This window comes from Patagioenas fasciata, chromosome 13 (genome assembly GCF_037038585.1).
Source record: "Patagioenas fasciata isolate bPatFas1 chromosome 13, bPatFas1.hap1, whole genome shotgun sequence".
In the NCBI taxonomy this organism is placed as follows: domain Eukaryota; kingdom Metazoa; phylum Chordata; class Aves; order Columbiformes; family Columbidae; genus Patagioenas; species Patagioenas fasciata.
The window spans coordinates 12,893,208-13,145,613 of NC_092532.1; the positions used below are offsets into that span (position 1 = coordinate 12,893,208).

The 252,406-nt window shown below is 42.2% G+C and overlaps 3 protein-coding genes across 7 annotated transcripts; 1 reads left to right on the forward strand and 2 right to left on the reverse strand.

Annotated features, from left to right (window-relative positions):
- The first annotated feature begins 272 nt into the window (after positions 1-272).
- Positions 273-3,888, forward strand: SDR42E1 (short chain dehydrogenase/reductase family 42E, member 1). Of its 3 annotated transcripts, none has more exons than XM_065848613.2 (3): positions 273-449; positions 865-966; positions 2,269-3,888. In XM_065848613.2, the coding sequence occupies exons 2-3, from the start codon at positions 899-901 to the stop codon at positions 3,374-3,376; spliced, it is 1,176 nt and encodes a 391-aa protein (XP_065704685.1). In that variant the 5' UTR covers positions 273-449; positions 865-898; the 3' UTR covers positions 3,377-3,888. The 3 variants fall into 3 exon arrangements, with proteins under 3 accessions (XP_065704685.1, XP_065704684.1, XP_071670280.1); XM_065848612.2 differs by lacking the exon at positions 273-449 and adding an exon at positions 456-619; XM_071814179.1 differs by lacking the exon at positions 273-449 and having other exon boundaries at positions 879-966; positions 2,274-3,888.
- Positions 3,889-5,090: 1,202 nt separating this feature from the next.
- Positions 5,091-69,853, reverse strand: PLCG2 (phospholipase C gamma 2). Of its 2 annotated transcripts, XM_071814178.1 has the most exons (34): positions 69,726-69,853; positions 68,833-69,390; positions 64,388-64,627; positions 50,860-51,000; positions 48,154-48,247; positions 46,623-46,670; positions 43,336-43,420; positions 42,501-42,584; positions 41,100-41,143; positions 40,140-40,212; positions 39,001-39,102; positions 38,709-38,827; positions 37,280-37,365; positions 36,192-36,312; positions 34,913-35,081; positions 32,998-33,102; positions 32,694-32,783; positions 31,634-31,812; positions 30,695-30,895; positions 29,231-29,350; positions 27,704-27,884; positions 26,315-26,383; positions 25,088-25,197; positions 24,138-24,234; positions 23,273-23,339; positions 22,886-23,043; positions 20,170-20,272; positions 19,028-19,237; positions 18,289-18,434; positions 17,163-17,277; positions 15,785-15,952; positions 15,076-15,164; positions 11,436-11,620; positions 5,091-10,672 (listed from the first exon to the last, which is right to left on the reverse strand). In XM_071814178.1, exons 3-34 carry the CDS (start codon positions 64,581-64,583, stop codon positions 10,630-10,632), a joined length of 3,798 nt encoding a protein of 1,265 aa, XP_071670279.1. In that variant the 5' UTR covers positions 64,584-64,627; positions 68,833-69,390; positions 69,726-69,853; the 3' UTR covers positions 5,091-10,629. The 2 variants fall into 2 exon arrangements, with proteins under 2 accessions (XP_071670279.1, XP_065704328.1); XM_065848256.2 differs by lacking the exon at positions 68,833-69,390.
- Positions 69,854-100,725: 30,872 nt separating this feature from the next.
- Positions 100,726-232,173, reverse strand: CMIP (c-Maf inducing protein). Of its 2 annotated transcripts, none has more exons than XM_065848373.2 (21): positions 231,217-232,173; positions 162,749-162,874; positions 153,177-153,227; positions 135,578-135,739; positions 134,371-134,412; positions 132,022-132,084; positions 130,489-130,569; positions 127,179-127,282; positions 126,497-126,601; positions 125,253-125,606; positions 116,892-116,957; positions 115,641-115,667; positions 115,120-115,168; positions 113,617-113,742; positions 110,997-111,113; positions 109,864-110,004; positions 108,873-108,920; positions 107,965-108,111; positions 106,373-106,478; positions 105,185-105,255; positions 100,726-102,692 (listed from the first exon to the last, which is right to left on the reverse strand). In XM_065848373.2, exons 1-21 carry the CDS (start codon positions 231,511-231,513, stop codon positions 102,639-102,641), a joined length of 2,337 nt encoding a protein of 778 aa, XP_065704445.1. In that variant the 5' UTR covers positions 231,514-232,173; the 3' UTR covers positions 100,726-102,638. The 2 variants fall into 2 exon arrangements, with proteins under 2 accessions (XP_065704445.1, XP_065704446.1); XM_065848374.2 differs by having other exon boundaries at positions 113,635-113,742; positions 231,217-232,172.
- Between the last annotated feature and the right edge of the window lie 20,233 nt (positions 232,174-252,406).

Sequence of the window (252,406 nt, forward strand, 5' to 3'; positions counted from 1 at the left end):
ATAGGACAAGAGGAAATGGCCCCAAATTGTGTCAGGGGAGGTTTAGATTGGGTATTAGGAAAAATTTATTCACAGAAAGGTTGTCAGGCATTGGAACAGGCTGCCCAGGGCAGTGGTGGACTCACCACCCCTGGAGGGGCTTAAAGGGCGTTTAGACGAGGTTCTTAGGGACGTGATTTAGTGCTAGAGTTGGGTTATGGTTGGACTTGATGATTCAGAGGGTCTCTGCCAACTAAAATGATTCTATGATTCTAAGGGAAAGGGAAAAGGAGCACCGTCCAGACACCCAGACTGACACAACGTGGCGAGCTGACGCTCACCGGGACAAAACTCAACACGTACCGACCGCCTTCCCGCCCACATGACCCCGCCGCCATCTTGCCGCCCGCCCCCGCGAAACTCCGTTTCCCGGGGAGCCCCGCGGCCGGCACAGCGGCGCTCCGGAGCAGGTAGGGCCGGGCCCCGTTCCCGGCGCGGGGGCTCCTCAGCGCGGCCCTGCGCTCCCCGCGGGTCCCTCCTGAGGGGCCGGGCCGCGCTGAGGGGGCCCGATCCCGCCGGGCTGTCCCGCCCGCAGTCGCTGTACACGGAACAACCGCAGCACAAGGCCCGGGGAGGGAAGGTGACTTTCCTAAATTCTCATAACGACACACACAGATCTGCCTTTTTTTTTTTTCCTTTTTCATAACAAAACTGTAAGCTCTCCTTTGAGGAATACCAGGGCAGGAGGTGGTTCAGCTTTGCCCAGCAGATGGTGAAATGAAGGGCTTCAATTAAAACATGAAATAGATATGTGAATAACTGAACGTGTAGCAATGTTAAAACACAGATTGGTTGTAATGTGCATTTTTACAATGTGTTTTATAGGACAATTTCCTTCAATAGTGCCAAAGGAAAGAGGATGAACCGAGAAAACGCTGCCAAGGAAAGAGTCCTCATCACCGGAGGAGGCGGCTATTTTGGCTTCCGGTTAGTGCATTAAATAGTTATCACGTACAAGAATAAATGTAATGGATTGTTGCTGGTGAGGCAACAAAATCAGTCTGGAAAAGGGAAAACCGAGCCTGAGGTGCCTGATGCGGTTCCCGCCCGTCTCTGAGCCATCTTGTGTCGCAGTTTTAAACAAACATGTTATTCTGTTTGCCACTGTTTCAAGCAAACACACTGTTGTGTTTCCAAATGTCAACATCAGCTGACTTGCAGGCATTTACCTGTCTGGTCACTTTCGTAATGGGGATTTAGTGCAAGTCCACACTTGTACGCAGATCTGTCTATTGACAGGAGGCCACAGCCTGCACATAATTACACACAGACTTGGCCATATAGATACTCCAGCTGCTCTCAAGAACATATTTATTTTTATGGATATTGATGTTTTAGGGTTAGAGTTGTTAATAAGGTACCTATTACAGTGAAATCCTTTTCCCGTAACTGTATACAGCTCTGCAGGCTAAACCATGTAAAGAGAAAAACCCTATTTTGAGCCCTGGACTATCTTTTAGAGAAGCTTCAGAGTGAGAGAGATTACAGTCTTGACCCAAAAGTAAATTTCAAGCAGGGACAAAAAAAATCTCAGAACATACCTATCTGAATTCTGCTTGGGTTTTTTTTTTCCATTGTCTCCCCCTTTTGGCATTATAGAAATACAACAGTTGAAGGAAAGGGGGAGCAATATCAGATTTGTATGTTGTATTAATACCTGTATTTATACCTTTGACTTGGAATAAAATGTAGACGTGTGGCTAAGTGTTCATACCAGCTTAGAAGCATCTTGTTCATTCCTCTTCTCCATAAATTTCAAGCACAGCAGTGAAGACCAGGCTGTTGTCCTGACAGAGCTGGGATGGCACAAAAGCAGTAAGATAAAACCAATAAGATTGATTTATTATTTTTCTAAAAATATTTGGCTACAGGTTTACAGGTGAAAGGTTTTCTATTGCTGATCTATAGGGGACAGAAGCAGATAAAATGCTGCTGAAAGCACTTCAGTTATTTTTGTTCTGATTTTTCCTTTATCACAGTTCTACCTCCCTACTCCCCCCCTTTTTTTTTTCCAAAGTATTGATGAAGCCTGAGAAATTAGCTCAGTATCTAAAGTATCACAGTTGAATCTTCTCCATAGTAGATGAGTAAATATTTTAAAAACTCCCATCAGAGAAAAAAAAATAAAGTCAGTATTAAATAGTTAATAGTTTTCTCTTAGCTCCAGGTGAAGTGTTTCATGCATTGTTGTGCTATGTCTACTAACATATGGTTTCTATCATGTTTCAGTTTAGGTTGTGCCCTATACCAAAAGGGAGTTGATGTGATTCTCTTTGATGTCGTGAAGCCACGTCAAGCCGTGCCAGAGGGAATAAAGTTCATGCAAGGGGATGTCTGTTGCCTGTCTGAAGTGGAAGGAGCTCTCAGAGATGTAATCTGCGTATTCCATATCGCTTCCTATGGAATGTCTGGCAGGGAGCAGCTGAACCGAAAACTCATCGAAGATGTTAATGTGAAAGGAACGGAAAATGTCATCCAAGCCTGCAAGAGCACAGGAGTGTCGGGTCTGGTTTATACAAGTACATATAACGTGATATTTGGAGGCCAGATTATAGAAAATGGGGACGAATCTCTGCCTTACCTACCTCTTCACCTTCACCCAGATCACTACTCCCGGACCAAATCTTTAGCTGAAATGAAGGTGCTGGAGGCAAATGGTGCTGAGCTTGGAAATGGGAAAGGGGTGTTAAGGACTTGTGCTCTCCGGCCAGCAGGTATCTATGGGCCTGGGGAACAAAGGCATCTTCCAAGAATAGTGAGTTACATTGAAAGGGGACTGTTTAAATTTGTATACGGAGATCCTCTTAGTTTAGTAGAATTTGTACATGTAGACAATCTAGTTCAGGCTCATATCCTTGCCTCTGAGGCCCTCAAAGCCAACAAAAAGCACATAGCTGCGGGCCAAGCCTATTTTATTTCAGATGGCAGGCCTGTAAATAACTTTGAATTTTTCCGACCGTTAGTAGAAGGTTTGGGTTACAAGTTCCCAACCTGTCGTCTCCCTCTCTCCCTTGTCTATTTTTTTGCATTCCTTACTGAAGTAGTTCATTTTCTTGTAGGTCACATTTATAATTTTCAGCCTCTCCTCACTCGCACAGAGGTTTACAAAACTGGCGTCACGCATTATTTTAGCATGGAGAAGGCCAGAAAAGAGCTGGGGTATGAGCCTCAGCAGTACAGCCTGAATGAAGTGGTTGAGTGGTTTAGATCTCAGGGATGTGGACCAAAGCCGAGAAAATACACGGTTGTGCATCTTGTTAGGGATGGAGGATTGCTCCTGCTGCTGATTGCTGTGATGGTCTCGTGGTTTCCATCTGCAGTTACATTTTCAGCCTGAAAGATGAAATGCTGAGTATGGAGGAGAGAATTTACTTATGTTCTCTCAGTACTCTGTCTTGAGGTAACTAAAAAAAAAAATTAAGAAAAACAAGAAAATACACATTTGTGTAATTCGGGTAAATAACAGTTTTATCCCCGAAGAACAAAACTGCTGAGTAAAAAGGTGACATTTTTATATGTAGTTCTTCTTCAAAGTAAATTTGATCAGATCATGAACAAGATGAAGCTCAGTGTTACTGCAAACAGCATTTTATTCATAGGTGCAACACCACACTACAGTGAATGGAACAAATATCTTTAGACTGACCCTTCTTTCCCCTGATGGGATTATACTCTCAATCCCTGCCCTTTATTCCTAAAGAGCTTGTGCTACATGATCCAGAGGAGAATAAACTTATTCTTTGATCACATTCCAAAACCAAATTCTGCTTTGCAGCTTGGATGTATATATGACTAACCAAGATTAACTGATAAACTGCTAGACAATAAATAAATTCCTTTTTTAATGAATACATTCTGGTATGCTTTTCTGAGTTAACTCTGATATCTAATGGCATTTCTGGAAAACGCACAATGGTTAATCTAAGTTACAGCAAAGTGCTTGAAGCAGCACAGATTTGTAGATTTTCCTAACAGTAAAATATGCCTGTTTAAAATGAATGAGCCAGCTAAAGTGCATTCATAAATAAGACCTATGATTTTTCCCAGCATTATTGAATGGTTAAACAAATAATCCATCAAGGACATTTGGTAAGTGATTACATTCATGTTCCACTGTTTATAAAATGTTTTTAGCCTTTAATAATATTTCTGTAACCTGACACCATTTGAATAGAACTTTACCTTTGTAGTAGGATGATAAACACTTGATCCACTTGTGGAGTTTTAAGAATAGAAAATAAGACCTTGTTAAGTACAGGTCACTACTGTTGTCTCCAGCATCTCCCCCATCTCTGTCAGTTTAATATAGGAAGAGATACTGAGAAAATTCACATAAAAATGTTAAATCACAAAGTTCTTTCCCTCAACCCATCAGCATTAGTTTCAGTACTTTCTGATAAAAGGGCACTCCTAGAAGTCCAAGGTTTTCTTTAAACTTTACTCTTTCCATTTTAATAGCTGAAACTACACTGATCTTAATTTTGTGTAAGTTCCAGTTACTTCAGTTCTGTTACATCCTACTGGGGTTCAAACGGGGAAGTGAAGAGGAAGAAAGCGGCAGTAGTTGCACTGCATTGCTGGAGGATTCTCAGAAAACAAAACTGCCTACATAGAGGAACCAAGCTCAAAGTCCACTGCCACCCATGTTTAGACAGTGGAGATTTTTGTAGTTAATGCTGACTGAAGACAACATTATTTTTTGAATGTTGAGTTATTTTCCTGTGAAGTTCCACCTTTAAAAAAAACCCAACTTGCTATTGATGTTTTGTTTTGCTTGAAATCTGAATTTTCTCCTCTGTCATTACCCTACCAGTCTGTACACCATGAAAGAAACTACATTTAACACTTAGCTTGAGGAACAGCTCAAGAGAACACAACTTCTTTTTTTGCACCCTGCCCTATAATAGGAATAAAATCAAGGGGGCCTGGGGCAGCGGTGTTTGTGTAGCAGCAGCGCTGCACTCCTTCATAAAGTGCTTACGTGCCTCCAACAGAGCGCTGATGGCACAAAGGCCACGTTCCAGAACTCATCAATATACATCACCATAGTCTGCAGAAAGAATAAACTTTTTAATAAAACAGAAGAAAGACAGACATGACCTCATGAAAGTGCCAGACTGCTGTTCTGTTTCCAACAGGCCCTGTTTTTCAAGTGAAAACTACTTGGTTATTTTCCCCTTTGGGTTCTCTGGTTTTGACATGATGTTATCAAAAACAGCTTAAGAACTTTTAATGCCAGCAGAAGCAACAGACAAAACCAAAACATACAAGAGATTGCACAAACCCATTGCACAGAACCACAACATTGGTATTTTATGCTAAGTCTTGTAAAAAAGTTTTAATTTCAGATATGGCACATAATTCCTGTGCTCCAGAGGAATTTCTTTGGCTATTTGTGATATTTTTATTAGCAAAACTCAGCTACTGCCGTCATCATTATCTCAATGGTGGGGCTGGTGGAAAAAATCTCTGAAAGTGTCCTAAACTGGTGAAGCCTAAACCCATGTTGTTAAGACTGGCTGAGGTTAAAGCCCTGCATAGGTTTTTAGGTACAACAAAAAAAGAAGATCCTGAGAAGACAAAAAGCCCGTGAATACCAAAACTTCTGCAGAAGCTGAGCTCAACACATGAACCTTTTCATTTGCCTGGAGTCAAGGACAGAACTTTTGGCTGATAACAGAACAGGAGGCATTATTTTGTCTTGAGAGCTCCTGACTCCTGCTTGAGCACAGGCTCCTAAATCAGGTACTTGTGAGGAGAACCAGGCAGCGGTTTGGCACCGGCCGCCCCGACCACATCAACAGCCCATCGGTGAATTCATTAATTCCCCGTCATTCAGCTCCATCTGGGAAAAAAAGCCAAGTCTTGGCTGCAGAAGAGGTGAAGGAGACTTTTTCCAAAACGAAAACAGGGAATCTGTGGCTTAAGGAGATACATTAAAATTGTTTGAAAATCACCTATGTATAAAGCCAGTCACAGCCGCTCCATTTTAACTGTTTTACAGTGAGAATTCTCTCCTTCCTGCTTCTCATTTTCATACTCTTGCAAGAGCAGCTGAGTAAATTAAGGTAATTAATTGAAGTGTTGTGTCTGTTTCCAAATTTTAATCTATCACCTGTTTTCCTGAAAGTGAATTACCAGAAAGGCATCTAAAAACTGAAAAAGCAGAACTGATATAGCACAGCTTCAATTTTTCCTAGTCCTCAAAATTATTTGACAATTGATAGGTGCCTCACTATAAAGAATGACACTGATGTTTTAAATAGCTACTTGAAGAATCGTTGGTCAGCTGCTTCACCTCGCCTACATAGTATGTCAAGGTAAAAATCTGCCACATATACACAAACAACTTATATTTAAATATAAATTAGAAATATATTTGTTTCAGAAGATTAAATCACCCAGAAAATAGACCAGATTTTTATAGTCCCTTCTCCTAAGAGACTCAATCACAACTTTCCTTCATTTCTATTTATTACAAATTTCCACATAGTTTCAACAAAATAGTGATGTATTCAATGATTTATGATGTGTTCTTCGTGGAAAAGCATCTTGAACACTGATAATTTACACAGATTGTAAAAGATCTGGGAATGAAATTGCAATTTGGTAGTGCACAAGTGTTAAGTGAGTTACTCCTGTGTTATTCTGGTCAAGCTCATGATTAAATTCTTTTAAAACTAATAGCTGTGCATGTTTATAAATACTGTTATGGATCAGAAGATAAATTTGGCTCCAAACTGATTCTGCAGGTTAATTTGCATTACATTTATCTCCTATTTCTAATGATATAAACTGAATTTCAGTCTGGAACAAAGTCAACTAGTTGTACTGCACTTGGCAACGCTGACACTTGACTAGTGCAGAATTCAACAACTGGACTTCAGCTTCCACACTGCATTCTGGTTTTTACAACTGGTCTGGAGAATTCAAAGATAATCTCTGGTGCACAGGCAATGCCATCTCACCATCTAGAAGTTCAGTTTGAGAGCTGCAAAACTAAAAAAATGCTTGCAACAGAGAAACTTACAGATGCATTAGGGTGGAAAAAAGTGAGAACACAGGCAACAAAACACCTGAATTAAGCAATTTTTTTTTACTTCAGAACTCGTGCATACCAATATTCACAAATTAAAAGGTGATAAAGACCATTTGGCTCATGTAATGACCTGGAGGAGCAAGGATGCTCGTATCGAGTCCTGCTCTACATGTCATTTTTATCAAAAGACTGGGAAAAAGTTTGTTCCCAAGACTCCCAACAATGAAAAAGATGACAATATGACGGCAGCATCGTTCACCCAGCAGCACTTCTGCCCATGCAACCTTACAGGCAGAGTGTGCTGACAGAATTTTACAGTGAACGTCACGATTACTGTGCTTCCAGACTACTACAAACCCATCTTTGCCTTCTTCGGGCTTCACTGTTTGAGTTGATCCGAATGTGATGTTCACTAGGGCTGAAGCTTATATCTGCCTGTCACTGAAAAAGGTCAGTTAGGGTTTGCCAGTTAAACATGATCTTTGACTTTTTCCTTCTGCCCTGCTTGTCTGCAGCCAGATGAACTGCAGCAATAACCATGTCTATGGAAATGATCAATAAGTCAGTTCATCTTAAAAAAACAGAGATGCCCTTCCTCCAGCCCCCCACAAAACACACCATCACACACCAGCAGACCATTTTTCTATAAGAACTCACTCATACTACCGCAAATGACCGGCAAAATTCTTGGAATTCCATAAGCATTGCTAAAACGAAGCATCTGGCATCATTCACACCACTGTTGAGATATCTAAAATTATTTATTAAAAATAAGTTATTTTGAGAATTTAAAACAGTTTCTATAAGAATATAACAATTTAACAGATATTGTTGACTTCAAAAAATTTATAAATGTTTTTCCTCCTATATTATACAATTAGCACACACATTCAAACCTACTTTCATATTAAAACATTTGCAACTGTGAAAAAGTTGCTACAGGGTGTGCCCTGGCAAAGAACTGAGAAGTGGTATTTTGGAGTTAGAAGACAGAATGCAAAGAACAGGAGAAGAATTAATATGTGGCCTTGCACATCACTTGCAAATCAACAAAACAGCCAATGCAGTATTTTCCTTCTGAATACAGTGTAACATTATATTCTGGGGAGAAAAGGTCTTACTGTAAAATGAGTTTTATAAATACTGAGGAGTGCCTCTTGCAACTTTTGATACCACATATGTGTGGGAAATATGCACGGGACTTTTCAAAGGACTAAAAAATGTGCTAATTCTTAAATATCTGCAGAGCAGCAGCACAAGGAACTCCTGTGTTCATCATGCAATGGCTGTTCTGTGTCGGGAATATAGATACCAACTAAAGAAGCCAGGAAAAACTGACAGTTCGGTTATGTCTGCTCTGGAACTGAGCTTAAAAAAAACAAAACAAAAACCAATCCACCATAGCAACAGCCTCGAGCTCTAGGGTTTGGTCTCCTGAGGCCACAGCATCTTCTAGATTCCTATTTTTTGTGATTAATCCAAACCAAGCTGGTAGTCAGCTGCCTAGAAATCTGTCCCACCTGTAGCAACAACCTCAGAACCTTCCAGACGAGGCTTTGGGCCACCTTGTCTGTTCAACACTGACACCACAGTGTTCTCACAACGTCAGATGGAAATCATGGAGGTTGCTGAATGAAATACACAGCACAGGGACAGATCATACAACAAACTAACGACATCCTGGAACATGCTACAAAATGCATGCACGTCAAAGGTCCCCCCCTTGAGGAACAGCAACTGGATCATCCAGTTACACATGGATACTGCAGATAAGCCCAGCTTTATACAGCAGTCTAGGTTATAGCTCCACCTCCCAAATCCACGGTTGATGTGATTTTTCTTTGTTGGAGGGTAGTTTGTACCCATCTAATCCTTGAACACAACTGGCTAGTGAAAAGATTTCAGCCAGGAGGAAGAAAAGCAGAAAATTGCCTTTAACTTTGTTCTCTTTTTCAGTTGAGTGATTAGTAATTAATTTCTTTATAATAAAAAATTTACAGAAGCCACCCCATCTTGGGACACACTATTATAGCACTTTCATCTTTGAGACAAGAGTGTCTTTATGGAATAACTAAAGCCTCGAGGGGGTTCCTCAAACCATCATCTGTGAACGCACAATGGCATCAATTAAGTGCCTCTTGAAACAACAAAAGTCATCGCGTGGGGAGCAAGAGAAACTGAAAACTGCTGAGGCAGCTTCATCGGGCCATGAATCCCAAATCCATGCACGTTTTCCGTGATCAGAAACACAACACTATGTAGGCAGCATCTTATGCCTCAGGCAGTCACTTAGACAGAAAAACTGCACGCATTTGGAGGTTAGAGTCAAGTACACAGACAGCAAAGCTCCACCTGTGTAGAGATAAAGGAATGTGATAGTAACAACGGTGGTAGCACTAAGAACCAACACATGCACCAATTATGACAACTGGTGTTAAATGTGCCATGGAAGGACTTTGGTTCTGCTCTGGCAGGAGAACACACTTGCTAATCTCAACCATGTTCATTTGATTAAAGCCATAAGAAAGATGTACCTCTATGTTTGTGCATACTATCATTCTTGCATTAGATACATTTTGGGAAAACAGTCTATATTTACAAAGCAGTATCATTTGACGCTATCGTCTAAGTAGGATTGCAAGATTTAAAATGGATGGTTCATTTAAAAACTCACTTCTAAGAAAGCAGCTGAAAGGATTTGCAAAATGACACCACACCAAAGTAAATGTTTTTCAGAATTTCAAATACCTTTCCTTTCCACAAACAAACAGATATTTCCTACTGTGTATCTTAAAACTCTTCCTTGTGGTGCCTTGAGGCTGTGAACATAGGTTCACAAGGGCAATGAATACAGATTCATATATCGTTCTTTTCTTGAACCTCCACAGAGAGTTCAACAGGAAAAACACAACTACAGTTGCAGAAGATATTTGGTTTCAACAAAATTAACATGTTATCTGGTTCTCAAACACGTAACAGAAAAGGAGACAATACAGTATGAGCTATCAGCTGCCCAAAATATATTATACAGTATCAAAAGTACAATCTGCTGCCTTGGGCACTGTAACGTATATGACATGACAATGTTGGTGTAAAAGTGCTTTTACAGCATTTAATAAATTAAAAACTCACTACCAGTTAATCTTAAGGAGCCAGGTTGTTAAAGTGGTGTGATTCCATGCATGCAAATTGTTGTGAATGTCTTATCTATAGCCTGCGTACATAAATACAGTAGATGACTTACACCTGTAGTTCAGGTATTGATAACAAGAAGCGAGGTCTATCCAACAACATGCCCTCAAATTTAAAAAATCTTGAATACGTAGAAGGTCTGGCCTGCACAGACGGTATGCTTTGTACAGAATATAAATTATTAGGAATTAAAACAGTTTTTCTTATAACAAGAAATTATAAAAGAAACCCATCTTTCCTCCTCCTCCTCTTCTTCCAGTCATTCAGTCTGATGAGACCGTCATTGAGTAGGATGACCAGGATAAATTAGTATCTCTTCCTGAATTGCACGATAAAGCACGCATCAAAGAATGGTTTCTTTAAGAGTAGAATTTGCTGTTACTGACTTTCTTCTCCTTTAATCTTAAGGGAAAAGAAAAGGAAAATGTCAAGTCTAGTGGGAATTTCTCAGAGGAAAACAGTCTACCAAGTTCAAATTACCCAGATACAAATGGCAAGTAATGCATCAGTAACAAGCATTGCATTTTTTTTTTCCTCAATAAATGGGAGTAAACCAGTGATTCATGCAGCTGTTCAGCACACATAGAAAAGTCTTCCCCCCATCCCATCTTGAGATCCCCTCAAGAATTCCTCCCGGTACACGAAGCCTGTGTCTCCCTCACACCGAGCCCAGCGGTGGTGGCAAAGGAGAAGGATCCTTCCCCTCAGCTTTGGATAATGTACTGACACTTATCAGACAATTCTAGGCTGTTACTGGTTTTATCTTTTGCGGTGTGTGTATCTGGAAGCGTCTTCTATTCTCCCATATCTAATACACTAACGATACTTCCAGGGACATAACTTCACTAGTGTAGAAGGAGTGAGGCGGTTTATTTATTTGTCTGTATATACCCCCCAGGCTTTCCTCCTGGAAAGTGGGAGAAGAGAGGAATGTAAACTCACAGAATTACCTGTTTCACTGTGATCACTGAAACTGAGATGGCACTGAGCAGAGATTTCACAGCATCTGCTGGCCTCTAGTGGCTCGCAGCCCTTCCTTGCTTCAGACATGCCCGTTCTACCCTCGCCACTCTGCAGATGCTTGTTTTGATAAAGCTGAGGTTTCCTCACCAGAAATCATGTCTAAATAGAGCTACCTGGGAAAGGAGAATGATTATCAACCCACCTGCGGTTGCATGTCTCTTGATATATCTGTAGTTTGCGTTCATTCCCATTGAATTCTTTTAATATAGCATCTCTGTTAGGATTTCTTAAATTCGCATGGGTGTCATAAAGGAACAGCTGGTTATTAAGCTCCTCTTGGCGCTTCCGAAGTTGCCGACATGAAGAATAAAGCTCTTCTTCACTTTCCTTCAAAAGAAAATTGGAAATCAATGTTACTTGTAAGACAAGAAGCAAAAATGACATCGAATCAACATAGGGAGACTATTTTGTTTTCCTAAATACATTCCATTGGCTTTATATAGAACGTTTTACAAAATTAGTTTTACAAGATGTTTTTTGAATGTTTACGAAGACAAACTAACTAATAAAGCACTAAAAAAACCCCTCAGCCCCACAGTACAAACAGCCATACCCTCTAACAGGGGCACCATGGACATTCCAGTGCAAGTAATGAAATGTGTATATCTAAAAACTTTTATTGGAATATTTTTCTGTAATAAAGCATGACAGTCTGTTGAGGAAAGGACAGCAAATAGTGTATTATAGTGGGATATCAGACTGTAACAGTTTAAAAAATACTTTTTAAAAAGTTTTATTTTTGACTGTTCCATCATATTTGTGTATTATGCTACATCCTACCGGTCCTGGTGCTTCCCTATTGAAATGGAGACTAACAATGGAAATATTGACTAGTAAATAGGACCCCCTAATAGAGCAAGTACTCAGATGGCCAAGAAAGGACAGATCCCGTGTTTCTGTGGAGCTATGGAAATTCAATTCTTGCAGCAGGACTAAGTATTTGAAAAATAATTTGCAGCAGTCTAAGTTTCTGTTGTTGCATGTGGCCCACAGTGGAAAGTCTCTAAAAAACTCCACAAGCATGAAATAATCATACTGATTCCCTTTATGACTTCAAATTATTTTAATACTTCAAAACTTTGGATGCAAAACCTGCCTCCTTTATTGAGTTACTAGTGGGGAATAGTACCGGCAGGACTGAAGTCTTAATTTTCACATCAGCAGCAAACCAAGATACTCATCCTCCATGAAATGACATGCAATCAATAAATGTAATAAATCTAAACATTTTCAGAGGCAGCATACTAATAAGAATGCCTCTTTTTGCGCTCAGTCCAGATCAAGGAAAATTGACAGGTTAGCAACATACCCAAGGACCTTCAGTTAGAGCAACAAGATCCTTTCCTAAACCTTCTTTTTCCTCCTGAAACACATTCCTGCAGCTCCCAGGTATGGGCTGAAGCAACTCAAACAACCTCAGTGCTATGCTACTGATTAAGATTTTAAAAGTTTTTTTTTATTTTATTTATGTTTTTTTTAAAGTGAAGGAAACTTTGCATGCCAAAATCACAAAGGGAAAAAAGCTGATTGACAATTACCAATTTGCAGATGTAATCATTGAGATGCATATGTACTAATATTTGTTCTTGTAAATAAATATATCCACAAAGCCAGACTTTAAAGCCTCATTTAAGAATGTCCATTTCAATCTTTATGTTAAAAACATGTATACTGTTGAGGCTGACTGTAATCAGAAAATGCTGAAGAGATATACACACTTTCTGCAGCAGGTAAGTCAATTTTCAAGCAAATCAGACATGCTCCTAAATGTAACAACAACCTCAGTATAGTATGATTTCCACAATATCAAGAAAACTGGTTAACTTCCACAGAAAATGCATAAGGCCCTCCATAATAATTCACAAATGTGCATGCTTATGTGTACAATATTCTTGCATCTCTATTCCTGAGAAAATCCACAGCCATCTGTAATTCCCCTTTATAATTTTGTATTTCATTTCCAGGAGTATGCAGATGGGCTCTGTACATAAACAGGCCTGTTATTAAATTACATCATTTTATGGAGGGTCATCATTTAAAAAAGAGGAGCAGAAGAACAGATGGAGACAGCCTTGATCTTTTCTGATGCTTCTTGAATGATCTGGCAAAAGCTCTAGAAGTTGATTAACTACGGCAAGTCTCAGTGTGTTGCAGACTGCCAAACAAAAGGGGAGGTTTTTGAAAGTTCTCCTGCCACTGCGTTACCACCCGGAGACATCAAACGTAAAAACACAGAGCCGTGCTGCATCTTCATTTGGCTTAACAAGCAGAAGGGGCCTGAAGAGTGTGAAATGTGCTGCTGCCAAAGGACTCGGCGCTGACAGATTGGGAGACATCCTGCTGCTATGAACAACACGTTAAGAGCTACTCCTGCCCCAGGCAAATAATGATCTGAATTTCTGAAGAGAAACCACGGCAGGAGGAATTCGCAACGCATCTACAAGTGATGTCCACGCTCAACCTATTAGGCAACGGTGAGTCACTCCCAGTTTTCTCAAAGGCAGCAATCCAAAAAATAGCAGTTTATCAGGCCTACTCTATCAGACTCGTGTCCATGAAATAAGAACATTTTAAACGTTGTCTTCAAAGGATGTAGGTCTCTCTTGTTTACACACAGAGACACAGACTTTTGGTTTCAACTTCCGGCCCTCTCCTGCTCTCATGACTCTTTGCGACCCACCGGAAAGACCCTACCACAGCTACCAAACACTGTCACTGCACACGGTCATTTTACATTGCGTGTTATGCGGTGGCCTTGTAAAAATACTGACAAAGGATGTCTGAAAAAGGCTGCCGCCTCTTTGGGAGGAAGAATGTGACTGAATTCAGTAATTTTCATTTCAGTGTACGCCACTGCGGGCACAAAACCCTCCAGAGACATAATGATTACAGTTAGCAGAAGTTCATGTTTTAATCTGGAAAAATAATGCACACTGGTGTGAACTGCAGCAGAAGCCTGAATGGTCGTAAAAGACTACAAATAAGAAGTTGGGCTTTTTTTTTTCTCCTCTGAATCTGAAAGATACTGGAAAGCACCCTGAAATATTCACTTCCCAGAAGCATCTTTAAACTTTCATCACATGGCCTCTGCAGCAGTGTGGTTAAATAACATTAAATATTATTGAGATAGAGCCTGTGAATAATCCTGCTTCAAGTCAACATCTATACAGCAACGCCTTTGGAACACCAACAAATGCTGTTCACAGATCAGCCGCTTCAATGCCTGGCTTCATGAGCAAGGATGCATCATTATTTTTTACCTCGTATGTTTAAAAATACTACTACTTCAATTAGGTGGTTTTGAGAGGCTTAAAAGATGCAGATTAGCACTTCTGTAGGAATATGTCTTCCACCTGATGGGTTGCTTATTTTAATGAAATACTGGGAAAAATTACTATCATCTCCTCTTCCTAAAGTGATTTCTTTTTATGTAGGACCTTTAAAAAAAGACTGTTCTACAAAGTCAAAGCCGGATTAACTTTGCATGGCATCAGTCAGCTAAGAAGGGATGATGACGACCATGCCGTTATAGCAAAAACTAGTGGAGGTAATGAGACTTTGTTAGTGCTTTATTTCTTTTAACATCTGCGTAAGCTGTCCACCCAGAGGGATAGTAACTGTTTGCTTTCTTGGTCTTCCCCAGCACCTACAGAAGATGTGCCTGACAACAGGCACATGAGCCACAGAACAGAAAACTAAATCCTCATTTGCGTTTTTACCACAAAGAACTGATAACACACACACACACACACTAAGTGCACAAAAACCTCAGTGGTTCTCACCAACACTTGTTGCATTTCACAGTGAATCAGAAGAGAGGCCAGCTCTATATCTTCACTGTAGCCGTTCTTGAGAGGAACTGATCTAAAGCCTGGAGCGAGGGACACATACAAAGGACAGTTAGAGTCAAGGCAAAGGGTTATCGGCAGTCACAAAAATGGTGCTTACAGTCCTGAGGACTAACGGATCCTTCATTGCTCAACTGCTCCGCTGCGCAGAGCTGGCTTTGCTGTGACAAATACAGGGAAGCGAAAGGCATGGCAAAACTGAGAAATACACCATTTCACGTGCTCTTGGAAACTACAGCCAGAAGCAGAGAAAAGCAGAAAACCTACTTTACATCCACAGCTAAGGTAATTAACAAAACAAATGCACTGACACCAAAAGAGAAAAAGAATCTTCTCAGATTTTACTCAGAGCACATAACTCTGTTGCTGAAATGGAGTATGTGGTAAAGACAGTGCAAATTATTCTACATAACGCTTTCCTATCTCAATTTTAAAAACAGAATTTCAAGAGGGTGGCAGGATTATATTAAATACTTAAAAATTACACACCCAGTACCATAATGAACAACGGATTAAAGGAACTCAGATCAAAAGAGCACTTCTCCTTTGGCACCTTGTAACTTCGACTGAGAGCAAGTCACAACACAGCAATGCTGAACAGCATCTTTCTGATTTAGCCCCTTATTATATGCACTGATCTTACCTGATTTGATTCCTTTGATGGGAAAAGTGGCGTGTGCTAAGAAATTGGGATCACTGAACATATCCTCCTCATAAACAACAAAGCGCAGAAACGCTAGATTTGGATCATAAATTTCAAATTTCACTTGTTCTGGACAGGGTGCCCAAACTGGATTAAGGCCATTGTCATCTGTAACCAAAAGGAAACGTTTGCATGATGAAGCAATAATTTCACTTCACTCACATATGGGTATGTATCCCAGGATATTTTCTGGATATACAAAGGCCCAAAAATCCTATTTACCATCTGCCTCCTGTTGTAACCTTGCTTCAGAAGGTTTGTATATGTTTATTTGTGGGGGGAGATAGGAAGAAACTTGGCAGGGATGAAAATCCACGACGAAAAGCTATTGTTTGAATTTAAACGTATAAAATGTCCTTGGACATATACTTGTAAAGAATCTAATTCATTGTTCATATTCATGAGCCTTATACTCCATATCAGAGTAGAAGTGTGAAAAGCACTGGGAAGACTAATGTGCAATGGCCCATTTCTTACAGTAATTTATGGAACACCAAATAATTAGGTATGTGTGACAGAGTCAGGAAGTTGGCTGTCTGGAGTCTTGGTCACTTCCCACAAAAAGTTAAAATCATAATCCTCTTCTCTGAAGTACTGAAGAGCTACAAAGCATGTTCTGCTCCTGATTCTGTGTTAATTTTCCACTGGCTTGGATAATTAGCAGCAAACCCCCTTGTCTACCAAAGGAGCACTGCTGCATCCAGAAATATTAGATGGTGAAACACTAAGGGCTGAGATATTGTCCCATTTCAGTGCACTTAAAGGAAGGTCATGTACACACAAACACACCCACACAAACACATGCTTCTTATCCAAAACTTTGATCAACCTTCTATTGCATTGCAAGTTATATTTCTTTACAGCCTTATATTCCCAAGCTGCCTCTGAGGGGATGCCAGTCTTAGAACCCAAGTTTAAATCAACACAGTCTGGATCTCACAGTAGCAACTTCCCACTTGGGTGCTGACTGGCACACGCTTCCAAGACAGCAATTTTTTAAAATATGCAAATACACAAACTTATGCTTAGGCAAATACATAACAGAATTGTGATTTTTTTTTTCTACAAAACGTAAGAGTATTTTTTTTTCTAAATTTGATATACAATGTAGTCTCTCAAATTAACTGGCCCTGAGGCAAGCAAAAGAATTACACTGTATGACTCATTAGTCCAGAGCAACAGTTAATTGACTCCTCCCTCTATAGGTTTCTGGCCAATTACAGACAACATATATTCATGGTCATCCTCTACACATTTTATTTAAGTGCACTGGAAGTATTACCATATCCCCACAACACAGAAGACTGCAGATACTCACTCACAACTGTTGTCTTGAATTTGTTGTTATCATATTCAGCCCCACAAATTTCTACCTCTACAAAGGGACAAGCGATGCTTCTACCAAGTTTAGGGAGATGACGAGCACCTAAAACCTGCAAAAGCAACTGTTAATTATAACCACCCCCAAGGGAAATTTGGCACTATTTTTTCTGTATAGAAGGTAGCCTACAGACCTGGAGGGGGAAAAAATTCCAGAGAACATGTAAAAACGTATTCTCTCTCTTTAATGTGTTTGCATGTATTTAGCACACTATCTATGCCACCAATAATAAAATATTTTATTGTTTGGGTAACCCAATAATTTTTATTGTAAGATACTGTTGCTGACATTGATTACACACAGTATGCAGTTCCAGACCAGGCCTGTCACATAAATTTTGTTATCTTTCCTCAGCCTTTATTATGTATCTATTTTAACACATTCCTGCTTTACATTCACAGCCCCTGTTTACCTCTTTTCTAAACTGTAGTGAAGAGCAGGGAACATGTTTCTTCTTTCTCAGAAAACATGTTTTTAAAGGACATATCTTATTGCACAGCAACTAAGAACAGAAACAAGTTCAATTCCTGTTTGGCACCAGAAGACAACATGGTATAATCTTCAAAAGATACACCTATCTTTTGATGAAAAACGAGAATGACATACTGATTAAGTCACAGTGTACTAAATATGGTGAAGGGGGGGAGAATCAGCTTATTATTTTTTCTGCTGAGTTTCTATATTTCATTATAAATATGTTTCTTCCACACTGGAAGTCTCTGAACTAGTTAGTCTGCTGCTAACCAATGTCCAATAGGACCCTTCTATCGAGAAGTCATGAAATTGGAAATGCAAGTTACTTCACTTGAAATTTTCATTAGCAATTATATAAAATTATCCCAGGACTGTGTTTTCAGTCCTATAGCATGTGCTTCATTAGCATGATAAAGATGTATATTTCTTTTCAGGAACCAGTGGAACTGGTTTTATTCTCAAACACACTGACGTTTAAAAACATTATTTTGACAATCTGTCAGATCTTGCCATGAAACATAATAGCTTTATTTTTAGTTTTATAGATATTTATGACTTGTAAAAAACATAATTTACAAAAGACATTTACCCTCACTGTCATAATCATCTGCAGTTTCCTCTTCGAGTCATTTGGCATTGGGTCATAGTCTTCATTTCGCATGCTTTCTGGCTGCAGAACGTAGCCAGTGCGCCCATTCAGTGAAAACAAGGCATGATTCAATTGCATGTATTTATCTAGGGAGAGAGTTAAACAGTCAAACCAGAAGATCTCTATTTGAATACAGCTAAGGAAGCACTAAACTGATGGCTCCTTTCTGCAATTCTTTCTGGTTGCCACTTGATCCGAAAGAACTGGAAAGGTGAGTTGGAAGACTCAGTTCCTTTCAGTAACTGAACCTGACAGGCTATTTCTCACTAATTTTAATCCCAATAAACCCATCCATTCACAATTAGTTCCCAGCTAGCTGGCCCTTACCAGAAAGTTGAGTGCAGCCTTCCCTGTGGCTGAACAACTGTTCATCCACCTGAAACTTGCTGTAAATACCTCTGCTTGCTTATCACAAAGAGATCAAAGTGAAATAAATGTTTCAGACTTTGGGGCTACTTAGGCTTAAAGACCAGGCTTTTGCAGACCGACTTTTGGGGACCAGATCTACAAGGTGATCCACACATTCAAAACCAAACTTTAGCTCTCACATGTCCCCTCTTGCTGGGAAGTACAAATAAACAGGACAGCAACAGTAACTAGAATGGCAGAGGGGCCAGAAAGAGGCTCATTTATGGTAAAACGGCAGGTGGATTAGATCCTTTTTAAAATATAATATTACCTGGTGTTTGGAAGTTAAGAGCAACCATCTGGGAGCCACAAAGCCAGAGGCGAAATGGGTCATAGTTGGATGAGTCGACCCTCTGTCCTTTAGGATAGACGCGTGTCAGTCCCTTCAGGTTGTATTTCAACAACTCAACTGGCTTTTGCTTCACAATGCTTTCTGCCTTGGTTTCCACAAAAGAACGGATTTCTTTGAAATCAGGATTTTCTACACAGGGTAGGGAGGAAAAGGAGCGGTTACTAAAAGAAGAAAGAAGTTGACATTTACACTGCATTTCTACCAACACTTAGTTTTACTTTGTCCTTTAATGCAATAATTGGCACCATTTTCATACACATGTGGCAAATTGGTTGAGGACAAGTCTGAAAGTTAAAATTGCCTGCCTGCCACATGCTTTGCAGCAGGGCAGATAAGAGTCTATAGTCATGTTCTCATCTCATCATTGCTAATAATGCACTTCTGACTACTGTAACATATTTAAATGAGACATCTTTTCCTGGGTTTAAATGGGGAGAAGAAAGGGTGAGCCAGGGTTAGCCAATGCCTCAAACAATGACTATAATTATTATGTCTTAACTACGGTGACAGCTTATTAGAAACATTTGCAAAGAAACTTAAGGAAGAAGGGCACATTTGCGGGCTTCTCCAGCAGCAATAACAAAAAACTGAAATAAGAAGTACATGTTCTAGTGTCAGATTCCACATCTGCACTTACACAGACCCCAGTTCTCATACTATGAAACCATATACCATTCCAGTAGCTTACTTAAATAGCAAACAGGTTCCTTCAGTAAAATTACATAATGCACAACAAATCCATCTTGAAGGTTTTCACAAACAAATCACAATTGTTCAGCCAGAGTTTTTCATCTCAAAAAAGTCAATTGACATGTCACTAGCAAGCCTCCCCATGAAAGACACCTACAGGACGGTGTCTCTAGTTAACTAGAGAAATTTAGACATTTGTGACAAATTTTTTGTACTCCAGTGCACAATTTCAAAGTGTCACTGAAAACCATATGGGTGAGTAAGAACTTTGGTTCCAGTAGAGAAAGGATATCTTCAGTTCTAAAATGTCAACTAACATCTGTAAAGATAAAAGAAGGGGTAAAATTCAGATGTAATAGTAAAGGAAATACCTAAATTGTCCTTGGTTTTGCTTGTTGGCTTGCAATAGATTACCAGGTCGGATAATTCAATAGCAATTAATTGATTCTTTTCCCAGTATTTCCTCCTGTTCTCCTGAAAAATGTATCAAAGTTTTACATTACAGAAACTCCAAGTATTATGGTAGAGGAACTCCAGGGTATAATCTAATGAAATGATGAAGTTGAACATTCTTTGTTGCCCAGATTCTTATCTGAAACCTTAGACACTGGCACAGATGTAACATACTTCAAGACCCAATTCAGAGGACAGGCTAACCAAGTGGGTTTAGGTGTTAGTTGGGGTTGCAGGTTTTTGAGATGTTCATTGTGTTGTTTTGGGCTTTTTCAAGCAAGTATTTCAGCGTTTCCCTGATCAGTCCTACTCAGAATCCTGGCAACTTTTTTTTTTTTCCTTTTAATGTGGGTCTACTTGATTTTAGTTACATTCTCAACGCTATACCTCATATAAATGCACAGGTATGAAGAAAAAATGCAAAGGGTAATGAATTGTTTCTCTGTTTATTTACAATTCCAAGCAGGACTTAAGTCTTGTTAGTAACTCCCAAGAGTTGAATTCAAGTCCTATGAGCATCATTCCTGTAGTCTTCTATTTGCACACCAAACCAATAACGTGATTTATGGAAAATCACGTGCAATCTTCTTGTCATTATCAGTAATAAACTGCACAAGCACATGCTCTGTGGAAGCTGAGCAACGCTTTCTGCAACCAGAGGCTGGGAACGACTGAAATCAGAAAGACTTGTCCTGAGTGGAGATATTCAGGCTGGAGGATTTTCAGACATAGAAGTAATTAAGGGATAAAAAGTGTTAGAAGAGGCCCACATTAAACAGCGATTAGTTTTGGTACAAGAGGTTATGAAGCAGCAGCTATTAGGAAGTTTTCCAAAAGAATTTCCTCAACAACACAAACTAAAGAGGAATGAAAATCAGAGGTAGGGAACCATGGGTTTCCAGAATGTTTCACTGAACTAGAGATTATATATTGAAATCTAAGAGAAGTGAAGAAGAATATGGCTTTTAGACTTGGAAATAACCTTGGGAAAAAGCTGTACAAACCTCATTGTACTTAGTGAGTGATCCACCACAATTTCACAGACATTGCTCAACAGTAACTAGAGTTCCAAATAGCAAAGGACCACTTGCAGGTGCCATGAGCTCATCTTTAGACATAACTCTCTAGTGGTAACCAGGTAGGAGAGCTAGTAATGAACAGCCACTCCTAGGAGCATGCCAGGTGCCAGTATTAAACAGAGATGACATGACACATGAAGCTTAGTTTTACTTTTTGTGTATAATGGACACAGCCCCAAAACAAACTCATAAAACACCTATATAATTTTGTAGCATAGTGATGACTCACTACGCTTTTTCCTTCCCCAAAATTCAGCCTGTTAACTGTACTGGCAAAAAAGGCCTTTCCTCATCTTTTTTCCTCTCCCCATGCAGCAGTCTATCATGTGAACTTTCCAGAGGCCACTCGGTGAGAAAAGCCTCCTGACTGCCAGAAATGAGTTTTCAAACACCTTTGAACACAGACTGTTTAATACTTCTCTGAGTGCACAGAGGGAGAAAAAGCTGCCAAGCTCCTGAAGAGCCATTCATGTACCATAAAAAACATTCAATTTAGAGACACTTCTTCTAGGCCATGTTTCTCTTTTTCTCATTCTTATTTCCAAATGAAAGCCTGGCATAAGTACTGTATCTCTCCTCCCCCAATAATAGGTGAACAGCTCCTGTCACTTCTTCCCTTGCTGAATTTGCAGTCCCCTGCTTGAGACACCAACTTGCCTGCTATAAATAGGATTATGATGACCCTCAGAGCATTATCACTCCAGATGACAGATAAACAGCATGAGCCAACATGATACTGAAACACATTTTTCCATCACTCATATCACTCATTTAATAAAAAGTGAATAAAAGCAACAAAGGAAAGAGTATACTTGAGCATAGTCATTGCAAGGGCTTTTTGGTCACGTCAAAGACTTCTTAAATACTAGAAAAGATGACAGGGAGGCAAATGAATACAGCAGAACAGGAAAAGCAAGTCTTTAAGCAGCAGTAATCGTAGAGGAACATAAAACCTAAACTTAGGCAGAATCCTTTAATCTTTAGGCAGGGATTTGGAAATACTACTAAATCCAATGTGCCTATTAGTTACAAATAAATAAAGTATTAGCCAAACAATTCCCTATCAGTGCCACTGCATTCACTGGAAGCAGAGTTAGCAAACAGGATTTAGAAGAGTTTAGGCAAAGGCAGCTCAGATTTCACATATACTCGCTAGTGGATTCACAACTCTGAACAGAACAGTCTGGTATTTGACTTTCTTCTGCTTAACACTAGGAGTGAAACAGCGCAACCAGATGTAAAATTGTAATGGTATCCACTTCGTATTACTAAGCACACTTCTTCACTGAGGTACAGGGTACAAAACAGACAGTACTCTGCTGAAAACTCCTGTTAACATGAATTTACATAAAACGCTAATTTACAGAGGATTCCCAAAAGAGTTTTGGGAACAAGATTCACAGCATCAGTAAAATGAACAGAAAAACAGCCATATGAAAAGAGTGGAGGATCAGGTGTCAGCAAGGTTTATCAGTGTATGGCAGCTAAAGACAAATGCTATTGTAAATTTATAGCAGTACATTATAAAAAACAATGGACAGATATTTATCAATACCTCTTCTGTAGTTTTCCAAGTGATTTCACGGATACTTTGGTACCATTCAAAGAGTTCTTCTACTTTATCCGTTGCAAACTCAACAGATGGATCTTCTGGATTCTTAGGTTCCAGAATGAAGACAAAAGGCTTGTTGTGTTTCCCTTGTGGCATTTTCACTATTAGGCAACACAGCAGCAAGAAATTGATATTAAAATACAACGGTTGTTCTTCAAAGCTGTCATAGTTGATTTATTGCAATAGATAGTATCATACATTTTCATCATATTAATTGTATTAGCTGTATTAATACAAGTTGATTTTTTTTCCAATTTTCCTGCTAAACGTAAGAGTTTACTCAACACAGAAAGCTCAGGAGTCCACGTGTAAGCACCAGAAAATACATACCAACATTGTACGTATTGAGTACCAGTATGCCGCGACAGAGAGAGCCTAACGGATTGTCTTCGATAATCTGAAAGACATGAGTTAAATCCAACCTCAAGCTTTCTCTCGAGTGAATATGCACAGGACATTAACGAATAATAAACATGTACCATTAAATCTAACCTGTTTCACTGAAAGCATGCCCACTATAATGTTTAAATGCCTGTTTCCTTATCAAGAATTTTTCATTTTGAGAAACACATGAGAATCTCCATAGTAAGAGTATATAAAAACGGGGAGTGGAGGTTCTGTCCTGACAACTGCACATTTTTCCACTCTGCTAAAGCTGTAATGATTGCGGGGGTTAAGGAGTGGAACCTAATACATGTGTTTTCCTCCGAAGACTCCTGGTAAATAATTGGAAGTGCTTGAGGACAACAAAAGAATTCAAGATTTTAGTTGTTTTAAAACTCAAAAATGTCAAAACTGCTTACTATGGAGCTTTGTTTTCTTCTGTTGAAGATATCTTTGTCCAAGATGCTACCCTAGATTTTTAGATGCTTTTGGCAAACACTATAGGGTTAGTTAGGCATCAGAACTTCATAATGGAGTATGAAATGGCTAGTAAGATGTGTTTGGACACACAGTTTTCTTATTTGCAAATATTAAGGCAGTTATTATACAGGCAACCTAGTTAAAAGTTTAAGGCACATTACTGTTTAACCAAACTATCTGAAAAATCTAAACTGGTATAATTTTCATTAGCAGGAAATCACCATAAACCTTGTTCTCTCAAACACATTATGCAGAGTAGTAATTGTATAAACCAGACTTCCAGTAGGCAGTTTCTTCTAGGGAAACGTGTTGGATAAACCTTAACCCTCACCTGGCTCTCAAGCTCAGCAGAGTTATCAGATGACAGTTCTTCAACATAATTAGATGGAAAATAGTGTTGGACTTTTTCTCCGTAATCCCCCTTCCACCTGAATTTAAGAAGAAATATATATAGAGAGAAAAAAATAGTTAAAGAGCTTCAATAGGACATAAACGAGGCACTAATCCTCAAGAAATTGGTCATTAATATCCCACACTAGCTTGTCTAGCTGGCTATCACCAAAATGTAAGTGATGAAGTAGCTAAAAGCTCTAACAAAGTGATCATTAACTGTAGAACAGATGATTTCAGAGGGATTACAGTCCCTGTAAACTGCAATTAATGACTTAAGAGGCTTTTTCCCCCTCCAGTACTAAAGATACTATTATATGGTTGATTACCCTGCAGAAACTACAGGGAAACATTAGATTCCCAAGCTTTCCAAGCAATTTACAAGCCAGCTAAGAAAGAAAACCTCTTATGAAAGAAGACTGTACAGATAAAAGGTGGGATTGATGCCTGAGTACTTAGCAGAGCAAGGAAAGAAACAGAGCAACGATGACAACAGAGCAACGCGTGACTTCCCAGAATACCTAAGTGTTCAGGAAGAATAAATGCAGTAAAGGAAAAATACTGGATACACTGGGCTATAGAGGTTCCACAGGATGAGGTTATTGCTGTAGGATAGAGGAAATGGAAAAGACATGAAAGGAGACTTGAGGATGAGGGGGAATTCTGTTTGGTTTGTTGCTTGTTTTGGTTTGGGGTTTTGTGGGGTTTTTCGGTTTTGTTTTTTTGTGGGTTTTTTTCTTAATGTACTGCCAGAAAGATTTATAAAGCAACGGTTAATAACCAGTAATCAGACAATAAGCAAAGATTTTAAAAACAACTACCCAAAGCTCAATTTCTTCCTCCATCTAGTAAGTCACCAGAAGTTCTCCTATGAGAAATCTTTGTCCTTACCAGCCTCCAGTTTCCTTTGTGACATTATGAATTAAAGCTCCTCGAGAGAAGCTCAATTCATCACTTCTTTTGGCTCTGTAGTCATACAGGGCTTTCACTGTTCTCTGAGGCTTTAAGAGAAACAGAGCAAAGGGGTCATGTAGGGGTATGGGTCACAAAATGATCAATAATGCAATCTTAAAAAATAATAATAAAAAAAAAAAGTGAGTGGATTGGATCATTTTTTGTTATGAAGCTTAGAAAACATAATACTGAAGTTCCAGAGTGACATCTATTGGTGGAAGTAAGTGATGCTACTTAACTGCTATGCTTCAAGTATCAGCTGAAAGAAAAAAAAAACAAACTACACATCGAAATATCAGTCTTCTGTCTTCATTACATGTATTCATATGCAGTTGGAGCTTGTAGGCTTAGATGCCCACAAAGCCTCTACTTTCAAAACCATATCAGTTAACCTGCTGGTTTTATTTCCTTTAGGAAGACATCCAGTTTTAGCAGGACAAGCAATTCCTTATCTGGAATTTACTACTACCCAAATAGCAGCTATGCAAATTCACTGGTCAAAAAGACTAAAAATAATTAACAGCCACAAAATTTACAAGCAGGTGAAATTTTCTGAGAATTTACAAGTAGGTAGGCCCTAACAAGAATTAGACATAAGTAGATGTTTGCTGTGCCACTTGATTTTAAACCACTAAATGCATCTTAAAAGAAGACAAACTTTAATAACTCACTAATAAACCAAAGACACCATTTCTATACAGAGAGCCCATAAATGAACTCTACACCTATTTGTGCATGCAGGCCATGTTTGCTATAATGGAACTGCGATCATTTTGTGTACAGACAAAAAACTGTGCTCATAAACACACACACTTGGGGTTTACATGTTGTATTTTCTTTCCGCAGAGATCTGGGCTCCTCCAATTAAATCTTCTCGTAGGTTATTTAATTCGGGGGCACACTTGCATAAGCAAGCAGGCCAAATCGAATCATCTCCACAGACCTAACAGCAAAAAGTGCCCAAATTCCCAGTAAGGATGAATCAATACAGGATTTGCACACTCAAAAAAGTTTGGGTACAAATTTGAAAGAGATGCTAGAAAAAAATGACAGACTTCAAATCAAATACACTAATGCTTTCAATTATCCTTTTCATTACTGCTAATAGGAAATAAAAAAGCCAAGTCTCATAATTTTCAGTGGTCTATTTCTCTTTAAGCTTACCACTGTAGGGGTGATTTCACTGGGTTCCACATACATCTTGACCTCATAGAGGGAGTTTATATCTTTTTCCTAAAAGCAGGAAGAAGAAAAAAAAATGAAGTTACAGGAATAAAAAATTATTAAAGTACTTAATGTTAACAGAACATTCATTGCTGAAATCACCTTTCTGGCAATACACAGGCAAAGAGAAGAGGAGGGAAGCCAGACATCTATGCTATGCTCATTTCTATATTTGAACATATCTGAACATGAGTCTGTTATTTAACCTGTCTATGCCTCAGTTTAATGAAGAGTAAAACACAATGAAACAGCAATACCTCACAAATGTATCTCTTATTCAGTTGAGTAGCTCTGAGATTTTGAGTAACCTCCTGTGTGTAATCAGGGAAGGTAACATCTACGCTTATGATTTCTGTGTTACCGTACTTTAGTACCAGTATTCATTTCACTATTAAGTAAAAATTCTAAAAATATATACACACTTGTATTTTTCATTTTATTCTCTCCTTGTGTTCCTATCTGGACCCAGTTCTAGGATACAGAACTTTAGCTATAGGCAATATTATCAAAAATCCTGAGGTTTAAAATCCCTTCAGTCCCTTTTAGTCTCCCCAAAACAAATAAAACCCCCAGACTTCAAGCATGTCAGATGTGTTTTTCCTGCAGCTTCTAACAGACATATATTTGAAAAGAGAAGACAGCATCTCAGGCTTTTCAAAAGCCAGTTACATCAGCTCTTTCATCATGAAACATCCATCCAGAAAGTCAGGCTCTATGCTAAGCTGCTTATTCAGGCTCCTAGTTTAGTCAATGGACAGAGACAAGTATCTCCGGGGGAGATTCCTCCATGCTTATCTCAAAGAGTGAGCCTTCAGAGGTACTCCTCTCTTTTTAACAGAGAAGGCAGTTGGACACCATCCCTGAGATGGCTCCGGTGCGGTGAAGCGAATTGCACTGTCTGTCCAGAGCGAGGCACAGCAGAATACTTCATTTTTTAATGAAATGCTTAGCAATTGGCATCTGCAGGATCACTTTAAGATCTCTGCCCACTCCAGCAACAGAAGAGAGGGCCAACTGCAGGTGAGGCTTTTATCAAAAACTCTTTGCAGAGCAATGATCCCCCACTTCACAGAGCAGCTTTTCTAATCAAACCCCGAGGAAGGCAGGAGTTGACCTGCAATCGAAGATGAAGCTCTTTCCTTTACACATCTCAAAACCTTTGTAAGAGTAGTCAGTACAACCATCTCAGTTTCACAGACAAAAAAACTACCTGCTTAACCTCCCCAAAGATCATGTACCATGGCCAGAACCAAACCCAGAACCTCCAGGTCTAGATCGGGGACTCCATCCACTACAGCGACTGGCACTGGGACACAGACTATCACTCACCGTGCTGTAGCGCTCCAGCAGCTCCTCAGTCACCGGGTAACGCAACTTCATTTTCCTGTACAGTGGATGCTTCTCGTAGTACGTTACCAGCTCCACTAAACTCTCAAAGTAGGCCGAGGTTCCGAGAACAAAATGACGGCCTTCTTGCTGAATTCGGAAGTGCTTCACCTTCCCCTCCGCTCTGTGAAACAAATGCAAGTGCTGTAAATGGTTTTGGTACTTGCAGTGAGAGCATCAGGGTTGTAAACTGGACCAAAACTGCTTTGTGCATCTTCACCACATGAAATAATTTCTCCCTCTTCCAAAGCCTCTTTTATTCACATTGAATTCCAATTGATCGATTCAATTCGCAAAAAGACAGTCTCACTTTTCTACCATGTACAGAGCCTTGGAACAAATCCACGGTTTTGCTTAAATTTCCCTATTTTTTTCCTCTACAGACAGGTATTCTGTCATCTTTATACTAACACGTATGTCTCTGATCAGACTGACACACCCTCTGGCATCCACTGTAGCCAATCTGCCACTGTCCCTAAGCAACGGACACATTCCCCTCAGAACGAGTAGCTGTCTCTTCCCTATACTCATTTTGATAACGACAGAAATCCATTTTGAAAGAAACACAAACAAACAAACAAACTCTTGTGCTTGAACACAAGGTTTGTGCTTGCACTGCTAACAGTAAAAACACCCACTGACAGCCATCCCACCCACAGAAGACCCCTGCACCCTTTTCAAACTGCTGAGGTTGTGGTACTTCTTGTTTTCCCCACTGTGAAATTGTTTTATCGAGATGCTGCAGCTCAAGCTACTTCAATAACTTAACATAACACTTGGTAATAACACTTCGTAACAGCAGAAAGCTTAAAACCAAAGTACACAGGCGACTGGGGAATTCTAGACACCTTCAATACACAGTAAGGGTTGTAAATAAGAGGAAAAAACAAGTATTTGTTTTTCCAAAGCAATTTTATATGTTGCAGAAATATGCCTTTTCAGAGAAGTGCAATTTTATTTGAAGGCATGATGGAAAACATCCCAATTCTATACATTTTATTAATACTGCTGCAAGAACTACAATTTCAAAAATATTTTCCCTGGTTAAAAAAAAAAAAACAAAAAGTTTCATTTTGACATTTCATTTTGATCAGTTATATGACAGGGCGAGATTTCCAAGGGCATAAGGACCCAGAACCATTGCTGAACCAGCACCAAAGAAAACTTCAAAACAACACCCTGTAGTGAGGAGTGCCAAGGAAGTGAAGAAGGACTGTGCACAGTTCTGTATGGGAAAAAAGGGACAGTCAGTGTGCAAATACTCTTTATAAAAGCATCAAGGATTTTTCCAGTCACAAATTAACTGTTGTACACATTGTCATACATGGACCTGCTGCACAAATTACCATGCTAATTACTCAAAGTTTGAAAGCAATAATTCTATGAGTCTTAAAAAGACCACTTTATTTTTAAATAAAACAGAACATTGTTGGGCTACTAGGGAATGTCGTCATATCTGTCTATTCCTACCTGAAAGTCATGGCAAACGAATCAGGCTCATCTCTCTTCCTAATCAGAAATGCTCCGTCTCGAGGAATTCGCATCAGCATGTCTTCTGCCTCTCCCCGACTCAAGTTACTATAGTACCAACTACAACAGTTAAAAATCAAAATGGACAAAGGGTTACAAAGCTTGTCAAGTGTCATTCAGTAAGAATAACATGCAATGTTATTAACAACACTTCCAAACATTACAAGAAAAATTCTGCATTGGATTTTCCCCATCTTGCCACCTATGACAGCACTTTATTACAAAACACTGTAACACAGCAGCTTATTTTGGATGAAAGCATCAAGAATAGATCAGAACATCTTGCCTATCTGAAATGATAGAACATAAATCTGCATTTCTTCCTGAAACAAAGGTGCTGGATCCTGCTTTTAGTATACCATTCAGTTTTCAGTAGTTCATTCGAGTTTTCACATAGTAGATTTAAGGAAAAGCCCAAAAAGACGAAAGAAAAACACCAGGTATTTGAATTATTTTATTCAGAGCTTCATTTTGTCTTTCATTGTAGGGATACACCCATCTTGGATGTAATGTGCCTTCAGTGAAGCTGTGGCCACTTACTCTGGCAATACATCTCCACCTTATACAGAAAGGCAGGAAAGTCTAACCCTTAAACTCTACCCTTCCTTCTCACTGGCTTCCAAAGTGATCTGTGGGTGGTCAGTGACTCCCAGAGCACAGGGCAGGGGGTGAAAAATAAGTTTAATGTCACAGATCAGTATTTCACATACAAAGGAGATTTACTTTTTCTCACTGAAAAGAAAACTGAATGAAGGGCAGTGATGACAGTGTTCTGCTAGCAAACTAAAGCAAGCTCTGCCTGGGATCTACATCAGGCAAATCACAGCTGGAAATAACCACCCAGCTACACTGTTCCTGGCAGCATGGGGCAAAGTCGGCCTCATCATCTCTGACAGGGGTGAGGGGAGAGCAGGATTAGGAAACTGGAACTATTTGGGCTCAGTGCCCTAGTAACAGCATTTCCAGATGGCACAGACCAGGACCACTTAGTTGCCAGACCACAGCCAACTACTAAATACCTAATCCAACCCACTGGGTGTTTTAAAAACACTGAGCCGAGAAAGAAGGAATTGGCGCTTTTCCACAGCATTACAGTTCTCACTGATTTTCCCAGTTGCTGCTGCTAAATTGCTTTCCCAGTGACTGTCCTCTATTGTACCAGATTCTCACAAAGTCAGTGATCTTACTCAGCATAGAATCACAGAATCATTTCAGCTGGAAGTAGACCCTCAGGACCATTGACTCCAACCACAACCTAAACTAACTCTAGCACTCTTTCAAGGAAGCCTATCCCTACGACACCCGTGGACCAGGGAATTTTCTCTGCAAAAATCCAGGACGATCTAAATCAATGCCAAGGACACTGACAGAACAACCCTGCTGCTTGCCTTCTGCTGTACGTACTCTTTAGTCTCATGAGGGCTGGGATTAGGCACAGCATCAGTCAGACGCAGCTCAAACTCAGCACATCGCAAGTGGGCCTCCTTGTAGTGTTGAACGAGATCATAGATGCTGTCGAAGGTGAGGTTGTCTGTCAGGTAGTATTTCACAGCGTCCCCATCACTTGATGAACGGATACGGCAGTGCTGGACTCTGCCTGACCTCCTGAAGAAGTGAAGAGGGGCATAAGGAAAAGGAAGGTTTTACAACAGGTTTTCTTCTTTTGAAGCATTTCCTCACCGTTCCTGGTTAACTAGCTGCTGAGCTTCCCAAGAGGCAAGAAATCTGTATCATCTCTTAAAACCAGCAAAGTAAGAGGGGCAACAAAAATCCTGACAAGTAAGATTACAGGACCAAAACCAATAATTGTGAACTCACAGTGGTTTAAAATCTGGTATACACTCACTCCCTGCAAAATTTGCTCTGACAGCTAACCACACACCACACCCTGAAAATTCTTTATTATTTTCCCTCTAGAGGAGCCTTTCATTGAAAAGATCAATCTCTGCTACTACAGGTTAACTCATGAGACTACATTTTCAGTGTAGAAATCAGTAATTTATCCCAAAATTAAAAGATCAAACTTCAGCCCACTTACTGAGGAAATAACCAATCCTACATCCTGCCAGAGCACTAGAAAAGTTGGGGGAGAGGGGCAGGGAATCAAACCAGTCAGTCCTCTCTTGACAGCTGTAACCTACTGTGCCAAAATCGGCTACACCACAGTGAAGTTTAATTCAGAAAGCAGTCTTTCACAACCTCATCAATAACATCCTAGGAATTATAGCAACTCCTTATTCATATTTTCTCTCCGCTATAAATGCATACTTGAAAAATACAGACATTTTTGTGCGCCATAAACCAAACAAAACCCACATAAAGTTTTTATGACAATCGCCATACCAGAATGACAAGGTGCAATCATCAGGGAAAGCCTCACTTTCCCTAACTAGGAATGTCCCATCCTTGCCACCCATTTCAGCACAATATTCCTGGAGCAGTTTCTCAGCTGTTGTTCTCCCCTCCTTCATTTTCCCATGGAACCATTTCTCTTTCAAGTGCAGTTCAGTACGTTTCACCTCCTAGACCAGAAAATAAGAATTTTTATAGTGTGTTTCTAATTTTTCAAGCCGTTCCTCTGGAGCAGTGATCAACTTCAGCCTTATTTTAGTATCTAATCAAAAGTGAAAGAATGCAGCAATGCAAACACATTTATATTTTCAAGGCAAAACACCCTCCTGCTAATTCACAAGGTTTCTCATCAGCTTTTTCCAGGATTCATCAGTGTTCTTTCATACACATTAGTTATTTTACTGACATCAACATCTAGGTGAATGGGTAAGTTGTTCTGCATATGCAGAGAGATCTCTCAATCTTGCACATACATGTTATCCATGAACGGGAGTGCATGGAAACTCGGAAGATCAATCTAGAAACCATGCTGAACGTCACTGCTATTGCAGCCATTACTGAGCCTCACGTTTCTTGCTTTACCAGGCACAACCACCAGGTAAAACACACTCACCTGTGACAAACACTTTGCAAATACGAAGTGAACAACATGCCCTCTTAGTGTGCTGTATTACTACCATAACAAATCTTGGTTCATCATACTGTCTTGTTTGAGAAGAGCAATACTACTTAGCCAAAGGCAAATAAAGACTTTGATTGCCAGTGCATGCAGCAGCATTAGCATTTAAGTACCAAAATTATATTTCATTGTCTTTGTACTCTTCTGCACAAGTCCTCAATTAGCCAAGGGAAAAAGTTATTTTATTAAAAATAGGGCTAACTGGAGTACCTTGGCAAAGACCCTTAAAATTTTTTATCTCCAGATACACTTGTTATCTGACACCGATCCTCTACAATTTGAGCATCAGCATAGAAAATATGCATCTGTAGACACGGAAACAATCTGTGAGAATAAAAATGACATGCTTAAACAATAAAACATAGGCATTACCTTTGGTGAATCTTCATCAGCATTCTGTTCTATGTCATCACTGAATGAAAGCTTCTCATCAGCAATAGCACAGTAGTGCCGAGTCCATTTCTGAAATTTGAGAGATATTAAAACCATTAACAAGACAGAGGGAAACTCACAACAATTTCCAAACAAGGTGTAACAATAAACAAAATACCTTCTTCCCCTCAGTCACAGCTGTTCAACTGACACTATTACCTCACAAATATTGAGACAATCAATGTAAATTTCCAATATTACACAAGCTAGCAACAGACTATAGCAAGTGTCATGTAAATGATACCTGTTCTATCGTGTCCCACATGTAAAGTTCTCCTTGTTGCTTCTTTTCTTCTTTCTTGTCTTCCAAGTTCACATCAACGTCTCCCTTTGGCCCCAGCTTTTTGTGCTTAAAAACAAAACAAAAAAACTCACCGCATACATACACTCATGTAGAATAATCTACAAAATTAGTCATAATATTTCACCACACTCAGTATTACTGGAAGTATTTCCCTCCATTGCTCAGTCACCTTCTATCATTACAATAACAACGGCTGCTCCACAAGGCTTTATGTAACAGGGCTGGATTTTTTTTCGTTAAAATGTAACTATCATAATAAAGGTTATAAATTTAGCAGAGGTATCACTCAAGCAATGAAGAAACAACTAGTCTGATAAGAGCTTGCCATTCTTTAGAGGACAGAAAACATGAAGTGACACATATCAAGAAATAAGGATAAAACAAGAATCCCTCTGCAGAGAGCAGGACATAAGGAATTAAAATGAAAGGGTTCACTCTTTGACAAGAAAAATGAGCAGAAGCAAAATCTTTTATGAAAAGAGGGGCTAAGTTCTACTTTCTTCAGAGTGATCATGAAAAACTGTGGCTCAAGGGGCTAAGAGCAACATCAAATATTGAGCTGCAGCTAATGATAGGATTAATCATCTCATATTTAGTAGTTCTTAACTACATTCAGTTCTGCATAGCTTACTCTAGGTAGATTTCAATTTGACAGGTTTATCTGAAAAATCCCACAGGCCCCTAAGTAGGAGTTGCCTCTGTTTACTGAGAACATTTTCCAAACAAAACCCAGATAACACAACCAGCTCACTGGCAGGTGCTGATCTATTTAAAGACTCTTTAATGCTCTTTTAGACAGGACAGAGTGATACAGATATTCTCTCATGCAGACTCACAGTAGTCTGTAATTCTCTTTGAATCAGATCTGTCACGTTATTATTCATATGCCTATGCAACTCCCATCTATGCTCTGCAAGGTAACGACAGTTTGGAGGAAAAAAACACCCAGAAACCTAAACAGAGAACTTTTGGGGTGCTATTATTTCCAGTCTTACATTCAAGAGCTGTATGCTTACAACTATTAGTATCTACTCTTATTTCTACTGTTCAAAAGTTTAATAGGATGCAGTGCTGTCACAAGAGCTGGAAACCTGAAGCATGGACAAAAGTTACTTTACTAAAGACATAATGGGAGCCTCCAGATTCTTCACCTAATTTTGCCTTTTGAAAGGTTTTACTGCAGTTTCAATTTAAGAAGTCATCTTTTCAGTTACCTGCCTCATGTTGTTGTACAACAGTAGCAAGTAAAGCATCCATATTGCCCGGAAGGAAAGACACCCTAACATCGTCTTCTAACAGTGTCACAAGTGGCTCACTAAATTACATATGTAAATCACACTGAGTTCACAAATGCCCACAATTTTTTTGCAGTTTGCAAACAATCCTGACAACCTAAGTGTGCAGCCTGCAAGTAATTTGGGTTTCACTCAAATAAGAGGTACTCTTTGAAAAAAAAAAGTTAATTACACTAATCAAACTTCCTGTTCAAGAACATACTTTTATCATTTTTAAGCAGGCCACATTGAGTAAGAAGTCTATGATGAACATCTGTGGCAGTGAACTACTGAAATTTAGCAGTGACATTTCAGGAGCTGGAAGACCTTTAGAAAAGAGCTGACATTCAATCTGGCACTTGAACTCACAACAATTATTGCAAAGGAAACCAACAGCAAGCACTCTAATGTGTTGTGTTACAGAACTCCATGCAGTATTGCAAAATGTTACCAGCACATACTTCAAGCATGGGGTCTATTTTCTCTCAACAGGAACTAACAGCGCAGCTGTGAGGCCAGTAGTGTTGCTGGCTCCTGTTCTTGTTTCCTGTTTTATCTATCACCACACAAAGCAAACCTACCTTGATGATGATTTTTTCTTTCAGCTGGGTTGGTGACGGTAGCTGATCTGCACTGGCTTCAACGGGTTTCATTAAAAGCTGGTCCCCAAACACCTCCTTGAACACTTTGGCCATGTGCCGCTGCTGCTCCACACTACAGTGCTCTTCAATTGACAGAATAACTGGGTATCTTTGACGGAGCAAAGAAAGGTGAATGAAGATAATTTCTTTTTGCTACAACTTGGTAGGCAATGAAAACAGTACCTGCCCTCACCCCTCAGATCAAATAAAATGTTTAAAGCATACAAGAAGACAAAAGGGATAGAGGTAGACACACAACAGATAACAGATGTGCAATCGCAGAATCGTTAAGGTCAGAAGGGACCTCTGGAGGCCACCTAGTCCAAACCCCTCCTCTGGGAAGGCCCAGTTCCCAGGTTAGATCAGGTTGCTCAGAGCTTTGTCCAGCCGAGATTTGAGTATCTGCAAGAACAAAGATGCTTTCCAAGCTCTTCAGGCACAGTTTCAGTGCTAAAGCATTGTGTCTGTTTTCCTTCACGTGCACTCCAAGAAGAGTCTGGCTCCACCTTCTTTGTATTAATCCACTAGGTAGCAGAAGACACCAACCAGACTCCCTCATTAACCTCTTCTCAAAGCTAAACAAGCTTAGTTCTGTGAGCTTCCCCTTGGATATCATGTGCTCCAGCTCCAATATTGAAAACTGAGGCAGAGAAAGCAGAGTACTTCAGTCTCCTCCACTCACTAAGTCTGCTGTCCAAATCAGCAGCACATTTTTCTTCATCTTCATTTTGTTGGAATTCTACCTGTAGAAGTCTGCCTTGCTGTCCTTCACATCCCTCAGCAATTTCATCTCTGAATGAGCTTTGGTTCTTCTAATTTTGTTCCTGCATATCCAGGAAATATTTCTTCTGGGTAGGCTGTTCCTTAATGTAAGTAGGGAAAGCATCACACGGCATTCATGGTACTAATGGTCTGAAGCCATAAATTTAAGACATAGTATTCAGCATTTGAAGTTTCACACTTCAATTTAATAGAAGAAGACCCAAGCAATGAGACGGGAGCCACTTTAGGGTACTCGCTATCTTCCTTAGCAGCAAATTGTAATGTAACAGGACTTTCCTCAAAATTGAATCTATTAAAGACCCACGTTTACCAATAATGAAGACTAATGGAATGTCATTATTCTCCTATTACTTTTTGCACTAGATTATAGAGAAAATAAGTTCAGGAAGGTCTAACCATACAAAAACAGGCTCAAGGAAAGCAAATCAAAACTTACTCAGATGTAACAAAAGCATGATCTTTGATTGCCTGAACTACGTCATCAAATTTGATCTTCGTTGTTCGTGTCCATCCATGGTAAATGATGGGTTTCCCATCAGGACCATCCCAGCAATCCACTAGGAAAAACAAGCAGTGGAAAAACAAAAAGACTGAGCAATTACTTAAATAATTCTAACAGAAAGAATACACCCAAATTTTCAGCATTTCACATATTGAGTCATAGACCTTAATGCTCTAATAAAATATTCTATTAGACGACTTTACATCTCTCATAGAGGAAATTAATTTCACTTAAGTAAGAGTAATACAAGTAAAATACAATGGAAAATTTTCCCAAAGCATTATCATGTGAGAAACTGGAAGTAAGGAATTCAGGCAGCTGTATTGTCAGTCTACTAGTTTACAATCATTTTCCAGAGATAAATACACTCCAACAGGTGGCAAGTCAACAGCTTATCCATTTTGATGATTTTAACCTTGAAACTGATTTGAGATACATTTTGCCTTAGCCAAATTGAACAGGCAGTAGCAAAAAGTTTTACAAAGTAAGTGGTGAAATAATATGAAATTGAAGTCAAATTTTTCAACAAAGTACACAAGCACAGGGATTAAGACACATACATGGTTAGCGGAAAACAAATACACAAAGACATCAATTGATTTACAACCAAGTTAAACAGGATGAAGAATGGAACCAAATTACAAAAATCTCTGTGCCTTAGGCTTGTCTGGATTACAATGAAGGCAAATAAACTATCTATCTACACTAAATAAGTAATTCTGGTTTAAATCCTATTCTTTCATATAGTAGATCCGACATTGAATTTTTGGTGTACAGTGAGATGAGATTTAGAAGGTCCTCCTTAAAATTCCAAGGGAACAAGAATCTGAGTAAGTGAACCAAGGCAATACTGAGGCATAAGAAAAACAATTTAGGGAATTGGTGTTTTTTATATGACTAACTTCAACTCCAGAAAACAAACTAGTTCTTGATTTCAGTTCTTTTTTCTTTCTTGGTAAACAAGGGAAACTCCACTTATACGGAGAGCACATTATAAACCACTCTACAAACTCTTTACTTACACTCAATACATCGACATCCCATTCTAAGGCACCTGATGTAAGCCTCTGTGGAGGATTCACTTCGAAGCTGGTCTCCTGTCAGGTATCTAAGGAATAAAAGGAAATTGTAAAAGACAGGCAGTCAATTTCAACCATTTCCCACTCACTTTTTCTCCTGTCATGAAGACTGTATCTTGATTTTTTGATTGGTTGGGTTTTGTTTTGTATTTCTTGCAATGGAAGAACTGAACTCTGCTGAACCTGATGCAATCAGATTTTTGAATGGACCAAGTTATAGGAGGTTAAAGCCTCAATCTAAACATCAATCAACTCAAACTGACACACTTCTAGAGAGCAAATCATGAGCTTTGAAACACACCTAAACCTCATTGTGCTGAGGTATAATCATTTTGGTATTGAGAGTGATACCACAGCCTAAAACTTAAAAATATTCCTATAAGCTATATCCATATCCATTTTATTTCATTCCCTGCAATATTTTATTTGTTCACCTCTCCTCCCTCTTTTTACACCTTCTTGTTTTTCATTACAATGCTAGATGAGCAAATGCCTTCCATTTGAAGACAGTTCTAACTCTTCATCACATAGGCTCGTACTTGACCAAAAGAGCTTGAATTCCACAGATTGTCAAGGGAAAGGGCTGGATACCTTACACACAAACTATAGAAATCAGCAGCTCAGTTGCTAGTCACAAATTCTAAAACCAGTAGCAACAAAAATACAGTCCTCAGGCCTCCAAGCTTCTGGCTGTAGAATAAACTCAAAGTAACAAAGAAGAGTGTGAATAGCAAACAGCACTCTTCCTCTGCCTCAGGGACCTCTGTCTGCTCCGATCCTTGTTACCAGGCAAAGACCATGAACAGCCAAGTCCTCATCAGCAGATGTGCTAATTTAAGGTCTCCATACTTCTGTCTTGCTCAGGACTAAATCTTAGTCCACTTTGTGACACTGTCAACTGTCAGAGTATCTATCTAAAAGTACACATCACTGCCTCCTTTCCCCAGGAAACAAATCCACACAAACGGTGTGGGATTTTCCCACAAGACAAGTGGGGTCCTTCTGGCATTTCTATGTTCAGGTACAATTAGTGCTGACATTAGCTCAGTGAGGCTGTTGGTGCTTGGAAAAAAAAATGAAGCTCCCTGAATAGCTTTAATTTCTGAAAGCAGAAAGGCTGGAACAGTTTCAACTCAAGATTTCTTTTTATTTTTTGTAACAGGATTCGGGCTTTTCCTCTTCTCTTAGTGTGTCTAAGATCTTAAGAGAAAGGGAAAAAGGAATCCCACAAACTGTATTTGCCACATTTACATCATGCTTTAGGAAGGTTTCACAAATCTGCACAGTTTATTTCTGGCATAGGCAGAAAAACAGACCTAACGTGCTAGGTCTGTTTGAACAGGGATAGACAACGGAAGTTTTGATCACTTACGTGTTATGAGAGGAAGAAATCCAGTAGTGAGACAAAGGATTATTCATGTCCTGTGCATCTATTGAATCATATTTCTCATCCCAAATACTGTTTTCTTTTGCAAAAAGGTAAGTAAGGAACTACAATACAAAGAGAGAGACTGAATTTAAATGCTTTTACCACATAAGACTAAAAGAAACCCAGCAATGTAGCAAGAGAAGCCTAGAGGATCTGCCACCCAATTAAGAAGCTAGGAACTAGCAGTGAGAGACAGAAGTCCACGCCGAGTTATTAGAAAGTATCATTATTTTACCTCATCAACAAAGAGGAAGGGTTCAGCAGTTTCTCTCATAGTGTCATCAATAAACTTCGTCATTCGTTCTCTGACTTTACTGAGATCTTGTGCCCAAGATTCCTGCAGATTATAATAACAGAGTAGAAAAAAATCTTGAGAAGTGGCACTATGCTACACGAAATCAAATAAGGAACAGAGACCTACAGATGTCATTTACTTCTCTCTTATCTGGCAGGTTTATTGCCAATATATTTTATTGTACACACGTATCTTAAGAGTCTCCTCTGTGATGTCTAAAGGCAAAAAAGAAGATCTCTGTCTAAGTACCTTTATATAGATTGGAGGCTCATAAGATACATACTACATATGTGCACAAATGCATGCAGACACAGAGAAAAAAGCTGGCTGCCTTGAAGGATCTGCTTTACCTATAATCTCATTTCTAAGTGCAGTCTGAACATCCTCTTAACACAGTGCAACAGGGAGAAAAAGAAAGTAGCAAGCTTATACAGGAAGTGTAGGTCTCACTTTTCAATCATATTTGCAAACCTGAAGCTTAGCAGCATTAGCAAACATCACACAATTTTTCTCATGGTGCCTATACTAAATAACACACTAGATGACCACAAAGACAAGGTTCCAATCCCTGGTTCCATCCTTACCTGCCTGTTTGTATGGGACACCGAACCGGCTCTGTTCAACAGAAAATTAACTTTGACTTGAATCCAGGCAGTCAGTTCAGCTTTTTATGTAAAAATGGGTTACTGCTGCTAAAATAGCGCCATGGTCAAGGCATTACCCCAGATGTAGCTATGATGACAGCTGTATCTAGGCCAGGCTGTCATCTTTGACACACATCCAGTGTTTATTTGTAACATTGTCTGTTTATCTACATGACCAAACGGAGACCTGTTAAAACCTTATTGACTTTGTTCACTCTCTCATCCTCTGGTGCACCTTCAGAGTCTTTGTATAGATGAAAAATAATAGTTCTTGTGAATTTCAACAGCAACAAATAAGGAGAAATCTTTCCAAGGTCTAGTATCACAGCTGACATCAATCATATTCTATGACACATCACATTTATTTTTAATGAGCGTAGAATTCTGTGAGACAATCTCAAGAAAAAGAACTCAAAATTTCTGCAACCTTCCCACCTGCTGCTCATGTAGCAGGAATCTCTGAAAGTCATGGAGATGAACGGCTGAAGCATCTGGACGGTCAGTATTTCTTAAAAAAAAAAAAAAGGAAAGTGAAGCCAAAGAATTAACAGAGGAAGTGTCAGCAGATGTTAGAGCAGAAAATGAAAATGACATGGATTTGTATCTTGAATTACAGTATAAATGTGCTGCCACCACCAAGAATTATTACTTCGATAGAATTTTGATTAGGCTTGTAATAGTGTCTTATCTAATTGCTGTATTTTGAGTCTTTAAATAAAGCCTCCTGCATTTCTGATGTATTTTTCATAGTGATTCACTGGCAAAAGCATCAAATCTCTGCACAATGCTTTGTAGAAAATGAGCAGTATTCACTTGACAGGGGTGTTGTTAAGCTTAGTTGAGGCATATGGAGACACCGCCCTTACGAATCACCACAGAGCCACACTTCCACAAATAACTCCTCCCACGTATTATTCAGACGATCTATTGTGATAAACCAAAACCTCCTAAAAAAGGATGTGAGATGCAGCTGCACCAAGAAAAAGTAGCACAACTTCTTTCTCTTTTGTAGGACAAAAATGCTGCATCATCTGGTACCAACAGGGTATTTATAACCTACCCATCCTTGCTAAATCTGTGCTTTTAAGCAGTCCCACAAAGTTTAATTCATATTGTGCTTCAATAGTTCTGCTCAGTTCTTACTAAATCAGAGGGTGGGCAAATTTGCTTGTTCAAGTCCACACCATTTTTGTAGTCAGAAGGTTAAAAACATTTATTTTATCCAGCATTTTTTTCCATTATAAGTTCACCTTTCTGAATGCAGAAAGATGTATCATTTCTTTTCACTTACTAAAGCATCAGATCAAAAAAACAGTGAAGCAAGTAAAAAAATAATCCTGCATCACTACAACCATATGGAAATGTGGAAAAAATAATACAAATGAAGAATCTCACCCAAGAATGAACACAGAGGAATCCTTTTTGAATTCATCAAGAATCTTAAAACAAACAAAACACAGGAAAGAGAGACAGGATAAATAACAAAAGAATACGCAATTTTCTATCTAATGCCATCTAATAATGTCCATTGGCCTGGGAAGGCGAAATACATGTATTTCTGCTCTAGAGAAGCTGCATGCAAGTTGGCAAGACACACTTTGAATTAAATACATAAGAAAAAACATGCTGCCAAGGCTGGGACATGCACTTCAGGCCTTTCATCATGAACGCATGCAATTTTCAAGCAAAACACTTGCTGTTGATGAGGCACCTTATACACATAGTCAAGTTTCTAGGGCACTTCTATTGTTTGACATCTCAGAAAAATTGCAATTACGTATCATCCATCACATTTATTCATGTGAATATAAAACCCAAATTGCTTCCAGCTTGGAGCAACATAGTTACAGATCGCAGGAAACTGACCCAAAGCAGTTGTTGAGCAAACTGAGGAGTTTCTCTGAAATAATCTGGAGGGGCAACAGCAAGTTTAAGGAAATCAGAAAGGCTCTGTATCCTGTTTTACTCTTCAGCTTTCTGCTCAAGCTAATTAACTAGACTTTCATGGCCAAAATTAAAACCCTTTCAGTAAACGGAGATTCTTTATTACTTCACAGTAATCTCAGTATCACTTTTAAACAGCACAATAAAGCTCTACTGCCAAAAGAAACAGCAGTGACTTTCACTATTGAAGCTTCTATTTTAGCAAATGCAAGTTGAATCAACTATAAGTACATGTCGTTATGCAAGTAATTTCAAATTATGTGTTTCCACAAAGTTTTAAAGGTTCCTGACTTTCAGAGTCCCTAAATGTATGCAGTTTCCACCAACTTCACGGATCTCTGCAATGAATACATGGAAACAGTAGTCGGGCAGTTTCCCATCTTGTAATGGACTCACCACCATTAATCTCTAACCATGAACGATGAGAACAATAGCTGTTATATGATGCCCAGGATACAACATCCTCATGATTTACAGAATGTTCTTAGCGATAAATATTAATGCAAGTATGGAAAACCTTGCTCTTATCAGTAAACAGATCAGCCAAGCATAATGAAAAGACACGCTACATCCTGAACAAACTCAGAAGAAAAATTCTTCCTCGAAACCCCATTGCATCTGTGCATATCTCTGTTGCCACAGAAGCAGCAATATCAATGTCTTGATCATCTTCTTAAGCCAATTGCTGATGGTGACTGTCACTGTAAAGTACAGTACTATACGCTTTTGCTGTCACAAGAATGGGGGAATAAGAAAAATTAGTAATAATGAGAAATAAAAAACAATCCGCATTCATCCTTTATTCTGATCAAGCAACTAAACAGTATGAAGACTACTTATGAAAAAGCTTACCGATTTCTGCTGTTCAAACATGATTTTCTTGTAGAACAAATGAAATTGTTCAAAACTAAGATCTTCCTTGTGAGCGCCTATTTCCTACAATTGAAAGTAGCACAGAGTGAATTTAGAATTCCCTGAACTGCATTTGCACAGCAAACAAGTTGCTCTTACTACTCCAGCTGCCACCTTCTGACACATTCTGTTCTACTCCAACTTCACTTGTTTTAACCACTTGGGATTTTTAACTTTTTAAATTATTTGTAATGCAAACAAGTAAGCAGATTGTTGGTTACTTAGTGCTTCTAACCCACATCTTTGGCCTGGCTTTTTGTATCTTGACTTCATTTCCACTATGTTACTGAAAGTACCTCATCTAGTCATTGTTAGCTGGAGCAACAGAAGCAAGAATGTAGGCTTTAGGGGTGGAGAGCTGGAAAGCAGGAAGAGGTGGGGATATTTAAAATTCCCGTAGGAATCAAAACAACCTCCAAAAGTTATTAACACAAGTTGGAGTGAAGAGGTTATTACTTGATCATACTACAAAAAAAAAAATTCTCATATATTATTTTTATCTTAAACATAAAACAGTTTCCCATCCTCTTGCACAGTACCAGCACTGGAGCTCAAAATGCAGTGCTGGCTTTGGTCAACCATCCAATGAAAAGATGGAACATTTATATCTATATTTTCTTATAGCCTTAGATATAGGCAAAGCCAAGCTGAGAAATTAACCAATGTAATTTATTTAACTCTACATGGCAAGAAGCAAAAATACAGGCAGTGTCCTGAAAAAAATAACAACACATATCAAATAATACCAAACAGATATAATTTATCAGGTAATTACCGCAAATTTATCTTTCAAGAACTTCATGCTGCTCACTTTGAAGTTTACTTGGGGAAGGACAGTTTTCAGCTCTCTAAGACTGATACTGTAGGGAAAAAAAAAAAAAAAAGAAGAAGAAAAAGAAAGATTGCAAAAATCCCACAGTTCTGCTGTATCTAGTCAGCTATTAATGTATTTTCTATCAACACAAACACATGACTATTGAAACATTTTGGGTAGGGCTCATCTCACAAACCTGTAGGCTTCTATAAACATAACATCCACATGTGAGCAAACTAGACAAGTTGAAAACAAGAAGGTGCAGTTTTCATTACCGTTATAACCTTCTTCTCCAGCTGTTATTCACTTTGATGGTAAAACTGATTTGCAGCAGCAAGACTCTCCCCCTCTCCAACACCTGAACACGACCTCATCCTACTCTCACAACCAAGTCTCCCCGGAGAGGAATTACCTTCCAGGTCATTTGCACAGACCTGCTGACCCTTTCTACAGAGTTTCAGAATGTCCAGTGCTACACTAGCAACATTTAAAAACCAAAGTTCTCTAAATAGTAGCCAGATCTTTCAAATGAGACACATTTATTTCAGATTTTAACCAACGTAGTGCTTACACACACCAAGTATTTAAGCAATATTTACAAAGCTAAATTCATTATTATTATGAACAGAGAGAACGTTCTTTGGATAGCAAAGAATGGAAATCAGGTTGCATGTTCTAAGACAGAGTCTGAAACTCTGGGTAGGCACCCACGTGAGGTCTCAATGAGAAAGACACAGCGTTGCAGTGGGACATGTGAAGGGCACAGGGAAAAGTTGCAAAGTGGAAGATGAAGGGAATTCAGAGCAGCAAAAGGAAGCGGGGAAGAGTCAAGAGAACACAGGCACAGCATCCATGGGTCCTACAGGCAATGCCCACAAAACATTAATGCAATACCACCGGTACCCAAGAAAACAAGGCTATGGTACCTACAGTGCAATTCATAAGCCATTAACTCTCTGCAAACACAGGATCAGAACAGAGTCACTTCAAAGCAACAAAAACAACCACCACATAGACGAAAGCAACACTTCTGTCCTACAGTGTCCATACAAGTAGCTACCCTGCGAGATATTCTCATCTCCATTGTGTAGAGAGGGAAGGAGGCAAAGTGAGAAGGAACTTAGCCAAAATCCATGCCCAAGCCAGATTAGAACTCAGGAAATTCCTGGCTTTCCGCCTTGTCGCCAGACCTCTGGAAAAAAACTACTTCTTTTAAGAGCAAGAACGAGCACTCCGTTTGTACTCTAAAGACCAAGCACAAGCAATTTCCTCTGGCCAGACAAGTACAAGCCAAAACAAAGAGCGGGGACTTCATTACCACTGGAAAAAACTCAACCTGTGAAACCTGGAAGCCTAACCTTTACAATTAACCTCCCAAGAAACTGCAACACTAAACACAATGAAGCTCAGTCTAAACTGCTTTCCTGACTTTTTCTAAAAGCATGAATCATCTATCAAGAGAACGAAAAACTGCCATCTCCGCACTGCAAGTCCCCTTGATCCTAATCAGACTGTGACGAAACAACCCTAAACCAACACATGAAACCTCTTCAGCAGACACACACTGTCAGCCACAGCTTCTCCATCCTAACATTTGCTTGTGTTTCACGACCCTTGCCAACATACCCCCATCGCAGGGCAAGTTCTTCAAAATATATCAGCAGGTGTAAGCCAACATCCAGTAAAAATGGTTACTTTCCCCTTCACCGCTCTGGCCAGCTTAGGAAAGGCTGGTTTGCAATGGTGTCTCAGCTCATGCTGAGGGCAGCTGCACAATGGCACAGGCTGGCTGCACAACAGTGTTGTTTCCTGCAAGAAGGCAGTCTCATTCACACAATGAAACACCACACTTTATTTTGCTTTTAGGAAAAGGCCTAAATGGGAGGAAACGCATGTACTTTTCTACACTGAATTACACCTTAGAATGAAATGCATGTTCCAGACAAAGGGTAAAATGATGGTAAAGTAACAGACATTGGGAAGGAGGGGTTAACATTCTTCTCATGATCACATGATTTCTGGCAGCTCTAAGGAGAGGTATGCAACTGAATTAATCTTCAAAAAACCTCTCCTTTGTTGTGCAAAAGCTATAAACCCACAATACGCATGGACCCCAAATGACCTACTGAAACTCAAACACACGAAGCTACACAGCACACTGGGAGGGACAAGCCATGGGACATCTTTCACATTACAAGCACCATGTCAGAGGTAACTCTATGGCTTGGGTGTATTTGAACATGTGGCAAGAGACAAGCCTGTGTAGCCAGGCCAATTGCTAAAAATTGCCTTATTCCACACCACTAACTTGCCTTCCTTCTGTATCTATTCTCCAGAATATCTTCTGTTTCCCACTGTTAAAGTAACTCTTTCCCATGGTACTACCCTGTCATATCAGTACTCTTCCTCTTTCTCTCCCCTAATATCCTCAGGTATCTCTGCTGTCTCCTCTTAATACTCTGTTCTCCTCACAGCTCTGATCCGGGCAGGCAAGAATTCATGTTATTGCTGGGACAAGCCCATCTCTGTATATATTTGACACTGCTGCCACGATTAGTTTCAAACTACATACCACACGTATTATAATACTACTACTAGTAATAATAATAATAATTACAATACTAATAATACCACACATTCTAGAATACTAATACTAGCTATGTGTAAGCCCCATTGGGACTGAAACAAGGGAAGGCTAGTCACTCTGCCCTGGATCTTTAGCAGCCCTCGTTGAGCTCTGCTATGCAGCTTCCTTGTTGCTACTGTCGAAACAAGCTTATTAAAGCTGGTTCTGGTCTGTCTAGTTTATGTGTAATCATTTCAACGCAAACATGCTTCAGCAATGAAGGAAGAATTGGTGGCATAACTGCACAGGAAAGCCCACAGCTGGTTATACAGTCCAAGCTGCTGGGCTACAATTTGGTTATGAAAGGGACATCTATAACGTCTCTTGCCTTTATAAGGCAAGCAACCTACCATACCTGCACAGCTGAGATGAATCTCTGCAGTAAGACTGGGAGAAGACAACTCCCTGTCCCCATTCCAGCAGAGTAATCCTAAGCTAAAAGCAAAACTATTTATTTTTCATCATCTGAGTGAGTGCTATGACCACATTGTGTTGAGCAAAAGGCAGAGCTCAAGTTCTTAAAGTAAGAGTAAATGCCAGTTTCAGTGACCTCTTTGTTTTCATTCCATGTTAGAATCTGCAACAAAAGTTCGCTAAAACGGAACTGAACAGAGCTTCTTACCTATTTCTTCTAGTTTGATCAACAGAATAGATCTGCTTTCTCAGCCAGCTTGTGGGAAAAAAAAGGAGGAAAAAAAAAAAGGTTTAATCTAAGAATTCTAAAGAAAACATAACCAATGAAATATCAAAATCCACAGATTAATTTCAATAGAAATATTTAAGTCATAAGATAGATGTCTTTTAATAAAGTGAAAGCATTTCCAGTGCAGCCAGTTTTATAACCATACATACTTTTCTGCTGCTTAATATTGCATTTTAAAGCCACATAAACAACACAGGAAGGGGAAGGGTGGGCAGGACAGAAAAGAATAAGCAACCAGAAGTTGTGAAAATATAAGTGGATAAAATGAGCCAAAACTTCAGCTAATCTAAACTGGAGTAAATGTTTTATGCCAGATGACGCTGCTGGCTCAAAGATCTGTTAGATGCACAAAAATTAAAAATTAGGGGGAAGTCAGAATAGTTCGGGTTGGAAGGGACCTTCAAAGGTCATGTTTAGAGGGTTTTAAAGAAAAGCCTCAATACATTGCACATCAGTTATAGGTACACAGCAAAATACTGTTAGCAGCATTAATAGTAAATACACACACAAAGTGTTGATCTAAAGGATGAACACAGCATGTCATTATTAAGCTTATCCTCAGGCTCTACGGGAATCACTCTGCTGTGTAAACATAGCCTGGAACCCAGCAGCACTTTGAATAGCAGCTCACTGCAATACCATACAAGAGATAAGAATAGATAAGAACCCTTTCTGCCCAACTGGAACAGCAAGTAAGTAAAGACAACATCAATGTCAAAGCCACAGTTTGCTCAGGAAGCAAGCAAGGACAAGGTATATCCTCACAACAGGTTACAGCAGTGGACAACAAACAAAACTGCCAGCAGTGATGAAAAGCAATCAGGTACAGGGACAGTGTAAAAACCGTGTCAACAAAACTGGCATTCTGAGCATGAGTAGCTTCATGTGGAGAAAACAGAAGCATTAAGGGCACAGTTTCAACACCATATGGCTGGCTGTGAAAAAGTAACCCTTCAAAATGTTCATTTTCAGCCTGGCTCTCGGAGTCAGCTGAGCACACCGCCATACAATGCAATGGCTCCAATAAAAAGGAGAAACTGCAAAAGTGCATGTCGAATTATTGGGACACAGGACACCTGGACATCTGGGAGAGCAAGCCTACTGTGACTACATAAAACATCTGAATTTTCCAAGAATCAGTGCACTCCTACATCAGATGTACTTGCGATCTCTTTAAGAGATTTTTGTTTTCTTTTGGAATTCAGAACAAGGTAAACTGCAAGTGCACATTAGTGGCTGCAGCAGAGTGTGATTCCAGAGTGTGTGTATAGCAAAGCAGACATGGAGAATTTCCATACGAGCTTTCTATATCACATACTAACTGGACAGTAGTTGTTCTTAAGGTAACTGGCTGGCACCACTTGTTGCACCTTAAAAACTTCTTTCAGATTTTCCACTTCCCATTCCAAAGAAAAGCCAAATTTTGTGAAGTGAAATTATGTCCGCATACCTCTCTGTGATCGCTGGTGTTGGAGCACTCATGACCTCTTGATACAAGATATTCAAGCCACACAACCATTTATCAGCATCATCTTTAGAGTCAGCTGAAAAAATAATATGGTATGAGAAACTTCAAAAGAAAATCAACACAAAACCAAGACATAACTTACGATGTTTAGATAAACCCTAGTATACAAAGCTGCTGATTGATCTCTCTGATAAATCTCAACGCATAACTTCATGTTGGTAATAATAAAACTAATAAAAAACAGTATAAATTTGGAGGTGGGAGAGCTAATTCTGGAAGCTGTCAGCAAATACCTCCACTTTGAAGTCTGCTTATCAGGGTAGACAAGTTTCAGTATCTCAGCAGAAAGACTATGAAACTACTGCTGAGCTCTTGTAGTAACACAATCAAAATTAGTTTTCTTATTTTCTATCTCCAAAACGGCAAAAGCCCAGGGACCTACATCTAGAGCAACTTGAGGTGTGCAGACAAAAGAACTCAGTGCGTTATAGCATAAAACTAGTTCATTATATTCCAAGCAACCTACAAGAAAACTGAAAAGTACTGGCTTTTGATGGACATAACCACCTCCTGCCTGTCCTAACCATACTTCTGAACACGGATTGTTCCAGAACAGACTGAGGCAAGAAGAACAGGAACAGGGCAATGCACAAAACTGGTGTAGCTCACGTAGAACACATTTTAATACAAGCTAAAAAAGGTCTAGAATCCCTTAAGTGGCTTAATACTAGAAGCCAGGTATATCTTCCTCTCAACCTTATAAATTTTTTTATCACTGTCTTGTTTTGTTTTAAATGTAAGTTGCCCTTCTATTTCCCAAACCAGAAGAGTCCTCCACATCATTTAACATGATTGCATTTGGTAATGCTTTGACCCAACAGAAGCAACATGATGAACTGCGTGCTGGGTATAGCCTCCCCTCGGGAATGCCAGTGAAGCTGAAATCCATTTTTGGGTCCTTGGATGAGATGCTATCATCACACCCTTCAGCGTGGCAAAGTCCATCTGCTTTAGCGTGCTAGTTCTGAAATTTCATAAAGGCATTCTTCAATTAAACCAGTTCTGAAAAACTATCTTCACACACTAGCTGAAATTGTGTTTCTCACAAGATGAAGATTACATTTTATTTAAACATACTGCCAAACAATGCTTTTTTCCCCAAGGATGAAGCTAGAGCCCAGCCTCAGCTCCCCATGGAAATGTTTTTCAGTTGGTTACAATTTCGGAAAGAACATCCACTACCACTGCCAAACCAATTCTTCTCCCAAGACAATTCTGCCCTTTATGACACCTACCATTCCCACTAAGTAACAACTATTTTATATTGTTTTAAGAAACCACAACAAAGCACTTCAACAAGGAAAAGGATTTCCCCCTTAACTGAAAGTTATATCATGTTGTTCTGCAGTTCAACATTATGGCAACATATCTCACGATACCAAGTGTTTTCAAAGTATTGGCAGAAGGCTGGTTTTGAGAACTGCCATGGAGGAGGGACGGGGGGGTTGTCAGAGGAAATCAATCAGAAGTACCTGGCATGGGGGCACGTCAGCACAGCCGCTTGCTCAAAATTTTCACAGACTTCAGTAAACAATGGTAAAACTTATTTAAAGTTAAAAGCCTATAACAATGGAGTAGTCACAAGCAATCTTTAATTTCCAGTGCATCAGACTGCAAAAAAATCTGTCTTCTAGTACTGCAATCTATTAGCAATTAATTCCATTTTTTAAAAAGCCACTGTTGGCATTAAAATGCTTACAAAGCACTCCTATTTTCTCCTATTAGATTTTGCAATTAATTTAATTATTTAAATGGACAAGCGCACTCCTGTATACAACACAGAGAACTACCACTCCAAATAAATCATCTGTATGATTCTAAAGGATCCATCACAAACTTTTTAGAAGAAAAATCTCTTTGTAAACTCCACTAGTTAGAAACTGTATTCAGCCTGCACTGTAAGAATTTATATCCCTTTTCATTTCAAAAATTTTGGGTTTGTGACCCTGGATAATCTCACCTGAAATAAGAAGTGTCCCATCCCTCTCCACAGATACAGGATACAACTTCCCTCCATTTCACATAGATCACTTCAACATCAATTTATCACCTTCCGATTTTATTTATGGTCCCCTGGTACTTCTTCACAAGTTTGGTATTATCAGGGGGCATGCACACAAATAACCCAAAGTAGAAGTTCATTTTTCCAAATTAGTCTGCAATTGCCCATAGGTGATATGAAGTCTGTGTGATGCAGCTGTAGTCTAACTCTTCTTGGCTATGGTTTCCTGAATCATTTTGTCCAGACTGGAAATGCCAGGGCAATATTCTAAGCACAGTGAAGACAACAGCAAATCCTTTGCTGACTTTAAAGAGGACAACGCCACCTCTGCTCTTCAGTGTTGAAAACCTTCCTATAGGTATTTAACCAGCAGAAGTCTACCTTGCTAGAAATGACTGAGCAAAGCAGAAACTACACTCACACGATACACTATTTGGAAGCAAAACATTACAAACACAGCAGACATGAAGGGCCGAGTAAAAGGTCTGTCTCCAGATTTTAAACAACTGGTGCACTCCTGAACTGCAGAAGTCAAAACCACAGTAGCCTTTGCATTACTGTTCCATCAACCTATTTGATGTGTTGAATTGGGAGGTTTAAAGAAGAAACAAATAAGAAAAAAGTACCTGCTAAGCTTAAGGTGTTGAGGACAAACTGGGTACCATAAAAAATAGTAAAGCAGTGTTCTTCTCTTTGCTTTGCTTTGCAACGCTCAAAGTCCTTTGAATTCTTTCCTGGGCGAATTTCTTTTATTTCCATCAGATCCACTGAAATGAAACAGCATTCAGTCAGTACAACTGCACTTAAGTTCCAGTAGAGTCTGAAAAAATAAATGATCAAGTTGAAGCATGTATACATATATAAAATATCTATATATAGATTTTTTTATGGGCAAGGAATGTAAATTGCAACAGCTTGCCATCCACGAATCCCCAACTAAATATATTACTGACTAACAGACAACAGTAGAGAAGGACCAAAAGAAGAAGAAAAATAACTTGTCATATTTTTATCATTTCACTATCACTGATTATCCATGGACAAAGTGTATACACGTAGCCCCTTTGGGTTACAGAAGACATGATTTCACAAATGGCAAGAATTTTCCAATTGCCATGACAACTGTTCAGAGACGAAGAAGAAAAGATACAACTTCTAACTTAACCACCTAAAAATTATACATTAGATCTTAGTCAGCTAACCTTGTCAGCTAGTATAGCCACTGGCACTTGTAAGAAAAATACTTAAAAGTAGGAGTATAGAGAGAAAAATCCAGCCTAATAATTAAAACGTTTGCGAGGTTTTTTTCTGGTCAACTCCAAAGAGATGTCTGGTTTTTGAGATTATTTATTTTTTCAGTTTCAACTTGCTGCTCTCTACAGAACACAGGTACTTTTACGAGTAGAGCAGAACGGGAATGCTGAACGAGCACACATTTTCTCAAGTCAGCTCTCTTTTTATCAAACTCTTGCTACATGGCCTGCACAACAGCAGTGGGACAGAACTGAAATAGAAATACGTGCACTCTCAAGATAAGATACTTATTAGAAAACTGAGGAAGTGGTTTTGTTCTGCCCGTGGACCAGACAAATAAACAGCTCTTCCCACTTCTGGACAGTCTTGACTTGCAAGCTACAAGATGAAGAGTGAAGAAAAACATTTCATGGTTGCTCTCGAAATGTGTTTATCAGACCTAGAAAGATGTAGGGAAAATAGCTGAGGGTTTCTGTGCACGCATTTAAGAACGCTGCAGTGTAAAACCCTGTTTTAAATGAGCATCTCATCAGTAACAGAAGACAGTTAATAACACAATAAAAAAGCAACTCTGCTGCCAATGGAGAGGGAGCTGAACACCAGTTAAAGCTTCGGCCTGTGTAACGCTGGGGTTCTATGATGCCAACATGGAAAGCACGGAGAGACAAGCAAGGAAGTTCATCAATAAAAGCCTGCTAATAAAACATTAATTCATCTTGGAATTTCTTTTTCTCTGCAAAGTATCCCAGGCCAAACTTTGCACCAGATGCTCCTTTCTACCAGTCATTGAACAACTTACCTTGGGAAAATGGGACCTCAAAGGTTAACCTGAACTAATCACAGGACACAAGTATCTTAAACTAATTTGTCCAAGTGTAATTATCTTAAAGATAGAGCTTTTAATGTGTCAACATCTGTGTCTCAGCCACTCTCTCAAAGCATGAAAACACCTCCTAAGATCCGCATATCTGATCGGCCAAAGCCCCTAAATTTAGATGTAAACTCTAAAATAAATTCATGACATGACCATAAATGTCCAGCAACCAAAAGCTCCTACTGATGGCTCTGACCCCCTGAACATCCACAGTCTCACATAGATCCCTAGTGGCGTATCCAAATATCCATCCCCAAATGCCACCATCTGAAAAAGATGATCTAAGCCCATGAGTTCATGTTAATATCACCAGAGAAGAATCAGGATGCAGAGACAGAAAGTACCCAAATGGAGAGGGAAGGAGGTTGCGTGGGACTGCGCACCACGTTGGCTCATTCTTATCATGAGCAAGAGCAACGCCAGTTATCTCTTCTATTTTCCCTTCACCCAACAAATCCCTGCTGAAAACCAGAGTTTTAACTCCAAAGCAAAGCACACCTTTCATTTCAGACTCCTACAAATCCACACATGAGCACCACACCACAAAGACCCCCTCAAAGTACAAACTATAAGCAGCAATAAAACAGGTTTCACAACCTGCATTGCTGTTGTCATTTCAAGTGGCTCTTACCTCATACTGAACTCTGAAACAAACACACAAACTTACTCAATGTCTCCCCTCGGTTACAATTACTTACTACAGTTCTTTTCCTTTCATTACAGCAGCCTTTCAACCCTACCATCCCATTCTCCTGCATGAATGTATGTGTATATACATCCAGACACGAGGATTTTTGTATGCGCAGGTTTCACACTGGTAACCATATTACTGTTTCTCCAATTGCTCTTTGAAAGAGGTTTCTGTATCCTAATTGCTAAAATTCAGTAAACAGGGGAATGGTTCAGCCAGAGAACAAAATCTGGGGAGAAAGGGAGGAAGAGAGAGAAAATGGTTATATAAAACTCCCTCAAATTCAGAATTTCACATTCCTTTACTTTTCAGGCAACATATAGGTCCTAGAAAATTCCGGCAAGATATCATTATGTTTACTTAAATAGTATACGAAACAGGTGTACAAAACAAAAGAAAGACATAATACATGTTATAGTTTCAGAAAATGAAGAGAAACTACCTGCATATATTTTAATGATATTTTATAGTGTCATTTAGGATGCATTATTCTATATTATTGAAAGAAAAGACAAGGCAGAAAATCAGAGGGAGAAACAAGAGACATGCACAGTGAGCATAAGCTTGGGTCTGGTATTCTGGAGCCACTGGCACCCTCCAAACGGTGATCACTAAGCCCAGAATGGCTGATCCCAACTAAACCGAGAAAGGAACAGGCCAGGAAAAGCTGCAGCATGTTTCAGACTCAGATTAGTAAATGAGCTGTACCAACTTAGCTGTTACGCAGTCACTGTGGACTTTTTATAGCACAATCTGTCACTGAACAATCAAAACATAACTTTGTGCCAGGGTTCGAACTACAAGCACAGCACCTCGGATACTCTACTGCCTTGAAGTACTGGAGCCTTCCTCCTTCTCAGCCCCATGTGCAAATTGCAGAGCTGTATCTTGACCCGTTTTTACACTTATTCCTTGGGTATGATACACCTGAAAAAAGCACCGATCTGGACATAATTCAGATTGCAGTGTCAGATCAAATCCAACATGTTTGCAGGTGTGATTTCAATAAAATAGTGCAAGAAGACTAATGCATTTCCCAAGGAAATATAAATCAAAGTATGCCCTGTAGTTAACTCACACCCAGCAAGATGAGGAGGACACTCCCAATGCAATTGGTCCCCAGCCAAACAGTTTAGAAGTCTAGTGCCACTCCAAACACCCTACAATAGCAGTTTACATTTCATCCATTCTTTAATTTGGTTATTTCCATGGGTTAAAAGGATGTCCTTGGCAGCCTCATCAGTCACATATTGATTCTGACAACTCCCTCAAGCGGCTCTTTAACCAGGCTGGACTCCAAGGCACCTTCAATTACCATCCTGTTCCAGGCTCTGAGCTGGATGTGCAGTATTCGTGGCAGTTCAGAGCCTGAAACTGCTCAACTTCAGCTCCTCATGGTTTGTGTTATTCGCAAATCAGTTAATTCAATGGATCATTACACTACTACATAGCTACTTTCCAAAGACTGCACAGATTAATTGCTTGGTGCCTTCCAGAGTGCTTGCTAGAGCTCTTTAGTGCCATAAACCTAACAAGAAACTTTTGATCCTCGACATCTCCACTGATTTCCATTCAAATAACCTGGCAGTAGTGATCCCATTTAGTCACGCACTTATATGTATGAAATGCTGCTACATTTCCTTCAGTTACACTTAGAGACAGATGGTAAAACAGAACTTGGATTCTACTAGAGAAGGTGCTGTGCAAGCTGAGCAGAAGACAAGACATAAGGTAAGCACAGGTAGGGAATGGTGTGAACAGAACTGCAAAAAACCTTACATTGTTGTACACAACACCACTCTCCTCATTCCGGAAGAGAACCAGCACTGCTATTCAAAGGGAGAAGATCTGCCTCAGAGATCAGAGTTATTATATACTTAAGGGAGGAGAAGAAAAAGCCTACAGATTGATTCAAAGGATGCTGACAGAGTTGGAAATCAGGCCATGAGCATTAGTTACTTCAGCAGGTATTTTCAATAAGTCTCAAGAAGACTAAAAGGAAACTGCTGGCAGTGTTTCAGAGAGGAAAATAAGGCTCTTTGATCATATAAGTGCTGTGGGCTGAGAAACAGGGTGGGCATTCTCTATATGAATATTTTTGCTTTTTCGTGTGTGTAGATATATATATATCAACATTCTGCACTTAAGAACCAGTTTTCAGAATACACTTTCTTTTTATTTTTCCCAATAATTTGCATCACAAAATATTCCAAATAAGGTTTCGTTTCAGAAAGGTAGAAACTGTCCCCTGCAACAGAGGTTATGTGCAAATGAGCACCCAGTGACTGCAGAAAGCCGTCAGTATCCTTTTGCAAATGTACTTCACAGTGGTTAGCGAGGGCAATGGCTTTGTCCTCACTTCTGCAGAACTAAAAATTAACAAGGCATGTGTTAATAGCCTGTTTTATTCAGAGCAGGAATGAAACATGGATCTTGTGCAACTCTAAAGGGAACAAGGTGAGGTTTCTCTCAGCAAAGGACACAGTCACGCGAAAGCAGAAATCTGCAGCGTCACAGTACAGATGTGGCACTGCAAGTAATTCAGCTCATACAAACGGTGAAATTTAGCAAGACATTCAAGTGGCCCAAGGAAGATGTTACAGGTAAGCCACAAAAATATCTGAAAACACAGTTACAAGGATGGAACATGAGAAACAGTCTGGTGCATCTTGAGAAATCACACATGACTGCCTTTCCAAGGGCTCCTCTGGGGATTTAGTGGTGTGACTGACACAAGCTTTAGACAAGTCCACCTTTCAAACCCACAGGTTTTTAAGTAATCAGGTCACACAGAGCTGTTCTGTACAGTAACAACAAATTACCATTAAATTAATAACTTCTCAACCGGACTGCTCAGCAGAGCAACAATATATTACAGCCCTTACCAGTTTGAGCTCTGAATTCAAGGGGTCATGTATCTCAAATGGCTATTGGTTTCATATTAAAATTAAAAGGCACCTTCACAAAATGAGATAGGAATAGGGTTAAATTTACGTATATGCCCTTAAAAGTTTACATTGTACTCCATGCAACGAAACAAAACAAAAATGCTGTCATGTAAAACTTGGACACTGGGAAAAGTGTACCGGAAAACCTGTATTTCGCACTCACTTTGATCAATCTCATTAGGGGTGCTCAGGTACATGAAGTTCACCCCATCCCCGTTTCACTGGTTGGCCATGACAGGAAGTCTGGTCGTTGTAAGTTAGCACTAAACATTGCAGAACTGAGCTGCTAAAGGGAAGAAATTATTTTAAAACAGCTAAAGGCTACACGCGTTCATTTTTTCATTTGACCACAGAAACCAAGCTCTAAATACTCAGCTGAAGACTTACACAAAGATCCCCCGGGTAATAACTGAAACACAGCAATTTCAAAACAGAAAAAAAGGTGAATTTTAATGTTGCTTTGAAAAGATACTCCACAAAGAGCAAGAAGTGGATTCACTTTTGCAATGACATACTGGTTTTTAACAGCACTCAGAATATGAAATGAAAGAAAATGACAGAATATGGAGTTGAGCTTTTCAAGGTGAGTTATTTATTATTTTATGTCTGAAACAGTAAGGAAATTCAGACAGAAAGAAATTCTGATAGCAGAAACTAGCAAGGTCAAGTTCAACACTCCAACCAAAAGAAATATTCATTTCACACTCCGCAGAGTATGTAGATGCTCATCACTCCTCCCAGAAAGGCACGGATGCTGTAAAAGTTTACACCGACTTCCCCATGGGAAAGAAATGTTTTCCACCATAGGGGACGTTCACATTGGCATTAACAACTATACTGATTAAATAACCTAGTTGTTTTACCGATGGGGATGGGGGGGAAAGAACCATCATATACGTTTAAAGAATGTAAATCACTTGCATAAATAGTCTCTTGGGTGTTTGGGTTTTAAGTTTCCAAAAGCACCTGACGGCCAAATGGATGTGCGGAACCAAAATTAACTCTCTTTGTCAGGTCATTTTAGCAAAGATTTTAAAAGCAAAATAAGCAAAATTTAATCTCAGGGAAAACATGCTGCAAGATAAAAGTCACAAAATACAACAATAAAGATTAAAAAAGCCCACCACATTTTAGCTAGAACAGCACCATCTGTGCCAACATATGCAAGATTGCCATTGCATTAAATTACGCATCCCCGCATTTCACCTCACACTGTAAATTTTATGTGGCCTGATGTGGTTCTGTTACCCACGTGACTATATTGTAGATACGCTGCTTCTCCAATGAGCTTTGATCGTCAAATATCCAGGTGCGACATTTTGCAGTAACTAGTGATTTCTGCTTGGCAACATAACACAATCTGAAATCACAAACAGTGCAACCTTGCAGACCAAGAAAAAACAGAGCAGCTCCCACAGGTTCTAATTCTATGTAAAACATGAATTTACTAAGTTAGTTCTTTGTTTCCATTCACTCCCTTTCTTAATATACCTGTGAAACATGAAAATTCAACTTTTTATGTTTTTTTAAAAAATCGTATTCTAGAGGAAAAATTGTGTAAAATCTCCTCTTTTGAGCAGGAAGAAAATCTCAAGTGATCTCAATCTTCAATAATGTTTTACATAGGTTAGAAGAAAGATCAACAACACTAAATGAATATGAGATAGCAAACGTATCTAAAAAACCATGGTCATTTTATTCTACAAACTCTGGAAAAATATTACAGAAAAAAACAAGAGAAGAGAGACAATGTGAAATCATAAGTCCATGTTAACCCTAAAATAAAATAGTATGCATTGGCAGTCATACCTTTCTATTAAAAATGAAAATAGGTGTAAGACAGTCCTACTGCATTAATAAAGGTCTGGATTGAATCAAAAAGAAATGGTTACTATGTGTTACACTGCAGCACATCATTAGCATCAAAAGCCTCAAATAAAGTAGCCTTTATTCCTCTGCTTCGTAATTTTGCAATTACATTGACAAGAGGTCTGCATCTCTGCCATTCCCAAACACAGCTATTTCATCCTCTGAGAAACATAAAGTTTTCAGAATAAATTAATACTAATACATCTTTTCTCTTTCAACCTTACCTATGCCCTAACCTCTTGGGCTACATAAAGATGGCCCTCCAATACTTTAAACCTGCTTCTTGTTGTGTGCTTCCACAACTAAATGGCTACCTGAATTTTTTTTTTTAGTATTTTGCAATAAATCAGGAACATTAAAAAAAAAAAAGGTGACCTTTCTTTTTCAAAAATTAAGAGATTTAAAAATGGTTCAGATCATTTTATAAAAAAAGATCACCTCTTTACATGGAAAAAAAAAAAAGATCCTGGGTAATCAAAAAAAGAGAAATCATCTTATCTCCTCAAGAGAATCTTCCTTGAAATGTGAAAAGTATTACACACACTTGCACATTCTAGGAAGTCACCACAGATTTCTCGGAGCATAAATTCTCCTGGCTGTGAATCATCACTGAACGCAAGGATTCATGGAAGAGTAGGCAGAAACTCACATATTTTCCAGTGACTAAACTCTAGTCACCACAAACTTTCCCTTAACAACTGTCCTTAAATGACTTTGCATTTGATAAAGAGTGAAATATCCATTATGGATCAGCCTCCTGGAGATTTACACCTTGCCACCTACTTGCTCTACAAGCTTAAATACCATAACCTCTTTGAGCCCTAATTTATTCACATAAATATAAATGTGTGTACCACAACATGAAGAAATTTGAGAGGCCTTATTTGGTCGTATTGAAATGTCCCCAGTCAGCAAAGCCCCAGTCGCACAGACACGTCTCTTAGCAGGGTCCGGATGGGCATTTCTCACTCTGTCCGCCCCTTCCTTCCCCTCCGCCTTCCACCGCTGTCTCGGTACAGTTGTCTGTGGGCCATTTGGTATCTCAGCAAAGAAACACAGCAGCCCAGTGGCTGATGTGGAGGCAGAAATGACCCCCAGATACCACAGGGATGTACAACACGCATCCATTGTGTGACCCGCTTGGGACAGCTAAAGTGGGGAGAAACAACACAGGGTGTATGGGACCCGGGGGCCACCACACAGACCCACGCACGGTTGGAAAGGGTAAACTTATTATACAATAAAAACACACAACAGAACCCTAAGGAAGTGACAGGCTGAGCAACACACTGCAGTAAATCATGCTGGTAAGTCACAGCTTCACAGTCATGTACCAAGTATGCATAAATTAGTTTCTGCAAGAAAAAGGCCCGTTACAAATTAAACAAGGAAATCAACTCCCTTCGTACAAGGAAACTGAAGCTTCCCTCTCTCATGTGTTAGTAAAGCAAAAGCTAAGTTTAGCTCTACTATAGTTACCAAGATCTGCAGTTCTTAAATTGCAAACCCATGAACGTACATTGGTTAATAAAATCTATGAGTAAAACAATGCATAGCCAAGTCATACTGGGTCCCACTTGCCCTAGGGTATCACTCAATGAAAAACATATTTCTCCCACCACACACTTTCCCCTGCTACGTAATCAAAATTGCCAAATGCCATCCTTAGCACCAGGCTGTGCTACCGTAAGGAAAAGTGGGGGGGGAAGACTGCGGTCCACCCTAGACTTCTATGAGATTTGCTTATTTTTCCTGGCAATGGTATCTGCTATCAGCTGCAGAACCAGTGCCATGGGATTTAGATCCATGGCCCTACAAAAAGTGTCTCTTTATTTCTGTGTTGTCTTTTACACTCAAAATTGCTCTCGGTGTTCAAATTATATTTTACATTTGCAATGCCTTGCAACAGAACTCCCACACTTAAACCAACTGCATAGATGAAAGAAACAAGCTCAAAACCCCCATACTGCCTCAGAGTTCGGAGGTTGGTGTTATTACGCTTTTTATACATTCAATGGCCAGAGAAAGAGACTCCAGCAGACAATAATTCAGAGCAGGAATGAAACTTCACTCTGGAGGAGCCTTTCATTCTCCCAACTGACTATCTGAGCAGTCAGGTGAGTCCAGCCTTGTAAGTCATCCACTTAGTATTAGGTTGTGAAAATACCACCTCAAAGTTATTTCACGCAGACAGAAATGCCCTTCCTGTTTATAACCCCAAGACCCTGTGCATTCTGCATCAGGGTCACTAACCTTTCGCTGGGTCAGCACTTCTGCAACACTCACCAAAACTTACTTCTCATCGAAAAAATGAAGCAAATTTCTCCTACTAAAACCAATGACTGGGACTCCAACGAAACCAGAGTTACTGTGGATACCAAGAAATATAAATGGGAAGGAAAAACAAAATAACGGATTTAAAGCATGGATGATCTGATGAAGTATTAATACCATACTGCAACATACAAAGCACAACAGGGGAATACAAACACACAGATCCTCACAGGAAAAATATTTGTCTTCAGAAGTTAAACCAATCTTTTGGCACTGATGACCTGGGCAACTTAGGAATAACAGTACTGAGATTCTGAGCCTCACGAGCAGTCCCATAGCCCACCCAGCAAACTTTAGGTTATCTCTAAGAGCTTAAAATGAGGACAATGCAGAATACAAAGAAATGCCATTAATAAGTAAGAGACAAAAGTAAAAGCTCCGACATTTTGTGGTCAGTGTCTACAACTATTTCCCTCAGACGATCTTAGAGCTCTAAGTGCATCTGAAGTGTCTCTACGTATCAAACAATAGCCAGGTGACTAAAGGAAGCCCAAGCATGGGTGAGCACAGTCACATCTAGCTCAGACCCACTTCCTTCAGCCATCTGCAGAGCTCTCTGCAGGCCTACAGAAGGAAGCACATGTTGCTGGCGTTCATTTTAATACACGAATGAAACCCTGCGAGCCAAACATCAGTGAGAAAAACATTTCTCAAAGGTGTATTGCTCCCTTCTGTCCAGTTCGGTTTTGACACTGGCTTGTGTTGGACCCAGCTGATGTAGGAAAGGTACATGTGACACTCTGCAGGCTGAGCAGGTGACCAAAAGAGCAGTAGCACTAAAAGCCTTCCTGGCCTCCATTAAACCTAAAAAACACTTCAGGATAGGCAGTCCCTCTCTTCCATTGCTCATCTTTCCCCTTTTGCCTAGAAGGAAACTTGAAGCTCACACGAAATGGAAAACATGGACAAATTTTTAACTTTTCTTGAAAGGTACTCATTTACCAGTCTCTCCTAACTCTACGGTCTAAAAAGGAAAGACCCCTCGCAGTCACTTAACAAACTTTGCTTGGGTCTACAAAGCATTAAATTTTACAACAGCAGAATCCCAGTAAACCCAGGAAACACAGACTGCACAAGAAGATCAGAGTTTCCTCACAAACAGCAAAATCCACTGTCTTTATCAAATCCGATTATCTTGGACAAGCTAACTTGACCTCATGAAAATCACAATACCATCCAAGAGCTCACTTGACTTGCACAACTCTTGGCTGCACAGCTCTACAGGAAAACAGACTGTTCATGCACAGGTTGCTGACACCATTCACACATTTACAGTTCACCAGCAAGAAAGTCAGCACTATGACATTGAAAATTCTCAATGTTATACAGTGAGATAGAGAAGAAAAATAAAAACAAACCACCCCCACACAATACTTTTTTTTCTTAATTTCCAAAGGAAGAGTATCAATATAAAGTATAAAAGTCGGTCTCCATCCTCTCTATATATTAGCAGCCTGGTTTCATGTCCCAAAGCTTAAGAACTCTCCTTGGTAACGGATCTAAAAACACAAACCCCATAGTAGACGCAAATATTCAGTTTTCAGGTTCTGTAAAGAGTGGCAGCCAAACTTCAGTGAAAAGGCACACACACAACAGGAAGCCACCTTGCCCTTCCCACCCACATTCAGTATTAATTCTTACTGGACTGTAGCACATGCAAATAACAACCATTAAGATCACATAATGAGTACTATTTCTTGTACAGCACAAGAATATTAAACAATACCATACTCAAAAATATATTTCTATGCCCTCAGCCAATCAAAACAAAAAAAAGTTGTTTTTATTTTTCACAAAGTCAACACAATCTGTCAGTGAATACTTAGGGTCGTTCATATGTACAAACCAAAAAACTTTTCTCCTATCATGAAGTTGGTATCATTTCCTCAGTATAGCTCCAGAAAAAGAAAAAATTTAATTGTCCTCTCATTGGTATTCAAGAAGCCTATCCATTTAATTACTAAATACAAAAGCTTCAAATCCATACTTTGTCCACTTTTCAAGCAAAAAAGAAGCCTGAGTCTCAATCAAAAGAAGCAATAGCAAAATTTAACTAAATCAATAAATGAAATATTTCCTTCTTCTGCAGCAAAAACACTGTCAGCGAGTTAAAACTTCAGTGATTTTCATTTCAAGTAGATCAGATACAGTTCATGGTAAATTTTGAAACCTGTTCATATCATATTCTGAAACAATGCCTGAAAAATATATCTTGGTTTGGGGCAGATTCATTGCTTTTTAAGATGACAAAAGGATATTTTGCATACTTGTGCTTTAGAGTATGACACATCGTTATAAAGGTCACTTAAAAGTTGCGCAATTTAAAAAACTGCTGAGGCACTACAGTTTTCAGGGAAAAGAGGAAAATGGCCTTTGGGTAAACCACAGGTCTATAGCTATATTCCCTGTTCTAGTAATGACTGCCTGTGGAATGGGAAGTAAATCATTATCCTGCTGGATTATCCAGAAGTAAGAGTCAAATCACAATATCCACCTTCTTTTACAAGTGTTAAAATCTACACACACAGCAAACTGCTTAATTATCAGGATGTATCAGCACAAATACACTCTACCCCAGGAAGCTTCGATAAAAGAAGATTACAAGTCAAACACTAAAAAAGTTGACCCCAAAATCTGGAATACCCAGTCTGCACAGCTTTATATTTGGCCCCTCTGTGCAAATGGCTATGATAATTCTTTAACTGCATGATCACAAATTGTTTTTGTCAGAGGATTCTAATGCCTCATCTACCCACTAAGTGGTCATTTTCTATTTTGTTTTAATCTTATTGCTCTGTGTGTAACCCCAGGCTTTATTTGTGAAGCATGCTCAAGCCATGCTCTCATAACTGAATTACTCATCTCCTCACAGGACTTTTTTTTTTTTTCTGGCACACCTCACTTTGGGATGTGAGCATATCCGAACAAGTAATGCATTTACCTTCACACGTGTCATTTTAGCAAGGGATAACTACCCTCATTTTCCACATGAGAAACTGGGGCACTGCAAGATTATAATCCAGAATATCTGTTAAGCGGGGTGTCCAGACCTGTTTGCTTTTCCACAGAAGACTCTATATGATCACATTCTCATCATCAACAACAAAAACATGCTCCAAATAATCAGTCTTTCATTTCCTTACATTATATTTCCAGTTGCAGGTCGGGTCAGCACAAGGAATGTGACAGCAACCAATGGAAAGAGTAGCAAACAGAGATTTAATATTTCTAAGTAAGAAGCATGAAGGGAAGCTGCACAGACAATCGGAAAACCTGACAACTTGTCAGTGCCTGTCTTTGCAACCTTAGATCAATGCATTTTTAACTTACTGTGTATTTACCAAAAAAACCCTTCTAAAAATCCACAGCTCAACAGACAAACTCCATTCTCCTCCTTCCTGGTTTCTCTCACATGAGTGTGTACTCACACCCAGGAGAACGAGCTGTACAAATCCCTAAAAGCGCAACCTGAGCTTGGTTGACATCAGCTGTGTTCAGTAAGAACTGAAGAATATTCTCACTTCATTCTTCTACCATAGCTTTTACAGTCCTATGTAGCTTTACCCCTTCTACTCCCTAACCTTGTTACAAATAGTGGGTTTACTCAGTTCAAATACCAACTAAAGAGACAGTATCAACTCAGGACCTCGAAATCACCTCTTACATGTCACAGCTTCCTTGTCCTAAGTCATTGGTACTTTTCCAATAATGTTCCTAAATAATGATTTCTGTCCTGAAACAGCAAATTCCCTAATAAAATGGAAACTTGAATTCAGTTTCCTTGTAGCTGGCGTTTTTCTTCTTTTTGGAGAGAGAAGTGGTAAAGAAGTACTAATCACTTGAATCTACAAGCCATCTTGATGCTTAATGATGGAAAACAGTTGTCACTCAGTAACTAAATTCATAGAGAACACAAGCTCCATCATATTCAAAGATAAAAACTTTCAGAACAGGGCTAAGGGTAAAAACACATTAATCATATTTAAGTAATGTAAGATATCTAAATAACAAGCTGCAGAAGATTCTTCACCCACGCTCCAACAATTCAGAATATTCTCAGCAAATTATCAAATTATTTTCAGCCAAAACCTTCATTATATTAAAAAGGCTCATTAAATCAATATTTGTCAATTACATCAATATATTAGCAACTCCAAGTTCAGGTACACTTTGCAAATACTCACAGAAACCTTCAATCTTGTCAGCTGTCTTGCTCCACGCTACCTGCCTGGTTTCCATTATGACTTGAATAGTCCTCCTTTCTGGACTGCTCTTCTTAAGACTGAAAACTGTCATAACAGTTCCCAACTCCAAGGTCCTTTTGATATGGCTTTTCTCATACTCCGGCAGCACTCCATAGTCTATGCTTTTTCTGGGCATTTTTAAATTATTTTTTTAATCAAAGTTTTATGGTTTTCAGTGTCCTGGGGGAAAAAAAAAAAAAATCACTATTTAAAACAGCATTTTTATTTCTTAAAGAAAAATTGTGTAAGTTAAAGTTACCTAATAGAAACTCCTGCCGATTCAAATCCAATGAATTGTGATCTAAATTTATCAGTAAGACCAATACTTCTCTTCTAGCTGCACCACACCACTGTACCACTAACTGCTTCCTCAGTCTTCTAATACAGAAGTACACAGTGTTCCAGACAAAAATAAAGTAAGCCAAGGTCTGTTTAGCCCAAATACATAAAAATCACGTTAAGGTGCATAACTCCCTGTATGTTTTTATGCATGTGCATTTTCAGCTGTATGTACACTCCCAAATACAGATTTACACCTCTAATGTTGCAGCGTTATGACAGAAAAAAAAAGACATGGAAAAAATAGCAAATGTCAGTATACCTGAGTACTAAGGACAAAAGAGTAAAAACTACAAAGGCGGCAAAGCATTGAAATGGCAGAGAAAATAATGAGTCTGTAACAAAGAAAGCATTTAAGTTTAAATAATACTAAAGAACATATAGGAAACATTAAAAAAAAAAATGTGTTCAGACAAAAGCAGAACTACGTTAAAAAGCTCTTCTAAAGGAGCACTATTTGATATTTCTGTAGCATTTTCTGCCACATTTTCTATAGTCTTTATTTTATACAGAGTGAGATACCTTTGCTCATGGAGCTCTTCTTTAACATAGAGACAGAAACAGCTGCTATCAGAAACCACCATTCCCATAGGAGTTTCGCTATTGTCTTAGGGTATTTGTAGAATTATGCTCCATAAAAACTTCATGAGTTCTATGTGGGCTGGAAGTTAAACCTTTCACTCTCGAAACTGACAATAATTTCATGTCCACTACTGTCAGAATTATCTGAAAGTCCATTTTGTCATAAGTATTGATAATCTAGATACCAACACAAGAAAAGAGCTATGTGCAACAGACTTAAATCCCACTCAAAATCTTTTTGTTCTCCCAGGATTTTTTTTTTAAATATTCACAATACTATCTTCCAATAAATAAAATGCTGTCCCCATTGTGAACTGCAACAGGTTTGTTCTTCTCGCCCTATATTATTAAAGAAGCAACAATTTGCTGACAGAAGAAAACTCTTGAAATCTGAGCAGCCTCAAAGGCTCTGCAGCCAGTGATGCTGTCTTCTTCATATTACATCAGGAGGAGCGAAGAAGTGCTGATGATTGAAGCCTAGCAATGCAAAGACAAAACACAAGAAATAATGACATCAGCTTGTGTAAACTCTGATGTTCTGACCTATATGAGAATTTAAGCCACCTGTCTTTCTGAGAACTGTAAAGAAAATGAAGGGAAAATATGAGTAAAATACAAATACTGAAACAAATGCTGGCTATTTCTAAAAAAATCTCAGTTTATGCACTTCTAAAACTTCGTGGCTGTGTTTCTCCTACACAGTCCACTTTTTCTGACACACATGTCAGGTGGTAGATTTTTGTGTGCACACACTCGGGACGCATCTTGGCAGAAAGCAGCCAAATGGGAGATGCATACATAGCAGCTCTCGAATATTAGCAAGTTTCTGTGTTCTGGTCTCCCACACACCATTGCATGAAACAGGTAATTAGAAGCCTGATTACTCCTCAGCGAGATGATCTACAAACTGGATGCCCTGGAAACTCCTCCATGCACAAACAAAAAGTACCATTTTCACACAAACAGCAGGAGCCGCTGCCACACGGTTCCCAACCATCCTCCTGACCCACATCCCTGAGCAGGACAGGTTTAAATAATCTCCGGGCACATGCAGCCACCAGCCTTAGCATCTCCTCCGGTTCTCTGCCTCTCTCCTCAGCCCACCACTCTCCATCACAAGCAGTTTCAGTTTCCATCTTGATAGCTAATTCGACCATGCCACTTCTCGCTTCCCCTTCGTAACTTCTTCCAGCCTTCCTCCCCCTCGCCCCATGTCACCATCTCCTGACCTGCACTGCGCTCAAGAATGTTTTCTCCTCTCTCATTAACACCACAAAACTGCCTTACAACGTCATGTCATTAACTGCTTTTAGTGCAATTTGTCTGAATTTGAAGCTGTCCTGTGCAATCTTTCCAATCCCTTTCTAAATTCTACCACTTTAACAAGCACTTTTTTTTGTAAGCTACCAGAGAAGCAAACAACAGTCCCTTCTTACCTGCAGAGTGGCCTCTTCTGCATTGCCCACAGTGAACCTGAAGTGCTCTAAAGCAGGAACCATGTCTCACTCCATGTTTTGCAAAGCATTATACAGGTTATTCAAAGTTTAATATCTATAAGCTTGTTCTTGTAATAATAGAGTACCCTTTCCTTATAATACCGAAAAAACATATCCCAATCCTACAACTGAGAGGGAGCGGACAACGTTTAAGGGTAGTAAGCAAAGGTAGATTTTTGCCAGAATGTAAATGATCCTTTCTGGCTCTGTGGAACTAATCAGACAATGATTTAAATTATAATAGGCTTGCATCGAACAAGGTAGTCATAGTCATCTTCCCCTGCCACAATGACATGTAATAACAGAAATGAAAGGAGAGGAAAATAAAAAAGTTGAATTAAAATCTTTGCACAGTGTCTGGTTTTCTAACAAAAAGAAAGAAATTCTGTCATCTCACTTTGCTCTTTTCATTAAGAATTGTAATAAGACTAATATGCTGTGATTTGGAGCAAGGTTTAACCATTTTAGTAACACTTCACTGTAATAATAAAAACTCAACTTTTAACTTAGTATAGTTCTTCAGGAGACTGTAACAAAGCACACATCTGCTCTGCCTTTTACAGAACAAGATGTAGCTATAATATGAAACACAACTGAGAACAACATGAAAAGGAGTTTCTAAATATAGCCGTTTAAAAAAAGGCAAAGCAACAGGTTTTTTGAGAAATTAGTCCCTTAGTACAAAGGAACTGCCTCTCAGAGGTAGCTTCTTAAACAGTTTCCGCTGAATATAATATACTGGACTTCCCCTTTTAAACTAGCTCTTTCTTCCAAAAACAGGGTGAATGGTGTTTCCAGTCTAACTTGAATTCTAAGGCATAAACCAAGGTTTTAACTTACTGTGAAACAATACTGTAGCTGAGGATACCTATTTCATCAGAAAAAGAATAAAGAATGTCATATTTGATCAGTTTATCTGACCACTTCTGTACTGTTTTGGCTACCTGTTTGTGTTTAAGAATAACTTCACAGAGAGCTTTGTAACAGTAAAACACATTAGACCTCTCAAAGAACTAATGGAAGCCCTTTATATTAGACCTAACCTTTGAAATATTAAGAGCGTTCTTACATTCACCCACAGGTGCCTGTCAGTCTTCTTACACCCATCACTGCACAACTATTTGAATGAACAACATTTCTATCCATTCATGCAGCAAAACTCTACAACCCTCACCACTCCATTATCTGGATCCCTCTAAACCAGCAGGGTATGAGCTATGAGACACTCTTATCTGCAATAGAAGAATTACTGCTCTTCTACTAAAGAGTTATTGAAGCCTAAAGTAGAAAGGTCCAGTGTAACTGACGTGATTCGATAAGTGAGTTAATAATCACAGAAGCACATAGTAAGTTCTAGTTCAGACACAGACATCAATACATAAATCTTTCCCTCTGATTGTAGGCACTACAGAAGCAAAACTTTTATGATGTCCTGTACCAGATAGGGACCATTTGCTACTGTTTGTGTAAAAGATGCTTTCATACTGTTTTTTTATTGGAAGGCCTGACTGATTTGGACTAAAAAGTCAGAAAGACTCAACGCAAGTAACCAAGTGAACACAGACACGGAAAAAAGCCCTACTCAGTCAACCCAAAAACCTTTATACTTAGTTTTACTTCAATACAGTACTTCAGAGTTTCAGAAACAACCCCTTCTTATCTGAAGATCAGTCTACAACTCAGCTTTCTTTGTGATAAAACAAAGAAAGAGAGGAAACTGTTATACGAGCAAATTATAAACATACAGGCTAGCAAAAAACACCTCAGATAAGCACTGATGAACCTGTAACCTGTTACTTCACCCATATGACACAGCCGGTGCTTTCCAGGCACACAAGGTCAACCAAGAAGTGCAATTTAAAGTTTGGCTCTATTCAGTCTCTAACTCTTCCTGTGAGCCCTGTGAAAGGGTTGTTGCACCTTCTGCTCCAAACTCTCCCTTTGGTGGCACTTCAGGTGTCACCTCACCTGAGCAGGCGCTGCCTCAGCACAGAACCACCAGTACGTTACAGTTGGACTCGATTATGAGGGTGAGTATCACGAGGATGAAGTCAGGCTCTTCTCGGTGACAACCAAGGACAAGGGGCAATGGGTACAAACTGGAACACAGGAGGTTCCACTTAAATATGAGAAAAAACTTCTTCTCAGTGAGGGTGACAGAACCTGGACCAGGCTGCCCAGGGGCGTTGTGGAGTCTCCTTCTCTGCAGACATTCAAACCCGCCTGGACGCCTTCCTGTGGAACCTCAGCTGGGTGTTCCTGCTCCGGCAGGACGGATTGCACTGGATGAGCTTTTCAGGTCCCTTCCAATCCCTGACATTCTATGATTCTATGATCTGACGGGTCTCTTCCAACCAGAATGATTCGATGATACGGATATCTGCCAGCAACACCAGTTCAGTACCATAGCGCTAATAATTAATTACAATCTTCGCACAGAGTTTTGCGACACAGCTGCTGCCCTGGGGCAGCTGTCAGCACACACGGAGACTGGAGGTTTCCTTCCTTCTTCTTCGGCGGCCTGGCCTGTGGGCGAGAGCGGCCAAGCCTCGAGATGTGGGGTGACCGGGTCTCCTCGGGCAGCCCCCAGGTTCTCCGTGCCCCTCAAGGGCAGGTGCCCCCCAACGTCCCGCACAGCCTGCAGCTGCTGCCCAGCCCTCTCACGCCGACAGCCCTCGCCTCCGCTCACACGACCCTCCCTCACACCCACCGTCCCCGCCGGGACGCGGCCGCCCCGCCCCAGCTCTGCGGCACCTGCTGCCGCCGCGGCCCGAGCGGAGCCGGCAGGCCGGGACCGCCCCTCGCCGCCGCGGGAAGCGTGCGGCCGCCGCGCCAACCCGCGCCCCCAGGGCCGTCCTCACCTGCGCAGCGGCGGGGAGCTGCCTCCCGCGGCCTCGCCGTGCCGGCGGCTGCTGGTACCGGTGCCCGGGCTCCGGCGTCCCGCCGCGCCCCGCCGTGGCTCCCACTTCTGCTTCAGCCGTAACCGGGAAGGGGCGGCGCCACGTGACCCCCCACGGCCACCTACTGGTGCGCGGGCCGGACGGGCCGGGTTCGCGGTTGGCGGTGCGATCGCTCCTCAGCCCGCGGCCGCTCAGCCGTGTGTCGCCTCCCTGAGCGGGGAAGCCGGGTCGGGACTCTTCGAGACTTCGGCCCTGTCCCTCCACCTTCCCCGGCGGTGCTTCGAGGCGAGCTCCCTGCTGTCGCTGAGCCCTCGGGGCCCCTGGAACGGCCGCTTTCCCCCGTCCCCCTCAGCCGTGTCCTGAGGCGGGAAGGGGAGACGCGCTGTCCCACTTCTTGCCAGGGCGGGGGGTTCGGCTGCTGTCACAGAATCACAGAATGTCAGGGATTGGAAGGGACTTCGAAAGCTCATCCAGTGCAATCCCCCCATGGAGCAGGAACACCCAGCTGAGGTTCCACAGGAAGGTGTCCAGGCGGGTTTGAATGTCTGCAGAGAAGACTCCACAACCTCCCGGGGCAGCCTGGGCCAGGCTCTGTCACCCTCACTGAGAAGAAGCTTCTTCTCATATTTAAGTGGAACCTCCTGTGTTCCAGTTTGTACCCATTATCCCTTGTCCTATCATTGGTTGTCACCGAGAAGAGCCTGGCTCCATCCTCATGACACTCACCCTTTACATGCATGAGGTCACCCCTCAGTCTCCTCCAAGCTACAGAGCCCAGCTCCCTCAGACTTTGCTCACACGGGAGATGCTCCACTCCCTTGATCATCTTCGTTGCTCTGCGCTGCACTCTCTCCAGCATTTCCCTGTCCTTCTAGAACTGAGGGGCCAGAACTGGACACAATATTCCAGATGGGGCCTCACCAGGGTAGAGTAGAGGGGTAGGAGAACCCCCCTCAGCCCTTTGAGGTTGACGGGTTCTCCTGCCCATCCAAAGAAGAAATTTCACTAGTTTGGTTGAGAAATGCTAAATGATTGAATGGGACCTTGACAAAAGGAGTTTAGAAAAAGGTTTTAAAACTGTACTGTCACGGGAGTTATGTTGTCAAGTTAAACTTGACTTGCTTTATGGAATCCACTACAAAGTGTGTTGTATCACAATCACCTTGAATGGCAATACTAAAAGTATTTCCTAGTTTGGGATTCAGAAGAGTAGTGATAGGACGCAACATGCTGTTCTCAGGACAAGCCCAGATACTGCCACAAAATTTGATGTATCAATCTTGTTCCAGACCGATTTGATAAAACTAGGGAAAATTCCTACATTCATAGGCAAAATACAAAGTCATCACAGGGAACAAGTCATACCAGTTCAGAAGACCACAGACCAAATGCCCGGAAGCCAAAGCAAGGGATGGTGCGGTGTCTGCATGGAGCAGGTTTCCCCATACAGAGGTAGCTCTTGGCTGTATCTGCAAGGATTGCTCCACGTTACAACAGTAGAACCCATGTTCTGAATGCTGGTTCCCAAACAATGAGGCGAACTCCATCAGACATACCTCACAATCTCCCCACCTTTCAACATCAGTAGCTGGCACAAAGGAGTGAAAAGGACATGTCTTTTAACAGAGTATAATCTAATCTATTGGCAGGAAGAAAAGTTTTCCACAATTTCAGTAAGCTTTATAAATGGTAGTCGAAAGTTATTTTTATCAGTATTTTCACCCTAAACATGCAGAAACTACTGAAACAAAATTATGTCTGGAATGGGCTAGTGACGACAAGTTTTGCAACAAACACCAACACCACTTGGTTACTTAGAAGAAAATGTCCATTGTATCCACGCAGAAGCTGTGGCAGCAATTTTGGAAACTCCTCCCAAAAGCAAATTAACAAGACTTTATCATAGTTAAAAGTACCGAAGGGTTTCAAATGAGTGTGACTTACCAGGAAGAGAACTGAATACACCACCACAAAATGAAAAAAACCCAAACCCCAGTACCTGTGAAAGATGTGAATCATTTAAAATTCAAAATAAAATGACCGTTACAATCTTGTCGTTGTTCACTATTTCATGAACCATCTTCCTAAAGACTCTTCACATTTTTCCAGATGCCAAACCTGGGAAAAGTTTCCCTCTTTATATGTGACACAGTTACGAATTCACAAAACAACATCTTAACAGGAGATGTGATAGTAAAAGAAGGAGGACAGCAGAACATGTATCAATCACACCAAAGTGTCTCTCCCATACTTCTAGCTCTTCATCATTAAAACCTTCAATGTTTCCTGTTGAGGCAGCCTTTGAAATCACATGGACAGGATGCCAGCACCAAGCGGCCAACAACCCCAGCTGCAAAAGCCAAACACCAAAACATCCGTATGGTCAAACCCACAAGGCACTCAACCTGCACAGAGAGCTGAGGGGTGCAGGTGATCCCAGGCATTTTGCAAGCAGAAGACAACAGTATTCTCTGAATCCCAGCTGTCAGGTCCAGGATTCACCTGGCTATGTTGACAGTGAATCTAAGTCCCAGCAAATATCAGCCTCAGCAGCCCCTCCTAGTTCTGCTTCACTAGGCTGGGTACCAACAGGCCGTTCACCAGTCGTACGGCACAACTTCAGCACAGGAACCACCCTTCAACAACCCACCAGCCGCACAGAGTTGACCATCTTATGGTACTCAGAGACTTTGCTGCAGAAGTTAAGCACAGCTGCAAAGCATAGCAGGCTTTGGTTTAGACATACTTCAGTGTGGTTGTGCCTCAGTGGTGCCCTTCAAGGAAGACTAAAATTTACCATCTCCTGACATTTCTTGCACAACCTTAGCTTCCCTGATAAAACTTTATCTCTTAAAGGTGAAGAGTCATTATATAGTCAAATAAAATATGTACATGGAAGAAAATTGTAGCTGCAGTGGGGTTGATGACATTGAATTCCATACATTTCTGCATGTAACAAAACCCCAGACATATAGATGGAGTAAGCAATCCTTAAAAACAAAACTATAGAATTATAACTTTAAGAAACACCAGCACACACACTACACCACAAGTAAGAGTACTCAGACACTCTGGGAAGCACACTAACAGATTCAAAGTTAGAATCAGAATCAGCAGCTCCTGCCATCCAGCTTTCAAACCTTGAAAGCAGAACCCTCCAGGCACACAACAGAATTTCCTGTAAAGAGTATAGACCTCAGAGGCACAGATAATTATCAAGTGACATGTTCAGTCCTTCTTTCTTGTAGCAAAAAAAAAAAAGCTGTACATGTGTGCTGAGGAGAGATGTGGGCAAAATAGTTCTCTGAGTTGAAGAATCTGGCCCCTGCGTGTTTAAAGAGGAGAAGGTAAACCACTAGAATAAAATCTTCCTTCCTTTTTTCTTTTTCCTTTTTTTTCCCCAGCTTAACTTTCTTCTTATAATTTTAAAAGGCTCCCTGAATTATTAAAAAAACATAATCACAATTCATACTATAAGATCTGAAAAGGGAGTTTTTCAGCTGGGAGTACATTTTTACGTTTCAGTCATAAATCCTTCGAAAAGGGAATTTATAGTGTTGACACTGACACTTTCTTAATTACAGCATTGAAAATTTCAGCCCTTGTCTTATTGTTGTACTTGGTAATGAAGTGTTGATTACTTCCCTTGAAGAATAAAGCAAAGCATGAAAGAGAATCACAGGACCACCCCGCAGCCTCATGGATGTAATAAATAATGGTCACAAAACTGGTGCCACTTCCTCACAGGAGCTACAAAGAAAATACAGCTTTTGTGCAGAAGAGAAGTTTAATAGCTTTATCTCATCAATTGTATGAAACGTTAAAGATTCATTATGCAGGAGGAACAAATATTTTAGAGACTGGCACTGACAGATTATCTAACCTAACTATTTATTAATGCACCATCACCATATTTATGCTCCTTAGCAGAATGTACATTAGCTCAGCTTGATTTTCTGGTTACAGCTGCAAAACCTACAAGCAGAGATTTCATAGAGAAAACTTCATTTTCAAGCTTTTATTTTATGAACTTTTCATCTGCAGGACTCTGAAGCAGATTTTACATTGGTCGTCAAGAGAACTCGCTTACCACCATCTCAATATTTGCAGGGGACCCACTCTCAAACACGATCATACCATGTGACAGGTCCAGCTCCCTCAGCAGAACGGAGTTCAGGCTCCTCACAAAGTGCATTTCTTGTAAAAAGCATTCTAGTGTATACTTGGCTCTATTCTTATCAGAGTTTCATTTTAATCTTGGTAAATTATTGTCACTTAATCATAATATTTAAAGTAAATATTGATTTAAAGTAAACTACTTAAGTCGCTAGCAGAAAAGCTGACATGAAGGAAGGGAGGTTGTACTTCTAAGTGGCTGGCCTGTTGCCTGCTGCAGTATTTTTCTGAGTCCTAAAATGTTTGGCCGCTCCTCAGTTCAATCACCCCGTCCCTTGTCATTTGCAAGGCCCGTGTATAAAAAAACTTCTGAGGAGTTCCTTCCTTCCGTCCTCATACACAAAATATAGTACTATTGCTTACAATTTCTGTAATTTTTGTAGATGTAAAAACAATTAAAAAAATATATATAAGCATGGAAATCTTTATTTCACATTTTCAAAGACATCAGGCCCAGAGAGTGAGGTTTGCCAGAGATCTCACAGCAGTTCTGCCTTGGGCAGAATGTGGCTTCCAGGTTTTATACTAATGTCCTGACTTAGGAATGCCGTTTCCTCAGAGCAAAGCTAGCTGTGCCAGAAGATAACTTTGCATTTGTCAGAATTATTTTTTTGAAGTTTCAGCTGAGCAGAATCTCTGCTGTGTGATTTGGGATGATCAATAATAACCTCAAAATACACATGAGAACATTTGAACTAAGTGTCAAAGTGTGGGGCTTTTTATACGCATACTAACCAGCTATTTACTCAGTGTCTTGAGCCCGTTTCACTGGCTGCACAAAACACCAGCATATTTAAAGGGCCTGCAATCACACCTTCAGATGAAATGTAAAATACTACAGCCACTGCATCCACAGTATCCACCAGTACTGTCAACAATGAGAAATTCAACATTACCGAGGTGTCATCAGAACAGGAAAACTGCAGAAGGCTCTGCATGGAACCAGGAAAACTATTCTCCTGTGCTTTTTAAGCCAATAAAATTAAAATCTTTCATAAAAACAGTATGATTGCGAGTGGGAAGCACTGAAAAAAAACCCAGCATTTGACAATAGTTTTGAGTTAAGTGAGTTGCAACTCAGCAAGAAGAAGTCCAGCTCTTCCCCCTAGTTACCTTCTAGATTTCATTTTTCCCACCACAGGTGAATTTAGGAGAGAAAAGTGCTGTTACCCTCTGCTTTAGCCTCTCAGTCCCACTCATTGTCCCTGTGAGCTCTGAGAGAAATAAGGGGTAAGTTGAGTCAGGCTGGGCACAGGGATCAGCAAGGCAGGACTGGAGCATTGAGCCGCTGCTCTGAGCTCATAATGGGGAGCTCTGCTGGGATCTGACACCGCACTGAACGCACACCCAGCGCTGCTGCAAAGTGCTCTCTCACTGGGCATTTCCCATTTTCCTCCCGTTCTGCTGAAGTTTCCTTAACATTGACTTTGCTACTGCTTGTGGAAGATCTTCTGGGACCATTAAACTGACACAGGCCAGGTCTTTCTTTATTTTATACATGGCTGGTTGCAGGGATTTGTTCTTGTCTAAGGCCTTCCCTCAGGGTGCACAGGAAGGGAGGAGAAGTTCATTGCTTCTGTGCTCAGTCATGCAAGGATCAGTTCTAATCCATCACATGCTACATCAGAGAAGTTTAGAAAAGCCCTCTGGCTAATCAAAGCACTACAATTAGCTGAGAATGGAGAGAGCACACTGGTCCTAATACAGATAAGCATGTAATCATGCAAAAACACATGTCAAAATCTCACTAACATAAAAATATGATTGAAAAATTGATGATGTACTTGAGTGATAATTTCTTGATAGGGATATAATGAGAGATACTCTTCTGGGCTATGCGTTGCAGACGCCTGTGCCATGGAACAGCGTCCATCTGGTGTATCTCTAGGATCAGCATATTTGTACAGAATGCAAATCATTACTGCAACTGCTGTTATCTTTATGCACTGTAGTCATAACTGAATGAGTCACATTAAAGGGTCAAAACCTTCTGTTCTACTTTTTATGATAAGCATCTTTTTAATATACAGTGTTGGAGACCCTGTGCGTCAACAGATCGAGGTGGGAGTTGGTATTGGGTGAGGTATGACAGACCCTGGCATAGGGACCCTATCTTATTAACGTTTTTTGTTAACGGCTTAAAAGAGGAAATAAAGGAAGGCAGGGAGGGGATTTAGATAATATATCTACTAATGACTGAAGTCCTGAATAAATTAGATATTCAGGATGGGCTGCTTGAGTTTTCTAGTCTTTCAAACTGCCATCCAGCTTGCAGAACTGATCAGAGGAGATGTGGTAGAGCCTGGGTACTCTGCTCCAGGCTGGTGGGTGGAGAAGACGCGATACTGCGACCTCCACCAACTCCCCGAGGCCCGTGGTCTGTAATAACGCTCTTCTGAGCACCTCACGGAGCAAATTCAGCTTTGCAGCTTCAGAAAAACCTCTGTTGGCAAAGGACCATTTTTTAGAATTTCAAGGAGATACCGAACGCCACGTGGCATGCTCTGTTTCTCAAATATGTGTTATCATATGCATACAGAGTCATATTATTTCACGTATCGTATTAAAAATAAGCTTTTTGCAGCTCCCAAGAGATTTTATTTGTGCCAAAAAAATCAGAAATTTTGCAATATGTTTGTAGGTATCAGCTATCAACTCATTCAGTAATATCTGACTGAAAATCTGAACTTATGCCCTCTGAGCTGTTTTAAAAACAAACATTAAACCTGAACTTTTCCAACAGAGAGAAAAACACAGAAAAAAAAATCAAAACAAACAACCTTCTTTCAAAGGAAAATTTCTAACACTTCTCTCATTTAACAGGACACAATGTCTAGAATGAAGAAAGAACTAGCAATGTGAATTTGCAAATGCTTGTTTAGCCTGATGTCCAAATTGGAAGGAATTTAAAATAGCTTAGTTATCTTCAGCTGAGCATCCAGGCCTTATTTATGTCTGTTCCTAATGACATTAAAAATTTCACATACACACAAAAAATTGTTTCCTCCATGTTTTTTGGTTTTTTAGACTTGACTAGTATTTTGAAGACACCATTACCTCTTTCAAAGAAAATTATTTTTACATTTGCTTTATGATTAAGAAGTCCTTTTGTTCTGGAGGCAAGAAGACAAAAGCTAGAACACAGAAGGCTCTGCTAGGTTATTTAAATCCAACCGTCTTCTCTCCAGAACCTTTCTGCCACACATCAGGAATTATTTAACCCCCTTTCTGCAAAGTGTAGCTGCCCTGCTGAGTCTCAAAGGCAGCAACGCAGTCCTTACCTTTAATCCTGTGCAGAATAATGAATGCTATACTGCTGAGATTAGCGAGGCAGCGTCAAACGGGGGGTTTCTTCCTCTTTGTACTCTGATTCCACCTGGGTAAGAGCACACAGTTGAGACCCCTCAGGCATACAAAAGCTCTAATCAAGTTTTCAGCAGCCTGGGCCTTTTAGTTAATTTAAAAAAAAAAAAAAAAAAAGCCATCACCTTTGATGACACTTTCTTCTCCTTCACAAGGACAGATTTTGTTATGGCTGTTGCTTACAAGGGGAAAAAAAAAAAAGTTAAAAAAAAGGAAGTCTTAAGAAAGAAAGTGGAACGCTAATTCTGAAATATGTCATTTCCAGCCAGCAATACTCTCTCCTCTTCTACCGTCTTCATGGGCTCAACTCTTTTCATGCCGTGTCACTTGCATCATGCAATAATAATGCAGCAATGCATTAATAACGTTCCCACCTGAGATCAACACAACAATTGTTAGTTTCTGGGTTTGAATTCTTTGCTTTCTGGTTTCTAAACCTTTGGGATGCCCTCTCTCCCTGTTTTTAAGTTTTCTCCGTAACCAAGAGAGTTTATAATTTACTTTTTAACAAACACCAAGAGTCTCATGGATTCTGCTGATTCCAGCAGCTGGGATTTAAGCGAAATGTCTAATATCTTTAATCCTTATTAAAAAAAAAAAAAAGGGAGAACTGAAAGCACTCATTTCTGATTTGAGATATGCATTTATAATATATATATGTGGCCTGTGTTTGGCCATGTGCTCTGGACACAAATGGCTTCCACGTGGAACCTAGGATTTAAAAGTTCGACCAGAACTCAACTCCTGGTTTATTACGCCAAAGGGAAATATATTAAAAGAAGGTCCCCTTTGTCGACAGCTGTTAATTTGCACCAATTTTTTTTCTTCGAAAAACAATGAAAATGTTGAAGCTGAATAATACCAGTTTTCTATTGATTTATACTCAAATAATAATCGTAATTTATAAATACTTTGATAAATCTGTTCATAAATAAATATAATTTTTTAGATAGCAAAAGAAAAATCCCAATATTTATACCAAAACACTGTTCAAATGTGGCAAAACAGAGTTCATTTTTCAAAGGATTTTATGAAAACAAAAGATGGCACCATTTGACCAAAAAGAACACATATGAAACAACAACAACAAAAAATAAGGCAGAAATATAATTGGAGACATGGTTTCTTACAGGATCTCTAAAGAAAAGTAAGAACCTGCCCCCTGCACGTGACAGGCACCAGCTTCCCCTGGTCTGGCAGCGCAGACGGAGGTGACACCGCTGGCTTGGGGACTCAAGTCTACAACAGCACAAGGAGACCCTACCTGCTCCTGTGGAAGGAAAAACACAGTTAAACAGCAAAGCTGAGAGCTGAAGATCCTTTTGTGATGGTTTCACCATTCTAACAACAGGCAGACTTTAGCACTTGGCATTGCAATAGCAGCACTCTTGCAGAAAGGATATGTTTTGCTAAGAAAATAGCTAAACTTAAAAAAGCAATAAAAGAAAATCCTTACTAATACAAAAAAAGAAAAACAGAAGGTTTTCCTCCTCCTCCAGTGTACATCAGCAAAGTGCTTCAATGTCCAGGAGAGGACCAGTCAACAGAATCAAAAAAGGCCAGACTGGAGAAGTGGATGTCTCCAGCCCTTATCATATATCATGCATATGCTCTGTCTTTAGCTTACCTACCTGTGAGGAGCAGCTGCCCCCACAGGATGAGAGATAAGGTCAATGGCAAGGCAAAGTATTGCCAGACTCTGGCTAGTTTTTTTTAATATTTTTTTTTTTCAGAGAGAGGAAATAATGTGTGCAGAGCAGCAGTGGTTCATACTGGGTCAGTCAGGAAGTGTGGGGCCAGGTATTTAAAAGGCAGATATTTTTGTTTCATGTTCTCTCAGAAGGAAAGCATACGAAAAAACTCTTCTTTTAGCTGAAAAAAAACAAAGTTTGAGACCACCTATAGTTAGCTAAGTTATTGATGAACTTTGTGTTTCACACTGAAGAACGCCACCCTAAGCGAAATGCTTTTGCATCCACAGTTGCAATATTAAGAGAAATGCCATTATTGTAGCTAAAGCCATCGATCCTTTGGATCGTAGCACAGATATTAGCAGAAGACAGGACAAGAAAACGAGAGATTATTAACTCCATTCTCACAGGCGAAAATCTGAGGCTTAACTGGTTTAAACATGAAGTTTAATGTGCGTCTTCGTCCAGCATTTATAATGAAAAAATCAGTCACTCCTCCTGCTGCCCTTGTCGTCTTCTTGTCATCTCTGCCCCGACTGGTCCCTGGCAGCTGCCCCATGTGCTCCATCAGAAAATGAACCCATATTGATCTGCCAGAATAAAAGCAAGACACAAAACAGGAAACAATTCAGGGTTGGCCCATGTAGATAAGAAGGCAGCAAAGGCATCTGAAAACATGAATTTAAAACATTGTGAATATAGCAAGTAAGGGAAAAGAGCGAATCAGCTGGAGGTGGGTCTCTGTATTACAGAACAGCTTTTAATTTGGCCTTCCATGATCATTACCTATTAAAAATAAACTACCTGATAATCTTTACTGCTGTAAATGTTCATGAAAAATTAACACAACAAAATTCCTCAGAAGCTCACAACAATAGTCCTTGATCAGCATAGCTGGCTGAAATACCTGGATGTTACACGGTTATATCTGCCTTCTGATGAGGAAGCTGGAAAAAAAAGCGACTCTGTAATTAAGCAAGACTCTGTGTGTTTTGAAATTTGTTAATGAAAAATCCACCCAGCCAGCAAACAACTAATTCTTGTGAAGAAAAAGAGAAATGGAAAAATCTATTGTGCCAAGACATCTATGAATACCTTAAAATGCATTAAGACATATCGCAGGTGATTTGAGGAAAAAAAAAATAGAATAAGAAAATTGTCTGTGATACACTAAAAAGAAAGAGTATTTTGCAAACAGAAAAAGAATGACCAAGTTCCATGAAAAACTTTATGATGATTTAAAAAAAAAAAAAAAATCAACACTATTAGTTTCTGTTGATATATTCAAGCAGAAAACCTGAGAGTAGAGCTGCCTTGGAAATGCTATTTCTTGCTGACATACCTTTTACAAAATTTTTAGACCTTGAAACATCGTGGCTTTATTTATGTGTGTGCTGAGAACAAATTTGCTGCCTTCCCAGGCCTGTTCAAAAATGGTGTTTAATCATTCTATCAAAAATCAGGCTCTGCAGAAAAATTTGCATCAGCTGAAGATGAAACAAGCTGCAGTTGCACCTCAGTGTGTGTGGAGCTCACGCGTCACGCTGGTTTAACCCTGCCTTCTTTTCATTTTTACTGTTCAAAGGGAAGATTAAAGACTTGGGGATAGGCTGGTTCTACCAGCATAATGAAGGTCTTTTCTAATTAGTCTTTCCTGAAGGTGGAGAAGACCAGCAGTCTTTTTGGACGTGTTTTAGTTGAGAAGAGACAAGGAAAAGTGACCATATGCCTTGTACAGAAGTACTGGGTTACTGAAGAAGGAGAAGAAAGCCCAGGCAGAGTGACAATCCTCATTGATTATACAGGAAATGTATTTCTTTAAGAACTTACAGACACATTTTTAGCAGCTAATTTGCAACAACTCATTCAAAAAAAAACCCCAAAAAACTAAAATCCCAAACACAGGCACTCTTTATTTCTGTATGGTTTGCTACAGGCCCTTGAGAACAAAGAGCATCATAATCAAACCAAAGACATAACTGGGGCTGTGCTGTGGTTTTGTAGCATCAGTTCACATTCAAATGCCACTGTCCGATGCGCTGCCATTGTGTGACCTCTGCCGGGACATTTATGTTCACACGAGAACGGGGGCGGCTCATTTGCCTGTTCACACTGCTACGGGCAGAAGCCACTCGGGCCAAACACACCTCTTGCAAAGCATCCAGGAGGAAACAGTGAACTCTGCATCTGTTCATTTTCTTTCCTAATTTGTCTGTTTGGACAGCAAATATGATAGAGGTTGATGCAGCAAAGAGAAAAAACAGAGCTTTTTGCAGAATTATCATGACAATTAACATTGCTATCATTTTACTACTGGAATTGAGTCTCTGCTAACAAAAATTATGTTGCTCTATTTAGAAACTAAGTCTGTGTGAGCATAGCACTGAAAAAACAGCTTGTAATTTTGAGGCCAATAAGCCAACTAAACTTACCTACATTTCTGTTTTCTCAGCCACCATATGATCAAATCATGTTGGGAAGAAAATAGATGTATGTTTAAAAATATCAGTTGTTTATGGCGACTTTAACATCTTCTTTACTGTTTTCCTGAAGGCACAGGATTATGCAATAAAAAGAAAGTCAATATTGCAGCACTGAGGTTTGAAATTAGCGTGATAAATTGAATTTCAAAACAGTACTGGGCCTATCGTACTTACAGATAACAAAACATAATAGAGCAAAGGATTTATAGGTGCTGCCACTGAGAATACAACACAGAAGGAGACTACCAAAGTAATATTTCTATTCATATATGTCACATTACATTTATATGTCCTTTCTGTAACTGGAAGGCTGTGGGGTGAGGACTGCAAGCCGCCCGTGAGCTCCTGGCTGCCGTGGTTTCAAACCAGTGACCCAGAAACACCAGGGAGCGTCTCCCAGAAGTTACAATATCATCTGTGCTGTTTGTGAGCACTCTGACACTGGTTTAGTTACACACACCAGGATTTACGCACTTTCTTCTCATACCATCAATGCCGTCTTCCCTTTAAATGATAAGCTAGTAATGGTCCAATAAGTCCAAACATACCAGGTGTGTCCATCATCAAGATGTATTATTTATGCTGTGCATTTTTACGAGCCACAGGGCAGAGGAGACACAACTGCTTTTCTTATCACTGACGACTGCAGGGCGGAGAGGAAGGAGCAGCACAAGCTCCACTGGCAAATGACTTTATTTCCATAAGCTGCGATGTTTACAGCTTATCATGAGCAGGACACTGAAATACAGGTAGGATCCCCATCCTGAGAATAACGCCTTTCAGCCTCTCATCGGTGTCTCTGCTGTGTCTAATCATCTCAGGTTTTTTGCTCTGCTGCTGCTTCTGTGATACCACGATGCCACTCACTGCCTACACTCAGCATTAGCAGACTTTCTGCTCAGGATTCGTTTCGTAGAGATGTTGCTACCTCAGCAGAAGTGTACAAATTTCTGGCTTGACTCCCAAGCGCCTTTCTTCATGGTGTGCACTCACTGGATGTTTTTGATGGGTCTCTCTCAAAGAAGAATAAAACTGAGCAGGTGAATCTAACTGCACCAGAAAAGTCACCTCCAGACAGCCCAACACAGCACAAGGGCTACTCCAGCCCTTTGACAGCTATGAAACCTTACAACAACCAGAAAAGACACTTTCTGTCTGTGCCACAGCCCTTCAGCCATCCACAGAAACGAAAGAGCACAAGACAACCAAGCGCTTTTATCCCACCTTCACCAGTTACACCTGCTCTTCCCAAGGGTGCTGCTTTTGCATGGACACATGGTAAAGCAGATCAAGGAACTAATCCAGAGTAACACCAGCTGTGTTTTGTTAGCCTGGCACCAGGAAAAGAGAGCTGCCTTTCTTCTGCCTTGCTCTTAATACAATTATGCCATTACAGTAGTTTTTAGGCTTCAAAATCTTGACTTTCTCAGCTTCTCAGTGATTTTTCTCAGGTTTTATCATTTAACTCATATATGGAGGCTACTTAGTGCCTAGTGATCTCTTTCTAGATAGTTTACAAAAAAGATGGATTAAAGATCAACTTAGCTATTAGCTCAGCTGTTTCAGTCTGCCAGCTTGACTTTCTCCCAGAGATAGGCCAGTTTAGCAGCTTATCTTCTCAAATCTGCTCTTGCACATGTGACCTATATTTGAATATGGCACATAGCCCATGATACAGTGGTTTTAGTCCTTTGTATGCTATACATTACCAGCCATTGTATGACGAGGTTTCTTTGGTTTTAGTAATTGCTACAAGAGCACACACAGTGGTGCATCCTGTTGCAAATATTATCTTGGGATTTAACAACAAGGAGATGAACAGTAACAACAACTTTGTACTAAAGTTAAGCTTAAATAAAATGAAAGCAAAGGTCTACTAAGCTATAACTAAAAATGAATGCGGGATACTGTACTGACCACATTCAGAGTACCAGAGTTTCTCAGAGCTGAGAAGCAGACTGAATTCAGGCTTTCTTGATAGGTAGATCTGTAATTTGATATTTTTATAAAACATAATGTTTACCACTAACAGCAGGAAGAAGACCCAAATGTGAGCAAAATTTTTAATATTGCCATCAGGTTGGAACATCCTGCTTTTACAGCTATTCAAACCAGAGCTTGAGGTTGTGTTCAGACTTCTGGATGAGTAATGTTTCCCTGGGTAATTATTTGCTCTTGGGAGGTCTAGCTGATTAGCTTCCTGATAACCTTGGATGGAGAAACATTAGTAAAGAACAAAATGACATTATAAAGAAAAAAAAAAACTTACCAAAGAGCAGATGAGGGCTCCCTGTCTGGACAAACGCAGATTGGTAGGTTGGTTTGTTAAGTATATCTTTCAAGGCCTTTCTTACAGATTTATTGTGGAATAGGACTTTGAATGTACCAAAGTCCGCCGACAATCAATTTTCAATATTATTATTGCAGAAGGGGTTACATCAGCACTTGCAAAACTGCCTGCAAGCCCGTATTAGCATTCACAAATGAAAGATGCCACATTCAAACCATGTATTTGAATTTAACCAAAACAGGCTCATTTTTTCCTCCTAGACACACCAAGAGAGGGCAGCAGAGCTTGTGAAATGGGGAGCTGGTGTTGGGGACGCGCTGCAGGGACCCTGCAATCCCTGTGAGACATCTCATGGGATGCAGCAGTCGTGAGGAACCGGAGGCAGCATCTGGAGAACGAGACAATAAATAAATCTATGGAGGCCACAACATCTTAAACTTTTAATATTTTTCATTTGATTCTTATGGGAATGGCAAGAAGCGTGCACAAAGCACAGCTCTGCCTCAAATGTCATGTTCTGAGCTGAAACACAACAGCAGTTGAAAAGGAAAATAATAAAATTTGAAAGCCTTTTATAGAACAGATGCACATTCACATCCCTCTTGCCCTGTGCTCGCAAACAACTGCTTTGCTTCAGCAACAAGTTTCTCCAAAGCAGATGCTGGGCCTGCAAATTTTTTGCCTCCCAAATATTCATAAACAAATATTTATAAATACATGAAAAGACAGTAAGATAATTGGAAGTACTGGGCAGCCTTTACAGCAGGCAGCACTGTCCACCCCACCTGTAACGCAGAGCAGGGAATTGATACAGAGCAGCCAAAGCCTGGGTGTGACTTTCGTGCCTTGAATAGAAAAAGCTCAACACCAAGATTTCAGCAACACCTGACCGTGATTTCCAGGTTAAGTCTGACTTGATGACACTTGGCAATTATTTTACAAAGAAAGAGCCGGTGTCGCTCATCACCCCGAGAGGCCAAAACGCAGCTCTCATTCTTTCCTTGCATATTTGTGCAGTTGCCATGAGGTGGAGCCGTGCACCGAATCCCAACAGCCAGTGAGCGGCTACCAAGAGCTTTTAGCTCTTGGTTTTTTTTTTCCACTTGAGCCAGGTTGAGCCTAAACCTCCATCCAAGGTCAGCTGATTGCTGACGAGCACCGATAAATCAAGCAGAAAAAGCTGATGATAATCCTGCTCGTTATCGATCAGGTGCTGCAGGTGATATTCGGGGGGGTAACTGTTCCCACCAGTCACCGGGTACCAGGGCTGCCTTGGGATGCAGTTGGCCACAGAGAACGGAGCTGATGAGATAACGCTTTGGTTTTCTGTTTCAGTGGCCATGTTGTGCCATCCTGATCACTCATGGAGAGGCTTAGAGAGGGATGTACAAGTTCGAGTGGATAAAACCCTACATGGAGAGGCAGCTACAGGTCTTTTTCTCTAAGCTGCCTCTTGACCCTGTATAATCTGCTTTTCCCCAGTGAACTGAAATCTTCAGCTTTTCCTACAAGGCTCCAGTGTGCTTCCTTTCACCTCTGTGCCCAAGGGACACTGTGTTTTCTGGCTGCCAGGGTGGATGGCATCGCTCCACCCAGGAGATAACTGCGGGTGCCCTGGGAAGCCAAGCCCGTTCACAGAAACTGGTGGGACAAGCCACATGAACATAAACCCGTACATGTGATGGCAGCAGGGACAAGGATGGGTGGATGTTTGAAACTGCTCCAAGCCAAGCACCGCAATTTGGTTTCATTTGGATCACAGCACCACTATGAAGTAGCTCTTCTATTCCTGATATAATGTTCATGAAGGAAAATTGAAAACCTGCAAGATTTTAATTTTGTAGAAAAATATTTTCCACTTAAAACCAAATGTATTGGAAAAATTCCCAAGAAGGTCTGAATAATTAGGCTGTAATACTGACAGGCATAAACCCTGTGAGTGTGTGTCTTACAATGCCTGGGGTCTATTTAAGCTACAAATCCCATCTGTTATGCACAAGGGTGGCTACTGAACACCCTGATAAGAAATGTGCAATTTGGATGGAAATACATCATACAATAATGTTTTCTAATATTTAGTGTAATAAAGGAAATATTGTCGTCAGTTACCTCACTGATATGTAACTTTCTGTTGGCATATCTTTCACAGTAAGGTTATAATAACATCACTCTTTGGCATCTCTGCCAGATACTCAACTCTTTATTTTCTGTTCTGTCATATAAGCTGAGTAATTTATATGCCTGTTCAATACAAAAGGTGGTTATTATATGTTTGAAGAAAGAGATTTGACAATACCTGCCTTGTAAGAAATACCAGCTGAGTCGTAGAGAGGAAAGGCAAGGGAAAATGCTGTAAATCAAAAGGTGACAAGGCAGTTTTCAGATGGAAGATTAGAACATTGTTCAGGGTTCCACAAACAAATACGTTGAATTATAGACAAAAAGACACTTTCCAGCATTTGTCCCCTGTTGCTGCAGTCCTTTTAGGGTCATAAATCCCACTGAAATCAAATCATGTCTATAAAATAAATTCCAAAATTAATCCATAAGTAGAGACTGTCATGGAAATGCTTATTATTAGTTTGATTTGTACAAGATGTATAGATATGATTTCAAATACAAGCAACATTATGGAAAAAATTACGTCAACTGCAGTTTTGTCTGAATAAGGACTGCACAGTACGAATGCTCTCCCAAAATAACACATCTGCAGTGATCTAAGTGAAGCTGAGCTAACGCTCCCTGCACTGTATTTTTACACAGGTAATTTTGTGTGACTGCTTCACCGCAGCTCTAGAATGACATCGACCCCCAAGCTCTGACAAATGCACAGCAGGACACCCCCTTGCTCTGCCTACTGAGAAGGAGCCACGATGGACGCTGGCCCGATGCCAGCGCTGCTCTTCTGTCCATATAAAGATGCAAGTACATCTATTTTAGCTGAGGGAATAAAACCACTTTGCCGTTTGCAATTGCAACGGAACATGCCCTCACAGCTCTGCCTCCTGCCATCTGGGCCCGCAGCCTGACATGCAGGTTGGGGAGCTTCAATACGGCCAGAGCAGGAGGTGACAGAAAGGCCCTGGATGTGGGACTGGGTGGCACCGCAGCCACGAGGGAGCTGTGGAAATCCCCTGCCCGGGTCTGCTTTCCTGCAAATGACCGGGCTAGTTAAGCCCAGCCCAGCAGGCAGGATTCAGAGCACAAAATATTAGGTATTTGGGTGCCAAGAACTGATCCTGCAAACTGCCTTAATCCACCTGAGCAAGGCAAAGGAGAATGCCTGAGCACCATGGGAAAGAGCAGCTTGTCCTGGACGAACATCCAGCATCATCTTTCTAACGCTGAGCTCCTCTGAAGAGCCCCATAGGACAAGCCCACTCTGCATGTCTTGTTCTGTTCTGTCCTGCTCTACCAGCAGCTCCTGGGCCATCTCCCTGGGGACTATCCTGTCGTCCCTGGGCCCTGGACAGCACCGTGCACCCCGGTGCTCATCCCGCTCCTGGGCAGCACCTGGCTTTCATGACATCGCAGAGGAACAGCAGACCAAGGCATGGGAAGAGAAATTAATCCCCTGTTGAGCTTCCCCTTGCAACAGAGACATCATTTCCCATGCTGAGACTAAAAGTCCGGACCCCAACTCAGAGAGCGAGTCAAGCTTGTAATTAGCTCTCAATTAAAACAGGAAGATTGCCACTGGAGTTGGAAGGGGACACGACTGGAGAAGACTAAGAGGAGACCTCATTGCAGTCTACAGCTTCCTCAGAAGAGGAGGAGGAAGGATAGGAAATAACAGGAAGATGTGCCGGGGAGGTTTAGGTTGGATATTAGGAAAAGGTTCTTCACCCAGAGGGTGCTGGAGCACTGGAACAGGCTCCCCAGGGAGGTGTCACAGCCCCAGGCCTGACAGTGTTCAAGAAGAGACTGGACAACACCCTCAGACACATGGTGTGAACTGTGGGGTTGTCCTGTGCAGGGACAGGAGTTGGACTCGATGATCGTTGTGAGTCCCTTCCAATTTAGAACATTCTATGATTCCCTGTCTCGGAGCAGTCCACTTGGAAAAGGCAAAGCACCCTCACATTGCACTAGGGAGAAGAATTTGGGCACTGCTCTTTTGGAGAGAGGGCTGGGGCAGGAGCCTGGTGGCCTTGGCTGTGGTCCTTCCTCCAAAGGAGCTGCTGTGAACCTGCAGAAGTGGATTTCCAAACCAAGCAACACCTGCTGTTTCCAGTGACCTACTTATCTGCATGCTATGTGAATAGGGTTAGGCAATAGTTAATTTGGTGCTGAAAGCTGTTGGGCAGCAACAACCATCACATGTCTGGTGAACCCCATGGAAAACCTTACTCACAATACCCCAATTCAGAGCTATGGGTACATATCTAGCAGGACAACAGCCATTTTCTAAATTGAGTGTAATCATTCAAATTCATTTATCAGATCCCAAAGGAGTTTTTCTTATTACTATGCACAGTAATTTACCAAATGTAGAGTTTTTAATGTAATCTTATAAATCACAAAAAAAATGAAAGGCATTTTCATGCTGAGCATCCAAGCAGCCCTGTGCCTCTGGATGAGCCAGGCTGTGCGAGCGAGGCTGTCAGCAGGACGAGCACACCAGCAAATCCAGCTTTTCCAACAGCCTTGCCACATATCACAAATCATGCCAGCTATAAAATCCCATCCTGCGTCACATACCATGCTCTGCCTGTGCTAGCAGGTCTCTCACAGCTCTTCCCTGCCATTATTTCATCTCATCTGGGGAAGGGAATGCTCAGCTAAAACTATATTGAACCATCATTACTATACCGAACCGTTCTGTGATTGCTAGTTGAGTTTTCACTGGGATTTTAAATAATTGTCACCCATACAGGCAGCAGAAATAAATTAACAAGTTAATCACTCTTTTGGACTTGCCTGTGCTAAATGACAAACAATCGTTTTGAAAGTTGGGATTTAGTATTATATGTGCTGATATTTTGACTCTATACTTTGAATCTATACTAGATTTTTATTTTCATTTTTAAACAAAATCTGGTTTCTTGATACCCTGGCCAATTAAATTAAGCAGCTGTCCTCAAAAAAAAAAAAAAAACCAACCAAACAGACCCAGTTACCAACAAGAAACTTAACCCTGATGCTTGCAGTTCAAAAGCCTAGAATGTTTTAGCTCCCTTTTTTTCCCAAAATGAGATCCTGGCACCCTAATTCACAGGCACTGGAGCTGATCTCCACAGAGAGTCGCAATCAAGTCAACTCTTTCTTTGCAGCACAAAGGAAATCACATTTCTTTGAAATGCCGAGGAAATCTGAATGTGTGTTCCTGTTTAGCATGATTAAGGTGTCACATAGCACTCCCACACACCCCGACACAGAGAACTTCTTGCCGGCTGCTGATGTCAAAGCAAATCAGCTGAAAACACAGAGGGGTTCTGAGAAACACAACTAGAACGCACCAGGCAGGCTGCCAACGAGCCACCCAGTGCCCTACGGACCGGGCAACCTCAAGGGCCACCTCCACACAGGGGATGGGGACAACACGGTCATGTCCCCTGCCCCCTGCCAGCGGTTTTTAATACAGGCGTGGGGTACACGTCTTTCACTGTTTCTGCATGTGGCCTGCTTATGGCTGGTTATAAAACCCTGATAGGTACAGCGCATGCACCCATGGCATTTGGGAACGTCTTCAAGGGGTGTACTGCTTTGCTTTTGGATTTGCCCAAAACCTTCTTTGCTTGTGCTCTATCTCGATCCCAGTCACCTGAGACATCTCTATACCAGCCTGATGGTTCCGGCTGCCATTCTTTTGCTTTTCTTCAGCTCTTTCTTCTGGATATTTTTGTTTGTGTCCTGTGGTTTGTCTGCTATTAACATCAATAATTTAGGGAATTGTCTGCTTCTGCTGAAATCAATTCCTATGCTACTGCTGCTAAGTGCTGGGCCTGGGCCCAAGAATCACTGTGATGGGGCCCAAACAAAGCAAGCGAAATGGAATGAAAGCAGAGGTGACCAGGCGCTTTGTCCTTCACCACCCCATGAAGTTAGATGGGGATGCCTAAAGCCTGAGAAACCCAAGCACCAAATTCCAGTTGAAATCCCTTATTTTTCAACTCTCTCCTACATGTGTTATGGTCCTGGTCAGGCTCAATGCAGGAGCCCCACAAGGTCCATGTTACCCTCAAAGCAAAGCTGCTTAGATACAGGCAAATGCAACCGACTCAGTGGGAAATATAATACATCACTCTGTGCCTCTGCGGGTATTCACCTCACGAAAATTGTAAAGAGCCAAAGTGCTTGTGCAAAGTTATAGATCCTTCTAAGCCCCCTGTCACAGCTCCATCCCACTGCTAGGGACCATTTCCAAGACCAGCCTCAGGCAGAAGACCTTACTTGCAGGCTGTTTGCTGTCTTGATGGCAACCCTTTTCCTTGCAAGTAGGCTTAAGCCAGTGCGGATCAAGTTCTCCTTCTTATTTCCTTCTCTGGCATTTATCTGCTGAGGGCCACACGTGGGGAAGCTGTCAACAGCAGAGGGCACGAACTCTGTCTTGGAAAGACACTTTATGTTCTTAAGCCCAGGGCTTTAATAGCTCTGTGAGGGAGACAGAATAAATAAGAACATAGACAATGATTTAGGGACCAGGTATGCAGACAGTTTGACTAAGGTCGAGAGGATAAATAAATCTGATGTAACATCACTGAAGCTCAGTTCTCATGCATGTCATTGAGCCATGCAGCTGGGATTCTCTGTCCTTCCTTGAACAGCATTTTGGCAGAAGGACTTTTAATTAATTTATTTTTTTGAATGGCCAGATTAAGAGGTGACCCTAAAGCACACGCAGGCTGCAGCTCTTCCCTGACAGCAGCGGAGGTTGGCTGGCCAGGGGAGGACTTGTGCAAGGTCTGGAGCCCAGCTGCCACCAGGAGCTGCCAGCACCCCACAAAGGGACCCAGCCCCAGCATAGCCCGGCTCTTCCCACACCCCGGGGCCGGGAGGGTAATCGGAAGCACAACGAGATGCCAGGATGCAAATCCCAGCTTGAGCACCCAGGGAACGGGCATGCCAAGGAGGGTGTGGACACCCCATACCTCCACCTCAAGGACTTGGCTGAAGTTCCCCCTGGGCCACAGGCCTGGATGCTGGGGACCCAGCACTTTACTCACTGAGACGTCATCTGCTGGGCTTCAAGTCATTTATTTACTCCAGCGTTTGCTAATCACTTGCATCACCTGATAGGCAGAGATGCAAGGACACACTTCCCTTATCCACCGGTGTTTGAAGTACTCGGAGGCTGGGCAGGAACGCGCTGCCAGTTGTGATGGCTTATGGACAGAAGCCAGAGCAGCGTACCATAGTCACGTAATTAAATAACAAGAACAGATTAGGCAATCTCTGTGCTTCACGTTGACAAGCCTGAAGGAAAAGAAGATGTAACCAAATGAGGGGGGTTTCTTTCTTTATTTTGAAAGAAGGACAACATTACAGGAATATAAGAGGTGGCACAGCATGCACTTATTATGCTGCCATGGCTATTTCTCTCTTGCAGATTTGAGGACAAGACTGAGATTTTTATTGAAGCCCAAGGGAGCAAAGAACCAAGGAACTGGCATTCATTGAGAAATAAGCACCCAGTTCATTTAATGCTTATTCAATAGCCTTTGCCCCTCTTTGGCTAACCTGTGTAAGAACACATTCAGCTCCCACATCAGCAACCCGCAATCAGAGAAATCCCCTGCCACGCCAGCTTCCTCCAGGAAGAGACCGATACCTACGTGGTCTTCATAATGGCAGATCAGGCTAAATAAAAAGCACAAATTCACAGTCTGCTATCAGGAAGCATGTAAGGCTCCCTTCTTTTGATGGTTTCTGCAAAGGTACTCCTGCTGAGTCACTGGGTTTGCAGTGTCATGTGCCTGTGGGAGCTGGGAGAGACAATCCAGGACAGGGGCAGCTGGTGCCGGGGATCACCGGCTGTGGGAGCTCTTTGGGACATGCGAGGAGCACCCTGTGCTTCCCTTGAGCTTTCTTGGCCAAAGCCACAAACCAGGATCAGAGTGAAATTGTACTGAAGAAATCATCTGAACTGTACACGAGGCTTTTTAGCTGAATTGCTTCACTGGCTGAACAGGCAACTAGACATCTAGTTATCCAGCTAGCCATTTCCCCGACCCAAGGATGTAATTTGGTGACTCACCAGCATTCAGGTACCAGTAACGACAGCTGGAGTTTTTTTCCAAACAACTGATTTCAGACATGCAATTTGTTTAGATCCCATTAAAAATCTGCTCCTGATTTTTGTCTCTATGGTGCTAAACACATCAATATCAAGTAACAGCTCCTGCAGCAGTGACCTGGCTTACCCTGCTTTTGGGAATCATCCAGACAAATGAGGCTTTTTGCTTTTTTCAGTCACCCTTCTGAAGTGATCTGCAGAGATAGCCTGAAAAGTGACAAAGCCAGATTGCTAATAAATGTTCCCAGGCTTTAACAAACCTGCTACAGATCTCACTGAAATTAGCCCAGCATCTTTTGCTTAGTTAGGACCTCCTGCAATGTGCAAGACTGAAGGTATCCCGGGCTGCAACGAGACTAATGGCATACGCGCAAAGAGACATTTTGCCCTATTTAGGAGACTACTAGTTAAGCTATAGGTGACACTATTCACTGGCAGTGTCATTTGCCCCGACATGGTTTCAGTGGGAAGGCAACTTGTCACAGCCACACCGTGTGTGGAGTTGCCTTATTTACTCTCCTGGGGTGGCATGAATCAGAGTTGAAAAGTGCAGTATGTTGAAGCCAGCCCCAATTCCCATGATGTGCGAGCGTGAGTCACTGCGCTGGGAGATCCTGCCAGGGTCCCTCCTGGGCGACCCAGCTCTACTGAACGCGCCGGAAAATCCACGGATAAAAACAGCCCCAGTGACGCACGGGAGCTGAGCAGGCTCCGTGCATTTTGGGGAAAGCTTCTGAAATGCTGGCGTTTCCTCTTGATCGATAATCTGGCTGGCAGGGCAAGGCTTAGAAGCATTCCAGCGAACACGGCTTTCTTCTTGCACAGTCACTGCTGCTCCTCTCCGGGAAGGTGACCGTTTGGGTAACTCCAGGCACAGAAAGGGAAAGGATTTCTCCCCCCTATGTATTTAAAGCTGGCGTCTCCTGTAAGAGCTGTTGCTTAGGGAAAAGATAATGCAGGCTGTGAAAGAGCTTTCTGTGGCAGATGCAAAAAAAAATACTTAAAAAGTCCTACTCAAAGGTCCAACAGGTGATTTCTTCATCCCTTGTCATCTCCTTTCTCCCTTCTCTCCCTAGTAAATACCACTTGTAGGGATATTGCAGGAAACAGGGAGCAAAATGGGGCTGCATTCTGCAGCAAGGCCACCTGAACATTCAGAATGGGGTTTTTTTGGCCTTAAAACCCATCACTCAGGTGATCCTAAGCTTACCAGAGCTGCTCCTCCCATCCCTGCACTGCTGTCCTCAGCGAGGATTTCCATGCTATTCTCTTGACTCGGACTACAAAGAAAATCCACTGACGGGAATATTTCCAGATAAATATCTCATTAATTTCAATCACAGGCAGCTGTGAGTCACTTCCCCTTGATTACACTTCTCTCTTGTGACCAGAAATTGGGTAGTAGAGATCTGGTACTGTGTAAAATTATAATTATTTTGAAAGAATATCAATAATTCTATAATTAGTCTCAAAAATTCAGGCCTAAAAATAATTCCTCCATTTTCTCAAGAGATTTGCTGTTAGTTAATCACCTTTGCTCCTACCACAGCTGTATAATAAAACTGAATAATTTTACTGCAGAACTGTTGGATTTTTTTAAAGCATCTTTGAGAATTCAAGCAGCAGGTCAGGCTTTCCTTGAACCCTAGTTTTGCCTTCGAGTAAATGATGTCTTTTCCCCCTCAACATGAAAGCGGCGTGAGGTGATGCCCACCCTCGGGCACCCCCTTGGTGGGGTTCCCCCCTGTGCCGTGCGGGATTTGGCAGCTCTGCCGCTGCTGAGTTTTGCTTTTCCTTTCCAGTAACATGACTCGGAGCCTGATTAATCGCAGATCCCGAAGCCTAAAAGTCAGCAGAGTTTCACATGCCAGCAGGCTTTTCTCTTTTAGATCGGTTCTATTTATTTTCTTTTCTCATGTTTTATTTTTCTGAAATAACAGCTTGGTCAAACCCCCAACTTCTAAACTAAAAGCTAGAGCAGTATCTCAGTGTGGTAAAAATCACTGGAACTTTTAAGCCTGTATTCAATATCCACTTAAAAAACAAAAACAATACCCAGACTTCTCAATAACCGCTCAGGTCTGCTCTAAAATATGCTGAAAACAAACCTCTCTGATCAACTTTAGTGGGATTTGCATTACACTTTTTCATTGGAGGCAAATTCATGGCAGGACAGACACCCCCCAAGATGAATTTCTGTGATACTGGAGGGGCCTTTGGGATCCGTTTGGGCTGGCCAAGCTGCTGGGGAGCACTGGTTGGGATGCTTACGCTTGGCCAGGGTATAGCACAGCTTCAGCTGAGCATCGCACAGAAATCAGGGATTTATTCAGACCCAAACCTCTCACTGAGTATTTTGATTCATTTCAATCACTGCTCATTAGCACATGAGGTCATGCCGATGACTGCTCTTGCCTGAAATAAGTGGATTATGAGGGAATAACCAAACTTCAGGGGGATTTTCTCATTTGTACTGGTGAATAGTGGTGGGAAAAGTGGAGTCAGGGAGGATAAAAACAGTTGCTTCATTTCATGAATTCCCCTAATTCTCCTTTGGGGAGTGGTCCCTGAGGCTGAGGGCACTCACAGGCTTCTAACTGGAACCACAGGAAAAAGATTTCCACAGAACCAGCCCGTGCTGTGCTGGCACGGCCTCTAAGCAAAGAAACAGCTGCAGGTACTGTATCTGGAGCCACGGGGGAATGCAAAATGTTCCACCCACCGGCTCCTCCACGGGTCACCCCTCCAGACACTTGCTGCCCCTGGGCTGTGCCACACGGAGCCTCATGGTTGGTGCTCACCTGGGAAAGGAAGGGTCCCCATGCCAGCCCGGGCTCCCCATGGCTCCTGAGCCCAGCCTTGGACCAAACTGAGCCCCTAAAACCAAAGTAACTTCACTCATGAGCGGGTGGAGGCCAATAGCTTGCTTTGGGCATCCTGGAAGATGTTGGAGACTGTGGACGGGAGGTGGTTTGTGGTGCCAGCGATGTCCCCGTGTCTCTGCTGGCAGCAGTTATCCCTCATCATCCTCGGGATGCGTCAGAGCTGCAGGGACAGTGACAGTGACGAAAAGTGGAGGATTTCACCAAGTAATTTGGATGAGGGACAGGGAGGAAGGTGCAGCCCAGAGCCCCTCCAGTGGCAGAGCAGGGTGAGGAGGAGGAGGGGGCAGAGGAAGGCCCCAGGGCCGATGCAATGGCTGTGCTGGAGCTTGGGGTTTCCTTGGCAGCGCTCACCATACCTAAGTGAAGATTTTGTCGCCATGGCAACATTGATGTCATCGGCTCTGCGGCAGAGAGCGGTGTTAACCTCAAGTACAACTTCTTTTTTCTCCTCCTCTCTCCTCTCTGGTTTGGGGTTTTTGTGTATATATTTGTTCATTTCTGTCAGGAGGTGACCCCGCCACCAGGGCCTGCAGCAGCACCCATGGGTGTCCCCCAGCCCCTACTCACATCATTTGGAGGTGGCGGGAGCCCCATCACTGGTAGCAGTGGGACAGGGCTGTATGTCAGAAATGGAGATGTCAGGGCCGTGCTCTGCCCCACGCACACTGACCCATTTCCCCTGTCCTTGTAAACTGATGGTATTTCCAAGGAAGGTGGTTTGGAAGCTCCTGAAGCGTGAAGAAGGTAACCAGGGGGAGGCTGGCAGACCTGGTCTGGATGGCGCTTGTGCCTCTCACCACGCAGGAACACGACAGTGTCACTGTCACAACATGTTAGAGCGGAGTCGCCACCACTTGCATTCCCATCAGGGGAGTCAGAGGGAACCCACCGAGGCAGAAAGCCCGCATCTCCTTGGGGGATATAACACCTGACCTGAGCCTCCAACAGCCACGTGTGGCTCTGGCTGTGTGATGGAGGCCAAGCGCCCTGCACACACCAGTGTTAAACAAATATCCCTCTTCAAATGACACCTGTCGCATTTTTTGAATAAAAGATTCATGAGAGAGTGGAATGTGGCCTCTTCACCAGGCTCAAGCGAAGAGACTCAGACCTCTGCCAGCCCCAGCTCCAGGGATGGATACAACCCTGTTTGACAAATCCTTGATTCCCCTGGGCCTCCTTTAAGTTCCATGCATCAGGGCTACTGCCATTCATAGCAGACCATCGCAAAAGTCTGGGTCAGGCTGTTCCAGCCAAAAATATTTTACATGTTACCCAGTTCACGGCAATGTTAAAACAAGCATTTCACCTAATTGACAGGACAGGAATAACATTAGAGCTGAGCTTGGCTTTCCTGGCCACCCCTTTCAAACACAGCCCTTCTCCCTCAGCCATGGGGAATTTTAGTTTTAGCTGTGGCTGAGATTCTTATGAAGGTTGGATTTTTTTGTGTGTGTTATACTGGACAACTCCTGCTTCTACACAAGCTCACTGTGCAGACCAAGCGGGATCTGCTCTTTTCCTTACCGGGAAGACGTTGATGATTCCCATCCAGCCCTGGGCACACAGGCATGGGATGCTCACCCGGACCCTTCACAGTTCTTTCTGTCCATCAGTGCTGAAGAAAACACCACATGGAAGGAAGATGGCTGGTAAAACAGGATCGGAGAACAAGATAAAATCCCAGTCAAGAGGCTAGTTTAACATTTTTCTCACTTTCATAAATAAGCAACAACGAAGTGAAACTAGCATCTTTCTAACACGATGATGCTTAGACTGAAATTCAAAGCATTCCTGACAGATGTGTTTCTGCAACCTTCAAGGTTCACAACCTTGCCCCTTAGTGCGGCAGTAAATAACAAAACCCAGCTCTAAGATCTCGAAGCACCTGCCAAATGAGTCAGTAACATTAGTTATCCTTAATGTCATCATAACTGGTAAAATATGAAAAGTATCCCTAAGCCAAGGTTTCAGTATTTTGAATATAATGAGATACGCTGCATACCGAAGACACTAGCAGCACTTTTAATCAAGTAAAACAGTCAGTAGGTCTCTGACTCCATATTCAAACCAAACTTTTATTTAAAAACAAAACAAAACAAAACTTCATGTGATTTAAGGCACTGATTTTATAGTAAAAGCGGATTGAAGAATGGGAGATTCTGTGTGGGAGAGATTCTGCTAAGATTTAAGAGCATCTCAGCTGCTGTGAACAATTCAATTTCAAATATACGCAGATTAAAATTAAAGGATTATATTTTGATATTATATCCTATCTGGAACAAAAATGAAGGAGAAGCTGGTTACTGTATCAACTGGCAGATCTGCAAAGCAAACTGGTTGATTCAGGTGTTGAGACCAATTCAGTGCTGCATAACAAACTGAACATGAGCTGTGAGCTCTATCCTGATGTACAGACCTTTGTTTTGATCTTTGCAGAGAGTGACAGGAAAAGGACACGTATTTACATTGGCAGCACTATATTGACAAGGTTCTTGCATGACCATTGGGGTCACTGTGAGATTTTCGTATGTATATATTTAAAATCTGGTAGGGCCTATTTTAAAAATACAAATAAATTACAGTACTTTTTCTATCTGGTTGCTGAAAAGCATGAAAGTGAGATCACCTAAAAAAATAGTAATAAAAAAGCAGGTACCAGGGTAGCAGGAAAAATACCAGCATGTTTAATATTACTTGCAAAATGGATATTCCAAGATCTGTTATTAATAAATATGGTTTATCTCAAATATTTACTTACTATGTACCCCGTCCATAGAAAAGAAAATGGAAAAATCTGTACAATTACATCCACTTAAAACAAATATTTTGAGGCATGTACTCTATTTAGTTGGAAAAAATCATTAAAAATTCAAGACACTGCAATCTAGTTGACTGATGTGTTCTAATAGGTACAGCTGGTTGGCTTTACAGAGGCTGGGAGAGGTCAACATTGCCTTCAGCATGAGAACGATGGTAGCACTATGGTCTGATGGCTAATAGATGTGTGGAAAGTTCCAAATAGCTCTTTTCCAGAGCAGAAATCCCTGTACGTATGAGGCAGGAGGTCACTCCTGTTCCCAGCCATCAGGGGAGTGGAAATCCCACAGATGGAGCAGCCCCAGCTCCTGCTGTTGTCCAGAAGACGACAGTCTCGGACAGAGTTGGCTCCCACGCTTTGCTGTTGAGCCTATTGTTACTATTTTTTTTTACCTTTATTGAATTTAGAGCTTCTAGTCCAAAGTCCAGGCCCTACTCTGATCTATCAATAAGGTCTTTCTGCTTGCCCCAAAGGCCTTCCTATTGTATTTCCAAGAGGACTTCGCCTGAATGGAATCCCGATGCTCTCTGGAAAGCGAAAGGAGTGAAGACTATCAGAGGTGCTTCTTGCGCTCGGTGCTACAGCTCCGAGATGGAGCCTCTCCCCTGCTTGGCAGCAGTGGCCCTGACGTGGGGAACAAGGCCCGCTCAAAGCCTGTTGAAACAACTTGCGCGCTCCAGGGATATGCAGCCAGCTCTCAGGAGATCAGGGCACCCACAGACCTCCGGAAGGCATTGAACAATCTGCAGATCTGCCCCAAGTACAGCCCAGATGTTCCACAACCACCCTGCTGCCACTAACTTGCCATGAGGTCCCCCAGCCAGTGTGAAGCAGGTAGCCTCAGGTCCTCATGGACAAGACCTGTAGATAACCCAGGCTTCACCTTGTGTGAAAGGGGCATTTGAACAGGTCACGTCAAGCTCTTACCTGCTAAAATTAGGACAATTCCTCAGGTCAGCAGCTGCTTCAGCACTTTCCTCCAAGCAAATCCACACTGAATCATCAGGATTTCAAGCAGATATTTTACCCTTTGAGCAACTGACAAACTGTATCCACCCAGCTGGGAAAGTAGAGGCAACTGACACTTTGTGAGATTCATCTCTGCATTTGTTCTTCTGAAATTCAAAACATAGCTGTGAGCAGTGGAAGAGGCAACAGGAAGGTAGGACAACTGCAGGGTTTTAATGAGGACATCAGAAAATTGCTGCTGAAACCAGGCAGCGCTGCAGCTTTGCACTCTTTGGACCTGCATCAAAGCTATCGCAGTAGTTCGGGTTGAAAGCCAGAAGCTGTAGGTCAGACAAACCCCCGGTATTTGCAGTCTCTGGAAGATGGGCTGCAGTAACCACCCCAGTGCCACCGAGCAGCTCTTTAATGGCTCAGATCAGGAAGCAGCAGCTGAAAGGCATAATTATGCCAGCGAAACCACCTGGGCCCTCTACAAACCCCGGTGTTGTAGTAGAGAAAACTCACAAAACCCTTTCTGAGCACAAGCCGAGACACAGCATCTCTTGTTGCACCACATCTAATCCTCCTCTTTTGTGACCAATACGAGAATCCCCAGCCTGATGCAACCTTCAGAAATTTCTAACAATGCTGCTCTGTAATTGCTGTTGGCAATTACACATTGGTCATCTTGGAGCTTGCTCCGATTTTGCGTAGTCTGGGGCCGCTGCAAGGATGAACGCGCACTGGTTCAGGAGAGGGAACGAAGCCCAAAGGAGCGGGATGCTGGAGGTGGTTGCAGAAGAAAGGACCAGGGCAGGTGTTAAAGGGGGATCTCATGCACATCCTTTCCCTGCTCGCTTCACCTCGCTCACGTGGCATTAGAGCATAACCATCGCACAGTGGATGTTGAAGCTTCTTCCAGTGCTGAGGTAGCAGAGCCCAATTCCCCCAAAGGCAGAGCCTGGGGAGCAGCAGGGGAGGGGGTCACTGCCCATGGAAGACGAGCTGCATCCAATGCCTGCCGGCGTTTCACCAAGATGTAAAGCTCCACATCCTTGGGCAAATTCTCAGTCCCTCATGCAACATCACAGGAATACTTCTCGCTCTTCAGGGTCTAGAAAGGCTTTGTGGAGTCGCTGCCGTTGCCAGGGCAGGACAGCCCACACTCACAGTGACTGCTCGAGGAGAAGAGACTCAAAAAGCCTGACAGCCCCAGCTACAGCTGTCTGGTTTCAGTGCAGATAAAACAAAAGCACGGTTTATTCCCTGTCAAGGGCCATCCTGCGAGCACTTCTTACCTTGCCTGGAAACACACAACAAATGCTTGTGTTCCTCCATGTCCTAAAGCCTGTTTTATGGAACAGGACAGAGATACAGATAAAAATGAGAGTAGAGGAGCCACGTAATGCAAGTGATGAACTCAGAACTTCTGCAGGAATTGGTTTCAAGTGGGGCCCGCCCATTTGTTTAAAAGCTAAAGAAGTTTAATAGTTGTGTACGTGACTGAAGCGGAGTTGTGACGCTCCAGCTGGATTTTCTGCTGGTGTCCAGCCCACACACCAGCATGTTTTATCAAGGACAGCGAGCAGAACGCAAATGCAGCAGGTCCTTCCACTGGGATGCTGCCCTGAAATGCACCTTAATATAGGGAAACCCGTTGAGTCTGCAAATGCCCCAGTACTGCCTGCTGCAGGTGACTGGTGCAAAAGAACCCCAGCCAACGCAACTCCTTTGACAGCCAGAGCAAGGATCCTTGAGCGTGTGAAGGATTAGGAATGGCGCAAAGAGAATCGGTCTTGGGGAGGGATGCAAGAAGCGGACGCACAGACTCAGCTGTCCTCCTTGTCCCTTCCAGGTGACGGTGCCTTGAAACCCACTGGCTGGTGACAAACACTCATGATGGCTGCTCGCTGGTCCCCTGCTCTGCAACAGGAGGAAAGGGAGGAAAGAGACCCCATCCTCGGCAAAGCCGTCGTCCTCCGGCTGCGGTATCTCCGCGCCTCCCACAGCGTCCCTGCGTCACCGGGCCGGCAAAAGCTTCCTTCCAAGAAAACACAAAGCACGCAGCTAAAAGATATTCACTTACAGTTTATTTTTGCCTGAAATTATTTCACATCTCTTTGTACACAGCTACAGAACAGTAGTAGTAAACCATTGGTAAAAGCAACAGTGCTAAGGAAAATGTTGGCATAATTGTTTGTTTTCTTTTCTTCTTTCTTCCCATAACTGCATCCTGGTACAGTTTGGGATCTAAAGGGGAAAAAAAAACCTGGCACACTACATGAGTTAAGACTCAATTTCTGTTTCATTTATTTAAAAAAAAGAAAGAACGAACGTGATTTGGGCAGGGGTCATCTATATAGCGAGAAAGTTTTAAAAAAAAAAACAACAACCAAAAAACAACAACAAACCAAAACCAAAAGCTTGGCTTCCATTGAATAAGATTAAATATATATATATTTATATATAAAAAATTACATTGGCTGTATGTGAAACCTTGAGGTGCCAAAGAACAAAATAAAGGTGTTAAAGAGAGGAAAGACTTCCTTTTTCTTTTCTTTTTTTTTTTTTTTTAAATAAGCAGCTCTGTACAACGAAGGCTTGTTATGGAAAAAAAAAAGTCAACAGCATAGTTATAAAAGAAACCACAATTTAAAAAAATCATCATCTACGCAACTGTGGAATTTGGAAAAGGTAGCACTCACATTTACAGACAGGTCAGAGCTATCGGATCAGCAACACCGCAATTTTTCCGTCTCCCCAGAGGAACATGCAGAACGATGCGAGCACAGAGCGGGTACGGGAGGGACGGGGGGCAGGGGAGAGAAGGGGGTGGGGGGCAAAAAAACAAAGAAAAAGCTGATGCATGACATGGAGGGAGAGCTTTTTTTTCTCTTTTTGAAATATCGGACGTAAACAGAAAACCAACCGAGGCAACTTGTAAAATCTACAGAGTTCTGCAAATACTCCATTGGCAAAACAAACGTCTTTTTCCCCACCTCCCATGTTTAAACCTGGCGGTTTAAAAGACTGAAGAAAGTTTTCAGACTTCGGAAGGAAACGTAATTTTTATTGATCCCCGCACCCCCCACCCACCCAACCCCCCTTGATAGATATTTTCCTTCCTATTTGATAACATTTGAGGCATTTTGAAATCAAAAAGACAACGCGATGAATGTTGTGACAGAGAGGGAGTCGAATACAGTATGCATTACTGAAAGGCAATTCTTCAAGGAGGACATTTCCTTTAAAAAAAATAATAACAACAAGACAGCAAACTAGTTTATACAGTACTATACGCAAAAAAAGGGTAAAAGAATTAACAATTCATAAATAAAAGACAGGTCCCAGACCTGTTATTTGTGAACCATTTTCTTAAATAGGTGCATTATGTAAATCTTATGTACAACAAAATTACTTTGCATAACAACTGCAAGGACACGGCGGGAGGTGAAAATCATATTGGTTTTGGTTTTCTTCTCTTGAGATTTTTGTAATTTTGATTTTCTGGAGCAAAACTGGTGAAAGAGGAGTTCTGACTAGATGGGTGCCAGCCAAGGAAACCCAGGTCAATAATGACAAATGACTTTTTTTCTTTTTCTCTCCACACGGCATAAAACACAAAGGCAAGTAAATCCCACAAAGGTGTTTTTTTTCCTCTTTATAATCCTCTTGCTGCTACAAAGTCCTCTTTTTTTTTCTTTTTTTCTTTTTTTTTTTCCCTCCTTTTCAATTTAAATTATGTTGATTCCAAAAATCACAAAGCTGAAAGAATCCATCCAGGTCCAGGCTTGCCCTGTCCCCCCAACACACACAACGCCACTCCTCTACCCCACAACCACGACTCCTACCACCAAGTCCCAGGACTCACTGCTCTACAGGTATTAGCCAAAAGTTATTTTCTGGTTTTGTTTTTCTCTGTTTTAAAAATCTTTTCCTTCTCGTGAGAAGCAAAAGAGGCGAGTCGGAGGCAGGGAGAGTTCACCAGGCTTCGGTGTAGCGGACGTCCACTTCTTTCAGATTGGGGAGTTTCGCCTGTGCGGGATGGTAAGAAAAGGTTAGAATTAGTGACAGGCACTCAGGAAAAAAGTTCCTGTCAAATCTGTACCGTCAGCAAACCGGGGAGATCGATCTGCTGGCCACAAACTGCAGGAAGATGCGCCACGACCCCGACGCTGCAGAGAACCAGCGCTGAGCTCAGCAGAGCTGGAGCAACTGGTGTTACTGGGCGAACACAATGCTGAGCCTCTGAGGACACACATTTTAAGTCACACCTGCGGGTCTACTAAAGCCCACGCACCAGCGCCCAGATCTTTATTTTTTATACAAATGCTGAGCAAATATTTGTTTGTGAGACCTCAACCGCAAAAGCCGTGGGCTCAACATGCAGCAGCCAGCCACACGTTCCATCTTCAGCCGTACACCAAGTCACCGCTTGATTCTTCCCTCCACATATTAAAAAAGTTTTGGAGAGCGTTAGCATCTTTTGGTGTCTTTGTGGCCTCCTTTCCATAACTCTGCTGCATTTGGACATATTGTTCCTGAATTACCCTGCACGAGGCAGACAGGAATCGGCTGTTTGCTCTGTTCCTGCTTGTCAATCCCATTTCCATGCTCGCTGACCATAATTGTACGGCTAATTCTCTCAAAACAAATAAACACGTTTAATTAGGCTAGGGCATAATTGAGGAGTTGGAAGTTTCTAGGAGTCATTATTACCTCATTCCTTGATTTATGTGCACACATATTTTGATAAGAGCAAGTCATAATCCTACAGACACTGCCAGCAAATAATTTTTCAGTTAGGCAATAATGACTTCAGTGGTGGGTGTTTATTTATTGTCTGGTTCAGCCTGCCTGGTACATATGTGGGTGTCCGTGTGTGTGCAAGCGTGGTTAGTGGGGTGGGGGATGGAGCGGAGAGGAAATGTCATCACTGGCTTGTGCCCCAAACCCTCTCGCAGACCAAGAGCAGAAGAAGGAAAGATTTGTATCAAAAATACATTCTTTGAAGTCTGAGCTGTTCTCAACAGACCTACAACCATGTGCTCCGGGCAGAGAAACTATTACCCTCCCTTCGAACACACACACTCACACACTCACACACACACACACACAGAGCTCTAAAAAAAAGGTCACTAAGATAAATCTCAATGAAAGAGGCAAGAGGGGGAAAAGTGACGCGCACCTCCTTTCCCAGATCTTTTAATTCTCCGCAATCATCATGACTGCGCTCACAGCCAGTTTTGCTGTTTGCCCTGGCAAGTCACTGTCTCGTGTCGCCGCTCAGGACTGTTAATGCAATACCAGAGCAGAGGGAACTGGTTAGGAAAATGAGTTTTGGTCTGGAGCTCATGGCAAAGGGGCTCAGAAGCAGCAGTGGGACTGGAGGAGGCTTTCGATAGACTCCATTACAGAGCCCTGGGTCAAATACAGCACTGACCTTGACTGTCTGTAAATGCTTGGGGCCTGATACAAGCTCCATTGTGTGAACCCATCTGCGAGCCAGCTGTTAATTCCGAGGACTTCTTTACATATGCAATTGTGACACCAGTTTTGAAAACTTGCATGCTCACAGTGCTGCAACTACGGCCCTGGGGGAGCCCTGGCTCCACAGCCAGAACCTAAAATGTAGGTTTGCAGTGAATTTTGAAAGCAGAGCAGTTTCAGGACTTGCCTCAAGTTCGAAACTCAACCAAAGGTTGTGACCTTTTTGAGTAAATCCGGCACAATCTAAGGTTTCAACACACAGGACAACATTAAGTGGAGTTTCATCTTGAGGGCTTGGGTTTATAAAGCGAGACTCTGGGAGACGTGACTCATGCAACACCAGAGTGAAGACAAAGTCCACATGAAGTCACGAAAGCCAGTGCCTCTCGGGCAGTCTTTGTGTGAAACCACCTGGGGCCATTCCCCTCCCACGGCTACATTCTAGATCTTTACACCATTTTGCCAAAGTGGTGCCGAATTCACCATACGAACGGTAACACCAGACATCTCACATGTCAAACTCGGGAACTGGGCATTTGTGCAGGTGTTTCTGTTTAAAGCTCAGTTCTAGTTCAAGCGGAGTCAAGATAAACTTGCACCTTTCTCAATGCTTTTAATTCTCCCTTTGCGTTCTGGATCAAAGTTCCATAACGCTCTTCACCCACATTACTTTTGGTCCTGTTAACAGTACAGGACACCTGTCTATTCTCATCAGAAACAACCAATATACCCCTATTTCTGAAACTTCTACTGTTGACAGCACTGGCAGAAAGATCCAGTTTCTGATTCCATCTCATACTCATCCATTCAGCATATTAAGTGTTTCCTGAGTCCATCAAAGCCAGCAACCTCAGAATGCTGTTTTCAGTCATCACTTCCCCTAAACACTCTACTTCACTCTCTTCAAAAGACTTTCCTGCTGCCCACTCCATGGGGCCAGTTCTCTGTGCTGGGCACTACCACCATACACCTGCTAGATCTACAAATCCTCCTGGGCCAGCTACTTCTCATCTTTAGTAGATGCAATTCAGAAATACCTTGAGATCTTCGTAGGTATCGGCTGAAAGTTTGGTGCTGTTCATATTTAAACTACACAGGCTCTTCATGGCTAAAAAAGAAAATACACATACAGATATTTACGATCACATTACATTTTCTTAACATATCTGGCTTACAGTAGGCCAAAGCATAAACACAACACAACTATGTGCAGTACTCTCAGGAAAGAGCTGAATAGTGTAAAATATAGAAGTACGAATGGATAAACAGCTGTTTGGGCCCGCATCCAGGAAAAAGTCCCTATTTAGGAAGGGCCATTAAGCATATGCTTAAGTCTGCAAACTTCAAAGGAGTTCAGGCAACTTCTTATTATCAGTTTCCTGCACGTTATTCTGAGCAGTGCCTGTTCTCAGTGCTCTGCTTGGGCCACGCAGGGGCCGTGCTGATCCGGCAAGCCCTCCCTCTCTCCTCCCCCCGCATTTCCATTCTGGGCTCCAGTACTTAGCAGAATAGTTTCCTAAGATGAGCCATAACTACTGGCCCGCCTGGCACGTCTGTGTAGGATCAAGCCTATTAAAGTAGCCCTTTAAACCCAACAGGCAAGGTCTATAATACACTGTTGGATGTGGGAACGGGTCTCACTTTGGCATGTGGAGCAGCTCTCAGCGCACAGGGGAATCCCGAACACTGCTCAGATGTCCCTGCTCTGCCTTGCCTTGTTTAAATTAAGAATAGTGAGAGTTTCACCTCCCCAAAAAAAGAAGGGAAAAAAGAACACACCAGAGAGGGTATGAAACCTGCTGCGCATGGTTGCTAAACTCGCTAATAAGTCGCTCCGTGGCCATGCAGTCTTCCCCTCCTGCAGTAAAAAGTCAGACCCCCACGCAGAGGGGACACACACAGGAGGGTGTGTGGAAAAAGCTGGGAAGCCCCAGGGCAACAGGTTGCCATGTGAGATGGAGCCAAGAAGCCAGAGCACAGCCTGGGACAACAAAGCCCACACAGGGCCATGAAGAGTCATCAGGCTCAGATCACCGTCCCGTGAGCCCCGCCTGCAGCTGAGCAGCCATAGAGGAGCAAAGCTTAAACCCGAACACAACCAGGCCCTGTCCTAAATCCCGGCGGAAGCGCCACTGCGATAGCAAAGAAATCGATCTTTGTCTGAACTCACGCAAATTCCTCTAAACCCATAGAATTTTACTCCATAGCCTATGTGGGTGACTTACAACTAAGCGCCAGCAGTCCCGCATCCGTGACGGGCGTCTCGCACAGGTTGAGCACTTGCAGCATCGTGAGGTGTTCGGACAGAAGCCGCAACCCGGCGTCTCCGAACTGCGGGGGCACAAGCAAAGTTATTTTCAACCAGTGCACGAACATCAGGCGCAAGCGCAAACAGGGCACATTGAACCCAAGTTTGCAGATGAGCTCTCGGAGCCACGCTCTGATTGTTCACCGCAATCTCAAATGAGACGAAAGAAAGCAAATAGTTTTATCCCTATTTTGCAGATGGGGAAGAGAAAAATTAAGTGACTTGTGTGCACTTAACCACAGGCCATCGTTTAATTAGAAAAGTGCTTTTGAAGTCTGGACTTTGCATGAGAGAGCTCCTACCCAGGCTATACAAGACGGTTATGGCAGTCTCAGCCAGTTCTCAACCACATCACTAAAAGAAAAAGCATAATGCAAATGGTATTAATTAGCTATTTTGGTCTCAAGAACAATGTACTATTGATTGGAAATTGTTCCATTGGCCCACTTGGTTTCTGGTGTTTCTAAATTCTAGATTAATGGCAACCAGGGTATTGCAAAAACAAAATGGAATCTAAACTCATTTAAAAAAAAAATTGTAGAAAAAGCAGGCTCTTTTTCCAGTGAAATCAAACTCACTTTGAGCAATAAGCATCAAAGTTTTAAATTCCAAAAGTTACATTGTTAGGACAAATCTAGAGGAGATACAAGACAGTCTTAAAACTAGCAAGCAATCAGATTCATCTCATATTCACACAAAAAGAGGAAATTTCTGGGGTACAAAAGTAGCATGAAAACAAGGTAGTTACATGACATTTGAGCGAAAAAATAATAAGAAGCTGCTCTTTGTCGTTGCCCTGAGAATAATAATGTTTTCAGCAAGCACTGCCAACAAGTGCTAACAGAAAACGGGGAAACCCTATTCAGTGAAGAACATCGGAGACAAAAACCAGCAGGGAAACGTGGAAGAAAAAATTAATTCTAAAAGCTCTTTCAATTATTAGCTGAATAATTTATTCAGTTAACTTGGCCTCTTTTTGCTTACAAAATCACCACATTCTCATGATATTATAGTTCCCTCCTGTTTATTAATTCTTTGAGTTTCTTTTTGTTGCTGTTGTTTTCAAAGACATTCTGGTTGATCAGCATTCAGGGCAATTCAGTGCCTACACTGCACAGACTCTGCATTTTGCTTGATCAGACGAGCTGCACAGCATCATTTTTTTTCATCCTAAATGTGTGAAATCATAAGTGCTTCTCAGATGACCAGCAGCACGTGTACTGTAAAGTACACACTGTCAACAATGCCTAACAGGAACATTAAACCCCAGATAACAGAACCCTGTTATAACTGAGATAAAATTAATTTAAAAAAATTTTAAAAAAGGAAAAAAGAAAAATCAGCCTCCAAGATGAGGTAGACCATAGAAAAGCCCTGTAAAAATAGCATGAGGACAAACTCATTCTAAGCAAGCTTCTTCACACACTCTTCTCGTGCTGACGTAATGTGAAATTTCAGAATTAGTCAGCACCGGTTCCTGTTCTGAGTTCCAGTTTGCAAACCACTTACCTGAGTTGACCACAGGTTGAGCTGCTTGAGTGAAGGCAGTTTAATGAGGTGCTCAGCACAAGCACTTGTCACGTTGGTAAAGGCCAGGCTGAGGTTTTCCAAATTTCCAAAAGATCCCGAGCTTAGCAAGCGGGCCAGGTCCGCATCCTGAAAGCAGACACCAGATTGATAAGACACATTATTGACTCCTCAGCCTGCAACCATCTGCAGCGGTGTCACTGATGCTGTTAACCAGCAAGAGTTGCACAATGACACCACTTGTTTACAGAAATAGAGAACCACACAGAGAAGTTTCTGTGTGTTTGGCGAGCAGCTGTGCTCTTGTGGCAGTGTTGCTTCACACACCCTGGGAAAAATGCGCCCAGACATTAGGACAAAAATTTTCTTTGCATGTATCCTTATGAGACACAAAGGCTTCAGCGAAACAACAAATGTCGCAGATGGGCCTTTTAACTTAATGAAGATTCCACTGCAAGTTCTAGATCCAAACTGTGTTCAGGACCATTACCTGGCCTCAGCTAGGTGAGGTCAGGTTTACGCTAGACTTAAGTGAAACAGTCATGGGTCTCTCTGAGACTTTTATGTCTAAGATCCAGAAATGGGATATTGTGAAGTCTGCTTTTTTAATGCAAAATTCTGTCCCGAAATCTACCATTAGATCTACTGTAAATTCCAAATCTGAGCACCATAAACCGAATGCCTGATGCTTGTACCGGCTTTAGAAACTGCTGCACAAACCCAAGAGCAGAAATGTGCCCTTACTTGTGTGAACTCCAGTTGTGTTGACAGAGCAAGTGGAATGGCTCCCCTCTCGACTGACCAAAACCACTGTGCCACATGGCAAACATACATCAAGTGTTTAAACAGGAAAGATAAAGCTTGTTTTCCTATCGATATTATTAACTTACTGTGGATTTGGAGGGCAGTGTTAACCTTGTGGGACCACCTTTCCTTTGCTGTAAGAGAGAAGATACTTTGGTTAAGCAAGTTGCCATTCTACATTTCAGCCCAACCGAAGTACAGCGAGCTCTTCAGTAGAACAAACCCTGCTCCTATTTCAAAGCTCCCTGCCAGCCCTTCCACCTCTTCCCTGCTTTTTCTGCACTGACAGATTTTTTTGGTGTGCTACATGCAGCCCTGCTGCTACCCAGGGGACGTCCGCTGACCGCAGCTAATGGTCTTCGTGCCATGGGTCAGCGTTCTGTCCGATTTAGCCCGCCGTTATTCGGCTACTTTCACTTTAAAGGAAACAGCCTTAAAATGCTGGACTAAACTGGCAAAGGGGGCGAGACTGCGCAGCTGATAAAGTCATTTGTTTGACTTCAAAAAAAGCATATACTTTTCAGGCTGGGAGCAGGGGTTAAGGTAGATAAATATAAATGTGAAAGAAGGAAGAGGAACATTGTGGGTATGTTTGCATAGGTGAAAAAGTGCTAATAAGAGCGAAACTATCTTCAATCCGTAGATTCTGTCTTTGAAATCAGGAAAAAGGCACAAGCTCTGAGAACTAGACCTAAAGACCACCTCAGTGAAATGTTGTGAGTGTCAAAGCATTAAGCAATGCTGGCCAGCACTAGAACCATTTGCTACTCATATGTCAAAAGGTGGCAGAATTTGACAAGCTGACTTGTAAGATCTTAAGACAGCAGGCTTTCACCTTTGTTCTTCCACACAGATTCTAAGCAGGTTATTGAATACCATTCACAAACATAGTATGGGATTAGACACATCAGTAAATATCACACAGGATATATATTCACAGGAAAATCTTCCAAATACTGCTCCCATCCTGTTGTTAACCGGGAATTTCACACCCCGCTTGCCCTTCTTTTGTACCTCCATTTCTGGAGCGTACAGACCACAATGTGCTATGGCAATCCCGCGTGCAGGGCGACATACCAGCTCTTTTAACTCCCTCTGCCTGTCACACAGCTGTTCATACATTCTCTTTCCCACGTCTGTGCTTTCCAGGGTAGAGATGATCTGGAGCTGGGTGTCATTATTATCAATGATGTTGTATTCCAGCATCAAACACAAAATCTAGCAGCAGAAAGAAAGAAGAGTGGTCACTGCAGTGCTTGCATTCAATTTCTTCCAAATATATTAATTACACTGGGCACGCCGGTTTAAATTACCTGGTAAATTTTTAGACCATACATTGTGCAGGCTAGATTAGAGAATCTTAGTAACATTTACTGACCTCCCAATACAAGAAACCAACTTTTTCTTCGTAAAGAATTAACTCTGAAAGTCAGACTGTCTGTCCTGTTTTCCATTAGTGCTCATTCCTTCTGACTGAGAAGACTGCTTTATGCCACATTCATGCCATTGCAATTCAAATGCAAAGATTTTCTTTCCTCCATCATTTTAATTATCTTTAATTAAAAATATCAAGGACCATTATATTCCAATTCCTATTTAGCCACCGTCAATTTCCATTTAAAATATACAATGACATTTATCAAGAAATTTCACTGAAGAAACCCAGAAAAATACATATAAACTACTAGTGCAACAAAAATAACCTATCATATGCACAAAAAACCTATATTAATGCAAGTAAACAAGGTTTTGTAAATGCACTACTTGTGCACTCACTGCTCATTGTGCAGGTGGCAAGACAAGCACCATGCAGTTAGTCATGGAAAAACCTCGTGGTTCTGAGTTCTGACCCCTCACCATATATTTCTAGTAATGGAAAAACCTTGTGGTTCTGAATTCTGACGCCTTGCCACAGACTATACTATCACAGTCATTTATTTCCCATCATAGCCTCTCCAACTGAATTATAGCAAATAATTTCTCTCCAAAAATTCTTGCACCCACTTTTCATGTAACTCACACTCATATCTGCAGAACAACAATATTCTGTTCCACTTAATCAAGACAAACACAACTGCTGGTGTTTGATACGACACAAACCTGAACTTGGCTTCTCTGTTTCCACTAGATCTAATTCTGGGAACGGCGGTGTGAAATCGAATCTGGACACTGCATGTAAATCTATATGACTATGTATGTTTAAGGCTTACCTCCACCATCGTCTGGTTACCCCTCAAAGCCAGTAGCATGCAAGGTCCTAATTTATTTTCGGCCAGTGAAAGCAGGAACTTCTTTGTTTTATAGCAGGATCCCATTAAAATATGAACCTATTTGAGAAACAGAGGTAAAATTAGAGGTGTAAGCCTAAGAAACACATATACCTCTGGAAGGGATGTTGTTACGAAGTCAAATGTAAGTACCTGCAACAAACCTAAAGAAAGTGGCTTTTTGAAAAAGGTGATGCCCAGTGAGATCTGAGGGATGGGGTGGTTTTTGTCCCTAAAGGATCTCAGCTGACAGCCCGGGGGCCTGATCTGACACAGGCTCCCAAAAACAGCAGAGCAGCTGTGCCATCACCCCCAGCCCCAGGGGAACCACCGGAGGTTTTGCTCTCGCATCTGTTTGCGGTTTGGTTTCTCTGGAAACACCAGCTGGCGAGCGAGGGCTGTGTGGGCTGGACGTGGAGGTGAAAGACGGTGGTGCTGGCAATCTGCTGGCTGAGCATGAGCCTCGGTTAAGGGCTGGTGATGGGCAAAATCCCCCGTTCAGAATGAACCATCAGGAGCTGACTGGGAAAGGAAGGAATGCCTTAAGAAAATCCAGCAGTCCTGAGCCCTAAATCGGAGATGACTTCATGTGCTTTCATGCTCTTGGGTCATTATTTTGCTTTCCCTTTTGCTCAGTTTTCCCTGAAAGGAAAGAAATGTTGAGAACTCTGTCTTAGTAAGATCCTTTGAGTCCACTAGCTGACAGAAATGTCCTGCAGATGCTCCCCTAGCTCCAGAAAGCATCAGGTGATATCACATAGTAATACTTATGGTGGAAATGGAAAACCACTTGTACAAATCAAATATGAGAGTCTCTTCTCATAAAAGAGGTTGGCAATAATCTTTCCCATTTAAAAGCCCTAGAGATTAGCTGCAGAGAATTTTGGGTTCCCAGATGAAAGTCTTATTTGATGGCCCAGACGGCTGATGCACCAGATTGCTGGCAGAGCACTATGTGAGAATTCATAGTTTCCAATGACCTGGAGCAGTAAGAGCTCCATTATGTAGACTCAGCATCAGTACTACTCTACAATAAGTGTGTAAATAGGTCTTGTGGTCCCCCTGGCTCATGGTATGGCCTGGACTATGTTCAGTACTGTTGAAAATATCACAACCATGCCACGATGGGGTCAGTTCTTTGTGGATCATGCACTACCACGCAATTCTTTTCCTCATGGCTTCACTACCAGCAAGGCCTTTAGCAAAAAAAAAAAAAAAACAAAATAGTTTTTCCTTAAGTATCCATCAGCTCAGGTGGCCTTTAAAAACAGTAAGCTTCAAGCCAAAAAGGATTTCATTTCATGCGGTTATCTTTAAGCTTTTTTGGAGGTTAATTTGAGCGAAAAAATAAACTGCCGCTAACACTAATGTATGGTCCAGCTCAGAACAGGATGTTTTTCAAACTTTATGGTTAGTCGTTAGCAGCTCTTGAAGTATTTATCAACATCCTTGCAAAGGGCACAGGGTGGTGCATATTAATATGTGATTGCATTGTGCTTTCTCATGCATGCCATCTTCTGATGCTCATAAATATAATGGACCACAAAAGATCTCAAGGAAAAACCCACAGTTCTGAAGAAGCTTTCTTTTCAAACATAAAAAGATACAGAATCAGTGAAGAGGGACTAAACCTTTTGTGAACAGTCTTTGTCCATTATTGGTTTCAAAAGTTACCTGATCTACCCGGTTTTAAGTTAAGAGTACAGACAGACATGCATGTTCTTTATGTCCCAAAATTTTTGGCATGTGGGAGATACACAACATGTAGATCCCCCTGCCTGTTTCTTCCCTCTATACCCAACAGTCAGCTTCACCAAATGTTGTTGCCTTTACCAGGGAAAGGACATAATATAATTTCTGTCTTACTTGCTATATGGAGCATTAAGACACAGCGAGACCTACGTGACTTGAGCCAGGTTGCACAGGAAGGCAGTGCATCACTGATTAAACCTGCTTTTTTCTGTTTAGTCCTTCTAAGCGTAACATAACTGCAAGACATGGAATGGTGGTTTCTAATTACACCTCCCCACAACAATGTAACTGGGCAGAGAAATGGCTAACACATTTTCCTTTCTATCTATCTATCTATCTATCTATCTATCTATCTATCTATCTATCTATCTACCTACCTACCTATCTATCCATCCTTTGATTAGTTCAATGTTACTATTGTTCTGAATTCCAGGGGTGCCTATAAATGAAAATACAGGTGTGGATGTGCAGAATGGTCTGTCTCCCCTGCCAGTGTTCCATATTCTTTGAGAGAGCTGTTTATACAGGCACATCGACACATAAATACAAAAATACATACATATGCACACACATATATTATGCATGGGTCTGTGCATTACATCATCAGTGAAAAAACACACCAAAGTTCAAAAAGAGAAAACTAACACGATAACCAAATTGTGACTGCAAGGAAGTTCAATGATAATAACACTTAGATTTCATTTGTGGTCTACAGAACCATGATTTTGATAATTTTTTGACAAAAGCAAGTAAATCTTCTTACAGTAAACGACGCATTAGCTACTTACTGTGAAGAAGTCACTAAACTCACATTATTGCAGACACGTACCATACTGGCAAACAGCTCTCCGTCGTCATCACACGCCACCCCTCCGGGGCTGTAGAGCTGGAACCAGCCGTCTTTGCCAGCCCGCACGCTCAGCAAACAGGAGTGGACCTGCCAAAAAGTGAAGATATTGGGAAGGTTACAGCTCCTGCCAACAATCACCAGCGTCTCCCACACTGGGCCAAAAGAAGCAGTTCTGCAAAACCAGGGACCCCGCTGGAAATTTCATGGTTAATATCCCCATCTACAGAGCTGCAGGCAAGTCTCCACTCACAAAATCCTTTTTTTCGGTATAAATAAGTAGGGAAGTTGTATCAACACTAATTGTGTGGCCTTTTTCATTCCCTTTACACAGATGAAACACAAAATGGCTATAATCTAGAGCAGCTTTGGCCATTTTCCCCCATCGCCCCAGCATGTGTGCCTGTACTACTGATGTGATCTGCATACCAAAGGCAGGGGCTGATGTCTTGCTCATTCCAACAATTAAGAATTCCTATTAGTCTTGCTGTAATAAAACTTGACCAGAGTCAGGGTGAAAGAAATTCACAAGGAAAATTCAATGGGGATACGTAAGATGGAAGTTGCACAGAAGTGGCACCAGTGAGCAACCTTTAGTCTAAATGTGGTCCACTGCAGAGATGACTTTATGTAGTCCCACAGTTTAGCAGGAGTCATAATTAAGCTGGGGTTTTTTTACCCCCTTGAGAGACAGATGTTCAATTTCAATTTTTGATTGGGGTGGGAGGGAGGTAAAGTCCATGCTCCTTCCTTCAGGCATGTAACACTAGTGACAGATTAAATCCTGGTGCCATCTAAGCCAAGCAGATCTTTCTTATCTGACTTGGAAGATGACTGCTCACAAAAAAACACAAAACCAGGAGTTCTGGGCAACAATGTTGACAACACAGCCTCCTCATCCACAGTTTCAGGGAGTTTTCTTCCCTTTCTGCCAACACCAAAAAGTTAATGCGGATGAGAAGTTCCCTGTGACTCAGCCAAGGCTGGTGATGTTGAACAAGCCCCACGTGCGGGTACGGAGCAGCCAGACACCGTGAGGCTACAGCTCCGCACTCCTTCCAGTAACACACCTCCCACCCCCTTTCTCCTGCTAATTCATGAGAATTACGGTCATTTGCACACAATGCAACTGAAATGCAGCTAAATAAAACCTGTTATTTTGTAAGCTGCATGGATCCATGGATTTTGCTTCCCTTTTTTGGTACTGAAGATGAAAAACTCTGAGAGATCCAATAGAGTGGGGAAACCTTTCTCGCTGGCAAGGACATCAAGTGACGTCCTCCTCGGACAAGCAGGTTACAACACATTTACACCATGTGGCCTGAGTGGCCATTACTCCCTAGGAGACTTAAGCACAGCAAAACCACACCATGTTTTGAACCAAACTACTCAATGAGAGATCTTCTGAACAAGTATACTTGCAACCCCTCCAATTAATACTCTCTGTAAAACTGGCAATAAACTCACTTCTTGCCTCGGGTCTTCTGCAAATCTCTGAATCACGTATTTCAGCTCCCTGAAAAAAGACCAAAAAAGTTAAAAGGGCAAGAATAAGCATTTGCTGGTTGCAGTACTCACATGTGTCACGTTTCTCTTGGATTACACTTTAAACAATATATATTCATGCACTTTAGAGACAAGCAAGTTGAACTGCTTCCACAGGAAGGAAATATGAGGTCTAAAAGTAATTACCAAGGACATTGTCTATTCACAATAGCCTAGAAAAGCTTTCAGAGATGTGCAGTGACAAACTCGTTTGTAAATTCTATAAGCATCCAGTGTCTTTAGTCCTTGGGCTCCTGCCATCACCATAGATTTATAAGAAAACGACATCTTTTTATTGCTAACAGAACATGCTTACAACCCCTCACAGATAAAAAACATTGGAGACATAATACTGAATAATGCACCACTGCTATTATTGACTAGTACAAGTATTTTAAGCAATTATCCCCATTGATAAAAACAAACAAGCCCCACAAACTTACTTTGTGAACTTCTCATGTGCAAGAGCCCTAAAATTTAGAACAGAAAAGTATGAGGATTTGGGAGAAGGGAGGGAGGAAAAAAATAATCAAAACAAAAAACCAAACAACCCAAAAACCCAAACAATCACTTTTCATTTTTTCCACATAATAAGAATTTGCTAAGCAATTGCAGCCCACAAGACAAACAGAATAATTTTTCCAAAAGATCAAGTAAAGTCTCCATCATTAATTGAGGGACAAACAAAGGCAAACACACACACAAAAAAACCCCAAAAAAAGACAAAAAGACACCAACCCAAACACCAAAACACCGCAACACCCAAAACAAACCAACCAAGCAACCCACCCCAAATCAAACCAACCAACCCAACCACCAAAAACTTGGAACAAATCTTGTATCTTTTTCTGAGTCCTGTCTTAGACAAGGCCCTGACTAATTGTCAGTGGGAGTTTTGGGTCAGAAGAAACTAAGTAAAAGACTTAAAATAGAGCTTCCTAATTACAAACAGAATTTTGGCTCCCTCCAAGAGCCAGGTGAATTCTTTAATTGCAATGCAATTAAGGTATGGTCACAACTAATTAACATCATACATCAGTAAAGCAGTTAGTGGTCATTCTGTGAAGTGCTTTGCATCAGTGTGGTTTACACCTCCCCCGGGACTCCGGTTTGACTCAGGTAAATGATGTCTCTGCTGCCTATCTCTGAGCTCTCACCGTAGCCCAGGTAACCCGGCACAGAAGATTAGACCTCTCTGATTCAAGACATCAGGTCATTAGGGGATCTGATAAGCCAGCAAATTGTACAATTATAGGTTGTAATGTTTGTCCATGGAGGTCTGCATTTTATAAACACTACTGTTCATTAATAGGTTTCTGAGGGAGCTTGGCTGATCCGTAGGGTAGCTTCTTCATTTAATGCAAAATACAAATGATAAGAGTCTCCGTGACACCAGTAAAGCATTGTCCTCCTCTAAATCTCTTACTTTACTCTCCTCCTCATCAGTTTTCCTCCTTTTCCTGTCTGCCTGTCTCTAGTTCACCATTTTTCTCTTCAGGAGCATCTTAGAGAAATGGGGAAAGACAATAAAGTCTTCACATCCCTCTGCATCAGGCAAAATCAACTCTGGATTCTATATCAATAGTAGAGGCACAAAGCTCCTGTTATCATCAGCTTTTACTTGACATTATATTTCACCATAAAACAACAGTAACAAGAATAACCCAGTAAATAGTAAAGCAGCACAAACTTACTCCTTGGGAAATGGGATAGGTTGAAGCAAGCTGGCCAGGGCTGGTCTCCAGTCATCATAGTCTGACCTGAAAAACGAACATTTTATTAATACATTACCAAGTATTAAATGTGGTTTGTCAACAGTTAGTTCAAGGAGTTAAAAGCTTTTTACTCCAGGCATCAACAACCCTTCTGTTTTACTGAGACACTCTGAAGATCTACAGTGACATTTCCCTTACCATTTTCAGCACATTCTCCAATGAGGCACAATAAATCTGGTATTTACAATGACCTCCAGAAAGGCCTTCTTCATGTCAACTTAAAGACATTTGCTGTTTATGAAACCTGTTGACATTTAATCACTAAGTAATACTTTCATTTAAGTTGCTACAGCAATTACCAGGCCATTGCTATTTACAGCTCTGCTCTGCATTTAATTGGATTATTTGTTTTTTATTTTGCTAAAAGACATAAGCCCATTTGTAAAAACAAAAACACCTCCCCAATCCATTTGTGACCTTGGCACAAAGGAATGGGTCAGTTTTTACAGTACGAAGTCTGTAGCTTAAGAGGGAAGAGGCTACAGAAAGAAGCATCGTCAAATTAAGAGTGAAAGAGGACAAATGAGGACAATCACAGCAGAGAGCTCAGGCCAGCAGACCCAGTAACAAGTGTCTCCTCTCTTGCTTTAGCACCACAGCTCCCAGCTGATGCATTTTGGTGTTGTCTCTGCCGTCAGTGTGCAGAACTGTCCTTCTACAAGGAGCCATCCACAAGGGGATGCTCATGTGAACTCGGATAAAGAGGATATTTTGCTTTACAGCATGCACCGGTCAGTGCAAACCAACCTGGCAGCATATCAGCTCAATCCACCTGCAAAACACCAGCTGCTCACGCACACCTGGGGAAGCAGGTACTGGTTCTGGTGAGGAACGGCACTCGGCACACCGCCACCCCCTCCTCCAAATGATCTCAAACATCCAGTGGTTAGTTAGTGCTAATTAACTGCCCTTCCAATGCATTGCACAGAGGATACAATCATTGTGAAATGGATGAAGAACACAGAAGATACAGAGAATTTGGTTAAGTCAGCACCAAAACTGGGTGTGGAACCCACCAGCCAAAACCCAGATCCCACCACTGCCTTCTGGGCCACTCTCACTCCAATTAATACCAATGAGTACAGACAGAAGTAACCAGAGTAAATCTCATATGGGGTTAAACACCTTGGGATGTCTGTAGAAAACAATGTGCAAGAGCGAACCATCTCCTCTGACTGCTGTTACCCTTTGGATTTCACTTTCAAAAGCCACATTACTGGCTGCAGCTCACTGCAAACTTGGCACAAAAGTGCAGTGTTTCCGTAGGAAGGAACGAAGTGTAATGTTCTCAGATGGACAGTGTCTACTCATAGCATTAGAAACAGACAACATGTGCACAGGAACCATTCCAAAATAATGCACTTTTTGCAAAGAGAAGGTTCTAGCCCAGAGAAATTGGAGATGGATGCCTTTCCAAAAGTCTCATCCAGTTTTTGAACCACATAAAACAAATATTTCCCTAACCTAGTAATACACAATGTTGGACAGTCCAAGAAGACCTGTTTATGGACACAAAGAAAGCTCATGTGCATGAGCAGAGTATTCTTAAGAAGTAACAGGCAGAGAAATTATAGGGATAATAATGTAAAAATCAACCAGAGAGGCAATTATCACTTGCCCAAGAGCAGTATGAGTTCAGGTTACCAATATATATAATATCTCATGCAAGTAACCAAGCCACAATAACTACTGTGATCTGACAGTAGCTTAACATATTAAAAACCAGGTGAATGCGTAAAAAAGCAACGTGGGATGAGTTAGTAGCTCTTCTTCCACCTGCAGTTAAATAACCATGAAAGCACTTTGATACGAGGCTTAAGGCAGCCAGTTAGCAGCTGAGGTGACACTGGCCAGGCAAAAATCTCAGTGCTAGTTCTCTTTAAAACACCAAACCAAAAACATTTGAGAGCCTTGGCAATGTCCCCTAATAAATACAACTTGTTTGTTTTCCTCTTGTTATCTTTAGCATTTGAGGCTTAAAGCATTGTGCATGTGAAGCCACAGTAATCCAAAAAAGAAACCTCATGCCCATGCCAGTTGCGCTAGAAGCCATTGAGCCAAATTTTCTCCTCCATCAAGAATTCTGTTCTCTGGTTTAAATTAGGAGCAACTCTGAGATAAGGGGTGTCACACTAACCTCAAATGAGCATGAGTGCATGCCAGAGCACTTAGCAATCACCCATTTACAAAGTTCTTTCCAGAGACGAAAGACCCCTCACCTGCTTAGACACTAAACAAATAAGGAAGATGATCAACTTTGTTTAGTGCCTCTGAAGAGTAAGACATGAAGCAGGACTTCATTACAAGGGGTTTGTTTTCCACTTTGCCTGGGTAAAGTGAGTATCGAAAACACCTGAGGATGGGGCTTGGCACATAAACTGAAATAAATCAAGGAAACCTCTGACACAGCAGCTCTAAGATGAGCCCTCTGGGTTCTTTTCACTAAACTTTGATTAATTAAGGCTCTCTACAAGATTATTTGTTGTTTCTGACCTACCGACAAATCGAAGGGGTCAGTGACACAGAACTCTGACCTGTGTTCGGATTAATCTGAAAGTCTCTTGTTTACCTACCAGGGTCTGTAGAAGACAGATGATGTAACGAATCTACAGCTGCAGCCAGAAGAAGTGCAACAGGTTTCTGGGCTTTGCTGTGTCTGTAGGTGTGAGAACACGGCCTAGGCCACAAGAATTACTCTGACTTCCAGCTGGCACCACATCTCTGCTCAAACGTCGATCTCTGTGCTCGAGATGATGTGTGCTCCTCCTCTTACCATTTACACCCCAAAAGCAGGCAGTCCTGCAGTGCTGTCCTCTAAACCACTAGCTGATTTTACTCTAAAAATGACACTTTAATTAGTAGATGCAAACAACTTTAAGAGTAGATTTTTGAGCTGAAGAGACCCAAAAGTCAAAATGTTGAGGTAGGAAATTCAAAGGTATTAAAGTTGTTTCACATCACATGGGATAAAGCACCTACAAATCTTTCCTCACAGAAGCTTAAAAGCTGAGACCCACCTGGAGGCTTAGTTCCCATCACATCCCAGGTGAAGTGCTACACCACTAAAATTCCTCCTTGAGCAACCTGGAGAGTTGTGATTAGTAATAATGCGAACCAATCAATTTTTCACAGCTGATCTTCAAAGGAAATTGCAAAAGGAAGAGAAAAGCTGCTTTGTAATAGTCTAACACCAAGTGAAACGCTGCAGACAGAATTGGACAATATCACTCTGACTTTTCTTGAAGCTGCAGATTACATACTGCATCCATTTACAGAGCAGGTCTGTGAGAGGGCAGTGAAAATAAACCACAGCCTGTCTTCCTAGGAGGACAACAAAGGGAGAAAACCACCTCCTATGAAATATATAGAATTTGGTCACGTGAGTAGGACCTGAACATAAAACCAACACAACCTGTAATCCCTTCAATCTGAGCTAGGAAACACGAAACAAACACAGCACAAGAATAAAACTGAACTGCTTATTAAAAGCCTACGGTGTTTCTCCTCCTCCCACCCATTCCCTTTGCAAAAACATTTTCCTTCAGTCTTTGCTCATCTCATCTGCGTTCATCTTTCATTTCAGACAGTTGCCATTTTTTTCCCCCCAAGTCCATTCAAAGCTCTAACACAGGACAGGAGTATTTGAAGCAAGGAAAGAAAGGGAGATGGATTAGCTGTGGCTGCAGTTAACAACCACCAGGATGAGCCAGACAACGAGGAGGAGGTGGCGCGGAGCTGCCGGGAGAGCTCGGGACAGCGCTTGTGACAAACTCCCTTCCGAGCTCTTCAAAGGCTGAACCCTCAGGCTCATCAAACAGCTTAAATCCCAGGACTGGCCTTATAAAACCAGAGGGGGAGAAAGACTCCCTGATGTACTCACTGGCTCTGATTTTTGCAGGATTTGCAATTTGAGGTGAGTAGCACAACAGCCAACCTGCAGCCCAATCTATGGGTTCTAAGCGTGCTTCGGCTGGGCTCAGGGTGCTATGGGGTGCCGGCTGTCAGAGCACTCCTCTGCCACTGTACGCAGCTTTACTTACCCAGAAACCTTTTTGAGGGGATTGGCTCACCATAATAATTAAATGATCCCCAACTGCAGTGACTTTGCCTTTGGGCCATCGTCGCTATTGGCCTGCCAACATAATACATTTTCCTTCCCTGGGATCACCTTTCACCAAAATGAAAACCTGCCCATATGTCATGTACAGGACAAACAATCCAAAACATATTAGCAACCCAGGGCAACCCTGATAAACATGACATAAGAGAATCCACTTGGGATATTCAGGGCATGCCACTGACCTATCGGGGAATGTGGAGAAGGCAGGAGAAGCTCCAGTGGGTGCTTGCGTTTGGAAAGCTGTTGGTCGTACCATCGAGAGACGGTGAGCTCCGAGTCCTCTGTTTTTAGAGGATAGTAAAAAGACCAGAAGCAACTACTTGGAAGCAGCTTGTTTCTCCAGACTGAGCAGCCTGACAAGATCAAAAATCTTTTAGGTAACTCCTGTGATATCAGATAAGATGACCAAGCCTTCTACACATGTACCTTATCCCTTCTTTCCCTGGCTCAAGGTATGACACAAGGTTCAGCTCAGGGTTCCAGGGCAGGCTGACAAAAAGCCCCAGCAGACCCCTTATCGTATCAGGCACAAATCTGCTCTCTGCAAAACGCTGAGGTGTCTTTTCACATTCAGGCTTCTTTCAAGCTGGGCTTGCTTGTTTTTTTGAAAGAAGAAAATTGAGCCCCACTGAAAGGCCCTTGAAAGGTGCTGCCCTGGCTGGCCTGGCAGCATCAGGAAACAGCAGCACAAATTTGCCCAAAGGACCCAACTCTGCCCTGGTCACACAGTCCCCAGAGAGGTGTGCAAGTGTCTGGGCACCTGAAGGATTCTTGCCACTACAAGCAGCCATGGAAACAAAAAATAACACAGACAAAGGGTGACAGCTGATGATACATCATCATCACAGCCGCAGCCTCCCTGCGAGGTCTCTATTCCTGCAGCTGGGTTAGTTTGCTGTTTGTTGGTCTGGATGCCACCACAGGCACAGTTTAAGTGTTGTCGCCCCATGCCGGGTGTTCCCAGGGAATTGGTGGTGTCCTTCAGGTGACATGCAGACTATGAAACTGCCCAGTCCAAGGAAGAGGACACACAGTCCTTTCTACTGCCAAGTTCTCTAACCGCAGTCGTGCTGTTCAAGCACAAGTTTGGCTGTACAAGAAATTCTCTAATCCAGGGGAACATTAACATGCAAGTAGGAGCTGGGCAACGCTAAGCAACTTTCAGAGCTTCTAATTTCATATGATGAAAAGAAAGATTTCAATTAACTTAGTGCATTTTCTACACACCAGTTTAAGACTTGTAGCATTGGGGAGGCACTGACTGGCATCAATATCACTATCAGAGTCCACATGCATTAGAGAATATTGACACAGAAGTCTGATCCACTTTTGAGTGCAGGACAAAAATACCACGTTCCACTAGAGACTGTACCTGCTTTAAAATCCGCCCAGGCTTTGGATCATCTGCCGATATCTTTAAAACCACAATTTTCTGTTTTCTTTCAGCACACAATAGTTGTATTCTGCTACTAAACTGCATTAGAAGAAGGGTCAAAGAGGTTCACTGTGCTATAACAGCCACAGAGATGAACTTTCTAATTTGTACATTTAGCCCTCTGTGCAAAAAGTGAGGTATTACAGTGATTATTAAATAATTGCTGTTAGATTTTTATCAATATTAGAAGTGCTTTTTTTCCCAAAAAAAGTAAGTATTGTGTAGGAGTTAAGTGAATAATAAAATGTCCTCTGCTGAAGATACTGATAAGAAACCTTATTTGCTAGACTGTCAAGAATTAAAATCTGCCTAAATAAATTACTCCCTGCTGTCCTAAGTTAATTATGTAAAAAAGGTATCACTGCTGGTGACTCTCTTGTTTTGATGATGATATTGAGTCAGACACCTAAAAGAACAATTAAATTCAATGCTAAGCAACTTGTTTATGTTTGGCTTAACACCGTTATTAATAAGAACATTACTTTAGTGACTGCCCGCTGCGAGCTCAACTCCTGGATAGCAGTTGATTTATAATTAATGTTTTCTTCCTACTGGCATGTTCTTCAACTTTCTTCATATTCTCAGTTTTTCAAAGTACAGAATTAGTATTTAGTGCATCAGAAAGTTTTTGTTCAAGAAGAGTCTGAGTTTGCAAGGATCAGCATCACAACAGCATCTTGCAACTTGTTCATATCTACTGGCCTCTCTACAATGCTTTTCCATCACCGGTTTCAGAGTTTAGAAAACAACATTCTAAATCTTTACCAGTACTTTACGGATAAGGAAAACTCAGGCACAAAATAAGTGGTTTATTTAAAACCTCCTGGTAAACCAGTGGCAGAATCAGGAGCATTAATGTTTTCAGGTCCCCCCAAATAATCAAGGGATGAACAGGAACCAAAGGGAACCCAAATCTGGCTCTGCCTTAGAAACCATCTTATATTCTCACAGGTTTTGATTCCTCAAGCAGGATGTGGACTCTGGCAAGGCAACCTTGAGGTTGCACCAATTTTGCAGTATCGCTGGCCCTTCACTAGGCACATCCACTGCTGCTATTCAAGAGTTTGATTTAAAAAAAAAAGACAGAAAACACACAAAAAAGTACATTATTTTGAGGTATGGAGTGAAATAAGTGTTCTTTGTGTAGAAAATTCTATGGGAACGGAGAGCTGGCATATCAAATGTTTAAAATCTGCGGAGACTGAGGAAGAACATGCACATTTGTGAATCTGTTTATAAGTGTGTGTCAGCTGCATGATGAAACCAAAACCGTCAATGCTTAGTGAGTCAGCATCCGAGCCAGCATCAGGACTGAGTCCACAGTGTTTATGGAAAACATCTAAAGTCAAGGGCACAGGAATAAATACACGATGTGTTTAACGTAGCACCTGGCTGCATGGAGACTTAGAAGCCACCAGATGAAGCGAAGTCAGATGCTGTGCTCTTTTAATGCAAACATTTTTAAAGGCAGAAGCAGCTACACCAGGGGAAAAAAAGAAATAAAATTAACCTTTAGCAACTTCCTGCTCAAGAATTTAATGGGAACAGTATCTTGAGTTTGCTTGTTCTGTCTCCAGTTCTGAGCGTGGCTTGTGAATGTATTTGCAAGCCAGCTCTGCAGTGAGTGGAAGAACTATGCTGCAAATTGGTATGATATATTTTGAAAAAACTAGAAATGCGGGAGAAAACTTTCACAAAATCCTCCATCACAGCAGCTGGATTTCATTTAATTCCTCAAGAGCGTACACCCGGATTTGCATTTGACTTCACTGTAGCCACATGCTCGTGGTCTACAGCAGAGCACAAATTTAATCCACGGCATCTTGTTTTCTAAAAAACTTGACTATTACTTCATTAAGCCTTACATTGTTTAATTAATGCAGAGAGATTACAGTTTGCCCGAAGACATACTGCAACACACTAGCAGAGCTGGCTATCGCAGTCAATCAAGTTGTTTTGGATTGTTTTACTGCACTTCTATCACAAGCTTCCATTCCACAGCCCACCTTTTGTGTCACTCCATTTATTTATCCAGGAGCAAAACAAGCCTTTCCTGAAGAACTTTTTCTTTTATATTCCTCTCAAAGATTTTCAGAGCATTTGCCTCCCAGGAAACCACGGAGCCATCATTTTGTACAGGCTATTTGAGCATTCGTTCACTAATACAGGTCTGCTGGACCAAAGCAACCGGTTGACAAATAGACACTACACTGTAACACAAGTAAATCTCAGCTGGTTATAAAACCTCTACAAAGGTGTGAAGGGAGAACACCTAAGCGAAAGACACGGACCTCATCCAAGTCCTGCTGGAGCCAGGGGAGCAGCGCTGCCTGTCACTGCACCAGCACTGAGCCTGGCACAGACCTGTCTGCTCTAAACCTGTCTCAGGCCACCCCGAGAGCCCTGGGGGAGATAATTGGATTTATTTATTTTTTTGGTGGGCAAGAACAAAACAGAAACCACTAGCAAAAACATCCTGTCTTCTGTAACATGCCTGAGGCTCACTATACAAAGAAGATTTCCGTTTTCATCTTCCTAATGCTATTTTTAGAACACGTTGGCAGTGCCAGATGTGTCTTTCAAAGCGTGGACTCTCTAGAGCTGGAGTTAGATTTATAACCATGTTCTCGCTGGCCACAGATGTTGAAGACAACAGGCCTGTTAAAAAAGCCCCCCACTGTTAAGATGACATTGTTGGAAAAAGCCATTTAAAATAATTACTCACAGCATCTTGAGTATTTCAACATAACAGCCGAGGATCCTGTCTGCCTGGGCGCTCAGCTCAATGCTCATGGTGCTGCAGGTAGGGCTGACCATCAAGCAGTCAATCAGGTTGGGCTCGCTGTCATTGCCAACGTTGGCCGTCATCTTTTGATTAGCTGTGTTGTTGCGCTCCACTTCCACATGGATCTCATTGGAAGTGACGATAACTGGTTTGAGACGGGATTCAGTCAAAGTGGCCTCTTGAGAGACCAGGTCAGGACTTGTGTGCAGAAGGCGGAGGGGGAGATTAGGCTTTCGGTCACATTGCTGCTGGCAGCCATTCCGAATTTCCTTCAGGCTTGGTGAATTGTCTCGACTGAATTTTAAAAATAAACAAATAATTTCAATAGCCAGACATGAGAGCAGGAGAGATAGTGCAACACTGAGAAGCCAAGATATTTTGCAATTTCCCACTGCATTTCGCCCCAGCCCACCAGATTGCTTTCCCCTGTGGAACTGGATTACTGAAATCAATTAAAAAACATGAAAAGGCTCCAATAGAACGGTTCTGTAGCCCCTACTCTACAAAGACTCAAGCTTTTAATGACTCTAATTGACATGCCAGTTTAGTATAAAGGTGAACTTTCCCATCCAAGTTGTGCAAAGCTCTAACAGAATCCATGCCCAAGTTTGTATCTGGCTACAGTACATGCCCAGACATTTGTCTGCAGCCCTCGCGTCTGGAATTTTTGTTGGACACTAAGCAAGCTCTGTCCATGTTCTACCATGAGGAAAGTCAGACAAGCATAAACAAACAGGAAACATAGCAGAGGAGAACCCTCAGCGTCTACTGGAGACTGGCTCCTGTGTCAAAAACTGCAGCATCTATTTTGCAATAAGTCGGGAATCAAATTCTTCACCATAATGAGGACAGCCTTGTGAAACCAGCTCAGATTCAAACTGTAGATACCCAGACATGTACCCATAAACCCGTCTTCAAGATCTCACCATTTCCTTAGCTTTGGGTGTAACACACCCATCTTGTTCATCTTTCAGGTTTTCGAGCACAGAGAGTGTAACAAACAGTCACGTATATACAAAAATATGTGTGTGATTGACCAGAAGTCCCACGTGTAACACTAGCAGTGAGCAGAGCAAGAACAAAGACAAGCTCTCACGTACCCACACCCATGCTCACACTGATCTTGTTTAGAGATCCATGGGTTTGGAAGTGAGTAACGTGGTCAACTGGGAATTCGTACTGACCTGTTGATAAATTCCTCATAACACGAATAAATGGCTGCTAAGCAAACAGCTACAAGGTTTGGCAGGACCCTGGGATGGGGGCACTGTCCAGTTGGACCATGCATGCTGAAAAACAAAAACCAAGATGACATCGTTGTGAGGAAGATTTCTGTGGTCAAATAGAGTCAGACAGAACGGGGTGCCAGAACAGGACAGACAACCTTGGGGAACCTTCAAAGGGCCATAAAAGAGAGTTTAACCCTGTAAATCCCTACCCAATGAGCTTATTTATGAATAAGGCTAAGCTGCACCCTCAGTGTATCTGATGTTGTATCTCTACAGTCCCACCAAAATCTCACATGTGACTGAGCATTACGTGGTCTAAAGTTAATGAGAATCTCTCTGTAAAGGCTCTGGGTCTAAATGTAAAAAAAAGAATGAACACACAGCAAAGTCTATTGGTTTCCAGTGTGTAACTGGGCAGAAAACCTCAGCCATACATGAGAATTTGTTAAAAAAAACACCAAAAGAGACTTTAGGAACATTGTCTCATGGACTCTTCTAATTTATTTGCTGTTTGCCAGTACCAAAAAGCAGCAGCTACTCTTAACAGTCAGTAAATTGGTGAGCAAGGCTGGGAGAAGTAACACAGTGAAGCATGTACAAGGGACTGGAAATACGCCATAAATTAAATATAACTGACCTATGGATAAACTTCTTCACCACCTCCATTCCAGCATTCAGCTCATTCAAAGCCAGAATATACTCCTGAGTAAACAGCCGCAATCGAGGGCACTTCCCAAAATCCTGTCCGAAAAGGAGAGATTCAGTGAAGACGGTGAAACATGCCTGCAACGTACATTGAAACTGTGGGTTTTCAAAAGAAATCAACTCAAACACAACTGATTTCACTTGCTGGCAGCTTCAAGAGCACAGGATCGCTGCATGCTGAACTGATGTGCTTCCCACTGATGACACACTTTCCAATTCTCTTTCCCACATACCCATCCTGCGTGTTTAATGAAAAAAAAATCCCACCTGCACTTACATTTCTTTTGCAAACTTCACTTTATACCTTTACTTTGAAATGCATTTTTATTTTCGGTTTCCATTTTTGCTTCCGCTCATAGCTGCAGAAATGCAACTCAAAAATCATTTTTTACTTCCACGTTTGCCATCTTTATCTATTTTGGTTTTAAAGAAAATCTTTTTGACATGCAATCAATAAGCGATCAAGTATAAAACCAGAGATCGGCTCTTTCTCCAGGGATTTCACTTCAGCTACAATGTGAATTTTACAAGCGAGCTCAACAGTTACTTTCTTCAAATCCTGCAGTCGGAAAGGCACCTGCTAATGAAATCCTGCATCTCCCCACGTCACCTGCTATTTTTAGATGCGAAAGGAGTAAAATCTGCTGGCTGGCGAGTTTTACTCCGCAGCGCATTTCTTCACATTTACACAGGGGTAACCTTATTACACAGGTGTTACAGAACTACACAGCTAAATTTCCCACTGAGGACAAACCAGCCCTCCCAGCCATCCCTCCAGCTGCTGGCTGCAGGAGAAAAATAATCCTGAATAAAATAAATACATCGATGGCAACTGAAATGTAAAAGAAATGCCATCAATGGTAACGAACTGGCGGTCTGCAAAAATGAAGATACATTCCCAAAGCACTGAAACCTTCTGTTACTTATTTTGGCTTCAGGCACTTCTATAGCACAACCTGTATTAACATCTCATAGGTTTTACAGCTAGAGAAAATTAGCAAAAATGTGAATACGAGCCTGGGCATAAAAACGTCTCCTTCGTGTCTAAGTGCTGAGTTGCTACCTGGTAACTTCACCCAGCAAAGGGACTGTGGGTAATTCCGCAGTTGGTTTTACAATTAAAATCATTAAACTTATCACAACTCCTTCTGGCAGGTGTAAATACACTTGGTGTGAGATGGCATAAGACTGTGTTTGCTTCGTGTGTCATTTGGTGCCATTGAATTTCATGGACACTCCTTGCAAGATTGGCTTTTGCAGTCGCACTTCATTTATGAAATATTTTAACCCGTGTAGGTGTCCTAACAGAAGTTAGAACGAGAGTGCAAGAGATCATAAAGAGGATGTCATTGCTGACTGCTCTAAAATAAAACTCTCTAAACATAGTACAATGCCCTGACACCAGGCACACAACAATACACATTATCAATATTTGCTTCCAAAAAAAAAAATAACCTATAGTGCTTATATTCCAACATTTGGGCTGAGCCTACAAGCAGCTGAAATCCAAAGGTACAGAAGGGTTGCTGAGCACTCCCCAAACAACTCCACACACAACAGTCTCCGGCCCTGCAAGGCACCGGTAGCATCAGCAAGACAAAATCTACCCTCGTTCTTTTGAGATTTCAAACTGATGGACAAACAAAGAGCTCTCTCCCCATTCACAGGTGGAAAACTGTGGAACAAAACTTGTCGTAAACTTATCAAAGAGCAAATTAGTGGCAAAGGTGGGAACACACAGCTCAGTCTGAGCACCCTGAACTGCACAGGGCCTCCTAAGGTTGTGCAGTTTACTGCTAACAACCCTGCCCTCCTAAAGAGTAACTTTATTTACATGCGCACACACACACATTCTCCAAAAGACTATTCAGTACAGAAGTCCCTGGAGAGCAGTAAAGTGCCCAAATCCACTCCAATTAATATATGACACCGTAAATTCTCTGACTACACACTGCGGTACAGACATGTTGATTTTCAATCTGCAAATGTTAAGTATGGTAAATATACCCAATTCTCTGAAGCTAACCAAATACAAGCATTACACTACGCATTTAGATTTTATTTGAGACCCCTCAAGAGCTCTGGATGCTTTAAAAAAATCAGTCTGGAATCCAAGAATAACATTTACAGACTATTTAATTGAACACTACAGAATATTCAGAAATGTTTACATGTCTGCACAGCACAGGCACAGAGCCAGGAATATGACCTTTTTGCCATCTTGGGCTTCTACATAGCTCTGTAAACTCAAGGAGTTAAATAATAATACTGTTGTAAAAATAAGAAATATGAACTGTTTCCTACTGGGTTCATGCTACACATAGGACAGTGGAAGGTCTCTGAAATTCTATCAGTTAATGAAAAGAAGTTGATTGTGTAGCCACAGAGCTATCAGAACCTCCCTTTGATCACAGCCAATTAAATTGCTTTTAATATTTTATGTACTTATAACTCTTTGCCACAGCATTGTGAAGTAACATTTTTTCATGTAGCTTAAAACCATGGCAGGAAACTTAATATGACACAGAGGATAGAGGGCTGGTAAACACCTAGACCTCTCTCAGGAAAGGAATATGGATCATACAAGGATATCTTCAGAGTTAGGGATTGAAAATCTGGTGTATGGGTGGGGAGAGCAAAGCCGGCAGGGAAGTCTCCTATTTCAATCACTGGCAAGGAGCTGATCTGTGAGGAGAAGAGAGAAAGCCTGGGAGAGAACCACTATAAAATCACAGAGAACACGATTCCTAGAATGAGAAGGGAAAAAATATAGCAGAAAAGCATAAGTAAACTCAGGAAACCTAGGTAAGAACTCATTGGACGTGAGTCTAAGGAAAAACAGAAATCCAGAGAGCTGGGGGGCCTCAGCTCTAAATCAACACTGACTTTGTTATTTAATTGATTTTAAACCATTAAAACTACAAGGATGGCATGCGGGGAGTAAATAAGGAGCCAAGAGCCAGGTGGGAGAGAGCTGCAGCCGCATATGCTGGCACTGCTGCCAAAAGAAATGTTCCTCAAATCATGGCTTTGCTCAGATGCTTCTCGAAGTCCCACTAAATGCTTATTAGTTCTGCATTTATAAAGCAACACACTGTTGCTTTATAGTCACAGTTTGGGGGGTTAGATTCAGATATGGCAGTGCTGTGTTCACTGCAGGCAATGGAGCAGCTGCTAATTGCAAAAGGTCCCACCACAGAACTTCTCCAAAGTGACCAAGTTCCCTTCCCATGTGCACTCACCATGTTGTGTTTGAGGATCCTCTGTACCACCGGTGTGAACACTTCGATCACAACCATGGACCGCGGGCGCTCTCGGCAGTGCTGCAACGAGCAACAAGTCATTTTGTGAGCTGCAGAAAGTATGAAGGTGGGCCTCCTCTGGCTTTGTACCCCATGCATAGATCATCCCAAGATTAATACAATCCAAGGGCTAAATTAATCTTTCCTAGGATGAGGGTACTTGTAACACTGCTCTCTCCTATGGACTTGCGTTCATCCAACCGAAGATTAGCACAGGAGCTCAGGAACCACCAAAGTTCCTTTCTCTACTCCCTATTCTTCACAAAACTCAATGGAATGTAGTACTTTTGGGACTTCTATCCATTTTGTCAAATTTGTTTGAAACTTGCTAACAGTTTTAGAAGTCAAGGGGTTGAGGACAAAAAGATGTGTAGATACAGGCAGTGTAAGGGCACAAACCTCCTTTCCTTGGGGTCCAAGCTAAAAACCTGTGGTGGATCTTGGAGGGTACCAACAAGCCACTCTCCCATCACAGAATAAAACACACAGCCATAATCTACCGGCCAGAGTAATTTAGGTTGGGGAGGACCTTTGAAGGTCATGTGGTCCAAGCGCCCGCTCAAGGCAGGGCCAGTTTTGAGGACACATGAACCTTCTCATTAATTAGCATTGCCCATTTCAGTTCTGTATCTACAAGGAGGAAAAGTCCATGTCCCATTTCCCTTCCCACAACCATAAACAGCCCATCCCACACATTTAAAGATAATTAGGTGCCCACCTCTGATAGAGACCAAAGGCAAAAAATCACAGGAACAGAAGTGCCTTGAGTCCAAGGGGATATATGACCCTAAGACTGGCTTACAAAAATGCAACAGTCAGAGGAGTTTCTGAAACCTGACTTAATTTCTGTAGGAAGAACCTGCTGATGGGAATTACAGGCAGCATCTACGATGTTTAATAAATGTGTACCCAGTCATTAGTAAGTAAATTTAAGCAGACTTGAAACTAAAATACAAGCAGGTCTAAAGGAAAAGCTGCCTTTTCAAATCCAGCAGCTCTGCAATCTGAAGTACTCAGAAGTTTATTAAAAAGATGCAAAATGCATCACAAGCACAGATTTACCAAGAAAGAGGATGGGTCCTTATGATCTTCCCACTGACACCGCCCGGTGACATAATTCCATTAGGGCTGAGTTATGCATTACATTACCAACACATCTGAACACAGCGACTCCAATGATTTTTTGCATTAGCTAAACAGAACATGCAGTGGGACATCTCTGGTACCCACACTGGGGTGTGGGAGTCTGAGGATTTTAACTCACAGAGTTTCGGGACTATGCAGTCTGATTTTCTAAGAACGTGGATCTATCATACGGGTGCTGTTAAATGTTCCAATATCATTGGTTGTTGATCAAAAACTGAAATCAATCTGGGCATGAGGTAAGGAGTCAAAGAAAAGAACAACCACCTCTGCAAAGAACTACACTCGTTTACAACTATGAGACTGCAGAAAGCAAAACTGTTCTGATACCTTGCAGAAGAATTCACAGAGGTCAGGAGGAGGATGGTTGTTTTCCAGCAAAGGTGCAATTGCCTTTAAAAAGGAAAAGAGAAAGAAAACAATTATTAGAGGACTGCATCTGGAATAAGCATTTTGCAGGGAAATATTTAATTGGAAAAAAAAAGCTAAATTTTAAAAAAGGAGGACAAAAGCATCAACAGAGAAATTAGAGGTGGGCTGTGTGTTTATGTGTAAGCTCAAGCACACCTCTCTTACGAATCCTTCAGAAAATTTTGCTTTAGCTACACTAGTGCAAATACATAAAACACAGCAAAAGAGTACAACTTTTATAATAGTTTAAATGAAAACAGGAGCAGACCAATTGTTTTAGGTTGTAATACAGCAAGGATTAATGTGGCTCACATCTTCCTAAAAGAAAAATCTGAAAATAACACACATATTCTTTATAAAAGAATTCAGGCTCTTTTTGTGAGAAACAATTCACTAGAAGTAACACAGCAATGTCCTTACCTTGGAGGACTCTGTTCATCAAAATCAACAATCTAACTCCATGAAAGTTGAGATCAACCATTCCTTCTTTGTTGCTATGCAAACCAATGTGTTCATGCTCAGTAAATGCATTAGAGGTCATACCTGCCACTGAGGGTGTAATGAACTTATGCTGTTGTTACTTCCCTTGTAAATTAGAAAATAGTACTAGAACAATTCCCCCTACGTCATAGTGCCTTCAGGCTTTGCCAGTCTTGAGCTAAAGGGATTCCCAGTACCCATTTAAAAGTTAGGCTAAACAGAGCAGCCAGGACATTTTGTATTAAGCAACTGAACAGCAGATATTTTATCTGGATGGCATCTGGAGTTTTACTAAGGCAGCCTGCTGTGCTTTTTGCTCTCTCTCTGGTCTCCCTAAGGATTCCAGCCCTGGCAAGCCTGCTTGCAATGACTGTGTTTCACAATAGCCACTTTCACACACAAACAAGGCAAGATTAATGTGACTTTTGACAATTAAGCCCAAGCAGGTCTGCAAAGATCTGCTTTAGTTACACATAACGTTTGTGGAGTTTCTGTTCATCATCCTGTGCCATCCTGCAATGGTGGACTGGTAGAGACTGAGACACTGTTCAGTGAGACTGAAACATCCCCGCACCCCATCCAACACTTGAGATAAAGATGTTCCTTGAATCTACCTTTTGGAGTGTTTGCTATAGGACCTGTCGAACCACAGGAGCCATGGACTGCAAAATCCCCAGGTGTTTACACCTGTCTGGCAGCTGTCAGAGGATCCTTGCACTGGAGGTGTAACCGCCTGGCTGTCAGCCTAAGAAAAATGGGCTTTGTTGTTTAGGCCCAGTCCTTACCAAATGTAGGGAATAACCACAACAGATGTTGTCAAGCAGGTCACGACTCCGTCTGTATGATCAGCGGGGAAGGCTGAGAGCAGCCCATATTTCCTTATGTGTGCTGTGGTTAAAAGCACAAACTCACTGTCTTGCGTTGCCCAGTTACAGCAACACAAGCTTCCCTTTCCTCACCGGGAAGAGATCGGTTATAACATTGATCTGTTCCAGTACCATCTAGAGAAAGAAAGCTGGTTCCACCTGCACAACAATTCACTGTGTATTTTTAAGATACTACATATATACACAGTATTAGCAATGCTTCCTAAGAATAGCATGGGTTAGCTGTGTAACAGCAGGGAGCCAGGAGGAACCAAGTTCCACCTCTCTGATAAATTGTTGAGATTTTACATTTTGTTGCACAGGAAAAGAGCTGCCATTTGATTCACTTGTTTCAATGTCTAACCAAACGCAACCTACAGAAAAGTGAAAAATTGAAGACGATATTTTTGTAAATCACATAAGCAGGGGGTTAAACTGCAGTGACATACACATATCCACACTTACAGAAACAATCACTTGCTCACATACCATCAGCAATGGAGACATTCTCTATTTGGTAGTATTAGCCCCTCAGGAAACAACAAAGCTTAAGGGTTTTATAGGGCACATCTGGAAATGATGTTTTTTGACTATTTAAAGTACATATATAGATATGAACGTTGCACCATGCAGCCAAGTAAGGAGGCCATTTGGGGAGACCACTAACACTCAACATGCTGTGCTGTTTCATATAAGTTGACAAAGAAACTTTACTGTCACTCATCTACAAAACAAGAGAAGAGGAAGGACAAAACCTCCCCAAAACCAGTAGAACAAATGGGTTTGATCCTGCCCATGTTTACCAGCATTGGTGGAAACGCTTTCATATTTGCCCTACTTCACTGGGGCAGAGGCAAGCATTAACAGAAGCATTATCAAACAAAACAGATTTGTCCTCAGATTTTGACAGAAGGGTACTCACCACAATAATGCTCTCATGGTCTTGAGTGGTTAAGTTGTTGTTCTGAAAGAGTGGAATAGAAGAAATGAATGAGCAGAGAGCACTCTGAGTTGGCACATCAGCATTCACAGTCCTCTGAGCTACCACCAGACACAAGCAGAAAGGCTCAAGACTGCAATTGCTGAGTTTCACAATAAAATTAATCAAATTAAAATAACTCTCTTAACAAAGGTAGTATATTATTCTATCTGTTAGGAGGGGTTCTGCAAGTTTCCATTTCTCCCTCAGCACATTGACTCAAGCCACCCCAGCCATGAACGCTGAGCATGCAGACACTAGGACTGAGTTTGAGTAGGTCTCCATCAGTTAGAAAATTAAAGGTAGTGATAAATTTCTCAGAAATGTTTTCTTAAGACAGGCTGTATGTTTCTACAAAAACTAATAAAACTATTGCTGTGGTGTTGTATATCACTTTCTGGTAGTAAACTAATTGCTGCAGTTTTCCTGAAATTCCTTCTTCAAACCCGGAACCAGGAAAAGCCAATGAATTTACTGGAAATCGCCTATGCTACCACTTATGCTGGAGTTCGCTTTTGGCTTTCTCAGCAGCGTGATCCATTCAGAGGTTACTAAGTTGTGGGTTGCTAAGATCTTTGCCTACTGCAAGAAAAATAGCCAACAACTTCTTCACTTATGACAAATCTTTGCACATCAGAACGAAGACATGAAAAACCTGCTTGGTGTTAAATTTCCTGTCCGTGAAAAGTTAAATATTTGAAATAGATGCTATAAAAGGAAGACAGATGCCAGTGAAGAAGGAAAATGTTTTTCTTTGACAGAACTGGTAATAATACAATAGCTGCACAATGAATTTATTGGTATGTACATATTGCTACAAGAATTATTGGTCATGGAAAGAAAGCCAATGGAATAGAAGTCAAAGGGAGTTTTACCACCAGCTTGAAATAAGACATGAATCAGACCCATAATAAATTTACCATAAATAACCAACAACAAAGCCTCAAGAGAAACGTGTTTTGTTTTGTTTCTAGAAATCTACCTAACATGGGTCAAATTCTCCTCCTCCCCAGCAAGCACAAATTCCACTCAAGTCAGCAGAAGTCACGAACAGACTCAGAGGCAGAATTTTCACAGACCAAATTAAAATAAAACCCATCCACAAACTTTTAACTGTTTGTGTCTTGCAGGAGCGCTGCTGAGCTCATACCTCGGAGAGCAGTTTTGAGACAATCTCCAGTGGTGCTTGATGAATAGAGTCATCCTGAAGCGGGGACGTCAGCGCCATGTCCACCAGCGTCCGGATCTCCTTCAACACCACGTCCCAGCGGCTGGGGTTACTGAGCACCTTCTTGTACTTGTAAATCTTTTTCTGCAAGAAAAATGAAAGGGTCACACTCATGCCACAGTAAATCCCTTGACTGGATATGTGTTTCCTACCTGCAGCTGTCAAGTGGGCTGCTTTGTATTTTGAATTTTGCCTTTTCTGTTTCCTAAAAGCTGTACTTAAAACATTTAAATAGAAAACCTCATACATTTAAAGCAATTTCTTATGTGGAAGCAATGAAATACTGTGACTTTTTTTTTTTTTAATTTTAAAATAAGTTTTTAAACTCCAGATCATCTTTCTTTCCACCATCTCCTCTTGCAAAAACCTTATTCCTTAGGTTAGTAACAGATACCTTGTATTGCGCTGTTTCCAAAGCTGTGGGTTCTTTTAAAATGAGTTAGTCACCAAGGAAGGGTGAGAGAGGCCATCAAAACATCATGCTACAGATACTTTATTCTACATTGCTAATTGGTGAATTCACATTCAGAATGAATTAAAACCAATTTCCAAATAAAAAATTCCAGCAGACCCACAGGCTTTTTCTTCTGTCTTGAAGGATCCCGAAAAGTTGTGTTGCCACCCTCCAGTTGTGACAGAAACTAACTTGTAAAGTCTCCAAGTCTTCCACGCAACGGCATTTCCACTCTCAAGAGAAGCATTCCTGACTCCCTAATCCCATCTGCCCCCGCCCCCCGCATGCCCCCATTCCTTCTGGCCATGCCAGAACTATTTCACTGATTGCCCCGTCCACAGACCAGCTGGATAAGCAAAAGACAATTCTTACCTCCTCAGCAGCCATGTTGCCAGAAATGACGGGAACGGAGGCTGGTTTGTATTATAAATAGTATTTCTTTAGAGAAAAACCCACCCTCCCAAATCCCCAGAGGTGGCTTGACGAAACTCTAGAAGCTCAGGGAAACGATGACAAGCATTAAAACGCCGCTGCTGGAAACACCACACAGCGAACACTGGAACTGGGAGAGGTTCGCCAAGGCGGGCAGTGGGACAGGCAGCGGGACAGACAGCGGGACAGACAGCGATGGGGCTGTGCTGTCAGACAGGAACAACCGCCAGCCCCACAGCGTTTGGTTCCATTCACTTGCCCTCCTGCTCCTCTCTGTGTGTGAATCTGGTTCTCTGGTCCCAGGGATATCAAGAAGCCTGGATACACCCTTGGGTTTATTAAACAACGCGTGCTGGGCACTTCTCTGTTTACACGGAAACATCAGGGTTTTGCACTAAAAATGGATCTTATGTCCCTCGGCAGTATTTCCAGGGAAAGCACAAAACTGCCCGTGTCATGCAGCTTGCAGATTTTCAGCCGCAAGTTTGGGGCTGCATGTCACCAGTGTAATAAAGGCAGAGGACCCCACAGTGGGTCGGTCTGCTTTGTTTCGTTTTGGAGCTTTGCTGCTATGCGGCATTTCCCCCCGGGCTGGCACAGGGCAGCCCTGCGGGAACCCCCCAAACGGGCTGGCTCTGCCCACCAGCCGCTTCCTTCCCACCGGGGCAGCACATCTCACACTCAACAGAAAACACGGCACCTCTGTAACCCCGTCTGAAACACGGGAGAAGAGAACAATGCCAGAAAATACGGATTTCAGATGCCTTGGGTTCGTCAACGTTGTTAGAGGGGGGAGAAGAGATCAATGCCAGAAAATACGGATTTCAGATGCCTTGGGTTTGTCAACGTTGTTAGAGGGGAGAGAAGAGGGTGGCACCAGGCTGACATGTAAAGGCTGATAAAGCAATCCAATTATCTTTTTAATTAAATTCATGCAAGTACAAAAGCACACTGGCAGTAGTTCACGCTTTCAGTGCATTTTAAGCCACTGAAAACGTAAAGGAATATAAAAACACATTGCGGACGCTATCAAATGTGTTCGCGATTTTAGAACTGAGCAAAAATCTTCCTACTTCTGAGCTCCTTGGGACACAGAGGGTCCATCAATGTTTTTAAGCTACCAGTATTACTTCTACTATCATCATAGATTTCTTGGACTCTTTAGGAAACCTGAATCATAGAGTTTCATTTCTCTTACTCATGTAGTGCGTTTTTTCAGGGTCTTTCTGTTAGACCCACTCCAGGATTAAATAAAATCTAAACTTCAAAGCCAACCAGCCAGCTCTGTAACTTGAAGCAACCCCTTTCTGACTAATCCAGGACACTAAACAAAGCCAGCTCAACAGATACATTTCCCATGCTGAAGTTTATTCCTTGGTCCTGTAATATGAAGAAATCAATTTCAAAGCTGGATAAAAAGCTGGGGTGGGGGAAGCGCAAGTGTTAGACCAGTGGATTATTGCACTGAGCAGCTCCGGGCTGCCCCTAACTTGGGCGAGTTGTAACGTGATTTTGAGGAGCAGCTTCTCCAGCCTCGGCACTGCTGAAGGAAACCCTCTTGCTCAACAGGACGCAGCTCAGACAACCCCACCACAAACATCTTTCTTCCGCTGTCAAACCCGCTCTTGCTTGGGGAGGGAGGAGCAAAAGAGGTTCCCTTTGCCTTTTAGAGATGCCCTTTAAAAATTAAAATTCTGATAGTGCTGACGTACATCAGAGAAAAAGCAGGAGCTGTACTCCCTGCAAAAGCTGCTGCTCAGAGCGGGCAGAGCCAAGGGGAACATCAGGGGACGGCACCTTTGCAGACACGCTGAGCCCACCCCATGCAGAAAATCCCAAATTATCGGTCTCTGCTTCACGTTTTCAGCGCAAAGGTTTGCGCCACGCCGAGATACCGAGCTGTAATCTGCACGCAACACTACAGAAGTCCCGAGTGATGGTGGGAAAGTACCAGAAAACAAATAAATAACTAAACAGAGGAGCCATCCCCCAGAGGGCTGAACTCTGCTCTCCTGAACCTTTGCCCATGGTTACGCTGCTGGTTTTTCAGCAGAATGCTTTTCACTGTCGAGCGCTTTCCTGAAAGCCTCAATTAAAGCCTGAAACCTATCGGCCGGCTACAGAAGCGATTTGCTGGGTATCAGCAAGCACTGAGCCAACACCCAGCCATCTGCTCTACTCTACCTCTATTCTACCCGCGCCAACGCCGGAGCAAGGAGAAACACTTGTGAACTTAAAAGCAAAGTGCCGGGTAAAGACCTGTATCAGAGAACAGGGCTGCCAACACACACAAGGAGTTTGTTTCCCCTGGATGTAGGTGTAAAAGATGCTTTCAGTTGCTGAAAATACTCACACAACATTTATCATTAACAGAGAGTGCAAGAAAAATACTGGGCTGTGAATCTGGTTTCACTGGGATTTCACTAAAAGCAGTAGCTCCTCCAACAATTTATGGGAGTGAAAATAACACATGCCAACTTGGAATTTGACCCTCCTCATTACTGACCAGCCAGAACCACATGGCTAGTGTTGTTCCAAAATGTTGCTATGCTGACTTTAAAAGCAAAACCACTGAATTTAATAAGTACCCAGAAGAAGTAGCATGGGGAATAAATGACACTGACAGGGCATCCTTCATTCTCAAATCACTCTAATTAATTAAGTCTTGCAGAAACCCAACGACCTAAGTCTGAATCCTCTTTTAAAGGAGGAGGAGGAATTGAAATCCATGTGAAAAATTACTTTTCCAGTGTTATTAAGCAAGCAATTGCGACAGAAATCTGTAAGCAGTGGTTTTCCCATCAGTGCTCAAAAGCTTCTGAACACTGAACAGAAAGTTCAGGAGAGCCTAGGAAACTTTCTGCTTTTTTAAGTAACATCTTAGTATGTTTTTCTAGCCCATAATGGCCTCATCCTGTAGCCCTTGCTCATACACCACTTCCTTCGACAAGAGTGATGATACTGATGTAGCTGACATCTGAGAAAAATGGACTCTAACACACAAAATGGGAAGGCACAGAACAAGTGCCTCTATCAACCCTAGCAAGACCTTTCATGTTGGGAACATCTTAAAGCAGCTGGTGCACCTGATCCAAAGAGGGCAGGATGAAGTCAGCCCTGCTGATAACCAGATTTCATCCCTGCTTTGCTACTGGTGGCCAGGAAACATTCTATACTCTTGAGAACCTGTCTGCCCATCAGCAAGTACTATCTTCATTACATTAAAAAAAACCCTACCAACCCTAGTCCAGAATAGCCTGTTAAATTCTAGCTCTCTGTCCTTCAGCCTTTTACCGCACAACAGCATGCAACTAATTGCTTCTTTATTGGAGAAGCTACAGCTACTGCAGGAACGTAACGCTGACTTTGAAGGTTGTGTGTGCCAGCAATTGTTTATTTCTTGCTGAGCAACGAGGGCAATTCCAGCAAAAGGGAAAAGGGAAAAGGTCAAGCTCCCGCACAGAGGTCCTCCCCAGCTCATTGCAGAGATGGCTGAGCCAAGCTAGAGTTACAGTTTAATGTTGACGGCACTTATGTAAAATGGAGGTGCCTCTTGCTAGATGCAAATGTACAGAGGGAAAAAACCACAGAGAGCAGACACCAGAACAGTTTTCTCCACTGCAGCAGAACATTTTGTTAAAAAGCTGCGTAACAAGAAACAGGAAGAGTTGCTTGTGGTGTTTCAACACACGTGCTTGGTTTGCCCTACAAGGGCCAGGAGCTGCACCACGTATTCTTGAGCACCACCTACTGGCATTTTGTCTATTAACTTGTTGCCTTCATCAAAACAAAGATGGCATGGCACTCCCAGAACTCAGTTAGATCCATATTCTGCTTTTAATTCTAGCAGGTGTCACTCAGTTCATGGTATTCTGAAAAATACGTAGCTTGTTGCTAACAGAAGTTTCTCTGATAGCCAGAGATGGGTTTAAATCACCAGGTGGATCCACTGAAAGCCTTCTGAACTAAGTTCCTGCCTGCAACTTTTGACAATTTTAAGAGAAAAAGCAACTTACCTGAAATGACTAAATCTACAAGAAGTCCCTTTCCAGGCAAAGGACTGGGGCCAGGAGGAGATTATAAGAAACTTTCCAAATCGGGGACTTCAAACTGCTCATGCTGCAGTAATCAAACGGCTCACAACCTTCTGACAATTTTGCACAGAAAGACTCATGTGCTGCTCTCTAGAATTGCTGCAAAACAGCAGCAGCAACATTTTGCATTCTACCATGTTTTCAGGTCAAGGCATTTGCTGCATTTTTCCTTTTACTCAGCGCTAAATGCTGAAGTGCATCAACTTCTCTGCTTTGGTTGCTCCTCCGAATGCAGTTGCCTCACTTGAGGCTCCCTTGCCCACAGGCTCCTTGCCTGAGAACTGGAGGGAAATGTTATAAACTAGACTTCATCTTTCGCCAATTCATATAAAAAAAAAAGATTCTGACAAAATCACCATTAGTTATTGCACTGAGATTGGCACCCATGAATCTGCTCTGTGAATGAAATTATCAAGTGACAGTGCCTGCCCTGAGCAGCTCACACTCTTGATGATTAAAGGCAAGAAGGAGAAACAGAGCAAGAAAACCGAGGTGGTTTCCTTGAGGTCATACAACAAGCCAGGACCAGAGCAGAACTGAGGTCTTCAGATTCTCAGGCCTCCATACTGATTGTTAGATCGTGGCACCCCTCAGTAAAAGCACCAACACGCGCTGGAGCCGTAGCAACTGAATGTTGATACCCTGATGCTGTGCTTCCCCATCACATCTCCCATTTTCACTCTACATTCATTCATTTATTTTTTCCCCCACCAGTGTCTATCTCCTTGCTCAAGATCTCAGCTATTCCAGGCAAGAACTCCCAAACACTCAGATCGATATAGTTTCAAAGCCGACAGAGTTCAACGGGTTCAGCAAGTGGTGATGTGGGTTCAGCTGTTACTAATGCACAAGCTGGAACAACCACGCAGACACTTCCCACAGGTGCAGAGTTTGTCCTTTGCCCAGATACCACTGGGACAGTACCACTGCAAAGTAAAAGAATGCTGAAATAAACAGAATTTTAAAAGGACAAAACATGGATGAAACACATTTCTGCCTGAATCAAGAGAAGTGCAAAGTGGAAGCAGAATGAGGGGGCTCACAGGACAGCCTCCTCGTCCATGGTGACACTGGGCAGCTGCGACGTTAATGCACTGAAGAACTTGCTCCTGAAGATATATCTGTGTATACATATATATAAAAATATATAAATATATAGATATATATAATCTCTACCTCCTTTACACACAGCTGTCACCTGACTGACCATACTTCTGGGCTTCTGCTCTATGATGCACTCAAGACTCCTGCAAAAATATCCTTTAGCAACCAGGGGGGATGAGAGGATGGGAAAGGAAGGATATTCCATCCAAGAGAAAAAGAAAACCAAAAACACTGGGCAGGCAGGTCTTAAATGTTTGGGCTCCACTGAAGACAAACCTGCACGTGAATACTGTCTGTGTGCCTCCAAAAACTGAAGCTAGCTCAAAAACTGTGGCTTCCTTCTAGCCCCCTAAGCAGGGAGGGCACACCTTCCCACTACCAAACACAGAAACTGGGCTTTGTTTTTGCTGGTGTCTTGCGTTCCTCTCAGATTCCTGCACACAGCCCTTCGGTTACCGAGATGCAGAACAAGCTGGCCTATCCACAGCCAGCTCTCCCTTGGTCCCGCGTTCAAGACGCCGTTTCCCCAGCTAGAAAACGCAAAAAGGCCAACTGTGGCTCCAGCTGCACTTTGCATGGGATAACGCGGTTACTATCGTAACCAGACCTGTCCACAGGGGAGAGCTTTTTTGGCACAGGCGACATTGATGCATTCCCCGAAATCCTCCATCCCTGCTTCCATTTCCTTTTGGCAAACACTCCCATTCTTCAGGCCCCGGTTCCAGCACCAGCTTTACACTTCAGGTTGGCAAAACCTCAGCTTTCATCCTGCACACAGCAACTGCTGTTCCATATTTTTTTCATATCGGAGCCAAGCTGGGGTTTGTTTTTAATGTTGCTTTGGCTATGCGGAATTTCACTATGACTGCAGATACGTTTCTTGCAGAAGCACAGGCCACTCATGCTTGCAAAAAACATTGGTAGAAACATGGCTGTCATCTTGGGTTGCAAATCCCATGTATTATCTCCCCAACCAAAAGAAGAACTATTTTAAAATATGTTGTCCATTTGGGTGGGGTTTTTTTTTGTTTTGTTTTTGTTTTTAAGCAAAAGCCACACACCTTTTCCTCTTGATTTTGAGCAGGAAGAAAAATCTTCAACAACTTCAATACAGTTGAACACCAGAGTTGTCCCACCTGTACAAGAAAGATCTGTCCTAACTGTAGGCTGGTGGGGGTTACAAACCCTCCTGAGTTGCTTTAAACTCTTACGCAGGATGAGTGAAAAACCCCTTCACATAGAGGTAGCTGGACTCACACAGCTACAGCAGGAGCCACATACTGTGCTTGATCTACAGCACTTTAACAGCCTCTGACTCTGAAGGTTTCAAACATGTTTAGGCACAACCACCCCCTCCTCTCGCAGGACCTCACTGCTGCAGCATTTTCAGCCCTTTTCTCTGGAGCAGCAAACGCTCAACACGGACGCTGTCTGGACGTCGGGATCGCCGTGTTCTGGCACAACCCACAGTTTCCAGAGGGGTGCGAGTCTGACGTGCTCTTGTATTTGAGATGATGCAGCAGGAGCTGGAGTCAGCAAAATCATGTTCCATTAAAAAAAAAAAGAGTAGACTACTATATGAAAAGCAGGAATATGTGTACCATATACACTCCACGCCTTCCAAAACCTTCAGTGGACTAACTGCATTGCAGTATGTGGGGGTGGGGGAGAGTAGTATTAAATAAATAAACTGTAGCAGATCCTGTATGACTGGGGAGTTTCGCATGCAAACAGAAAGCAGAAAGCCCTTTAACTGCCACCTGAATGTGGTCCTTGCTGTGTGCTTCTCTGTGCAGAGACCTAACATTACTGACTGCGTTACAGAATGCCTCTGACACCAAACTGAACCGATCCAGGTTGCTAATACCTTTAGACTTCATATTCCCTTCACACTTCATATTCCACACATGATGGCTGTGTCTGTGGAGCCTGGTCCTTGACATCCACCAGCTCTCAGCCTGCACTGGGAATAAATGGCTTTGCCACTACAGAGAGGAGATAGTGTGTGGGAAAACACACGCACAATCTTATCGCCATTGCACTTTGACCGGGTTTGCTGAAGAAAAAGCTGCGTGCAAGGCCACGGTAAAGAACAGCCAGGCAGCGTACCTGACACACAGAAATGCCCCCACGCTGACACGACAGCCTCCACATCCCACCCGGGCACGAGAGGGCTGGTCATCACCGGGAACACAGGACACGGCCCCATCTGCGAGGCTGCAAAACCCGTGCCACTAATTTCAAGCACATAAGAACTCTGACCAGAAGAACTTGCCACCAGAGAAAGCACCTCAAATTGGGATTAAGTGGCTACTAATGCTCCACATTGCAGTAGCTGTTAATAAAATATAATCCCTGAAAAAGAATCTATTCCCCTTCTATTTTCCGGGAAATGCCAGTAAGATTAGGTAGCACTGAGTAGCACACAAAGCAATTATTTCTTCCCAGATATGCAAACCCGATTAGAAAGCCACGTCATCCCTTTTCCTTATTACTCTCCACTGCTAGCAATGAGCACTCTCAGCCTTTCCTGCCCTCCTCCTGTCTCACCAGTCAGCAAAACCTTCCAAGTGGACGTTTACCCACCTGTTTCACTTTCTCCTCCTTGGCAAATATGTTGTTTTGCTGAGTTTCTAGCACTTCAACACCATAAATGGCTTTGAAATTGGCTTCTCTCTCTTGTGCACCTGCATCATCAATGTCGTCAGCAAGAGAGATGTGCACGGCCCAAGGAACATGTTTGTGTCAGAAAGCTGCTGCAGAGCCTTAGGGAAAGCACAGATCCTGGATACTGGTGTGATGCTTGCAAGCATCTTAAAAGGGACTTCAGAAAAGCAGGGTATTTCTGTCTTCAGATCACTGGGTTTGGAGCTCTTAATTTCCCAGTTTCTCACAGGGAGATGGCAGATTTCAGAGCAGCATTTGCATCTGGAATAGTCCCATCACTTTGTTCCGTGTTTTCACATCACATCACATCTTACTGCACCACATCAGCAGAAAAAACCACACTTCTCCCAGCTCTTTAGCCCCCCAAAATGCCACTGAATCTCTGCAATTTGCTCGTTTCCTTTCTCCTTTGTACAAATGCGTGTGACATGCAAGACCAAATCAAATCTCGCAGCATTCAGTTTTCTGATCCCAAATCTGGCTTCCTCACAGGGGATCGGAGATCTCTGGGGTGCTACCGAGACCGCTGCTCACCTCGCTGTGAGAGACAAATGCAAGTAAGTCACTCACAACAGCCCCAGTTGTCCTTGATGGATCTTGCCTCTGGTCACACAGGCTCATCTAGTATTCCAATCTTCAATACCACAGTAAAGAGAACCAGAGACCAGGTTATTTGGTAAATAGCTGCGATGCAATGGTTTCTGAATGAAGACAGGGCAATAAAGGGCATACTTTGCTAGCATTGTTTTCTGACACTATTTTCCTAATTCTGAAGTAATCACTATTCTAGGAAAAAAAAGACAAGGAGGTGTGACAGACAAACTGAAGATGCGACTTGTAGCAAGAGCGAGGGCAGGTGATACAGGCTGTGATACCCGCAACATACTGTTCCAGGTTTCTGTGGGTATTAGCAGCAGTTTTACAATTCTCTAATACATCATGTATACTATGATGCACTCAACACACCAATTATATTAGGAGAAATGTAAGGATAAAACTATGCAAGAAGGGGAAGGGAAAGAGAAACACTTAGATCCCCTTTGTTCCTTCAGGCTCACGTAGGTCTTCAGACGCCCAGCATCCTCGCAGCATCCCGAGTGCAGAACTGGGCCCCAAGACAGCACCTTAACAAGGCACTTAGCATGTGTCAGCTCCCAGAGTCAGGCTTTCACACCCAATGCATCATGTGAGGAGCGTAATTACACTCCTGGGAAATACTACCAGTCTTGTTCTGTCTTCGTGAGAGATCTCCTGAAACTAAAATTTTCTGCAGCTAGGAAGCTGAACGAGAGACAAATTTTGGTGCAGCTCTATATTATGACAGCTATAAAGGAGAAGTTGTAATTTGGTGAAACTAGTGGTCACTGTGACCTGGAAGTCCTGAATTGCAAAGAATTAGTCATAAGGTCAGCCCTGGCATAATGCAGAGGAGCAGTTCTCCAGGACAAAAACCAAGGATCTCTCTTGGCCAGCAGATCAACATTCCTGAGAAGCAACACACTCCAGCAATTGTATTTACTCCTCTTCAGAGCTGAGACCTAAGTACACAATAACAAGGCAACCTGTTTATTCAGCTGTTTTTGACACCCCTCTATCTTCAGACCTAATATTAGTTTGAATAGGACAGCATCCAAGTCTAGAGGGGAAAATTTAGAGCTGGTCCTGACTTAGCCAAAGCAAGAGAGAAAATAACTATCTAGTTTCTACTCAGATTTCATCACTAGGCCATTAATTGGCTTGAGTTCTACCTCCTTAAAAAAAAAGAAAAAAAAAAGCCCGTTTTGGCAACGCAGTAGGCAGCTATGGGTATAGGAAACCATCGTGCGCACGGGTGGGTGAGGGCAGAGCAGCGCGGAGCAGCGGCTCGGATCCCAGCTGGCACCTCAGCGTGCTGCCGAGAGACTCTTCCAGCTGGACAAAGCACTGTGCTGACAGGGATACCCAGCTCCCAGATTTAAACTGATTCGTGTTAAGCCAGCACAGAGCACAGACAAGGCTCAGCTGCCGCTGCTGCAGACGGACCTTGTGGGAGGGACCTGCTCCAGCGTCTCTCTGAAAGAGCGAGGTGTTTTCCTAATGCAAAGGCAGTAAAAGCTTAAAAAAAAAACCTAACCACTCTGTCCGTATCAAGTTATTCAAATATCACAAGGGATTAATTAAAAAAATGAAAGAAAAAACCTTCTGTCTAGATGCAGTTCTGTCAACATCTTGTCTGTTTTTCATCTATTCTTTTCCACTTCCCAAAGTGGGATCAATGCCGTTCTGCTGTGACAGCACCGTTACCGCTTGCAAACCAAGATTTCAGAAACGGAAAACAAGGCCAAGAATTTTCAAGTGGTTTCTGATAACAGATGGCCCAAGACTGATCAAAGTCATGCAGGAAAATGGACTTCATGTGCTCACAGACATGTCTTAATAAAAAAGAAAGTTGTAGGGGAGAATACTTAACTACAAAAAATAAACATTATGGAAATTAAAGGCTCTAAGTATGACAAGATTTCCACGATGTACTCCCAAATTTGCAGTGAGGTTGTTCAGACTATAGATCGGGCAGTATCTTCGAGTACCACATGAAGAGCAGGGGGATGTCACTGGAGACCCCCATGCAGGCAGACACAGCTGCATTTCTCATTACCTTTCAAATACCAAAGAACGAATCTTGGCAGTAAACATCAGCCTAACCGTGAGGTGCGTCAGGAACTGAAAAATGCCAATATATGGATTTTTAGTCCCACTGCGTTCTCTAGAAAGCTCTAACTGGTACCAGCTTCTCTTCTTGGCAACACAGATCCATCAACACACCACTTGGAACCTGAATCTGTTCCCTACAAAGTGTAAAGTCCAGTCTGAAACTCCATCAGGATGCTCAAAGTCCTGCAGAAAAGAGGTTCTGGCTATCTTAAAAACCTGTTCATTGCCTCCCATAACTGGTACCCGTGTATTCCACGGGAAGAGTAAAACCACCAGCCAAAATCTTGTGGCCTGCCTTTCGTCCATCAAAGAAACCTGCTCCTCCAAAACTGTCAAAGCCCGCAATGCTTTTGAGGCCCTGAGGATTCAAAACGCAAAAGTTAATTTCACAGTTTAGGCTCCCAGTAACATATTAGTGACTCGTATGCAGACACAAAAGGAAAAAGAAAAAATACACGGAAAAAAAAAGCTGTTGTTGGTCTAACTGTATGATAATTATTTCTTGTTTCACCTCAAAATCGCACAAAATGTGAACTTCTGTGTTCTGTGAAAATATCTCAGGTTTTCAGCTAAAAAAAAGCAAAGAAACAGCCAAGTCGCATGTGCTGTGCAACCACCAAAGAGAGGGTCTATAGTCCAGGAACTACCACTCCAAAGAACCACGGAGCTCTTTGAATACTGCTGTCACTATGCGGAACAGCACATGGCTGTCCCACCTCTCAAATCATAAATTACGTGATTAAATACAAATGGCAGACATGGGCCTTTTTAACCATAACCGCTATGATTTTTTCCTGATCTCATAGTTTTAAGGCATGATTTACCGAGATTTTAAGGCTATCAATTTCTTTAATGTCATCATTTAAATTCTATATAAGCCCCACTCCTGTATCAGCACTATTTTTATTCATTACCATGGTGACAAAACTGTAAAGGTGCTTTACACAAGGAAGGCTTTACCACACTTTCGAGAACGGTTTCTCTCAACTTAATTTTTTGCAGTTTTAAAGCCCAGAAAAATAACTCCCTCTGAACTTTCACGGTTAGATACAAGAACTGATACTTACCCACAGCTATTGTATAAAAATCTATGTGGTACTAATGGGCAAGGAATTCGTAACCTAGACACACTAAAGACCAGAAAGCGTATCAGCATTCAGGTCAAGTATGACTTTATAAATATATATGTTAAGTATTACTTTATAAATACATATATATATCTATATCTGTATCTATGTATATATATATCCCTTTGCAATCAATAGGACTGCTTGTGCATGGAAGTATCTATATCCTGAAGACACAGACACAACAATGCCTATGAGAAACAGGGATGTATTAATTCAAAATCAAAATTTTTGAATGAAGGCCAACATGACTTGGTTTAGCATTCAATTGAAAATGTTTGCAAATCCCAAATGACAGCATTGTTCCAGTTTCTCAACTCATGGGAATCAAAACATGGTGTCTGTGTGGAAAACGAATTCTAAAACAAAGGTAATGTATTGTCAACGGCAAGTCAGGGGTGCATACGTGTGCTGGGCTTCACAAGCACGGACAGCGGGATGGGGGAGCTGACTGCTCCCCTCTGCTCAGCATTGTGAGACCACACATGAACATTGTGTCTGGCTTGCGGGTGCCCAGCTCAGTTGTACGGACTCTCGGCAACCTTGTACAACTTCAAAATTTACCCTGCGCTGAGTGAGGAGAAGGGCGGCGTGGGTGGGGAGAGGAACAGATGATGTTCGAAGGTCCTTTCCAGCCTAAACAATTCTACAATTCACACATTTGCACTGTCCACAGATGGGTAAAATCCCTAATGAGGCAGCACTACTCATTAGGGGACAGCTGAGGACTGGTTAATAGCACCAGTAGGAAAGCCAAGGTATAGACAAGCCTGCCTAGAAGATTCAGGTCAGAGGCACACAAAGCTCAGCTTGAGTCATGCTTCACGCTTTACTGCAGACTTAGGTCTGTTCTTTCTGTATTGTGTCAATTCAGGACATTCCCCCAAAGGCCATCAACTGACATGTTTCATTGCTGCATCATTCAGCTAACTAGAAAACACAAGCAACCCACATCCTACAACGAGGGCGATGTTCAGGGTTTACTATCGAGCATGCTAAGAAATGCCACATGCCCTGTGTAACCTTTAGGGGCACCCCCCCGAAAAAAATATACCTGTACGCTGGATCACAAGAGAAGACCTAAAGACCCTAGGAGAAGACCTCACCACTTACGTCCTTTTTAATTCAAGTGCAACATGATACTAAATTAGTCAAGCAAGTCTTTTAATGACTAATACGGTGTAGTACAGTTCAGTGTTCACTACAGAGGATGGTACCTCTATGTGCTAGGCACCGTACAAATACACAGAAAGTCCTTAGCCTAAAGACGGCAAGATATAAACAAGCAACAAAGAAGATGGATATCATCTGGGAAAATGCCAAGGGTACGTATTTGCTTATTTGTGCGTGTCCCAAAAACACCAGTCCCAAGCCAAGCTGAGCTGCATCCATCCCCTACAGAAGTGGTTGGTCATCACTGTATCCAGCCTAGACCATAAAGGGCATGTGTTACTCTCTTTTGTATATTCACAGAAAGTGTTGTTAGCTTTACTGATACACTGTTATGACTTAGCAGCTTCCAAAGATTACATATCATGGTTTCAACCCAACCTCCCTGGTTGAAAGGAATGTTTCTTACATTATGGATTAATTATTTGTTTACATTTGAGGATCCGGACAGTTGTTAACATGTTATGTTGATTCTCTGGACAAAGATACTTTGGCTTAGCTATAACCTGAAGGAAATCAGGATTCCTAAAAATAGGCTGAGGTGGCCAAAATCCTTCAGGAGTTGTGATACACACTGATATGCAGATTAATTGTAGAATTATGAGTAACCTTTAGTGAGAGGGTTTGAAATGGAAAACCCAAAGAGAAAATGACTATGTAAGGAACAGTCTGTCCCTACATCCATGCTTTCTTTTATGAGCACGGTATTCAGGCAGAAAGTCACATCTAAAGAGCTGTGTAAGCATCTTGACAGCTAGTTAGTTGGATGACACATAAAACCTCTTGGAGCTGGATCTAAAACATGGATAATTATGTGTTTGGTTTTCTTTTATTCCTGTTTATCTGTAGCATCTCTTTTATTATTCTCTGGGCTGCAGAAAGAAATTATTCTTGATTTTTATTTCAATGTTTGCCTCTAGGGCAAAAATTACTTGTAGGGTGCTGCCTGGCAAATTGAATTCCCACATCATGTTAATCCTCAAAACTGCACCACATAAAAGCTCTCTCACAGACCTTAGCACCTTCATACAAGACCAAAGGATAGCCAGTACATGCCCGGACCTTAAGAGCTTCCCCAAACACTTAACAATGCAGCTATGCACTGGACCTATCCAGGTAGCTCAGATTATATGCAGCATATGAGTCCCACGGCTTGAAGCACAGGAAAGGAGCCAGAAGGACACTGACAGAATATGAATCTGCTCCCACAATCATAATTGACGTATTCCTGTTTTAAGATCAAGGAGGGCAATCCCCACTGCTGGCACCTCTCAGAATATCCGCTTGCCATCTGTAAAATGTGTTCCTCCAGCCCTGTTTGGGCAGGGGAAGGGCAGGTCTCCTGCTCCACCTACATCTTGTCCCTGATACAGTGGGGCTCTGGGCTCAGCTGGAACCCCCAAATGCTTCCGCCACACTGGAACAATAACAAGCTCATCTCTGTGGAATGTTTTCCCCCAAATAACCACTTCAGCTATCTGCACCAGTTTGCATCTGTGTTCTACGTGCCCGCAGAAGTATTTTGACCTACTATTTGTAAGACCACTGGACAAATATATAATTCATCAGCACAACCACACAATTCTAATACAGCTGCGGCAATCTCTCTGCCAGCTGGTGCTTTGTGTAAATGGCCCATTCCAGAATAATAGGCTTCCTGTTTTTTTTACGGGGGTTCCCTTACTACCTGCTTAATCATCAAACATACAAATCATGGAGTGAGATGAACCGCGGCACCTGGCTCTTCAAGGCATAGGCTGTGGTGCTCATAGAGATAAACCTCACTGAGGCTGACCACATAACTGTGCTCCTCCATGCTCCTTCTGGATACACTGCTTGTCTTGCCTCTTAATTCTGCTGTGATCTCACTTAAACCTGTGAAATATCAACCAAAGTAAAGAGCAGAAAGCTACCAGGTGCTCTTCCTCTGAACTATTAAGCAACAAACCCCATAAAAACGATCTCCAGCTTAGCAAAGAAGAATTTATTGGTGTAAAGTACCTGGGCAGTGACTAAACCCTGTCACCATTCTTATGGGAAACGGCTACTTGCTATTCTTGGTAAAGGGAAGGACTTTCAAATCAAGATAATGTTTCATTTGTTTTTCAGAAACCGACTTAATGGGGGTGGGGAGGGAAGCAAGGAAGCAAAAATAAATTCTACTTTGCAACAAGTTAAATTACTCAGAGTTTCCCAAAATGAGAGGCTTGGTCAGAAGCATTGGAAAGTTTAAGAAATACTCCTTTAAAAACAACTCCCACAGAGTAAAGCTCCCTCTCCATGACTGAAAGGCATGTGAGCAAGCCAGGTCATTCTGTCTAGGCCTTTTTTTGGTATATAATTTAACTGATGGGGTGGGTGACGGTGGGGCCAGGCTGCACTTTTACCACTCTTTACTGGTTTTTTTCCAGAGCTGTACCTCCAACCCCAATTTTCTCCTTGCTGCAGGAGCAAAGCGGGCACATGCCTCCAGCACATTAACACCGAAGCCACCCTGGTTGGGGGGGAGGCAGACAAAGAAACTCCATCATTATTTCTGTCCAGGCTTTCTCTGATCATCATTGACTGCTGAAGCAGGAGGGAAAGTGACAGCCACACAGAGATACTGCCTCTGCATGCTTTTAGCTCTTTGTTATCCTCAGGAGTTGTAAAGAAAGCAAGGCTGCCTAGGCATTCTGTTAACGATACTGTCAAAAGGCCAAAATAAAGTGCCGCACCACAGCCCAGCCTTCTGCTATCAGCACCACTGTCCCACACTCATTTAGGCAATCCCAGGAACAGGCTGGAAAACACGCCAGCGGTCTGGGAAAGATCTCGACACTTGGCTTGTACTGATAAGAACCCGGGTCCGCTCAGAATGTGATTCTGCCAGATGCCGATCGCTACACAAAGCACACCAGTAGTGTAGTTTTGCCACACAACTATTTGGTAACTATCAAACACACCTACAACAAAACCAGTTTGGTGGGAGGGACTTCCTTGTATTTTCCCATGTGGTTGCTGTCAGCAGGCTGAAATCTTGATAAACTACACAGCCAACCTGGCTGACGGCACTGAAACCCAGACGAAGACAAGCCCTGAGTTGAAAAGCTACTGCTTGTGTTTCCCACCGCAAGACAGGAGAGGACAACCAGATTCAGTATCTGGCCAAAACTTGTTTCCACCTGCATCAAAGATCCATACAGATTCCAACCAAAGGTCAGTAGCTACAGTTTTCAATGAGGAATGTGCTGCTTTTGAGAGACAACATTGTCACTGTCATCCACTTCCACAATCAGTCCATTGTTTCCACTGAAAATGAAAAGGGCCCGAGATCTCCAAAATGGAAACTGCCTTTAAACCCAAATCCTCCTGAAGCATAAACAAAGACTGATGCCTAACAGGTTGATGCTACTTACAAAAAGCAACTCTAAAAGACACCCTTTCTCCCTAGTTTCTCATAAAAACCAAACAAACAAAACCCCCAAGCATCCCAAGACTCCAGAGCATATGTTTAGGCTGTAGTCATTCTGTAACATACTACACAGCACAAAACCAAAACCATCCAATCTCTATACTCTTTAAATATTAATTCACTGGCTATTTACTTTTTGAAGTAAATTGATAAAGCTGGGCTGTGTAACAAGTTAATTTGCCCACTTCATGATACAAACAAGCTGGAACTGCATACATGTTCTGATTTAGGGTTTCTGCAAGACAAATACTTTATCCATACAGGAATAGGGAATGCTAGAAAGTATTCTTAGGGGTAGATAAGGAAGATAGTGAAGTACAGAACTTACCTTCCACTGCAAAGAATGGAACCACTGATCCCTCAGGTAACTGTTGGCAGCCTGCAATAAACCACAGTTACAAACAGAATCATTAGTTTCTACCAGTGTTTCAGATCACCCAGCCAAAACCAAGCATGTGTGCCCTAAGCCCAGTAAGGCTGCACTCACCGTGTCCTTCTGAACTTGCTGACCCTGGCTAACTTCACCCCAGCCTCACCAAAGCGCGGGGAACTCTTTGCTCAAAGCTACAACTTTACAGTATAACCAGTTTATTTTCACAGAAAGCAGTGACACGAAGACCTTGCTGCAAATGTAAAACGCTGAACCAAAACCTTACAAAACATTAACCTCCTATGAAACGGTGCCCAACTCAAAGGCTGTGAAAAATCCTCCCTGATTACAGTAAGGTTTTGGTCACATCTTTGATGTCTGTAGGACATTTGCCTTTGCTATTAATCTCCGGGAGCAGAGCAAGAAGGCGGGTTGACGTTTTACGAGAAGGGGTGGGTTTTTTCCATACTCTAGTTTCCCTTCTTGTCCTGCTCCTCAGCTGGCCCCAAAGCAATTCAAATCAGCTCTTTCAGCGATATTAAAACGAGTGAAAAGCACAACACACACAGACGTGCAGATACATGCACAGACTGTTTGCAGCAACAGCATAAATGTTGCAATAATCACTCCCAGCAATCGCCCAGTTTTGTCCGTATTAAGCAGAGCTGCCAGAAATTCTCAATGTGAAGCCAGGTTCGTAGCCAACGGAGGAATAGTTCAACACTCCCAAAGGTCAAAAGGCTCGGTATCAAAAAATATAAAAGCGTCCACAGTGACGTAAATATGCATGCCTTAACAAGGTGACATAAGTTTGAAATATTTGAGTGGGTAGAGATGCCCTTTGGCTTTTCCAGCTCTATCTCATCGCTGCCAGTGCGCCATTTCTACTTAGGATTCAAAACGTTTTACATAAGCAGTGAAAATTACGGCATAGCCTATAAATCCATTATTAAATAAAACCAAAAAAGTGACGTTTTTTACCTAAACCCCACGTGCTTCTTGCAAATTAAAGCATCATTCAACACATTCCATCCCCCGACACCTCTTCAGGTAAGTATTCAAAATCCACACCACAGTGTGAATCTGATTTCCTGACACTGGTTCAATTCACTGATCATGGCAAGAACATTAGAAGTAAAAATGTTGCATGGCTACCAAAACCACGTTTAATCTCGAGGTCAGATACTGGTGCCTCCGTGGCATAAATTTGGACTGATTCTCTGAATTAAATGGAGTACTGCTCTTCTACATACATATTGCCCATTATTTATTTATATATTAATGAGAATCAATTGCTCCTCCAGTAGATCTCTAGGCAATAAGGCAGCAAAAACCTATCATAAATAATCCTGGCTGACCATAGAGGTTATCAAACCCAAACTTTCATGAAGAATGCTGACACAGCACAATATGAATTTGCTATAAATGGAAACAAAAAGCATAATTTAATTTTGTTTTGTTTTGTTTTTTTTTTTGGCATGAAATGAAAAATCATAAAAACATTTAGAGTGCAGATCTTCAGGATATTTTGGTTTGCCAATATTTAATAATTTTCTTTCTGTTATTTACACAGTATTTTATATGTGTGCATCATATGATAAGACAGACCTTTTACCTATATATTATAGAATTGAATTTCAAGTCACTATGCTTTATACTATATTTTAATAATAAAAAGGTCAAAAATAATTTGCCACAAAAAGCCTGAAGAACATTTTAAACATAATTAAAAAGCCATGAAGAACATATACTTTGATATTTCTTACCTATGTTCGGACAAAATGCTTTAAAAACCCATCACATTTCTTCGAAAGATTCCATTTCAATTTTTAATTTTTTTTTTTTTACAGAAGAAGAAACTGTTTCATGTAAGGGAACAAAAAACCTTCATTTCAAATGCTCTCATCAAAACCTTTTAAAGGATAAGCAAAGCAGGAACTTATTGTAGGTTTAAGCATGTATACTACGCAATAGCACCAATAATATTGCAGGTGACACATCCATTACTTCCTTAAATAAAAATATATGCAGATTGAGTATATAGAAGGTATGCGAATTAAGACAGTTATTTAAATTTGATAAAATCCATAATATTCCAGAGAAATTAAGTACTTTCCCTCAAACAGGCAAAACATCAACCTGATTTAGTCCCTGGTCTGACCATTACATGACCCAAACCAAGAAGCACTGAGGTCTAAAGTCAGAGCAAAATGCTAAAGCCCTAAATGGGACCTCTTGAGAACTGTTAATTGTTCTACTTTTGGGATGTCAGTAGCTACAGATTGTAAGACCACTACAAATAATTAGAAAATATAATGTGTAGATAGATTGTGCAACCAACTGAAGCCTTAAATAAACTGGATGACAGAAACTACTAGTGAGGACAACAGCATCAGGCAGAGGTAGTGGCAGAAGCGGAATGCAAATACTGGAGAAGAAAACCTTTCAGTTGGAAGAGACCCTCAGGATTGAGTCCAACCATAACCCAACTCCAGCACTAACCCATGTCCCTAAGAACCTCGTCTAAACGCCCTTTAAACCCCTCCAGGGATGGTGACTCCACCACTGCCCTGGGCAGCCTGTTCCAATCAAGGAAACTTGCACCTGGATGTAGAGTTTGAACCACCCTAAAACCAGAAACCCTAAGAGCTCAGGTTGTTGTTCAAGACCACTTCCAAGGAAAATCAAGACAAAGAAGAGAAAGAGAACACAAAAGTGGAAAACCAAACCTTTAGGGAATCCCCACACTTCTATTAATGATCAGGACTCAACGGTAAGAGGAACTTGGAAAGTCATCGGTCACTTCACCAGCGCTCTGTCCACAGTGTTCACCACAGATAGGCTGAAAGCGTTTAGCACAACCACCGTTATCTGGTGGAGCTGTCTGACACCCGCATTCCCCATGAGCAGAGACTAATCCTCCCAGCACACCCTTCCTTCCGCCTGCCCGACTCCAGCGAGCACCAAAACCACAGCCAAGCGCAGGAAACGCTGTATCTTCCGCAGAGGACAACCAAGAGCTCGCTCTTGCACGGCATCCCGTGGTCCTCCTCCCTCCTCTTTTTTCAGGTTTAGACTGAGAAAGGGACTACAGGGAATATTTCTTTCTTACTGAAAGATCTGGAAGCTTCACAGCCCGCTGGGGTGACCGAAGAGCCATCAGGCTCTTGCCAAGACTCACTGTCCAGCTGATGGCCACCTCTGCAGTCAGTGGACTTACTCCAGCATACTGGTTCTTGTGCATAACATGTTTGGGGCAATGAACACTAAAGTGTTAAGCAGTGAATGGAACAATTCATTTATACAGGCTGCACAAACACTTTTCCAGTTTTATCTTCTGCACTTAAGTCACCACTTCTCAGGAACTGACACCTACATTTTCTTACTCCAGCTGAGGGTATGTCCTCCTATATTTATTCAGCTCTAGGGTACAATAAAGAGGAGAAAATGAGACACAAAAGACTTTAGGACAGGCTTTCCTTAGGCATTCTGACCACACAGGGAAAGCTTTTCTTACCCTCAGCCTTGCCCACACACTGGGTCCGGTTCTGCATCACTGACCTTACAGCTACCTTTCCCACTCAAAAAAAGATTCAACCTGGAAATGTTTTCCCTGCTGTTGTTACATATAGTCAATGAGATGGGAATTAAGTACAATGGTGATTTTATAAACTAACTATGTAAAATAATAGTTTGGGCACCCTGTGCGTTTGGTATGTCTAGGCCCCAATTCTGCTAAGACTTTTGTTCTCAAGTGCAAATGCTTTAGCAGGGTTGTGGGTGGCACACGGTCCAACTGATTGGAGCTTCTTGCACAATCAAGGCCTCCTGTCGCTTTTGCACAACCACAACATAATACTTCAGAAAACAGGAAAACGCAGCAGTAGAACTCTCAGAAGGTGCAAGAGGATCCAAACTACTGGCAGCTTGTTTATTATTATTCCATTGAGGAGCACAAATATGTACTTTAAGAATGCCTACTGTAGGTAGTATTTTTTTTTTTAAGACGAGTTGATCTTGGAACCATGTTCTGAAGGATTTAATATTCTAACTTTTGGGGTGAAAGTGTTCAGTCAGAGAGGAAACAACACCTGTGATCAGCTGCAGTACCAGTTTTACTCATAGGATTAATTTAATCCATTTCAAAAAGACTGTTTACAGGAGGAAAACGGTGCAAAAGATCAACTGCCTGCATAGACAGAGCTTGGGTCAACATAAGTAAATTTACATCTCTGCTCAAAAGGGGAAGTATTTTTCTCTGCACCCAAACTACTTCATTTCTTAGTCAATAAGCAGCAACACACTTTTTCATTAAAAAGCAGTGAACTTTTCAACAGCAGATTTTCTTTCTGCTCACAAACAGAGGAAACTGCAGCCCCTGCAGTGCTTTCCTCCCAGGCGAGGAGGAGACAAAATAGGAACCTGTGTGATGCTGAGAAACAGAACACCTGAAACTCTGCAGGAAACCCACCACTCCAGAAATGATGGGGAAGACCTTTAGCTCATATAATTCTCACAGCTTCACCAATACGTCTACAGCCACAAGCAACAGCAGAAAATTTGTCATTTCCACCACACTCCCCATTACATGCTACCAGGTACCTTTAATGGTAAGATAGCATTACAGCATCCCTTTTACTGGCATGTGTGTTACTCAGAAGAATACAAGAACAGGCTTGTCCACATAGCATAAAGTTCCCAGGTTTTTCCTTACAACAGCATCCTTCACACATGCCCTCTTAAGGGATTTTGCTGTCTGAAAAGATGTGACAATCAATGGGATTTGATGATCCAGATTCTGATTTTAACTCTTCCTGGTCTTATTCCATTTTTTCCTTTCTCTTGCTATCTGATCAGCAGCATGGTGGGGTTTTTACGTTTTCCTCCAGCTGATATTCATTACTGGGACTCATAAAACATGGCAGGCTTCTCTGCACTTATTTATTATCAGCCGCAGGAACAGCGGAGCAGAGTGGCTCAGGGCTGCAGGAATTTGCACTCCCATGGCACGGACATTGTTGCCTCATGTAGACTGTACGAAACCTTTATCTGGTGATGCAAATCCACTGTTGCACCTCCACAACACAGGCAGGCCTGCAAGTGAAATCCGCCACTCTTCTGGTTTAACGTGAGGTACAGGCAGAGCTGCTGGTAATTGCTGGAAATGCTCTTCTCCTCCTGAAAATATTCCCTGTCTGTGCTGGATTCTGGTCCCTGCATGACCCTCTCCACACCGGCAACATCAGCTGGACTCACACTTAAAACAAAAGCCAGGTTCTCTGAGGAAACTAAAATAAAATGTTACTAAAAAATCCAATGGAAATATTTACTGCAGGGACTCCCTGGCAAAGAAAACATGCCGAACTTGTGACTGTTGTGCTTGTCAAGGCTTCCTGGTCAGTTTGTTTTTCTTTCTGACTACACTTGATTGCCAAGAAATGAATAAAACAATGCTAGTGATAGGGATGGATGTGGCAGCTTTAAGGCATGCAGGAGTCATCTGAAAGAAAGGACACCACGGGAAAGCGGGCAGTACTGTCATGACTGAAACACCAAACCCTTTCTCCTGACACTCTCGCTACATTTGGTGCTAAGCAGCTTGTAAAATTACACTCTTTTTTCAGTCTGTTTCAAAAGGTTATTCCAGGTATTTTGCTATCAATAGCAGCGTCCTCTTTGCAATCATCTCCACACCATAATCACACATTGTGCTTTACAAATGGAGAGCAGAAGAGCAAAAGTTCAGCCCAGCTCAAGGAGGCCCAGCTATTACTGATACTAAAGAGCTCACACTTCTCCAAAGGTTAAATTTACCTCCTGTTTCCTGGCCTAGAGCGCCTGTGGCCTATGAGCCAGCTTCATGACACCATCTTTCACACCTGCTATCCCCATTGTAGGAATAGAAAGATATCTGCAAGAGTTGATTGCTGCTCATCGGAAGGACCAGGGATGACATCATCATATGGTCGGAGGAAAGAAAACACAAGCCCTTAGAAAACTGACTGTCCATGATTCTGACACGGGACGATGAGAATCCCCAAAACTGGGTGGTGAAAACCGCCTGTGCTCAGTGCTTATACAACAAACATCGAGTGGGAAGCGCAGGCACAAAGACAAATTCCCGATGCAATCCCAGCCCAGATTAAGCTGTTTGCTGCCTGAGAACCAAATCTTCCTCTGAAACCCAGGTAGACACGTCCTGTTATCATGATCCGATTTCCTAAGAGGAGCTGCATCACCTCCGGCACTGCTTGTCAGATTTCATGTGTTAAAATAGATTGGGATGGGTCAGTATTGCTATGGGAGGACATGAGGATGATGTAAGGAAAGGTAATGGCACTCTTCCTTCTCTGACTCATTACTGTGCAGTAATTAGCCAGAAATAGACCTTGGTGACAGCAGACGGGGGGATGAGAACCTGAACACGACTTGACTCGGACTCTCTTGTGGAATTTGTCATGCCTACCACAAACAAAAACACGAAGGATGCTCTACCACCACATGCTGACATCCTCCCACAAGGACTGCTGGAAATTAATTTCCACCTGAGGGGAACGCTCCTTGTCCAAAAGGAGCAAAATCAGTGAAGCAGAAGTTGGAATTTTAAACGTTTCTACAAAATGAAAAATCAGGAAAGCCTGTGATTCAGAACTACTAAAATGCTTTATTTTATGACAAGCCATGTTAATAGCATCCCATAGTATTTAAGAATTTACGATACGGAGTGTGAAAAAAACATATATCAAAATAAAAAATTGAAATTTATCAGAAATATTAAATAATCTGGGCGGTAGTCAAAACAGTTCATTTATACATTTTTGTATGTATAAACCTCATCTAGATTGAGTCTTTGAAAAAAAAAAAAAACTCAATAAAAAGAAGAATACTGGGAACATGGTAGGACTAGGTTTACTTGTTCTACTATCACACACTTCCTGATACCAGAGCTGGACACCACACCACAGCAAGCTGCTGCCCAGACCAGCCACACAGAAGGATTCTATAAAAGACTGGAAGTCTCAATTTCCCATAAATGTGTTGAAGTCTCTTGGAAACCTGGAAATAAATGAAGTATGCAAGGGCTAATTTCTCAGCATCTGTGTTTCCCAGCACCCCAGTGAACCCCATTTGGGTACTTAAGACTCCTTGTGCACGTACACCAGAGAATTTCTGCTGAAGTTGACTACTAAATAAATCCAGTCTCTATATCTTGATTTATTAAGTACACTAAACATAACTTTTCATACTGTTTTGGATCAGTTAATACACATTACAACTGTATAAGGGAAATCTATTTTTATACTCCCTCCGATCTGGCCACATTTGATGAATCAGACCACTACTAAGGACCGAGTCATACTAAAAACATTTTTAAAGTTTGTATTTTCAATTATGCTGAAATTCCCAGAGAGTTATAATGTAATCGGATCCAGTCTGCTCAGCCAGTCAGCAATAAACACAACAGAAGCCCAGCTCACTCCGCTTCTTTATCAGGTCCTATGAGGTTACATAAAGACACCGATTTTTTCAAAGAAAATTCCGAAGCATCCCATGCTAAGATGTTACTTTCTCACAAATATAATTATTTGCGTGTTTGATTCGCTGTTTTTTTTGTTTGGCTTGGGTTTGTTTGGTTGGTTTGGGGGGGTGTTGGTGTTCTGTTCTGTTTTGTTTTGCTTGGGATTGTTTTGGGTTTTGTTTGTGTTTGTTTGGGGGGTTTGGTTGGTTTTGTTTGTTTGTGGTTTTCTGTGTTTTTTGTTTGTTTTGGGGCTTGGGGGGTGGAGGTTATGTTTGTTTGTTTGATTGTTTTTAACAAATACCAGGCAGCTCCAGATTAAAGTCTGCACCTTCAAATTCAGCAGGGAGCTGCGGGTTCAAACTTCATCTTGTTTCCTATTAAGCAGGGCAACAAAGGCATCTACCATAAACTACAGAAAAAAGACTTAGAAATGGAATTTGGAAAGGCAGATGTAACTATTCTACCCGTTGAAACAGATATAAACATAAATGCTAACACCACTATTTACGGAGAACAGAGTCAAAATAATCACAAGAAAAAAAAAAATCAAAATAATCCAACTTGACAAATGGGTTTCTTTCTAATTAATTCTATTAACGGATTAGGCAAGGAAGATTCCATCAGCAACAAGGACCCTAATCTAGCTGTTGGGAAACTATGGCTCGTGTTCCTGCCCTCCCCAGTGTCACACACAGCAGCGGCTTTTCAAAGCACAGGATCAGGACTTCGGTGGACCTGCAGCAGCCTGTCTGAAAGTCAGACTCCCTACGTTCCCCGGTAACGCCCCAAATCGGTAAGTCATTTTGAGCCACAGACATGTGCTCATGCTCTCTGTGCAAATAGGACACATGCCTGTGCTTCAAAAGACACGCGAAAAGACAAAGAAAATGTCAACTGTGCACCAGGAAAGTCCACAAAGATCTTCTCAGGTCATCCCAAACTCCCTTAGCTGCACTATTTCCAGATTAAAACAGGGGAATGGCTACAGCCCCTTTTACGGGGCTGCAAAACCCCAGGATTACACCAGTGAAGTGCATGAAAAGAAGCTCCAGATATACACTCCACAAAGGACATGCCCATGAACGTTTCCATGTGCGCCTCTAACCATTTTGTAGTGAAAGTGTATTTGCTATGCTGAAAATCATCAAAATCTCATGATATTTTTATGGCATTCCAAAGCCATCCCAAACCGCAAGTACAGGAAAAAGTCAGGTACCGTGTTCTCTGCACAGCTGGTAAACAGCTCTGTGTATGGACAGACCCATCAGCCTGTCTGAAACGAAGGCACAAGAGAGCTGGACCTAATATTTGCATGCCCTCATGTTAGTCATGTTGGCTTCCCAACTCAAGAGAGTCAGCTCTGCTGTTCCACATCTCTACAGAAATCTGTAGTATGGAAAACACAGACCAGCTTGGCACCTAGCCTTGGGTTACCGAACGATACCCACTTGGTTCTCATGATCTGCAGGTAGAGCCATTTCAGAACAGCTTTGATTAAACCCTCCCTGAATGCAGATGGTGCCACGTACTGTGTGGCCCTACAGGGGCTTCAGCAAACAATTCACCACCAAGAAATAACGAAATTCCTTCTGGAAGGACTGTCCTCTGAAGAGCAGCAAAGGACTTTGGTTTTGTCTGGTTTCTTTACATTTTCTGCTGAAATTGCTCACCCAGGCTGTTTATAGTCCTGCCTGCCAAAAATGCACAGACACAATAGTGATGGCTGTATATCCAACTGAAAAAGTAAATTCCCAAAGGTTAACAGGTAACTAATTGTCTTTGAAACTATCCTGAGAACTATGGTAAGAGGTAAGTGGCCCAAAATTTCCACTCTGACTGTCAAACAACAAGAAGAGTTTAAGCAAGTTTTCTGGTGGCCAGATCATTTGACAGCCCTGAGTTCTCTGCTTTTTCTGAGTCCACCTAATTAAGATTTCACACATAGCAAAGGGAAGTTAAAGGAGATTCATAATAAGAGAGAAAGAAAACTGTACTTCTGTGTTTACTGTACCTGCAGTAAGACAGTACCCCCTGGGATTGTGAGCTGTAAACAGTACTTAGGGGCATTCTCCCAGGAGAGCAGTTGAACGTCTTCAATAGCACTGTAGGAAATCGAGTTTTCCATGTACCCAGTTGGCTGCAAGAAAAAAAAGGAGAGGGGGAAAAAAAAAAGTTTACTTAGTCATCAGAAATTTCACAATTCCCAGTTAAGAACAGCACTATCAAAATTACTCTTGGTGTTGAAAAATATCTGCAAAATACCTAATTGGAAGGTAAAATTCCTTTCCAAGCCATTCAACAGATAGATCCATCCAGCCACCATCACCTAACTTGTTCAAGTATTAAGACATAAAAACAAGACCAGGCCAGACCTAGGTGCCTGAAACATGAAGATGTCAAACTGCATTTGTTCTGGACCAAAAATCAATGGAATCTAATTTCAAATTGAAATGAGCTATGAAGGGGTCTGGCCGTGCACGTGCTATCAATCAACGTATGAAGAAGCATCTTGGTCACATGGATAGAAGAGCAATGTATTGCATTAAGGCAGTTTTATTCCACACATGCTTGCTCTTCTCCCTGGCTGCAAGGCTGATCGAGCACGTCATCAAAATCTAGACTGCTACATCTGACAGCGGTTCTTGGGGCTCAAAAGATTCAGCCCTCAGCTTTTAGACTCAAGGAGAAGCAGAGTAACGCATCTGCTCATCTCAGCCTATGTGCAAGTGCTGGTTTCCTGCACAGGCTGCTGACGCCCAATTTAAAGTGAAAGTCACAATTAAAACATAAATAACTGTGCTCTGCAACTACACGTACAACATAAATTGATAGTAGCAAGGAAAAAAACTTAAACGTGACACTCCTAATCAGTATCCCCGTAAGTCTTTGGCATTACAGAAGTACAATTCTCTCTGAGATAAGCTGAAATATAAATGTATATATGCAAGCACACATAAAATTATGTCCTAAACATAAGTAAATATACAGATATATAGATGTGTATCTATCAGTATGCATACATAGACCATATTTTATGCAAGTCTTCACATTATATAAATAATTAGAGTACTTAACAGAGGTCCTCAAAGGCATCATTTATTTCACTTTGCCATAGCATGAGGAAACTGATCAGTGTTTCTATGGCAGAGAAACTATTTCCACACAAAAATGGATAGACCTTTGGGTTAGCCATGTCTTGCAAGAGAACAGAGCTTATTACATTTATGAATTATTTTCTCACTATTCTGGTTTACATATAACAAACTTCTCAATCTTACTCCCACTGGGCCCAATACATAAGTTATTTTTAACTGACAGTCTTGAAATAAAGAAGGCAAGGGAGAAACCACATCTACTGCAGGGTCAAACGGGGCCAGTTCTTAAAATCACAACACAGGATTCCTGGGGGCGAGTGTGAAATAGGCAAATTGCATTTGGAACATCTCTGCTTCTAACTGGTACAACTTTCTTCCATAAGTTAAGTAGGTGGTGCATCTGGAAATCCTACTTTGAAGTTATACACTTCATACATGTTCATAAAGCCACAAACATCATCTGTCAAAATGTAATGATGACCTGTCATCCACCTTCACTACTACAGAGTGTCTTTTCAGCAAGAAAAACCCAGCAAGCCAGGGAACTGAAGTTTAATAACTTTTTTGATAACGTTTGTTGCGGTAGCGTTTATTTTACACGAGCCCTCGCTGGAAACAATTTTCGCTGTCTCTTTAATGAAAACCTTGTTATGCAGGAAGTATGATAAACTTCTGCTTATTCATTTACCCACAATATTGTTCTACACTAGTGACTGGAATCCCAGTGGCTTAATGCTGATACTATACGTCATGCCTTGCCTACTGGAGAGTAATTATCTCGTTCTCACAGGAAACCAAAGGCCCAAAATCCCCCAGTAATCAGCATTACAACACCCAGGGAAAAACATGGAAACGGCCAGTATAAAATCTAGCATGCTCAGGAGGCAAAGTTATCAAAAACAGGCTCTGAAAGCTGGAGAAGGGAGAAATCCAGAACCAGCTGACGCAAATATAAAATGAAATGAATCAAAGCAATTTAAATTTCTCCCTTAAGAAGGTGCTGACTACCCTTAATACCCTCCATTAACTTCAAAGAGGATTTGAAGAATTCTCACAGAATCTGTTCCCAAGAGAAGCTTCTTCTATACCTTAAACCATCCATTTCAGCAGCATTAAAGACAAGCAATCCAGTTCAGTCACAGCTCTGCTGCCATAAACAAGTGATTTCATCCCACCTATAAACCTTTTCTCATCGGACAGCCCTTTTCATTAAGGAGGATGGAGGAACACAGAGTTCTGCCGTTTGCAAAGATGGGAAGACTACCTAACCCATAACAGGGAATAACACAGAAAGCATTATGCCAATAAGGCAGTTTCTACAGCACTCATACAATCCCACTTCCACACCTTCTATCGAGCAATACCACACACAACACTTCTACAGTTGTTTGCTGTCTTGCTCAAAAAATGAATAGCCCAAATCTACCTTAATCCCTATAAACAACATCATATGCATTGTTTCTGTCTTCATTAAAAACACTGTGTTCTAGGAAGTATTTTCAATGCTGAAAATACCAGCTATAGGCAGCTTCACCTCTGTTTTGCAATCGGAAGAGACTAAAGCAAAGTGATTTATCGTTGCATAGAGCTCCTTGACACTGTGCTTGTAGATGCTGTCAAACACTGAAGACCACGCTCCCCAACCGGGGCTGTGCAGAAATGCCCTGAAAAAACACTGAAACAGAGCTGTCCTTGGAGCTGAGCCTTCCCAGACCTCCCAAGGGTGAGGTGCTGCTCACAGAGAGACCACAGCACCAACGAGGTGAAGGTCACACTGAGGTGTCCTTTCCTAGACCCTGTGCACACTCGGGTGCAAGGACAGAGCGATGTTCCCCAGTTGTGTTTTCACAAGACCAAGCACAGTTCAGCCATTTATCAGGAAATAGCCTGAGGTGAAACCACAGCCTGAGTCACTGGTTCCTCTTAAAGCATTCAGGTATGTGAACGTCAATCACGGTGAATCATTGTGGCCGATAAATGGGCTGTGCAAGTGTTGCATGTACTCGTGTTCCAGCTGGTCTTGCTTGTACACACCCCCAGAAGCTGCATCCTCCACCCCAAGGTCACTCCATGACAAATTCAAATTGGAGCAACATGCAAAACTAGCAATGTGGCTTCAGAGACCTGAAAAATACCTAAAATGAGACTGATCCTCAGTTGGTCACCATGAAACATCTGGCATCAATACTATAGCCTTAAGCAGCATTCCCACCTCCATCCACCCCCTTTGCTTCTGCCCATACAAATATTTGTCTGGCTGTGGTGTCAGGCAGATCAGGGAACCCCTCCAGCTTTTGCCAGGTTTTAGCTCCTCTGGCCTCATTTGTAACATCAAACAGAAATTAGTGTGTTAACCTAACTTTGGGGACAGTATATCATGGGGGAACAAACAGCGAGGACCTAAATATTTCAGTGTAATTATTGGTATGAGACAGTCTAAAGCCACAGCATCTTTGAGCAGTAATACATCAAGTTCAGTTGAAAATGCCCTTATTTAAGAAAATAATAATTCTCACTTTTATAGCTGTCATTTTTGAAAGAAGATTTATATTTCTTGGCAAAGTCTGAAATCTATCAAACAAAGCAAGACAATGCACTTTCTCATTCACTCTACAAAATTAATCTTGACTTAGGAAACTTTGGCCAGAGAATCTACACACGTCAGCTTACAGATTTAAAGTCACAGCTTTAAATTCTGCCTAAATGCTGTTGAACGTGTTCTGAAAAAAATATAAGAGTCTCACAAATGAAAATTAAATTTATTACAACAAACAAAACCCCTAAATCAACTACACATTTATCTTCACATTAGCCTTTAGCCTCCTAATGAAACATGCAACTTCTCCTTTGGGAAATCAGGTATGAGAACTTCATCTTTTTTCAGTTCCATAAAGATTTATTAATCATACTGCTCTGAAAAAACTTTGTACGAGAATAGCCATGCACCAAAACTTACAATAAATCGCATCCTAGGGGAACCCAGTGCTCCCAAAACTGTGGGTTCACGCATAAGGCTGGTTTTCTTTTAGTGTTTCTGGGAGAATTTGGCAACAGCAGACTACTCAATAATGCAAAAGTCCGCCCACTTGTTTCCATGGGAAATTGTAAAAGGGAAAGAATAAACATGACGTCCATTGTTAATATGAGGCTTGTATGCACTTAGTCATATAATAATGTACTAAATCCTCAGCTGCATACTTTCCAAAGAAAGCATCTAGAAAAGATGAATTCCACAAATAGAGATGGTTATTTGCATTAAAACATATTTAGACTGACAACTCCCACCAACACAACAACAATAAAGAATGATTTTGCCAATTAAATACTCCAGATGGTGGGGGGAAACGGGGCTATTCCAGACCCTTGCTCTTCCACTGTCAGCTGCTTATTTCTCTGCTAGCTGCTCTTAAGAATGAGCCATACTGCTGTAGCCCAGGATGATAAACATACTGTATTACATATAAGTTTTCCACTTCCAAATAAAATTCAGTCCTGCTGAATAACACATAGGAAGAGGTGATTGCTCTCCAAACTTTGATGTGGGTGGAGACTATTCAGTCATCACAATGAAGGGTAATGGACTCTGAAACTGCTGAAAACAATGGCCAATTTGAAATAAATCTCTGTTAAGACACATCCACGGCTCCAGAAAACGCCCCTGTGAATGTAGCTTTTTCAGATAAGAGCAATTAACATCTTTGTTCATTAACTATATAACCTATCAGAAGACATTTATCAAGTTAAATAATTAGTGGTACTACGCCATAATATGCAGCGCAGTACAATTTGTCTCGCTCTTGATATGGAAGAATTTACTGCCATGCTCACTTGTCACAATGACTTGGAAGAGTTCAAAGTCAATGTCAATCTCACAGAGACTAACGTGATAACAAAAACAAACAAAAAACACAGGCAGAAAGACTAAGAGGAGGGAGACACCCAACTCTGCCCCAAAGCTGCACAAAGGAAGTTCTGAGCTTCCTTGGAACAACATTCTCATCAAATCCATCACAGTTCCCGGACCCCAGTCTGCCCATCATCACCATTTCCTTCCCACTCCTCCCGAAAAATACCAAGCTTCATGTGTTGGACTACAAGAAGAAACTTTGCTTGCTCTGTGCGTTGGAAGGGGGACTACACTGGGTGAAAACAGACCCATGAAGAATGGACCTCTCAATGGGCAAATACAAATTATTTCTGTCTGGAGCTGCTTTGTTCCCCAAGTGTCTCCAGGTTTGGTAGTGATGCTTGATGGAGTTTTGTTTGGTTGAGTTTGGAGCTTTTTGATGCATGGAAACAAATTTGGACATGGTGGCCCAAATGTTCAGTGAAGCTGGAGCCTCAGGTGTGCTCGTGCATCATTAATGATAGGAAAAAGAGGAAGGGGTTTTCCTACCACATTTATTTGTGTGTGGCTGCCTGTGCACATAAACATCCATGTGTGTATATAAATCTACACACACACCTGTCTCTCTTCATAGCTACACAGAGAAAAAAGACAACAGAAATATATCCCATATTTCTGTACAGAAAAATACAGCAGCAACTGTCACACGCTCAGCACAAAGTAGCTCAACTTCAGTAAGTGACACGATTTAATTAAGAAAGATCCTCAGTTGAGCTGATCATACAAAGACTTCAGTGAAACTTCACTGATTTACACCAGCTGGGAATCTTAAATCAGAAACTCAACAGAAATTCAACCAAATCTAGCTTTGCAGCAAAAATGTGCATAAATCTCTTTCTCTCCTCTAAATATTTAAGACAACTGGGACTGGAGGCTGTTGTATTAATTAACCTTATAAAACTGATAAAAATGTAAGAGCTGCCAGTAAGAAACGGGCTACCTCAGACAGCACAGAAAAAAACCCTTCCGATCTGCAGTGAGGCTGAAGCATCAGTTCAGAAAAATGGACAGGCCAAAACTGTTCACCAAGAGCTGACAAGAAAAAACAATCAAAAAACCAAAACTGGACTCAACATCAAGATACATGAGCTAGAAAATCTTTGAAATCAATGCAGCAGACACCAGCAAGGGGAAGAACTTCAAATTAATTCAGCTCTGAGATAAGTCCCAAGTTCATCATTAAGAAGAAGGGAAAATAAGGTCACATCATGGGATATGTACCATGACAGAAAAGTCAAATAAGCAGGAAAAAAATATTAATTATGTTAGTTGAAATGCATATAGAATTTCTTTCTTTTTAATGAGATCTTTCTCTTTTACTGTCAAACCCAGCTGAAGGAGCACTTATGCGCGTTCAGTTTATTTTACCAACCGAACTATTTGAATTCCTGGGAATAAAATAAGGCACACATCCTGAAGACTTTCTGAAGGTGTCCATCACCAAGAGGGCCCTGTCTAAACAGCCCATAAGAAATCCAGCCTTTCCTTCTGGACAGCTTAGCATGACAAAGGGAACTCCATTGGGACTTCCGGGGGAGCCGAACACTTGACTGCTCATGGTGCTGGTGCCCAAGAAGCTCTCTTGGTCAAGCCAACAGAAGAAACCTCGTCTTCTGCTTTCCAACCTCTGCCAACAGGGATGAGAAGGTGCTGCAGGGAGCAGCTGTCCCACCACAGAGCAGGGGCTGACCGCAGCTTGTCACCAAGACACTGGCCAAATGTGCCATGCCAGGGAGGTGCATCCCAGACCCGTGATGGGAAGCAGGCCAGGGCAGGAGCTGCCAGACATGGCCAGGCTGTCACAGATACCAGCCTGACTTGTCTGCCCAGTGGAATATGCCTCTGATTGGGGCGGCAGCCTTCAATCCCTCCCAATGAACCCATGGAACCTGAACACCTCCCCACTTCCCAACCTGGAAGAAGAAAACCTCAGTTAAGGTTGTAGTTGCAGCACACTCTTGGTCATGCCTGCCATGATTCAGGTGATATGAGAAGCCCAAGAGATGTGGGGAAAGAGCCCAGACTTCCAGACTCCAACCACGTGAATCAGCTCCAGACACATCCTCCTCCTCCTCCAAATCTGCATAACTGATTCACAGGAAGGACCATTCCTTAGCAGGGTTCACGTTCTCCATCCCTTCGCATTTGTCACTGCACTCCACAACACCCCTCCTGGGGAGGACATAGTCGATAACCTGGTCAAGACGGGCAGGTTGTTGATCCACCTTCCTTGAAATGACTTCAGGAAGGAAAGGGCACCACAAGCCAAAGTACAGCAGGTACACACCTACTCACAGAAGCAGCAGTAAGTAACAAGAGTAGCAGGGACTTATTGCAGAAGACTACACACATACGTACTTCTTTAAAACAACAGTTAGAGGAATATTTGGAAAATCCCTAACTTTTGCCCAGAACATGAAACATTTAATGACTACTAAATAGATCTTTGCTAAGTCACCATAGCAACGATGATGTGACAGAAAACAAAAAAACGCATCCACAAACTGTTCTTGAGTCAAGGCTGCTCTCTATTTTCAATTCTCTTTCAATAAATCAGCCATGTCACACGCCATGAAGGGTTTCAAATGCTGATAAACCAGAGAGGAGAAAGGGTTGGGTGTAGGGATTGCAGACCAAGCTGGACACAGCGTATGCTAAACTAAATGCCACCCTTTAATTACTACTTTAACCAGTGGCACCCCTAAGAGCTGGAAATACAAGATCATCAGCTGATTTTAAATAGCAAGTTGGCACCTGGAAAATAATCAGTCTGTTAAGTAACTGGAAATGTGGCTAAACTGACATGTATATAAACAGGAGATCTCTGTTCAGTTGTGTTTCAGAACCGGTTTAGGTAATGGCCACAGCATGTTTCTGTTGCATATTGTCATTGCACTTACAGTGGTTTTACTTCTGGTTTACAGATTTCCAAAGGCCTGAGGTTCATTATCTCGAGTGGGTCAACAAGAGGTGAAGAAGGAAACCACATTTGTTATCAGTAGGGTCACATCCACTGGGCAAAGATCTGCACCTCCCGTGGAATATTTTAGGGTTTTAAAACCTGAAAAGACTGAAGGCAGCTGTGAGGGAATCAACACATTCACCTCTATCCCCTGTGCTGGGAAGGGTAACCTGAGAGGTGATCCAAGTATAAAATACTGAACTGGTAAGAAGCTGTGCTATTCAGGATCCCCTGTCCCATTAAAAATTTAAAAATTGACTCATGAACTCCAATCCTGACAGTTCTCATAACCTTCTTAGTGCACATCCCAGCTCATTTCTTACTGCATTTTAGTAACAAGATCTGGAAATTCAATTGTTGCAAAACTACACGTAGCATAAATATGCTAATATGTTAAGTTCCTGTTCTTCATTTAAACAAGCAATCTCCAGCACTACTTATGTCCACTGTGGTAGTCAAATGGTTTCCGTTAACATTTTTTCCCCATTATTTTTAATGTACTTTAAACCCTGCAGTTCCCAGGGTGCCAAATCCATCTCAATCTGATGAACAAGTACAGAACGGGGAGTGCAGTAACCCAGCTACACTTCTGAATTGCCAACAGGGAATGCCCTATTCTGATCTTCTTCGGAGAAAAAACGATCAGGTCTTGAGTTCTCAGCAAAATATTAATGCATAACCCCGCTGTACATTACATAAGAGAAAGTACACGTAGCAGAGCCTTTAAAAAAAGCTGTAGATATTCTGTTAAGGATAGTCTCACTGAACTCTTACTGTTATTAGGTGAAAGAAAAAAAACAACAGGGCCATCCTGAGGATGAGTCACAGCCACTTGGAATCACATTCTGGTACAAAAGGAGGTGGGAAAACATGGTTGAAGTGCCAGGGTTTTGTTTCATGTCTCAACTTCAACAACAACTTGGATGCCTCTACATAATTTTAAGTGAGACCCGGCTGTCACATTTGCAGCAGTGATTTGCTCTTGATGTTGTCTCTCGCTCTCAGCACTACAGGACGGCACCCTGATGCTAATGGAGAGTGTCCTTTTCTTCTCTTCAGCAGGAAATCTTCTGCAAAATCGTGCTCACACACTCCTGGCCTCACCCATCTCCTCCTCCACTGTTGGTCTTCCTCATTGTTTAATGACTGACCAACTGTTTGTACTGGAAGGGAGTGCTGCTATTTAAATAGAGGGCAACTGAAATATGTGCGATACCTCCACGGACAGGAGACGGTGAGGGAATGGAGAAGGAGAGGGCAACTGCAGTGAAATATCAGAGTAAATATTTGAGAAAAGTGTCAGTTGACTGGTGAATGCATAATGAGGAGGATATAGAGCAACAGTTAGAACCTAAATTACCTTCATAAACTCCCTTACTATGCAAAAGGATACGGTGCAGCATTTAAAGTGACACTTTCCCTTTGGTTGTAAAGAAAAAATCAAATATTTAGCGAAAATCATAAAGGCATTGCGCTCAAGGTATGAAACTGGCAAACCCAACTAGCAAATTTTTTGTTTCAATGCAACGTTCGTTAGCCTAGCAAGCCATTTGTCATTTTTCAGGACAGCTAAATAAGAGTGCCTAAAGTGAAAGGTGTCGTTATCATCATCTCAACAGACCACTTGGAAAAGCAGAACAAAGAGCAGGCGCTACAATCAGAGCTGTGAAACTGCCCAACCCGCTTATCTGGGTGGCTCCTGAAAGGCTGGAGAATTCCAAGGAATTGCAGGAGTCCCCCCAGGGATTGCGATGCATGCGGCTCCAGAGGGATGCATTTCCAGAGAAGCCTTGTTTATCACAAGCTAATGCATCATGCATTGCTCTTCTCTCACACAGTTTTTTTTTGGACAACTAAACCGCCTTAGTCCTCCAATAGCATTTTCTGTTCCAACTGGATGATTCAGCTCTCTACAAGACATGCTCACTTATTTCCTCTGTGTTCTCTGATACAGGCTCACACATGGGCAAAGAAACAGAGATATATGGGCAAAGAAACAGAGATGCATGCCCTCCCTGCTCCAGCTTCAACAGACAAGGCAGAGATTCACACAACATGCCACGCCATGCAGATGTGTCTCGAGATGACGCAGTTTTGGAAAGAGACACCTACTTGGTGAGCCAGCAGGTAGTGATGCACACGTGAAGGTGAGAAGCAACACAAGTGCTTCCCAGGCTGCAGGAGAAATGAGGCGGCTTTCTGGATTTCATCTGCCTATTTACTTGGCCTTGCTTACACTCTCAGGTCATAAAGATGGCAACAATGGTACCATTTAAAGGGAAAAATTATGTGGCACACTACCTATCAACACAGAGATGGCTTATACAATATCACTTGAGAGTTAGATGTTCAATGAAAAAACACCCTCCCAGCAAAGCGGTTTTGCATACTAGACTAGGTTGACTCACACCACCCCCTTCCAGTTTCATATCAAAATCTGCTTTAAAATAATTTCAGCCTTTTAGACAAGCCAGACCTACAGGTTGTGTCCGCACAGTGCCTGCAGGTTTCGCTCCCACCCTTGACAATTATATTTTGGTTTTCAAGTTCAGTTACATTGTAAACTCAGCTTTCCTGTGCACAATTCTGCAGCAACATCCTTGCTCTCTCTCAAGATTATATTATTAATTTATTTACTGTCTCTAAAGGAAATAGCTCATTTTTATAAAATTTTAAGTACTGCAAACACAACTTTGTAGACTGAGTTTTCCACCCAGGGACGAAAGGGCGAGAGAAGTGTCCCATTGCAGAGCTTTGGCCTCAACAACCACACAGTTATGACTGTTAGACCAGGAAATTTCTACCAAGGAAACATGAATGATCTTTAGTGAGCTGTTTGCCCAAAGTTAATCCAGCCACAGGTTTTCCAACAGAAAGCTAACAGAAAGCCAGTACTACCAAAGTACATTAACTTTTGCTGGTAAATCTGAATCCAAACCACCACGGACTTGAAACTGCCACTGACGAAAACATGACTTGTCTCCCCTCCATGGTATTTTGGTTTTAGTAGAATACAAAAGCTTCCAAATTAGAGGTATGTTTGAGCTATATACCTGAACAAACACCATGGGTTTTGCCCACAACTGCTTTCATCAGCTTTACACAAGGTAGGAATGGAAAAAGTGATAACCATTCCTGCCCTCCTCTCTGAAATTAAGATCCACAAATTCCATCACGTCACTGTAGCACACGGCGGCACAGCACACACCACAGCCGGGACCCAGCACAACTCCTGCTCCCCCTAAGCCAGAGGTCAGGGCCCTCCAGCTAAGGACACTTTGTGTTGCACGCCTGCCCTGATTGCACACCTGCCCTGCATCCAACAGCAGAGGATTAACGACACCACATTCCAGCCCTAAAGCACAACCGGCACCGGACTGTGCATGGATTTAGTTCTCAGCTTTCTGTTCCTTAGCATTTTACTTTATAAACTCAACTCTCGCTAAACACAGCTGAACAAAAGGTATTATGTGAATTTACTGTTGATATCAGCTTTCTTCCTTCTGATTGCTTTGGCTACGAGTTACTACAGCATTAACAGACTCTCACAGCGCTATTACGTTTGCAACTACAGAGAAAAATCTGGCTTATCAGAAAAACAGCCAGAGAAGAATTAGTAGGAAGGGTTGAACATCAAGTATATAAAGGCTTCATCTTCCTACCTACATCTTCCCAGCTAACATTTAAAGATGAATGCTTAATATAGAGATTGATTATTAATCATTTCCCCAGAGACAAATGGGTTAAAATAAGGCACAGCAATCATGTTAACCTCTGAAAACAGGCCAAGTGATCAGCAAGCTTCAACTAGACCTTATCAAGGCACTTTAGGGAACTGTCATTATTGGAAAATAAATATAAAGCTTGCATAATAAAGCAACCTCTGCCTTTTTCTCTTGCCTGCTGAGAAAGACCTTTTCGCTTTCTGCATCTGAAAAATATATAATTTGAAAATATATATATTTGAATTCCAAATTAGAGTCTGTTGTTCTTTCCTTGCAACAAATTACAAGCTCTTACTGGAAATGAATAAAACAGAAACCAAAACAACATTCAACACTGTAAACACTGCAGCAGATTATTTCCAAATACTCCAACGTTTTGCAAGGCTTTGGATCACTAAATCCAACTCCGAAAGTACAGGGAACAACCAAGGAATAAACTTCTCTGCTTCAGATTTCAGTTCAGAACCTTAACCTCAAATCCTGTTCTTTGCAAAATTAATAAAAATAAAAATAAATCAGACTCAGATCCAAAGTGCCGATATAAACTTTCAGTTTGACCCACATCCTAACACCTCGGCAGCCAATCTAATAAGTTTCTGCCAATACCGCTCTCCAAGTACAGATCAAAGGCTTTACTGTACATTCAGAGCCATTCCCGTGATGCAAGGATTAGGCATGAAGAAAGAGCGTCATATTTTCAAAGGTGCAACTGCCTATAAGCATACGTTGTGCGTATCAGAGCTACAATCCCAGCCACAAACGCCAGCACCAGACAAACCACACCTCTGAAATTCTTGTCTTGTATCCCATTTTCTTTTTTATCTCATCTAAGCACGCCGTCTCTACATGCCCAGTTACAAGGAAGATATAACCTAGTCATCAGCCTCTCTATTCTTTTTATTATTATTACTATTTTCATCAATATTTTCCATTGCTTTCCCGTATATCACTCATTTGGGAGGTTATTACGCAGAAACACAATGTTCCAGTCTGCTGCACGAGGCAGCGACGCCGCAGCGATGCCTCGGTGGCAGATGTACTGTAGATGTCACTGAATTCTAACAGCACTTCTTAAAACACGGCCCGCATATGTAATCCTGGCAGTAATCTAGTGCTCGACTGAACGTATTCTTTTCAGTCTAGAAGTATTATATCCGACTCTAAATACACAGCTGCAGATGCACACAAGATTTAACAACACTGTATAGAGAGTGCAGTCCTCAGGATGAATACAAGCCTGACTATTTTCAAGAACAAAGGCTGCATCAAGAAGCATCAAATTAATTATTTCAGTGGCCACATTAGGCTTTACTCATGTGAAGAAAGCAAGACCTAATTGTTCTTTAGTAACTAAGAGCAGCTTGAGCAAGTCATTAGGAAAAACTGCTCTTCATTTACAAGTCCAGATCCTGCAGATGCATTTTGGGACAAGCAACCAGTGGTTGCAATAACCTTCATCACATGAGTAAAGAACTGAGATTCAGCCCTTAAACTTGTCATCTATTCTCTCGCACTTTCATGAACAGAAAGAAAAGCCAGTGAACTGCAAATGACAACTCAATGCAAAACTCACTGGATGAGGTTTTGAAGATGGCAGATTAGACAGTCACGATGTTTCTTCTCGGGCGCTAAAAACTACAGTCCTTGACTAATGCTGCACCCATTCTGTTTTCCTAGCAGGAAAACAATCATACTGGGACAAAGAAGAATGGCAAGTGTATTGTCCTTGCTGAGAATTAAGTCCCAGAGGCTCTCACCACCGCCACGACAAACACAGAGAGCTATCGCCAAGGCACGTTATGAGCACTGGCCATCAGCCTTACCAGGCGCAAAAGCATGAACAGCCATGTCAGACCATTAAAATGTTGGATGAGAAGAGCTGAAGATGACACTTTTACTGCCTGAAAATAAGCGTTTAAGGCGCACACACATACAAATCACACATTTGGCTAGTCACTGCAGGACAAACACTACCCTTGACTTTGTTGGGCCTCTTAGCAGCATCCAAACCTGTTCTGAGTATCCTGATCCTGTTCACAGTTGCTGGAAGCCCAGGGAGGGGGAAAAGTCCCAGTGACTGAGCTTTACAGATTTTTTTTTTTCCCCTAATAATCTACATCACACAACTGCTCTCCACAGCACCTAAGCAAAATGCCTTTGAAATGACAATTCTACAGGAATCTTGGATGCAAGATATCAGACCCTTCCCAGAGACAACTCCGGCTGCCACCCAAGTCAGACACAGATGATCAGCAGTTTCTACGCTCTCATACTTGCAGTTTGGACTCTTTGAGATCTTAGTAGTCTCTGACTTTATTTGGAGACAGAACTCAGCAGCTCAACCATCAGCACCGCTTTAAGACACTGAACCAGGCCAAGGGTGGAGATGACTCAGGTGATGCTCTGTGTGACTAATCAGAGGCTGACACTTCTGTCTTGAGCTGTAACCACGTCTAATGCTCTTCACAAAGGAAAGCAGCAAAGACGTGAATTCTGTCTACAGACAGAATTCAAGAGGCTAAAAGACATCCCTCTGACCTACGTCAATACAAAAGTAAATTCAGTATAGCCACATGCAACGGCATTATGCAAAAGAAGCACACATCTCTGCATCTTCCTTTTTCTCCTGAACAGCCCAAAAATGCTCTAGGAACATAATTTAAAGCATACGTGAAACCTGAGAATGTAATAAATTACATGAGTCTTCATCTCCCCAATTCCCATGAGCCATCCAATCAAGGCCAGGAAAACCCAGCTCCCAGTGAATCAGATGCAAAGACCCAAAATCAGGTGCCCTGGTTTCTGTAGCATTTTCCACTCCTGGCATCTCGCCCTGTCGCCAGGACCAAGCCCAGCCACATCACTGCCCAAAAAACAGACATTCACCTGGCAAAATTAACTCCATGCTAAAGAAGCCTATACTTTATAAAATTATCAGAAATACCCTGTGAAATATTACAGGTTTTTCTTGTAATTTTGTGGTGTTTTGTTTTTAATATTAATTAGTGCTGCATAATGCACTAGAGACCCAAAATTAATGGCAATCATAGTTGAGGACACATAGTCATTCTACTGCTCTCACCAAGGTTCTGCAGTTCACAAAACACAAAACCTTACCGAGTGAACCTGTCAGTTTTCACAAGTCTCTTCTTTCACTACACTTATCTGAAGGAATATTTAAAGATGAGTGCAGCACCACCCATCAGAAATGGCAAAAGCAGAGACTGAGAAAAGCGCAAAAACCCCAATCAAATAAAAAATTTGCCCTGTTGTTGTATTTCCCTAGCAACATCCATCTCCTGCGACTGGAACAGTAAATTTGCAACTCCGGTGGGACGGATCAGAAATTACGCCTTCTTAGATGCTGGCAAGAATTCATCAAAAACATGCAACGATATCTCTTCCATCAGAAGAAGGTAATTTAGGACAACTTTCTATCGCCACTGTCCAAATATAAACCTTAAATTCCTGAAGAGGGCAAGAACACTAAAAAACTGAAGCCACCGATTTGGCAAATGGAATGGCAGGTGTGCTGTGCTCTCACGCTGTGAGGCTGCGCTTCACAACTTGTGCATAACTCATCATCACAGAAAACTGGAGAGTAAAACCACCATATGGTGACAAGGAGCAGAACTGAAAACAGTCCCTTGCTAGATGTTTTAATCCTCTTCTCTTAAAACAGTGTTTGTACTATGCTAAATAGCCAATTATGTGTCTGCAGAATCACGCTCCCTTTTCCATTATAAGCTAATTATTTCAATACTGCAAAACTGAAAACCCAAGTCATCTTTCCTGCCCCACTCAAGTTCTTTATAAATTATTCTCAAAGTGCAAATGAGATTTCTCATTCCAGTTTTATTCCAACATGATGAAGATTTGCACCTCCCAGCTCAAAACCTGTAACGCTCTTTCATTTCAGGGACTATTAGAAACAAAAGGATGCCAATATTTTATCTGGCAGTCAAGCAAGCCTTTGAAGTTTGATGTCTACAATGGCAAAAGACAAGTAACTACAGAACTTAACGAACAACTGTTTAAAAATCAGCAAGGAAAATTTCAGCAACACCCAGTCAGGGTCTGGGCTCTCCGAATGTATTCCAGTAAATGCTTCCACTTCAAGCCAGAATGTGCCTGTATACACGGGTGTGAGTTTGAGATAGTGACCTCAAATGCACACAAGGCCAGTTTAACATCCACTCTCCACATGCTTAAAAAGAACAGGGGAAAAAAACACAGCACACTTTTCAGATTTCACTGTACATTTTTGGACAGTCTTTCTGAATGCTCGCTTCTTAAGCTCAGCTTTGCTGTGCTTGGCAGTCTCTTTTGTGTCTTTTGCAACGCTGCGCACACACAAATGGCCTGTGGTTTCATGCTTTGCTTCCCATTTAAAACTAATACTTAAACAGTAGTTTTATTTTTGTTAAATAAAAGCTTTTTTTCTCTGAATTCTGACCTCTATTTCTCTTTTTCAACAGGAGGGAAAAATGATTATTTTTACAACCGACACCAGTCATTCTTAGGAGCAGTATTTTGTCTTTTCCACTTGGATTCGCTAACTCATTCACATCATTCCTCAACTTTTTGTGGTGTGTTCCACAAAAGCAATGACAGCAGGTAGGATAATGTTGATCTTTGGATAGTCAGCTCTGATGACACATATATTTTGTTTTTGAGACTCTGAATTGCAAAGAAAAAAGCTTTGGCGAAGAATACATAACACGAAAAAGAACCACTTTTTCGCAAATGCTTATGTTGAAGAGGAAAAACAAAAAAGTCAGATAATTTCTATATGTGGCTGCAATCCATCTCCTCCTGGAGACAACGTGGATTTTTTTCACTAATATCAGACAAAGTCTGTATGGTTCACAATTTGGTTCGGGACAAGAGACCCCTCGTGTCCCCTTTGGGGTGGCTCTGACTCCCTTGGCCACCAGGTCCCACCCCAGAGCACCACAAACAGCCTCCACGACACCCAGACCTCAGTCCAGCACCCACCCCCAGGGCCAAGTCCCCATCTGGGGAAAAGCCCCATACATTTTACACACCTGCCAACCCTCCCCATTCCAGCAATATCGGTTCCTCGCATCAACAAAGCAGCCGAGGGTGGAGGGGAGACTTTATATTTACTGCTCCGTATCAGCGGTGTGATGTGCGGCTTGTGAAGATGTTTCTTCGCAGTGACGCCATCTGCCTTCCCACCAAAGATTATGAAACCGCTGTCAACCGAGGAGCTCCCCCCCTTCTGTATCCTTCCCGGAGCAGCGAGGCCAGAGCCGAACCCCACAGCCCGCGCTCCCTAATTGCTTCAGCAGAAGCCGAAAGACGTCAGCAACTGGACTTTCTACTCCTTATTCCTGAGAAAGCAGAGAAATATCTGCAGAGAGCAAGCCCCCGTTTTCAGGTTTGGTGTTAAAAGCAGCCTGGTCTTTGGCCAGCCATGCAAATAAGACAAAGGCTGAGCTTGCGTGCAGGGAGCTGCGCTGCCTGAGCGGGGCTCAGCCAGGGTTAGTCCAGCAAGCACAATGCCAGTGAACGCACTGAGAGTGCTGCTGTAATCTCACAAACATCCGCAGCTAAACATGGCCCTGGGGAGAGCAGACCTTTCAAACAACCAAACCTGAAAAATCAGGAGCTTCTTAATTGTGTGACAAAGGAGAGGAGCCAATCGGCTGCTAAGTTCGACCAGCACATTACTGCATTTCTGGCAGCTTTGCCCTGGCTTCCAGCAATCTACTCTGCTGATCTTAACAGGTTGCTTTGACCTTTAAGAATCTTGACAGTTTCTAGGTTTCATACACCTTCCTTTAGGCCAGGCCTGTGACGACTTTCTTGCTTAGCTCATTTTAAAACATCTCAGACAAAGGATCTGCCTTCCCTTTTCAAAGACTAACTTTTATTCTCAGCCAAAGGAAACCGAGTATGTCAAATACAAAAAATAAATGACCCAAACCCATGTGCTGCCACAGAGAGATAGCTGCTTTGTCTTTATTTTGTATGAAACAGTGAAAAGGGCACAGCTCCAAACTTGAAGAATCTGCCAAAATAAAATCATTTCACACATAAGATGCCTCACCACAAAGTAGCAAGCAACAGCTGAGCTGAGTTTGGTTTTTTAGACTATCTAAATTAACTTGGCAAAAGTAAGGACAGCACCACTCGTAATGTGGCATCGTCCAAGCTTACACTACGTGCCATTTTTACAAAGCAACCGCCCGTCCTGCATGTTCCACATCCTTACAGGGAACAGCGAACCATAAGCTTCTTGATCAAAATTGTCCACTTACCAGCAAAGAGAACACTTCCTTAAACTACAATGGCTGCTGGGATCAGCCCTGCAGAAGAGTGGCACGCTGTCAGATCACAGTGTGGGTATTAAAGTGCAGACACCAGCAATATACTGCATATAGGGCAGACAGCTCGCCCCCCACCCCGGCACATTACTACTGCTAGTATTCCTTACTACCAGCAAACAGAACCTCGTTTTGACCAAGTAGACTTAAACGCAAACAAGTTCAGTGTTAATAGCTCACTTAATTCAATAGCAACCAGTCCATACATTGAACTGACGTCAGCTTTTGATGAAGCACAGGCTGCTACGTCCTCGCACCACAGAGGATGCACATCCCAACCAGCAACAGTACTGACCGTGGGCGCCTCATGCAGTGAGGGCACCAAGGGCATTTCACTGCGAATTACATAAAGTGCTGGAGAAATAAAGGAGAAACATACCCCCTAGGACAGGGGACATCATTCGCATTCCTGCTCTTGATCTGGAAGCTCTTGTTACGAACGCAATGCAGGGCTTTGCAAAGTGACAGCTGGCTATCAATGAACAGAAGGAAAGCAACGTCATTCAGCCTCGAAATCGCTTTGTCTATCCCACTTAATGTCTTTGTGCTAACATCTTAGAACACAGCAAATACAAAGCCATGGCAAATTTGCCTCTGTAGGCAAGAGACTGGGAATAACCACTGTCTAGCACAACTGTGCTTGGCATGGACCGTCAGCAATGAGTAAAGTCACAACTAAGGCCAAAGGAAAAATTGGGTCAGGAATGTTAAAGCATCTGTGACCTTGCACGCTGTGCCCAGTGAGCAAGGATGGGAGGTGTAGTAGTGGGAGGCTGTGTTGTTGATACTCCAGCTCTGTAGATAAACAGAAAGATTTGATTCTGGAAGCAGATAAACATCTTTCGTCAGGACTAAAACGGACACACTTCAGAGCAACGTGCAACTGCCACTGATCCCTATCAGAAAGTCCGCTTTTGATTTCAGTTTCAGAAAAAGATCAGTTTATACACTGCAAAACAGCATTGCAGCTAAAAACCACTCTCCACTTCGACAAGCGAAGCCTCGGCTAACCATATGTGGGATCATCTACCTATGTCACATACCTGAATGTCAGTGAAGCCACAATTTCACCAGCCGCTTTCTGAAAAAAGGCATCACAAAGAAGCTACTGCTGCAGAAAATTAAATGCAACTCGACTCTCTTTGCTCCCCTACTACCCTGCTGCCAACTCTAGAGAAAATGGGAGGCATCACAGGCATCAAAGGAAACATAAAACCCAACAGAAAATACACACCTAACTTACATGCAACAACAGCAATCTCCAAAACCACAAACTGTAACAAACTCTGAGAGGCTTAAAAGGAAATTACATACAACTTGCATTCAGTTAAGAGAAGAAATGCAAGACAAATCTGGAAAAAGATGGGCTTGCAGTTATACAACATGTAGCACAAGGCTGTGGAAGTAGTAACAGTGGGCACTTGTAATGCCCCTTAATCTGCTGGGACCCCAAAGAACCTGCTTCCCCTTGGGGTTCGGTCACTGTGAGGCTGGATATTTGCTTTGCATCTCTGTGCCCCAGGTTCCCCATCTTCTAATACAAACGAATTTTCCTTGTAAAGCACTTGGAGATCCACAGATGAAAGGCAGGGTAGCAGAACTAGGTCAGACAGTGCTGATGTATACAATTATCTCTGCAATTTACATGGCTGGAAAGTGTAATTAAAACTCTAGGTCACTTTTCTCAAAAGGTTCAAAATAAGACGGGGTGGGTTTGATTCCAAAATGTAAGACGTACATTTGAACTTTGGTTTGTATAGTTGCATAACAACTTTTTAAAGTAAATGCTGCAGTTTAGACGAAAGCAGAGGACAAATCTTGGGATTAGCTCACAGCTGCGTCATTTCCTATGACCTATCTATTACTTTACCAAAACCTATTTTAAAAAAAAAAAAAGAAAAAAAGAAAAAACACCACCACCACACACACCCCGACACAAACTTCCTGTGCTCTGACCACTGAATGAGCAAGCACAGTTACACTTCAAGAGATCCTGTGAGTAGCTGTACTATTGCACAAGCCACTGCATACAACACCCAAAACCCAAATCCCAAGCTGTCGGTTTCCTCCAGTGCTACCTCACCATAAATCTAAAAATACGGCTGCGTGTACCAGTCAGACTGGCCCAAACGGTTTCTTTTCAAAGGCGTATGCAAGCTATTGGCTTTACATCGGCACGCAGTGGTAACGCAACATACACATTTCTTCTTTTCTCTTATAGAACCAAATCCCACAAGTTCAATTACTGGTAGACACGGCACAAAAACCACCGTCAGCGTTGGCAGCAGCTGGCACCTTTTCAAAGAGCGTCTGTGGAGAAGCCCAGCGATGACTGGCACGGGATCTCTTCGAGGTGGTCTCACCACAAGGGCAGAGCACCGCCAAGAAACGCTTTTTTGGTTTGTTTTTTTTTTTTTTTCCAGCTCTCTGCCCTCGCTACACGCAGATGACATCACCCTGCAAAGCGCCTTCCCCAGCAGTAATTCCAGCCGGAGGAACATACCAGCCACTCATAACCAAAATTATCAGGCTCCATCTCCAAGACGGCAGCCAACACCGCCTTTGAAGTGGAAACCCAAGCCCAGAGCTTTTTCACCATGTGAGGAGGGTGCGGACGACGAGGCAGCCTCAGTTCCTGGAAGAAGGACGCGATGCGTGGCCGGGGAGGCCTGATGTTTCATTCAGCTCACGCTCGGCCTCCTCTCCTTACACACCTTTGCACGGGGCTTGTTCACAAAGGGTTCCGGGTGCTTCCTGGATAGGACCAGCAGCTTCTGCTCGGTGAGTGACCAAGAAACACAGCCACTTGCAGAAGCAACTGGTGCTTCACCGACGCCTCTGGAGAAGGGATGGTCACCCCCATCTGCTCCTCCTTCCCGCTCCCCACATTGCAGAAGGACAAGACATAACAAACAGAGCAGAGACCAGCGTCACTATCTTTCTTTTTTGAAATCTGGTGCAAACTATGTTTCTTGACAACAATTTAAAACACAGAGGGAGTACGGAAATCTCAGTGATCTCCCCAGAAGTCGTTTCAGTGGGCTGAATTTACTGGGTGGGGACAGAGGGGGAGAACCACCACAAAACTGTGAAGCAACAGTCATCCAGAGCTCTTTTTCTTGTCTGTTATACAGACGAAACCATAGATAAGGACATTCTTTAGGATAGCAATACAGTGAAAAGGTTGGAAAATGGACACAGATAACTGCATAATCTTCCCTACTACCCAAAGGGTTAATGCCAGTCTGGATGATCTCCAGGCGCATCAAGATTATACACACAAAATGAAAAGCCTATGTAGAAGTCTCTGATGGACCCCTAAATGTTTTTTTTCCTGTATCTCAAATATGTCAGCTGTTACTGGAATTTATTGGTTAAATGGCAGCAGAAGACCATTTAAGTAAAAAGAAGCAACGTAACCACAAGGGAATTTATTTTATGATTTACAACAAGGTGCAAATCCTGCCAACCACTTTAAACAATCAGAGCAAACCTAATTTCCCCCCACTGGAAGGACAGAGAATACAGAAACCCAGAACAAAGAGAAAAAGGTCTCACTTCTGATCCATACAACTTTCTGGTAGCAACTCTGAGGAGTTATGGTATCACCTCTGCTTTTTTGACAGGAGAATTGAGGCATAAAACCATCATTTTTTTCTTACACAGCAAATCAATGAGGTGGGTAAGAAAGGACATCTTGCCCCACAGGTTCCCACGATGCCACAAAAACTTTTCCCAAAGCTTTTTTCCCCCCAACAGCCCAGATGTCTGCTACCATTTGGAACACACCAAGATCTATTGGCCTCTGCAGAAGGGCCCAAGTCTACTGCAGGTCATCACATCTGCCAGCCTGTGCATGTCCTGTGCATCTTTAGGTACATAAATGGCCCCGAGCTCTTATGTACAGGTAACTGAATCGCATCCTTTGTAACTACTGTTCCACAAAAAGTTCTATAACTGTCTAAGTCCATGCTTCCCTCTCCTCCCTGTTTCAACACCATTAAACTCTAAAGAACATTAAACTAAAACAAAGGTGGCACAACCAGGCTTTCCTCGAAGGGCTGGCACTGGGGAAATGAAAAATAACCTGCTAGAGGCGCAGTCACATATACCAGCTGCACAAACTACCATTGCAAGTCTCCTTCTGTACATTTGGCATCTGTCAAAGAACAAAACAGGGAAAATAAAGAAGCAGAGTCTTTCAAAGACAGAGCACTCTCCCAATGCTGTTTATGGCCTGCCTCTTGTTAAAATGTTTATTTGTGCTGATATATTTAGATGGGCTTTAAACGCAAATGCTCCCTTCCTCATGCTGATCTTTCGTAGAGTCCACTGGTTACATCTGTTAGTATTTATACAAGAAACAACAACAAAAAATCTGCAGCTCTTGCAAACATGGGTAACCAGCACATTATGGTGTGTGTGACCGTGGTGGGTTTATACATTCCTCGCGGAGGAGATGAAAAGGCGGCAGGCTGCAGTCCGAGAGCCCAGCTGCTCCAACGAGCTGAATGAGGAGATGTCCCCACTGTCCCACGGGAGCCAGAGCCTGCGGTCAGCCCACCACAACGTGCTCCAGAGCCAGCGGGCAATGAGGCTGGAACTGTGCTCCGTGTGCAGCCAAACGAGCGCTCGCCCTTCACGTCTCTTTCTAACTTGGGGCAGGACGAGGTGAGGGACACACCGATCTGCTGCCGTTTATGCCAGTGACCGGCCAACCTAGCCAGTTTGCAGACATGTCGCAGTCACACCTCGATAAGTTACTTAAGAAAACTATCTGATGCCATAAACATTGATTTTAATTCAAGGAAAAGAATACAACAAAAAGGCATTCCTGTGTTCACGCAAATCCTCACAGCAGAGCCCGGGCCCAGGACTCCTGTCTCTGCTAGACCTTTACTTCTATACCAAAAAGACTAGTATGGAAAGCTAAACTACAAAACTGGGAAAGACCATCACCTGAGCCTATAGCTACAGTGAGGAACCAACCATGCACGTCTGAACTACCCGATTCGATGGTGAACACCACAGCGATGCCCGCCGTCCAACTCCGATCTACAAAGATCGGCCACCAACAGGCTATCCCGGAGATATCTTTTTTAATCTGAGAAAGGAGAGGAGCCAAAAAACAAAGGGTAGAGACTTGTCCTCCTCCACTGGTGGCCAGGAAGGCAGAAGTGGGCTCGCAAGCAGAATCGACACACAGACCTCCCACGCGAGAGCTGGTTGCTGAGGAACACAGGAATCATTCATAAACGCGGCTGTTCCAACAAAGAGCCTCCAAAGTGTGGTCACTGTATATTTACACAGTTGTTTTATCTACTGTAGCTAACACGGCATGTTTGCTTCAGTTTTTAAAAGTACAAAGTACCCACAGGCAGGAGCACCACAGCAGAGATAAATAAAATAAATAAATAGAAACCTAAAGGAAGACTCACCAAGAAGAGGTCTTCACCACCTCACCTAGAAAAACAGGCACCATGGTGTACATAGAGCAGAGGTCCACAGGTTAACTGTTAAATCCCACTGAATCCTAAGAAATTACTCTTTTCCCCCAAAATACACTTTTACGCCTAGCTCTACATTTTTGGGATGCTTGTATCATGAACTGCTGCCATCCTAAGAGGTCGGTGTCAAGAGGAGAGATATCACCCTGAACGTCAGCACTGTCCTAAGAAAGCAGAGCAAGAGAGACCCACACCAGGGTTTCCTGCAATTAACCAAAACCCCATCACAACTCCTGAATTAACTCTGGTCAGAAAAAGTACCATTTGCCTGTAAAAGAAGAAAAGTGGGGTAAAAGGGAAGCAGAGTGTGTATGCATATGAAGAATAAAGAAAATACCTTAGGGTGAATGGCTGGTTAAATTGATTACCTTTTTCATGACACCTTCTAAAACAAAGATTAAAAACTCAAACAGAAAGCAGAAAGACTCATTTGTATCTAATGCACAGATCTGTGTTCCACTCTCTGATCTATCAAATACTTGAGATATGACCAAGTTTCTTGCAATTAAACATTTTTGGAATTTCCCATTCATTCTTGGTGACTAGACATCCGTGCTCATTTCAGGATCCACGATAAAGACTCCTGAAATCTCCATCACAATCAGGCTTAGTAGAAGGTATGTAGATCCTCTCAAAATGGCTCATAAGTATCTTAACCCAGGCACCCGAAACTGGAGCCACCCAAGCAGCCAGTCGCTTTCGAGCTTATCTTCCAGCATATCTGTTTCCCCTCAATTAAACCAGGCTATTAAAGCTTAACTGTAAAAGGAGCTATTCATTAAAGTTTTGTCACATCCTTGGATGAAAATGCCTAGAACAGATGTGAAGAGTTACAAGACTTGCACCCGCAACCGAACCAAAAACGAACGTAAACAACGATGGTACATTTGCACCCAGCATGGGAGATTCCCCCTCCTCCCTTCATGCTCCAGCGCTCCCTTTGCAGAGGACGGCAGCTGTGAGCAAAACAATGAAGGAAGCAAGAGTACGAGAATATTTACACCAAGAATATTAGATTAGATCTCAGAGCAAGCAATTTTCTCTCCTACTTACACAGCCCAAGTACTCAGGCATGTATATATGTATATATGCACACACGCACAAAAGATTCTGGAAGAAGAGAGGATCTTCAGCACAATTTGCATCCTTACAGTCATGAAAGCACAGATCACTCTTAGTCAAATATTGTTCAAAATTACAAGATGTTCAAGTTTGTAATTACTACTTGTACAGTAACTAGTAAAATGATGATAGTCTCCACCCAGCTCCTGTGTCGGTAATGCACATCATAATAAAGGCCACATACACCAGGTGTGTGTGCAATAGTGGATAATTCTTCGCAAATCTATTTGTAATGTACTTTGTTTAGACTCAAAGTTCGGAACCAGATAAAAGTTCATGAAAATGGTATAAATACGGATATTCTTTTTGAATCAGAAGTGTACTTTACAAAGTATAATTTACAAAAATCATCACTGGACACTTCTGTGAAAATAAAATATTAAATAGATCTAATTTTGTAAAAAACACTGCGCGATAATTTGTTGTACTTCAAAAGACTGAATTCAGTATGTTCCCAACTATCATAAAAGTACTTTTTTCTCCCACAGCAAATGTACTTTACCATCACATTTGCTGAAAACATACCTATTTCTAAAACACTAACACTTTGTTTTAATGACTGTGAAAAATTACAGTCATGAAATTTCCTGACAAACTTGAGCAAATGATGTCTTCAGCAACCACAGAGAACACCACGCATTTCTCTTCACGCTCTTCGATCTTCTCCACTCTTCACTTGGCATTTTGCAGACTGAATCAGTGTTAGCTGGAGTCAAACATAATCCATATGCTAAGACAGAGGTACCATTCCCCACCCCAAAAAAAAGGGTAACTTGTTGTATATGTGCAATCTTTGTGCATGTCCAAGAACCAGCCCTAGGCACACAGGCCCACAGGGTCTGAATTCAAAGGCCGAATCCATTAACTGGTCAATGGTGTGTGATGTGAAGAGAGCAGAGCAGGAGGAAGGGACGGCATTGAAAGCCGTGCTGAGCAGTATTTCCAGTGTAGCTGATGGAGTTTAATAGTCCTGGTACATGAGTTTGCTGGGAGATTTATTACGCAGTTCGTGACCTTCGTCAGCCCAAACTTTTATCAAAAGCCATTGTGTGAGAATGTCAGAATGCCACACCACATTCCAGCATTCACCTCAAACCCGTTCTCTTCGCCTATCCCACTCTCTCAAAAATTGAAAACTTCATACAGTGCTGAAAAGATTGAGAGTCTATAGTCCAGCAGATACTGGAATACAGAGAACAAATTTTCTGTTCATATTTCAAGGAAAAGTTTCTATAGAGTTTCCAGGAGATTAATCAGACGCATGTCAAAAAAGCATGAAAAGTTTGTTCACATGCCTAGATGGGGTCAAAGACACAGCAAAATACTCCCTGCTCAAACATATCTTTACTAGTGTGCTTAGGCCACGGGTGGTCCTTCAGAAGCCCATTTGTCTATCTGCAGTAATTAACAACTCCTCTGTGTTCATTTGGTTTTCCACTCATCAGAGGGCCCTGCCCAGCAAGGCAGCAGTTCCTGGCAGATGATGCTGGCACTGAGAGCAAAAAATACAGATGCCAATTCCTCAGCTCATTGAAAGACAGTGAGAGTAGAGCCAGATAAATTGAGCTGTCTTTCTCCAAATGTTCCCGTGTGAGGTCTCATCCCACCACAGGTCCACTGTCATCAGGCAATCCATTTCATCCAAGCAAAGCACTCTTAGAAAATAAGTAAAATCAATTCTCTGTGGACTAAACTTCACAACGTTGCCTCATCATGGACACTGGACTAGGGAGAGATGCACCATATATTCTCTTTTCACACAACTGCAGATATATATACTGGCTGATGAAGAATTCGGGTCAGTTTGAGGCCCAGACTCCATAAATACCTGCAGATCCTTCCCAGCTGACTCAGAACAGCCACGTGGGGAAAATAAACAAGAAAAATCTCCCTTCTCAATATGCTTTTACTGGCCAATTATTCGCATATCTATGGTAAAAACTTCCAAACTTTTGTGTGGTACATGGCACCAGGCTTGGAAAGGCAACACAGCATCCACATTCACAATTCAGTGAGCTCAGATATTATACTGGTGTCAGACTTGCATATGAGTGAAACTCCCCTGGTCTCAGTGTAGGTACTCTCAGTGTAGGTACTCTCAGTGGAGTTCACAACAAGAAGCCATTAGTTTCCAAATAATGAACGGCAGAGAGCAACTCCTCCCAATGAAGTTAATTCTGTGAACAGTCACCACCACTCCAGAAACCGCAAGCACACTCCTTTTTGAAAAAGTAATAGAGCTCGTTAGCAGTGTCTGGCAGTACCCCTGTTAAGAAAATCTGAATGTTTTAAAAACCAAAGTTTTAGCTTTTTAGCTACAAGGTTACTAGAACGTGCCAGCCGGTCTTGGACATTGCGTAGGGTATTTTATTACAGGATGAATCTACAGCTAGCACTATGATTTGCAGCTACAGAGGCCAGCAGAATCTGCTTCTCTTCTCTCCAATCCAGAGACAAACACTCAGCGTGACAGGAGCTCAGGGAGATGTTCCCTGGGATACACGGTCACTGACCCACCTTTACATTTTACTTTCGTAACTCAAGGCTTGACAAAACAGCAACCCTGAAAGTCAATCTGACAATCAAGAACTTAATCCTCCCTAATTGTGGTGTTGCCTCCAAAATTTAATATATTACCTGATGAAGATTAAAAAAAAAAAGAACACCTTCTGACACACAGATTGCACCACACCTTTCCCAGCAGTACGGTGCTGGGAGGAGACATGCATTTTAACACCCCTGGTGTTTCAGCATGTGATGGGAGAGTCATGGCTCTCTAGAGCACACCGGTCAGTGTTTTGCCATCTCCACATCTTTGTAATTTGGGTCTCAATGGCAAAAGGCTGAAGAAGTAACAGAGCAAGGAGCAGAATCCTCCTGCTTCTTTCAGCTTCGACTTGTTCTTTTTTTCCCCCGCCTTTTGGTTTTTGAAGGAAGAATTCAAGCAAAGTTTTAGTTCTAAAAACTCCCAATAATAAAACTGTAGTTATCATAGAACTCTAGTTAATCTATAATCTTTATAGGAACAGCATGGCAAGAATATATATGTACACCGAAGCTCATAAAGCTGAATTTGTCCTAGCACAGCCAGAACTGGATGAATGCTAGGCAGCCTATCCTATCCATGCTGGAAAGTTTAGCACTGAAATCCACTGAGTTGATCACACTGGTTTTATTTTTAAAGATAATTTGGTGCTTGGAAAATGAATGTGATAGAGCCCCCTCTCTAGCTTATGGGAGCCAGCACAACGTAAACTTGTGGCCGAGAGGCCAAGCTTGAAGTTCTTTATTTAACCTACTGTCAGCAAAAATGGACTATTTCTCTTGGGCAGAGCCACGATCTAACCCTTCCCCTCTTCTTGCGTCCCATTTCTGCACTACCATTGCCCCCTCAACTGGGCCAGTTCAACCATTTGCAGGCCTGGAAGGTAAATGGGATCAGGGAACTGATCCAGGCCAAAAATAATCCCCTCTCCTTTTTTTTTCGGTGCTGATGAATTTCTTGACCTCACTCACCAGGCTGCCTGCAAACAGCTGGACCACCCAGGCAAAGGATGGAGTGGGGGCGGCAGGGACCGGACAGGAGGCCAGGGGAGCTGCAGCCAGCACAGAGACAACTTCGCACTGACAAAATCTGTCAGCTGAAGCGGCGGCCCCTTCCACCAGCTCAGAAACACCTCGTTCCCATCACGGCACTCTCCTCTAGAGACCCCCTGGATTCACATATTCCCTTTTCTAAAACTTCTCCTTTGCTTTTAAACTCAGTCTCTCTCCTTTGCACAGATTTATACTATAGAAGATTTGCTTCTATTTATAGTCTGGTTTTTTGGGGGCTTTTTTTACAAAGCATTTGATTTTCAAGCATTTGATTTGGCTTCACAAGACACATCCAACTGGTTAGCCAAGATTTGAAGGGCTGTGACCTGCAGCATCCACCTTTGCATTGTGTTATGAATGACCAGGGGTATTTTTCTTTAGAGAAGAATGAACAGACAAATACAAATACCCTGGATTTCAGGACTAGACATTCAAAACTGCTGAGCACCACCAGCTTGTAGCAGCATTGCAGACTGAACTGAAAAGGCAGCCACCCACTTCAGATAGATGCATGCACTGGTTTCCACTAATTGCTCAGCAACTCTGACAAGACAGAAATTAAAACAAGTACTTTGGGCAACGTTTATGACAAGTTAATTTCACATTTTACAGCTCCATTAAAGCTGGTTGGAAGTTAACTTTCACCACCTACCCAAACTGAACAATTCAATCCAGTGAAGTCAACAAGTCATTTCTGCTTCACATTCACACTACCCAATAATACTGAATAACTCCCCAACTCTACAGTATTTTTTTGCCTTTTTTTAAAGGATCCCAATTCAAAGACAGGGAAGAAATGCAAACACAGCAAGCTCAGCTACGTGCAGAAGCATGGACAGAAATTGCCCCACGCCATTCAGTCTTAGGTAAATGATAAAAAGCAAGTCAAACCTGAAACTGAAGCACAGAGTCCATACAAAATGTGGAAAAGCAGTTGTTTTCCTCTATGGTCAGGCCTGGCTGTGAAAGAATTTCAAGCAGCAATGACCTGTTTCTGTGTTTTATCCTTTCCAAGCCCAACAACAGCTGAGAACACAGGACCTGTGCTACCCAAGTGATAAAGATGAGTAAATTCTCTATCCAAGTATCACTGGGTCAGTCAACAGTTCAAACCCCAGCGTGGTGAGATGTAAGAGCCCACTTTAAGCTGCTGCTGGAGCAGATTATTGCAAAAGTAAAAATCCTTGTGGAATCTAGGCCCATATTTGCACACTTCTGAGAGCCAGTGCTGCTCTGGCTCCCACTGGTCAGGTCCCTGTGTACAAAACAGACACACTCTCTGGTATTTCATAAGGACCATTTAGACACTGCTTCAAGTGTAGCAAAGGAAACTGCCCTCCTCAAGCTGCCGATGCTTATCTTTGTCCAAACCAAAAACACAGCGTTAAATTTAACTGTTGTTCAAAAGCACATTTTAGCAACCAAATAGGAAACTGGAATAGTTTTAAAACACTTGCCTTACTTCGAACTATTTTAACAGAGAGCAATTCTCAACCTCTAGTAGCACAAGTGACATTTTCAGAAGCAGCTGAGTGTTCTCGCAGATACGTATACGTGCTCCTCTATTCACGACAACACAGCCAACTCTAAAAAGTGCAAAAGCAAAGCACATCCAGCAATTGTTTCCATTCAAAATGCCTTTTGTAATCCAAACTCGGGGGGCGGTGCACGTGGAGGAGAGGGGGTTTCCAAATAAGGGTATTGAACCAGAGGCCAAATTTGAGAAACACGGAGCATTCTGTAGCGTTCTTCATCAGCATCGCCAAGGGGCTCCACTCTATGGAAAAACCGGGCATTTTTATAAAAGACTAACTTCAGATTTGGGCCACGGAGATTACCAGCTTTAGGTACGCGCATACCATGAGCCAGGACACTTTATCTGCCCTTTTGTATTAGCACATCGAGGCACATTCAGTTTCAAAAGTCGCTACACTTGTGTATTTGTATAAAAGTCTTTGCATTATTTAACAGAGAACCCTGAATACATATACACAACTGCTGCCTGCCGACCTACAATGAACTTGTAGACATGTTGATTTTATCTGTTTAACAGATTAGGTTTGCACTGACAGATGGACAATGCTACTGTTAAATTAATTAAAAATGAATACCATTAATGTTGGATGAGCATGAAACAAATTACCTTTGAGGTAAGACACTTCCAAATAGGGGGAAAAGAAAAGCAGTTAATGAGGTTAGAAGATAATAGCTCCCAGTATCGTTAGAGACATTTACTTCCAATTTTTCCTCTTTCTTCTGTTTTTCCTTTGGCAACGCTTTTACTAGCCTGTACTCCTGTATTATCTATTTTATTTGTGTTAGCTAACCGCTAGTGTACTTACTCAAATTTATAGAACATAACGGCAAGCCAAATCATTTCAAATGTCCCTTTCATAGAATATAATGTACTGGTCAAGATTTAGAGAACTATTAAAAATACATCAAATTATTCCATTTTCTACCATTAGCTTTCTGTTAGAAAAAAAAAAAAAAAATCAAATTAGTATCTCCTTCAGTTTCTCTTAACTGGCATCCTTACAAAGCCCATAGATCACTTCAGTTCTCATTCCCATTCTCCTTACATTTCTGAGGCAGAAGATTTAGCCTTCTGGATAACATGCAGCTGGTAAATTTTTCTGACATCACTACCCACACAATTTTGTGAGTGCGCCCATTGAACCATTGTTTGCAAGCAAATCTTCAAAATTACTAACCAGGGTAAAAATTCTGCAGTGCCAAGAAGTCAAGCTGAGCTACTCATTTCTTAGTATCCACAATTCAATTAGTTGCAAATACCACACCAGCAGCAAACCAGTGTTTCAATTTCTGCTGGCAAATAACTCTATAAACTTGTTTTAGTGTTTGGATTTAAAACAAGTAACCTCTCCACTGTATAAATCAAATACTGACACTTTGAAGTAGCTTCCCAAAAGTAAGATAAATGGGAGCGGGGCAGGAGATTAGGCGCATTTTAATATCTGTCATTTTAAATCTGAACTGTAAGATCAATTGCTACTACAGTTATACAGTTTTGCATTTATATGAGATTAAATACACAGTAACAGAAGGAAACTGTGTCTCCACGAAGATCCCCAAATATTAGAAATCTGATATGCAGTACAAGCCTACAATGTAAAGAAACTACATAATTAAACTTTCCAGTGGTCATGCTGGGCAAATCAACCCAAACAAATGAGGACCTAAGTTATTAAAAAGGATGTGCTGCTTCACTTCAGTGGCAGCACTTACATGCGTGAACTTCAGTCTTATGTATTAAGGGCTGTCCGAGGGCACGACTCACACGTATTTTACTGTTTGTGATGATCAAGATAAACTGGTGACGGATACAGAGTTCTGTGTATTCTGGCCACAGCTGTAAAATTAGCTCAAATATAATGTTTCAAGTTCAAGGTGGTAAAAGAAGTTGTAGCCCACAAGCTGCAAGAGTAGGTTACTGGAAGGCAGAGAATAACAAGCAGAATATAGGTAACAGCATTGAGTGTAGCAGTTCAGATAGTTCAGTCCTCTTAAAACTTTGCCTCAGGATTTTCAGTGAAATTTAAAGGAACTTCTACAAGCAATTTCAATGGCAGGCACAAGTGACAGACTGCCACACTTCGGCGTCACCTGAGTATCTACAACACAACCGGCATTTTAGAGATACCATGATTCTGGTATTCTGTGTTTCTGCTCAAAATCGTTCCATTTCAGCACATTACTCAGCACAGTATTTAATTTAATAAATTTAAAATTACTGACAGGGGTTTTTTTAACTGTCTTTTCATGCAACTATTTTGCCTTAAAATTGTATAAAACCTTTCTTTTACATTTCTTCTGTGAGGGCAGGGAAGGGGGAAGAAAGGCGAGAGCTCTCAGAGCAGTTCCTGGGACGTTCACTTTCCTAGTAACTGCTCGTCATTCCCTCCCTTTGGCTTACACTGCTATGTCCCCACCTTTTATACACAGTCCCAGGGCATCAGCAGCTCTTGGCCCCACTGTTCACCCATGCAGCCCAAGGCAAAATGTTGGTCCTCTCTCCATGGACAAGCTCCATTGGTCACACTGGACAGGGAGGGCACCTAAAACACTTGTCACGTAGGCTCTTCCTCTGGCCTCTTCAGCTGCTGAACTACTTATGAACTTTGCTGCATTTGACTTGCGCCACACGTTGAAAAAGTAATAGAGAAGTTGTTAAACAATCCCTGTAGGCATCAAAGAGCCGTCCGGCATCCCTATTAAACGCGGATGAACAAAGCCTGTTTGCACTCCAGTTGTCACAACAGAATTTAGAGCAGCGACTTGGTTTCAAAGGTGAACTTGAACAACAGATACGAGCAGGGGAAAGGCGTCACGATGAGGTTGCCACCCTGTTTCACCACTGAGCAGCCCCTGCATAGGTAGCAATACAGCTCACGTCCTCCAGTCACGTCTGGAGTCTTGCATCCAAGAACCAGCGACATTTGAACCCCCATCGCTACTTTGCTCTTTGGCCTCTGACCCAAGTCCTCCAACAAGAATATTGATAGTTGCTGTGGAGCCACGGTTATCTGACGTTCTGTTTGTATTTTTAGACAGTAGAAATACTTGGGGACAGATTCACAAAGGGACAGAAGTGACACAACCCTGCAGCACCTATGTTCTAGGTACACGGCCTCCTCACATAACAGCACCCATCCAGGACTTTGTTGCCTGGTCACAGCACCATCACCTCTCGCCAAAAAGCACCTGTTGTGCAAAGAGAACAAAACCCACATCAGATGTGACCCGAGGTGCACAGATGCAAGAACACGCTTGTAGTTTTTCTGTGAAATCTGTTAATTCACTTACACCCTTGACGCTTTAACGTCTTCTGGGTAGTTACACAGAGAGAGTATAAACAAAAATAAAGAAAGTTCTAAAAGATGTAGTTCAGTTGTCAAAAATAACAACCAGCTTTGCTGGATCCTGAGACACACTAGAAGCCAGACAGGCAGTATCAGCGCCAGTAGAGATCAATACTCCCACAAAATAGTGTTATGCTATGCCTAGAAAGCAGAGGGAGCAGTAATAGATATCTAACACAAAACCACCCAGCTCTCTTCAAGAATAGCTGCGAGTAGTAGCAATGATTGTACCATACGTACAAGTAATTACTGTCAGGACTCCATCTGGATCAAAAGTTTGGCGACTGTTTTACTAGCAGAAGAATCTCCAAGTTAAAACCAAATTTTGAGTTATGAGCCAGCACCTCCCTGTAATTCTCCTTTATTCTTCCTGTACAACCACAGCACTTATCTAAGGATATTTTTTGTTTCTTGTTCTTATCCTGCAGAAGAATTTTTATTCACCCAAGAAATTTTAATTCAGAGGTAGAAGCAATTTTATTTTAACCGCAAACAATCCCACTATTTATTTTCAAACTATTCTGTGGCAACTTTTTATGTTCCCAATATAAATAAAAAAAGATAAAAAGAAAAGCAAACAAACATGCAAGGTAGTTCCATCTGTCAGACCCCAACGAGAAGAACAGAAGCAAACGCTGCACAGCCAGAGTTTTCAGGGAGAAACATGGAGATTCAAGTTCAAGTTGTGTTCTGTCCAATTTTCTGCCTTTTATAAAGTTCTTATTAGTATACACATGAGATCACGCAGGAGGAGCTAATTAAGTGTACTTTCTCACCACTGCTTGCCTTGCAATAACTTATCTATGTAGCAATGTCCTCAGGGCAGAGACTCGAAACCCAGACTCCCTCAGTCCACAAGAATACCCTGACCAAACTAAATATTCTCTTTTTAGATGACATCTTTCCCAGCATCCACTGCCAGAATTGCGCCCCATTAATCCCTGGCAGAGAGGGAACAGAAGAAAGCCCTACTGATGAGCTCAAACATCTGTCTTGTCCTCTTCCTCCAGCACTGTCCATCAATGTACCTCTAGTGAAGAATCCAAGAACAGGGAAACAGTGATTTACCCTCTAATACTTTTCCACCCTCCACCAACTCATGGCTTCTCTGGAAAGAAAGAAATATCACGTAGATCAGTTCCACTACAAAATCTCTTCAACTACATTAAAATTACTTTTTTTAAAACAAAAGTAGGCAATAAAAATTGAAGTCCAAAAATAAATTTTCAGGTGTGAAACACACTCCAATTGTAATGCCCTTATTGCTCCTTCCACAGTAAAAACGATCTCCAAGGCCAGAACTACAATAACCCTGGCACAACCCGGAAATTGTGTACCACGCAGTCAAAGGAACAGGCCACAGCTATTGGGAGACTTTCGACAGCATGTGGAAAGTGACCATTGTGCTTTTATATTTCTTCTCCCAGAATGGGGTTTCTTATTTGGAGTGGCAGGTTTCAAATTAATGTCAACATTGACCAACAGAAGCTGGTTTTAATACAAATTATTATTAATTGCTGCTGCTTTTTTTTTCTAAATTGTCTTTTCCTCCTTGAAATTAACTCAGGAACAGCTGACTGCATTATTGTATTTCAGGTTAGGATTCTGGTTTTTTAGCACAGGGACTAGCCAAGTTCTGTAGAGTGAAAACAAATAATTCTACAGGTCCACCTGTAAAGACTTAAAGATCATACTCACAAGCTCAAACTGTAACTCAGGTTTCCTCTTTGCCCCGTGACTCCGGTAACTCATCAACCACGTCTTGCTGAGCCAGTTCCCTCGCACGGCTCCCAATGCCTCACACAACAGTCACTCCTTTCTCCATCCCAGCCCTACGACACGGCTGACATGAGTCCTACTCATTGCAGTGACGACTGCACTGTAGGCCAGCCCAAAAAGGCACTGCAAGAACATTAGATGGTTAATACCTTCACAATCTATTGTGCAAAGAGTTAAAGATCAATACTGTTCTACAGGGAAAGAAGCTAGGGTTGAAAGAGAAAATAAATACCATTCTGAAGACTAAGTACAGAGTCAGCTGCAGATCAAAAATTCCTAGAGTATCACTCACCTAACAAAAAGTTATTATGCTAAGACATGTGAACATTACTTATGTCCTAACAGATCAACTGCAAGTGAGCAGAAGTAAACACCCACTCAAAGGTTTCACGTTCAAGCAGAATTAATGACTGATTAACCTAAAATTGATTAATTAGAAAAGTGAACAGAGTCACTGCTTATTTTTGAGGAGCCACAACTAATTCCTCACCTGATACATCATTGTTTTTCCTCATACATCTCAACAACTCTTTCTTCACCCCTCTGGCACTGTTTTTCATTGAAATCATGTCCCATTTCTCGTTCATCTAAAATTAAACAGGAAATACTGAACGTGTGGGTCTGTCACAGATCCTTCAGCACCCGAAGAGTATGAGCTGGAGTTCAAAGCAATGACCACGGTTGGAGCTTTTCAGGACCCAGTTCCACTCTGTGGGAGCATCACTCATACAAAAGGTGAATTTAAGAGGACACCACAGTGCTCAGTGAGCACCAGCCCCAGGAACCCACCAGGGTCTGGATGGTAGAGGGACAACTCGGACGGGTGGGGGCCCAGGCAATGAGGTTTGTTTTTCAACCACCTGCCAAGTTCCTGTGCAGGTCAATATCTATAAATCATATTCTGAGATGTCAGGTAAGAGCTGGTTAGTAATCAATATTATAGGGGAATATGATACACCTGAAAAGGATTTAGTGCAGTCTTGTGTTTACTCCTCATACAAAAAAATCACTCTGTTTTCATTTCACAGGCTGGTTTACTACTGATAAGTGTATCCTACAGTGATGTGAGTTGGTGTGGCTTTTCCAGTAAGATTAGGAATAACCTGGACTATGTTCTGATCACGGAATTACCCAGGTTGAAATGGTTGGTTATTTATGTGGAACAAACAACCTTATCCAAGGACACGTATTCTTCTAGAAGGAAACAACCAACCTCAAAACACAAGTGGAAAAATGCAATGTCAGCATCATATTGTTTCCTCAACTGTTCTATATTAGGTAATACATTATTTTCACATTATTACCACAATACCTCACCTAAAAATGGGAAGACGCCCACCCAAGGTCTATTGCTGTTCCAAGATGAAGGGAAGGAAAGGGCAGAAGCAAAGTGCTTTCAACAGCACTACCATCTTCAAGGTTTTTTCATGTCTTACCATAAATACAACACCTGAAACCTCCAGCATTCAGACTAGACCCTGGAAGTGAGTGTGAGCAGCTGAAGAAAAGGTGCGTTCAGAGGTGTCAAAGTGCAGTGAGAAAGAGAAGAACGATTAAAATAACAGTGAAAATACTACAAGGCCATTGTACCAAACTGATCCATCACAGGGAATTAGGGAAAAAGCCTCCCTGCAACACCTGGCCTGAACCCAGCAAGGTACCACTCACCCCAAGACTGCAAAGCCCCTGATGATGCTGTCACCATCACAGCCACCAGCACCAGCCTGTGGGCTCAGACCCACCAGGATACTGGGAATACACAAACCAGCGAACATTCCCTCATGCACTGCACTAAGACTCTGTCTCAGAAGTGTATGAAAAACTCAAAGGCTCCAGAGACAACTAAACCAGTTATTTCTAGCACGCAGGTCTGCCTCACGTTAATCTGTTATTGTTGCACGAGTTGGACAATGGAAGCACTACTGTGCTGCCAAACCTGAAAACCACACATTAGAGAAAGCCAAAGTTTTAGTAAAATAATTTTGTGGGAGGCTGAGGGATTACGAAACGACAGTTTTGAGATCTTCCCAACAGCCCAAAAAACCAAAAAAAGTTAGATTTTTAACTGTCTGTAAAATAGATTGCTCAACATACAGAACATACATAAGTGGATTATATAGATCATTTATGTAAACAAAACCACGTGTCATTTACAAACAAGAAAAAGCAGCTTTTATTTTTAAAAGCCCTGTGTCCCTGCCATTGCAACTTGTGCTCCAGAAATCCCATTTGCATGGCTTCCATGGTAACTCGGCAGTACTGCTCATTTTCACAAACAATGATCCAGCCACAAAAAGACCAGCCACTCGAGGCTTATTCTAAGGCCAATCTCAAAAGCCATAAAAGAAAAGAAAGAAAAAAAGAAAACCAACCAAGTCCAAAATCAGACATTATATTGTTCAGCATCATCAGTGAAAACTGCAAAGCTCCTTCAAAACAGAATGACAAACAAGCTTACAAAGTTAATAATCTCTTCCCGTGGTCAATACATGAAAATACAGCCTCCTGCTAAGGTCCTTGGTCATTTGTCACACATCTGAGAACATCAGCAGCATCACATCATAGGCAGGACCCCATCCTCCAGCCGGTCACATTAAAGCCCTACCTTAACCAAGGCTGGAAACCAGTTCATAAAAGTCTGGGTTTTGGAATGGGCTTTTAAAGATTGGTAGCAGCTGGGAGAGCCCTGTGCGAGTTCCATGGCAGCTCGTCTATGGCACGTGGAGAGGTGGAAAGGCCTTTGGCCACAGGGAAACTACTGGGAAAGTTACGCTTCTGCTGCCTTTTATGTCTCCCCATTTAAAATACATAATTGTTTTAAATGGGCTCTTGGTTGCATGTTGGGTTCAAACTTTGGTCATTATGCTCAGGTAATGACTCAAATCCCTCAACCATGTTGTTCTTAGCATGTGTTTTTGCATAATTATTTATTTTGTAAAGACTACCCTACCACAGAGAGCCCTTCTGGCCATAACACCAGCATCACTTGCCTCTTTTTTTTTTTTAAAGAGGTGTTTCGTCTTCACCACTTTTCAATGCAGAATCACCTCCATTAAGTAGTACGTTTTAAAAGCAAGGTCACTTGAATTTACTGAAGGCATCCCATTGCTTAACAACGCAGCACTATTCACTATACTAAACCACTGCCTAGCCTTTTGACTAAGTTTAGCATAGCACTGGATTTATAATTCTGCTAAAATATAGACAAGACTCCCAAGACACTGCTCCAGAACAGCACCATGTAATAATTTATTTTCCCCCAACAGTTAGCCTTCAAGTGTTTCATAGAAACTCTACAGAATGCTTTAAGTATAATTAATTTGAACTCAGAAAAACAACACTCAAAAGGGAGTCCAAGCAGCAGCTATGGGGAGAAACACCTGCCGAAGGACTGTCATCATCTCACAGTGTTCCTGTTCATATTTCTCAGATCTGGGCAGGAGAAAATTAATTCACCAGGCAAGTCACCAGCCTGCTGAGAAGCTCAGTGAAAGGCATCTCTATGATCAAAATATCAAAAACTGGAAAAAAACTCCTAAACATCAGTGTTGGTAACAGCTGAAGAGTCTTTACATACTGAAAGCTTCTGGTCACTATCAAAGTAGGCCAGACTCAAAATGGGATACAATTTAGAAGCTTTATTAATTAGTAATTTCCTCATCACTGGAATTTTTCATACAGTTTCAAATGGACTCTTTCAATACTTTTAAGGTATATTTGTCTTACAAAGAACGGTCCTGTATAATTTAAAAACCTTACTTCTGTCAGGTGGTCTCCCCAAGATGTTTGGGATTCAGTGGCACAAAGTCCCTACCGAGCAAAACAGCTGCAGGTGCATTGATGGACAATCTGATTCCCAACCTGTAACCTCACATGATGTGTGTGCACTGGGGACAAAGAGGATTCAACATACAGGTTAAAAAAGCCCTGTAGTGTCTCAATCTATAGGTTACACACTCAGGACTACCACCAAGACCTTACAAAATGGTTACAGAAAGGCAGACTCAGTGTCACCTGCACTGGAATATCTGTGCTCCATAAGTGCCTGATTTGAGCCCTGACTACCTGACTGCCCTTTCAACACTGAATAACTAAATCTGCCGAGTATTAATTGCTCTCAGCAGCCACTGAATTCAGCTGACAACAAAAGGATTTTAGAAGGCTGCTTTAATTGGACGCCTTTACAACAAGCTTTATGCTGTTCAAGTCAAGCTGAATTCTATCCCAAGCCTTTTATCTTCTGTCAGCACTCTGTCCACAGCCCAAGGAAAGAGTGAAGTGAAGGAGAAAAGACCAAATATCCGTCTAGTGGAGACATCAAGAAAACACTCAGATTTTCAATTTTTAAACTAAATGGACATTTACAGTGTAGGCTATTTCCTTGCATTGCCCCACAGCATCCACTAATAAAGCACTGAAGGCAGCAAATCTCAATTTCCACAGATCTTACTTTTTTTTTTTTCTTTTTTTTTCTTAAATATTGGCAATCTGCACCACACCACCACCACACAAAACACCACGTAGAAGAGTTGCTACCAGGAAAGGTAAGGAGAAGTGATTAACCACTCAGAAAACATATATTCTTGATGAGAAACTTGCTTGGGGCAAAGTAGCAGGTCTTCAAAGTCTAGTTTAGTTGGGCAACAGGTGGAAGTTTCCAAAGCCTGAACCAAGGGAGCTGCAAGGCTGTAGAGAAGTTCAATTTCTCAGGTGACAGTGCTAGAAAACATCAAGTGGTTCAGAAAACCAACCGATTCTGCTGCAAGTTTGTGAACTCACAATTAGCAGAGCTGGTGCTGAAAGTAAAATGAAGCCGCACGGGCAGGAGCTGCAGGTCTGTACAGCAGCCAGAAAGGGGAGACGGGAGGGAGGGAAGCGGCCGGAATCGCATTTCGGCCCTTAAGCATCTCATCTCTTTGACCCTCTGCGTCTGATTCCAAGCTCAAATACAGTTCTGACGTCCAAGGTGTCACCCTATCTCCAATTAATCAAAGAAGAGTCCTCTTTAAGTAGCTCCTTCTCAGGAATCCCATGGCCTGGCTTGGAATTTGATCTATCATAGCTGTCAACAGATCCACTTCTTGATTCTGCCTTGCTTTTGTTTTTATCAAAGGCAGCTCAGTGAGCCTGGAATGAAACATGCAGGGACAAAGCAGAGAGATACCGGGGCTTTTTAGCAGGAACAAAGCGTTGGGGTTTCGCTACAGTAAGTAGTAACTGGCTCATGCAGCTGCTGCGGACAGAACTGCTAAAGGTCTGTTCTAATGCTCTTAGGTTACCAGTTCAGACCATGCATTATTTGTAAAAACTGAGGGAATACAAAGGTTAATTAAACCTGACAGTCAAAATAAATACCTACCAGGCTCTATTTCACAAAGCCTAGTGTTTTCTGATCTTGGATTTTTTAATTGTTTACCAATCCAACAACAAACCTTCCCGCAGTGCCCCCACAAGCGTAAAGGAGCTGATCTTTAAACAAACTGCCTGGAGAGACCAGTCTGATAAGCAGTGAAGAAATAATTACGCCATTCAGAAATCAATTTATTCTCAGGCAGAAATGTATTGCAGCAATTATCTTAAATATGGGGTGAAGTCCATGCAAAATCACTGAGCCAGACTTTAGCACAACACTTTATTTCATTGAAGTATAAGAAAGAGGATGGTATTATCATCTCTGTGTAAGAGATTAAGAGCGAGAGATTGACATATCTTTTTCGGTGACTTTTGATCAGAATATGCCTAATTGTATAGAGAGAGGTCTCCACTCCCTGATGGTTACAGCTTTCAAAAAAACATCTTTAGGAAATCAATGCCCAGCCTTTTCAACACACACCTAACCTTTGTCCTGTCGTTCGCTGCCGTGCATCTTAGATAAACACCATTTCTTTCCTCACAGGATACGCCCATCGCATGGAAACCACTAAAACAAAACCTTCCCAGCCTGAAGAGAAATTATGTGATTTTTTTTTCTGTACCAGAAAAGCACCGACAGGAGCCTTAGCTGTAAAGTGTTCAGCTCAGTACCAATAACTCTCCTTTTGATGCTTCTGGTTATTTTTGTCCATTGAATCAGAATCATCACGACAGGACAAAATAAGATAGAAAAGGATAAAAAAAGAAGGTAGCACTGATCCTAGAAACAATATATTTGGGCCTGGTTATGATCAACTACTGAAATTAATAAATGAGATAAAATTCACCCCTCTATTTCCAAGCTCATCGTAGCCCCCGTGTCAATCTGGGAGAGGAGTCCTCCTAATTAAAGGCCTCAGCAATAGAGCTTAGTTGAGAGAAAGAGCAAAACAAAATGAGCTGCCTACTGCAGTTCATTATAGCTAACACTAAGGAGACGGGGTTCGTTGTTTGATTTCTTTTTGTTTTTCTTTAAGTCAGTGAAAAAGAAGAGATGGCCATGAATAAGGTTAGAATTAGTCTCTCAATTTCAATCTACTTCCTGAATCTTTTGATTAATAAACCTCTCATCTTGCGTATCTCTCACAATAATTCACGAAGCAGAAAGTCAAGACCCACAAAATGAGAATGATATGAAAGGCTCAGCCCACGTCCTGTCTCCTGCCATCTCTCACTTGCAAGCACACACTTACCCAAACCTACGTCCAACTGGCAACCAGTCTTGTTTTCTTAGTTGTCCACCAGGGAGAACATAAGCCCACACTGTCACACAGATTTTAACTGAATTGAAATATTTCACTTCCCTCTTCTAGTGCTGTGGTTTTATTTGCAATATTTTCATTTTCCTAAGGAAACACTTCCTGTTTTGTAAAAGGCAAAGGAAAGGACTGATTGAAGAATTTCTAACCAGTTCATACCTAAGAAAAAGCTTAATAGCTTCTCCAACTTCATTTTGCTCTGCTATTTCTTGGGGGCGCTGCTTTTGCATCTGTTTTTCCATTATTAGGTTATTTAGCATGGAGAAATTACCTCCACTTTACAGATGGTAAATCCAAGACATTAAAAGTTTATGTTAAGTAATTTTTATAGCCAAGAACTCCTCAGATCTTGTGGCTGCCCCCTCTCCCATTTTTCCCATTCACCTTGCAGAATGTTAATGCACATGTAGTCTCACTGTTTTCATCTCGAGGAGGCACAACGCATATTGCACAGGGAGGTTTCTGAAGCCAAAAATACCCCTTTATGGTTACTTGTCATGGTGAAACTGTGAACCCCTCATAAGTCTGCCTGGATGTATCCCACCAGAAATCAGTCTCTCCCCATTCCCAGTCTCTCAAAGTAGCATCAACCCATCAGGAAATACAGAGCTCAGTTTTGTTAAAACAAGTCATTTCCCCTCCGTAAAGCTGATTAATGTGCTGAAAACCCAAAGCCAAGACACTGGGAATGAGGAGCAGAATTATCAACCGTGCGTCACTGATTCTGGGTTCCCCTTTTCTGCTTTTGCTGCGTATTCTCGGGCAAACGCTTGAGTAACAGCAAGAAAACCATTCCCCAAATCCACTGAGCTGAAGAACTGCCATCATTTTTGGTGGAATTTCACTAATCTGTTGGTTCAATTAAAAGAAAAAAGGCTACTGTGGCCAGCAAGGAACAACACACTCTGCAGCATTTTAATAAGTTAAGCCATTATAACCTGCTCAGCAGAAACGTCAAGAGGTTTTGTTTGCTTAAAAGGAAACAGTTAAAGTAGCTGTTACAGTATTTGCAGTGACTCTTTCCCCAGACTCAGAGCTATTAATGACTGTAATTCTGACTAGAGTGTGATTTAGCAATAGTCACGTTGACCCCATACAGCGTATCATGGGACCATACAGCTCCAAAGCACTGAGCAAATATTAATCTGGTTATTCCTGAGGACATGGAGTTTTTATTTCTATTTTTCAGGTGAAGAAACCAAGGCTGGAAGAGAAATAGTACCACACCAAAGCATCAAAAGATGGAAGGAGAGAACGAGTTCTGGGAAATAGCGGCATTCTCGCTGATGAAGCATCTGTTCGGTAATAGAAATGACACTTTTTGATTGCAGCACAGCAACTTACTAAAATCAGACTCAGTATTTCAGTGCTACTCACATTGTACACGGCTTGTGCAAACCCTTACTAAAGGTCAGTGTATTTAACAGCTACATAAAGTTAACATTGTTTATTGAATGCTACTGGCCTAATGCAGTAAAAAACCACACAAATAAAGACACAAGAATTTGCTCAGGATGGCCACAAATACAGCAAACCCCTGCTTGGGGTGAAAGAGAATGAATGCCCTCAATTCTTTAAATAATACAGGGCTGTTGAATGCCTGCAATCCTGGTCAGAGCAAGTTTCCCACATGCAGTAAAATTCTTCTTGAGGAAAAAACGGCTTCGTTTTTGGAAGGTTCCAGTCCCAGTGTTTATCATTCCTCTGCCGCTGTTTGAAAGACCCAGACAAACAGAACAAAAATCTGACTCACTCAAATGAAGCAAACATCACGCCTGACATCACGTCCATCCTGTGAGTTAAAGCATTTTTCCCAACTAGAATTGCTCTCTTCCTTTTCATTCCTAGCAGTGGTCCCTCTAACTGGGTAATTTCAGGTAAATCTGCAACACTTTCTTATTCTCCCTTCAATATTGGGAAGGTATAATATTAACTTCCCCTTAGCTGTTACTAAGGGGTTTTCCAATTCATTCTCCAAGGGACAGAAATCCAGATGTACCCATGCAACTCTTTAGCAAACAATCAACAACAATGCTAAAGAAATGGAAGAAATGCTTGTCTGCTACCATATGGAAATTAATAATAATAATATATTCATCAGGGAAGCTGAAAACCTGCTTTCTAAAATTAATCTCTGACCTCCAGAGATAAAGAAACAATGAACAAGCAACAACAAGGAAGTTATATAATGTAAAAACTGACAATTGAGGTGTTTTAGCAGTATTGGAAACGGAGATCCTGGCTGATGCTGACCTATTTTGCTGTCCTTTATTATACATTCATACGTATGACTGGGAAAACAGATTAATAATGCCACGTAAGACACAGAGAGAGGACTGGAAAACACCTTCACCACAGAAGAACAAGTCATCCATAACTAAGAAATGTCCTTTTAATTGAAATTATTTTGTCAATGAAACTGAAAAAAGACTGAATGAGGCCCTACAGTTGAATACCGAGCCTTATTTTCCAGTAGCACATAGTTAAATGCTTTATTTGATATTTGTACAAGGATTTGCACATATAAACCTGCCACCAAGTATTAGAAACAAAATGTGTGTTGGAACAATTCAGTCGGATGTCCAGGAGGGAATATTCTTCTAAGAACTGTTAATTCCATTTTGTGGGGGTTTTGTTTGTTTGTTTTAATCTTTGCACAATTTGAACATGACTTGAAAAACTTTGATCATCAAAGATATCTGTAATAACAACTGGCTTGCCACGTTGAGAGGAGATTGTATCTGGGTTAGAAATGCCTGTACACCTGACAATTTTGGTTTTTTGTTTTTTTCTTCTTCAATATTCATTCTGTTCTGTTGTTTAACTTGGGACTTCTGAAGTTCTTCCACTTCTTGCTCGGACACAGACTTAGGATTTGGTTTTGGAAAGGAGAATATGGCTTCACTTCTCCACCAAAGATACACAGGTGATATTGCCCGATTACAAAGTATATGATGAGAAACCACGTCATGGTTTATCAGATTCCCTGGGGTAACAGTCTACAACAAGCATCCTGAGAAGTGGCAGAACTACACCAGACAACCTTAATGAGTGGTAATAAATACCCCTTTGTACAACACTACAGCAATGAGCAGTTTGCCACCTGACATGCACTATACACAAAATTTCTGAAATATTTTAGAAATATTCTTCCTTGTAAATTACACTTTCCAGGAGAAAAACAAAGAACTCTCTAATTATAACAACCATTAGAAATTATGCTCTTCAGTGTATACATTCCTTACACACTAAGTAAAAGACATCTTCAGAACTGAAGCCTCAAGATTTAATCCAAAGGCCAGTGCAGCCAATTCAAACATTCCCCAATTTAATTAGGCTTTGAATCGGGCTTCTCCACTGCAGTTGTGTGTGGCTGTAGCTCAGGACCAAGGCATAAGGATCCTGTAAGCATTTACCAGCACAAATAGCTCTGTCATGATGAAGTGTTTGCCAAATCACTTCCCAGGCCATGTCTACCTGGCTTGATGGCTTCTTGGCTCCAATTCTGCACATTGCAGAGCACTCCATTTCCAAACGGATGTCAGAATATGCGGTATTTTGCAGTATCAAGACCTATGAGTCCTAGCCGTTGATTCCTCAGGATCCTAAATTCATTTTTAGCGTGCCTGATGCCTACAGTTTCATTTCCACTTGGGACCGTTGGAAAGCAAAGTCTGAAATTAGCACACAACTCCAGCAAGCTGATTTTCCAAATGCATGCACCAAATTAAAACCAAACAAAATAAAAATATCAAAATTCAAATAAAACAAAATCTTTTTCTCATAATCTAAGAAGTCTTTTGTCTCCAGTACAAACTCGTGGCCTTCATATTTTCAGTTTACATTTCTGTAATTCAAAACATTTTGGTTTTGTTTGGCAGACTTTACAAGTTCAATTCAACAAGCCACCAGTGGCATATACAGACTGGGGCTTCCTAGTGGGTAGCTATTCTTACTTGCATTATTTAAATTCCCTTCTATTGACCTGAACATCATACAAAATGATACCACAGCAATTTTTGAAATGTAAAATTGCAAGGGGAAGCCTCCAAAATTCAGAAGGGTTTTTTGTGTACATATACTGCAAGTCATTCAAATAGTTGTAGCACAGCTTTTTAAACACCCAAGCAAAATCTCTATATTTTGCAGGCAAACTGGCCACATTAAGTACAGTTAAAATGGATTAATTTGTAAAATTGGAAGAGGCTTTCTGTTGGCGTGTTAACAGTTGCTGCAAAAGTCTCAGTGGAGTAAATTAGATTAACGTGCATTAGGTTGACAGTTTAGAACACACATCTACAGTTTCTCACAAACAATAATAATAAAAAAAAAGCCACACTAATTTCACATCTAGTTTCTCTTTTGCACTCCAAACCTCAAGCAGACTTCTTGTTATCCTGTCGGTGACCCCCCCGTCCGGCAGCGGCTCTGCAGGCAGAGGCAGGCTAACGCGGTATCAGTGTCACAGTTTACTATCACCGAGACGACTACATGTGTAAGAAGCACATTCTTCCCATCACTGCGCTTACTCCGTAAGGAAACCAGAAAGGGCAGCAGGCCAAAGTCTGGGAGTTAAGCAGACACACTATCAGGTTTCCCACATTCAAAAATCTTGCTGCCAGGGAAGCATGAAAACTGCTTCCTACAGCCTGGGTGGCAGAAGGAAAATTAAGCAAAACCTGGGCAAGACATTCTGCTGATCTGCACAGGGCTTTTAAGATTTTTATCTAGCTGAAGTCCAGCTCTCAAAACACAGGAGCTTCCTCTTATCACCCAGCAGCTCTTTCATTTTCAGCCTCAGTTCTTTTATCATTGTCCCCTGGTAGAGCTTTATCTCCAACCATCCCTTTTCTGAAGCCTGTAAGATCTCCTGAGCAGTTTTTAATCTGTCTGCAAACGCATATATGAAAGTTGCGTCCACTGCAGCCTTTCTCCCAGCATCTCTGCTAAGCTGTTTCCAGCGAGCAAGAAGCTCTGAGAAGCACTGAAGGCAACAAAACCACCCATAATTCTAATATATACCTCCTGCTCTGGCAGGTTGATTCCCAACTCCCCCAGGGCAGAGCAAAACATCCATCTTTACCTTTACGTCCTTACTAATGTGACAAAGAAGAGAACCCAGTTCCAGACATCCAGGTAATTTCTGATGTGGGGTTTACCATACAGTGTTTAGGATGAGGGCGCTACTACAATTTACCACCAGCAGACGTCTGGACCGAGTCAGGAATCTGCTTCCTGATCCCACACCAGCGAGTTGGCCCTGACAGAAAGGTCACTCTTCAAAACAACCAGGTCCAGACCCTGTGCAAGCAGCCAAGAGACAGAGCAGGGAGGCTACGACGTGGAGTTCAGACGAGGTCCACACTTTGGGGAAAAAAATAACCCTGCAGGGTGCACAAGCAAGGGAAGCTCCGGGTGACCGGTCAGTCCTTGCCTGATGTTCCACATGGAAAGCAAAACAGCCCCAAATATCCAAGAGATGAGCACCAAGCATAGGCTCTCACAGGAAACATAAAGGAACTTGTATACAAAAGCTCTGCTAAGTGATGAAAGGCTTACATGACATACCAGGGCTGCAGTCTTTCTTTTTCAAGGCATTTCTCTGTATAAGAACACATTTACTGATGCCCCTGGTATTCACTGTTGCATAACAACTCTGTGATTGCACGTCCAACTGCCACCACGTAGCATGCAAACGTGCTGGTGAACATTTAGCTCAAGTTAGAGAAGTCATCATGAAAATCATTAATTGTTTGTATGCACGTGGCTGTCCTGGCCACTTCTTAAAGTTAAATTTTGTGCTTCCTGGCCCCAGGGCAGGATCTGTTAGTTACCCATTTCATGTTTACACCGAATCCAGCCAGAAAGACACATATTGGTTTGAAGACCAGAGGGAACAAAACTGATGAATAAAAATAAAGTAATCCTACTGGCCCAGATAATATGTAATACAGTCAGACAAGTAAAACTTCCTAACCGTGTTTCTATTAAATAGGGTCATTGCTACTCCCTTGTTAAAAAGGAGCTTTCTTTTACTCTACAAAAAAGCTTTATATTAGTATTTCCCGAGTGGCCAAATACATAATTACAGTGGGAATCCCAAAAACTTCAACTGCAGCCAACACACAGCATCCTGGAAACATCCATTCCCCCAGACTCCGGCATCCTCCCTGTTCTGACACTGCCTGTACCAAGGACCATCGCCCACAACAAAACACCCAGTAGATCACACACGTTTGAGGACTCAGTGCAAAGCCCACTAAGCCAAAGGAAGGCTTCACATCCATTTCGGTAGAAGCTGGGTCTAACAAAGCATTGGACAATGGATACAGTTTAATTCTGGCCAACCAGGAGATAAAAGCTAAGACACAAACCAGCGGATCTCAAACCTACTGATGTTCTGCAAAGAATTTGTGTCACATACTGTCAAGTCTCCTTTGGTCCATCAACTAAATTACTGTTAAAAACAACACTACCGCCCCAATACCTTTTTCCCCCATAAGCTGCTGTCACTAGAATGTTAAACAAGAATAGGTGGTCCATTGAGTCACAGTATATTTGCGTGCTTGGACAACCTCAATGGAGTGCTTAAATAAAATGTCAAGACGAGCTTGCATAAGGAAAGATAAATGACAGTGCTTATCCTAGAACTCAGTTCTGCTGTTTTGGAGGTTTACCAGGCATTTCCTATTGATAATTTCAAAGACATCTAGGCAGAAACATTTGCAAGAGTACTTCAGGATATTTCCTTAGGTTGCTATCTAATTGTTAACACGACACACACCTCCGAATAAATCCTTTTCCATCCTGACCCAACGACAGGAGTCACGAAGAAGAATCGCAGCGTTGGCAAACACCACTGATGTTTTAAGAAGCACCAGGTCCCAAGTAACACAGTTGCTTCAGCTGCACGGATGTCGCACAAGCCTCTGTTTAAATACTGCAAAGTGGTAATCTCCTGCTTTTGCTACTTTGAAACTGAAGAGGCAAAGGAAAATATTTGAATGTGCAGTCCTGAGGTCAGAGCTAAAGTTTGATTTGGGTTGGTTTGGATTAAGAAGAAACGTCCAAGAACAACTCACTGATTTACTTTATTTCAGGACTTGGCACACAGCTTGGACCAACTTCAAAATCCAACGACACTGCGCCAGAATATGCTACAGAAAGCACAGAGATAGGAGACATCTGGACTGTGTTAGGAACTTAGAGCCATAAAGTCCTTTAAAAATATTCAGTGTTCATGTTGGGACTTCTCTTGTTTTTGTTTCAAACAATCCAAATGTTAAAACTATGTTTCAAATTAAAAGTAAAAAAAAAAAAAAAACCACAAAGCAAAAAAAACCAAACCCGGAACCACCCCTTACCCAAGAAGGGCAACCTAAGCCAATCACAGAAGTAAAACCAAGAAATTTTAACATTTTAATGATCTCCTACAGTGAAAGTGGTCATTTCCAATAGCAGTCAACCAATGGTCTCACAGCGAAAGTGACAATTTTCAATATTATAGCATCACTGCAAACTTCTCACGCAAGTAAAACTGCAAATGCAACCTATATGATTCTTCAGCATTCCTGCTTTGATACTATTTGAACCTAACCAGGGAATACTGAAAACAGCAGCAATAACTAAAAAACTTTAGTCCAAGTGCTAGGATTCAACTGAAAAATATATTTTTAAATGGTCATTTAATTGTTTCCATCTTAATTCCACACATTTGGCAGGAGTCACGCTGATCACTTTATAGTTCCTTAAATACAATGTAATCAGTTGTTCATTTCCTTTCCGGAAAGGCCCTTACGAAAATGAATAAAGGAGACGAATTTTGGGAAAAGAAAACGCTATTGTCAATTTTTGGTATTTATTACAAAACTAAAAGAGATACAGGACGAATTATTCAGAGACCTCTAGCAAAAAAAAACAAGTAGCTTTATAAATGAATTTGTCCCAAAAATTCCAGTTTTCACCACTTTCCTCATCCGCAGTTTTCCTAAGCGGCCGAGCTGCACGCCAGCAAACGCCAGCAAAGCGCTGAGATCCACAGCAGGGGACACGCAAGAGCTCATTAAAAGACAGGGCAATTCTAGGCCGACCTGTCTTCCCACACAAGTTCAAGCAGGAGACTCAAGAGCGACTAAGGGGCAAAAAACAGAGTATCAAGAGAAAAGTCTGCACAAGTTTATTTAATTCTACAACCAACGTTGAGGCTCAAATATACTCAAACAGGTTTGAGTGGAAAGTCCTTAAGGTATTTTCCAACAATGAAAACTTCTGCTAAGGGGCGGGATTTCATTCAAAAAGATGCTACATTCCACCTTTCCACTTGATGAAAATACTAAAAAAAAAGCCAGTATTTCATTTATTCCATATTCTTGGCTATTTATGCCAATTCATAGGACAGAATATCCCATTCTTCCAAGTACATGCCTTGGCACAGCAAGGACTATTCCGCATTCAGCAACATGCATCGTTTCCGGCAGCCCAGCTCCAGGAATAGAAAACCAAGGAAAGCAAGACAGCCAGATAAACAAATCACTCAGATACCTGAAAACCCTGGAGATACTGTAGCTATTGTCATTCCACACCTAAGCTACTTTCAGGCATTCTGGCAGTGCCAAACGGAGATGAAAATAAAGATTTAATGAGCTTCTTGGAAGTAAAAATAATTCACGGAATTATGCTCATAAACAAACAATCCAGAGACTAAAACCTGCAAAGGGCATTTTTGCCCGCACTGAGTATCAATCTATGTTTGTGGACTGCACTACATTACTTCAACACTCAATGACAGACCTCACTGAAGATTATTAGTTGTGTCATCTGCAAGTTCTTTAGTATTTCATAAGTTCAATGCTGCTTCAACCATTCAGAGTCATTTGCAACAGCAAAATTTAAGTGTAAACTTCCACCAAACCTCTATTACAGCATTTTACATGCAGTGCCAGAGATAAGATTGACAGCTCTCATTCAAAATATTTTATTTCAAAAGACAAAGAATAACAGAGGCACAGAAATGACAGAAAAAATACCTGCACATTACAGTAATACCCCTGCAATGAATTAACCTCAGCTGTGATGGTCCTGCAAAAACATCTATGCAGGAAAGTTCTACCAACCCAATGGAGTTGGGTCAAATCTAAAATCATCCTCTGCCCTGAAGCCCAACAACAAACAAACCCTCTTTGCTGCAGATAATATTCCTCTCCTATTTTCCCATAATAAAACTCAGAAAGCCAAATCAAGGAGGACAGATGCAGGCCTGAGCAATAAAATCCAGATTTCATTTCCTATCGCTCCCCTCCCCCAGGAGCTCAGGGGTGTTTAGATTCTGGGCTGTGGTTTAAGTCCATCTGTGTTCTCCAAGTATAAACATCTTCATTGAAACCAGACTCATCCTGCACAGCCATTCATTTAGTGAGCTCATCTGTGAGAGACACAGACTGGCACATTTCTATGACAACCAAAAAAAAAAAGAAAAAAAAGAAGCAGCAGCTTGGCACAAATTAAACCGCTTTTTAAAGGCTCCCTATTGTTCCTGAGGCTGCTTTCTCTAACATCTCTAGTTATCTTGGATATACTGCCCAGAACATCAGCTCTCCCTAAAATGATCCTCTTTCCGTAGGGAAACAGGCATTTTGTAAGATTTCTACGTTGGCAGGAATACTCAAAAAACAAAAGCAGCACAGTAAAGTGAGCACCGTCCTATCTAGTTCTCAATTGAATTAGACATACACATGCATCCTAAAGAGAGAGTCCAAAGATGGACCGTAAGAGTCTGCACCACTAAAGCGTTCCTAAAACAAATCCTCTCTTCAGAAATAAGTAGCTTGTTTTGTTGAAATACCTTGCTGTGGATCAACTCCTCATAAGAAGAAGTACTGATTTCTCTCCACCAAGAATGACAAAACTGGAAAACAAGTACTACCATCTGAAGAAACATTATTCTTTCACTTGCTGCATCTCAATCTGGCTTGTTTTTATACCATTTCATCCTAATTTAAAATAAATAAATAATTGGTGCGACAGGGCACAGGAAGGTTACTTCAGTATATATTTCCCACCTAGTGAAACCAGATAGATACAACAGGGGAAACATGACAGTATCTTCTCTTCACAACTGTTTCATGTTGTGATACACATTATGGTATAAAATTATGGCATTTTTTCAGCCAAGATACACACTTCAGTTCAAGCAACCGACACACTTTCTTAAAGCACCGCTTATTTAAAAGTCCACATGCTAAAGCAACCCAGCACCAGATAAACAAAGCAGCTCTTTTCTCTGACATACATTGCCAGTCAATGTACAATTCGCATTGTCCTTATGTTTGTTACTACATCCCCTCAAACCAGTGTCTGCCAGCATACACAATTCATTAATTATAAGTAGTTAAGATTGTTTTTACTAGTATGGTACAGATGCCAAATCACTCATAGTGATTCCCAACAAGAGAGAAGGATGCTATGAGTAAAAACAATGGAATGGACTCCCAGGATCTAGATGTGCCAAACCACAAATACAATGCCAGAAGAATCATTTTCTTTTTTTCCACTCCCAATCTCTCCACTTTAATTCGTTGAAATTAGTCTCAAGCCAGGCTTTGCTGAAACAGGCAACCTGTTGGATCTTTCGCTAAGACTCCTTGTGTTTGCAATAGCTTGTGTCGTGTCACCACAGACATAATAAACCACAGGAATAGAGAGAATATTTTTCTTAAGTCACAGAAATCTCCAATGCAACTTTGTCTACTATGGTCAATTTTTTCTCCTGGCATATTTAAAGGTTTCCTAGTCACATATAGACTGTACCCATCAACTCAATGATTTTCATCTCGACAGTGTTTTGACTTGATCTTTTACTCACAAGTCATTTGTTTAATTTGCTTCAGACATTTTCCACACACGATTCAGAGTAGTGATACATTGCCAGGCAAAGTACTGAAATGTTCCCAAAGGCATCGATGAAGGAAAACTAGGTTATTAGTGGATCTAAAAGGTACTTCTTGTTACTTAACCAGCTCGCCACAGACAAAGAACACAGCTAACGCCTCATGGCTGTGCAAGGTAGATGCAAGTTCGTAGCATGAAATCAAAACCACTGTGACCTCCTAGTGGAATTAGATGTTAGAAGGACAAAAGGTGCTCAACTTCAGCCCTAAGGTCTCACCAGTTCTCCCAAAACTCAGGATAGCAGTGGTACATAAAGTCACAGGAAAGAGCATCTCCTCACACCGACCAGCTGTCCTTGGTCAAGGATCAGATCAAAAGCTGTAAGATACAATCACCTTCACAAACGTTTTACACTTAGAAATGCCATCAAGATGCAGGAATCTTGAACTTGACAATTTCTACTCAAAAAAAAGAAAGAAAAGTTCACCCTTTTTTCTTTTAAACAAGTAGCTATTAAAATGCTAAACTGTATTATCCTGTGCAATGTTTCCCATGTCATAAAACTAATAAAGGGATAAAAACTCAGGCTGGAGCAGTGTCTTACGAGGCCATGGGATAAACTATGGCAAATGCCATGGGACTCACTCTGTACCAGCTCTCACCTGGACCTGCACAGGCCAGACAGTCAGAAATACCTGCACTTGGGAAAAACCAGCACTAGGGTACATCTGATTCTAAAGACTGAGATATCATGCGTGGCAAGGCTGATTTCCATAAGTGCAGCATATTCCCTTCTCCTGATTAAATCTGCAAATGGTGGGCTGCACTGTTTATTTTCTGCTGCCTACACAATGCATCGGATCTGCCTACCAGGAACATGCTACTATCCGCAGGAGTACGTTCCCCAGAGATACATGTGCTCCCATCCACTCTGCATCAGGCAAAGACCACGCAGCAGCATGTTGTATTTCCAGCTCTCTGCGGGGGTTTCCTACACCAGGCCCTCTCTCTTGGATATGAAGATATGCCACTTCTTCCAAGACCAATGCAATCATTGCAGGTGACGACCAGTTACAAAGAGGAAGCATCCATCCTTCTGCTGCACTCCAATGAAGAAATTAGCAGCAAGCAGACCCCTCCTCATCTCCACTGCTCACTTCGGTGCGCTCAGACATGCACATCTTTACACTGCTGTCTCTCTCTGTCCCCACAGAGCTACATGGCAACACATTAAACACAGGACAATATGCTGGGCGACTTATACGACCTCTTTTTGCACAGGTGGAGATTTCCTCAGAACGAGAAAGCTCCTGTATTTCCCTATACAGATGAGACTTCCAGTTCTCTGATGAGGAAATGAAGTGATGTGACATTAAGCAGCTCATGAACCTCTTCAATTAATGCATTCTGCACAACAGGGACTTCAAGGGAACTATCTGCAATCACAGCATTGCCTCATTCCCACTACCATGTCCCTGAGAATGAGTCACTTCAATTCCCATATTCTTGCTGCAGGCAGAGAGCTGAGGACTATTCCCCATCTTCGTTAGTCAGGCAAATGGCTGGAATCACATGCTGAAACTACTTGCACAAACTTTTAATTAGGGTTACCTTATTTTCTGCAACTACTTGACATCCAGGGCCACCACTCTTGTTTCCGAGCATGCCAGGCCTTTCCCAAAAGTCATGGGGAAACGGGAGGCGGAAGAAGAGAGTTTTGAAATAGGTGATATACATCTTACTCCTCGCCATCAGATGAAGGGTCAGGAAGGTCAGCTACCCCTGCAACAGGGCTCTCCTATTCCTTGATATTTTACTGCAATACTGTGCCAACTTAAAAGATTTTATCATTATTAAACTGGTTTGATAGACACAGGGCTGTGACTGTGGCTGTTTTTACACATTTAGGAATACTGTAACTTTAAAAAAATTGCCCGTAAGAGACACAAAATCTGTGTCACAAGTGTTTTCAAACTTGAGAAAGCCTTTGCTGAATATGGCTAGCAGTCTGTACATACTTCATGTGATTTGCAAACTAGAAACACTGGTAGTTTAGGCCAGGAGGGTGTCATTGACTAATGGGGATTCTCCCTTCTCTCTGGAGTGTAGTTTTATAGAGGAATAAGATCATGTTCTCCAGGCAAGTGTATATGAAATGATTCATCTCTAGCCAGCTGCAGTCAAGACATCTGCTCGTTTTCATTTCACTACAGGGAGATTCAACACCCCCCTCCCCCCCCCACCCCGGCCCTTACCTCCAAAGGCAGTCAAGATTATATCCAATCGTGAAAAGAAAACTTCAACAATTTCAAAACTAAACCTTAAGTCAAGTAAATTACAGAGCCCACAGGTGCTGCTCTGCCTCATCTAAAGCACTCCTAAGAAACATGAAGTGAACACTAGGCTGAGGAAGTCCTATTTGATCCAGTCTATTGGCTTTAAGACAGAGACATCACCCCTGTATCCTGTGGTTTACATGCAAATCTGCCCAAATACATGAAGGTATTCCTTTGTTTTGAGAATCCCTCACACATTCCACATGGGATCACACAGCTGGTCCTCCTGTGGTCAAATAAAGTTTGTGAACCCATGCCTTTATAGCTTTTCCATATTAATCTGCACTCTGGGCATATATCCAATTAAAGCCTCATGTATAGATCACTAGGTTACTAACTGGCTTGCATGCTTGGGGGGAGGGGAAATAACAAGCTCATGACTGCATAATTTAACACTGTCTGTGCTTTCACTTTTACACGCACAGATCTTTTTAATCTAGTCTTACCATAAATAAAGGGTAATAATGCTTGCTGAAGAGAAACTCGGGTCCCTGCGTGCTGGAACACACAGTAGCTAATGCTGAATGCGTTCACATTAATGCTAACTCCAGTGCAAAGACAAGGTCTTTTCACAAACACGCTACAAAAACAGGAAGCAAAGGGGAAAACTTTGCAGTGTTTGGAAACAGCAGAGCATTGTTTGTACAGGCTTTTCTTACAAATGCAAGAGAAAAAAAATATTGGGTAACATGAAATCCGAGTACAGCACGAGTCTTAGATCAGACACAAGGGTCTCAAGACAGCAGCTCTCAAAAGATCTCCAGGTACAGACTGTACAGGCGAGAAGATTCTCATATTTCTGCTAAGAAAACCCACCAAGAGACACAACAAACCCTTGACATTAAAGCTAGATAATGGAACACAGCATTGCAACTTTGTCTCAGTTAAAGCAGGTATGATAAATGAAGAGGCATTAGGAAACATAATCCACCAAATTTAAACATTTCCATTACTTTTAAACTGCATTCGAAAGGGAAGATACAATGGCAGAGGCCTCACACGCAGTGGGCGGCCCCAGGCCATCTTCACCTCACATTAAGAAGCTGCACTGTGGACTCCATCCCTTCAAGATGAGTCAAAAAGCTTCCACCACCACAGTCACTAACGCGGAGACTTCCCTTTTCGGCTGGAGCACACAGATCTGATTAACTTGAAGCTGCTTTGTTTAAATTTTTCATATCATCGCTTCCTTTCTTTCCCTTCCCCCTTCAAGTCCACTCAGGCCGTGCTGTAGCACCATAAGCACACACAGCCCGCACAATATACAGGTAACATGGATAGCTAGTGCTGCCTCAATCCTGACTCAGCCCAGGTTTAAAACCAACCAAACTACACACCAGCCCTAAGGTTTAAAGCAACAGAGGATTTGTCTTATGTTTGGGCAAGCACCATGGAGGGCTCAGTGTTTCCCATGTCTTCTGTCTCCATGAGAGAGCAGCTTTATAAACAGTCAACTCCCACAACAGATTTGATTTCAGCAGATTTAAAGTACATTAGTCAACCCAAGTCACCAGGGACATTTGAAATAACTTACAATAAATCAGAGATTAATTTCAAGGGAGGCAGTGACATAGCACCAAAAGAACTGTACGGTAGCGTTAGGAGAGGAACAATTAGCAATATTTCTCGATGCCCATAATTTTTTCACCATAAACATGAGAGCAAGACAGTGTTACAGTCTTCAGGCAAATACTGGGCTCTGAAGGCAAACTGGTTACCTAGAACAGGTATGTCAATATTTAATACCAAAACACGTCTGGTCCTGCACATTTCATGTAATTTCAAGCTTTTCCAGCTTTATTTCCCTTTCCATTCACAGCAGTCACTAAAGATGAATTACCTAACCTTAGAAAACGTGCTTTCAGTCAGAGAAGACGCGTTGATTGTGTCCATACTTTCACCTTCAGCAAATAAGGTCTATGCCAGCACAAGTTTTATGTTTTCTTCAAAGTCCACATTATTTGGATGTGAAGTGGATGGGATATTTGGTGCCAGGACTCCACTCAAGCCACTTGTTCCTCAGGGAGAGGAAGAAGAGCCCATTCTGCGCCTCTGCATGTCAGGCTACTTTTTAGTTAAAAATTTTAAAGCTTTCCTCAAAAGTCACCATAATAGCAGCAACCAAGAAAAAGAAAAGAACACCATCAACCCTGAAGAATTTCAAAGAACCATGAAGAGTTGAAAGAAAACCTAAACACAGTAATGACTAATCATTTGTACTTGCATAGTATCTTTCATCAATGCTCTTCACTTCCATATACCAGCAAGAAAACTGGCTGCATTTCATAACAAAAAGCAACACGGATGCTACTTTAAGGCCTTAACTACACAGCTGGTGTTGCTATTCCTTTACTTTTCCCGCACTTAAAGAATAAGCTGAAGCTCCTTTTCCAATCCCATAGTCTTGCTCCTATAACCTTTTTACTAAAGGCAGTAGTTTACAGCAAATGCATAGATTTTCTTCTGGTTTAAACAATGACTGAATGACATCTGTAACATGATGTTGGTTTCTCTTTCTCCAGACATCCAAATAAACCTCTCTGTTCTATGTTACTGTTGGTTAAAGAACACGATTGCTTCATTGAACATTCTTCAGATTCCACAGGGAATCAACGAGTACCCAAACTACATCCATTTGACTACAAACAAGACAACGACATGGATGGATCTCACTCAACACATCCATCAAAGCAGAAACCTCTCTTGTGCAACTACCTTTTCAAGTCGCCAAGAACAACCCAGATTCCCAGCAAGAATAAATGCATAGCTACCAGAAAAATATCTGCACATTGCATCAGTTTACTCCAATGGCTCATCCATCCACTACTCCAGAGTCCACGTAACTTTCTGCTTTCAGTTTCCTATCTTCTTCCAGCTTACAGTGTAACAAGAGAGAAATGTAATGTTTTGTTTTGTAATGTAATGTAATGTTTTGAGATGCCTCTGCAATCACATTATAAACAAAGGTGGTAAATTAAATCCAATGTATGAAAAGGGAGAGAGAACTGCTGATTGTTTTTCAAAAATGGATCACTTTTGTAGTAATTTTGCAAGATCACTCTCATCCTGAACCTTTCAGTGTAGTCGGGGTTTCCCTGACTTCCTACTTCTGAAATAACTCTTAGCCTCTAAAGCAAAAGCAAAGTGGTAGTTTGTCAGAAGGGACTATCAGGAGCATATACAAAGCATCCAGGCCACCGAGAGCAAGAGACTGAAACTGATTGGCACCTGGTTCCCCAACAGATATTTTCTTTGCAGGAAGATTGAAGGGTAGTAAGAAGAGCACAACACCCTAAGGCTTGCTGTCAGTCACTCTCCCACGCTCGGACTGATTTTTTAATGAGATTTACAACCATTATGAAAATGAATAGCCATCAAAATCAGGAGGGAAGATGCAGCCTGGCCAGGAAGACAAAGAAACTTTGTTTTTCCTCCAACTCCTACCAGTGATTTATCGTGAACAGGAGGGGAAGGCACTCCAGCTGATCCTATCAGGACATGCAGCTGATTCTTGGTGCCCAACCTCAGACGCTCCAGAATGAACCACAGATGCACACACCAACTGAGCAGGGACTGCAAATCAACCATGAACCAACAGTAGCAGACATGTCTGAAAGGTCCCATCTACATTTATTTGTCTTTTTGTTTTCCCCACGTATAAAACCACTGACCATAAAGCACTTTGAGACAGCTGAAGCACAATGAAGTTGAAACCCAAGGACTTGTAGAATGAAGTCATCATACTGTCATCCAAAAGTCATTTTTTTCTGATTGTTTTAAAGGGCAAAAATAATCCATCTTCTTTTTGTTGTTGTTGTTGTTGTTGTTCAGAGAAGGTCAAACAGACATTCATATTTATGGAAAACATACACACCCTTAGTATTTTGATTAAAAAGTTCAATTCCACTTGGCAAGTTTCAGAAGCTTCTTTTAAAAAGCAGTTTCTACTTTACTATTAATAATGCCCATCCCTGAAAAATGGATAACGAAGTCATTCAGTCTTATTTTAGGTGCTTGCACAGACAGAACAAAAACATTGCTTGCTCACAATACGCACTAATTGTATTACAGCAGCAAACACAAAACTCCGTGGTACAACAGAACCTCATTACAACAGGAACCAGACATGGTAAGAGACACCTGCCAACCCCAAAAGCTTATATTTAAATAGCCAAAACAGACAAAGACTTAGAAGAAAGTACCATGTAGAAAACAGCAATATCACAGCTTTACCACTGAGAAATATCCACTCCATATCATTTGAAATCTACTGTTGGGGACACAGCATGGATATCCTCAGGTTTGGGGGGAGGGGGGAAATAAAGTTTTCTTTTAAAAATTATCCAAACTGCCTACCTGCACACGCAATTACTTAATTTTGCTCAGTTAGATGTTAATTGTCTATACATAAATAAAGGAGGAGGCAACTTTGTTTACAAAATTCTTGCCTCACCTTTTGGTTAACACCACCAGGAATCTCATCCATAAAATATGCATGGACATCTGTACACTTCAAAACTATGCACAACTTACTTATAAATAAGAGGAAAAAAAGTTATTTTGCAATTATTTGCAAGCACAGTTCTTCTTTAGGTCTAAGAAATATATTATATAAAATAATTACATTCGGGAATACAATTGTGTATTCTCAAAAAACCCCTCTGATTTAGCTCAATCTCAGCTTTCTTCAGGCAACATTTATTGTACCACATGTGGCATCTTTCTAAACAAAATCTCACAAAACCTGGGTGCTTTGAGTTTTCAAAAGAAGAAAAGTATTTTATTTTATTCAGTTTTTCTTTAAGTACTGGAAACCCAAGATGCAAAAGCCCCTTAGTGATAGTTCCAAGCATTCAACATCACCATTCTTAGTATCATCAAATTAGAGATCTGGAGTTTGAGAAGCATTGGATATTCATTTTTTATTCATCTTTTTTTGAAGCCCTGGTTATTACTCTTCTCCTCAATGAGAGTGAAAGCAATTTTTCCTTTTACATTTTCCATCCAGTGAGAAAAATCACACAATCTCTCAGTTGCAAGAACAAGAACCCTGGGGAACCTGCAACATACTTGGAAATTGCAAGAGCTCTTACCGCTGAAACGAGTGGTAATTCTGAGCAGACAAGGCAGAGACACTTCAAAGGCCCATGAAAGGTTTATCCCATTTTAAACCTCACACTTTGCCACTGGCTCCAAAGTGAAAATGGCTACAGGTGTGAATATCAAGCAAAGTAACAGCAGAACCAGAAGCACTGTCTTCCTGTGCCTCTGAGAAACCGGGGGCAGCTGCGCCTATAGAGGATTCACCCTCGTGCAAGCTTCAGCCAGGACCACGTACCATGGCAGGATCACAGCAAATTTCAAGACCAAAGAGAACAATTTGCAGTAAGAAACATTTTTTTTTTCCTTAATAAACCTCTATTGTCCAGGGAGAACAGACAGGAGGAGCTGGCACTTGCCCTGCGGAGCGGAGCAACCAGCAGGACCTTTCTGGGAATCTGAAGGACGTGCACCCCAGCGAGCCAGACCACGTACCCCTCCATCACTGACAGCAGCTGGTTCTCCGACCATGGTACAATGACTTTTCAGGGATGTGAATTAAAAAAAAAAAAAAAACAAACCTACAATAAAACACACATACACCATCAACACACCTTGCTTGCTCTGTCAGTAATTATATTTGCTGATCCACCACAACTCTGCTGAACAATTAAACATTAATACACCACAGCAAATCGCATGTGTTTTCCCCAGCTTTTCAGGAGCTGAAGATGCAGAGGAAGCACTTGGTCCCATAGTCCATCACACCTTGAAGATGCTCATTGCTGCCCTTGCCAGGGCCAGACTGCGTTGAGCACACATTGGCATAAAATGGGTGCAATATCAACAGCTTCTATACCAGTTCTGTCCAACAGGGAAACTTCCAGCACACCTCTTGCCCATAAAAGAGCCACTTATCCTAGTGCAGGCTGCTCAACGTCTCGAGATCTGCCAAGCAAAGACAAAAAGTGGGGCTCTACTTTGCAGAAAGCTGTACAAGCCATCGCCCCCAACCAGCAGCCAACCTGAAAGCTGCACCGTGATCTCTCGCTGAACCTTCCTGGGCTTCTGAACAGCATATCCTGCCATTCACATTACAGGCAATGAATGGTAATCCCCCTCCTCAAATTACCCTACTGATTTCAACAGAGCGAGACCAAGAATGTACGTGACCGACTGTACTTCCAGTTCAGATTTTACTCGCTGCAACTTGACGAGTTTCTTGAGCCCAATTAGTAACAGACACACATCTAGCAGATGTGCTCAAATCCAGGAAAAAATATGACCTTTTTAAAAATATATCTAAAAATAAGGAAAAATACTTAAAATTATTTTTAAATATACTGAAAACTTAGATTCAGGTAGAAGGAAATAGCCTTCACTCATGCCCTGGACACCACATTCTGCAATTTGGCATGTTACCTGCTTTTGGATTTCCCATTCTATTGGCCCCGTCCCATCAGTCACAAGATGGCCCAAGAGGCAAAGTCAAGAAATCACTTTAAGTACTGGAAATGCCAGTATTGGTAACATCCAAGGTCCACAAACCCTGAAACAAGGCCTCCTCCTCCAAAACCTAGAGAATATTGTTATATTCCCTAATTTTTAAGCCTCTGAAGTGAAGGCCTTTTAATTTGGCATCTGGTTCTGACTTCTTCATGTTTTCCTCCACAACCACAAGAGCTAAAACTTCACTCACCATTGACGTGTTTGGTTATAATGTATGCTTTTCAATTGTCTTTCTCCTTTCCTGGTATTGCCCCTGCATTCTGAAATATTGTGCAAAACAGGAAAATTGTACGCAATGATTTAATAATACATTGTTTTTGGCAGCAATTCCAGCCTACAATGTTCCCCTCTCTCTTCTTCCTCAACAGCCTGGCAGACTATAGGCTGAAACAGATCCCTGATCCAGTTAAAAGACAACAAATCTGCAAAAGGTTCACACAGCGAAGTGTTCCTCAGCCAGTTCATGTAGTTTTTCTCAATTTGACCCTGCAAACTGTTAAGTCCATACAAGAGACAGACCGAAACAGCACGGCACAGATGCAAACATGACCGGCACAGGCCAGGACTACCTAAGACAGACTTACTGCAAATGACACTATCAGATTGTGCAAAGGAAATTATTTTCTTGAGTGTACACACATGCTCAAGCGCTTTATATGGGTTATACATGCTAAAGTATCAATCATCTTCAGACACGTTATTATTTATGGAATTAAGCACTATATGTCTACAAACACATGCAGGCACAGAACAAAACTGTTGCAACTAGCACTGCTCAAAACACTAACAAACAAGCCACAATCTACTCATGCAACCCACAATCTAATTGCTTCTGAAGACTCCAAAAGGCTTGAACTATTTGAGGTAAGTCTCTTCTTTCATCAGTCCTATGTGGAGAGGTGAGACAACCAACCCTATCAGTCCAGCCAGGCATACTAACACAGAAGGAAATGAGAGAAGCCACTTTATTGTATCACGTTAAAGCTCCCAAGTTGTCTAGGAACTTCAAAAGTACAAACAAATTATATGCAATAAGTTTAACAGCTCCAAAATAATAAATAAATAAATAATTAAATAGATCACTCCTCTCTATGTTCTAAACCTACCACCTTTTTCCTCCAAACACATCCCTCAGTGTCCACAGTTCTGCCAACGATTTGGGTGGGACCAAGACTTCAGCCTCTGTTCTCCCACCCTTGCTAACACCTCAAACCTGAGATTGCAAACCCGAACGCTGATGCAGACGGGACTCTCAGCCCAGCCTTCCACCGCTGAAAAATTGAGCATCCTTTTTGTGTTTCACAGAGTCATAAAATCATAAAATGGCTTGGGTCAGAATGGACCTTTAAGGATCATCTAGACCAATCCCTCTGCCATGGGCAAGGACATCTTCCACTAGATAAAGTCACTCCAAGTCTATCCAACCTGACCTTGAGCACTTCCAATGATGGGGCATCCACAACTTCTCCGGACAGCACATCCCTTCCTAGAAGGACTTCAATGACCTAGAAAACTCTTCCCATAACTAATTACCACGTTCCACTACAAGAAAAATGAAGATGATCTCACAGTTCCACAGAGGCCCAGCCCGTGAGGGACGCTGAGCTCCTCCGGTCCCACTCCAACGCAGGATCAGGTCCCTGTTGAGGACCAGACGCAATTCACCAGCATCCTCAGGGGACCATTACCACCACATCTCTATTCCCCAGCCAAAATGAAAAAATTAGGCAGAAGTAATTCTGAGTATCCTTTTTATTTCTGCTCCTAAACATGTAAAATTTACTGGGTGGGTGTTAACACTAATAGCCTTAAGAGTTCTCACTCTATCAATGAATATACCTTCTGTTTTCATATTTTATATAAGCTCTGTGACATATAAACACGTACCTTAACACTACTGACTTATAAATATGCTTTTTAACCACTGCAGGAACTATATATTTAAAGGTATGCTTGGTAGGTATTAAACAACTCTAAAGAAACATCATTTTAGGTTTTCTTATGCCAAGGTACAACCTAATATAGCAATAACATAAGCTTGTTACAATGGAGGAATATTCCATTAAATCATTGAGTCTTCAGAAAAATTTGGGTTTCATTAATGCAGGCACACTTCTGAAACAGAATCTCAATTTCAACAGCATAGATAACCTGGAGCAATTTGTTCTCAAATTGCAGAGAATTCTACATTATCATGAGTTGTATGCAAATTACGAGATTCAGTGCTCTCTCTCATGTGCCTGAAGAAAAGGCCTGATAGATAACAACAGGGTAGCCCAGAATAAGCAAAAACATGTACACCCAAAACCCTGGGTACCACTCTTATCAAATGAAAACAATCATTTACAATGGTAAACAATGAGAAATATTATTTTTAAACAGTAATTTAGCATTCCATTGTTATAACGGCTTAAAAAATTATCTTAAATTGCTTTGTTATTTATGTGTTCATACTTATTTATACACGTAATGATGGTAGGCCCATCAAGCTAGTTTTAAGTCACATTCGCAGAGCCCCATCAATAGCACGGGACTTAAGGACAGTACTGGGTTTACCAAACAGGCTATTTACTTTTTAATATTATTATTATTATAGCTAATTCATAATCATTCTGTTTGGAATGTGGATAACACTACAATATTCCCTTTCCAGGAAAGCTGAAAAAAAATTATTCTTATAAGATTGTTTTGAAACTTCTGAGCTCTGCATAATACTTCCCACTTAGGCTAAGTGTTTTTCAAGGGAAATTTAATTTTTAAAAGCGTGTTTTTCTAACTAATGGGAACCTGCACTAAAGTAAACAACGAGTTCGGCTTGATAGGAATTTTTGTTCTATCTTTACCAAAAGAAGGAAGGAAAGACATGTAATAGCGTGCTGAAACACATGCAGTAGCAGAATTGTTGAATTTTAAAACACAGTTAGAAGACAATTTTCTACTCCACTTCTCCTATTTGAAACAGATCATCTTGCCCTGCCTCATTTAATATTAATTGGGTATGTTTTTGTTGCTAGAAGAAAATATAAATGCAGTTCCCTAATCCACTTATGTTCTTGTTTCAAATATATTTCTGATTTGCTAGCTTGTCAATAAACTATTGTCCCCATACATCACTTTCGTATAGAAAAAAAAGTTTAAAACACACTCAGATCTTTCCAGGATTGTCACCAGCTCTGAATATAACGTTACATTACAGCCACCTTACCTGCCAAGGCAAAACCAAGAAAGGTGAAACGGGCACAAAAAGCCAAAGTTTCCACCTCCTCGAGGGATATTAATAAGTAACTTCATGGTTTCAATTATGTCTTATCTTCCCAGATGGGAATTCAAGAGGTCATCCCCAGCCAGTGAAAATGAATCCCTTTTTTATTCTTTCCTTGTCTGTTGTGCATACATACGTATCACAAGTCTTTCTTGCAACCCAGGACTTGAAAACTCACTGTCCTGCACATCTACACCCAACCGGTGTAAGAAAAAGAATAAAAGAGAAAAACTGGGCAGAGACACGAAAGGGCCAAGGCAGGAGGATATTAAAGGCGTGGAAGTTCAGTTACAAGGCTACTTTTAAACTACTAAAAATGGAATTTTAACATTTCTGCTGCAGATAGCCATAGGGTTATTCCTCACACACACGGGGGAAAACAAAAAATCACACAAGAAATATTAAATTGGATTTTATTTCTGCCTTTGTTTTTACTACAACTGCCCTTCAAGCTGTGCAAGGACAGACCTCACTGGCAAAAAAAAAAATGAGTAAGGGCACTACATTTGAGTTCAGTAGGTGCTTATAAAACAAATATTATTCCTCCCATGGGGAAGAAAGTCAGATCATCCCCAGGCAAGCTGTTGTCTGGCAAACAAAGTTTCTAAGTATCAAAATTTCCTACTGGGACTTTAGCATTCACATCAATTTTTAAAAAAAAATAAATAAATAAATCTGTGTTTACTTTCACCAAAAAGACCTTCACCAGAATGAAAACCTGGACAAGATGTGAGTGAAACTATAACGGTGAAACTGTACTATATTTAACCCATTCTTTGAGAAATGAGAAACATGAAGCAAACAATGGAAACAACACGTAAATCAGATAAAGTCCCTACACCTACAGTTATGGGACTCTCCACAAGGTAATACCTTCCCATTTGTTAACTGAGCGCATGTATCAATTCGGAATACAAGTATTAATATTCTTTTTTTATTAACACGAACTTATTTTAAGCAGTCACTTGTGATGTCAGAAAAAGCGCTTTGCAGAGAACATGTTTTTTTTCCTCCTGAAACTTTGCTAAAATAAGATGGTCTAACACTTGTTCCATTGCATTCTTGCCTAGCGCTTCTGCTACAGAAAGCTGTCTTGTCAGCACTAAATATTTAGCTGCCTAATTAAACAATGGAAATAGTCACTTCTCACAAAAAAACCTGTGGGGAGCGTCTTATTATATAGACTTGTATACAGGCACATACAGTGTCTACACGTGGAAAAAACTACAGATGAGTAATCCATATACAAAATAATGCTAACTCTTATACTGCAGCCTGGACATTGGCAAGTAAGAGCTTATGGGGAGAAGACTTCACATATGTTTCTCAAATGACAATAAAAAGGCTAGAAAGTGCATAGAATCAACAAATAACTTACCCGCTGTACTCAGGGGCATAATTTGCCCGATCTGGACTTAGCTGTCATTACAACTTTTGCTTTCAAATGCAAAACAAAGTGATGTTATTTTCCTGTTCAATTTTATTCATGTTACATAGAATGCAGTAAAACTTGTCATGCCAGAGGATTTGCAAAGGGATGATGTGAAGATTAATTACTGGCTGCTCATAGAGCACCCTGCTTGTGGAAAGCCCTATGTGTAAAAATGACCTTGTTATCAAAGTTGTTGAGTGCTCCTGATGCTCACTTTCAATGGGCGGTATGGATATTTTTCTACAGCTCTTGAAAACCAAATTAGTTTGCATTTAAATATCTACCTACAGTTCCAGGAGGTTTTGGCATTTTGCCTGTACCCTACTTCCGTAGGGGGTAAGGGTTGAACTACCGCTTAATTTTGCTTAAAACACATCTTTTCAGATTGAAATTTAAAAAGAGTAAAATCTAGATATCATAGAACCAATATCTGAAAGATACCTGTTAAATGTACTTATACATTCAGGCAACAAGTGAAAGTGGATCTTATCCTATTGCCCTAATTACTCCCTGGAAACCAAAGACACTACTTGAAATAATGAAGGACGGATATTTCTGCGAACAACAGTATTTACTTGGTGAGTTAGCGGTGGAAAAAAAATGATAAGGCGCAAGACCCAGCAGGAAGAGCACTGCTTAAACAAAATGGAGCCTGCGATGGTACGTACAATGTTTTAGTATCTTCTTGCTATTTATATACATAAAATAATTAAGAATGAGAACACCTCAACATTAATTAAAGCACAGCCTCACAGGACTACAGAAATTCTTTCGGAGATGGTTTCTCTGGTGACAGCTTTGCCAGCGAGCAGAGCTTGACGTCGCCCGCACAAACACAACTTCACGCCTGGCGTTGCCACATCGCAGAGATTCACGTCTGAAGCACAATCGTGCCTCTCTCTGCCGGTATCCTGCTCTGCTCAGAAATAACCAGTGACAGATCCTGCCAGGAAAACGCCTCATCTCCACTGATATTCAACTTCCCCTCTACGCTGACGGTATCTTAACGCAATGAAGAACTGCAAAAGCTCCTTCTGTTTCTGTCTTTTGGGGGTTTTCTCCAGCAATGCTTGACCGAGGGCTCCTTCTCCCTTTACACAGTAGTTCTATCAAAGAAAGAAAAATATTCCCTCGGAAACATCCTCGACAGCCCAGTGTTAACGGCCAGCAGAGCTGACATTGTGGCACAAAAAACAGAGCTCCGTGAGAACAGGCAGCTGGCCTACCTGAAGGTTAAAGGAGCTCCCACTGAAAACCTGCTCTGAATACTCGCTCACGATGCATTTACACACACCACGTCTCTGCGTACCGGAGTGTGAAAAAATCCAACCTCCGAGCACAGCCCAGACTGGGTGAAACCCACTGAAATACACCATTAACAGAAATGCACACAAAAGCCAATCCACTCGCTCATATCACCGGTGTCCTATAGGAAGGCCAGAATGAAGCCATTGAGAGAAACGAGACGTTAACATATAAATCAAAAAAGGACACAACTGAAGCACTGAATGATTAAAAATCTGTGTAAAATATGTTTTGTGAGTTATGATAATTGATATTAGACAAAATTTGGGTGTAGTCACATCACATACTAATATTCAAATAACACTGTCCATGAAATTTTAACTTGTACATGTAAATATAAATCCTATTTTTAAAGACTGTATCTGTTTATTGCACATCTTTTGCACTGTTGATATCACCCTCTCGCATTTTTCTCTTGCATCATTTTCCATCAGGAAGAAAACCCTGAAGGAATCTCCATATTTTACGATCACATCGACAGCATCTGGGCAGGTTATGTGACCACCAAATCAGAGCCCCAAGACCAGGCCTAAAACAAAGCAGAGCAAAGCCTGTGCAAACCCGGAGCCTTTGCTCTCCCATGAAAAGCATCTTCCACCTCCCTCACCTCCAACTTGGCCAGCTTGCCAGCAGATAGATCTGCCGGTTCAGATAGAAATGGATCGGCATGGCGATTTCATGTCAGTGGCATGTTAGGGAGGGAGGAATTAAAAACAAGAAGGGAAAATAATAATAGTAATAGTAATAATAATAATAATAATATTACTAATAATAATAGTAATAATAATAATAAATATTAGACTTACTCAAAAAAGACCCACTGAAACTACCAAATTAAATATCCCTAGGATTACAAAGGGGAAAAAAATCCCCGCAGGCATTCCGGGATTCTCGCAAGCCGAGCCCCCCCTCGCACACCGACCCCCCTCGGGGGGGCCCGCACGGCCCGGCGGCCACGGCACAAAGGCGCGGGCAGTTCCCCCGCAACGCGCCCCCGGCCCCGCGGCAGCTCAGTCCCCGCAGATGCCCCGCGGGGCGGGGAAGCCGCCGGGGCCGCGCTGTGTCCGCCCCCCGCGGCGGTACCGGCGGGCCCGGCCGGGCTCTTACCGTGGCCGAGGCGACGCTGTTGTCCGCCAGGGTCAAGTGGTGCGGCTCCCACCGCCGCAGGAACTTGGAGGTGAGGATCTTGCTGAGAAACGTCCGGGGGTGCCGGATGACACACACCTGGATGTCCCCCTCCTGCAGCAGCTTGTACCTCATGCCGTTGCAGTGGAGCAGGGCTCTCCGGCACGGCGCGGCACCCATTTTATTCCCCTCGGGAGCGGACATCTCGCCCAGCAGCGGCTTGCTCTCCTCGGTCTGCCTGCGGTCGCTGCCCCCGCCGGAGCCGCCGGTGCGATCCATGGCAGCCCCGCGGGTCGGGGGTGGCGCTCGGCGGCGGCCGCCCCGGGGAGACCGGTCTCTACGGGCGGCAGAGACGGGTATACCAAATAAAATTACAAATAATTTAAAAAACAAAACAAAAAAATCCAACCCCACGCGGCGGATTTAAAAAAAAAAATAACGAAAAATTTAAAAAAAAATGTCCGGGAAGATGGGGGAAGGGATTGAACCGCACCGGAGCGGAGAGAAGGGGGGAAAAGGGAAGCGATAAAAATCCCTATTCAAACTTCCAAATCCGCCCCCGGCGGGTCCCCCTCGCGGCTCTCAGAGCGCCGCGTCCATGCTCGCGGGTGGGCGCCGGCCGAGCGGAGGGTCGGCTCCCGGCGGGGGCGGCAGACAAAAGCCGGCGGTGGGGGCTCCTGACGGCGGCGGCGGCGGGGGAAGCTGCGGGGCGTCCGGCCGCGGTTCCTTCCTTCCCCCCGGGGCGTGTGCGCGGGAGCGTGCGGCGGGCGCGCGTGTGCATGTATGTGGGTGCGGGTGAGCGTCCGTGGGTGCGGGCGTGGGGGGGGGGGGGAACGTGTGTGTCCACGCTCGCCGCCGCCGCCGCCGCGGGAGGAGGAGGAGGCGGCGAGAGGAGCGAGCGCTGCCGATCAGCCTCTCTCGCCGGAGCGGCTCCGGGAGCAGCCGATTGGTTCCGAGGGAGTCATGTGCCGCCCTCGCTGACGTCAATGGCCGCCGAAGCCGCTTAGGGCAGCGGCGGCGAGAGGTGCGCGGGAAGCGCTGGGGCTGTTGTGCCTGCTTCTCCATTCTCCGTTTTTCTCCTCACAGGGGCCGCGTCGTCCCCGTCCCCCTTCAGCCGCGTCCCTCGGCGGGGCGGCCGCCCCGCCGAGGGACGCGGCTGAAGGGGGACGGGGACGACGCGGCGCCACCCGCCTGGTCGATGTCACTTCACCAGTGGCTCCCGCTGGTGTTCGTGTCCCTGTGGCTCGATGGAGAAAGGATGGCGGGGGAGCCCGGGGGTGATCACAGAATCACAGAATGTCATGGATTGGAAGGGACCCCGAAAGCTCATCCAGTGCAATCCCCCCGCCAGAGCAGGAACACCCAGCTGAGGTTCCACAGGAAGGTGTCCAGGCGGGTTTGAATGTCTGCAGAGAAGGAGACTCCACAACCTCCCTGGGCAGCCTGGGCCAGGCTCTGCCACCCTCACTGAGAAGCAGCTTCTTCTCATATTTAAGTGGAACCTCCTGTGTTCCAGTTTGTACCCATTGCCCCTAGTCCTATCATTGGGTGTCACCAAGAAGAGCCTGGCTCCATCCTCCTGACACCCTTTACGTTTTTATAAACATTAATGAGATCACTCCTCAGTCTCCTCCAGGCTAAAGAGACCCAGCTCCCTCAGCCTTGCTGGTATGGTGCTGAACAGAACAATTGTTTGTAAATTTAAAAGAATTATTAAAAAAATACCCTCCCTTCTAAGATCTCTAAACCGCTCAGTAATGCCGTGTGCAGTATGGCTGCCACATCAAAAGAGATTGTACCATTCATACTTGATTTAAAAGATAGTGGTAGACCTTGAATCCCGTTTCCAATTTCCTCCGTAGAACAAGGTTAGGACCAACAAAAAAATTACGTTTCATATAATTCATGCACATGCCATTAAACTGTGGAACTCACCATGGTGGGTAGTGCAGCGGTCCAGAATTTAGGAGGAATTTATAGCGCTGTTTCACTTGACACTTCTGAAACATTTGAAGAAAGTATAAACCTTCATGCTTAAAAGTTTAAGCTCATCTCTAGTTGAGGGAGGTTGGGAAAGGGATGATCTGCTTTGGGATGAGATTATTGTTTCTCAGCGTGTACCTGTGTTGGGTTTCTGGTGGCATCTCCAAGTGCAATAGCTCTCAAATGAGACGTGATGATGCTGGGTGAGGTACCAGCAGTTACAAACTCTTCCATCTGTTAAATTCGCATCACAAGTCACTCAGATTATCTGTTGGAGAGGGGAGCTGCAATTGGGAGGGTTTGGGAGCCTTTGCCATAACGCCTTTTGTAGTGGCTGCTGTCAAGGACAATACACATGAACTAGCCAGACCACAACTGCTGTGAGCACGTCCATTAGATGTGCTATTATAGAGCTGTGGTGTTGAAACAGGCTTGCACTTGACAGGAGAATTGCTGTTTAAACAGGTTTGTTCAGGAAGGAAGGTTTTTGTAATGTATCAATTAGTAGCAAATTCGAGGGATACTTTTGTTGCATGTGAGCATCAAAATAGTTTCTAAAAAGCTAGGAAGTCTCCGGAGTACTTCTAAGTACCAGTTCATAGAACGATGCAGAATTACACAATGACATGAATAATACAACCAACAGGAAGACAAAAGTCTCTTTTATAGAGGTTCAAATTGTCAGTATCTCATAGCCCTGGTAATTACTTACCTCCTGAACTTAAACAAACTGACTGATCGTTGTGCACTAGCCATTACAGGCGGTTCCCACAGAGCTTTGTATGCTGTATACTGCTGGGGGTGAATGACGCACGCGTTTACACTGAAATAAAACCAGATCTACTCATACCTGTGAATATGCGTGGATCTGCAACAAAAATAACAATAATAAAGTCTTGCAAACCAAATCTTTAAAAGACAGCTTTGTTTAGATGTAAGCTTTTTACTGCAGGAACTGTCTGTTTCTAGGAGTTCCTGGGGTGCTGAATCCAAGGGAGACCTGTTCTTGTATGACCTGCAGCACTGCTCTGGTACGAAAAATAGTAGCGTCAATCGTAGGGCTATTTGCAGACATCCACCTGCACCAATGCTTCGACCAGCAAGAACTGCAACCTGCGTGATTATCTTGGTGAAAGTTTGTGCGAACTATCCACCTGCTCAAACCACTCCTTTAAATCTACCACAGTTGTCATCTCTGAGAGCTGCTCACCAGTGGGAGGATGGCATGTAAAGATTGTGGTGTTCTTAGGTGAATTTCCTGGCAAATTAGAGCAGATATTTTCCACTTTTGTTCCACAGAAAGCAGCGAAAAAAGCGAGGCTGGTCTATAGCGGTTAACACACATGTTACCTGAAAGGATCCAAGCCTCCACTGGGAATCCACCGTTCCAAAATGTTGAAATCCACCGAGATATTGCAAAAGCACAGTGCATCAGGCAGCGCCGCTGCTAGCAACCCTTGTTGGGGACAGAGGTCCGAGTCCTCCGCAGCGCTCTGTGCTTGCAGCTCCTGCTGCATCCCCAGCTCACAACCTGCAGGTGTTCTCTGCGAGGTAAACTCAGCACAGAACGATAAGATCAAGGTATGAAATCTCACATCGCCTGGCAGAACACGGCAACTGAAAACCCTGTCTAGACAAGTGAAATTGAAACGCACAGCTTGCTGAAACGCACCGTAGCCATCCAACCTGCAGTAAATGGCTGGTGTGTGACCCAGGGCTGGACACATTAACACCTCTTCTTGTGTCCCTTCTAAATTATACTGAGCAGAAGTTGTATGAATGGCATTCCCAGCTTCATGTTTTTCCAGTCTTCCTCTTCTAACTCTACACAGCCCAATAGACATCTCAGGTATACATGCTTGGAAAAATTCCAAGGTGGAATTTGGGAGTTGCTATATGGTTTGTTTTTCTCCCCAGAATCTAATCTTTATGAGCAAATCCAACCAGAATTTTATTGTGAAAGTGGGACATAATCATTCAAATAATAAACACTGAGCAAATAATTCATAATAAATAGGACATCAGTGAAAATGTACCTCTAGCTACTAACAAGGTGCTTATGGGCATGCTGTCAGTTTTGAATAATTCAAGAATTTGTGAGGCTTTCTATGAAATATTTCTGTGCTAGAACAGAAAGGCAGGCTTTGGAAATGAAAATCAAGTAGTTTATTTAGTATTGTTGATATTACTACCAAGTAGAAGCTTTTTCATAACAATCATGGCCTGTAGGTACAGGTCAGATTTGAAGGGGGAGAGTCAGAAAGAGACTTGTCCCATTCTGTGGAAATACCAGTGCAATTGGTCCAAAAGGAGAGTGGGGCTGGCAGGGAAGCAGGCAGAGGTGAAGATGTGTCCTCCAGGAGAGAGGCCAGTGGCAGGAGGACAGTCCAGATCCACCCGCCAGTCCTGTGCGCTGCTCCTGAGCTCTGCCCTTTCCTTTGCACTTCTTTGTAACTTGCTCTTAGTATTCACTGCCAGGTCATAGTTGGTTTTGTAAACCAAAGCATCACTTGAGGAAAATCACTGCAGCCTGGGAAACGGGGATATCCCCACCATGCAGTTTTAGACAGACTTCCAGGTAAGTGACAGAATAATAGGTTTAGACTCTTTTTCCCCTCCTCAAAATTACCAAGTCTGTTGTTGTCTGTATTGTTCAGAATATTCATCTGCTCATATGCCTGTGAAACCAGAAAGGCCCATGAGCACAATCATCTGGAAATTCCAGCTGCAATTCCAATCTTAAGAAAAAACACTTTTTGCGTATTTCCAGCCTTTGGTCTCTTGCCTGTCTACACTCACGTCAATCAGGTGTTCTGCAGAGGTCACTCCTGGCTGCCAAAACAGAAGCACTGGCCTGACATACCTTCTTAAGCTTGGTAACACCCTCTGATAACCATGTGTTGAAACAAAAACAATGTCATATTCTGACAAAGAAAAGACAGGGATTTGTAAGTAGTGCTCAGTGCCAATAATACAGGTTGCATAGCAGTGGGGGGCTTGGAAAACCCATGAGAAAACACTTGAGATGCCAAAACCCACGCAGGAAAAAAAAATATTGCCTAAAGGAGAGTTTGAGAGTAAACCCATGCAGTGGCATTAGGGGACAATGTGTGCGAGGGAATGAAGGAGCAGCTGTGGAAAGGGACAGATAGAAGCTTTGAGATGCCTTGACAGGGGACGCACTTTCCCAGGGAGAAAGCACCCTCCCCGAAGGGGCCTGGCTGGATTTGTAGTACGCTTTCAAAGAGAAAACCAGAAAAAGGTACAAAATAAGCCGTTACTCCACCTTTGAATTATTCCTAATTCATTTTACAGAACTACAGTATTAACAGTTGTTCTGGCAAACTCTTTTTTCAGTCAAAGAGGAAAGAAAAGAAATCTCCTTTTATTGTCTCACTGAAATTTTCTGTTGGGGGCTGTAAGGGCCTACCGCATTCATGCTTTCTGTAAAAATACCCACTGCTCGTCTGCTCAACATGTCCCTGAGAGTTGCCCATACAGAGATGTGGGACGGACACAGTTTTTCCAAACACCAGGAATTCCCAGCTTGTATTCAATATCCATTTAGACTCTTACACAGCAGCTGTCCCTCTCATCTTCAAATCCTCGATGCGTATTAAAGATAATGGAGCTTTCTTCCCTTATTCGCAGAGGTGCTGTGCGGATTATGGAATTCATTAGTCAATGCTTGCAAATTGCCATTGTTGACTCAGAGCAAATTCCTGCTATCAGACTCACTAGTCAGCTCATTTTCATAACAATGCTGCATTGTTAAAAATACTTTTAAACCATTCTTTAGTGAAACCGGGGAATACAACACATTCAAGCAAACACATAAAACATAAGAGATGCTGCATCAGTAATGCTGGAAGTCCTGCTTTTGAAGTTTGTTTAAATTAATCAGCATGATAGTGTTAAGAGAATTCAGCAAGTCACAAAGCATTGTTTCCCAAAAGAAGTGATTGGCATTTAAAACCTAACTAGATAAAGATTAAAGAAACCCACCCTCCAAGGAGCAGTTCTGTAGTTGCCCCTAAGGGGAGGAAGGGCTTGACTAGGGCACCGCTGATCACAGACACATAAAATTAAGATTGCATTTGTAAGCACCTCTTTCTTCTTTCCCAAATTTCTCACCACCCACTTCTCCCAAGCCTAACATCAGTTTTGGAGGACACCTCACAGGTGGAGTAGTAAGAGAAGAATCAGACTCTGACGTGAACTTATAATTCTCTGGCATCTCTGACATTCAGATTCCTCCTGCTCTCCCGTTTACTCAGTCTCGTAGGTCTTGTTTTCCCAGCTGATGCACATTACACTACGGGGCTAACTGCATGCCACGCAGACTCCGGTGACAAATATATCTTTGATTCCTCACTGACATATGCACACTTCTGAGTGCATGATGCAGAAATCGCACTTTTTTTCCTGCCTGTCATCTTCAGATGTTCTGATGTAGGGGGATGTAGGATGAAGCTGGTGGCATCAATTGCTAGAAGGAGTCTGCCATCTGCTGATCTGAACAGCACTCCAGTCCAGCTCTTACCTGATCTGATAGGAGCAGGATGGAGCACTGGACAAAGTAAGATATATCTGAACAGAAGCAGCATTAATAGACTTGCTGTGGTGAAGGCATTTTTTTAAGTAGAAAGAGGAAGTCTCAGGTCTATAATCTCAGGTCTAGGTCTAAATTGGACAAACAGAAACAAAGAGACAACTAAAATAAACGAAAGAGTAGACAGGAAGGAAACAGGCAGAAGATAAAAAGAAGAGAGGGAAGAGCCTGAAATGCCTTTTCTGCTTTGCTGCACCCGATCAGACACCGTAGTTAAGGTGTCAGTTGTCCTTCCCCTTCCAAGGGACAACAGCCCAAACTGGTAAACTTCGTCCCTACGAGCCTCCACCTTTGTCATGGCCACCCACACACCCAGGAATGGAAAAAGGCTTGGAAACAGAAGAGCTCCAAACAAAAATCATCAGGCCACCACCTCTTTTTCCTTTGGTGTTCACTGCTTTCAAGATGCATGTAAAACACTGTCAGTTGGCAGGACATCGTGAAAAGTCTCAGTTTCTGTTAAACTGTCTGCATTTACTGTTCTCAGCCCCAGCTAATATTTCCTAATTTCATCAATAGGTCACATCCTACCAGTCATTCCGAGTTGTGAGTGCTCATCAATCCGAAATGCTCTGTTAGCTCTTCACACATATAAAACATCACCATAACACAAATAAGCATCAAAAGTCAAAGGGAAACAGGACATGATGCAGAGCTGTAAAGTCACAGCAAGGCAAAGTTTCCCCAAAACAGAGGAAGAACGACTAAGAAAGAAAAAGGTAGTCCACAGATTAGGGAAGTATAACTTCACCCACTGAACCAGCACACTGGGGAAGTGAAATTAGAAGTGGATGAAATGCTGAAAGACTTGGATTATTTTTCAAAGACCAGGGGGAGAAAAAAAACAGAATGGAAAAGAACTTCAAGTATTAGCAGGATAAGTACCCACAGATTCTGCGGTGAAGCGGTGTCATAGAGGAAGAAAGAGAAGATAAAATAACATCCTTAATTATTGTTTTCATTCTTAAATTCCTGTTTTACAATTGTTTCAAAACAATGTTACACAAAAGGCAGCTGAAACTCTCCCACTTGTCCTCAGTTCTTTCCTAACATTACCTTCATATGAGCAGGGTTATAAAACAAAGTAGAAACTCCCCTCCAATGGCAACGCATATCATCCTGTGTTTGTGGCTTTGCTGTGCCCAGGAAGTCTAAGCAAACAAATGAAAAAGACAGAGAAACTTCAATTTAAGGTAGTTATCTTTAATGATTTATAGATTCCCAGATACAACTAAAGAAATCATCTCCTTGGGTATGCTTTGGTAATTATACACCTTGTAGTTTTTACTTCTCCACCATCTGAGCATGGCTGATTTCTTGAAAGTGTAATATCCTTGGAGGCTGTACAATCCAAGGGGAAACAAAAACTAGGAGAATGGTAGCAAAAGAAAAAACCCATGCATACAGCTTTGATAGTGCCCAAGGCTGCAGCTGACCACACAAATCAAAGTTTCTGAGCTACCACAATCTTGAAAAATGGAGGCATTTTCTTTGATATATGTTTGGTTTTCAGCATATAAGGCTATTTTACTATGATATAAAAAATAACTAAAAAGAGTACAGCTTGATTGAGCTTTTCTTTGATGCTATGGCTTTAAAGTACAAATGCAAAACAAGACATTGTCAGAAAGAGCCACCTATCTAGCACCAGCTCTTGAAGTCTTTAGTAAGACCTTGACAGTATTAGGGATGATACAGCTGTTAGTGACAAACAACTTGTGAATTGGTTAACCCCATCAGCAAACCACACCGGTGCAGATATCCATTTACATTTGTTTACCACATCCACACAGGTGCTGGGAGGAGCTGGTGGACATGAGGTGGGCTGGGTTATCCTTACCAACAGCAGCAGAATAAAGGCATTCTGTGTGTGCCGGCCCTTGTCTGTGAGTACAGACAGCTGGGGTTTGGCCCCTTGTTTGTCCTGCAGTCAAGAGTAAAGGAGATTATTATAGTGCTAAACACAATCCAAATTTTAGAAGAGAAATAAAGACAAAGTTGAGTGAAGTTAGCAGGACTGGTGCACTGAGTAGAAATGCTTAAGTAAGGATCATGGGGCTGGTGCAATATGTTTAGATGCCTCATATCATATAACTTCTAACTTAGTATAGGTATATTGAAGGTCCAGGTGAATCCCATGGCTCAAGGACATCTAAGCAGATTACAGTCAGCTTGGCAGTGGTTCTCAATGAGAGAAGCCTGTATGTGGGCCCATTTACTTCATGCAGCAGTTTCAGTTAACTCATATCTGTGGGTAAAATGCCTCCTTGAACGTGGGGGTAACCAAGTACCAGCAATTAATCAACTACAGTATTTCCTTACGCCCTGTACTCTGAGGACAATGGGCATTCAAGAAAAAGTCCATTTGATACAGCTGTGTAGCTGGGTTCTGGGACTAATTCTTCCCATGATTGTATGCAGTGAATTCAGTTTGCTTTCAGATCTTTTAGAAAGAAAAAAGGAAGATGGGGCTGCCCAGAGCAAACAAAAGAGCGAGTTTAGGGGTGCAAGTTCCAGGAATCATTCCTTGCCTGGGAGCAGGGGATGATTTTGGGAAAGACTGCAATGCTGCTTGCACACTGATTTCCATCATGAAAGTGCATGGGGGTCACACTTGCTGTGCAGCAGTTGCCATTTCCAACGATAAGCCAATTAGTCCAAAAGAGTGAATAAAAAGATATTATCACCTTTAATATCTGGTATTGCTACTGCCACAGCTTTTCCAAAATACTCTCCTGTGGGCATTAAAGTCAAGTTTTCATTTATCCGCCAGTAAAAATGCAGCCTCAACTCATCTGCCTGCCCCTCTGTGTATATATCTGGGTAATTTAGTAAATGCTTTTGGGTGTTGATTTACGTCACTGTATCTCTCCATGAGCATGCCTCTGTGAGTGTGCTGTTGGTTGTCTGTGAGCATTCATTGTTCGCGTTTTGTGTGTGTATGTCTGTGTGTCTGAATGTGGTTTTGTTCAAAATTATTCCCTAGAAAAACCGAGGAGTCAGGAATTTCATGAGGTTGTTTAGTTAAAACCAAGGAAAGGGAGGAGGAGACAGTGAGGGATAATTTACAGAGAAAAAGGGGTAGATTTGGCTAGAGTTAATCATCTGCCTCAGTGTTCACCGGAGAAGATGGGGGAGTTCATTCCAGACATTAAAATGTCTCAGGGGAGGATCATATAGATCATGCTGGAAGAGAGATGGAAACAGTAAATTATCTAAAGGCTGACAAAGTGATGGAGCCAGATGTCATCTGATGCCAAAGCAAGGATTAAAAACAGGGAGACAGAACCTTCCCAAGGTATGCCCAGGATTCCTCCGGAAACTGTAAGCAGAGAAATTGTAGGTAAAGACAGGGAAAACTGTTTCTAACCCCTATCAGTGAGGTAGATCTCTGGGATACTGGATTTATTTTGAACCCATAAGCTGTTTGCAGCTGGGATTCCCGCTCAGAGAGAAAGGTATTCTTCTGAGTCAGAATACTGAAAAAAAACAACCATAAACATCAAAATACATGCAAAATTTCCCAACATGCCAGCATCCCTCGAAAAATAAGCCTTAATAATGGCCCAGGAACACTTTCATAACACAAGTCTCCTCAAACCAACAGCAAAAGGGTTCGGACAGATTCTCCAGCTCCGGTGCCCAGATCGCTTTGCACACACAGCTTGTTTTCCTGCACTTGAACAATCATGGCCTGACTCACCGCCCCTTCGCTGCCCTATTCCAGCCGCAGCGTAAACAACTGAACCTGGTGGCACCTCACCCAGGCAAACCCAGGGAAGCAGCATTGGCCCTGTGTGCAAGACAGTGACATTCTGCATTGCTAACATGAGAAAGGTAATTCCTATTTTGGAATTCCTAAGACCACACATACAGTCACTGGACGCGTCTTAGCATACCCGAGTCCGAATTTTTGGCATTGGTCACCAGGTGTTCAAAGGACAGCAAATCCGCTCACACCAAGCTTGTATTGGCCTTTGTTAAGCCAGACACTGTGAAAACAAAGATGTTTGTACAGGGAAGTGCTGGGTATGTTACCTACGTCCTCCATGACATTTTGGCTGCGATCCAGGAATGTTCCTGAGAAATACCTGGGACGTTTTCTATATATCCTCTGTTTGCAGAGGGACTCCTACACAGCACAACTCTTCCCGACAGTGCTATTAGACACGAATAACATCAGTGCTGATTGCTGCATGGATTTCCTAGAACGTATAAAACAAACTAAGGAATCCCCACCTATGACCCTTCAAATTAAAATGACCTAGTGAAAAATATTTTCTGCAATAAAATAGTATTTTCCTTCTTACAGAGAAAAGCGTGATTCAGATTTTGAGACAGCTGGACACTTACAAACTAGCCTCCCTATAGAAACTCCCGCTAAATTCATAAGCCTTTGATGATCCTGTTAGCGCTTGCTCTTTTCAGGAAGTTTCCCCCATGTTCCCAGATATATTTCCCCTAATTAACATCGTCCATAAAGCCATTGCTTTCCACAGACTGCTGTCAGCAGCCCCTACATTTTTCCCCAGTCTCTGCCTGTCTGGGGTGCCGGCGGTGACCCCTCTGCAGGGACCACCAGTGCCCCAGACATGGGGCCCATCTCCCCCTAAAGCCCACCCGGCCGCCCCCGGCACTTTGCTTCGTGCCTTATGAGGTGATGTGTCAGCCAGGGCTATTGTTTTGAGCAGGAAGCAAGTTTGGCTGCCTCTGTAATTTAGACTGTGGGCAATAAGCAGGGGTGTGGTGTTGCAGAGCAAACAAGGCAGGATTAGCAGCTCTTTTCGCTTCTGGACAAGGAATCCATACGGAGGTGGCCCGCAGGATCCTGTCCCATATTGGCTACGGCTTCTCCTCATGACCACGGCCAGGAGTGAAAAAACAGAGCGTCCTCCAGGTTTTCAACTGGAGAGTGAAGATAAAAGTCCAGGCCCCGTGTTCTGACAGACCTTTACGAGCTAAACATCTTGAAATGAGATTACAAGAGAAAATTAAGAACAGTCTTCTCCTTTCAATAGGTCTTTAAAAACAATAACCAGGCTTTACTGTAAATTCATTTATTTACCCTCAGCGTGCCAATTCCCAAGCTGATATCTCCTCTGTGTACCAGGGATATATATAGATCTAAATGTGGCAACAAGACAGAAACATTTTATTTTGCATAAGGAGAGCAATGTGGGGAATTCTTTTTTCCAGGAAGAACTCAGATGAGAGAGCTTGTTAAAGAAATACTATGAGGTAAATAAAATCCAAATTATATTTAGCTCATAGGAAGTGACAAATACTAGTCAGGTTGACTCTTGCCTTGCTGGAAGCTGGTCAGAAACCACTGTCAAACAGAGCACAAATCCAGAGAAAACAGAAGTGTGTGTATTCAGGATGGGCCCTGCGTTTGCTAAAGTGAGCAACAGTTTGCAGTTTATTGCCAGCATTTTTTAAAACTAAACTAGTTGCGAATGCAAAGAAAGGTATCTAAAGTCAAAACCTGGCCTGTGTTCTCCTGAAATCACCTGAACCACCTGGTTTGTATCTCCAGAACAGTCCAAAAGCCCCTCACACTACACAAAGGACTGTTAGTGTCAAACACAAGACCCATGTCCCTTGTCCCGCTGGATCAGCGCCTCGGTGGCACCGCACGGGTCCTTCTGTACCGTACCATGGCCAAGTGTGGACATCATTCCCCACCGCAGCACCTATGGAGAGTGCAGGTTGGGTGGAGCATGAGCAAACAGAGGAAACTCAGAGGTGAGTTTCCATGCAAAAACCCAACCCTACAACAAAATCGGCCTAGATGTCAGCGTGGCGATGTGTATTAGCGAGGAGCAAACTCAAAGCAAGGATGAGGCAGCTATCGGCAACCAGATCTCCGGCTCCAGACATTTCATCCATAAGATTGCACGGGCAGGGCTGAGCTTTGTGGGGATGCCCTGGATCCATCCCATGATCAAACACGCTTTAATTTGCTTACAAGTCAGATGTGCCTCCTCTCGCCAAGTGCTCCCTGTGCTCTTCACAGCTCCCTTCTGGGTCATCCCTCCCATGAGGATCATCATTCTTTCCTGGCACAGCAGCTAATCCACCCAGCCTGACTGCAGAGATCGTTGCCTGTTTGGGAGGGTGCAGCCACATGGGGGGAGGGGTTTTTTTTAACCTATTCTTGCCTTGTTCCTTGTAAGGAAGCCACAAAATCTCTCTCGCTGAGGCAACTGTTAAAATCCTGGCCTTTGTTCAGCAGTAGAGCAGAAAGGACATCTAACCAGAGCGACTGGAATGTAACTAGAGTTACTAAAATTTGCAAGCACTTGCAGTCATTTATGTGCACTCTATCAAATGAACATGTAATTATCAAATGATTCCCCCACCTCTTCTTGGTTGTTGGGGTGATGAAGTGAAAGCAAAGGATAATACTGCTCACCTGAGATAAAAAAGCGTGCAGAAAGCAGCCTGCTTTACATCAGACTTTGCTAACAGTGCTGTCTGCAGTCAGAGTTCCTTCTCCAAGCACTTGAGCTCTGTAAAGCACCTGGGGGGACACCACCTTTGTCTAGAGATAGATTTCGGGTGAGATTTTGGAAGAAAGGTTTGCATACAAGCAGCATGCCATCACCACTGGAATGCTGGTTTCCTGCTAGACACAGACACAGATTTTGTGACCCTCTGTTCTTTCACAAAAGAAAATTGACCTGCAAAACCCCAGCACTTCATATCTCAAAGTGGTGGGGCAACACAACCTGCATAACAATAATGAGTCATTGGGAAACAGAAGGATCAAGCTCCAGGGATCTCCTCCTCAGCACAGACCTGCAAATACACTGGAATAATTTGCATTCCACAGCTTGTCTTGCAGAATCCACAGATAAAAATCAGGCTTGGCATGGCTAGGATAACAGAGCAATATTTAGCAGCAGAACAATGAACCAGCTGGGAAAGCACGTACTTACCCAAATTCAAGTGGGCAAGTCACTTTGGGCAAGATGGTTACTTAGGGATTGCCTGCACAGGGAGGTTGGTACAAAGTAAACTCAGTTTGAATGCACGGTATGTAAATCCACTCCAAACAAAGGCGGTGTAAACAGTCCAGTTGTTCTCAGAGTCCTGGGTGAGGACTGAGGATTGCCCATGATTCAGCATGAGGCTTTCTTGGCAGTCCCCAGCAGCAGAAGCTGCCACAGCCGCTCCTACCCCTGCCCACGGCCTTCGCTTGAGCTGCAGCTGGAGATGTTGCCTGTGCCCTCACCCCTTGCAGAACTTACTGCCTCCACAACAGGAACTGGAGAAGCAAACCTGCCTTGGCTCTTCAAGCCCTCCAGCCTTTCTTTGCTGGCATGATTACACAAAGTGGCATGAGAGCCATACCAAATTTGGGATGAAAAAGTAAGACAAAAGTAGCCTGCACAGAACTCTCAGTGTCAGCCACCAGGCTGTGACCTGGCACAAATGAAGTGTAGATTTGGGTCCTATTATTTAGGCCTCAGGCTATAAATCACAACCAACCACTCTCTGTTTCCAAAAGTCACTGTTCTGGGTGACACTGCAGTGTCATTTTCCAGCATGGCAACACAAACAGTGATGAGCTCAGGGGAAGCAAAGAGAGGGACTGTTCCAGGGAGTGGTCACTGATTGGGATTTGTAGGTACAACCTTGCTGAGCCCTTCTAAGGGAGAAAAAAAAAAGTAAAGGAAGACAAGACTAGAATAGGGTCCAGCAGGAGTGACAGAAAGAGCAGACCCCAGCCAGACACACACAAAGCAAAAGGCTCAGACCAGACTTCCCTGTCCCTGCACCCATCAGACACATGACCTGGTGTGCTAATACTGAAAGAACACCAGAGGAAGTGGGATTTGGCACCGTGTGCAGGCAGCGGGAGCCGGGTGTGCTCAGTCCATAGTACATGACCAAGGCCATGTGTGTTTGCAACACTGTGGCGTCTCCAGGAACCTCTGGCCCTGGTTGTGGCGGCTCTGGCATCCAGGTTGGGACTTGGCCAGCACCACCTGCCAACGCCAGAGAGAAAGGACCTGGGGCTATCCTGCTCTGCCCACCCAGGCTCTCCGTCCCCTGTTTCGGGAACAAGGCCATCTCCACCTGTGACAGCGGCCACATGTGGAGTTCTTCCCACTGAGCGGCTGCTGTGGGTCTCCCTGTGGCCTGGCTGAGGGCGGCTCCTTTCTGGACAGAGCCACAGTGATGCTGATGTGGTAGAACAACCCCATTGCCATGTGGGAAGGCTGGATGCTGCAGCAGGAGGGCTTGCAGAGTGTAAGCCTGAGCCTAGGAAGTTCAGGGAGCCACCAGCACTCCTAAATACTGTACCCCTTGGGCACACTCCAGGTTTGATGCGTGTCTCGGGGGACCCCTAGTAGGACATGGCACTCAGCCCCAGGACACCCATCAACAAAAATGGCATTCAGGCTTATCTCACATGGTGAGAGTAAGTTGACATACAATTTGCGTAATGCTTTGGGTGAGAAGTCTCAGAGGAGGTTACGGTGTCACTTGTCACCAAACGGCCTTGTGAAAGCAAGATGAAACATGTGAATCTACTGAAGAGGCTTGTTTAAATTTCTAAGGGAAGAGACTTGGCCTTCTGGCCTTCCTCTCCCCATCGGAAGCACAGGAGTACGCACCCGAGCCTTGTCTCCCTGCAGAACATTGCACAATGTTTCTGCTGAGCGATAGAAGGGGATTAAGATGACCGGAAAAGCAAAGAGTGAGCAGGGAGGGCTGAAAATGCTGGAGCAGTTTCATCTTGTTCATAGTTCCTCCTTCCAGCAGCATTGCTGTGCACTGAAGCATTGAAGGCAAGATCTCTTTGCATCTTGCTGGGCCCTATGGCTAAAGGAGGCACCCATCTGGCATTACTGCTATGGGAGAGCTTCAGAGCAGGAGTATTGCAAAAAATTACGCTTATTTCACTAAGGAAGTCAGCTATCAGCAGGCTGTTCTATGCGCCACAATCTTTAAAGTCCTTCCAACTGTGATCGTATGTATATAAGCAGCCTTTCCTCCCTTTTCCTAGTCTACACCCCATCATTGTGGCCCTGCTCCCCAAATAATGTCTGGAGTTACTGCAAGTGCTCAAACAGCCCCTTTCAAGGAGGGGTGAGAGTCTCTCGGTCATCTTGAATTAGCACTGCAGACCAGTCAGTTCTGTTTCCTCTAGTCTAGAAGCAGGGAACAAGCCAGGAGCATCTCCCCCAAGGTATGCGCTGACTTTGAAGTCAAGAGATCAGAGGATGATCTTGAACGACTTTCTGGCACCTTCCAAGATCTGCATGTCTGTGTCCTGCCAGTCACACAGATGGTGCCAAGAAGGGCAAGGACCAGAACTGAGGCCACCAGGGACCAATTCTCCATCCTCCTTGATGGACCATTTTTCTTCAACTCTGCCGAGCTTCTCATAATAGTTCACCAGCATTGTTGTTTCTAACTGCTGCCTGCAGTTCACTCACTGATAACCAACAGGTGGCTTACTTCCAGTTGGCCAAAGCAACAATTAATGGAGGGAAACAGGTAAAATTTTAGATGCTTTTCTGGCTCCAAACAGAACAACTACCTTTGGGACATTTTTTTGGCATGGAGAAAAATTAAACTAACATCATTTCAAGTTTCTAGGAGCTTTTTGTTTATGGAGAAAAGTAAATAGTTAAGGTTTGAGGCCCACAGTATAAAAAGATCACATTTATGAGATTAGGATTTAATATTTCTAGGTAATATTTGTGGATTGGGTCGCATTCATGATTTACTAGGGCTGCAGTGCAGAAACACTAAATCTGCTCTATGCTTTGGACAAATCACTTAATCATTCTGATTCATGGCATCCAGTGCTAATGAGAAGAGTCTCTTGTGCTAAACTTATCACACATGCAAACTTTGTTTTGCAAATCAGGACTGTGCCAGGAAAGTGCAAATACCAAAAGATTATAGGCAATGGTAGCGGGTGTAGCAATAAGGATGATCTTGATAATTACGTACCTTCAAGAGAGAGGAGAAACTTGCTTTGACTTGCAAATGGAACAAACCAGTCATAGCTGTGATAGGAGTCACCCGGCCTGGCAGGAACTAGGTTTTTTTTCAGGTCTCTTTAATAAACTGGTACAGTGGTGGAAGAATCTGTGAGAAGCTCTGCTGAGAACGCATTCCCTCGGTCCTCCAAATTTTCAGATTTCCCAATCTGTTCTGCTTTCAACGATGTGTCACTCTGGGTCCAAGCAACACTTCCCTGCCCCGCAGTCTGCTGTGTTCATAAGGGCCTGGCAAGGACAGACCAAAGATTTGGCAAATACAAAACCTAAGCATACCTCTAAATATCTGATAGATTTTGGCCTTACTTTGCAGTCTTACTGCCGCCTGTAGCTCAGGGTCAACCACAAGAGCGACGCCAACATCGCATGTTGGAAACCGGGTGTTGATTCAGCCCAAGAAACATTATGGAAGATTCCTGCCTTCCTTCCAGATTTCTCTGAAACCGGTACAGGGGTATGAGGGGCGTGTGGCTGTGATGATAGCTCTTCCTCTATTAAACTATGTTACCCTGATCTAGATAACTGCCTTTTCCAAATGGTTACATGCAACCATAAAGAAAGAAAGGAGATTTCTCTTTTTACTAAACCACTAAACCGAGGCACTTCCACAGAAGTGAACACCCCACAGAAATCCTGTAGGAAGATGTTCTCTCACCACACTGCCAAGTGGAAACAGGGAACTTCTAGTTCAAATTCACTTCTATAGATAGGAAAACATTTGGAATAACATTATAGCTTCCTCTTCAAACTCAAGAATAAAATAGGCAACAGCTGCGCTACCACTAAATTATTCTCTGCATCTGCAACATATTATGATGGCATAAGGTTATTCCTGTACCAAGTAGTGAGCCCAGCACATTTCTCTGAGCAGGGACTGTTTCACCTCAGCCACTGCCCCACACCTGAAGGGTTTGTTTCAGAAGGTTCTTCCTCAGCCCTTTCCTCGTCTCATTTCTTAATGTGCGTTACACAATCATTCAGCTGCAAATCAGTTTTGTTTTCATTTTAGCTTGCACAACCTTCTTGTTCTCTTTAAACAACTACAAGGTAGTCTGGGGGGTATTTTCCAGCTTTCACTGAAATGTTCGGAATATGATGGAAGATTCCAAGGAGCAGTTATAAAAATGAGGAGACTAGATTACTGTACATCAAAGGGAGCCAGCATTTGCTAACTCCTTCATTTTTACGTACGTGTGATTCACAAACTGCTTTATGAAAATGGAAAAATGACTGAGGATTTGCTCAGGTCCTTACAAAAAATAAACTAATAGTAACAACCTAATTCCCATGAAGACGGGCTGGTCTCCAAAGCATCTGCCAAGACCAGACAATGTGGTGCTTGCAGTTTTCCTTTGCTCTTCAAAGCAGTTAGAGCCAGGAATGTTCCTGTGCCTCATGCAAGCTCTAAGATGTGGTTTGTGACTTTCAGATGAGGGAATCTCACATTTCTCCCTGAATATTTCACACTATGACAGCAAGGAGAACAGCACAGATGCAGCTGAGACAAGGAAGAGATGAACCGAAGCACCAAGAATGGGTTCTTCAGCATTATTATATAGTATGGGGAACTGAGAGGGCAATTAAAACCAACATGAAAGGAGATTTAATTGCAAATCAGCGAAACTTGCTGAAGCGCAGATAGCAAGAAGCAAAGAATCGCCCCACCTGATGTCCAAGCCCTTCCGAGAGGAGAGCATTGCCCTCGGCTCCGCGGGCAGCCGATGGCGCAGATAAGCCCTTCCCAAGGAGAGATGGGATCTCGGAGCCAGCAGCCCCGGGTGCCTCCCTCTCCCCAGCGCCCGTGACTCACCGCAGACACCAGCATATCAGGGAGCACAAATCTGGGACAATCCCACTCAGCCACTCCCTTCCCCGTCCCTGCGAGGTCACCGCATCCAGTGATGAAAGAAAAACCGAGCTGAGCTGTAAGCGGGCACTATGTCAGGCCTAACCCGCTGCCCGGCCGTCCCACCGCACACAGACTGCAGCCAGTGCCACGGCGCAATTTCAGCGTGCGGGTTACGGCTTTTAGACCTGAAACTGCAAAAAAGAGCGCAAGGAGGAGCATTAAGGACGCAACCATCCTTAGAGAAGGGGCCACTGGGGAAAGGCAGGGGGAGCCCGGAGAGGGAGCAAGGAGGGAGGTCTGGCAGCTGATGGGGATGCTGGTGGGAGGATGGGGAGGCTGATTTTGGGGAGGTGGGCAGCAGCGCTGTTCCATCTGGGAAGGGTATGAGGCACTGTGGGAACACCCTCAGCCTGTCTCTTCTGTCAGGCAACTTTTAGCATTTCAAAGCGTTTCTTTTCTTAGTGACTCCTACCGCTGACTAAAACAGGCAAGCGAGTATTTACGGGATCAGCAAAACCCTGTCCCGCAAGCAAATTGTAACGTGTCTCATTGAAAGGCTTTTCTAGTCCAGGGGCAGGATTAGGGAATGGGAGAGGAGCACAGGCCATGCAAAATGTAAGGGCCCTGCTGCCGGGGAGGTGAACCCTGTGCTTGTGTCCCAGGTCATGGGCACAGGTAGGGAGGAAGCCCAGAAGAGCCCAGCAGCCCCTCTCTGGGCTGGCAGAGATCCAACAGGGACCATGACAAGCGAGGGGACGTATCCAGCCCCTTTACGAGCAAAGCACCCAAGCCAAAAAGCAGCCCAAGATCGCAGGCACCTGATGTGCCGCTTGTTCCAGAAGCAGCAAGGTAGAGAACTGTGAAGGGAATATGCTTTTCTCTTCAAGAACATCAAAGCTGCTCTGAAAAAAATCAAAAGCTTCTGGACAGGTTCATTGTGTATCTAAAAAAGCCAAACAGACTTGTTTCAAAGCACTTTTTCCAAAGGTCTTTCCTGAACGTCCATCACATGCAATGGAAAAACACTCCACGCCTGGTATTTAATATTTTTCACCTGTGACCTGGGATTGATGTCTATTTAACTCCCTATTTTAATCGAACAACATGCCTCAGCAAGAAAAGAAACCTTTCAGACTTTGGAAATGAGTTGGACAAAACTAAAGTCACGCTCAACACTTCCCCTTCCCTGGAGAGATAGGAGTGCTGCTTGCCCTTTCCTGACGATAAGCATATCCTGGTGGTTAAAAATACATTTTGCTCTTACCGTAAACTCTCCATTAGCCAAGTCCTTCAGCCCAGCCCATGGTGTTGGGTTCACGGTTCCTCGGAGGCCACACGTGACAGAGCTTGGCCTGTGCGTGTCCAAACACACTGGAGAAAAAGCAAAAATAATAGGTCTGATCCTGCTGCTGTTGGCTTCACCTGGAGCAGCAAAATCTGTTGAGCGGCAATAACATTCATGTGAATGACTTGCACCTTTCCCAGGACCTTGGGAACTCTGCATTAATTTTTGCCTTTGACTTCCCAGCAGCTTCCAGACAAAAAAATAAAGGGTTGTACTCCAAACAGTAATTTATTCCTCAGTTAATTTTCCTGTTTCCAGTGATCATTGTGCCAAAGGGCTGACTTAGCAACACGGAGCTTAGCGAGAAGCGGGGCTTATGCTCAGTTTGAGATTCTGGAGGCCAGGAGCCAGTTACCTACTCTGCGAAGCTTCTTGTCCTTCCCACACCACCTCATTTCTCTTCTTCACCTGGAAAACTCAGCCAGGTCAAATCCTGCTCTGAGGCCTGGGCTCTGCAAAGGACACAGATGCCACCTCTTACCAAGGAGACACTGGCCCTGGGAAGAGCCTGGCTCAGCAAAGCCGGGGCTTACACATCCCCAACACCTCCACACAAGTCTGACCTTTGCCAGCTGTGTCATCTCTCCCAGCACATTCCGGCCAGGAAAAGCTGGTGGGACACTTCTCCCAGGCTGGGGTAGAAGTGCGTGGACAATTGTGACTCCCTGTGGCACAGACACCACGAGACAAGTCCTGTGGCCTAAACTCGGCGTGCAGCCACCCTGGCAAGTACCTTGCAATGAAGAAGACACAGGGAGGCCTTGTCCTAGGTGTTGAGAGCCTCGGCTGAAAATCCTGTTGAAAGAACCATTTCTGGATTTCTCCTGCAATATTTTAGAAAAAAAAAAAAAAGAGGAGGCAGAAAGAAGAAGAAATGGAAACTTGAAGTTACCACTCTTCTGTGCACAAAAGGGAAAGGAAACCAGGCAGCAGGCTTCTTCCCTTTCTGTTAGGATTCCAGGCTGTGGAATAAAGATAAATCCAAGTTCTCCCTCCTGTCTTTGTTTCCCAGACTCAGTAAGACAGGAGATACGGCAGAGCCCATCTACGCAGCCATAACCATGGGAACACCAGCAACAAGGGTAAATCAACACGAGATTCCCTATCGTCAGCCTGTGTTTACACTGGAGGCCTCCGGCTCTCTGCACCAAACTGGCTGTGCTTTGCTTGGTGTGGTTGTTGAACTAAGAAAACGTTTTCATTGAGCAAATATCCACCTTTCTGCCCTAATACCCACCGTCTCTTTTAGAATACATGCTTGCAGCACCCCGTTTTGCAGTCTGCTTTGAGGCAGTAGCTCTGCCATCCCCCTTCGCTCCCCTTGCCCGAGCTACCCCAAAACTCAGCTCTGCCTCAAC

What these genes read in the sequence shown, in the direction of transcription:
- SDR42E1 (XM_065848613.2), top strand. Translation starts at nt 899, where the DNA reads ATGAACCGAGAAAACGCTGCCAAGGAAAGAGTCCTCATCACCGGAGGA. An exon ending in GGCGGCTATTTTGGCTTCCG is followed by an intron (nt 967 to 2,268) that starts GTTAGTGCATTA and finishes ATCATGTTTCAG; the next exon opens with TTTAGGTTGTGCCCTATACC.
- PLCG2 (XM_065848256.2), bottom strand. Translation starts at nt 64,583, where the DNA reads ATGCCCAGAAAAAGCATAGACTATGGAGTGCTGCCGGAGTATGAGAAA. An exon ending in AGCCCTCATGAGACTAAAGA is followed by an intron (nt 29,351 to 30,694) that starts GTACGTACAGCA and finishes TAACTGTTGTAG; the next exon opens with TTGGTACTATAGTAACTTGA. An exon ending in CATCAAAGGAATCAAATCAG is followed by an intron (nt 15,165 to 15,784) that starts GTAAGATCAGTG and finishes CCCTCGCTCCAG; the next exon opens with GCTTTAGATCAGTTCCTCTC.
- CMIP (XM_065848373.2), bottom strand. Translation starts at nt 231,513, where the DNA reads ATGGATCGCACCGGCGGCTCCGGCGGGGGCAGCGACCGCAGGCAGACC. An exon ending in GTTGAAATACTCAAGATGCT is followed by an intron (nt 116,958 to 125,252) that starts GTGAGTAATTAT and finishes TTCGTTTTTCAG; the next exon opens with GTCAGACTATGATGACTGGA. An exon ending in GTAACCAGACGATGGTGGAG is followed by an intron (nt 110,005 to 110,996) that starts GTAAGCCTTAAA and finishes TTCTGCTGCTAG; the next exon opens with ATTTTGTGTTTGATGCTGGA.